At 40.5% G+C, this 203,600-nt stretch overlaps 9 protein-coding genes across 17 annotated transcripts; 4 read left to right on the top strand and 5 right to left on the bottom strand.

Annotated features, from left to right (window-relative positions):
- Positions 1-1,850: 1,850 nt before the first annotated feature.
- On the bottom strand, positions 1,851-36,345 carry PATL1 (PAT1 homolog 1, processing body mRNA decay factor). Of its 4 annotated transcripts, none has more exons than XM_084894834.1 (19): positions 36,068-36,345; positions 34,025-34,136; positions 24,691-24,908; positions 24,320-24,400; positions 21,938-22,132; positions 20,924-21,025; positions 19,825-19,914; positions 19,414-19,634; positions 17,771-17,860; positions 15,490-15,670; positions 14,661-14,784; positions 14,103-14,200; positions 13,496-13,555; positions 12,389-12,537; positions 10,560-10,719; positions 6,089-6,244; positions 4,066-4,157; positions 3,828-3,977; positions 1,851-3,501 (listed from the first exon to the last, which is right to left on the bottom strand). In XM_084894834.1, the coding sequence occupies exons 1-19, from the start codon at positions 36,080-36,082 to the stop codon at positions 3,480-3,482; spliced, it is 2,316 nt and encodes a 771-aa protein (XP_084750960.1). In that variant the 5' UTR covers positions 36,083-36,345; the 3' UTR covers positions 1,851-3,479. The 4 variants fall into 4 exon arrangements, with proteins under 4 accessions (XP_084750960.1, XP_084750959.1, XP_084750961.1 ...); XM_084894833.1 differs by lacking the exon at positions 36,068-36,345 and adding an exon at positions 34,215-34,307; XM_084894835.1 differs by lacking the exons at positions 24,320-24,400; positions 24,691-24,908; positions 34,025-34,136; positions 36,068-36,345 and adding an exon at positions 21,488-21,561 and having other exon boundaries at positions 21,938-21,981.
- Positions 36,346-44,543: 8,198 nt separating this feature from the next.
- STX3 (syntaxin 3) lies at positions 44,544-85,747 on the top strand. 5 transcript variants are annotated; one of them, XM_084894963.1, is made up of 11 exons: positions 44,545-44,925; positions 60,725-60,805; positions 72,477-72,576; positions 74,028-74,102; positions 75,180-75,247; positions 76,883-76,991; positions 77,830-77,903; positions 78,095-78,229; positions 79,906-80,016; positions 81,355-81,468; positions 83,925-85,747. In XM_084894963.1, the coding sequence occupies exons 1-10, from the start codon at positions 44,896-44,898 to the stop codon at positions 81,436-81,438; spliced, it is 867 nt and encodes a 288-aa protein (XP_084751089.1). In that variant the 5' UTR covers positions 44,545-44,895; the 3' UTR covers positions 81,439-81,468; positions 83,925-85,747. The 5 variants fall into 5 exon arrangements, with proteins under 5 accessions (XP_084751090.1, XP_084751089.1, XP_084751087.1 ...); XM_084894961.1 differs by having other exon boundaries at positions 60,722-60,805; positions 83,852-85,747; XM_084894962.1 differs by having other exon boundaries at positions 60,722-60,805; positions 83,821-85,747.
- Positions 85,748-88,689: 2,942 nt separating this feature from the next.
- Positions 88,690-93,452, bottom strand: MRPL16 (mitochondrial ribosomal protein L16). Of its 2 annotated transcripts, XM_084894972.1 has the most exons (4): positions 93,258-93,452; positions 92,843-92,908; positions 90,150-90,298; positions 88,690-89,335 (listed from the first exon to the last, which is right to left on the bottom strand). In XM_084894972.1, the coding sequence occupies exons 1-4, from the start codon at positions 93,310-93,312 to the stop codon at positions 88,850-88,852; spliced, it is 756 nt and encodes a 251-aa protein (XP_084751098.1). In that variant the 5' UTR covers positions 93,313-93,452; the 3' UTR covers positions 88,690-88,849. The 2 variants fall into 2 exon arrangements, with proteins under 2 accessions (XP_084751098.1, XP_084751099.1); XM_084894973.1 differs by lacking the exons at positions 92,843-92,908; positions 93,258-93,452 and adding an exon at positions 90,769-91,509 and having other exon boundaries at positions 90,150-90,393.
- A 4,236-nt stretch (positions 93,453-97,688) lies between these two features.
- Positions 97,689-116,933, bottom strand: CBLIF (cobalamin binding intrinsic factor). Its single transcript, XM_084894635.1, has 10 exons — positions 116,869-116,933; positions 114,429-114,532; positions 113,580-113,756; positions 112,503-112,616; positions 111,941-112,081; positions 109,945-110,126; positions 106,165-106,342; positions 104,627-104,828; positions 100,035-100,153; positions 97,689-97,888 (listed from the first exon to the last, which is right to left on the bottom strand). The coding sequence occupies exons 1-10, from the start codon at positions 116,895-116,897 to the stop codon at positions 97,827-97,829; spliced, it is 1,308 nt and encodes a 435-aa protein (XP_084750761.1). The 5' UTR covers positions 116,898-116,933; the 3' UTR covers positions 97,689-97,826.
- Positions 116,934-118,859: 1,926 nt separating this feature from the next.
- On the bottom strand, positions 118,860-133,148 carry TCN1 (transcobalamin 1). Its single transcript, XM_084894873.1, has 9 exons — positions 132,955-133,148; positions 130,473-130,652; positions 129,277-129,408; positions 127,968-128,123; positions 126,521-126,711; positions 123,428-123,617; positions 122,248-122,431; positions 119,260-119,378; positions 118,860-119,093 (listed from the first exon to the last, which is right to left on the bottom strand). Exons 1-9 carry the CDS (start codon positions 133,031-133,033, stop codon positions 119,032-119,034), a joined length of 1,293 nt encoding a protein of 430 aa, XP_084750999.1. The 5' UTR covers positions 133,034-133,148; the 3' UTR covers positions 118,860-119,031.
- Positions 133,149-135,150: 2,002 nt separating this feature from the next.
- LOC311628271 (costars family protein ABRACL-like) lies at positions 135,151-135,730 on the bottom strand. Its single transcript, XM_084895353.1, has one exon. The coding sequence runs from the start codon at positions 135,520-135,522 to the stop codon at positions 135,274-135,276; it is 249 nt and encodes an 82-aa protein (XP_084751479.1). The 5' UTR covers positions 135,523-135,730; the 3' UTR covers positions 135,151-135,273.
- A 21,442-nt stretch (positions 135,731-157,172) lies between these two features.
- OOSP3 (oocyte secreted protein family member 3) lies at positions 157,173-163,544 on the top strand. Its single transcript, XM_084894979.1, has 5 exons — positions 157,173-157,320; positions 159,319-159,497; positions 160,809-160,906; positions 162,690-162,843; positions 163,314-163,544. The coding sequence occupies exons 1-5, from the start codon at positions 157,248-157,250 to the stop codon at positions 163,392-163,394; spliced, it is 585 nt and encodes a 194-aa protein (XP_084751105.1). The 5' UTR covers positions 157,173-157,247; the 3' UTR covers positions 163,395-163,544.
- Positions 163,545-165,237: 1,693 nt separating this feature from the next.
- Positions 165,238-176,169, top strand: LOC311627563 (membrane-spanning 4-domains subfamily A member 3-like; the record flags this gene model as incomplete). Its single annotated transcript, XM_084894068.1, is given in 7 exon segments — positions 165,238-165,429; positions 170,627-170,764; positions 171,812-171,868; positions 173,903-174,061; positions 175,517-175,600; positions 175,604-175,618; positions 176,134-176,169. Coding segments are annotated over 7 exon segments (681 nt in total).
- A 4,879-nt stretch (positions 176,170-181,048) lies between these two features.
- MS4A2 (membrane spanning 4-domains A2) lies at positions 181,049-191,042 on the top strand. The gene is made up of 7 exons (XM_084893662.1): positions 181,049-181,524; positions 182,799-182,919; positions 183,455-183,589; positions 185,344-185,400; positions 185,894-186,049; positions 186,418-186,516; positions 187,633-191,042. Exons 1-7 carry the CDS (start codon positions 181,463-181,465, stop codon positions 187,726-187,728), a joined length of 726 nt encoding a protein of 241 aa, XP_084749788.1. The 5' UTR covers positions 181,049-181,462; the 3' UTR covers positions 187,729-191,042.
- The last annotated feature ends 12,558 nt before the right edge of the window (positions 191,043-203,600 follow it).

The following is a 203,600-nucleotide window of genomic DNA, read 5'->3' as shown; positions in this document are numbered from 1 at the left end:
GTACACATCCTACTATCACTGAATTCCTCTTTTGTCCTCTTTTTAGCTCTTATCACTCTAAGTACTGCCCTTAGGACATAAATTGCACCAGAGTAGGACCTTCTTTTGTCTTTGTCATCACTGTACCTGGAGTAACACTGGATACAAGGGCTTTCCTTAAATTATCAAATTGGTCCTGACCTAGGGTTGTTTCAATAAAACAGTAACATGTATTTTGAAATGGGCTTTGCACTCACAGGCTAATTTATTATATTAAGGTCTGTCCTCTGAATAATCCTAAACTGTTTCTTCATAGCATAACTATTTAATGAACAGGCATTTGTTTGATGCCTGCTAGGTGTTGTCTCTGTGATGGGTCTTGGTTACAGCTGTGAATAAGACAGTTCCTGTGTTTGTAAGAGCTCATGTAGTAATGCAATGAATGAATGAACCACTAACCTATAACTGAATATATCTAATATACAATGCATTTTAGAATACTGGAATAGAGACGGAAGGGTGAAAGCAAAGATTCTTATTTTTTCTTCTTTTCAAAAATGCGTAAACCAAAAGGACCAGATGCCTCATAAGGGCCTTCCTCTAACCCTGATCCTGACACACTGCAATTGGACTTGATCATTATAACCTGAATTGCTCCTTTTTGGATGTTTCTTGGAGGCAATTGCTTAATTAGTCCACTGAAAATGAAGGCATTAAAGTCCAATCAGAAGTAGAGGCTGGCTGAAACCGGTTTGGCTTAGTGGATAGAGCGTCAGCCTGCGGACTGAAAGGTCCTGGGTTCGATTCCGGTCAAGGGCATGTACCTTGGTTGTGGGCACATCCCCAGTAAGGGGTGTGCAAGAGGCAGCTGATTGATGATTCGCTCTCATTGATGTTTCTAACTCTTTATCCCTCTCTCTTCCTCTCTGTAAAAAATCAATAAAATATATTTAAAAAAAAAAAAAAAAAGAAGAAGTAGTAGAGGCTGGTGACCGTGACACAAGTGTGTGCCATCTTATATCCAATTCCTTAGATTTACCTTGGCCTTAATCTAGTGTCTCCTCTTGGAGTTGTACCAGATTTTATTACCAGTTTTCAGCTGAATCCATTGGGGAATGGGATGATTCTGCTTTTGTTTGTTAAGAATTGCTTGACCCTGAAAGTCTTGTGAGAAGACATGGTGAGAAAAAGACTCAACTGCACACACTACGATGGCAGAGAAAGGGGTAGAGCAGAACCTTTTATCTGAAGTAACATAAATTTACTCTAACAAATTGACAAATTTCCCCCATCTCCTTTGAGAAGATGAATTGTGAGGGGAGCTTAAGGCCAAACTGGATTAAATGAGTCTCTTAAAGTCACATGTGCCTAGAGATAGATGGCATGAAAAAGATGAACTAGCCAAAACCGGTTTGGCTCAATGGATAGAGCGTCGGCTTGGGGACTGAAGGGTCCCGGGTTCGATTCCGGTCAATGGCATGTACCTTGGTTGCGGGTATATCCCCAGTAGGGGGTGTGCAAAAGGCAGCTGATCGATGACTCTCTCATCGATGTTTCTAACTATCTTTCTCCCTTCCTCTCTGTACAAAATCAATAAAATATATTATAAAAAAGAAAAAGATGAACTACAGTATATCTACAATTCATAATTCCATTTTGTAGTTAAAATGGAGAGAGGATGGAAAGCACTCTAGGTGTTTAAAGGAAATTTACCATTTTAACATTACAACAACAATAAAAAGGTAAAAACATTAGGTAATATCCTTATCAATTTCCAACACCAAGACTTGCCAGTCTACCTAAATATGCTAGAAACAAATGTAAAACCATGCTAAGAAGTAACAAGAAAGAAGAAATGATGCTGGCACACATTTTTTTCAAGTATACAATTTGTATTTATTTACAATACCCTATAAAAATGTAAATTTAGAAACTTTAATCTTTATTAGTTAGAACCAAACAAAAAAGCACAGAAAAGAAGAAATACTAATCAAGTATTCACTTGATTGGTTGTGAAGTGGAAAGGCAGGAAAGGTGCCCAGTGGAAATAAGTCAGTTGATAATGGCAGGGAAGCTAGTGATGTCACTGAGAACAGTTGGTGGAGCCTGGGGCTACAGAATGAGAAGAAATGGAGATGGAGACAAGGACAACTGGTTATAATGGAGGATTTTACTGTTGTACAATACATGTATGTGCAAAATGTTTATTCTCTTTAAACATCACAACTTGTCTTCCCCACTACATTCGAAAGGTGAGAACAACCAAAAGTATATTAGGACAGTCATGTAAAATGGATTCAGATTTTTCTTGAGGGCTATAATCACCATGGATCAAAACCCCTTATCCTGGTTGACTGCAAATGGGAGAGAGACAAGTGAAAAGGGTCACAAGAAGGCTGTCCTTGCTAGGATTCATGTCTAGTCCCTGGGATGGGACCTGGGTGAGATGAAGTAGCAAGGACAGCAGTTCTGCCCATGGCCTAGTGGCATAGAGAATGAAGAACAAAGCAAGCCCAACTTAGCTTCCATGGTTACATTTGGAAATTTCTATCCAGGACACCAAATAAAAATGGGGAAGAGAGAGGTAAAAGCATGGCTTACTGAAGTAGTCTCAGGAAGACAAAAGCTACACTGTGGAAGCAGGCTCTAAGTCAGAATCACCTTGGGCAATCTTCCACACACTTGGGAGGACAGGCTCAAGTACACTGTAGCTGTAGCAGGATAAAGGCTTAACCGTATGCTGTTTCCATTCAGGTGAACAGAAACAAAGGAAACTCAAGTGAGGAGAAAAAAAGGACTTCTCAGTCTAGAGCTGGGTGTCAGCCAATTGAGTTCTGATTTTATTAATATGCTGGCAAACTCTGTATTTATGTTAAAACAAGGGGAATTCACCAAATTAATTATAAGAAGGACTAGAAACAGATTAAGAATATATCAGCTAGTTTGTATTTAGAGGATGGATGTCAACTGAGTATTTCTCCCTCTAAAGCTCATTCTTTAAGGATCCTCTGGAGACCACAGAAACATATGTAGAGGGGTGTGTGTACACACACACACGTATATTAATTTCTACTTAGTTGGTTCTCCTATAGTCATATTAATATGGGGCAATGAAAAAGACTTCAGTAAGATGCGGGGAGGGGTCCTTTGGCAGGCTATAATCTATTCTGAAATGGAGTAGTGGTGGGATAAAAGGAGAGATTATATTTGTGTCTCTAGAGCAAAGAAAATGCAAAATCGAGAAGAATTGAGTAAAAGTAGGACATGCAGAATTGTAACAGAGAAGGTAAGAAGAAACCAGCAGAAGTATCACCCAACCGAACGTCACAGAGCAGTGGGGAAACATCTGGCATTTAGAGACAACCCTTGTGAACAGGATTCGGCCACACAAAATGCTCTGAGGAATGAGCTACCTCCCCTCCCTCATTGCAAACACTCCATTGGTGATGGCAGCAGTGCAGGTGACAGCCAAAGAGGTACAGGACACATGTGCAGATCTTTTATCGTATCCCCTGAACTAGCCTACAGGTATAAAGAAAGAAAGGAAACTTGTTTGTATAAATGAGTTAGAACAGAAGGCAATGTTTTTCATAAAATTACATTTTTGTAAAAATTATCTTAACGAAACACCTGAGATGTCTCTTGTCTCTACCCTTAGCATTGAGTCAACTATGAGGGTGCTACTGCACCCAGTACAGTGTTTGATATCTAGCAGATACTCATATATTTGATAGAAGTCTGTAATCTCTTCCACCAAATTCAGATTTATGCCTGCTCTGCCCCCTCCCCGCATAACTTCTAAAGTGCCAACGTTAGTGAAATATGGAATTCTCCTGTTGCTAACTTACTGCAGTTTTGTCTCCAGCAAATTCAGTTTCTGTCGGTCAACATAGCGAGAAAAGAGGGATACTAGGTTTGTGGGGATAGAGACTGGCTTGGCCAGGGCTGCCTGGGGAATCCTCAGAAGTTCTCTGGTTGCCATGAACATCACTTGCATCCTGAAAGGGAAAATCAATAACAATGTAAGAAAAAGAATGAAAAGATTACCTAAAAGAACTTAAAAGAAGAAATACAGCACAGACTAACCACTGGTTGTTTTCCGTTGATTCTGCAGCAGGGTCTGAACTCTGTAGGTCTTCCCCACGGCTCAGGACGAGGAGGAGCAGTGACAGGCCAAACTACAAGAGGAGAGAGGGATTCAAGTTCAATACTGCATCCTCTCCACCACCACGCAGGGGAAATGGCACTACTAGCAAATCAAAATGACCCTACCGCTGTGCTCTTCAGTGAGACTGAGCAAAGATCAGACAACCATGAGCGAAGTCACTGTGCCTTTCTCCTTGCACAGCAGCAAAAAGCATAATCAATGGAAACAAAAGTCCCAGTGTCCTACAGTTCTCACTGCTCCCCAACCCCACCCTGTGATAAAAAGATAACTTTTCCTTGTCATGGATAAATGAATTAAAAAGGAAAGTTAAATGAAGACAAACTTTGATACAAAAAATTAAAGTTCATGGAAAAAATAAAAAAACATTAAAAAGAGCAAGATATTTTGAATTAAGAAAAACAGGTGGGAAAACCTGTGGGAAAAGTACAAAGAAACGTAACTGGAATGATCAGGGTACAAAGAAAAAAAAAAGGACACACCTATCTGGAAATAAAAAAACAGACAGGATGCTAATAAGAGTCTAAAAAAAATTTAAAAGGGAAGTTTCTATTCACCATAACTAGGATTATCATGATTTCTGCAACATGTTTTAGAAATTAAAATATATAAAGATTTGTTTTATTTATGGGGTAGTGGTAAAAGCAGGAAACATGCAGTCTAAAGGAGCATAGAATGAAAATTCAATAGGAACTAGAAGTATTGGGTTAATGTCTGAGTCATAGTTATGATGGATCATAAAGAGAAGATGGGGATATTTTGAGATTCCATCCCACCTGAGTTCCCTTCATAGAAGACAACCATGCCTTTCCCAAAAAGTTCCCTTCATGTCTGGAAAACAACACTGGGCTATATAATCTCATCTAATCTCACAATTTTCTATGCCTTTATCAAAATTAGTACCAGGAAATCAAATAATATGGAGGGTACATAACTGATCACCCCAGAACCCCATATGAAGTCCCTGAGGCACTGCAAATGCTCCCTCTCCAGAGTCATGCTTTGGCAGTTTTGGGGGGCAAGGAAAGAGCCTACTTTTTCACTTCACTCTAACAGATGGCCCTTAATGCCTATATGTACTGCGCATTACAACGAACTGTTCATGGCTATTCTTGCATCTCAGTAATAAGAAAACCCTGAAGTGGACATAAACACTGAAGTAGACATCACCACAGTCCAGGAACCCATGGCTCAGCAAAATGAAATAATCTATTCAGAGTCACAAATCTAGACAGTGGCAGGCAAGGAATGAAAAGTTGCTCTGTTTAAAAGCTCATGCTCCTTCTTCGGTTTGTGCTTGCCCCATGAGTCTCTGGAAACTTAACTTAATGGAAATTAAATATGAAATGGGATGTTCTTCTACATAAAGTCATGTAACAAAGACTGCTATTTACCCACCACAATGTACTTTTCTCCTCCTAAGAGAACTCTAATTTTATTTGAGATGACAATGGTGTGAACTAAAAGATGTTTCCACCCTTTCTGCAGTTAGGTGTGGCGTGTGACTAAGAGTGGCCATTGAGATTTTAAATAATGGTTGGTGAAAACTCCTGGAAAAGGTCCATAAGAAAGACAGACAGCTATCCGTATGTTTTAGCCACATGTTTTAGCCATCCGTACCCACCTCTCTTCCTGATGCAAAGTGGAGATCTGAATTCTACAATCATCATGGACCCAGTGGAGTCATGAGAAGGCAAACCGAATGAGCTTGCGTCCCTGACCACGAGTGGAGTCACTATATCATATTTACTGACATGAGATATATAAAATCCTGTTTTGTTGAAACCACTGTTAATTCTAGCCTCTATTACTAGGAACTTTAACGTAACTCTGGACAAAGGAAACATTTTTAACAAGTTGCCATACCCACAGCAGCCATTAGTGTTATCTGTAACTCAAATTTAGAAGCCTTGTAAAGTTCAGGGGCGAAAAAGGCAAGACCACCTTGTTCTGGAGAACAGTAGTGAGGTGAGGATTAGAGGGTGCTGGTGCAGCTGCACTCTGAGGTAGGTTCATTAGCTGTTGCAGAAGGCTGGTGACAGTCACTGACGGAAGATGATAGAGGAGGTGGGAGAAGGGACTCAATAAGCATGGCAGCACCTACAGAGAAAAAACAAAACATTAGATCCTGGCAACTGTAACTTCAGTCACCCTTAGTATGTGAGCCTGGATAGAAGGGTGCTAGGCTGTATACTCAACTGCCCGAGGTGAGATTTAACAAAAAAGGGCTGACAAGTCTAGCAGATACTACTAGAATCCTAACAAAGTATTCTAAGGTTTCTATGGAGAACTTTTCAACTCAATTTGCATATGAAATATCATGACTTGTGTGAAGCCAGGGAATAAAATCAATTCTCAAACACAAAAGATTCATGATAAAACATCAGTATTTTAATTTATCCCACAAATATTTAAATGCCTACAATGTACCAGGAATTTAGGATAAACAAAAGTTAAAAGGATAGACAGACCCTCAGGGATCAAAAATACAAAGAAGATGAGTATTTAGGCAATTTCAATATATTGTGAGACACTCTAAGAATGCTACAGAATTACTGAGATGTATTTTCAGAGTTAATTCTATTTTGGTATATCTTTATAAAAGCTCAATGAGGAAATGGAAAAATGATTTAGTAATTTTATAGATTATTAGAGAAGCTAAGTGACTAAGCTCAGTGTTCAGAGTTATAGAGCTAGTAGCTAAAAACAGAACCCATGAATTCTAGCCTGTTAGCCATTCATTCCTTTTGGCCATTAAACTGGACTGAAAAGTTAAAATACAGAGCTACCAACATAACTAGGTTACAACACATGAAAGGAAATCAAAAGTGCTTCCAGCACTCAATGTCCCTGCTATAAAAAAATGATGGCTGGTTTTACTTTATAAAGTAGCCAAGGGTGGAGAGTAGGCTACTTTTTGTGATCCACTACTCTAAATAAAGCTTAAAAATCAAAGCATTTAAAAATATACACAAAAGTATAAAAGCAGTATAATGAAGTCCATGTTCCTACCCATTACAAAACTTCAACAATTAAACCAATATTTTGCCAAATTTTATTCAATCTGTTCCTCCTTTATCATATCATTTCATCTATAAATACTGCAGTGTGTATCTCTAATAAAAACCTCTCATCGTACCTCGCAAAATTTAATTCCTCAATATCAGCTAATATCTACTCCAAATTAAAATTTAAAAAAATGTCTTTTAGCAGTGGATTTATTCTAATCATAGTTCATATAAGACCTACTCATTGACTGCACTTGGTTGGTTGGTAAGGCTTTTAAAATCTGTTAACAACAGGTCCTCCGTCACCGTCCATCTCCTCTTCCCATATAATTTATTTGTTGAAGAAACTTTCTCATTTGTCTCATAGTTTGGATCTGGTTATTTACACCTGTGTGAGGTTTATTGGAGGGCTGGTAGAACTATGTGCTTTCTACAGCATCATGTCAAAATGTATATGACATCTGGTAGTTTCCCTCTTAGTGTTGTGAACAGTGACCAGTGGGTTCAGGTGTTGTTAGATTGCTCCAACCCGTGTAAAGTCCTCTACCCACCCTTAACCTAATGCTTTTAGTATCAGTAATGATTGCTGTTCAGATTGACTGCTTTTCCATTTGGGGGTTGTAAAACAATTTTCTAATTTTATCATATTTTTGCATTTAGTAACTGAAATACTATATAAAACCCTAATGTGCAAATCAATCGAATGACGAACAACAGGTCGCTATGACGTGCACTGACCACTAGGGCACAGACACTCAACACAGTAGCTGCCACTGGTTGTGGGCAGCTCCTGGGTTGAGCATCTGCCCCAGAAAGGGAGGTGACTGGCAATGGTGATCGGGGGGTGGGGCCGGCTGGTGAGTGGTGCCAGGCCACCAGCAAAGGCAGTTGCCAGCAGGGGCACCCTGGATCGCCCCGCCTGCAGATAGCCCCACTGATGGCCCTGATCGCTGGCCAGGCCTAGGGACCCTACCCTATATACTGGGAACAGTCTCTTAGATTTAAAAATTAAAACCTGGCAAGGCTACTCTAACACTTAAAAAACAGGATGATGCAGTGATGATATGCATGGACTCTGGCTTGCACACTTTGTCATTAGCTCTGATTCTGACACTTATAACTTACGTGTGACAAAGCCAATTATTTAACTTCTCTCAACTTCAGTGTTTCTACCTAGAAGATAGGGAAAATGGTACTACTGCTTCAGAAGGATCATGTTATGTACTACTTTTTATAATCAGGGCAAAAAAATGTAAAAATGTAGCTGCCCATACAACAGCAAGATGTCTTTTACAGTACCTGTATGAAAAGTATGATCACTGGTGCATGCAGAGTCCCTGGTTGCAAGAGGATGTCAAACTGCCGGTTTAGGCCTGATATTCCCTGAGGGGTCCTGGATTGAGAGGTTGCAGACAGGGCTGAGGGACCCGCCTCCTCCCCCCACCCCACCCATGTATGTATTTTGTGCACCGGGCCTCTAGTTCTTCTATAAAGAACTTTCAATTATAAACTCTCTGGTCACCATATTTGATTATAATGGAAAGGCAGAATGAAGCTTGATTCTTTTCCTTTACTTATCAGTTTTCAGAATATTAAGTTGATGGCCTAGCAATCTCTGAAGATGATTGACATATTTCTTGGTATCATTATAAACTCATTAAATATTTCTACCTCAATCCACTTCTGTAATTTTTCTTTAAGATAAAAATAATCTCACTTTTACCAGTGAGAGCTCCTTCAAGTTGGTTTGTGCTTTCCCAACTTGTTTCCATTGATGAGTTCCTCTGAGATTATGATGAATGAATGCCTTCCTCCTTGCCTACAATTTATATGCTGTAAAATAGCGGTTACTTTTTTTTTTTTTTAAAGTATATTTTTTATTGATTTTTCACAGAGAGGAAGGGAGAGAGATAGAAAGCTAGAAACATCGATGAGAGAGATTCATCGATCAGCTGCCTCTTGCACACTCCCTACTGGGAATGTGGCCGCAACCACGGTACATGCCCTTGACTGGAATTGAACCTGAGACCTTTCAGTCCGCAGGCCAACGCTCTACCACTGAGCCAAACCGGTCCCGGCAATAGCGGTTACTTTTATTCTTGTCTTCTATTTTCTAGGATAAACCTCAAATCCTTAACTTCCAACCCATTTTCCAATGATAAGACCTAAACTTCATATTCATTTCTTCTGCAGACGCTAAAATTTCAAGAAGGTATTTTTTCCCAACTCATTTCAAAAGGAATAATTTTCAACTTTCATGTTACATCACTGATAAGGTATCTTGAGATCATGTTTCTGGGGACTATTACCAGATGGTTGTTACTTAACTTGTAGTCTATTCTAACAGGTTCACTATCATTAATTCTATTTTTCTGAAGCTCACAATTAATGATACTAGCCCTTTGTGCTACCCTATTAATTTTTTGTTTTGAATTTCTAAGACTATTCTAAATTCTGCTAGTCTTTCAAGTTTTATGACAGGAATAAGCAGATAATAATTCTCACCAAGAGTTAACTTGTAAACTTGGTAATCATGTTTCAATATCCAACCTAGTATAGATTGTGATAAAAGTTACTTAAAAGTACTGGCCTGATTCCTGTGGGCAGGATGCCATTCAACTCAGGCTACAGGTAAATGTTGAGCTGGTGACAACAGCCCAATGAGTGCTATTTTATATCTTGCAAAGTAACCAAGACCATAAGTTTGCAAACTTTAGTGAGCATCATATTCAGCTGGGATTTTGTTATAGATACAGAGTCCCTGATCTTTCCTCTGTAAATTCTGATTCAGCATATTTGGGGTAGGGCTAAACTATTTGCTTCCCAAGTAGTTCAGATACAGACCACAGCTTTACAACTATCCTATATAATAAAAGGGTAATATGCAAATAAATCAAATGGCGAACAACCGGTTGCTATGATGCGCACTGACTATGGGGAGAGGAGGGAGAAGGGGGGCGGCGCAGACTCTCAACACAGGAGCTTCCCCCTGGTGGTCAGTGAACTCTCATAGGGAGAGAGCTGCTCAGCCACTGGCAAGTGCAGCGGCCCGCCTCCGCAGCAGCAACACTAAGGGAGCAGGCCTAAGCTGTCAGTCGGACATCCCCTGAGGGCTCCTGGACTGTAAAAGGCCACCCTCCTGAGTGCACAAATGTCATGCACCTGGACTCTAGTGTTAAATAAGAAGGAATTACTGTTTTCTTCATATTTAGAAACCTGGTCCGTGGGATGAAACATGGAATTAAAAATACAGGTCTGGAGTAAATTTTTATTTTAAATAATCAAGTCACACTGCCAAAGATTAGAAAAGCAACACAAAAAGAAAGGGGAGGAAAAGAAATTTGGATTCTAGAAATCATACTACGAAGACCCAAAGAAGACATCCCTCCCTCCCACATGAGGATCACCTCATCTTGTGCATCCTTCTTGATAAGGAATGGGAGGTTCCTGGCTGTTGTCATGAGAATGTCAGCTGCTTGCTCTGTGGAGAGGAAAGGGAGAATGCGGGCAACCATTCTCTTCCCTTTTCGGATACACATGATCTGTACAAAGTGGTCATCACTTGGCCTGCAGGGGAAGAAAAAATGCTAACTTAGGTCAGCAAGAACAATATAAAATCTCCCTTCCCTCTTGCATGTTACTAAATAAATATACTGCATTCATTTTCACTCTACAATTATCTGTACTACCAAATAGTGAGAATTAACTTCTCCAATTCTCAATCAAATAATAAAAAGTAATTTTTCAAGTTTCTCAAATGTAGAACATTATTTCAAAAACTGTATGTTAAAAAAAATTGGTCAAACCATATGCATTAATTTCCTTTATTAACTTTTAACTAACTATAAAATAACATGGTTAATACAGCAAAATCTGAAAATTATATAAGCAAAAAGAAAATTAAAATTCCATAATCTGAGAGGTAGTGTTAACATTTTGAATAAATTTTTCGCTGGGTATAACACTTTTATCTTTCACCAAAAAATGGGTTCAGCCCTGGCTGGTTTGGCACAGTGGATAGAGCATAGGCCTATGGACTAAAGGGTCCTGGGTTCGATTCTGGTCAAGAATGCCTGGGTTGCGGGCTTGGTGCCCAGTAGGGGGTATGCAGGAAGCAACTGATCAATGATTCCCTATCATCACTGAGGTTTCTCTCTCTCTCTCTCCTTTTCCCTGACTCTAGAAATCAATAAAAATATATTAAAAAAAAAAATGGGTCCAACCTTAGTTGGCCAGCCCTAGTTGGTTTGGCTCAGTGGACAGAGTTGGTCCGAAGACTGAAAGGTCCCTGTCAAAGGCACATATCTTGATAGCAGGTTCTTGGTCTGGGTGTGTGTGGGAGGCAACCAATTGATGTGACTCTCTCACATTGATGCTTCTCTCTTTCTCTCTCTCTAAAAACCAATGGAAAAATATCCTCAGATGAAGATTAACAGAAAAATAATCAACTTTTTGTGAACACTTTTCCACATCAATAAATATACTTCAACTACATACGTTTTAATGGCTGCATAACATTCCAATCCATGGATAAACCTATATTTATCCAACCAGTTCCCTGTCAGCCCAACTCCAGAAAAGAAGGTGCTTATTCTTATGTTCTGTTTGGTGTATGTCCTGGCTTAGATAGTCCTCTTGCATTCATCAAATAAATATTTGGGATTTATAGAACATTTACCATTAGAAAGATTCTGTTCCAGATACTGGGTGGGAGAGAGATAATAGAGATACAGAAAAAAAAAAAAAAAAAAAAAAAAGGATATATTAAGGAGCTTAGTCTTCATTGAAAGACTGACAAGTTTCCATAGTGTATGAGTAATCTATGAAAATCCCAAGGAAGTTTAAATGTTTATACTTTTCAGCTTAGTAGGAAATAAAAACATAAAGATTACAAGGTTGAGCATGCTAGTAAGCATTAACCAAGTACAATCCATAAGCTCAAAAATAGAAACTGAATAATATTCCTCACTTTCTCGCCAGCACTCAGCACCGTCCCTAGTAGATACCAAGTAAGTATTTGTTGAATAAATCAATTCAGGATAAAGAGACTTTTTTTTCCTGGCTGGGAAGGATTACAAAATGTTTTATATGAAGTGGCATCTGAATTAGGCCAAAAGAACAGACTTGTAGCTTACTGAAATGGTAAGAGAGAAAAGGTAGAAATGTATAAAATTCAGTTTAGCAGAGTAGGGAGTCCTGCTAATCTCATGTCTTCCTCAAAGTACACAATTCTTACCTCTCTTGTCCAGGTAATTTTCCCCTTAAGTTGTCATACATGCTGCAAATTTTGTGCTTTCTTTCATCCATCAGTGCAGGTCGATCTTCTTCTAGACTTAGGAGGTAACGCCTTTCATAATCCTCCACATCCAGGAGCAAACTGTAGGTCTAAGTCAGGATCAGAATATTAGATAAATCACCTCACAGTTTAGGACTACCAGATAAAAGACCTAGGAATGAAAGCTCACTGTAATAAAATTCAGAGAACAAAAGTGCTCTTTTAAATCCAGAAAAACACAAGGAAATGGCTTCTAAATTTCTTCAAATACCTTTCTTCCTGTCTCCTTGACCTCTAATCCAGAAAGTAATGATAGTGAAAAGATTACACACTTCAGCTCTGTAATATATACAACCTGTATCACTGCTCCAAGTGAAACCTTACATTGATTAAAAAAAAAAAAAAAGTTAATTTTTATACTGGGTGCTGGGCACGGCTCTAAGCACTTTGCATGTAAGTACTCATTCTCCGAATACTCACTATAGCCCAATGAGAAAGAGACTATCATCATCTCCATTTTTATAGATGAAGAAACTGAGGTCAGCACAGAAAGGTTAAATAACTTGCCTCAAATCACAGACTCAATTAAAAGTGAAAAAGGCATGATTTGCAGCCTGGTTCCAGAGTCTGTGCTCTTAACCACTATGTTCTATTGCCTTGCAACTTAGTATTTACACTTCACAAAACAACTACCAGTGCTACCTTATTTTTCTTAGCACCCCGCACCCAGGGAGTGCCCAATAAATATATGTGAACTGATTCAATTATTTCATAGGTGGAACAACATAATTTTTATTTCAATTGTTCTAGAAAGGTGACCTGCACCTAGCACTCAACTCTAACCTGAACAAGTTTGGACAAAACCCAGTACCTGTGAACATGAGAGCCTTCCTTGAGGCCTCAGGTGAGAACACCACATTTCTTTCTGGTGTGCTTGGCACATAATAGGCACTTAACAAGATTGTATTCATTAATTAAAATTACAGAGCACTGATTGCTTTTCTACTTATAGTACATACATTTGACAATTCCTTATTTGACACCATAGCAACAAATTCTAAAACTTACTTTCTCAATTATGAAAAGGGTTTTTCGTCTCTTGTCCCGAACCTGTTTTTCTCTTGTTTCCTAAAAAAAGATAAGACTATTTAATATGGACTGTTTACTGCTATTAAAAATAAGTTTCTAAGTTTGCATATGTAAGTTCCATTTTGAAAATACTTTGAGAAGACAATCTTGACTTCTTGAAAGTTAATATTCTAAAAACACTGATGTGGACAAAGGTCATAAGGTTGACTGAACAAATCCACACACAAACCATGAAACGGAACTCATAGATAGGCAAAGGTAATTGTAGAATGCAGAAGATGAAGATATTATAGAAAAATCTTAAAACACATAGAAAATGATCATTTAAATACTGGAGAAAAATAGCTGATGCTATTTGCAGCCAGTTAGTCAGTGAAAAGATTCCTGCCACCCCAGGTCCTGCCTGGCTGCCTTAGAGATGAAGGTGTTAGAATCTCAGCACATTTGAAGAAAACCAGAATGCCATGATAGGCCAGATCAGAAGCTCCAGATTAGGTTAGACTATAATGATTCCATTCCACAATGACCCCAAAAGAAGTAGTGATGACCCAGAATTTCTTAAACACACAATTCTGCTGACACTTACATCATCCTCACTCCGAGATGTCACAACAGCATCAATCATTTTCCGGGGATTATTCACACTAGAGACGGTAAGCTTTCCCAAAGAGCCCTCAAATTGCACTGCAAGGACAAAACATTTCCAACAAAAACTCAGCAGTGCAGGCAGACAGCTGAAATCTTTATATTCTCTGTTCTTTATCATAGTTTAATAATTTACTATAAAAATTCAAGTATTATTTAAAGCAAGCTCTTATCAAAATTTACCCTTTTCAATTTTTTTTTGTTGCAATAATAATCAAATAGAGATCTGAAATGTTCCTCTCTTATCTATATTAGCAGTATTATGAATTTAAAAAGGCATTAAAAAGTTATGGAATCTCAAGTAGAAAAGGACCTGAAAGGTCCATACCAAACCATTTACTCCACACTTGAACAAAGGTTGACCTCGGTATTTACTAAGGACAACGTTACTTTAATAGTTTTAAACATCTCTATCCAGTCACCTATGCAGTTACTTATATTTTATGTTATCAGCAGCCTACCAAATTTCTCTTATTACATTAAGGAGATGAGGGCTTACCTGGCTTATAGGCATGCTCCAGTTTGGCCACCTGAGGGGTAATGAGTTTGGTGCGCTCCTTTTTAGGACCATCACCTTGTATTTCTTCAGCAGCTGACAGTTTCTCCAGTTTTTCAAAGTAATTCTGCCCATGACAAGAATTTCAGTTGCAACACAAGCACATATATGGCAGCTCTTTACCATTAAAAAATTATACTGGTAACTGTAACAACTTGCCTTCTGTAAATGTATTGGTCTCTAATTTTTATTAAACTGCTATAAATTAGCTTTATCAAAAAATATCCCGCCTTCAAAAAAGCTAATCATCAATGGAAATATCTTTAAAGTTAGATTGGCAATATTCTTTTTTCTTAAAGATTTTTAAATTGACTTTTTAGAGGGAGAGACAAAAACATCAATGTAAGAGCAATACATTATTGACTACCTCCTGCATGCCCCCTACCAGAGATTTGAGCCTGCAAACTGGGCTGATGGGGAACTGAACCTGCAACCTGCATGGGATGACACCTAACAACTGAGTGACACAGGCCGAGAGAGACTGCCAATATTCTTAATTGAAAGAACCAGATTACTGATGCCAAAGGGATTTGAAAACATTGGTCTGAGACCCTCTATTTGTGAAAAATAGAAGGCTTATATGCAAACCTTTTAGTGAATAGTGAGAGGCTTACCAGCTTAAAAAGAGGACAGAATTTAGTCATTCTTATCCACTTGAAGACTACTTCAAAAGAAAATTCTATCAATGTTCAATTCTACCAATATTTAAATGAGTGCTTTCACCAGAGGAGGAACTAAATTATGACCCTCAAAACTAGCAGAAAGTATTTACCTGGTAATAAAAATCATCCAAGTAGGGATCAGTGCTTTGCAGTTGCATCATCTGGATTTTGGAGACCCAGTCCTTTTCTCGCTGCAACATGAGATTGGCATATGGATCCTTCCGGAGATGATCTTGGTGACTGTTCCGGTGACTTCCTCTATCTCCTGCACCATTGAGATTCCGATGCTGACTGAAAAACATATACAACATTCACTTAAAGCGGCATTTATTATGCATTATAATAATACAGGAATAAACAAGGCCAATTAAAAAAAAGATATCCCTTTGCTTTTGCTAAAAGAGAAGTGAAAAAGAGCTGACTCTTTACAAAATTTGAGAGGCAAGAGCTATGCAATACACAGTTAAGGAAATAAAACTAAGATCTGACTTCCTTACCAAATGCTAAGTACTTTCATCTATAGACTTTTGTATAAGCCCTACAATAACCCTATGAGGTAGGTTTACTTTTCCACTTAAGACAATAAACTAAGGCCAATTTGTCCAAAGCTACACAACTGGTCAGAGTAAGAGATTTGAACACAGGCCAATTTGATTACTAGTCTATATACTTTTTTATATTTGTTGAAAATCATGAAATAATTCAAATGTAGAGAAATACTCAGAAAATACTATAATAAATATCCATTTACCTTCCACCTAGACATAATGAAAAAAAAAATCTATTTTGCCAAATTAGCTTCAGATTTTTAAAAAGTAATATTAAGCATTACATTTACGGCTGAAGGCTGTCTTGTACTTCTCTGGTTGGATCCTAGCCCAGTTTCTAGAGGAACGACTAGTATGTACCCTTCCTGAATTGTTTTTATACTTTTTTTTCCTTTTTTAAATTTATTTTTTATTGTTGACAGTATTATAGATGTCCCTCATTTCCCTTCCTTCTTTGCCTCCCTCCACACAGCCTCTTTCCCACTGTACTATTGTCTATGTCCATGGGCTATGCATATATGCACATAAGTTCTTTGGTTACTTGTGTGTCCATCTTTAAATGTTATACATTACTATTCAGGGTGCCTTTCAATTTTATATAAATGGTTCTCACTCAATACTGCTTTTCATACTTATCCATGTTGATAATATACACAAGTATGTACTAAAAATAGATCTACTAAGAGGAGGTGTATTCACATTTTCAACCTTATTATTTATTGCCAAATTCTCTCTTAAGAGGCTGTACACTCCAACCCTGCCAATAACAACAGTCAGTGACACTTCAAATTTTAACCATGTGGAGATGTAAAATGGTTATTTAATTTTAATCTGCATTTTTCTGATTAAAAGTGAGCTTTTTGAGACTTCATTTTTATGAGCCATGTAGGTTCTACTGGGAATTGCATGTTAGTGTGGTCTTTTGTTATTCAGAACAGTTATCATGAGATCTACCCTCTTATCAAATTCTAAAGTGTACAGTCCCACAGAGTTAATTATAGGCACATTCCTTTGAATGTCAGAATGGACTACACATAGCAAACATTAAACTGAAGGTTAAAGAAATCTAAGTTTTGTTAAATTTTTAATTTTATGATTATAACATAAGCTCCACTAAGGCAGGGTTTTATAGGCCTTGTTCAATCCCCACAGTGCCTGGCATATGGCAGGGTCACATGTATCAATATGTATTTGTTGCATGAGGATTAAAGAATTATAGCTAAGATTAAAGAGTGACTGTTGGCATTACGTCTGACCCAAATATAAAGCTAACTACTATAATTCAAGATTATCTCAGAGCTGAGATGGTAGACAAAAGGTAGGTAAGAATATGGTAAGAACTTGGTAAGAATATAAAATTTTGGCTTAAAAGAAAAAAAAATCAGATCTAAACTGTATTTCTGATTAAGAGAATTATAGTAACTTGGAAATTAGCTGACAAAAATCTTATTATTTGAATCTAGTGTATCACAAACAAAATGATATCTTATATGTTCTGACTTTACCAGTAAAATAAATTCAATACTATTTAAATTTACTTAAAAAGTAAACTAAATTAGTAACTCCTTGCCGAGCCAGCATGGCTTAGTGGTTGAGCGCTGACCTATGAACGAGGAGATCATGGTGTGATTCCCAGTCAGAAAACATGCCTGGGTTGCAGCTTGATCCTCACTAGGGGGCGTGCAGGAAACAGCTGACCAATGATTCTTTTTCATCATTGATGTTTCTATCCCTCAACCCCTCAAGAAAAATATATTAAAAAAAATAAACTAGTAGCACCATGTACACTGTCAAAATGAACAGCTGAATTAAAAAATTGCAAAGGAGGAGGGTGAACACTTACTTTCTATTCTGTTGCTGTCTCTGATGCAAAAGTCGACGGTGCTGTGGATGAAGATGAGTGGTGTCTGCTCTAAACATTGGGGCCTGAGATCTAAGAAAAAACAGAAAAGGTTTTTATTTATGTTGTCCTGATGATTTGAAGTTTTCAAGAATGTTGTTAGTATAAGATAACTTTATACAGGTTCATCCAAGGGAATGTTAAAGTCTATTCTAAGGAGACTTTTTAGAAGGAAAAGTTAGCCATATGTTCTTATGTCTTCTACAATGGCCAACTCTCAATTCCTGAGCAGGTGATCATAAATTTGAGTGAATTAACAAAAAAGAAGTGTAATTCTTTTTCTCTTTGCTTCTGTCAAACAGAAGTCTAAATCAGCGGTTGCCAACTGGTGGTCTGCAGACCACTGGTGGTCTGTGAGGTCCAAAAGGTTGGCGACCACTGCTCTAGGTTTAACATTCTTAGTTACAATCACTTGGGATGACACTAAAAATACAAGGTGGAACAAAAGTGGCTTTACAGTTGTTTATATGGAAAGTAAAACAATAATTAATAAATAATACTATAAGAATAAACTCTGGCCGAGACCGGTTTGGCTCAATGGATAGAGCGTCGGTTTGGGGACTGAAGGGTCCCGGGTTCGATTCCGGTCAAGGGCATGTACCTTGGTTGCGGGCATATCCCCAGTAGGGGGTGTGCAAGAGGCAGCTGATCGATGACTCTCTCTCATCGATGTTTCTAACTCTCTATCTCTCTCCCTTCCTCTCTGTAAAAAATCAAAAAAAAAAAAAAAAAAAAAAAAAGAATAAACTCTGTTTCATATACTCACAACTGTAAAACTGCCTTTGTCCCACCTTGTATTATGTATATATGGCACCTCTTGGTTCTGTTTCTCGAAAGAACCCTTAATGATATATATACGGTTGGGCAAAAGTAGGTTTACAGTTGTTCATATGGAATACAATATTCTAAATAATAAAAGGCTAACATGCAAATTGACCAAACAGAAGAACAACAGGTCACTATGATGCACACTGAACACCAGGGGGCAAACACTCAATGCAAGAGCTGCCCACTGGTGGTCAGTGCGCTCCCACAGGGGGAGCGCCACTCAGCCAGAAGCCAGACTCACGGCTGGTGAATGCAGCTGTGGTGGTGGGAGCCTCTCCCACCTCTGCGCAGCACTAAGGATGTCTGACTGACAGCTCCTGAGGGCTCCTGGACTGTAAGAGGGTGCAGGCCGGGCTGGAGGGAGACCCCCTCCCCCCAAGTGCATGAATTTCATGCACGGGCTTCTAGTGATAATAATAATAAGCTGTGTTTTGCATATTCACAACTATAAGCCTATTTTTTGCCCCACCCTGTATAAGTATGTGTGTGTTTGTAAAATGAATATAGAGTTGAGACATAAACTTTAGAAGAAATAAAAGAGGTGATTAATTAGGAATGTGCAAATGTACACAGGAAATTTGTGACTTGAGGAAAATGTAATTTATAAGAAAGCCTGCAGACTGTCAAACATTTCTCTTCTGGCAACTTGGGGATCTAGTAACATCTCAAAATTTATCACTTTCATATTAAAATACTAAACATCAATAGGAAACTCAGCCAACAATGAATAAACAGACAGTAGCATTTGCTGTGTATACCGTAAGTTTTGCACGAGAGGTCCTGGGCCAGGGGGGTGCTGCTGTGGAGGAGGTGGTGTAGCAGGAGGTGGAGCACTAAAGAAGGCACGGAAGCCTGGTGCTGGGGGAAGCATCTGCCCAACTCGCCCTTGCAGCAGCTTGGGATTCATGGCAGCAAGTGGACTACCAACAAACCCAGGGACCCGTGCAAACTGGCTGGGAGACATCCGTCCAGGCTGTAGCTACAGAGGAACAAAATCTTAGATTTAGTTAATCAGCAAGTCCCCTTGCTTTTATCCACAGAAAAGTTAACATTGTTAAGTTTATTTGAAATGGCAGTAGTGATTGATCAAAGAGAAAAAGAAAGGTATCATTTAGTGAACTTCAGGAAAGTAAGAGAGCTCTTTATGGGTTGAGCTCCTGAAGGCTTACCTGTGCTCCTCCAAGAAGCTGTGCTCTCTGGAGGGGGCTGAGAACCGGAGGAACACTAGGAGGGAAAGGGTGACCCAGTAGGGAAGAGTTCTAGGAAAAAAAAAAAAAAAGATAAAACTTATATAGTATGAAATAGGTAAATCAATATAATAAGGAAACTCAATAGAAATGCAGAATAAACTTGGATATAAAAACTCTTTTTTTATTTATTTTTATTTTAATTTTTTTTATTATTTTTTTGGATATAAAAACTCTTAAACTGTATACATATAAGCATAACCAATGGACAAAGATAATAGGGGGGGAAGGGCATGTGCTAGGGGGTGGGAGCAATCGGGGAGAGGTCAATAGGGAGAAAGGAGACATACGTAATACTTACTTGCAATTATAAAGAATTTAAAAACAAACAGAACAACAACAAAATGCAAAACATAGGGGGGAAAAGCACTCTTAAACTGTACAGTTAAGCTGTCCACTAATGTAAAAGAGAATAATTATGTAATTACAAAGTACTATCATAATGTAACATGAAAAAGAAAGCAAAACGAGGGACAGAGATAGAAGGAAAACAAATGATCACGCTGAGTTTAGGTTTGTTTGTTTTTTTTTTAAACTTTTTTGTTGCTTTCTTTTCTTCTTTTCTTTTCTTTTTTTTTTTTTAAATACATTTTATTGATTTTTTTTTTTTTTACAGAGAGGAAGAGAGAGGGATAGAGTTAGAAACATCGATGAGAGAGTCATCGATCAGCTAGCTGCCTCTTGCACACCCCCCACTGGGGATGCGCCCACAACCAAGGTACATGCCCCTGACCGGAATCGAACCCGGGACCTTTCAGTCCGCAGGCCGACGCTCTATCCACTGAGCCAAATCAATTTCGGCTGAGTTTAGGTTTTTAAAGATAAGAACTGATGTAAGAAACATCTGAGAATAATGAACATGTCTTCTGATCTGGGGACCAGAAGACCCAGAAATTCAAGTATGGAGATAGAAAAAAAATTATGCATAATTTAAGAGAAGTCCATATACTTGTATGGTGATTAAATAGGCAGTGATTGGAAAATACAGTCTTAATTTTCATTTGGTTGTAGAGTGACATACCGGGACATTGCAGAGCTGGTTTGGAGACATCCTCTCACCATAGGGAGCAGGATAACGTGGTGGCATTGGGGGCCGAACATGGACAGGCTTCGGACACAGAATCTATGAGGACAAACATATAAACAACTACACTCAGTGAAGTCAGTTTTTTCTCTACCTACACTCCCTCCCTTCTAGTACTGGTAGAGACTCAGAACACAATGCAAAGCCCTACTTCTAAACCAATTGCTAAGGCTATGGGTTCATATACAGAACCTCTCACAAATATCAGTAGCTTTTAACTGAGGAAAATTTAGCTAATTCTCCAGTTATCCCCACCCTTCCATGCTATCTGAGGGAGGTACCAGCAGATACTCAAACTTGCAAATTCTCTCCAAAAGTATATATTTTGGTAGCAGTGAGGGAGAAGGAATGATAAGAAAGCTGGAGGATTAACTAAGTCCTATTCTGAAGCCCCTGTGATATGGCCGCCATGCTTAGCTCTTTAGTGATATACTGTGACTCCACCATTTCATGGGATACTGAGCCTAACTAGGCCATACCAACACCACCCTCCCCCCATACCTTCCAAATTGGCCTTCCTTTTCAGCTGCTCGTTTCAGGTGGAGGAAAGTCTATGGAACAGGACTGCACAGGCTCTAGGGAAAGCAGGGATATCTTAAAGGTAAAAAGGGATGTGGACAATGCTGTGTGTTCCCACTCCCCCCAGCTTTCATTTACCTCTCTGCTAATGTTTTGGGCAGCCAGCAAAACCCTTTAAAAAGGACATATACACTAAATGTGGTTAACTACCCTTTTCTCCCCATTTAGAAAGCAGCAACAGGAGCAGCACCAGCAAGGGGCATTGGGGAATGTGTCTCTTATTGGTACTAACTTCTCCCCTAATTGGCTATTTTTCTTTCTAATCTAATGCCTACCCAAAATTTCCACCCTCTTCCCAACATCACCAGTTTCCCCAATAATTTTGCCCAGATTCCCAATATCCTGGGCTGAGTGCCTGTTAATGAGAGGTACCTGTTGGTTGTAGCTGGGTACAGCCATCTGCTTAGGTGGGGTGCCTATGGGGACAGCTCTAACAGGAGGGCTCCCAATGATAGGTGAAGTTGACCGCCGTGGTAATGCACGCTCGGAAAGGTCCCGATCATCTTCTGGGCCCTGTGGGGGCCTCTGAGGCAAGGCATATTCTAATACAGACACCGTAGGCATTTCCTAATTAAGGAAGTAGCAAACAAAAACAAAAAAGCTAAGCTTAACTTGAAACATGTTAATAATCTCTATAAATGTCAAAGTATCTCGAGAAATTTTTAAGTTTTATTTTTATTTCATATCCAGTAAAATGTACCCTCTTTGGTGTACAGTTCTTTGAAGTTTAATAAATGCAGAGTCATGAATCTACCACCACAATCAAAATATAAAACAATTTTACAATTCCTCAAACTTCCTCTGTAGAGTGTTTTTTTTACAGGCAATAAACATTAATATTTCAAGAAAAATGATTTTAAATATATTACATGCAATAAAAATTAATATTTCAAGAAAAAGAATTTTAAATATAATACCAAAACTGTATTAACATAACGTAATATCACAAAAGTTGCAGGAAATATTAAAAATATTAAAAAACCTGCAAATAACAGAATTACTTCTATTATATTCTAAAATATTTTTTCTCTGCCTCTATTTTGGTTCATCAGTTTACGCTGTTCATTATATTCCACAAATATAAATGAGATCATCTGATATTTATCTTTCTCTGACTGGCTTATTTTGCTTAGCATAATGCTCTACAGGTCCATCCATGCTGTTGCAAATGGTTAAGAGTTCCTTCTTTTGCCGAAACCGGTTTGGCTCAGTGGTAGAGTGTCGGTCTGCGGACTGAAAGGTCCCGGGTTCGATTCCGGTCAAGGGCATATACCTTGGTTGCGGGCACATCCCCGGTAGGGGGTGTGCAGGAGGCAGCTGATCGATGTTTCTCTCTCATCGACATTTCTAGCTCTCTATCTCTCTCCCTTCCTCAAGAGTTCCTTCTTTTTTATAGCAGCATAGGATTCCATTGCATAGATGTACCACAATTTTTTTAATCTACTCTTCTGATGGGCATTTAGACTGCTTCCAAATCTTAGCTATTGTAAATTGTGCTATGAACATAGGGGTGCATATATACTTTCTGATTGGTGTTTCTGATTTCTTAGGATATAGTCCTAGAAGTGGGATTACTGGGTCAAATGGGAGCACCATTTTTAATTGTTTGAGGAAACTCCATACTGTTTTCCACAGTGGCTGCACCTGTCTGCATTCCCACCAGTCGTGCAAAAATGGTTCCTTTTAACTCCATATCCTTGCCAGCACTTGTCGTTTGTTGATTTGTTGATGACAGCTATTCTGACAGGTGTGAGATGTTACCTCACTGTCGTTTTTTGATATGCATCTGTTGAATAATTTGAGCATGTTTTCATTTGTCTCCTGGCCTTCTGTAGGTCTTCTTTTGAAAAGTGTCTAAGTCTTTCGCCCATTTTATGATTGGATTGTTTATCTTCCTTTTGTTAAGTTGTATGAGTTGTTGTAAACCTCTCCCACCACTCCCAAACACTTGCAAGCACCAATCTATTCTCCAGCTTTATAGTTCTGCCTAGAAATGACTTTACAAGTAACTCAAATTGTAAGGTGACAAATTTGAGTTACAATGGTCCATTTCAACCTTTTACTTTATTATTATTTTAAACTTTATTTTCTGTTCTGAATACAATTGCAGCCTTGAGTTATTCTGGTCTTCAGAAATGCATTTCCACATATGCTTGTTGCATGTAAACACTTCTTGGTCTAACCATATAATACAGATACAGCAATTAAGTATATTGCATGCGCTGCAAAAAGGTCTTACTATAAAAACCAACCAATCAAATAACCACCTTTAACTTTGGTAATTTGGACTTGCTTCTGATGTCGCTAAGGGTGCTACTTGGGAACAGGGGAGCCCCTCTGGAGTTGGGGGACCCCAATTTCATGTTGCATGCTCAGGGCTCTGAGGAAGGTGGACCAGTCCGAATGTGTTTGAATATCCAGTTCACAGTGGGCCCTCTCTGGGAATCTCTCAGCCTTGAGTCCTCCACCTCCCCACTCCTAGGTCACCCTCCTCCTTGCTGGGCACTCCTCTCCCTGGCCCCGGTCACTCTCCAGGTCACCCCTGTTTCAACCTTTTCCAGGTAAAGCACAGTCAAGTCAGCAACTCCATAGAGACAGAGGAAGTGGTAAAACTATGAGTGCTGGATGGAGTAATCGACCTAAGACTGGCAAATGAAATCCAACTATATGTTTCTGCAAGGAAAGGATGACAACAGGAGCAAGCTTGAAATTTTCCCAGATGAGGAACTGTATTTAAAGAGAAATGTTTAATACCTGAGCAAGCAATGGTCCTCGGATTCGCCTCAGAACTTCAGATCCATCCCAGATGCTGGAATTAAGACCTCCTGGTTGGGGCTAACAAAAAAGAAAAATACACAAAGTCTGGAATAGTGTGGGCTCTCTGCATGAAGTACCTACTTTTGGTAAACAAAGCCCCAAAAGAGCCTCAACTGCTTTAGAATAAGAAATTATAGTCCCAGAGTATACATCATTCCCCAACTTCATCTCCAGAATTGTTATCGGGAATTACACTAACAGCATGGTATATGTAAATCTCTCATTACAGTAAATGAAAAGAAATAGCAAAACTCAATATTTCACTTTATTAGTCTGCTACTATGCTCAAATCAGAGTAACTTACTCACTTGCAACACTGGCCTGGTCTGCACTGCCCTCATGATGGCTGAATCTTCTAGTTCATTTTCAATCACCATCTTACTGAGACTTTCTGCCAGATTTTCCTCATGGTCACCCAACAAGTCCATCTCATCCCTTTCTCCATTGCCTGTTTGTTCATTGACTGCTGCCGGTAGCTTCTCTTCCAATTCAGCCAGTCGCTCATGTGCTTCCTGCCAATCATCATCTATAAGGAAATCATAAAAAAATATAGTTTATATTGGAATTATAAAAAGTTTTATAAAGTTCTTTAACCAAGTGGATAATTCCAACTCCAGAAGATAGGTGGAAAGTTAAATTTCCAGTTAGACATGAAATAAAAGTTTAAACTAAGTGGAATAAAGTGGGCTTTTCACTTTTAAGAACAAAGAGCATATTACCAAGAATATAGCTCAAGCATTTAGAGTAGTAATAGGTTAAGACATTATCAACGGTGTCCAAACTATATTTTGAAACCAATTTTGAAACTGTTAGTCTTGTGTTTCTATGACATTTCAGGCAAAAAATTTAAAGGAAAGTTACAACTCTCTGCACTAGCGTACAGCTTTCTCTTAGATTATAATTGCTATCTTTATAAGCTTTTGAATCTATTAATTTCATTCAATTAACAATTGTTGAGCATATATAATGTGACAAGCAGTGTTTTAGGTGCATGAGGTACATGAGTGTACTAAACCTAAGACAATAGACATAATGAATAAGTAAGTTAGATACTATATTAGAAGATGAAATGCTTCAGGAATATGGAGGAAGAGAGGCAGACGGAAAACTTTAAATAGGATGATCAGAGGTACATTTCTTTAAGAGAGTAACATATGAGTAAAAGATTCAATAAGATAGGTGGCCAGGACCGGTTTGGCTCAGTGGATAGAGCGTCGGTCTGCGGACTCAAGGGTCCCGGGTTCGATTCCGGTCAAGGGCATGTACCTTGGTGGCGGGCACATCCCCGGGGGGGGAGGGGAGGAGGGTGTGCGGGAGGCAGCTGGTCGATGTGGCAGCTCTCTCATCGACATTTCTAGCTCTCTTGTAAAATCAATAAAATATATTAATAATAATAATAAAAAGAATAAGATAGGTGGATATCTGGGAGAAGTGTTTCAGGCAGAGGGAGTAGGTACTAAGGCCTTAACATGAGAAACTGATGGTTTTGAGAAAGGACCATGTTTGGACTAGAATAATCAAGGGGGGAAATACAAGAAAATGAGGTCAAAGAGTTCCTTTAGGATCTCTTAAGCCACTCTAATTGAAATGAGGGACCACTGGAGGTTTTGATGTGGCATGACTTTTTGAGAGAACCATTCTGGCTGCTATATTGAAAGAAGACTGGGGGGAGGGGACAGCAACACTGGATTACCAGGTGGCTATTCAGTTCCCCAAGGAAAAGGTGATGGGTGTCTTGGACCTTCCTCTTTTATTTTAACTACTAGAGGCCCGGTGCACAAAATTCATGCACGGGGGTGGGGGGAGGGGGTTGTGGTGTGGGAGGGGGCACAGTTCCCCTCAGTCCAGACTCCCTCTCTAATCCAGGACCTCTCTGGGGATGTCCGACTGCCGGTTTAGGCCTGATCCCAGGAATAGGGCCTAAACCAGCAGTCAGACATCCCTCTCACAATCAGAATAGCTGGCTCCTACCCACTTGCCAGCCTGCCTGCCTGATTGCCCCAAGTGCCCCTCCCTGCCAGTCTGGTCACCCTTAACTGTCCCCTTCCCCCACTAAACTGATTGCTCCTCACTGCCCTGACCAATTTGCATATTACCCTTTTATAAGTATAGATGTCTTTGCTATTCCTGCACATTACTACACAGTCTGCAGCTCTGGCACCAGGTTGTCGTCTCCTTTTCTCATGCTGACACAGGATTAGTTTTGAGTTCTGCTATAACATAGATAAGTATCTTCAGAACCCTTTATGAGCTTCCCTAGAATCAGTCCTTACTTCCATCACTTCTCTAATTCCAATGCTCCTCAATCTCATTGTTCCATTCTGCTTCCATCATAAAAGCTCTAACCCACTATTTTGCTCCTCTGAGATTCAAATTTAAAGCTTCATTGAAGCTTTCCCTAAATAACCTTTTCATGTTAATTCTACCTTCACCTCATCTAAACATGCACTACTTTCTAATTCAAAAACATCTATGTATTCTTTTGTATATGTTACATATTTTATTTTGATTTTAATTTTATTTTGTATGTCCAATAAAATTCAACAGATGAATAACAAGTAATTCCCTTTATAACTAACATAAAAACAAAGAATTCTCAGAAAGTGTTCTTAATGACAATCCCGCCCCCCCATCCTATAATATTCCCATATACTATATCAGGAGAAGAAAAAAACTGAAGGCATCATGACAAGAAAAAAAAAAAGTTGCCTGATAAGTAGGGTATAATAGATGGTAACACTTTTAAAAAAGATTTAGATTACTGACAATTTTTAAAAATACATATATTTTTATTTATTTCAGAGAGGAAGAGAGAGGGAGGGAGAGAAAGAAACATTAATGATGAGAATCCTTAATTGGCTGCCTCCTACATGCTCCACATTGGGGATCAAGTTTGCAACCCAGGCATGTGCTCTGACCTGGAGCACAAACTGTGACCTTCTTGTTCATAGGTTGATGCTCCACCACTGAGCCACAGCCTGTGGGAATTGACAATTTTCTGAGGGATTCATGTGCAACTTGTTTAAGAATACAGCTTGGGCATCTTTTCATGTATACACACACATAACTACTGGTGTTATCTCATTCTTTTTAACCTATCTATCTATATAAAAGGCTAATACGCTAAGTATCCGACCATTTGATGGTCGCTATGATGCGTCCTGACCATCAGGGGGCAGATGCTCAATGCAGGAGCTGCTGCGATACACACTGGCCATTTACAGAGAAACGGCACCACAAATCTGACGCCTACAAAGCAACACTCAGCTTCCCCCAAGTGGGACAAGGCCCCATCACCAACCTGAAGTGACACCGCACCAAATTGCAACTGCCACTGCTGAGGCCCCATGGTGCAAAATGTGGCCCACAGCCCAGTCCAGCCCAGAAATGGTGTCTGTGGGCACCGGAAATGACATCATGTAGCAACGCCTGGCTTCCTATCCCTAGTAACTAGCCTTCTTAGAGTTTCTTCAGCCCAGGAACCTGTCTTGCTTTATAGACAAGTGGAAACATTTTACACTTTAACCAAATGTCTGGGAAGCATTTTCCCCTGCCTCATCTCATTTGATCCTCACAGGAGTCCTGGAGTAGGTAGGAGATTCAGTGGAATCCTATTTTCTTTCCATTAGCCAGAAAGTGAATATTTATAAAGCTTAGAAACTTGACCCAACTGCCGAAACCGGTTTGGCTCTATAGATAGAGCGTTGGCCTGCAGACTGAAAGGTCCCGGGTTCGATTCGGTCAAGGGCATGTACCTTGGTTGCGGGCACATCCCCAGTAGCGGGTGTGCAAGAGGCAGCTGATCAATGATTCTCTCTCATCAATGTTTCTAACTCTCTATCCCTCTCTCTTCCTCTCTGTAAAAAATCAATAAAATATATTAAAAAAGAAAAAAAAAAGAAAAAGAAACTTGACCCAACTGAAAAGAAGTAAGAAATGGTGACCCTAAAAATGACTTCAGGTTTTCTCACTGCACAGAATATAGTCAAACACTGTTGCAGTTAAATATTTTACACTCTGTTCTCCCTGTGTGAACTACAATAATAATCTGCTTTGTGTTGATATTTACTATTTTGTTACTGACAATAACCTGAAAGAGAAGTTAGGGTGCTTCACTGGGCTGGGAAAAGTTTAGCTAAATCAGAAAGAGGTCTAATTAAGTAAATTTATCTATATATAAAGCTCTTGCTGGCGCCAATCTGTCATTGTTGATCACTGTTGATCTTGAATTTGGCTGACACTTCTATTATAGAGAAAGGTGAATAGCGATATTAAAATATTTCTTCTAATTAATTTCCTTTCAATGTGCATAAATTCATACACCAAGCCTCTAGTCCTATATAATAAAAGCCTAATATGTGCTATCCAGCTGTCTGTTCAACCAATCAAAGTGTAATATGCTAATGATATGCTAAAGCTGCTCAACTGCTCACTACATGCACTGACCACCAGGGGGTAGACGCTCCGACCAGTATTAGCTTGCTGCTGGGGTCTGGCTGATCCGGACTGAGTGAGATGGGCTGGATATGCTCTGGGGCCCTCCAATGGTCCTGCCCTGGCTGGCCAACCTCCTGTGTCCCTCCCCAGCCCCGATCATGCACTGGTGGGGTCCCTTGACCTAGCTTGCACCCTCTCACAACCCGGCACCCCTTTGGAGATGTCAAAGAGCCAGTTTTGGCCCGATTCTGCAGGCCGAGGGACCCCATTGGTGCATGAATTCTTGCACTAGGCCTTTAGTATTAATATAAGATTCAATTCTATTGATAAACTAAACCTAATTCAACTTACCCTACTGATGGAAATTTAGATTTGCAAATTCTAAATATAATGATTAATAATGTACTAAATATTATACATATCTTAATATCTTAAGCAAATATTTATGTAGGGTAAGTACCTTTCAGGGTCAGATTATAAATACTTAAAATTTGCTATTTTTACTATATAAAAAAGTATCACATAACATTAGTGGTTCAAAACGTGAAGGAAGTGGACTTCTAAATTTATAATCTGGCATGATTAGAACTACTGTCTAGTCTTGGGCACTGCTGTAGATTTAAATGTACTTTAAAATCTACTTTAGTCCAGCCAGCATGTGACATTAATCTCTGTGTCATCTTTACCAAGGAACGTAAACTGAGAAAGTTTTTAAAAGACAAATTTTCTTTGTAATTTTACTAACCCAGCAATGCAAAAAAAAAAAAAAAAAGGGGTGGGGGGAGAGTCTATAATCCCAAATAAGGAATGTTTTTACATTTATTTTCTAAATTTAAGGAGTTAATTTGTTAATACCTATTTCCCCAAAAATAAGACAGTGTCTTATATTAATTTTTTCTCCCAAAGTTGCGCTAGGTCTTATTTTCAGGGGATGTCTTATCTTTCTATGCACTAGGTCTCATTTTCGGAGGATGTCTTATTTTCGGGGAAACACGGTAGATTGGTTCTAATGCAGTCAAGTTCTAATTTTTGTTGTTTTCATTTACCGTTTCCATACCTATCTTTACTAACTTTACCAGACCCTACCAAAAATGAGCAGTCTATTTGTCCTTAATTACTACATTTTTTTCTTTTGGTAAATCCTTACCCAAGGATATTTTTCCATTGATATTTAGAGAGAGTGGAAGTGGGGGAGAGAGACAGAGAGAGGGAAACATCAATTGGTTGCCTTTTACATGCGCCCTGACCAGGGCTAGGGATTGAGCCTGCGATGGAGGTGTGTGTTCTTGACTGGAATCGAACCCAGGACTTTTCAGTCCGAGGGCCAATGCTCTATCCACTGATCCACACTAGCTAGGGCCTTAATAATTACATTTTAAAACACACTGATTAAATAGCCATATTCTGTGAAAATAACTGTTGTGAATCACTGCTTTTTTAACCCTTTGCACTCCGCTGTCCCCTCTCAGGGGACATCGGAATTCTAGCATATCACTCGGATGTCCCCTCTCAGGGGACATTGCAGTTTATTAGTGATTACGGGGAATTGAGTTAATTCAACGCACGTTTCCGCCGCAAAGTAGCATCGAGTAGCTGGTAGCCAATGTCCAGAATGGTTCGGAGTGCAAAGGGTTAAACATGCAAGCAAAGGAATCTATGCCATAAATACCATCATCATTTCAAGTGTTACTTGTTTTTGTGAAAAATCATCTGAAGCAATGTCAGAGATGGAATGTCCTTATTATAGGAGGGTAGATATTTCACCCTATACCTTTTCAAATGACCTAAACATTGTTACTTAGATATACCAATACTGGAACTCAATCCACATTGGTAAAAATGATAAACAGTAGGCAAAAAAGAAAAACAGAGAAATAAAAGGAAAGAGAGCTGTTTTTCTTTAACTCATTAACCTATACCCTCAAGTGCATTAGTAAATTCGTCAGTGCTCCCATAAACTTATACTTGTAATAATTCCCCTGAAGTCTGTCTCAGGGATATTTTAAAATAAAAACAAAATGATAAGGAAGTGAAGGTGATTTAACTTTAAGGCACTCTCAATCCCTAAAGATTATAGTAATTATCAATAAAAGTATGAAGGATGGGGGACAGGAGATTCCCAAAGACTGCCTTAACTGCTAGTTTAAACTAACTCCATTTATAGTTACTTAACCTCTCTGTCACTTTCCTCTCTCATTTGTTAAAATGAGCATAATAATAGCACCTGCCTCACACAGTGAGGATTATATGTAAAACACTTATAATGGTACCTAGTACATATTAAGCATCTTTTAAGTGTTAAGCATTTATTTTTAGAGATTGAGTTGAGATTACCGTGGTGCATTTATTGCTCTAAGACAGTGGTCGGCAAACTGAGGCTCTTTGGCCCCTTGAGTGTGGCTCTTCCACAAAATACCACATGCCAGCGGGCATGTTCAGTGCGATTGAAACTTCATGGCCCATGCGTAGAAGTTGGTTTTCGGCTCTCAAAAGAAATTTCAATCGCTGTAGTGTTGATAATTGGCTCTGTTGACTAGTAATGAGTTTGCCGACTACTGCTCTAAGATAATGCAAACATTTTTCCATAAGGAAGACAGTGACTAGTTTCTTAAGGAAAGGTGACATGAGAGCATTTGTAGCCAGCAACTTAAAATTAACTACTGTACTAACAGGTTTCATTCAAGACACTCCTTGAATTAGAAACCATCACACCAAAACATATGTCAAAGGTCTGACATTTTATCTCCTGGTTTAAATTCTCTACACCAGCTGTGTATCTTCTTGTAGAGATGTAGTAAGCAAGTCACAGGTGGACTTAGAAAGCAATTTCCCTTTTAGAAACCTTTATAGTATTTAGATCAAGATGTTATGAGAAATTAAGAATTTAATTTTACAATTCAAGTATATTATACTCAATAGAAAGGGCTTGTGCTTTGAAATTTTTTTTCTCTATTATAATCCTTGTTAATAATCAAGAAATCCTTATTAATCACCCCTTATGCCTGAGGGTATGAAGTGGGCTAATCAAATGCTATTTCATTTCCCTGCCTTTTTTTTTTTTACTACCTATTCTTTTTTGGTGGAACCCCAGGACTTTCTTTCTATCATATAAAATACAGTTCTGAAACTCTAGCATCCTTTTAAGGCAATATCTCCCCCCATCTTGTGAGGAACTCACAAACTCAGGAAACTGCCCACAGCACTCTGGAAGTCAATAAGAAGTCAAGACTATTCCTCATCTATTCAGGTTCAAAACTGAGTACATATTATTATGCTGCCTCATCTTAATATAATATCTATAAATCAATTCCATCAACTTCATTTTAATACTGAGAAATTTGCTTAAAAATGGTAAGATTCAGTGCAATTAAGATATGAAGTTATAGAAACAAGCATACAATGTTTGTAGCTTCCATTATATTCTATATGTTATTAGTAAATTAACTTCCAAATACAATTTGCAATTCAAATTGTTCCCTGCTTTTGTAATTCTATTCTATTGCTTTTGCCTGTGATCTCCATGGAGAGAGAACAGCATCTAAGATTATGTCATCCTCGTGGGTGATCTCATGTCTTAAACTATGGCTATAATCCAAAAGGTCTTTGGTTCCCTTCTATAATGAGTCTATCCTTCTACCTTAAACACTTCTTTTGCTGTTCCTAGTAGTGGCAGTTTGAGCTCTCTACTGATTTTTGTAAACCCTGGTTGATAATAGTTTTCTCTTTCATTTTTGCCAATTCATTCTACTCAATCTAAGCTTTAAAAAATTTAAGCTGTTTATAACACTTTTAAGATCTCTTTTTTTGTTTTTTATATTCAACATCTTGGGATTACCCGTTACAGTTAAATTTCCTCTTCTTATTACTTAACTTTGAATATTTGTTGCATAGACAGAGGGCTTGATATCGAAGAAATCAAAGTATTTACATATCCCAGCAAAAACAGTTGTTGCCATTTTCAATATCAATAGTCAGGGCAAAAATATTTCCACTGAGCCTTACCTCTTCATTTTTTAAACGTTCAGTTTAATTTTAACTTATTAATGTAACTTGTCCTAGGATCTCTAATTCTCAAACTTTACCATATAAGCTTGCTCTCTAAATTCCCCATCTCAGTTACCACAGCTCTGTGGCCTCTAAGAATAGGTTGGCTTTTTAACTTTTTATAACCTTTTCACACTCCTAGAATATTTATCTATATCCAAGAATGGGAAAATTTCATCTTATTTCTAACTTATATTCTCTGAATAAAGGGATTTTTATTTTATTAAAAAAATTATATATATATATTTAATATATTAATATATATATTTAATATATTTTATTGATTTTTTTACAGAGAGGAAGGGAGAAAGATAGAGAGCTAGAAACGTCGATGAGAGAGAAACATCGACCAGCTGCCTCTTGCACAGTCCCTACCGGGGATGTGCCCGCAACCAAGGTACATGCCCTTGACCGGAATCGAACCTGGGACCTTTCAGTCAGCAGACCGACGCTCCACCACTGAGCCTAACCGGTTTCGGCTTAAAATATATTTTATTGATTTTTTACAGAGAGGAAAGGAGAGAGATAGAGAGCTAGAAACGTCGATGAGAGAGAAACATCGACCAGCTGCCTCTTGCACACTCCCTACCAGGGATGTGCCCCAAACCAATGTACATGCCCTTGACCGGAATCGAACCTGGGACCTTTCAGTCCGCAGATCGACGCTCTACCACTGAGCCAAATCAGCTTCAGCGGATTTTTATTTTATTGAAGATACTATTAAGACAATAGCAGGGTCACGTAATATCAACTGAATTTTAAAACCATACATATCCAAATCTGAGTTTTATCCTAATTCAACTAATTTTCCTTAAGTTACATGCTCCACAAATAAATTTCCCTTTCCTAAGATTATTTTAAACTTTTGGAAAAATATCTATTTCTCTAACCACTTGAATTCCTTATAGTGTCAGAGCAAAAGATCATATAGTTGGAAGGAACAGAGCTTACAGAACACCTGGTTTTATAAGTAAGGCAAAAAGAGGTCCAGAGGAAAAGGTTAGATGCTTCTAGTCATGCCTAGACTATTCTAAGACCAAGAATGGGATATTTTGCTAAATTAGTGACTGAGGTTACTCCTACTAAGACAAAGCACTTATAAAAGAGAACATTTGAAACTGTCAGAAGACCAAGATGATATAAGAGAAAGATATCACTTACCAACTGCACCTGACCCAAATGTATCATCATTGAATTGATCAATTTCTTCATCTTCCTCTCCCAGGCCTTGAAATGCATCCTCATCTTCATCCAGAGGACAATCCTCCAAAGACTAAAAAGAGAAAAGAGATTTAGCTATTCATGAAGTTCACAACTGCATTGTAAAGTGTTCTAAAAATGTTCATCTTACTTTCCCAATCAGTGTAATATCTTCATTATGACTTTTTGTAAAGATGCCATTTTTTCTGCCCCTCAATTTCCCCAACATTGGAAAATTTCGGTATCTTCTTTTCTTTCAGTTTCTCTTTCCCATTCCTTATTTAACTTTTCCCTGCAAACATTCCATTTCTCTATCAGAAATCTAATAAAAGCATTTCCTCATGGTCTGTCAACTTCCTTTACATGACTAGTTAGAATAATAATGACAAATGAAATGAACCCTTTATTTTGAGTTATAGTTTACTGTTCAACAAAATTTTCACCTTCCCCATATTCATGTAATCTTTTCAACTATTTTATTATTCTCTTTTAAAGCTTTCTCTTCATTTTTTATCTTTCCCCTTTTCTATTTCCTATTGGCCCAAACTCTGGTGATAAAACAGAAAGCTAAAATTTTCAACCACAATTAAGGAAATTCTCAAAAAGCTGTGATATGCAAGTTCAAGTTCTGACTCCACTCTTAAAAGTGATGTTAACTTGGGCAAATCATTTTTTAAAATTAATTCATTAAGTACCTCTTGAGCACCTATTGTGCCACAGGCTTTGTTAGGCTCAAGTCTCAGTCTCCTAAGAGATAATAGAGGAGCAATACCACCTACCTCAAAGTTATGAGGATTAAATGAGGAAGAGATTTAGTCAAACACTTCGGGTTGCTGAACAATGCTAGGTATCACCATAACAACTTAGGTAGGTTGCATTGTAAACATTTCCTCCTTACACTTTTGTTTTTAACTGATTTTCTAAGTTTTCTTTTCTTTTGGCAACTGCCTACCACTTATCACCTCCCTCCTTATTTTCATAGTTAGTTTGGTTTTAAACAAATTTCCTATCAATTATCAAGTGTGTCCACAATTTTCAAAGACTCATAATCGGAAGGCAGGATTGTGTTACACCCTTCCTGGCTACCTCCAAGTTTAGACTGTTCCCAATGGGTACGGTAAAGCCAAAGGGCCATCTCACTCATCTTAAGCCCTCACAAACGTACACAAAGCTGGCATGCAATTGCTTCCACCTTTAAGGCAACATCCAGGGGCACTCCTCCCAAATCACAAAGATCTACTTTAACCAAATCACTGTTTTTTTAAATTGGAAAGACTTTTAGGGATTATGCAGACAAGCCCCTTTATTCTACAAACCTGGAGACTTTAGGGTCAGAGATTAGAAGTCGCTCAAGGTCATACAGCGAATTAGTGACAAGCTCTGGACTCTCGTACTATTGCTACATCACCGGGACCGTCACCAAGCCCACGTCTCCCTCCACTCGCCCAAAAGGAACTTGTGCTGGACACGCCCCCTCCCAACTCCCAGGCCTCTTCAGTAAAACAGGCTACGGTCCCAGTCAAAGGGCAAGCCCAGGCCCCATTGACCCGGAGGTTTCCTGGGAGTATAGGTGTGTGTAACTGGACGGAAGGTGGTTCCTGATCCAGGGCGGGAAACGTGTCTCTGGGATTTCCTAGGTGACTCTTCCTCCAGAAGAGCCACCGGGTGGATGCAACGCCTTCCCTTGCGCGGCTCCTCCCGGGTTGGGGCTTGGCAGGTGGTCCGGTTAAGTAAGGCACTTAACGGGCCCTCCCCACCTCAAAACAGAGGCCAACTCTACCCAGAGACAAGTAAATAGGACAGTCCCGTCCCCCGAAGCCAGCTCACACAGCTCTAGGGTGAAACCCACGACCCCATGTGCGAGGCGCTCCTCTGAGTTCCCGGGGGTCCCACCGCCCAACGCCCCCACCCGTCCTCCGGAGCGCGGGACAGAAGCTCAGGGGATCAGAGAGGAAAAGGGGAACGCGAGGGAGGGAGGGGTCACTTCCGGTCGCCGCAGCTCACCTCGTAGCGGAACATTCTTGGGGAGGGGGAGGGAGCGGGGAGGGGGGAATGGGGAAAGGGAGGGAAAAAGAGTTGACTCTCCGGGCTCCTCCGCGCGCGCGGGTCCTCCACCGGCTCGCGACCCCCGGCCGCCGCCGTACGCCGGAGCGTGCGTGGGGACGTGCGCAGGCGCGCCTGAGGGAGGGCGGCCACTCCGCGCTGCACCCGGCGGCGGCGTCTGCGCGGTGACAGATTTGGCGTCCGGCTTCCTACACTCGGCGGCGGGAAGGAGGGCCCGTGGTGTGATATTGCGCACGCGCAGCCGGCCGAGGGGGTGCTTCCTCGCCTTCCGACTGGCAGCTCCGCCCCGGTTTTCTCTGCGCCCGCCCCGCGCCCAGGTCAGAGTCACGAGTTTTCCGTCACTGCTTGGGGCGGAGGAAACCCTTGTGATTGTCACAGGATATGGCTTTGAAGAGTTCCTGGATTAGTCTAAACTGCAAGAAAGGGAGATTCCTGGGCTTTTTTTTTTTTTTTTTTTTTTTTTTTGCTTTTTTTTCTAACGCCCAGCACAGTCTTTGGGATGCTCGGCGGTCCTCAACATATATGCTACCCGCCAAGTGGAGGCGGGGAAAAATGGAAAAGTTCATGTCATCCAAAGGGGCTGAATGCGTCGCCACTTTCTGGGGCACATCACCCGCGGAGTTCACAGCAGGTCTGGGCAGGGATTAATGTGTCCCAAAGTGGCGTTGGCGCCCGGTTTTTAAAAAGCCGAAGGCATGCTCCGGGAGGTTCCACCAGGGCGGTATTTTTAGGCTCCAGGCGCTCCGGGCACGTGGAGCGGGAGAGCCAAGAAGGGCAGCGCGGCCGCGGGCAGCAAGGTCATAGAGGCGGGGAAGCACCAGGCTGAGTGCGCGGCGGGGCGACACCCCCTCCTTAGAGGCTCAAAGCTCGAAAAGAGTGTCCAGATAACGAGCCTCAGCACACTGATTCCAGAAATCTGGGTTATTTGTAGCAGCCGTTAGGCATCTCCCACGCCCTTTCAGCCTTAGATCTCACGAAATTATCTCTTTCCTCCCCAAGGACTAAACAAACTTGCATCGCGAAGAATTAAGTTCTTGTGCATTTCACAACTCCTTTCCCTGGGTGTCTTAAAATGCAGTCTCGCCTTGGAGAGTGAGTAATACACAGTAAATTCCTTTCCTGTTAGTGTGGTTGGATTCATCAGAGCCCGTTGGAAATAAAAGTTCTGGGTGTGGATCAGTGCTTTCTGTCCATTTTGGGAACACCAGGTAAACAAGTTTGAGCCTTAATTTATTTGTAAAATGGGTTTAATGATACTTACAGAGTAGTGGTTCAATGGCTGGATGATGCCAATACTACCACTAATGATTGAAGTTTGCCTGGCACTCTGTTAGGTGTTTCAGATGGATCATCTCACTGAATCTTTCCTTGTGCCAACAGTATGCCATAGGTACTTTATAGATAAGGAATCTGAGAATTAGAGATGTTAAGTAATTTGTCCCAAACCACCTAGTGGCAAGTGGCAAAGCTGGCAACTGAGATTTGTCTGATTCCAAACACCCAATCTGTTAATCCTGTCACAATTTAACAAAAACAAATGTTTACATGCGCTAGGCCTGAACCTTAAAGAAGTGGAACAGGTCGAGGATAAGATGGTAATTAATTGGTTTGCAAGTATGCATAGAGTGCTACAAAACTTGGGCTAGGTAACCTCAAGTCTCAGAGAATTGGTGCCCTACGAACCAAGGGTTGGCAAACTATAGCCCTTTGTTGAATCTGGCCAGTTGCCTATTTTTGTTAATGTTGTTAATCCTCACCTGAGGATATTTTTTCCATTGATTTTTAGAAAGAGTGGAAGGGAGAGGGACAGACAGAAAGAAACATTGATGTGGGAGAGACATTTGGATGGGTTGCCTCCTGCACTCACTGGGTTGGGATGCACCCTGACCAGGATGCAGTCTGCAACCAAGGTATGTGCCCTTAACTGGAATGGAACCTGAGACTTCAGTCTGAGGATCAATGCTCTATTCACTGAGCCAAACTGTCTAGGGCTCTATAGGGTTTCTTGATTGTTTTCAGGACATGGCATCTTCTCCCAGAGAGAGGTCACAGTATCTCTGATGACTGGGTTCAGAAGTCATATGTATCACTTCTTCCACATTCTATTGATATTTGTTAAAAATAAGTTAGTTCAGTCCATGCTCAAAGGGAGGGGTATAAGGAGATCCTTATAAAGGAAGAGGTAACAAAGAATTTATGGACATATTTGAAAACTACCACAGTCTGTTTGAAAGAAGGCCTATTTGTTTTAATCAAGTTTATGGAAAAATAGATTCTAATATTATGATGTGATTATAAAAAATACTTGTAAATAAGGAGGTGTTGGTATAGGAATATACAGATTGATTTACAGAACAGTAAGCAATAAACAACAGCATAAAACTCCATTTATATATGACAAAGATGACATCTCAATTCAATAGATTGATAAGTTTTATGTAAAAATTTACACAAAAAGCAAGAACAAAATGTAGGTGAACATTTGTATGATTTCAGAATAAAATTTCAGAATTTAATTACTATGAAAATCACAAGGCAAAATTTGAATACCAAATTTCATAATGAGAAATATAATCATTGACACACTAAATATAAAGACTTTAAATTCTTTAAGCATTTTAGAAAAACCCATAAAATTTAAATGGCTATAAAACATATAAAACCCCAATTTTTTTTGATTCTTTTGTTGTTGTTAATCCTCACTCCAGGATATTTTTCCCATTGATTTTTTTTTTTTTTTTTTTAGAGAGAGTGGAAGGGACGGGGAGAGAGACATCAATTTGAGAGACACACATTGTCAGGGAGTGGCAATACATGGGACTTATTTGAAAGCCATTCTGGGTCTGGACTTCCTACTTTTTGTAATAAAAAGGAGTTTTAATCAGTTTTAACACACAAAGCAAGAACAAAATGTAGGTGAATATTTGTATGATTTCAGAGTAAAATTTCAGTATTAATCAGAAGAAAGAGAAAACAGAGCCATCTTACAAAGAACATCCAGTTAATAAATTTTCTACACATATACTAAATGCCTGGCATATTTCTGGCCTTAAGTTTAGGGCTGGTTCCACATCAATGAGGAGAAGAGACAAGGCTGCTGCCTGCACAGAGCTTGCAGAAGGGGTGGGAGGCAGACTGTGCCCCTGTAATTGGTGTGGTGGAGGCTCTGATGGAGAAGCCCAGGGTATCATAGAGGCAGCTCAAGGGCCACTTAACTCAGACCTGGTGGGTGAGGATCTCAGATATGGGGGAAAAGAGAGCTCTGCAAAGGCGAAATAGCATAACTTCGACATTAATTGGGATTTGAACTATGTACCAGGCAGCCCTCTAGATAGCTACTGGTCTTCATTCCCTTGATTGTGGGTTGAGCCTTGTGACTTACTTCTAATGAACAGAATATGGCAATATCCATGGGATGTCACATCTGAGATTAGGTAAAAACCCATTGGCTTCCATCCATCTCTTCTGTTTTTCTCATTCCCTATCGCTTTCTCTCTCACCTGCTCACTCTGATGGGAGGCAGCTGCCATGTTGCGGGTTGCCTTATAGAGAGGCCCACATAGCCAAGAGGGTGGCCTCCAGCCAGCAAAGAACCAAGGCCCTCTGTCCAACAGCCCGTGAGGGCTGAGTCCTGCCAGCAGTTACGTGAGTAGCCTTAGAAACAGACCCTTTTCCAGGCAAGCATGAAATAGGACTGCAGCCCCAGCTAACACCTTCACTGCAGTCTCCTGAGAGATCCTGACACAGAGGCACTCAACTGAGCTGCACCTGGATTCCTGAATCACAGAAGTTTTAGGACAACTTGTTATGCCACCATAGATAATATACAAACTGTAAGGAGCAAAACTACAAGTCAAAGAGTTTATTCTCCATCCTGGTTATTCTCTATCCTTCCTGCCGTGGGGAATAATATATGTGGAGGATAGAAAGACTCTTCTTTTTAATTCTTTAATTCTCTAGCTCCCCTTATTTTTTTAAATTGTTGACAGTATTATAGAGGTTGCCAGAAACCAATCATTGTCTCACTAATAGAAAGAGGCTGGTCAACCTTGAAGCTCTGAAAGGTCAGAGCCAACCACTCCCCATCTAATTGAGACATTGATAACTGAGGCAACTTCCCCATCTTGTAATCATGGAAATCCTTACTGATATGATAATCCACTTATTACCCGCCTAAGGGCTATGGGTGTTTCCCAAAGCTGCTTAAGGGTAATGGGTGTATCCCATAGGCCAGAGCCTAGTGGTAGTCTTCCCACTAGAGGTTGACTCCTGCCTGGCCCCCCATTTTTCCAAATTAACTCTTTTCCAGTTTCTCTATTTTAGTGTGTGGCCTCCTCCAGAAACCGGACCCTGAGTGGGCCCTGAACCACGTGGGTCATGTTAAGAGATCCCACAAGATGTCCTCCAAATTCCCCCCCTTTACCCTTCTCCTCCCAGGGCTGCCTCATCACAGGCCTTCACCACACTATTATCTGTGTCCACTAGTTATGAATATCCTATATAATAAAAGGCTAATATGCAAATTGCCTGAATGGCAGAATGACCAGTTGCTGTGACATGCACTGACCACCAGGGGGCAGGCACTTTGGTGGTCAGTGCACTCCCCTAGCGGGAGTACTGCTCAGCCAGAAGCAGGACTCATGGCTGCCAAGTGCAGCAGCAGTAAAAGGAGCCTCTCCTGCCTCCACAGCAGCGCTAAGGATGTCTGATTGATGGCTTAGAAGTTCAAAAGACTTAACTCATCAGTTGGATATCCCCCAAGGGCTCCCAGACTGAGAAAGGATACAGGCCGGGCTGAGGGGATTCCTCCCCCCCCCCCCCCCCACACACACACACACACACTCTGTGCATGAATTTCATGCACTAGGCCTCTAATATGCATATAAGTTCTTTGGTTAAACTCTTCCCATTTTCCACTCTGAGATATGTCAGTACTGAACACCATACTCTGGAGATACTACCTTAAGGTACACCAACCAGAAAGTTGTCTCACCTATTTCACAGCAGTTCTGATGGTCTAGATGGGGTGAGGCTCAGTTCTTTTTTTCACTGGGAAATAGGCTCACAGGGTGGAGAGAGAAGGAAGTGAAACCCCAAGTCCCAGGAGTCTGTCTTTGGTTTATTTGTAAGTGTGAAATTAAGTGTTGGCTGATATATTTATAACCAAAATACAAACACTTGAATGAATCCTGTTTTATGGGGAAACAGCTACATTAATACCTGGTGGGTGGAAAACCAAGTACCACTGTGGGGCATAAATATGAAAATACATCAGCGAGAACACTGAAGTTGGATCCTTAAGTCACTGTTCACCTACGTGGAGACCCTAGAATTCACTTGGTCGCAATATCAGGATTTTCCATACCAGTCCAGGCTCCTCTAGCTCAGATTCCATGCCTTGCAGTTACTTTACTTTCTTCAGGTTTTTGTACACAATTAGCAGGTGGAATCCAGACTTCTCCCCATAAGGAAAGAGCAAATATTAATGTTAAGATAAAACTAAGCAAGTAGAGTTCCTACCTACTAGGAGGCTTAAAGAAGGCTTGAAATATATAATAACTAACTTCCAATAGATTCTCTATATAAAAAACCCTAATATGCAAATAGACCGAACAGCCAAACAACCAGTTGCTATGATGTGTGCTGACCACCAGGGGGTGTGCATGGAACATGATGGGCATTGGCCGTGGTGGGATGGTGGAGCAGGTGAGCGGGGCGCCAGACCAAGGCTGGGCACCAATTGCTGTCATTGTGGCGAGTCTTGGTGGTTACTGAAAATTCATTGCTCCTGTATACCGTGGTCCCACCCAGCACACCCACTGCCAGTGCTGGAGCTGCTGCTCACACCCACTGCCAGCGCCTGGTGCCAGCCCCAATCACATCCAGTGCTGGTGCTGGCCTCAATTGCTCTGCACCCATCAGCAAGTAGTGGGGGCTGGCACCATTAGTGCATGGGAGCGGTAGTGGTGGGAGTGGGGCTGCTGGCAGACAGGGGACCAGGGCCACAGTGGGAGGAGCTAGGCAGGGGCATGGAGGATGGGCCGAGACTCCGTCCCTGTGCCCACCACAGCCTTGCAGCCTATAGTTACTTTTAAGGTGCACAAATTCGTGCACTGGGCCCCTAGTGTGATAATAAAAGAACTCTGCTGATGTTTCCCTTCCTGAGTTCCTGGACTCCACTTGCTGCTAAGAGGACTCTTTTAACACAGTTTTTAGTGTTTTAAGAAGTAAGGAATCATATAGTTATCTCTGTATGACCACACAAGCTAACCAAAAGGTCTTTTTTTTTTTTCTTACTTCATGGAAAGTACTTACTTCCTCTCATAGGAAACCAAGTCCCATCCCCTCAATTTTATGGAGCAATAATTGACATATTAGTTTAAAGCATGTAACAATGGTTTGATATATACTAGTACATACATTGCAAAATGGTTACCACAAATTTAGTTAACACCCATCACCTCACCTAGTTAAAATACTTTTCTTATGATGAAAACTTGTTCTCTTAGCATTTTTCAAATATATAGTATAGTATTAATAACTATAGTTACCATGCTATACATTACATCCCCAGAACTAACTTATCTAATAACTAAAAGTTTGTACCCCTTGATCACTTTTACCCATTTTGCTCCTTTTCCCCAACCACAAGTCTGTGTTCTGTATCTGAGTTTGAGGAAATCAAATTTCTTGTTACATAGTAAGTATATAGCATCTTTCAAAAACAGATCTACAAATGAAAATAAAGAATACATATTTTTTACCTTGAAGAATGAGAATCATTAGTTTTGATAATCTCTTTTACTTGAAAGATGAGAACATAGATTGTGTGATGGCAAATGACAGCTGTTTTGTGGCAAAACGCTGTGTTTAGAGTCAGGAGACCTTTTCCTGATGTATGGGGATCTAGCTCTCCCAACAAAGATTAAGAGGAGGTGGGATATATAGGGTGTCCCAAAAATGTATACACGCACCTTGAATAATTATAAAGGCAGTGTTTACATTTCATTTTCAAAATTAATCTATCAGCTGTTAAAGGGTGAATACATTTTTGGGGGACAACCTATAATAGTATCTCTGAATTATGCTCTTTTTCTCTGCATGGCCACCAGGGGGCGCAGACTCCTTTTGCGCCACAGATGGGAAACTCCACCTAGCTAACATCTGGGTAGAAGGAAGCATTCAGAACCAAAGAGGGTTCAAATAGCAAGGCCACTCACGGACTGTAACTGTCTTTATGGGAGGCGATGAAATCAGCATGGAGCACATGCTCAGATAGCAGAAGAGGGCAAAAGTCTGTTAGAATTAAGAAAAATATTACAGCCCTTTAACCTGAATGCATAGAGCAGATTCTTTTCTTGACTTGAGAAATGAATCTTCAGACTGTCAGTCCCATTTATTGAGAGCCACTCTTGTTGGGTATGTTATTTGTTCCCAAGAAAGAGACAAATAGGGAAGAGAGAAGGGGGAGTGGAGAAGAGGGTAGTGTTCAGACCTCGCCCCCTTTTCAGAAGGTGTAACTCACCTGGGAATCTCTGCGCCCCGTAGGAAGCGAGAACGGCTTAAACTTCCCAATAAAAAATTTTTTACCTACAACCTTGCTCTATACTTTACCAATCAATTATTTCTCCTCCGTTACAGTGGGTATTATCCCTGATTTATAGATATGGAAACAGCACCACCCCCTTCACTCCAGAGAAATGGTGATTTCACCAGTTATACAACTTGTCAGTGGCAGGTGTTCTGGCTTCAGCATTGAACTGCTTTAACGTGTCTCTTGAAGGGTTTCCACTGCCTACATCATGAAATCTGAATTCTTCCTTCCAGCCTGCCCTTTTGCGCTTCACTTCCAGTTAATTCCTCTAGGACTACCTTCTTTTAAAAATATACAATACTTTATTGATTTTCCACAGAGAGGAAGGGTGGGTGAGGGATAGAGAGCTAGAAACATCAATGAGAGAGAATCATCTATCAGCTGCCTCCTGCACACCCCCTACCGGGGATGTGCCCGCAACCAATGTCCATGCCCTTGACCGGAATCGAACCTGGGACCTTTTAGTCCGCAGGCCGACGCTCTATCCACTGAAGCCAAACAGGTTTCGGCTGGGCTAGGACTACCTTCTATCAGCTGTTCAACTTACGTGATTAGAATGTCCCTCTCCCACCCATTATAGCAGAAACCATACTGGGTCAGAGTTCTTTGTCTACGATACTCTGTCCCCGCCCCGCAATGAATGAGTCTTGAGGGCCGGATCCTAAGACAAAACGTGGCACAGGTAGCGAATGGAATCGAATGGAATTTGGGTCCAACAGACCTACTCGCTCTTCCTCCGCCCTGCGGCGGCGGGACGTACCCGCGCGCACGGTCCTCTTTCCTGGGTTTCTCCGCTCCCCCGGGAGGAGACGAGGAGCCGGAGCAGGTGGAGCAGGGGGAGCCTACGGATGGCTGGGCAGCGGCCGGGCACGGCCCCTTTAAGGAGGGAGGAGCGCGGGCGCGGCCCAGGTAAGGGGCGGGCCGGCGGGCGCACCGGCGCTGGGAGCCGCGCTGGCCGGGAGCCGGATCTGGAGCGCGCGGCGCCGGCGGGGCCGGAGGGGGCGGCGCGGCCGAGCCTCCCGTAGCCTCGGACGCTCCTCCTTGCCGGCCGCCGCCGCCGCCCACCTCCGCCTCCCGCTCCCGGCCCGGCCCGGCCCGGCCGCCACTTCCGGCAGCTCTCCTGGGACGCGGCACCCCGGACGCGCTCACCTGCCTCGGGCGCCCGGGCACCAGGATGAAGGACCGGCTGGAGCAGCTCAAGGCCGTGAGTCCCGCCGCCGCCCCCGGGAGCCCCCGGCGGGCCGGGGCTGCGGAGGGTGGGGCTGCGCGGGAGAGGGACTTCCCTTCTCGCCCCAAGTCCAGGCTGGAGAGGGGCCGCGCCAGGCCTGCCCTCGGCCAGCCGCGGCCACATCCCGCGCCCATTCCACGCTCCCCCCTTCATCCCCCCCATCAGGATCATGTGCCAGTGATTCATCGCTGGACTGCGATTTTCCTGGAAGCCTGTTGCCTCCCTTCGGTCCTCTAACCCCCCCGAAACTGGACAGAGTTAGTCCGGAGCTGGGGTCCGCGGGGGGCTGCTTGGGCCTGGGCGAGCTCTCTGTGAGGTCCGGGGTCACCTCCTGCCCGCTGCGCCCAGGACTGGCCGCTGCCTCTCCTTGTTTCCCTCCTGAGGGGCACCCAGCCCACCTGCCCCCTCGCCCGCCCGGGGAGCAGCTCAGGGCTTCTGGGTGACCTCCTGACCTGTGAGCTGGTTACGTGCGGAGATGGGTCCAGCTCTGGGATCTATAATTATTAAATTTCCCCCAGCATCCCCAGGACAGCTGTGGCGGGGGCAAAGGATCTGAAGGTAGCCCGCCTCCAGTCTCGCTGCACAAAAGGCTGTAAAGTCTTAGGCTACTTACTCTTTCCAGCCACTATTTCCTTATCTGTCAAATGGGGATGTTTGTGCCTTAGAGATTTGTTAGGAGATGAAATGACATAATGAGACTTAATACAGAGAAGTGTTAAAGCATAATAGGTTTTGGAGTCAAGATGTTCACAGACTCATTCAGCAAATAATTATTGAGTGCCGTCTAGGGACAGGGCTAGTGCTAAACCATGGGCACAGGCTCTGCCTTAATGGAATGAAAAATCTAGCTCTTGACAAAAGCAGTCCATCTACTTGGGAGCTTATGCAGGAGTACTAGCTATCTATCCGTTAACGTCTGAGTCCAAGTATTGTCATCTGTAAGATGGGTGGTTGTGAGGACTAACCCCAAGAGAGCGCGCAGAGCCCTCTTGTGTGGTGTGTGGCACATAGGGCACTAGTAAATGGCAACATAATGCTACTAACTGTTAAGGCACTTTGGAAAAATAGAGACCTCATACAAGTGTGAGGAACTAATAGGATGATGTCACAGTTGTTTTCCTTTTCCCTCCCTTGGGTGAGATCTTCGTGACCTTTCTCACCTGCTCCTGGTAGTAGCGCAGCAGAGGAGGCAGGTCAGTGAGGAAGGGAGAGAAGGGAAGGGACAGTTGTGGGAGTGAGCCTTTCTGCATCTTACCTGCTTTCTGTCATCTGGGCCTCACAGTGGTTACTCACAGGGCAGAATATATTGCCATTATTTTTTAAAAATATATATTTTTATTGATTTCAGAGAGGAAGGGAGAGAGAGATAGAGACATCAGTGATGAGAGAGAATCACTGATCGGCTGCCTCCAGCACATCCCACACTGGGGATTGAGCCCACAACCCCGGCATATGCCCTGACTAGGAATCAGATGGTGACATTCTGGTTCATAGATTGCAGCTCTCAACCACTGAGCCATGCTGGCAGGGTGCCACTATTTTTGTAGGAGATGAGACTAGAGCTCAGCCTGAGTAGGAGGGATGCCCCAGTCTCAGAGCTGGTGATCCTCCACAGTGCTCTTTTTCTGATGCATGCTGGCTGGGAGGCAGAAAGGGAAGAGGAGTCTGGTTTTGAAGGTCTTCCCATGTCAGCACACCCAGCCATCATAAAACAGTGCAAACCGAAGAGCAGGCAGAGGCGGCTCCCTTCCCTTTCTCAGTTAGAGATCCACTTCCAAAGGAAGATACCCTACAGCCTCTTTCAATAGCCCATTGTCAACAACTAGCAAAGAACCTTCACCAAGCTTTGAATTCCAAGTATAAATTCAAGCTTCCTTATTACTCCCTGGAACAGGGAGCTGGTGCTGTTTCCTCCCTTTCCCTCTTGGGTTGGTGGTACAAGTGAGACTGCAGACAGTGCAGCTGTCAGGGAAATGCAGTTTTTATGGGACCGCAGTTCTGAAATAACAGTGGTCTAGGGCTTAGGAGCAGGGAGATGGGTGGGACTGGGCTGCAGGTTCAAAGGGTCTAGTTGTGACCCTGCCACTTAGTAACTGTACTTAGTAACTGTGTTCCTTTGTGTCATTTTCTTTTTTAAATACATTTTTATTGATTTCAGAGAGGAAGGGAGAGGGAGAGAGAGAGATAGAAACATCAGTGATGAGAGAGAATCATTCATCAGCTGCCTCCTGCACACCCCCTACTGGGGATCGAGCCTGAAACCCAGGCATATGTCCTTGACTGGAATCGAACCTAGAACCCTTCAGTCTACAGGCCTACGCTTTATCCACTGAACCAAACCAGCTAGGGCCCTTTGTGTCATTTTTCTCTCTCTGTTTCTCTGTTCCTCCTCTGTAAAACAAAGAATTTGGTTGATCTCAATATTAATGTTTTCCTGAAGACTGTTAAGTTTCTATAAATTTTGGTTTCTAGTCCAGTTACTCTTCCGCGCGCCCCCCCCCCCCCCCCCTTGCAGGACAGAGACAGCTCTCATTGCCATAAGATAATCATCTTCTCTCTTGATTTCTTTTATCAGGGAAACACATTTGTTAATCAGCATGAAACCAGTTTCACACTGAGCAGCCTATGCAATCTCTTTCTGAGGCATCTTTCTAAACCCTGGGGGAGGAGAGCTGATAACCGCCTCCAGAGATCTGGAGGACAGTCATGGGCGGAAGGTTAGGTTTGCTCTGTATAGATACAGGGAGATGTGAAGTTGACGGGTGGAAGTTATGATTCTGCACGAAAGCATTTTTAGTGGTCAGCGCTGCCCAAGGATCAGCGAGGCTGGCTGGAGAGATTGTGAATCCTTTAGCCTGGGAGGGAGGAGGCAATAATTAGTTGGAACACTGTATGTTGTAGGGATTTGAGTATCTTTGAAGAAGGGGAGGCAAATCAGGCAGTTGAAAGCCTCCATCCACTCTGAGGAGATGTGGTTGTGTAAAATGTTTCCTTGTGAGCCTGTGCTGAGCACCTGTTAGGCTCTGGAGTCTATAGGACTTAGATCTCAGACTTGCATCTGTAAAGCGGATCCTCGTACCTTTCCCCTCCGGTCATTAACAGGGTGAAAGGAGGTGATTCATGATAATCACTTATCCCAGGAAGTAAGAATCCCTCCAACTTGCTCTGTTGGGAGCAGCCTCCACACTGAAGGGCACACGCTCCTGTGGCCATGGTCACGAGACCTGACTGATGTCTTGCAGTGCTCCTCCCGGTGGGCTTTCTCAGCAGTCAGCTTCTTTTCTGCGATTGGGACAGGCTCGCCAGGAATGCGCAATGCCTACACCTTGCCTATCTCACAAGGCGGGCGGGTCCTGCTGACTTCTCACTGGCTGAACTTTGGATCTGCTGAGTCCAGATGATTGCTGTCCAGGATCCTCTTGCCTGGTCCTCTTTCATAGGTAGTTAGTCACCTATTAAACACTCAGTAAACATTTACTGAGCACCTACTGTGTGCCAGGTCCTTGGGACGGTACTGGCACATCTTCCTGGGTCTTGGGGATTTCCCAGACAGACAGGGAGACACGCAAAAAACAGACACGTGATGTCATCTTTGTGGTGAAACTGCAGGAATACCCTGTGGGAATTGGTGACAGGACATTAGGGAGTGGGGACACTTCCCAGAAGAAGTGATGTTTAAGCTCAGGTTCTTCCGTAAGTCTTCCAAGGAAGGCAAGGATCCTTAATTCTCTCAAGCACTCTCCCCTTGGCGAACATCCCACATATATACTACGATCGTTGCTCTTTAACCTCTATGTGGTGGGCATGTTCATGCTTATTCTTTTTTTTTTAAAATATATTTTATTGATTTTTCACAGAGAGGAAGAGAGAGGGATAGAGAGTTAGAAACATCTATGAGAGAGAACCATCGATCAGCTGCCTCCTGCACACCCCCCACTGAGGACGCGCCCACAACCAAGGTACATGCCCTTGCCCGGAATCGAACCCGGGACCTTTCAGTTCGCAGGCCGACGCTCTATCCACTGAGCCAAACCGGTCCCGGCCATGCTTATTCTTTTTGACCTCATCCTGCTGGGCATCATGTTAGCCAGAATTATTACATAAAGTCCTGGTCTTAAAGAGTCAGTGGCCATCTAGGGAAAACAAAGGGCTGTAAGTTATGAAAACAAACCTCTCCACCCCATAATCAAAGGTAGATAATGATAATAGATAAGCCAGTGATGTATGGAATAGAGGTCAAGGACTTTGGACCCTGTTGGAGATCTACAGAGGAATAGAGATGACTTGGGATGTACTGGCCCCTCCAAAACCAACATCTAATGAAATCAACCGCCTGAGGCTCTAAAGGCCTGCCTTACTTTTTGCTCGTTCTGTTCCGTCTTGTGTCCTAAAGGGCTTGTCTTTGGTCCCTTCCCCATCTGAAGTTCTAGTGTGTTTTTGGGATCAGAGTTACTCAGGATGATAGTGTTAGTTCAGCCCCATGGAAACATAGACCTGAACTTCCCCTTTAAAGCTTAATTCATTCTGTAAATATATATATATGGAGCCTCTACTGTATGCCCGGCGCTTTGGATCATAACCAAATCTTAACGTCCTTACTTGAGAATCTCTACATTGAGATCCCATCCTTCAGTGATAAAACCTCTACTAGCCAGTGATTTCTTCCCCAGCTCCTCTCTCTTCCTGGGAGGGTTCATTCTCTGGGTGAGCTGTTTTGCTGTGAGCAGATGGGAAGCAGAGCTGAGATGAGTGCCACAGGGATTGGGTAGGGATTACAGACCCATCAGCCGGAGGCCAGAAGAGAAAATGCTCGGATGAAAGAAGGGGATTAGTTTTATTTATATTCCTGTGAGTGTAGAAGAGTTGGGGGTGGGGTGGGGCTTGGGGGACTGGCAGTCACTGAGGGAGAAGTGCTTGTTCATGTGCCCTCCCTTCCAGTGTTCTGTTGCCCTTTGTCAAAACCATGCCAAAATTCATCACAGGCAATATTCTCCCTCCCTTCCAGCAGCCCTCATGGGCTGTATATTGCTTTGCAGTGAAATACCTTTCTTCTAATAAGTCAGTGGGGTTGTTACCATGGAGTGGAATTGAACCCATCTTCCTCTTTTTTTTTCTCCTTTTTTTTTTTTTTTGAGATGGACTCAGTCTTCTAGGTCCTCTTGTCTTTAAGATCAATGGCTCTATTACTTCTTGTCGTCATCATATCAGCTGCAGTAACAACAGTCATTTATTGAGCTGCTACCTACTATAGGACAGGACTTGTGTTAGGTGCCTTATATATAATACCTTGTCTCTAATCCTCTCAACGCTGCAAGGCCAGGTGCTGTTATATCATTCTCATTTTACAGTTAACAGGCTTGAGGTGCAGAGTAGATTGAGATCTCCAGTTCAAAAGTAGTGGGATCAAGAACAAGTTTCTCTTCCTTGCTTTATGATGTTGCCTTATACTGTATTTGTTCATCTCCCCAACTACTGTATGCACAGGCAGTGGCATACTCCTCTGGGGCTCAGTGCCTAGCACTCTGTATGACAGTTAGTTACCTATTAAACATTTGTTGACTAGTCAACAATAGCTTGGCCCTTACACATGCCTTATTCATTATTATGACTTACTCCTCCCACTCCATTCCCTGTGGGTTGGTGAATCCTTACTTGCCTGAAGTTCAGCATTAACTCTGGGAACCTATACATTTGCTGATGGAGCCAGAAGTCACTGGTTCCACCCTCGGGGACATGGATGGATGAGTTTCAGGGCTCCTAGCTATATCCCAACCCTCAGCCCATTACATCATGGAAGGTGGCTCTTGTTAGGGGAGAAAACGAAGGAGAAGATGTGGATACCACAGTGAAATCTGGCCGCCCCATTTCCCCCGGGCCAAATCTGAAACATCCATTAGGGTTCAGTTCCAATATCATCACTGCAGAAAAACTTGCAGATCCTGAGCAGATTCTGCCTTCCTGGGACCTCCACAAACTATTTTTGTTGATACATAAAAGCAATTACACACTGTTTAATTTCAGAAGCTGCCTGCCCCGTGATGTCCTGCTCTCTGAGATAGCATAGACCACGAATGCCTCATTCCCCATGTCTGTTCACTTCCCAGTCCACAGCCAGCACAGCTTCACCCATACCATCAGTGGATGAATGGGGATGTTCTGCCAATGAACTTACCTGGAGACTCTCCAGTCCCTGAGGGCTTGATCTTCAGCCACCTTCCTACAATATTAGGCCCCTCTGCCATTTCCTCCCCTCACCACTGTCTCCACTGTTAAGTCAGCCTGTTTTCTGGCATTGCGCCCTTTCTAAGGCAACATTCCCTAGTCTCTGTCTAGAGACTGAGTGAAACTCAGCCTCCCCCCTAAAGAGATCAGTGGACTATATACTGTCTGGTATGTTTAGTTGTCTGGGTTAGGGCAGCTTGGTAGGGCATCAGATTTGCTTTTATTTTATTTTTTTATTCTAGACTAATTTTAGCTATACGGAAAAGTTACAAAGATAGTAACCAGAGTTCCTGGTTTCCTCCATTGTTAATGCCTTAAATTACGATGGTACATTGGTCAACACTGAGAAACTGATATTGGTACATTACTGTTCACTGACATCCAGAGTTTACTTGGTTTTCACTAGTTTTTCACAAATGTCCCTTTTTCTCTTCTAGGGTTCAGCCTAGGACACCACACTGCATGTAGTTGTCATGTTTTCTTAGCTTCCCCTGGCCTGTGACAGATTCTCAGTTTTGCGTTTCACCACCTGAGGGGGTGGCATCTGCATTTAGTGCTTTGGAAGTGGGTTTCTGCTGGCCGGTGATGCATGTTGCAGCTGGGGTGGGTTGCTGTTAGAAGGCACCACTCCGTGATGGTTGAGAACCAGGGCCCTGCCACCGACTCCCCAGGCTGTCCTGGCTCAGGCACCTGCCATCTGCATGATCTCAGCAGGTTACTGGTCATTTCTTATGTTTAGTTTTCTAAGCTGTCAAATGGGGAGGTCCCCAGAAGGTTGTTGTGAGATGAAGTGCCTTAGTAAATATAGAGCATGGGTCTTAGAAGAACCCTTAGCACAAATGTTATCTTTATAACATTAAAAAAATAAAATTCTTTATTGATTAAAGTATTACATACATCACCTTTCCCCCCATTGACCTATCCCCAGCCGCTCCCACCCTCCTCTCCCCCCCAGCACATGCCCTCGCTTCCCTACTGTCTGTGTCCATTGGTTATGCTTATATGCATGCATACAAGTCCTTTGGTTGATCTCTTACCCCCCTTACCCTCCCCTGCCTTCTCTCTGAGGTGTGATGGTCTGTTCGAGGGTTCTTTGTCTCTGGATCTATTTTTGTTCATCAGTTTATGTTGTTCATTATATTCCACATATGAGTGAGATCATGTGGTGTTTTTCTTTCATTGCCTGGCTTATTTCTCTTAGCATAATGCTCTCCAGATCCATCCATGCTGCTGCAAATGATAGGAATTCCTTTTTTTACAGCAGCATAGTATTCCATTGTGTAGAGCACATGTGTCAAACACAAGGCCCGCGGGCCAAATCCAGCCCGCCAGGCCTTGCAATGTGGCCCGCACCGCGCTGTCATCACTGCACTCCGCTGTCAGTTTATGACATTGTCAGTTTATGACTGTTCAGTAAACCATTCGGCCTGCGATTTAGGCTGGATTTTAGATTTTGGCCCCTTCTCTGATTGAGTTCGACACCCCTAGTGTAGAGGTACCACAGTTTTCTAATCCACTCATCTGCTGATGGGCACTTAGGCTATTTCCAAATCTTAGCTATTGTAAATTGTGCTGCTATGAACATAGGGGTGGATATATTCTTTCTGATTGCTGTTTCTGTTTTCTTGGGATATAGTCCTAGAAGTGGGATTACTGGGTCAAATGGGAGTTCCATTTTTAACCTCTTCAGGAACTCCATACTCTTCTCCTTAGTGGCTATACCAGTCTGTATTCCCACCAGCAATGCACCAGGGTTCCTTTTTCTCCGAATTCTCTCCAGCACTTGTCGTTTGTTGATTTGTTGATTATAGCTATTCTGATAGGTGTGAGGTGGTACCTCATTTTTGTTTTTACTTTGCATCTCTCGAATGATTAGTGACTTTGAGCATGTTTTCATATGTCTATTTACATCCTTTGCCCATTTTTTGATTGGATTGTTTATCTTTCTTTTGTTAAGTTGTATGAGTTCCCTATAAATTTTGGTGATTAAACCCTAATCAGATCAAACATTGGCAGATATGTTCTCCCATACAGTGGAGACTCTTGTTTTGTTGATGGTTTCTTTTACTGTGCAGAAGCTTTTTATTTTGATGTAGTCCCATTTGTTTATTTTCTCCTTAGTTCCCATTGTCTTGCTACCACATATATCTGATATTTTGCCACCTATGGAGCCTTGTAAGATTTTTATGGTTTCCCGTCTTATGTTTAAGTCCCTTTTCTTTATAACTAATAATGAAGTGTTCTGGAAGGACCATGAGGATGAGGGGGCTTGTGGGACAGGTTGAATGAAAGGAAGGGTTGAGGAGAAGGCTAAGAATGGAATGGAGACCTTATTACTTCCTTCCTCCTTCCTGTATCCTTGAAAACTGGATGTCGTGAGGTTGCTGGGGGGAGGGGAAGTTGAGGGAGTCAGAAAAGAGTGAAGAAGGATGGAGAAGGGGAAGAAGGCTTGAAAGGAGACTGGAACGCTTCAGGAGGAAGCAGAAGGTATTCTTTGAATCTACTTGAATGGCTCCTGGGAGCATAGAGAAAGCAGGAAAAAGCGTAGTCTTCTCACCATAATGGCCTTCCTGAAGTTTTCCTTGGGGGAATCCATTCCATCTTCAAAATTCCCCAAGGAGTCACCTCTGCATACATCTCTAGTAGGCTTCTGTCTTCCTCAGGCTCTGCCTTGAATGCAGATGAGGCTGATTCCCTCCTCTCCTGGGTGTACAGTTCCTGTGTATGTGGACTTGTAATGACTGTGTGCCTGTGCCTCCCATCCGAGACAGTGAGGTCAGGAGCGGGCGGGGCCGAGTCAGGTCTGTGTGTCTCCAGTCTCTGCACTATTCCTTGGCAGATGGTAGATTTTTTTTTTTTTTTTAGATGGTAGATGTTTAATGAATACTGTTGGAAGAATGAATGAATGAATGAATGAATGAATGACTCTATTACTCTGTATGGGACCTTGTAGTGAGAAGGAGAAGGTTGTGGGTGTGGTGGTTGGTTATGTGACCCCACCACCTAAGTCAATGCACCAGGAACAATGGATTGTATTCAACAGCCTGTTCCATCTTTTTCAATTTTGGCTTTGATTCCCACTGAATTAACCTCTCTAACCACAGAGTATAGATAACATCTGCCTAGAGGGTGTTTTTGTTCTTTTCTCTTTTCTTTGTTTAGGTGAACTTCCATCTCCTTTCATTGCTCCTTCTCTAGGCCTAGATTTTGAGAAGCAAAAGCAAATAGGAATGGACATGGCATGTAGAGATGAAACTTGGATGCTTTTTATTTTATTTTTAATATTTATATTTATTTATTTTAAACAACTAAACTTATTGGGGTGACATTGGTTAATAGGGTCATATGGGTTCCAGGTGTGGATTTCTATGTTACAAGACATGTGTATTGTACTGTGTGCCCACCACCCAAAGTCAAATCATCTTCCATCACCATATTTTTATTTTTATTTTAAATATATTTTATTGATTATTTTACAGAGAGGAAGGGAGAGAGATAGAGAGTAAGAAACATTGATGAGAGAGAAACATTGATCAGCTGCCTTCTGCACACCTCCCACTGGGGATGTGCCCGCAACCAGGATACAACATGTCCTTGACCGGAATCGAACCTGGGACCCTTCAGTCCGCAGGCTGATTTGATGCTCTATCCACTGAGCCAAACCGGTTAGGGCAGATTTTTATTAAATTCTTTTGACATTCAACCTGAGGATATGTGTTGTTTTAAAAAAAAATGTATTTTTACTGGTTTTAGGAAGAGAAAAGGAGAGAGAGAGAGAGATAGAAACATCAGTGATGAGAGAGAATCATTGATCTGCTGCCTTCTGCATGCCCCACACTGGGGATCTAGCCTGAAACGCTGGCATGTGCCCTGACCATCAATTGAACCATGACCTCCTGGTTCAATCACTGAGCCATGCTGGCTGGGTTGTTTCTTTCAATGCATATTGTAAAGAAATGACTATTCAAATAAATGAACTAAATTTCATTTCATTCTAAGGGACCTACCTTCAGCTTCTGAGAATTGGCGTTAGAGTTGCATCTTTAGCAAAAACTCCCTTTAGAGAGAGAGAAAAAAGGCAATTCTCTGCTTTAGATGGCATGGTCTTGAGCATTTAATATATACCCAGCATTGCTTCAGGTATTTCATATGTATCAATGAATTTAATCCTCGCAACAATTCTGTGAATAGAGTATTCTTGTTACAAATGAGGAAATTGAGGCATAGGGAGGTTAAGTGACTTGTTTAAGATCACACAGCTACTAAGGGGCAGAGCTGGATTTTCAATTCAGATGTATCTCTGTGTCTCCTACATATGTGCACATTCAAGGATTATATGCACTGGTATCTTTTTCACTCATGATATAGATTAATCCAGTTTATTTACTATATTGACATTGCAGCATCCTCTGAAGTTAACGAGGTGTGTTATCAAACCAGAGTGGGAAGGGTATCTTCAGGTGGAGTGTAGAAAGTAAGAACAAGGTGCTGGGCTCCCACAGACCTGCTTTTGAGTCCTCATGCCACCATTAGTAGCTGAATTACTTTGCACAGTCATTTAACCTAATTAAGTAATTACCTCATCTGTAAATGGAGAAAGTAATATCTGTCTCTCCTAGGGATGACATGAGAACCAATAATATATTTGAAACCACAAGAGTGTCTGCAACCAAACACACATATGTTGTGTAGTAGTGTGATGGTTATGGCAGAAGGCATGGGGTGGGGTCATTAGGGACTTTGGTTTTTGTCCAGTTTTCCACTAACTTGCTGGCCTTGGGCTGATTTGGTATTGAGTTAATTCCCCAGTGTCTTCATCTTCCAAAGAGGGCCGGTTCTTGCTTCCAAATGTTCCACTAGAACATCTGGAAAGTAAAAGTATGAGGCTCACCTAGGGTTCATTGTCTGTATGTCTCTTCTTGATTCATCTTACAAGTGTGTTGGGGAAGATGCGTTTCAGTGGAAAGGGGAAGTGGTCCCTCTGGGAGGGTTTCAGCGAATGAGAAAAAAACAGTGTAGAAGGGAGAACTGGGCGTTGGAAAACTGCCATCTGACTCTTTAAATGGGGAACAGAGCACTGAGTGCCTATTGAGAACTGACAGGCTTACTCAGAATTTCTGGCTTCTTTTAATTAAAGAAGAGGGACAGGAAAAACCAGATGTTGGGCAGTGTGTTGTGTTGTGTGTGTGTGTGTGTGTGTGTGTGTTTGGAATTTTTGGAAGTGGTGACGTTCATCTTTGAATCCACAGACCCTAGAGGGAGGCAGGTGGGGAAAGTAGGGAGCAGGGACAAGAAAAATCATGCCATTGCCTCTTTGTATCAATTTTTTTGGGAGAAAATCTGGGTTTAAAAAGAAGAGTATGTATCTTCTAAGCAAAGAGCTGTTTAAATATGGAGAGGAAGAGGAGCAAGAATTTGTGATCATGCGCTTGTGCCGGGAGGGCTCCCAGCCCCGCTAGCCACAATCCTTTAATACCCTGCTGTGGGAAGTTAAGGACCAGTTCCTTTCTAGTTTAGACTGTTGGTCCCTTCCCCTCTGTCATTATTTCCATCACCCTGAAACTTCCCAAGAGCTCCTGGGCCTTCTGTCTGTGCTGGAACCCTCTGGCTTTCCGGGGGTCTAGCACCTGTGGCAGGCAGAGAATCAGGGAGCCTCTGAATCATGTCCTCTTAATTTGGGAGGCTTCTTTTTTCTTTATTTGTCACTTCTTTTCTTTCTTTGTCCCTGTCTTGCTCTTCTGATTTGTAATGATCCTCATGGAATTGCTGATGAGGTTAACCTCTTTGCAGCTGTGTTTTTGCTTCTTTTTATATTATATTTTTCTTTATTTCAGAGAGAGGAAGGGAGAGGGGAGAGATAGAAACATCAATGATGAGAGAGGATCATTGTTTGGCTGCCTCCTGCATGCTCTATACTGGGGATCAAGCCTGCAACCTGAGTCTGTACCCTGACTGGGAGTCGAAGCATGACCTCCTGGTTCACAGTTCAGTACTCAACCACTGAGCCACACCAGCGGGGCCTGCAGCCATGTTTTAACTTTGAGAGAAATGAGGGCCCTCCCTGTTCTTCTCTTTTCTTAGAAGCCACCCATTCATTAACTTCCGTGACTTCCCAGCTGGCTAGCTAAGCTTGCCTTCTTCCGTTCTTCTTTCTTTTTTCTTTCTTTCTTCCCTCTCTTAACAACAGGAATCTGTCTTCATATGAAATGTTATATCCGACCCCAATGTATAAAGCAGGTAAAAGTGAGGTTATGCAGACTGACCAGGGGGAGAGGACCCACCTGCTTGACTCCCCCTCCCTTACTTCCCTGGGTGGTTTCTGAGGTGTCCTGAGGTTCCAAAAAGCCAATTGCAAAGCTAAGCTCCTTTCCTGGTGAGAAAATCAAGGCTTAATGGAGACAAGTGTTACACGTCCATAGCTCCTCTCTCCCAAGGGAGCTTTCTGCAGGGCTGGGCTGCTGCTCTCCTGGGCCCCTGGCTGCTTCGGTGATAGGCTGCTTAGAGCAGGGTGCAGTGGAATAAGCAAGGGCTTGGGACAGACAACCTAAGATTGAGCCCCAACTCTGAAAACCAATAGCTGGAGATCTTGAATAACATAGAACTTCTCTGACCTGCAGGTTCTCAACTTCAGAATTTAGGTGGCTTTTGTTGGCATAGTTTATGTAAAGCAACTACGGTAGTGTTGTGGCTACCTAGCACCTACAGTGGCTCTATGTAGCAAGTATTTTTTTTTATTAAAGGAGCTGATGAAGAGTCCGATAGACTTAAGTATTCTAGAGAAAGGCAGTGGAGAGAAAGGCAGTGAGTGCTGAGTGAGAGGAATCACAGGTTAAATTACTTCATATTGAGACCTGGGCCCCTGAACTCTTTCCACTTTCTGCTCAGAGAGGAGGTCATGGTCCTGGCTGTCCTCACCGAATTTTGGAACACATTTGAGAAGTGAGGAAGGTGGTAAGTCCTGGGTTCTAGCTTAGTGGTGCCTAAGTCACTGCCATTATCTCCCACCTCCTCGTGGGAGAAGCAGCAGGGGGCTGGAGTCAGGGTGTGAGGAGAGGAAGTGGGCGGTTGGGCGCATGGTTCTCACATACGTTGGTTTTTTAATACTGTGGCTAATGTTGCAGCTACTGGAGCGTTTCTATTACCACACGCCTTGATTCTTTGATAAAGATGCTGAAGTTCTCTTCTTGGCTGTGCTCAGTCATGTGGGCTGAAGATAACGGGCACCATGTGCTTCCCTTGCCCCTGGGGTCCCTGAGGCCTCGGTCTGTTAGGTCATGGCTGGGTCACAAGGGAAGGAGCCCCAGCTCTGGGCTCTGCTAAGTCCCTTCTGCAGAAGCTTGGTGGTAGTTCCCAGTGCTACATGACTCCAGATAACCACGTTACACAGGTCACCTGTGAGATTGACCCTCTTTCTTGAATTTTATGATCTGCCATTTGTTGCTCTAATTGCAAGTGACAAAAGCTGATTCTGGCCAAATGAATTAAAAAATATTAGAATAATATGGTTCTGCTCATTGAAAGAACACTGGGGAAGTCTGGAGAACCTGCTCTAAGTCAGGGGGTGGCTTGGGAAGGACAGAACGAGGGTAGCTCTGGGAATCTAGCAGAAAGCTAGACTGTGCTCTGTTCCCCTCACAATTCAAATTCCTCAGGGAGTCTGGGTGATGACTGAGAAACCTTCCCAGAATCATGTGGAAAGGTGAGGGCTATCTACACAAAGGAAGGTGTTTTGGGCAGGCACACACACACTCAAGGGATCTATTATAATAGATACATAGGGCAACCCTGACCCTGCAGAAGTTTATAGTCCGTGGGGGAAGGACAGATAAATGAAGGGGTAATTAACAGTAGGGTGTGTTGGCTGCTTTGGGAGTAGTTTAGGGAGCTTTTAAGTTGTGCATGCGGGGAAGTGTCAGGTAAGGTTGACAGATAAGATTGTTGGAGATTGAGTTTTAAAGGCTAAGTAAAAGTTTGCCAACTGGACAAATGCATTTCAGGAGGAAGTCCTTGTGTGACAGTTCAGCAATATGAAAGAGTGATGTGTCCAGGAAATGCAAGAGTGCCTGGCCTAGAGAGTGCATCACAGAGGGAGAAATATGGGTGGGGCCTGATCTTAAAGGGCCCCATGCTCTGTTAGGCATTGGGACTATTAGTCCTAGGAAGTGAGCTGTCATTGAATGACTTTAAGTAGCAGAAGGACATGATCAGTTTTTAGTTTTAGGAAGGTAATTGTGGGGGCTGTAGCAGCACCTCAAATTTAACTCCTTTGAATGGAGTAAATGTGGCTGTTAAACTTGGGTGGCTGATGGTTCCAGTTGAGCCACAAAATGAAATAATGGGGGCGCCAGTCAAAAAAGACTCCCTGAATGTCTAGAGAGCCCCCAAATTTTGATGGGAAGTCCCAATATCTCCATCTTCTGCTGTAGATCAGGGAGATGATAGCTGGGGAAGACCCCCCTAATGGCTCTCAGTGCCTGTGGAGTTTTGAGTGTTTGCGAGTGACATGTTCTGGCTTACAAGGCCATAGGCCACTGAAGGTTGTGAAGGAGCTGGGTAGGGGGTGTACCCCTCCCACCTTCACCCCCCATCACCCTGTTCTTCGTCTGAGCTTGGAAATAGGCAGTGTGCAATGCAGCAGTGATCTGAGAAGAAAATTTGAGAAGAACCTAGCAGAAGCTCAGGCCCTTGGTGCTGGTGGGCAGGGAAGCCCTTCCTTTAGATTGCCATTCAGTGACTTTTCAGAGGAAGTTGAATAAGGTTAAGAAAGCTGGGATCCTTGGAGGTGGCTGGGGGTAGAGCTTCCTTTTCCTTATAAACATGAATACTGACAGGGAACAACACAAAGTGTTATTTCCTTTGCAATAAGTGGTTTCAGAAAACAGGCAAATCTTCACTCCTACAGTGAGAATTTGCGACTAGTATTTGGAGGAATTGTGGCTAGAAACTGTTAGAGGTCCCTGGTAGGGTGGGTCATGCATTTGAACACTGCAGAAAGGGTTGGAACATGGGCTCCAAGTCCCCGATGGGCTAGAATCTGCCTGTTTTCACTTTTTACCTGTGCGACTTTGGTCAAGTTACTTAACCTCTCTGTTTTTGGTTCTCTGACTGGTAATGTCACCACCACCAACTGCCATCACCACCAAACCTAGCGATATTGAGTACTGTGCCAGACACTATGCCCAAGTGTTTTATATTTATCATCTCATTGATTTATTAAACAATGCTGTGCAGTAAGTAGTGTTATTATTAACATTTCACAGATAAGGAAACTGAGGCACAGCGAGGGTGGTAACTTGCCCGTCCCTGCCTCCCCCACCCTGCAAAAAAATAAAAATAAATAAAATAAATCAGCAAATGGTGGAACTAGGATTTAAATTCAGACAGGTGACCTCGGAGTTTGACACATTCCATAGCTGTCCTGTGTTTTCAAGGAGATTATATGTGTAAAGTGATTAAGGCAGCTATATCTCCTGGCCCTTAGTTAGCATCCAGCACTGTTAGCGAGCTCTTGTGCTTTTTTGTCTCACCTGTTCCTTTGTGTCTCTCCCAGAAGCAGCTGACACAGGATGATGATGCCGATGAGGTCGAGATTGCCGTTGACAACACAGCCTTCATGGATGAGTTCTTCTCTGAGGTAGGCTGCTGTCCAGTGCCTTTTCCTAAGTGTACATAAGAAAATGTAGCTTCCTCAGTAAAAAATAAAATCCCTCAGATCTTTCCAGGGTAGCAAAGAAAGTCACTCTTTCCCTGGGGAAGGGTAGTGCGACTGAGACATAACAAGGAGAATCTCTCAAAGACTTACTTGGGTGGATTTGGATTTTTATTTTTTTTTATTTAAAAAAAATATTTTATTGATATTTAGAGAGGAAGGGAGAGGGAGAGAAACATCAATGATGAGAGAGAATCATTGATTGGCTGCCTCTTGCTCGCCCCCTATTGGGGATCAAGCCCGCAACCCAGGAATGTGCCCTTGGGCGGAATTGAACCTGGGACCTTTCAATCCAAAGACTGATGCTCTGTCCATTGAGCCAAACCAGCAAGGGCAGGATTTGGATTTTTAATCTATGGAGAACTTCAGCACAAGGTAAATTATATGTGATTGAAGAGTTGCTTTTAAAGTTTTAGGCTACATGACAACATTTTAGTGATATATTTTTTGAGGCAGCCTAAATTACATAATTTTAATAAGGATCAATCATGGGGTCCAGCCATGAGTATAAAACACATTGCATTTTCAGGCCTGTGATTCATATAGGTTAGATTTGTTTCAAAAAACAGTTCCTTTGACTTAATTCTAGTGATAACAGAGAAACCAAGAAACCACCAATTTATGTTTTTGAAGTTGAATAGGGGCCAAGAGGGATTGCCCATGTCTACAGTTTCACATGCTCTTTGATTTTGCAGGTCCTTGTCGGGAAGGTGCTGTAGTAAATAATGCTGGGAAGCTGTGGGGCATAGTGTGTCTTGGGGAGTCAGGTGAACTTGGGTTCAGATCTCAGCTCTGCTTCTGACCAGCTGTTGATCTTGTGCATGCTTCTTAGCATGCTTGGTTTCTTTACCTGTAGATTGGGATGAGTAATGTCATTCTCTAGGGTTATTATCAGGATTAAATGGGATAATGTTTCTCATACATTCAGTGTAGCATCTGAGATATATGTGCTCAATAATGATACGTTAAAACAACAGAACAAAACCACAGACAGTTCAGTCACTGAAGTTTTTGCCATCATACTATGGCTTCTTTTTTATGGCTTTAAATTTTTTGGAAAGAAGACAAGGAGCATTGGGTTCTTTTGCAAAGAGCAAGCGGTGCTTCCCGCCCTGTAGTTTATGGATTTGGAAAAGCCACCCTCTAGTTCTTGTCTAAATGGAGTGGAGTGAGGCTTGACGGTTCAAGTCTGTTCATGTGTGAGTGTAATAGGCAGGTGTAAGAGTGAGTGGAGGTGAGCGTGTGCTGGCCTGATTGGGAAGTTGGCTGTGAACATTCCACAGATCCCCACCCTCCCCATGGGTGGGTGTGTCCTTCAGGTTGAGAAGTCATAGTGAGATCAAACATTTGGGTTTTGGGAGTTCAGTATTGTTCTACATGTCCCTGGATCATGAAGGGAATATGTCTGTCTGTTCACTGGTGAAAGTGGACTCCAGAAGATGTTTATGTCATTGTAGCCTGTCCTTCTGATCTTGCCTTGGGAAACCAGATACATTAAATAACTTAATCAAAGGGGATAAGGAATAAGGAACAAGGGATAAGGGAAAGGGGATCTTATCCAATGACAGTGTTTGGCCTCTTCTCTTACATCAGAGGGGCTCTGAGAGGCAATATTACTTGTGAGGTGGGAGATGGTGGGTTTTCTTTGTCACATGCTATTCTATCATTTAGAAAAAAAGGAGCCCTATCATACATATTTAGGGTGGAGAAGGGGACAGCATGGTGCGGTGGAAGAGTATGATCTTTAAAAAAAAAAAAAGTTTTTATTGATTTGAGAGAGGAAGGAAGAGGGAGAGAGAGAGATAGAAACATCATTGATGAGAGGGAACCATTGATTGGCTGCCTCCTGCATGCCCCCGAATGGGGATCGAGCCCCCGAATGGGGATCGAGCCTAGCACATGCCCTTGACCAGAATCAAACTCGGGACCCTTCAGTCTGCAGGCTGACGCTCTATTGAGCCAAACCGGCTAGGGCAAGAGTATGATATTTGAAATTAATTTTTTATCTGCCAAGAGCTGTGATCTTGGGCACATACCTGAACTTCTCTAAGCCTCAATAGGTTTATCTGTGAAATGGGGAGAAAAATATCCACCTCACAGATTTTTAGGGATTAAAGGAGCTAACACTCAGAACGTACTTGGTGTGGGCACAGGTGAATGTTATCTTCCTTCTTTCTCATTAGGTAAAGCACAGACAGGATAAGTGTTGGAGTGGGGCAGAGGCAAGAGCAAGAGAGTCATGGAGAGAGATCATACAGTCTTTGCCCCCTTGCAGATCCTGGTCTAAATCTCAGCTCTGCCCATCACTAGCTGTTGAACTTTGGGAAACTTGTCTAATTGCTCAAAAAGCCCAGTTTCTTTTAAAATAAGAATAGTGGTATTACCTATTGATTATTATAAATATAGAATGAGCCCTGGCCAGGTAGCTCAGTTGGTTAGAGTGTCGTCCTGATATGCCAAAGTTGTGGGTTCAATACCTGGTAAGGGCACATATAAGAATTAAACAATGAATGAGTAAATAAGTGGACAACAAATCAGTTTCTTTCTCTCTAAAAAATCAATAAAATGAGAAAGTATGTGATGTACTTAGCATGGTGCCTAACATACATTAAGAATGTCTGCAGTAATTTTGGTCCTTTTTACTGTCATGTTCCCCAATGTATTTTGAGTAAGTAAACCACTCAATTGATTTTATAGTCTAAGGTCTAGAATATCCTTGAAAGTGAAATAAAGTACATTCCAGGTAATGGGATTTAGCGAAAGAAGAGGGTTTCCTTTTGCTTGTGACTGAGGAATACACTTCCTACTCCCTGCAGCATCTAGCTAAGTCAGTTTCTGGGGAAGGCACTCTTGTGATAAGACCTGCCTTTTGGACTTATATCTAGTGAGTAAGTCACACTTGGTTATTTGCTGAGGACCAATAGTGCGAATCACAGGTGGTCAGAGTGGCATTTGCAAGATGTGGATGAAGTTACAGGACCAGGATGGTTTCAAAATGTGCTTTGCACTGTGAAATTCCAGTGGTTTCTCCAGCTTCTTGATTGTTAGATAAGAGAATTGGTCCTTGGGTTTTCAGGCCTCCTTGGCTGGGCAAGCCAAGGTCTAGTAAATGATAAACCTCAGACTTCTGTCTAATTTGCAGTTGTCTGTATTTTACTTGGTCTGTTTGCTCAGTTGGAGAGAGAGAGAGCGCGCGCGCATAGTTTCAGGGAAAACAGAACATACCTAAGAAGGCAGAAAGATGAGGGGTTTATTGTTCTATATTCATTCATCCATTCATCTAATCATAGGAAGACATGAATGCCAGTATCTTCCAGAGAGTGTGCTAGGTACTGGGATAGAACCTTCTGTGTGACAGGAGTCTTGCCTTCTGGTGGCTTCTTGTCTGGTGAGGGTGACAGAAAAATTTAAAAAGTCACATGGTAACAGAAGTGTCAACAAGGTAGTAAAGTGGGAGCACAGAAGAGGAAGCCTCATGTTCTGTTGGGATAGAGGGAAAGGGGAGGGGAGGCCAGGCCTCAAGGGTTTGAAACTAGGCTTGCCCATTAGAGTACCTGGAGTTGTTTGCACGTACACTTGACACAGAGGGCCTGGAATGCTCAGGCTTCTGTTGCCTGCTGTCGCTACGAACCCCTGCAAAGTAATGGGGAGCCTTTGAACATTTTAAACAAGGAAATAATGGGATTGAAGTGTGTTTTAGAGAATTATTCTGGTGGTAGTGTGTGGAGGGGGAGAGGCCAGAAAAGGAAATATCAGTAAGTTTCCATGCACAGCTCATGGGGAAAAGGAGCACTCCAGCCTGAATCTGGGTCACTGAGGGGCAGCATGGTGTGTCACTTAGGGATGCCTTTAAGTAACTGTGGCTTAAGCAATAAAGACATGCGTGATTTCACATGTGGACAAGTCTGGAGTTAGGGGTGGTACAGCGGGTTAAGGGTGTTGGAGTTTTAGGTCAATAGCTCTCTGACCCTCTTGGCTTTTCCCTTAGGATTAAGAGATGAAATCTGTTTGTATTACAGCAAATTGCTGTAACCGTTAGTGGTGTAACCAACCTTTTTGGTGATTCTGATAGAGTCTGTGGAATAGGAATTCATACAGCGCACAGTGGAGATAGCTGTGTTTGTCCAACAATTTCTGGAGCTTTAGTTGTGAAGACTTGAACAGCTAGAGGCAGGAATCTTTATTCTAACAATGAGAGAGACTTCTGTATTCTAACATTGGTGCCTGGACTAGAGGGACTCAGGAAGGCTCAGCAGAGCCTGTCAGTTGGAGTGCCTACACTTGACCTCTTTCTATGGCTTGGACTTCTCAGCGCCACCAAGTCAGGGTGTGAGGTTGGTACACGGAGAGGTCCGAGGCAAGTGTTCCAGCTATGGAAGTCACTTGTGCTGCACTCTGTTGTTGAAGCAGATTCAAAAGGGCAATACATAGAATACCACCTCTCAAGGGGAGAGGCATTAAAGAATGGGAGGGGCATTAAATAATTTGAGTCATGTTCTACAACCACCATAGTCACAGCTGCATATGGCATTGTCCTATACCAACCTCACAAGAAGTGAGAAATGGGGCAGCTAGAAAAGTTCAAAGATGCTTTTATCAGGGAAGAAAATGACTCAAATCCTCCAACCTGACTTTCCCTTATTGCCCATTGGCCAGCAATGGATCACATGATTGTGGCCAGTCCTGGCTAGAAGGGAGGCCAGGAGAGTGACTCCTTCACAAAGAGACAGGATTGTCAGGATGGCCGTAGGACCCATCGTGATTCATCCTCTGGGGAAGCTGCATTGCTGCCCAAACAAAATAGAGTTTTAGTAACGAGAAGGGCCTGCCATGTGGGTGTTTGGTGGGTCAAAGTGCTTGTCATGGATGGCATTATGAGATGCAAAAAATACTTCTGTGATAAAATATGTCTGAGAAATGCTTCCTATTCCTTCCTACCATGGAGAAGGAAAATGCACGTTAACTTATTAAAGGCTCCAAGAAGTCCTGTAATAAAGAGACCTGCTTTGCTTGCCTACTTTTGCAAAGAAACCTTTTCGATGTGTAACATCTTTTAACAAGGACGAATGAATACATTTTGGAAAATGTTATTAGAAAGTCTTCTTTTTGGATGTGCTTTAAAAAAGTTGATGAGACAGTTCTGCAGTGGTGTATGCCTACCTCTTGCAGGTACTTACACCCATTTATTTACTCATTGAACAAACTTCTATGAAATGACACATGCTGGGCACAATGATGGATGTCAAGTTTTCTAAGAGGAACAAGCCCCGGTTCTTGAGCAGATCTGAGTCAGGACTGGGAGAAGTGAGAGTGGGTGGAGCAAAGTGCCGTGGGGCTTTGGAGTGTGGAGCGTGCCTGGTTAGAGAACTGTGGGGTGAGCAGTCTTAAAAGCATAGAGATTTGCTAGGTGGGCTTGATTTTTGTTAACATTAAGAATCTCAAAATGAGTGTGACTGGAAATCCAGGCATTACGTCAAATATAGCAGGCAAAATACTCCTTGATTCTTTCTGTATGTAGACTGAATGACTAGGGGAGCTGGTAGGTTCTGCATTTCTGGGTTCCCCAACAGGCAGGCAGGAAGCCCTTGCCAGTCATTTGCCCATTCGCCGCCCTTCTTGTGCTCTGCTCTGCATTGCAGGGAACTAATTTCCCAGGTTCCCTTGCCAACTAGCTTTGGTGTGTTTGACCTAGGGGAGGGACTGGCTCTGGCAGAAGACTCAAGAGAAGGGAAGAGGCCATGGTATTCCTCCTCAAACATGTTTCTCCCAGGCTTCAGCTTTCACTCAACAGACCTTGCCTCCTTGGTCCCATTCACCGTGGTCTGGCTCCCATCTTTGTCCATTCAACCTGCTATAGTTTATTTTCAATGTCTTACCATCCTCTTTTTGGCCCTTCCATCTCTGTGTAAAGAATACCCTGCATTCATTCTATTACTTCAATTAAAATAACTAGATGTTTTTGTTTTCCTGACTAAATTTTGATGTTGCAAAGCCCAAATACACTGAATGATTTGAAATACTAGTTTTCACTGGTCAGTATAACTCTGAGTTTGTTAATTTCTTTTCATTCATAGGAGAGAGTTGAAACACTAGTCCCAATCTTGATAAAACCCCTAAGGGATTTGACTTCTGATGCTTGGCTGACTGAGAGCTCTCTCTCTGACCCTTCTCGTTAATGTTTATTTGTTTTCCAAAGCCAAGAAGCCACACTCACATATACATGTATGACTGTGTTCACCCTTCTCTTCCAATGTTTTTTCTAAACTTTTGCTTATACAACATGTACATATTTGTGTGTGGTGGTGGTGGGAACTGTATGTTTATTTCCATGTGGTCTGGTTGCAGGCTCCTTGAAGAGTAATATATCAAATTTTCTGTCATTGTGATGTGTTTTGTTTTTTTAAGATCAGTTTGATGTACATTCTCACATTCTCTTATTGTATTAAAATGAGGCTTTTTTTTTCTTTCTAAAAAAAAAATCACCTTTGTTTCTGTAAAAAAAAAAAAAAAGAAGAAGAAATCAAAGAGGATTTGACTGAGAACTCCTTATATGAGAACTATTTTGGATTATACCATTTTTGAGGAAATTAATGAATTGTGAAAAGGAAGAATTATTATGTGACTCTTCGACTCCATTACTTTTGTCACGTTAGAGTGGTGGCACATAATACATTTTAAATAAATAAATATGAGGAATTAATGCCTAACCTCAGGTATAGGTACATGGGAAGTTAGGGGAGACAGAGACATTGTAGGTAGAATGGACAAAGCCTTCTCCCCTAGGCCACGACACCTGCGGCTCTCCAAAGTGGTACTTTCTCTGCTTTCCATTGTCTAATTAAATTCCACTGGGTAATTAATTCCAGAGGGAAGAGGCCATCCATGCCTTGAAGATAACCCCCTCCCTTTAGTTAGATGATGGTGATTAGTATACTGTGCTAATTATAATTTGTTCCATGAGGTAGACATTTGAGGATTGGTCGACTTGCTGTCCTTACTTGATTTCCTTGGATGGCTCCTGACAACATCACCCAGCATTTTGTTACTATTAGGATTGCCATGAGGATTAAATGAGGTGTCCTTGTATAGGCACAGCATGGGACCTGGCATATAATAAACATGCAGTAATTGTTGGTTATGATTGTACTAGAGGCCTGATGCATGAAATTTGTGCAAGCGTAGGCCTTCCTTCCCCTGGCTTCTGGCACTGGCTTCCCTCTGGCACCCGGGACTCAGGCTTCCCTCCGGCCACTGGCAGGCACCTGGGACCAGGGTAGCCCTGGCTTCGTCTGGAAGGATGTCCGGTCTAATTAGTATATTATGCTTTTATTATTATAGATTATCATCACCATCATTTATGCTTATTGAGCATATACTTTGTGTGAAGTGTTTGACTTATATTATCTCACTTAAACCCCACAAAACCTCTAGGAAGTGGAAACTATGATAATCTTCATTTCACTGGTGAGAGAACTGGGGCAGGGGGTGGTGGTAAGTGGCTTGTTCAAAGTCACAAAACTGCTGATAGAGCCAAACCTTGAACTTGTTGAATTTGATTCTAACTTGTTTTCCATGTTGCTGAAAAATACATTTAAAAAAGTAACACACAATAAACAGGCATTAAGGACATATTACCGTGTTTCCCTGAAAATAAGACATCCTCCGAAAATAAGACCTAGCGCAACTTTGGGAGAAAAAATTAATATAAGACACTGTCTTATTTTCGGGGAAACAGGGTAGCTACAAATTTAGCACGGCAATGAAAAAAACCTGATTGGTTCCCTAGATCAGCAGTGTTTCATGAGCACACATTGTGCAAAAAGCTCTCCATAGGGGAGCATTGGCTAGAGAACAAAGAAATGTGGCAGATGATCTCAGTGAGAGGCCACTAAGCCCCTCACACAGCATGCACTCACTGATGATAGCATGGACCTGGCAGAGGAGCCTCCCATAGGTGGTTCTTGCACCTTTACCTGGTTCAGGAGACAGGGTTTAACAGATGCCAACATTCAAACCTTGTTTTCACATTTCTGCACCATGGCCTTGGGTGAGTTTCTCTCTCTCTTTGAGCCACAGTGTTCTCATGCATAAAAGGAAGAAAGTGATGGTGACTTCACAGACATCCTGTGAAGGCCTTTATTTCTGATATAGGTACATGTTAAAGCAGTTTTAGTCCTTAAACATATTATTGTGCTGGGTAATGTCAACCCCAAACAAACTCACAAATAGCCTTGAGCATTAGGTTCCATACATGTAGATTTCCTCCTAGGTTCCTGATTCCTGGGCTCCTTCTCCCAACACCGTACTTTTTTGGTTATCTGGCAGATGCACAAAAGGAAATCAATTGCATGTAGCTGCCACTGTGGAATACCCGGAAAGTCACCTCTGAGGAAAACCAACGTTTCCAAGAAAAAAATAAAGACAATAAAGTTCAAAAGAAAAAAGCTTTCCATATTTGTAGATATTTAGAACCTGAGCCAAAGCCTAATGTGAGCTTGATTCTGGAAAGTGTATCTTTTCACAACTGCCTGGGGGCAAGAACCTTTTTGAAAACAGATACTTCCCTAAGTCTTGTTCTCACAGTCACACACGGATGCTTAAGTGTTCCACTATTTAATATGGCCATGGTAGTCTTGATACTCAAAGTCATTTGTCCCTTTTTTTTTTTTTTTTTTTTTTTTTTAGCAGGAACACTATACCCAGCCGATTTCTAGCTACTGCATATGTGAACAAACATTCCCTTTTGTTTCCTCCCTGAATGCTGTACATCTGTTTTGGAGTATATAATGCATTTGTGTATTTATGCTTTGCTTTGTAGTAACTTCTCATGTTATGGAATTGATTTGCATTGGATACAAACTGTGGATAAAAAGAAATGGCTTTTGTGGCTGGCCAGTTGCCCATCCTGAAGTTCTGAAGGGTGATTATTTAGTGCATGGACTAAATTTTTGTCGGTTTCTGAAATGCCTCCAAGAAGTGAGGTTGTTGAGGACAGAGGGAAGGAGAGGAGGCACATGCTCCTCAGGCCCAGGAAGTCCTACAGGCAGATTGAGGATGGAGCACACGGCCCTATTCTCCCATCCACAGGGCTGGGCAAGCCATTTCCTAACCAGTATCTAAATGTTTAGAGCGACTCTGAGCTTGAGGCCCAGCCTTCACATCCTAGCAGCTCCCTGTCACGTTTTTTATACCATTTACCAAACTTTGGGTCACAATGCTCTTCAGTTTGTGAAATAAAATTACAGGATATATTTTCTAAAACATCCAATCCATGGAACATGCAAAAATCTAAGGCCTCTGACCAGTGAAAATATGTCAAGCTCATTTATCAATGGTTAGTGCATTTTATTCTAGAAAGCCATTTCTTAATCCTGTTTATGTAATGCAATTGTTTTGGCAAGACAGTCATGTGATGGAAATGGGAATCTGGTGTGATGCAATGACATTTTATGAGTTGTTAAGAGGAGCCAGTGTTCGATGTGAGAGATATAGGGGAAGGGAAGGAAAAGGTGGCAATTTCTGGTCACCCGAGGGCCTAATTCTGAGGTGGTTACACTGCTGAGGCTGCCTGATTTCATAGGTGATGACATAGGCCATTTTTATAGTCCCAGAGACTTGGGATTCTGCTAAACATGAAACAGTTTGGAAAAGCCAATCATCAAATCTTAGATCTAATGGAAAAAGTATCCTAGCTGGAATCTGGAAAGCACCAACATTTAGATTCCTCATTTGAATAAAGGTGCTAATGCAGTACTGTGGATTGTTTTGCCAACCGTTAAACTGACAAATGTTTGGGTGGCTATTTACATTTGTATATATACTCTGATAATATTACATTGAAATTTTATTTTATGTCTTTCAACTATGGTCCATCAAGGCCAGTATTTATAGAGGGGAGGACCCCTGATCCAGTAGCAAAAATACTAATTTGAGGGTTCAAGAACTAAAGTTTTATTTCTCCCATGTTCTATGCAATTTGGAGAGGTATCATCAGGTATAATTATTTATGGAAGAAAGGAGTTCTGAAAGGAGCAAATTGAGATGTATGTCTTTAAAAATATTTTTTATTGATTTCAGGGAGGAAGGGGTGCGGGGAGAGAGATAGAAACATCAATGGTGAGAGAGAATCATTGATTGGCTGCATTCCTGCTCAGTCCCTACTGGGGATCGAGCCTGCATCCTGGCGATGCCCTACCACTGAGCTACCCCACTGGGTGAGATGTACTTTGGTTGCATCTCAGATACTCAGATCCTCCTGTATGGCTTTTTACATAATTTATGTTTGTTAATTGTTGCCTCATTGATATGCCCCTCATTTTGGAAGTGAGGCAGGTAGGTGAGTTGGGTTTTCAGGTCTCTTCAGCATGGGCTGCTGCCCGCTCAGTGGCTTTCACCACAGCCGGGGCTAGGGGGCCAAGGGGCCAGGGAGCCAGGGGGCAGGGTTGGCTTGTGTCTTTGAAGAGGGGCTGACGCTCTTAATGCTCTGAGGCAGTGTCCTGTGTTGGGGTTCTCTCTGGGAACAAAGTTCTTCTGGAAATACTTCATGACACATACCTGTATAATCAGGAACCTTAGGAATGTGCAGAAGCAGTCATGGCTGGAGCTTTAGAGTTGTGATCATATGAGGGAATCAGCTATATATATATATCTATATCTATATCTATATCTATATCTATATCTATATCTATATCTATATCTATAAGCCTAAGCAACTGTTACGACCTAATAACTGGAACAACTGGAATGACTGGCTGACCAATTACTATGACACACACTGACCACCAGGGGGAAGATGCTCAACACAGGAGCTGCCCCCTGATGGTCAGTGTGCTCCCACAGCCAACCTACCCTGGCCTTTCTCCCTCCCCCCTGGCCTGCCAATCTCCCGTGGGCCCTCCCCCCAGCCTCCCCATTGGCCCCGATTGGGGGGAAGGGCATCTGGCTGGCCAACCTCCTGCAGTCCCTTCCCCTGGCTGGCCAGCCCCACTGATAGGCCTTGATTGCCTTCCAGGCTGAGGGACACCTACCCACTGCACGAATTCATGCACTGGGCCTCTAGTACAGTATAACATAATATGTTGGAAAAAGGCTCGAGCTGCCTCTTGAGGTGGTCATACTTAGTTTCTTTCTTTCTCTATTTCTGTCTCACTATTCCTCTCATTCTTCTCTCTTTATTTTTTACTCTATAGGTTGGTTCTCTCTTTTTCACTTTTATTTCTTTCCTACTTTCTCTTTTCACCTTTCCCATTCTCTCTTTTCTCACCTTTGGGAAAGAAGGTGCAGGGGGCTAAAGGATGCCTGATCAATTGTGTTGGCCCTTCCCTCTGATCCCTCTTCATGGGTTTCCTGGCTCTTCTTGTTCCCTTTATCTTCCTGAATCCTCCCCTCCAAGGTGTACAGATGAATGTGAATTTCCAATGACTGCTCTGCTGAGATTAATTTACTCACTGGGTAGCAGAAGACATTTCAGTCATATCTTCTTCCACAAACTGAGAAGGTGGGCAGCTTTCACTTGGGAGCTCTGCTCAGCTCTTATTTCAGTCATGGATGTATTCTTCCTCTTTGATGACCAAGTCTGTTGTCTTTCTGATTATAGATCGAGGAAACTCGGCTCAACATTGACAAGATCTCTGAGCATGTAGAGGGGGCTAAGAAACTCTACAGTATCATTCTGTCTGCACCAATTCCAGAACCAAGTGAGTGTTTACCTGGAGATGAATCACCAAGCGATGACCCATGGCATAGGGGCTGAGCCAATCTTGTTTTTCCTTTCCTCTGTGAATAGCAGGGCAGCATACATATGCGTTATCTTCCACCAGTGTACACATCCTAGCATCTCCCATCCTCCTTTACCCTCTCTGGGCTCACCCTGCCCAGCCACAGTCAGCTCTTCTCTTCATGGAAGTGAAACTCCTCTACTTCCCAACTGGTTGCTCATGACTAACAGTGACTCTTCCTGCTTCTAATGAACCTCATCTCAGCCCCACCTCTGCCCCTTTGCTTCTGCTGTCTGCTAAATATTACCAGATCAAGTCCATTATTTTTTCATTAGGCTTTACAAAATGGTTCAAGTCCATATCAGTCCCTCCCATCACTAATCTGTTCATTACCAGCATGGAGGCAAAATTTCCCCCCTCAATATTTCAAATTTTTAGAGTAAAGTTTAGGGTTATATTTTAGATTCCATAAGAACAAGGAACAAGTTTGATACTATTCAACTTTTTCAGATTAAAGTTGAAACATGTTAGTAGAGCCTATGGCATGGTCTTGGCCACATTCTTGCCATCCTTCCCCAGGTTACCAACACTGTAGCCAGATCAAACTCTGTTCCCCAAATGCTTCTTGTCCCCAAAGGTCTTTCACTTATTGTTTTTCTCCCTGAGACTTCAGTGTTAGTCTCTTTTTCAGCCTGGTTAACTCTTAGTCCTTCTTCGAGACAGTCCTATTATTATCTGTCTTTAAAAGCCTTTCCAGGTCCCTCCAGCTGTGCTAGTGGGCTCTTCATAACCATCCCAACCCATGCACACCTTGACCAGAACTCACACCTTACTCCCTCCATATTAGGACTGTAATCAATGGTGTCCCTTTTGTTCCTTGTTCCCCACTAGACCCTGAACAGCTTGAAGGCAGGCTCTATATCTTCTCTCTGAAAACAGTTTCTAGCTCAGTTCCATCCATGCTTGCAGTAGGTGCTGTAGGGTAGTCATAGCTAATACTCATTTTGCTCCATACCTCCTAGGACAGCATTGTGCACACAATAGGTGTGTCATAAATAGTTGCCCGATTCTAAGTTGATGAATGTGGAATTATTTTCTCCTCAGAAGTCCCATAAAAACCCTATCCTCCCTTCTGAATGGAAGCCCTCATGGTAAACCGGATTATTTCCCCTGAAAACAAGGTTCTCAAAATTTGTGTCCTGGAGAATTACTTGGGAAAGCTTGCTAAAAAGACAGATGGTGAAGATTCAACCCGGGGGCGGGGGGGGGGGGGGGGAGGAGTGTTATTCTGTAGGTCTGGGATGGGATGCCTGAGAAAATGCCTTTTAAAAATAAGCTCTCTACAATTCTAATGATGGAGAGCACACTAGTCCTCTAGATATTAATAATTAGTCTTTTCTAACTGATCCCACCTGCCTTTGTTTACCCAGAAACCAAGGATGACCTAGAGCAGCTCACGACTGAAATCAAGAAAAGGGCCAACAACGTCCGGAACAAACTGAAGAGTAAGAAGGGAGTAAAGGGAACAAGCCAGCCCCCACCACTAACTGTGTCACATCCACAGGGTCCAAATCTCTGGACCAAAACTCATCCCGGTGGAAGCAAAGCCACTTGTTCTATCTTTGCCTGTGGTTTGGGCACTCTCCCCGGAAATGTACCTGTTTTTTATCATGACTGTGGTTGAAAGAGTGCAGAATTAAAGTTGGTAGATGGGCATTGACGTGTGCTCTCAGCTACTGAGTAGTTGTGTGACTTGGCAGCTATCGCTAGGGGGCTCTGCCTTTTTCTGTTTCCCCTGCACCTATGTACATTTGAATAGCAATGGTAGAGATATATAGATGCACAATAAATTATTTAGTCTATTGACATTTCTTGGGGGTATATCACTGGCCATTACCTTAGCACCACCCCTCAGTTCAGTGAAACCAATGTCATAGATTTAATTCCTCTGGGGGCCCAGAAGGTCTCTCAGTTCAGTGGCTGTGGTTGCATTCCTGTCCAGTGTATTTGGTGAATGTATGTTATTGGTCAGAGAGTGAAATCAGCGTCATTCAGCCCAAGTTATTACTTTTCCTCTCAAAACAAATCACTGTATTTGTTTTCATGGGGGTAGAGGTGGAGGTCATAGTAGCAGCTTCCAATAGTAGCAATGATGGTGTGTTTGCCACTGAGCCAAGCACTCTGTGCGCAGTGCCATTTAATCTTCACATCAGGATTGTGAAGATGGTGCTATATGTATTCCATTTTGTAGGTGAGGGAATACTGAGAAAGGTGCAACGGCTTCCCCAAAGTCACACAGCTAGTACGTGGCAGGGCAAGGGTTTGAGGCTGAGTTTCTTGGTGACTAAGACTCATGCTGTGCTAAGATGTAGCCAAAGAAAACCTAGCAAACCGTGTGGAATGCAAGTCCTGTGACTCCTGTGGCTCACACTTGAGCTGACTTTCAGAGATTACTCCTGTCTGTTGCTCCATCTCCACGGGCTGGGTGTGTGAGAAGGAGCAAGGAGATGCGTATTGACCAGTGTGTTTCTCAGAGGAGAGCAGCAGGTGTGTTCCTGGAATAATCTATCTCTTTGCTCCAGGCATGGAGAGGCACATTGAAGAAGACGAGGTCCGCTCGTCAGCAGACCTCCGGATTCGAAAATCTCAGGTAGGACTTTCTCTGATTTAAAAATCATCTAGTTCAATCTCATTTATTTTTTTCTTAGCTCAGGGTTTTGTTTGTTTGTTTTTTAAGTGCAATTCTTACTTGGAACTCAATTGGGAACGGGAAAGGAGGAGCTGTCCAGGTTAAAGCAGAGAACAGGGCTGAAGTCCAGCCTTCCTGGACACTCTCACACTCTCCTTCTCTAAGGAGGTCCTTGAATAATGTCTTAGGACTCCCAAAACATAGCTTAGGATTTCGTACACCTCTTAGTTTTACAGGGGAGGAAACTGAAGTCTTCTCTCTAAAGATTATCATTAGCTGTCCCCTTTGGAGTTAGGCTCTTTGGTGGACATCAAGGGTTGCCCTTCAAGAACTAGCATGATGTTCAGGTGGCATAAGGAACCTTTTATGGAGGGCAGTGTAAGAATACATAATCTATTGCATGTGTTCTTAGCATTGAAATACCTCGTGAAGAATTGGGGGTAGCCAGAGGAGTCTGAGCCTTGGATGGGTAAGAGTGCCCACATGGACAGACAGGCTCAGGGGTAGAGGTTCAGGGTGTGTGTGTCTCTCTGTGTGTCTGTGTCTGTGTCTGCGGGGTGTGTATGTCTGTGAATCTGTGTCGGTGTATGTAGTGTATGTATGTGGGAGGTTGTGGGTGTGTGTGTTGGTGGCAGCTGTGGTGGTGATGGTGGTGAGGTAGGGATGAAGGACAAACATGAAGAGAGGCAGTATTTGCTTTCTAGGGCCGTGGTCGTCAAACTGCAGCTTGAGAGTCACATGCGGTTCTTTGGCCCCTTGAGTGTAGCTCTTCCACAAAATACCACGGCCTGGGCAAGTCTATTTTGAAGAAGTGGCATTAGAAGTAGTTTAAGTTTAAAAAATTTGGCTCTCAAAAGAAATTTCAATTGTTGTATTGTTGATATTTGGCTCTGTTGACTATGCGTTTTGTCAACCACTGTTCTAGGGAATCTGATTATGATTGAATTACCTATATGCATTTGCTTCAGGTTGAAGTCTGTTTGAAAGTTGGCTCAGAGTGGGAAAGAGGCAAGAGGAAAGTTGGCTAAGTGGGTTTTTGCAATGATTTTGTTTCTGAATTTTCACAGTCGTAGTAGGTTTGAAAAAAGTATAAATATTGGTGATTTTTTAAACCAGTGGTGCTTAATGGCTATTAAGTGAATGCATTCACTTTTCTAGTTAGAAGCAAGAAGAGTTGGGGAGAAGAGTTTGAGTAAGAATTCAGGACTTTGGCAGGTATGGGATGTAGGAAGGGAATCTGACCGCTTTAGAAAGCCCGCCAAGGGTTGTGCCAGAAAAATGCTCCTCATCCATGTGGGCACAGCGTTCTGAGATTCACAGAGTATCTCGTCTGGCCTCACAATTACCACATGAGGTCAGCAGGGCAGGTAAACATGTTGAAGACAGGCTTTGGAAAGATTAGTGGATCTCCCATTGGTGTAAAGTTAGAACACCAAAAAGTCGAGTCTGATATATTAGTCTTGGTTCCAAGGCCAGTGCTGCTGGAGAGGAAGCTAATGTGGGGTGGTGATGGAGGTGGGGATTCTACAACAGTTAGGGACCTCCCCCATCCCTCACCTCCCTGAGGGCTTACTACATTTAACATTCTTCCCACAGCACTCTGTCCTCTCCCGGAAGTTTGTGGAGGTGATGACCAAATACAACGAGGCTCAAGTGGACTTTCGTGAACGCAGCAAAGGGCGAATCCAGCGGCAGCTCGAAATCAGTATGTGTCTGAAATTTGGTGGTGCACGTTTTCCTGCCACATGGTTGTCTGTCCCAGTTGTGAGATCTGGGGAAAAGGAGCCGCAATCATGCTTATGGCTTCCATCTCATATTCTGTACCCAAGCTTGGGTTGAAAGTTGGCCCAGTGTTTTATCAGGCCCAAGCGATTTTATCTTTATGGAGGCCAGTGTTTCCTATATGTAAAGAGGAAATACTTGCTAAACAATGTCTCTCCTGGGGACTCAAAATGTTTTTTTGTTGTCTTTTTGATAGCAAAGACCATTTATGAAATAAAAGGTGTGATGCTAGTTGCTGTGAGGAATGAGGACATTAATGAAGCTGTGCTCTTTAGGAATTTGGTAATGTGGAACTCAGGGCCCTGTGGAGGGGCTGGGAATGCCCTGTAAGTGGAAGGACTATAGGAACAAGGACATTGTGAAAAACACACAAGTGTATTTAGGAATGGCAGGTTGTCCAGGGCCTCTGGATAGTGTGCATTTGGGAATAACAGTGAGAAGTTAATGGGGATGCAGGTAGGGTTCACCCAGGAACTGGCTCCTTGTCCTGAAGGCCTTGGTCTCTGAGGCATAGTGATGGGACCAGGTAATGTTCTGAGCTGGGAAGAATGTGATCGGGTATATGCTTCAGGAAGATAATTCATATTAACAATGAATCAGATTAGGGGAGAAGTCAGAGGACAGATGAGTCAGGAGACTATTAGGAGAGTGTTGTAAAAGCCTTGGTCTTTATAGTGGAGTTACCATCTTCCTAATCTTCAGGGAACTTTTGAAATGGTGTCTTTTGACCTTATATTCAATGCTCTGCTTCCGTTATAAAGCCGGCAAAAAGACCACAGATGAGGAGCTGGAGGAAATGTTGGAGAGTGGAAACCCTGCCATCTTCACTTCTGGGGTGAGTGACTCGGGAGCTGGGAAGTATGCCCCTCCACATAAGAGGTCACTGGGAGCTCCATTTGGGTAGCCAGGGAAGGGTGGGCTGCAGGTGCAGGGAGGCAGGGGACGTGAGGAGCCGGGCAGGAGGGGGTGTGAGGGCTGCAGCAGGGGATGGTGGCTGATGGCCTGTCATTGTGTGGCCTCTTGTAGATCATTGACTCTCAGATTTCCAAGCAAGCCCTCAGTGAGATCGAGGGGCGGCACAAGGACATCGTGAGGCTGGAGAGCAGCATCAAGGAGCTCCATGACATGTTTATGGACATTGCCATGCTGGTGGAGAATCAGGTAACCGGCCGCGGATACCAGTGTGGGGAGGGAGAAAAGGGGAACTCAGGTACTTCTGAAAATGGTGAGGAAGGGAATATGATGAGCCAGGTGAAGGAGCTTCATCAGAATTTGCTTGAAGGAGAAACAGAATTCCAGTATCCCAGGGAAAGGAATGCACGTGGACCCTGATACATGGGACAGTCTCTGCCTTCTCGTTCTTTCTAGTACTTTGGCCTCACAGTCATTTCTAGTTAATATGGGCTTACAAGTATCTTCCAAGTGCCCAGTTTCCTCTGGACTCAGGTTCTATTTTTATTTGCTTTTTAAAGTTAGAGATACAGGTTTTTAATGTTGATGCCTTAAAACAGTCTCCTGATATGAACTGTTTCACTGGTGAAAAGTTAGGTTTAATAGAAATTTTTATTTTCCATTTTTGTTTTTTATTCTATATTCTTCTAAAAATGTTGCCACTTTTGGCTCAGGAACAAGAATAGATAACAAAGGAATAGCACAGTATTTACATAAAGACTTGAAACACAAATGGTGCTTAGCTGGACTCTTGTTCTGTTCCTGGGCACACTTCGCAGGGATGCGAGTCTCTGTCACCTGCGAGCACTGTTAGTTTCACATAGTCAGACACGACCTGGTGTTGTGGTGTCGTGCCATCGTCACTGAACCTGCAGCTGCTCGGCCAGCTGGACAGGACTGAGAACTGCTTCCTTTGGAGAAGGACTGCAGAACCGAACCGCAGCCTGAGCATTGCCTGGCAGCACTGCCTGGCTGGCAGTTGACATCAGTTCCCTGCTCAGGGCTCAGTGCATTCCTCCTCCCAGTCTGGCCTTTGAGACCATGTTGCTAGTTCTTCCATCCCCACTTTTCCTTTTTCTCCCCACACTGCCTTGCCGAGGAGCTGGTTTGAGATCCAAGTGGTGGTAAGTGCCTTTCCCTGTTGACAGACTGCTGTAAAACGATGGGTCAAGTTAAGGGAAGATGTAGGTAGGTGAGGGGAATTCCCATCCTACGGTGCCCAGAAATTAATTGGAATGAAAGCACTTCTTGTCAGGAAGTAATAGCTGCTGGTATTATTGGCTCGGCTATTATATCTGAGGTTGGGAATCTTCTTAAGAGATCACTGTTTCCTAGCCAAATAGCTTGGGTGAACCCAGTGTGTCACTTAAGGGGCCTGGGAATATCTCTTCGAGAAAGGACACATTCCAACCCTCAAATATTTATGAAGTACATACTGTGTGCCAGGCATCATTCAGTGGTAATGAACAAACTCTGTTTAAGCCAAATGAACTTGGTTCAGGTCTGAATGACCAGGAAGAGGCCAGGACCCTGGTGATCCTCTAAGAACATGAGACATCTTTACTTTGCTTTCTTGTCTCACATGTTTAATTAAAGAAAATGGTGGTGGGATCTGTTATAATATGTAGATACCAGGCATGTAGGCAGTGTGCTGCAGGTGACCAGCCTAGGGCCTGTCACAGAGAAATAACTCAGTGAGTGACCACCAAGGCCAGGAGGCCCATGGGTAAATCAGGAGGAAAGGTGGGCATATGCCCTCTTGAGGGTCACGCATCAGGTTTTCCGGATGCTCCCCTTAGCATTGAAGATAATGATGTGGGGATAGCTAGGACTGTCTGGGGCAGGGAGGACTGTTATTGAGTGTGACTGGTGTCTGTTCTTTGCAGGGCGAGATGTTAGATAACATAGAGCTGAATGTCATGCACACAGTGGACCATGTGGAGAAGGCACGGGATGAAACTAAAAAAGCCGTGAAATACCAGAGCCAGGCCCGCAAGGTGAGACCCTCGCCACCTTCAGGGAAGAGTCCATGTTGTGCGCTGTCTCTCGCTCTTTCTTCCCTCTCTCTGTCTCTTCTCCTGCTGCCACCGCCTCTTGCATTCGGGGAAAGGGAGCCATGATTGACCGTATCGAGAACAACATGGACCAGTCAGTGGGTTTCGTGGAGCGAGCCGTTACCGATACCAAAAAAGCTGTCAAGTATCAGAGTGAAGCTCGGAGGGTGAGCACCTTGGTCCCAGCTAGTCCTACTTGCCTCCCCTCTCTCCAGTTATCCCCACCTGTGTCCTTGAGCCTGTGCCTTTTCTCTGTGTCCTGGCCTTATCCAAACACCTGTGTCAGCCTCTCCTAGAGACTAGCTGTCCTTCCTGTGCTGTGCCTCTCATGGATCTGGCTCACAGGATCGCACCCAAGAACCCACACTGAAGGCAGTTCTTTAGGATGGAGCGATTGCCCAGGTGTTGCTCCTGGGACGATGTTTCACTTGACTCCTTTGAAACCTTCTCTTCCCCTCAAGCAGCCCAAGATCCCCCTATCCCCCGTCCTTTCTCTACCAGGAAATCAGTTCTGTGCTGATTGTTGTGAACATGGCATATCTTACGGAGCACCTCTTAGTCCTACTTCATAGATGACAGGAGGGTCAGAGGCGAATTAGCTTCAGGCCAACTAGTCAGCATAGGAGCTGGGATTCAGATTCAGATCCTAATCATGCTCTTCCCACCACACCATTCCATCTCTCCACCCCCTTCCTTCTGGTGCCCCGGTGCTAGAGGCCTTATGGCTTCTCTGCCCATTGACTGGTGGCCAGCTCTGTGGCTTTTGCTTGCTCTTTAGACATTTCTTTCCTGTTCCTCATGGGCTCTGATATTTATGTTCTTCAGTTCCTTGTTTTCTCACTTCACCTGTTGCTTGCACAGGGATTTGGGAAGCTGGGGAGTTATTTTACACGATGAATCCAGAATGGTTCACAACAGGACCATACTCTTGCTTTTGGATGCCCAGTCACTGGGGCTGTTAGGTGGGCATGTGCTTTAGGGAGGAGATGGACAGAGTTTGACATTAGGACTGTGTCAAAAATAACGTTGCACCCCTTCTTGAAGAGGAAAGATGAATCACTTTATATCTTGGCCTATTACTGCATGGCAACTCCATGATAGTTGCTCTTATGTCTGTCCACATGGGCAGGACAGCAGTGTGAGCTGAGAGCTGATAGAAACTCTTGAATTGCTAAGATGCTTTCGATGTTGAGGTGAGAGGGGTTGGGTTTTAGATGAATTATTATTGCTTTTGGCTGTGTGTAATAATGCCTTGTTTTTGTTTCTCTTATCCCTCTCCAGAAGTTGATAATTATCATTGTGGTAGTAGTTGTGTTGCTGGGCATTTTAGCGTTGATTATTGGACTTTCCGTTGGGCTGAAATAAGGGTGGCCCAAGAGGCTGCTGCACTGAAATGTAAGTAAATGGAAGATTCTCGGGTCTCCTTTTTGGCTTCCTCTTGACAAATTAACCTGGGATTTTAAATTCCACTCTTTCCGCCTTGTAATTGTCCTTGGGCTCACTAAAACTTTCAGTTGTCTGTACATTCTCTCATCTCTTTAAAACTCTGTTCTTGGGTTCTGGCTGCAGTCGGTGGGTTGGGTCTCCTGGTTGTCTCTACTCTTCACTTGTTCATGTTTCACTGCCATTCCTGGCCTCTCCGAGCACTTCATTCCCACTTTCCTTACCCAGCAAGCATGCTCCTGTTCTGGGTACAATATGTGTTTTGGATCTGGGCTTTGTCTTCTGAATTCCTACTGGTTTTAATGGATGTTGGGCTTTACTTTTTCATCTTCTTCTTAGTGTAAATGAAGTTTTGGATTAGGAATGGGGTCTCTAGGGGTTTGTTTTGTGGCTGACTGGTTGGATCGTGAATGACGTAGTAGTTAACACTTTTGAATGTTGAATTGTGCCAGAGAATGTACCGAACACCATATATACAAAACATTGACTCCTCACAACACCTTATAAGAGGTGCTATTATGACCCACATTTTACAGACAAAGACACTTTGGCTTAAAGAGAAAAGTAACACAACCAAGCTTGAACATACAGCTAATAGTGGACCTAGTAGAGTCCTTGTTGACATCTTAGTTTCTCTTTGTACAACAAGGTAGCTATTTATCATTGTCTACAAAGTCTAGAGAACCCTACTTGATAGTGACTTTAACATTTAGCCTATGAATTTCTTTAAAATCTGGTGAAAAGAATAAGGCTGACCCCAGAATCAAGGTTTCATGTATATAGTGGTAGCATAATAGGAATGATCTAGTTAGTGGGACTGTTAAAACTTAAGACTGTTAAGTCAGTGACTTCTTGAATATTACTTTCCTGAATAAAATATAGTATTTTTGTTTAATAACTATAAAATGCAGAAAAGGTGGACAGAATTAGCATTCAATGTTGTTGAAAGCCTTGTGACATGTTTACACATTCAGATGTAGTTCTGACTATATTACCTATCATTTTGTACCCAGTTACAAAATTTTATGCATCATTCCACTAATATCTCTTTGTAAATCTGATTTTCAACACAAGATTGTGACTATACTATCAATTATGTTACATTTCTCCAGTGTTGGAGGTTTGTTATTGTTTTGCTATTACTAACATTATGACTAACTTATGTAATAGTTTTCTCATTTCTGTTTTCTCTATATTATAAACTCATAGAAGTTGGGTTCCTGAGGTAATAGAAGTATTTTTAAGACTTGATACATACTACCATTCTTATATCCAGAGGCAATCCTTCACTTTATATTTCTTGCCTCCTCCTTCCGTGTAACTAGAGGGTCTGAAAGTCAGATTGTTAAAGATCTAAACATTCGCCTTCCTCTGGAGAGAGACTAGCAGCAGTAAGGTGATCAACATCTCTTAAGTAATTAATTGATTCCCCCGACTCCCCGCAATTTGCAGTCTAGCCATTGTTTCTGTTAGCTTTTAAAATTCAAGTTTTGCTCTGACTCTTAACTATATCATTGGAAAGGATGTTGAAACTAAGCAAAGGCATATCTTGGCAATATCCTTGGATGAAAGATGTCTTGCAAATTCATAATGCCTCTTACTATCCCTAATTCCAGGAATTCAAAATGTAAATGAATCATTTTTAAACAAGACTAATAGATATATTGTTTTCAGTTGATAATATAAGTTCCATTCACATTCCCTAATAAAATCATGATCGATCCTTCACTAGGCCTCCTCTCTGCCTCCCATGTGATCTGAGGGAGAGAGTTCTCTGAACAGGAGAGAAGGAAGACAAGTTACAGTTCTCTTTCCTAGTTATGGCAGCTATTCTCCTGTCTAGGAGAAGAACATTACCCAATTTTCAGATAGGAAAGTTCTTTGAAGCTCAATAAACTAAGAAACTTGCCCAGATCCACACATAAAGCAGAGTAGCCATAACATAAGCCCTGAGATTTTCCATATTCTTTTCACTGTTTTTCTGTCCTCTAAGAGAAGTAGAGCATAAGGGGAGTCATAGAGAAGACTGGAGTCCCAGAAAGTTTCTGAGGCATGTGTTTGAAAGGCACTGATGTTGGCCCCACAGTAGAATAGGTGTTTCCAACATGTGATTGTGCCTCCCCACTGACGAGTCCTTCCATGGGTATGTGACAGCCTGTGTGAAGAATTAGAGAAAGGGCCAGAGATTTAAAAAAACTTTCCCTCTCTTATACAGTGGGATTTTTCATTTCAGGTCCTGTCTTGGTGTGTCTATTGGATTTCTCAGGTTTAGCATTGACTTTCCCATTATTCTCCCTTTTTCAGGTATTTCTGATCTTTCCTCTCCACCTTCTAGGTTTTGGCTGATTCTTAATGTTGCCCTTCAACATCATCCTGTGCACTGATCCTCCTTCCCCTGCCTCCCCTAGAGCCCGATTCTACTCCAGCCTGGCGTGGCCACCTTGTCTTCAGATGAGAATGGAGTTTGGCCTTCCTGAAAGAGGATGGGACCCATTTCTTTGTTTCCTGTAACCGTACTTGGACCTGACCCAGCAAACCATCTAGCCCTGGAGGAGTCTAATCTACCTGATGCAACCCCAAGTTTTCCTCAAAACCTGCAGTGTCTGAACCAGCCTGGCTTCTCTTTCTCCCCTCTACTATGTCAAATTTTTGCTTTGCACCTTGGAAAGCCAATTATTCAAAACCTTCCCAAGGTGTTGTATTTTCTACCTCATGGACTATTATTATTCTCCCAGAAATTGCAATGTATCTTTCTTAGGAGGGTTTCTTTAACAAAGCAAAGGGATTCTTTCAACAATAGGTTTGGACTTGAGTCTTCTACCTGGCAGGGTCCCAGTTTTCAGTTTATTGTCCATGTGTCCTGAAAATATGAGGGATTATCATTTTGGTCTGAGAGCTGACTTGCTTGAAATTCAGCCTTAAATGAAGCTCTTAGTATATTTAGGTTAGTGGCCAACTTTGATATTTGTCTGTGTTGTATTCTCTCATGTTTACTGTAGGTGGCGTCAGTTGATGCAGTCATCTGAGGTTATCATTTATGTAGGCTGAGGATATGGGATATTTGTTTTCATGGCTGAGTCTTGGAAACTTGTTGCCCACTAATTAAGGGTGATGTTTTGTAAAGCCACTGCCTTGAAGTCAAATATTTTTTACTTAAAAAAATGTTTGGCACTTAACATTGAGCCAGGGACAAGGTGCTTGAGTCTTTGGCTCTGGAAATATTTCAGACTGGTGCCAGCATTCCGTCACTCATTTCATTTGTTCCAGGTAAATTTTTATAATTGGCTAATGTATATAGCTCTTCATGTGTCTCTCATGAAGTAGGAAGCTAGAAGTGGAGGATATAGCCTCAAAAAACACATACACATACACAACACACATACCACTCCAAAAATAAATAAACAAAACACAACAACCTCAAGTTAGGCCAAAAATTAGGTAAGAGACATTGCTTATGAGTCATAGAAGCAGGATCTTCCCATGTCATGGAGAAGCCTGCTGGTTCTGGATGATGACTGGGAGAAGCGTAGGTCTTTAGGGTGAGGACTAAGTTGATCTCCATTAAATTTTTTCTGCTTAGCAGATATGTGGGAAGTTTTGAAACCTTTCACTGCTGTCTAGGCTAGCCTTAACCCAGAGCAACTTTATATAACTTGTGTGACCTCTGGGATGTCCTGTCTTCAGGGCCGAGTCTGTTGAGGGACACCAGGAACTACTGAGTAGTTCTGCTTCCTATCAGGTTAATAAGCTTGACAGGTGCTTTGTCTCCTATAATCTCATCAGTGAGGAAGCAATACCTGGGAAATTTTCAAGTGTCATGACTGTGCTGGCCCAGTTTTGAGCCTCTTAGATTCCCTGCTGGTCTCTGCCAGTCTGATTTGTACTTTAGTATTGATTTTAATGCTTTCTAGGGCATGGCAAGCACCCTCATCCAGGCACTGCCCATTGGTTTCCTTTGCAAAATCTACTTCCAGTCATCATCCAGTACTCAGACAGAGCCAAGGGGATGCCTCTTGCCCATGGCTATGAAGTTGACAGTGGACTGGCTCTAGCAGCAAGGCCAGACAAGCTCTAATCACAGGCTTTTGCTCACCTGAGATCGAGGTCTGGGGCTTATAGTTTGGAATACAATATAAGTGAAGGTTTTTGTTGTTGTTTGTATTTTTTTAAGAAGTACACTTGATTATTTTATTGCTATTTAAAAATAAATGACTTTATATTGATTGTGAAACCAGTTCTGTCTCAATTTCCCTGCAAAATAGTGATTGGGCGCCACCATGTGGTGAGTTTAGGAATGGGGTATTTATTTTAAATGTGTTAGGTGAGATAGATCTGAAGTTCTAATTTTTGAAAATGGTTCAACTCTCAAAGAGTGCAATGTAATTGTATTTGAGTTTCAGAGTTGAGGTGCTCTCCCCAAAGAGTTTGACCCACTCATTGAGCATAGTGGCTCCTGGAGGAAATGGGGTAAGTTGGTGTGATGGTACCTACCTGACAGAACATACTACTAGTAAACAGCTATCATCCAAGATAGCTGTTGACTGAATTTGGAATCTCTCACATAGAAGAAATATTCCTACACTCTGGGTTCTGGAAGCCAGATCCATCTCTCCTTCCCTTCATATCCCCTTCCATGTCCTGATCCACGTTGTCTCCGTTCTGTGGGAATTCGGTCTGCACAGTGATGTTGTTTCTCATGTGCTTTTTCTCTCTTCGTCTGGATGAGCAGAAGAAGATCATGGTCATGATCTGCTGTATCATTCTTGCGATCATCTTAGCTTCTACCATTGGGGGCATATTTGCCTGAAAAAGGTGAGCCATCTGTGGGGAGGGTCAGGTCTGCTTTCACTTACTTGAAATGGGTGTGTCCTGAGGGCATTCCTTGTTTGTCACCAAAGTCTGGGTGGGATTAGGTGTTAGAATAGATGAAGGTTGGAGAAAGCTGAGAGAGATGCTTCATAGTGAGAAAAGTGAGTGAGGATGCATTGGTAGTAGGTAGATAAAGAGACAAAGGTGGCAATCGGGTCTGGTAGAATGCTTTCTATGAGGGTGTTGGTCTACTGCAGCAAAATGTGGGCCTTGCCATCTAGGAATGGCCCAAGGATAAAGAATCAGTTCTTGTATTAGAAGCACCCTAAACTCTTTGGAAAAGGGCCACATAGTAAACCTGATGTAAATAAATTTTCTCCCTTAGAAGATTAGGGCATATTAACATAGCCTTGTGAGTAGCCCATTCCCCCTGCAGAAAAGGGATTGGTGATCCTGACCTTGAACAACTTGCTGTATAATCTTTTATTTTCCCCCTCCACTCTTATCTCCTTCAGCCCTCACAGATGGATCCTCAACTGGCATTTTTAATCCTCCGTCCACCTCTGTGGTGCCATCACTTCTCACTAAGGATTCCTCAACAGTGACTCCTCTTTTCATTATGAAACCTCTTATGACAAGGACACCAGTCAAATACCTACTGAAAGTTATGCAAGGGAGACATTATGACAATACAGAGTTAGGCAGCGAGCAGTGGTGGAGTAACAAGGAGTCCAGAAATACTTAGCATGTTTGAAGGAACGGACTGCATGGTAACAGGAAATAAAGGCAGATATTGTAGCATACCCAGTTCATCAGGATCAACTGATCAGGGTTGGGCACTTTTTACTTCTGCTCTTCTGGTTCTTCTATGTCTCACCTTTGACCAACCCTACACCTGCTTCCTTCTTCAGGGCCCTCTAGTCTTTAGTGAAGTGCCTAATGATAGGCACCAGACATATCTTGTTCACTGCTGTCCTCAGTGTTTAGCACAGTGCCTGCAATTTAAGCTCTGGTTTCTATTCATGTCTTTGGATTTGACTCTTAAACATTTAAGGCATCAATGAAAAATGGTTTGCTAGTATCAGAGGCTCCATAAAATGCCTGGAATGGGTTGATCTACTTATGTAAAAACAAAACAGGATCCCCCTTACAAATTTACACTGTAAAGCCCTTTCCCTGTGGATGGTGGAGCCATTAACAGCCTCTCACCCTGCTAAGATGGTTGGTTCCCAAGGATTGTGGTTTAATAACTGAACATGGATCCAAAACAAAACAGGTTCATACTTTGGTTGAACTCCTAACAGTTATCAGTAGTGTGCTCTATGAATCCTAAAAAAGGAGATGAAGATGTTAGGTCAGAAAGGTGAAATGTGGCTATCACTCACTTTCTTCTTACCTAATTCACATTGCTAACTGAAACTGACTTTGTTGTTGGCCAGCAATGTGTGTACAAGAAAATGTTCCAGACACTGTCCCCAATTCAAGGTTCACATTTCTATGCAATTTAGTGATTATATTTCAAGTGATTAACTAAAAATACATTAAAAATAGCAAACAACTTTTAAGGACCATACAACTGTTGAGGTAAATTTGTACTTTTGAAAGTAAATTATTTTCTTTGTGGGAGATGTTAACTTTTTAAGTGAGATAAAAATATTTGACATTTTATCAGTGTGCTTTTTACCCACTTTCAAAAGCAAATGGCTTAATGTTTCTATCAACTTGTATTTCCTCTAGCGTGAACAATGGATAGAAAACTACTGCTGGCTAGTCCTGAAAAACCAATTAATCTTGGCAAAGGCAAATAAGGAGTTGGAACCATGGGGCCCTTATTTATCCAGCATTAACTATTCAAGTCCTGTATGGCACATTGCACTGTACTAGAAACTGCAGGGATACAAAGATAGAGCCAGATACTCTTCCTTCTTAAACAATTTCAGACCTCGGAAAGACCACACAATTCTAACTTTTGTTTTTCAGTTCCTTTTGCTAAAAGGCAAGGGTGTATTCCAATAACTGCTCCCAACCCCCAAGATTGAGAGAAGATGGATAGCTAGGCAGGAGTAAATATCTGTTGAATTAACCCATACACTGTCATTTTATTTCTTTGCTTTTCTAAAAATGTTAGTTTGTATCTATAACTAGTAAAAGGTCTTAGAAACTAGCTCCTGAAGTTTGTACATATAAAAGGAAGTACAGATACTAAGTCTGATTTGCATCAGAGGTGGGAGATGCAAACAGCTGCGTTAGTCCTGAAGATGTTCACCATATGGCTGGGGAGGACCAGAGCTCCCAAGTCCATCAGGCCTGTTTCTTAATCATTTATGGGATTAAGAGTGACCAATAAGAAGTTATAACCAGAGGTGATACTGAAATTTTATTTAATACAAATATAATGCACTTTCATCTATAACTCATATGTGGCTCCTTGATTATGACATCAGAGCTACCCAGACTTCAAGGTAACTGAGGGGAACAAAAATATAGATTCCTTCTCTCTGTACATTTATTTCTCATATTCTTACTACACACGTTCAGGCAGGTAGAATTTGCCCCAGTATCTCCCCTTCTGGGTCAGGTCATATGGGCTCAGATATTTCCGTATCCCTAGCATGTTGGCAGTGGCTATGCGCTCAAAGGTCCAGGGGTTTTGGTTGTTACGCTCTCGTTCCTCTTGATCTTTCCGCATCTTCTCTAGGGTTTCACGGCTCACAGCCTTTGCTGGGAAGGGCAACTTGTGGGCAACCTGGCTGAGGAAACCTTCTACCTCTTTGAATTCACAGCGTCCGCCCACCTCTACTATGAGGCGGCCAGTCTTCACAGGAGTCACATAGTGATCAATGGCGCCTTTGCCACCCCCCATACGCTGTCCCATACCCTTGCGGGTGACAGGCTTGAAAGGTGCTGGTACTCGCCATAAGGCAAACATGTTCTTGGCGTCCATAGAGCGGTTGATCGTCAGGCGCATCATTTCAAAATGGCCCCAGTGGAGGTAACCACCACCCAGTGCCTAAAAGTGAATGGGAAAATTAGAAGCACAAAGGGATTTAATGGACTCTATTCTTATGTCTTCTTTTATAGCAACTGTGGCTTCAACATACAAATGAAAATAAGAGTTCTAACAAGTGCCACGGAAAGCCTAGGACCGAGTAAGAAATGAGAACAAGGACTTACTTCAATGTGTAGCCAGGAAAGGCTTCTTTGAGGAGGTGACATTTAAAGCTGAGGCCACAACAGTAAGAACTAACCACAGGAAAAGAGGCCAGAATTCCAGGCAGAGAATGGTGTAGGTGAAGGCTTGAAGTTTGAGAAGCCAGAGAGAGGCTGAAGTGGTGAGGAATGGGCAGGTGAGAGTGGACATGAGGGTCTGAGAGGTAGTCAGGGCCTGATCTTGGGGTTATGTGAAGAGGATGTTAAAACATCGCTTTGGCTGCCTGGTGGGAAATAAAGCCTAATTCACATCCATTTTTGCTGCTCTGACATCAAGTCTTCATGGAAGCTATTCAGTGAGTAAGGAAACAGCAGTCTCACATCCTAAATAGTGGATAGTTGTATTTTTCCAGAGGCCTGCAAAGATCTCATGCTCTGATTATGGGGTAAATTAGGTAGCCTCTTCCCCCCCTGCTTTTACATTATTTTCGCTCTACATAAAAAACAAAAGTAAATAACACCCATACATAATTCAAATATTTACTGGGTATTGCACATCAGTTTAAAGAACAACTGGTGGCAGTTTTAATAAAACCTGTGAAGGAAGAGATTCAGAGTATGAGATTATGTTAATCCCTGACTTCCACCCTGGAGCTGCTTGCCACTGAACTCACCAAGATTGCAAAATTGCCTTCTGTGAACTCAGTACCTTCAGTTGAAGGTCCTCGTATGTCACGCAAGTTTTTAGGTTCTCTTCGAACTTTTGGCACAAGTGGCATCCTTTCAACAAATTTAAGCTTGGGCCTTTCAGGAATGGAAACACCTACAAGGAACATGGGTGATTAAGAATAAGTGATACTACACATCTCAAAGGATTAATTTTCTATCTAGAAAAATTTTTAGCAATCAGGAGAAAGTCTTAAATAAAAGTTACCTTGGAACAATAGTTCTAAAGTACGTAAGGTTTTTCTTATTAACACTGGAATTCTTTGGCTATGACAATGATCAATGTGAATGTTTAAAAAAATTTTTTTTTAAGACTTTAAAAAATATATATATTTTATTGATTTTGTACAGAGAGGAAGGGAGAGAGATAGTTAGAAACATCAATGAGAGTCATTCATCAGATGCCTCTTGTACACCCCCTACTGGGGATATGCCTGCAACCAAGGTACATGCCCTTGACCGGAATCGAACCCGGGACCTTTCAGTCCCTAAGCCGATGCTCTATCCATTGAGCCAAACTGGTTTCGGCTTTAAAATTTTTAAAGGTGGCAGTTTTAGCTTTCAAACCAAAAATCCATGAATTAAATGACTATTCTGTGCCTAACACTCTAAAAGGGACCATTTGAGACCGTAGAGAAATGCAAGACTCACAGAATAATACTAGCCAATATTTTTAAAAAATTTTTATTTAGTGCTGGAATTCAGATGAATGTTTTACACTCATTATCTCAATCTCTTAAAATAACGTTATAGCCTTGGTATTTTTTAGGGCTTTCTTTTAAAACTTCTAAAATTTTTTAAAAATTTTACACATATATGTCAAAGGGCCAAATAAAAAACCCCCACTGATCAGTGAATTATCACAAAAAGAATGCATAAACATACCCAAATAAACATCACCCAGACCAAGAAACAGAATATGAGGCAGGTAGTATTTTCAATTTCCGTTTTAGAGAAGAGGAACTTGAGGCCTAGAGATATTTCATATTTAGTCCAGGTAATCCAGTTAAAACAGCAAAGCCAGACAGTATGACACTTAAAGAAGTGAAAACTACACTACCTCTCTGGATGTTAATGGGGGTAGTAGAATTCTATAGTGTACATGAAAATATCCAAGTTTTCCTGCTCTGCTACATTCTTGGGGAATTTACAATCTAAGACTTCTGTGATTAGTGCTCTTTCCTTTACTTAGGCAGGGGCTTTTAATGATGAGACTTGCATATACTCACAATATGCAACAGCTTGCTGGATGAGGGTGGGTGTGCTGAAATGCAGGTCAACATACACTAGATCTTTATCATGTCTGTCTAGATTAGGGGTGTCGAACTCAATCAGAGAAGGGGCCAAAATCTAAAATCCAGCCTAAATCGTGGGCCGAATGGTTTTCTGAACAGTCATAAACTGACAATGTCATAAACTGACAGCGGAGTGCAGTGATGACAGCACGGTGCGGGCCACATTGCAAGGCCTGGCGGGCTGGATTTGGCCCGTGGGCCTTGTGTTTGACACATGTGGTCTAGATATATAAAAGGCTAATATGCAAAGTGTCTCCTTGGGAGTTCACTCGCTCGCTATGACGTGCCCTGACCACCAGGGGGCGGCACAGAACGAAGAAAGGCGGCGATTTGCCCTGATCACCAGCCAGGCATAGGGTCCTGTTGCACTGGGCCTTTAGTTTTGGAATAAAAAGTTAACTTGGCCCTAACTGGTTTGGCTTCAGTGGATAGATCATCTGCAGACTGAAGGGTCTGGGGTTTGATTCCAGTCAAGGGCACATGCCCAGGGTCGTGGATTTGATCCCCAGAGGGGTGTGCAGGAGGCAGCCAATGATTGATTCTCTCATAATTTATGTTTCTCTCCCTTCCTTTCTGAAATCTATAAAAATATATATATTTTTAAAAAAGTTAACTTTTAAGTCATTTAAAACATTTCTATAATAAAACAAACATGGCTCTACAGTGGAGTCAAATATAAAACAGGAGATTTCAATGAAATATCAAATTATTAATAGGCTATTAAGAGCCACAAAAACTATCCCGTCTCCTCTACCTCCTCACCCCCAAGTTTCTATACGAAGCTACAGAGAAACAGTAATGCTTTCTTTGGCCTACAAGTCCATACATACTTCTGGAACATGTAGTAGTTTAACAATTATGTGTAAAAGATAAGGCTCTCAGAAGTTCAGGCTCCTTTAATTTTTTGAGATTTCCAATATATTTTTAAAAAGAAATGGTAAATTAGACTTATAAAATTGTGGCTCACCTTAAATATTTACATGTAACAATTGAATGCTTTTCACATAATCTTGTTAAGTGACTGCATATAGGTATAATCTTATTTGGAGAAAACATCAAAGGTCTAAATTTGAGGCCAATCAGCCATAGCTGAGGGTGGGCCATGGGCCATAGGAGAGCTATCCCATTATATATTTGCTCCATAAAAGCAGGGACCTTTGGGAGTCTCTTGTTCTTTGATTTCTCTCTAGTATTTAGAGCACTGTTTGGCATATAGTATGCCCTCAATATATATTTACTGAACGAGTGAATGGAGATAGCACACACTCCTTTGTCTTCGCTTACCATCTGCTGGATTCCAGCAGAGAAAAGGCTTACAAACATGAAAATGACAAATGAGCGCTCACCCTCGTAAGTCGGCACCGGGAGCAGCGTCTTTAGGCCAGCACTGGCGGCTGGGGCTGCCCAAGAACCTACAAAGACAAATCAAATTAAACCAGGAAAGCGACAAGGCCAGGGCCAGAGACACTCCTGACAGAGGTATCTTGAAGGGTGGGACGCGAGTTCCACTAAATGGGGCTCAGGCGCCCAAAGAGACCAGCCGGGGGCGGGGCGGGGAGGGTGTCTCTCGGCGCCAACCCCGAAAGCGGCTGGGACCCTTTTGCACGAATCTTAAGGCAGGAAGGGCGGCAGCAAACTGCAGACCGCACCAGCGCTTCGTTTTCAGCAACCATATGCAGGGCCTTCTTTGAGTTTGAGACACACCGGACTAGGGATGGGGTGGAAAAAGGGACAGTCTGTGCGACCCAGGGGACTTCTGACCTGATAAAGGCGCTCGCAGGAGAGGCCCGCTGGCGCGGGCCAGCAGGTGCCACATGGTTACACGTGTCCAGCCGCGCCGGGCTCCCCACAGCGACCACGGAGGTTACCTTGACCCAGAGTGCGGAGCTCTACCTCCTCGCGGGGATTCGCCTTTACAGCTCAGTCCGGCAGGAAGTTGCATTTGCGCCAGTCCCTTCCGCAGAGAGGCCCGGCGGAAGCGGAAGAAACTCAACCCCCTGCGCTTGGGTTCCGGCTCCTGCTGGTCCGGAAGGGCTCTCCGGTGTCTCTTTGGGATCAGCGTCCAATCTGGGGTCTTTTCCTAGATAAGGGCGGCAGGAGCGGGTGTTTTCTCTGGGGAGTACAATGCTGAGAAAACCTGGATCATATAGCAATTTGGTTCCGTTAACCTAAAAATAAAAAGGGGTAGGAGAGAGGCCATAAACCTTTGAGATCTAAAAAGAATGGTAATTCGGGGAAGCGGTAATGTAGGTGGAAACGCAAATGGTGTTTTAACTGGGAGGTGAAGGCAAGGGGTATTTTTGAGAAAGGAAAGGGGAATAATTATATGAATAGAGAAAAGGACTTTCTGTAGGTGCGGATCAACGAACACAGTGACGCTAGTTATAAAGAATGCGTTTACATTTCAGGCCAGTGGTTACAATCTCTGCTCTCCTGTTATCATTGTAAATACTTGTTTGAAATACAGTGCTGCTGTTGGCCCAGTCAAAAGGTTGTTTTGCCTGGATTTGACTTCCAAAGATTTGAGGAATAAGAAGTTCAAGGCGGTTCATCTGAGATCTCAGCTCGAACTTCATTTTACTGTAAAGTGGTTTCATTCATATTATTTTTTCACAGTTCCTTACGATTCACTACATTATACCACTTCTCTAGGATGCCCCTAGGGTTTATATTTTTTCCATCTGCATAAAAGATTTCTAGCACCTCAGTTTTTAATATTTCTTATTTTAAAATAAAGAGAACAGAATCTAGTAGCCTAGTGCCAGATCTGGTTGTTGATGTGTGTAAATGGTGCGCCACACACACACACACACACACACACACACACACACTGTATTCCCATGTAATTTTTTCCATTCCCACATTCTTACTGATCTGAAATTAGTGCTACACCATTTTTATTATTTTCTTTTTAGCATATATTTTTATATGTGTTTGGCCAAGTTCACTTTAAATATCATTTTGGCTGTGTTTTGTTTTCAAAACAAAATTTTAAAACATTTTGTTACGCTCCATTCTCTGTTTTTTCCATTTTTATGTTCTTGCCAGAATTCTTCTTCATCACGAAGCCATTTGCAATTTAGAAGAAAATTCTTTGCTATTTCAAGGGATTATAAGTGCTAAGTTGGAAAGGACTAAGGAATCATGTATTTAGTTCAACTTCCTTATCAGTGTTATTTTCAGTCTTGTATCTGCTATATGTAATTTATGTATCTGGTTAAAGGCAAGTACAATTTTTTTTTTTTTATATTGACTTCAGAGAGAAAAGGAGAGGGAGAGAGACAGAGATAGAACATCAACTATGAAAGGGAATCATTGATCGGCTGCCTCCTTCATGCCCCACATCTGGGGATTGAGCCCATAACCGAGGCATGTGCCCTGACAGGAAATTGAACCATAACCTCCTGGTCTATAGTTCGAAGCTCAACCACTGAGCCACACTGGTTGGGCAGTACATAATTTTTAGATGAGCAAAAGTATTTGATAGCAATCTTCCCTCCTCTTTCCTCTGCTTCTTCACAAATTTACCTAATTGACTGCGCCCCTAAAGAACATTTAGGCTTTACCAGCCTTGGCCAGTGGAGGTCATGAAAGTATTTATAATAGTCATTGAAACAACTGAATGTTGTCTTGGACATTAATTAGCCTTATGCAATAATGACCACAGACTACATTTTATGAAGAAACTTCTCAAGGAGGAATTACAACTTGACATAGTAGATCCCAGGTCAATATCACTCTCCTTTCTCTCATCCCTAGATACAGATAAACACATAGTTAATTACTAGGCACATAGCAAAATCAAGGTTTTCATATATGAAATCAACCTGTGATTCCCTTTCTTCACTGTCTCCCATGCCACTCTTGCTCCTCCAATTTCTATCATTAGAACAAAAGTTGGGGGCAGGACTCTTACACCCGCACACACATATACAAACACACATATTCTTTTCATTGCCTAATTTATGGTTAAATAAGAAAAAAATCTTGGTTTAAAATATTTTTCCCCCTCTATTTTCCAGTTACTCAAAGATTATTTATTGAATGGAGATAACTTATAAAACAGAAGCAAACAAAGTCAATCATCAATAATTCCATCACACAGAGATACCCGTACCTCTCTGGCATGGATGATGTTATATAATGTTATGTCCTCTTGCCATGTCAGCACATGTTTATCTTCAACATGAATTTTAGTGACTTTAAAAAAATTGTATTGATTTCGAAGAGGAAGGGAGAGGGAGAGAGTAATAGAAACAATAATGATGTAAGAGTATCATTGATCAGCTGCCTCCTGCCTGCAACCCAGGCATGTGCCCTTGACCAGAATCGAACCTGGAACCCTTCAGTCTGCAGGCTGATGCTCTATCTTCTGAGCCAAACTGGCTAGGGCAATTTTAGTGACTTTTAAGTACCTTGTCATAGGGCTCCACCAAGGTTTACCTATCCATTGCTTTCCTGTTGGACATACAGATAGTTGCCATTTTTTCCATGTTATAAACATTATGATATGTTGTGAGAGAGTACTAGTCACCACTCCCTAAGGATTCCTTCATTGCTCTCTGGTAACAATCCTGGCCTTTTTCTTGGGGATAGTGACTTACCTTATATATTGGGAATGGGGATCTGGGCCTGTGTAGTTCACATCTCTCTCCTGGGAACCAGACTGTTACCAGAGAACAGATTCTTGCTCTGAGATGCTAGGGGGCAGGGTGGAGTATGGGAGACCTGTGACAAGGCCATTTGTCTGGGGTTCAGCACTAAGAGGTGTATTGAGGCTGCATATCTAAGGTCCATTCTCTTAATTGTCCCATCATGTTGACTCATGTATATGTTCCACTTATGATTCTTCCCTTCATGTAACGTTCAGAATTGGGATAGTTTTTTTTGGAGTAAAAGTTAGGTACATTTTACTAGTAGGTGTTTGTGATGTAAATTTTCATATCCTTATCAGTGTTGACTCCTACCAGCAGAGATTAGGGTTTTGACTGTCTTTGAAAGCTTTCATATATACACATATAAACACATATAATGGGCTTATAGATATATTTACATTTAATATATAAAATTATTTATATTATACTAGAGGCCAGGTGCTCTACATTTGTGCACTGGGGGGAGGGTCCTTCACCCTTTTATTATATAGGATATGAAGTGAGATTATAGATATTCAGTATATCTACATTTAATGTATAAAATGTATTAACTTTTATATTAAATATTAAATACAAGTTATATTTATATTAAATGTATATCCTATATAATAAAAGGCTAATATGCAAATCGTCCGAAAGGTGGAACGACTGGTCGCTATGATGTGCACTGACCACCAGGGGGCAGACATTCAATGCAGGAGCCTCGCCCTGGTGGTGTGCTCCCATAGGAGGAGTGCTGCCCAGCCAGAAGCTGGTGAGTGCAGTGGCTGTAGTGGGATCCCCCGAGGGCTCCCAGACTGTGAGAGGGCACAGGTCAGGCTGAGGGACACCCTCCTGAGTGAATGAATTTTATGCACTGAGTCTCTAGTTTATATATAAATTATATAAAAATATAACTTTTAAACTAGATTTTGCCAGAACAAATATTGGAAATGAAAGGGGAGAGTTATGAGATTAATATAATTTGCTTCATTCTAAACTATCTGGACATCTCATATGAAGTAATTCTTGCCATTTCATGTATGTATGTATGTATTTATGTATGTATATACATATGTTTATACTTTGTGATTAGAAAAAGAGTACTTGGTATGTGAAACAAAAATAGGAGTTTTAAAATATATCATTTCATTTGTGTAAATAAAGGAGTGTGTTAATTAATCAAGAAGCTCAGGCCTGGCCAGTGTGGCTCAGTCGTTGAGCAGCAGTCCATGAACCAGGAGGTCATGGTTCAATTCCCAGTCAGAGCATATGCCCAGGTTACAGGCTGGATCCCCAGTAGGGGCGTGCAGGAGGCAGCCAATCAATGTCTCGATATTTCTCTCTCATTGACATTTCTATCTCTCTATCCCTCTCCCTTCCTCTCTCTAAACTCAATCATTCATATATATATATATATATGAAAGTCCAAATGATCTCCAAAAATATCACCTGGGCTCTTCCATCTCCCTCACCCCAGGTTTAAATGATGACTGGTAGTCATTGCCTTGAGAAGCCAGACTTGGTTTTCATGAGTCACAGATGGTACAACTCTAGAGAAGTTTGCATCATCATTTATTCTACATATGGTTTCCACATTTTGTTTTGTTTTGTTTTTAAACCAGGAATATGATATGACCATAGAATTTCAACCATCCTTTGGAAATATTCAATAGAATCTGAACTCACTTCGTCCTTAATACTGGGTGAAATTAGCTGTGATATGCTCATGATTGAAAGGTACATAGTCAGCAACTCCTGAAAACAAGCAGAGAGTAACAGAGGTCATCATGGTACATATAACCACCCCACCTCCCAAAGGGTCAGGTCATCGTTAGAGAGGTAAAATCATTTTAGAGCAACATAGGTAGCTTGGTGAGTATGGAGGGAGCATTGAATTAAAATTTAGGGAGTCCTTATTTGCAGGCTCTAGTGGCCATAGGGAGCATGTCTTTGTTCAAGCCCTTAAATTATGTGAGCCTCATATATAAAATTTCACAAATAATATTTATCCTGGATTACAAATAATGAATATTAGGTGGCTAATATTGTACCAGACACATAATAAGTGTTCAATAAATGTTGGTTATTATCAAAATGATGTATTTAAGCCAGATTTAGAGCATTAAGGGCAGGAACTTATATTGACTTTTGATTTTGTTCAGAATTCTTGATTTTAGAATAGGAAAGCTAAGATGGCGACAATATTGATGATCAGTTTTCAAGAAGTCCATCATCAGAAAGAGTGACAAACCAGATCCAAATCTTTTTGGATCTCTGAGGCCTTTCTGTTTACTATCCCTTCCTTCAAAGTAGAATAATAATTGGCACACATGAGAGTAAAGCTTTTTAAGTTCTTAAGCAGTTCTTGACATGAAGGTGACAGGGAACTAATAACAATAAATTAGCATTTTTTAAACACATGCTTTGCAAAAGACACTTACTCATTTTAAACATATTATTGCTAATCCTCACAATAACCCAATAAATGTTTATTACTATTTCCATTTTGTGACTGTGGGAACCAGCTCAGAGAAGATTCATTACTTGCCTATTAAATAAGAGAAAGAGCTTCTAATCAAGGCTTATATGATTCTAAAATCCTTATTAATATAATTTTCTGCAATCCCACAATTTCCTATTGGCCAGATTTTGTTAGCACATGATAGACTCTCAGAAAAATTTCTCCCATTGTCATCTTAGATATTGAAGCATCTTAACAGAGCCCAGTCTTGGCTCTGCTATGACTTTAGTTGGCTTCACATCTCTCTACATGGTGACAATATCAGATTAACTAGGTAATGCCATCCTTAGATAAAACCATATACCACTGCCCTTACAGGATATTTTAGTTTTTATGCTAACATTTTAAAGAATGTTAAAGTTTTGCTGAACTTGTGATTTATTCATCCTTCTATTCCTACACAAAATGCACATACATATGTTCTTTGGAGATTTGAAAACAAATGCGTACAGCAAAAGAAGGTGAAGAATGGATTTTGAGTGAAGCTGTGGTATACTAATAAAGCACACTCTTCCTGGGCTTGATTCTCTGCTCTATAGAATGCTATACATGTGCCTTTTTACAAGTCCCTTTCATGTCTCTAAGACTTAGTTTCTTTCTCTGTAAAAAAAAGATTCACTAATACCTACAAAATGGATGTATGAAAGAAGAAAATGTAACATCTCTACACAAATGGTGATTATTCTATCCTTCATATTGTTTACCACTGGCTATGAATTCACTGTTTTCAATCTTTTCTTTTTGTCTCTCTCACATTATTTGCCTTTTCCTTCTTCAGCACTTACTGGTTTAAAGTAGATTACTCCCCTTTTCTTGTTCTCTGGATATTTTCCCAGAATGGATTCAGGATTCTTGATTTTTTTAAAAAGCCTTTAAAAATAGCCACTTATCGCTGAAACCGGTTTGGCTCAGTGGATAGAGCGTCGGCCTGCGGACTGAAGGGTCCCGGGTTCGATTCCGGTCAAGGGCATGTACATTGGTTGCGGGCACATCCCTGGTGGGGGGTGTGCAAGAGGCAGCTAGTCAATATTTCTCTCTCATCGATGTTTCTAGCTCTCTATCTCTCTCCCTTCCTCTCTGTAAAAAATTAATAAAATATATTTTAAAAATAGCCAGTTATTTTTATTCTATCTATCTATCTATCTATCTATCTATCTATCTATCATCTACCATCATTCTATCATTTATCAACCAGCTAACATGTATCTATATATTTACCTATTTTTCTATCCACTATCTATCTATCATTTGTCTATCACTTACCAATCATCTACCACTTAGTATTTACTGATCAAATGAATGAACTAATTAAATAAGAAAATTAAATAATGTAGCCTTCAAACTATGGAAGAAATGTCTCCATTTCTTTTATTCTCTAACCTTCATTCAAAGGTGTCTTGCCACTAAGGAACTGCCAATATGTCTTATGATTCACATTTTCAGCAATATTGTTGATAGAAGAGACAATAGGGCCCCACGATGTCACTGTGGTTTCGAATCTGTAAGAATAAAGTCATATATATGATTAGCACTTTACTTTAGATCAAGCAGTAAGGGGGTAAGATGAAAGGACTTTTTAAAAATGCACTTTATTGATTTTTTATAGAGAGGAAGGGAGGGAGAGAGGAATAGAGAGTTAGAAACATTGATGAGAGAGAAGCATCAATCAGCTGCCTATTGTACACCCCCTACTGGGGATGTGCCTGCAACCAAGGTACATGCCCCTGACTGGAATTGAACCTGGGACCCTTCAGTCCGCTGGCCGATGCTCTATCCACTGAGCCAAATCAACTAGGGCGGGACAAAGGTATTTAAATGCGTTAAAGATCAGATAAAATCATGCTTAAAAGAGAAAATGTAAATGACTAATAAATATGAAATCACTTGGACTTAAATAAAAGGATTTAAAAGATAACCATTAATAAGAAAATTAAATATGTAAATGTGCAACAATGGGCAAATACTAGTAATTAGGTAAGTTATGGAATGAATACCCAACATTATGTAATTTGCAGTTATGAAAGCTGTATTTTTCAACAATTTCCAGTGACATGGGAAAATGCCTATGTAATAATGGTAAGTGAAAATGTGGGATACAAATTTTATATAAAATACTTACCCATCCCACATATATAGTGAATAACAACTATTTGTAATATACATAGAAGAGAACACCTACAAAATTATAAAAAACAGCAACAGTGATTATATTGTAGATGGACTATAGAGGTTTTGTTTCCTTTATGCTTTTTCTTCCTCAACATTTCTATAATGTGTATTTTTATTACATTCATAGTCAGCAAAAGAAAGATCAGTGGTCTGAAGGCCTATGCTCCATCCATTGATTCTAACTGGCTAGGGCTGTGCAGTTTTTTAACTTGGATCATCACCTCTTCCCAATTTCTTTTGCCTATACTGACCTCTTTTTCTAGAACTTCCTTTATACCTCCAAAAGCTTCCTGATGTTTCTCTTTCAAACACCCACAATTAAAAATATCTAGAGGAGCCAGGACCGGTTTGGCTCAATGGATAGACTGAAGGGCCCCGGGTTCGATTCCGGTCAAGGGCATGTACCTTGGTTGCAGGCATATCCCCAGTAGGGGATGTGTAAGAGGCAGCTGATCAATGACTCTCTCATTGATGTTTCTAACTTTCTATCTCTCTCCTTTCCTCTCTGTACAAAATCAATAAAAAATATATTTAAAAAATAAAAAAATATCTAGAGGAATTATGTTTCTCTCTCTTCCTGATACTCCTGTCAATAGTGCTGAAGCTTTCTCTTGACCTCCACATCCTTTACTCAGAGCCCTGTGACTCTTCATTGCTATGAGTCCATTTATAATAGAGGCAGTCTTCATCACTTTACAGCTTCACTACTGTAGTCTCTCATGCCCCAGCATTTAACATTTTACAACATGGCTTTTCAAATTCAAAATCTTGCAATTCTTCTCTGCAATATGAAGTCCAACCTTCTTACAATGATATTTCAAGCTTTTTACAAAACCACCCAATTTGTCCTTTCAGATTCAATTAAATCTCAAATTCTCTGCTCTAATCAAGCTGGCTTACTCATTGACTTTGAATTCCTTTCCCATTTCAGTCTTGAATTCTTTGTTCTAATTATTTACTCTCTCTAAATACTACTCTCTCATATTTTCCTGGATGGTACTTATTTGTTTTAAATAAATCTTTATTGTTCAGATTATTACAGGCGTTCCTCTTCTCCCCCTTCCCCCATAGCTCCCCTCCACCTGATTCCCTACCCCACACCATGCCCTTACCCCCGCCACTGTTTTCATCCATAGGTGTAAGATTTTTGTCCAATATCTTCTTGAACACCTCACACCCACTTCCCCCTGAGAATTGTCTGTCCACTCCCTTTCTATGTCCCTGATTCTATTATATTCATCAGTTCATTCTGTTCATCAGATTTTTTATTAATTTGAATTTTAGATTCACTTGTTGGTAGTATGTATTTGTTGTCATTTTGTTGTTCATATTTTTTATCTTTACCTTTTTCTTCTTCCTCTTCTTTTAAAAAAATATATTTTATTGATTTTTACAGAGAGGAAGAGAGATGGATAGAGAGTTAGAAACATTGAGCAGCTGCCTCCTGCACACCTCCCTCTGAGGATGTGCCCACAACCAAGGTACATATCCTTGACCGGAATCAAACCTGAAACTTCTCAGTCTGCAGGCCAATGCTCCATCTACTGAGCCAAACTGGTTTCTGCTTCTTCCTCTTCTTAAAGAATACCTTTCAGCATTTCATATAAACCTGGTTTGGTGGTGATGAACTCCTTTAGCTTTTTCTTGTCTGTGAAGCTCTTTATCTGATCTTCAATTCTGAATGATAGCTTTGCTCGGTAGAGTAATCTTGGTTGTAGGTTCTTGCTGTTCATCACTTTGAATATTTCTTGCCACTCCCTTCTGGCCTGCATAGTTTCTGTTGAGAAATAAGCTGAGAGCCATATGGATGCTCCATTGTAGGTAATTAACTGTTTTTCTCTTGCTCAAGAATTCTCTCTTTGTCTTTTGCCCTTGGCATTTTAATTATGATGTGTCTTGGTGTGGTTCTCTTTGGATTCCTTTTGTTTGGGGTTCTGTGTGCTTCCTGGACTTGTAAGTCTATTTCTTTCACCAGGTAGGGAAAGTTTTCTGTCATTGTCTCTTCTAATAGATTTTCAATATTTTGTTTACTCTCTTTTCTGGCACCCCAATAATTTGGATGTTGGTACACTTGAAGTTGTCCCAGAGCTCCTTACACTATCTTTATATTTTTGGATTCTTTTATTTTTTTTGGTTTGTGTTTTCTGTTTCTTCATATTTCACATCTTTGATTTGATTTTTGGGATCATTTGATCTACAGTTGAATTTCTATATATTATTTATTTCAGACAGTGTATGTTTAATTTATGACTGGTCTTTTTCCATTGTCTTGGCATTCTCATTAAGGTCCTTGAAGGTCTCACTAAGCTCCTTGGAGGTCTCATCAAGTTTCTTGGTGGTTTTTAGAAGATTCTTGAGTAACCTTATAAATGTGGTTTTGAATTCTATGTCCAGTAGTTTGCTTTCCTCCATTTCTTTCATTTGTGACATGTTTCTTTATCTCCGCATTTTTGCTGCTTCCCTGTGTTGATGGAGTGGCTTTGTGTGGTAGGTGACCTATAGGGGCCAGTGATTCAGCCTCCCCAATCACCTGAGGTGGACACTGTTGGTGCACCCCTTTGTGGGCTGAGTGCAAAGTCTTGGTGTAGTTAAGCCTTGATTGCTGTTGGTACACTGTGAGGATTCACGTGTCTATAATGGAAGAACTGCTGCACTGGAGACACATTTATGGGGCAGGACTTGCTTCAGTGGGGCTTTGGTGCTCACTGAGTCTGCCTCTTGAATGTGTCACTTATGGATGTGAGGAGTTGAAATCTGGTGTCGTCTCACACTGACCAATAGATACACTGGCTTTTGGATCTCCAATGGGGTGCAAGTCAGCTACTGTCTGAGATCACCCAGAAGGAGCTACAGTGAAAACTACAGTTTTCTCCTCTTTCTTGGGGTTTGGAGGTTTTGGAGCTTTCTGACCTGAGTTTCAGTTTATTATGTTAAGTTGCGATAAGGGAGGCCATTCATATACAAAAGCCCCTGCTTGAAGCTTGGGTGGATTTGTAGATTGTGCGGAGCAGGTTATCAGGGAGTCACTAGGCTAGGGTGTGGCATACAGCAATGGCTGCCAGTCAGCTGTCTCTGCATCTTCAAGTTTCCCCGTCCCCGCATCCTGCGCCCCAGTGCAGTAAATAATGATTCCTGCGTGCAGCTCTGCAAGCAAGTCACCTCACTTTCTGACCTGATGGCAGACAGTCCAGCTTCTCCCTGTAGAAGTTTGGGTCCTCAGCATCTCCCCAGAAACTGGATTTCAGAGTAATTGGGAGCTTGTCTCTCTTCAGGTTGAAAAAAGCAACGCCTGCCACCAACCCAGTTTGCTCCCCTCCGTACCTCAGCTTTTCAGCGCTTGTGCACGTCTCAATGCTCTTTTCTCTTTCTTTCTAGTTGTAGAACTTCCACTCAGCCAGCTTTCCCGTGGTTCTGGGTGATAGATGTTTTGTCTTTTAGTTGTAGCTTGAAATTGTTGTGTGAGGCAGCAGTTTAGGTGTTTACTATGCCGCCATTTTGGTTTCTCAATTACTTAGTCTTTGAATGTGATCCAAAGCCACGAGCTGTTCTAATCCACAGTGGACTGTTCTAATCCACAGTGGACTCTCTCTTCTTTGAATTCCTTTTTAAAAAATTCTATTATATATTGATTTGGATGATTTAAATTTTTCATGAGAGATTACAGGCTCTCAAGGGGCCATTTACATAAAAATCTGTTATATTATGAGAGGGAAAAAGAGTAAGTAAATGAAGGAAATAGAGAGAAAAAATGGTAAGTCAGGTTAGGCTCAGAAAGAATGGCAAATGCCACTTGTAGTGCTCACTTGAATGTGGAATTTTTGCGTTGTGCTTCTTCTAGGACCACAAGTAGCACAGACCCACTTTTCACACTAACATCTATGGTGAAATTGAAGAGCAGCTCTACTCCCCTCAGCTGGTTATTGATGGTGTATTTGACAGTGATGTTGGGTGCCATGGTGGGGACAGGACTAGGATGGTTGGGTAGAGTTGGATGTACCTCAGGATCTGTGAAGAGCAAAGAGGCCAAAATTGTTAACCACAATAGGGTTTGTATTAAAGGGGCAAAATCTCTCTCGTCAGAAACATGTCCCAGTAAACATTTCATGAAATGGCAATGAGTTTGTAGAATGTTCACAATGAAGCTCTCATTTTCATTCTAGAGAACTGATTATAGTTGAACTGACAGATAGTTGTACAATGGACATTTATTTTGTTAAAAGAATTTGTAACTTGAAGGGAGGATTGAGAGCCCTAAGTCATGTGTTTTACATGGCAATCATTGTTAAGTTGTATGTTTGTTGTTGTTGTTAACCCTAAGAATGGAAGCAAAGGTAGTACATTTCAGACTATTTAACAAAGTACCTGGATAGCTATTGTGGAATCTTGGGAGGGAACTCCATTGTCACCTGGTTAAAGCTGGGAAATCACTAGGAAGAAGCCTAAGGTTAGGAGAATGTGGCTATATCTGGTATGACTGGGATTAGGTTATTTGATTATAGATTCCGCTCTGAGATAAACAAGGGGTTTATTAATCTCTGCTTATCTTAGGAAGCCCACACAACATAACATAAATAATAATTTATTTTAGTATTTGAGTAGAAAGAAGAGTTGGAGGAATCTAAATCCAAAGACTAGTTATGTCTGGAGTGATATATTTTTATGCAGGATTCTCAGTTTCTAAATGCATATTTCTGCATTGTATCTCTGTATTATATTTGTAACTGGGAAAAATAAGGATATTTTAAATAAAAGGGTTGTGTGCCAGGGTTCTACCCCATCCAGTTGGTGTGCTAGGAGCTTCAAGGCTTGCCTGAAATGTCAACTCTGTTCTTTTCCTAAGCCTCCCAGATGAAGTCAGTGATTGGTTACACTTCGTTTGCTTTTGCGCTATATATGTCTTCTATTTCTGTTTAATAATTACTTCATTCCTCTAAATATTGTAGTTTTTGTCTACATATTTGTCAGCTGGATTTGTACAGAGAAGATATGATAAGATAGTGCATATTTGGTATATTTTTCAAATGAATGAAGTGATGTTATTTGATTGTTAGGACCATGAATTCTCCCTCTCTATTTCACAAAATGCTTTACTCACAGTAGGCTATCACTAAATGTGTGTTGAATGAAGTGGACATTATGACTGAATTCTGAGTGAAGAATGGTATATGGCTGTGTGTTATCACACAACTCTTGAGGATTGGAAGCCAGATGTGATTCTGCCTACATAGAAGTAATGGATATAAAAAAGCCTATATGCCACTTAAAATTGAACCCATATAACATTCCTGATATAAGTTGTCAGTTTATGACACGAGGAAAGACAGATGTTAAGAGTTCTTACCAGGGCTGCAAGACGTGTGGGGCACATCTAGGTATGTCTTCCCTTTCATGGAAGGGAGGATTTGGGCAATGGACATGGCGTTGTGAAATTTTCCCAGTTTAATATCATTAAGTACTGCATCCATAGTCTTCTGGCAGTTCCATTCCTTGTTAGGTTGCTTAGGTGTCACAGAGAGAGCCTGGAAAACACACACACACCACACACACACACACACACACACACACACACACACACACAGATAGAGATTAGACTTGTTTTATAAGGGATACACTTGATTGATAATCTCTTTAATTACCCAGAGTCCAAACTGAAGCTGCATAGGAACATCTGTCTTGTTCACTGCTGCATCCCCACCATTTAGCTCAGTGTCTGTCACATATTAGCCACACACTTAGATTCTGGGAACACTATTAGGACTGCTGTATTTACCAACAGTTCTTGCACAGAGAATGAGGATGAGAGCTGGGCAAAGCAAGCTCCAGGGGAGCTTCAGTCTTGGACATTCAAACATAGTAGACCTCTTTTGATTTGTGTTGTCCTGCACATCCTTTGGTGTACTCCCCCCACACTTTGATCATGTTGGGACTGTCACCCAGAGGCTCCACAACCCTTGCCAATGGTGGACTCATGTACTGTGCTGGGATAATTATGGAATTTCATCCTCTTGATGACATTGATTCGTGGACACATGCACTAATCAAAGTTCTTCCTTGATAAACAGACATTGAGAGAACCATTTTGTTTCTCTACTGGTATCATTTAGCTGGTATCAACTAAGTAAGTATTGACTTGTTAGTTACCATCTTCTTTGGCCACTTGGAAGAAGCCAAGGAGCAGGGAAGAATGGCAAAAACTGGGGTTGAGACATGAAAAAAAGAGTGGTCCCTGATATCATGATTGGAGCCCTTTATTTTTATTTTTATTTTTTACTTTATTTTAAAAAAATATATTTTATTGATTTTATACAGAGAGGAAGGGGGAGAGAGAGAGAGCCAGAAACATCGATGAGAGAGAGAGAGTCATTGATCAGCTGCCTCTTGCATACCCCCCACTGGGGATATGCCCGCAACCAAGGTACATGCCCTTGACCGGAATTGAACCCGGGACCCTTCAGTCCCCAAGCCGACGCTCTATCCACTGAGCCAGACCGGTCCGGCTGGAGCCCTTTATTTTGATGAATTCTGAAATCACCTAATCCATCCTTGGATGCCGGGATTCTTGCCCCAGCCTTACAAAGGGTTCAGCATTCCGGAGAAAGGGCTAATGTGTAGATTAAGAAGGAGTCCAAAGACAAGAGATAATTTTGAAAGGTATTGGGGGATCAGAGGATCTTCAGTTAAAGGAACTGAAAACTACTTCCTCAACTCAGGACCCTGCTTTTATTATCACAATTTGTCCTAAGGCAAGGTGGAGACATACACTTCAAAGGGTAGGGTATTAAAGGGTATTGTCATGTTGGGGAATAGCCTACAGCTGTTCAGGTATTTGGCCAATAGGAGGCAATAAAATGCCATAAACTGTCTGGTAGCAAGCAATAATCTATTCAGATTTTGGGGAAGTGCCATTTAGCCATTCCAATAGGTAAACTACATATGTGGCTCACCCTTGTTGAGCCCACCAAGCTTCACCAACCTTTTGATGAAACTCTTGGAATTATTACATACTGGAATTGGTTCCTGGCACTTGGACATCCCAGTTTATGTGAAATAGTAAGTTACCACTTCCTTCCCTTTAGGATTGTGTTGGCCATGGTCACCAGAGCCCGTTAATGGGCTGAAATTGCTGATAATCAGTTTATCTGAAACTTGAGATGGAAAATGGGAGACGGGAGAAAGGTGTCAGAAATGGCTCTGGAAGGCATTAGTATGAGCAATTAAAAAGTTTGAAAAGGCACAACCATCACTGTTAACCTTATCAACCATGAGCCATGATTCTTTATAAGGCATTTTGGTTTAGGCATCCCGTGGGTACTCCTCACCAACCTTATCTTGTTCACTTTCCATATTCAACTCCCAAATCCCACTAAGTGAGATGGAGCCCTTGGGATAAACTACCAAAACCAACACTCTAGAGAGGAGTAACACTGTGAGAATTCATCAATAACTTTGCATGAGGAAAGTCAGATCCTTTTCAAGTTAAGTTTCTATTAGAGGAGCCTTGAAAGCATAAGCATATTGATAGAAGAAAGAAGAAAAATTCTTGAACAGAGGAAATGTCTCATGAGTGTCTTTGGGAAGCAATGTGGGTGGCTCAGGCCATTGAAGGGTACTGATACCCTGGAAGAAGGTGAGTGAGGGCTGAATCAGAAGCTCAACATCACCACTCTTCCACTGGGAGAAACCACCAACAATTATTGCACATCACATGGTGCCTGTGATTTTTTTTTAAAATATCTTTGCAACCTTGTCATTTTGAGGAAAAATAAAATTCAGATAAATTCAATATTTGCTAAAGTGGTGGCAGATTTAAACCCCAGTTATTATAGCTCCCAAGGCCTTTTTTTATTTATTTTTATTTTTTTATTTTTTATACTAGAACATTTATATTTTGATTCAACTCCAAAATTGAGCTGTGAGGCAGGAGGAGGCTTTTTATCATAACTGACAAGAAATGCACATAACCTGTTATCTGCATATGGATCCAGTCTTGCCTTTTCATAGAAATAGCTTTAATAATTCTCAGGAACAGTTTATCAGATTGTACCCTGCAGGTGATAAAATCCCAAACAGAATTCACAAACCAAATTAGCCATAACAAAACACTTCTCTGTCTTACGTTAGGTGAGGCAAGTTTATTTTAAGTGAGTCATAACTAAAACACATTTTCTATCCCTTTGTACTGCTTTTGTTTTTCCACAAAGCTTTCTAAACCTGAGCCCTGGGTTTGGTCTCATAATGTTTTTCTACACACAGCCATGGTAACAAACAACATTTTGTTCCACAGCAAATTCCATTGACATAGAGACTGGGTATTTGAAACTTTGAAGCACAAACTTTTCAGTTTGGAATAGAGGATTTGGCCATAGATGACCCTTTAGTTTCTGATTCTAGTTGCTTATCTCTCAAACCATTATCATTGGTTTGCTTTCCATGGGAGGATGATGCCTTAATCAACCCTAATCAAGCAGTATGTGATGTAATCCAAGTTTAGGAATCTATACAAGGGAAGTATAGTATGGACTTGGTTACCTGACACATGTGGCTCCACCATTGATTAGAGCTCTTTGTGAGATGAAAATCAGTTCAAGATTGAAATAAAGCTTGACAAAAATTTGGTGTGAGCCTTGAAAGCATTAGCATATTAATTTTGATTACAAGCCCATACCCCCCCCCTCGGATTGAGAAAAAGGGCTGAAAAGAGAACACTTGATAGGCAAGGTGAATTAGAAAGTTCAATATTTTTTTTGAGAACTTATTTTAAGATCCTTATTTTTATACATCAAATTTTCCTTAGTCTATAGTTATTATGAACAAACTGTTCATTATTAATAATAAATAATTTTCTTGGATTTATTTGTTTTGTTTTTATTTACCCAAGGAAGGAAAAAAGAGTTCATGTAGATTTTTCACACTTTACCCTGGAAGAGGGTAAGTGAGGGAGGAATTAACACTTACCAGCATTTTACCAGGAGAGAAACTGAGGCACAGGCACCACAAGGAATCTATCTTAGGTCACACTAGTTGGTCTTTCCCAGAGACTTTAGAAGAAGGCTGGTCTCTTGATCCTACAATCCAGTCTTGTTGGCATGGACCCAATGAAGAGCATAATTAATATGTTTACCTGCATGGCAAGGCCGGTACTGTAGATGCCCCCAATGATTCCATTGTCTTTGATCCCCATGCTGATTTTCTCCACAGTATCCTTTAGTACCTGACCAAATAGGGTTTTGTAACCTTCCTCTGATCCTACAGGGATCTTGTTGTACATACAGGTCAGAGCCAAGGTCACCATTGCTCCAGTGTCTGTGAATCATAGGGAGATAAGACAACGACCACCACAACAATATGAACAATTAACATTTATCTGCATATGGATAACTTACTGCATACTAGGTACATTATCTCCTTTACTCTTCAGAAATAGGATCTATACCTATATCCATTTAAGAAATGAGAAATGGAATCCCAGAAGGGTTAAATAATTGCCCAAGCCTACACAGCTAGAAGGTATAGACTGGCAGTCTATTCACTCCCACTACTCTAATCCCAATATTTATCTTTCAGAAATGCCACTGGTTCACAAACGCCTAGCCATCACCATGTCTCCTTAAAGCAGTGATTCTCAACCTTCCTAATGCTGCAACCCTTTAATACAGTTCCTCATGTTGTGATGACTCCCAACATGAATCGTAATGTAAATATATGTGACCCCCAACATGTTATGAATCGTAATGTAAATATCTGTGTTTTCTGATGGTCTTAGGTTCTACAGCAGCGGTTCTCGACCTGTGGGTCATGACCCACAAGTTGAGAACTGCTAGCTGGGTCACCTAAGACCACTGGAAAACACAGATATTTACATTACAATTCATAACAGTAGCAAAATTACAGTTATGAAGTAGCAACAAAAATAATTTTATGGTTGGGGTCACCACAACATGAGGAACTGTATTAAAGGGTCGTGGCATTAGGAAGGTTGAGAACCACTGCCTTAAAGCCTTCTCTGGTCATCTCAGCACAAGTGCAATCTCTTTTCTGAAATAACATTCATTGTTTATACTTGTTTTGTAATCTTAGCACTCTCTGCTGTTTGTTGTTACTGTGCTCTGAGAACTCCTGGATATTGGGAACTTAGCACCCCTCATAGGCCCAGGACAGGGGATTTCCCATTATTTCCACAGGAAAACATGAATGGACTGAATTAGACCAGAATGAATAAAAGACTTGCCAGATGTCCTCTTTTCTTTTATCGATCTTCCCTCCCTACCCTAATCTCTACCATAAAGTTGCATGACCTCATTAAAGGTGACAGAATTGTTGAAACTAATGTTATAAAAAATTTCCAGATGCTCCAGATGGTAATCAGAGGCCAGACTGTTCTTTACCCATAGTGAGGAGACTAGAGTAAATATCTACCTCCTCATTGGCCTGAATGATCCTAAAACAGGAGAGATTGCTGATGAGGCATGTATAAGGAGATAAAAACCCGAGTTAACGCCTTTGCTTAGAGAGTGGCAGGGGAGAAAAATGATAACGAATGAGGGGCATTATACAGAGAAAGGATCATTAGATGCAGAAGGGTGGGACCAAGAAGGAAATAGTGTTATAGAGGAAAGACTTTCATTCACGAGCAGCCATGTTTGCAGAATGAAGGGACAAGACGGTTCCACTGTGTCCTTGAAGGGGAGCACAGTGGGCTTAGGGTTAAGAAAGTAGCTGTTTAATGGACAGAGCATATTTGGATTTCTAAGGAGAAGCATTGAGAAGAATAGAATGTGGAAGCATCACTAGTGATAAAAGAGAAGGTTCAGGGTAGAGCTGAGTCTAGATGTAGATTTAACAATATGCCTGGAAACAAACCTGACCTTGGTGACATGTCTATTGCTTCCAATGGAGATACTGTAACTGTCAGTCATTTCAAGTATTGTCTAGGTTTCACCATCTACCTTTCATTTATCCCTTAATTCACATGTTCAACAAATATTTGTTAAATACTCCTCTCTACAGACATTTTCATGATCCCCAGCTCCACCCCCTCCTACTTTCCCTTCAGCCCCACCATTCGGTGCCCTCAATGTTCCCAGTTCTGGGCAGTTTGAAAGTGGCGACCAACTCACCTATATTGAAGGGAGAGGAATTGGCCAGCAGGGTCTTAGCAAAACGAGCTGCTATGGGTAAGGTTGTCTCAGGGTTCTTCTGGCACAGTGCCAAGATCGCCAGACTGGGCCCATAGAAGCTTGAAGCCTCAGCGTTGGGGCCTTGAGAAAAGATCAAGGGTCTACATAAGTCTAACATTCACCACAATGAGGATATTTGTGAGATAAGAAATGCCAAACCTTTTTAATAGACATTCCTAGAAAACCTGTCAAAAAAGAAAGATACCATATTGGCTAAAAATCCCATCTATATCTCTCTGGCATGAGAATGGACTAAAAGGGTTAGCGCTGTATCCAGCCAGGTGATGGCATAGTAGAGCTGTGACCCTGGGCCACTGGTCTTTTCTGGTTCATTTTGAATTGGAAGTGAGTAACTCATCTATGGAATTAGCAGAGGGAACCTGAGTGGAGATATCTTATCTCTTTCCTAACTTTCCACTCTTCCACCCTTTTCTTTCAATGTATAAAATTCTCAGGAAGGACCATTTGCCTCACTCTACTCTCCCTTTTAACAAGGTCTTACTTGAAGGCGCCCAGGTCTCCATTTGTCTCTGTAGAGTGGACACTTTATTCCCAGGGTCTCGGCAGGAGGAGGTGAGGGCCATGATGGTGAGTGCTAGCTGGCCAATGGTCATATCTGCACAGCAGAGAACAAAATAGTTAAAGGTATTTTCAGACAAGAGAAAGCACCAGAGCTGAACTCTCTGCTTCTTTCCAGATCATTTAAAATTTTTTAAATAGTGTGATTTAAAAAAATCTGTCTTAATTCTTAAGGAAAGAAGTATGGAAAAAATACTCAAGAAACGTTTAATCCAGTGGCCTCTATGTGACTTGAGAACTCTACCAAGAATTCACAGTGTTTGTTTAGAAAAGCAGCAAGAACTCCCATACAAATTCACATGTGAAAACTTATAATTGCAAAATATTTTTTTTTAAAAAAATATATTTTTTATTTCAGAGAGGAAGGGAAAGGGAGAGATATATAGAAATATCAATGGTGAGAGAGAACCACTGAACAGCTGCCTTCTATATGCCCCACATGGGATTGAGCCCACAAAATGGGCATGTGCTCTGACTGGGAATCGAATTGTGACTTCCTGGTTCATAGGTCAATGCCCAACCACTGAGCAACACTGGCCAGGTGCAAAATAATGTTAACTTTATTTTTTAACTTGAGATTCAAGGCAACTCCTGTGAGGGAGCAGAACAGAGATTTGATTATTATTATCTTTGTTGTGATTACTATTAGCATTATTGTTATTAGAATCATCTGCATTTTGCAAATGAAGAAAATGAGCTTAAGCAGGACAGAGAGACTGTTCAAGGTCAGGGTTAATTAGTGGCAGAGCCAGAACTAGAAGCCCACTGTTTTTCCATCTAGTCTAGAGCTCCTTCTGCATTAGTGCGCTCCTCTATGAATGTCCCAACTTCATACACAGATCTTTCCATGTGTTTTCCAGATATGTTGGGAAAGGTGTTTGGGAGATTTAGATATAGTCAAAGGCCACATTGGGGTTGGGGATTGGGAGTTGGGATCTGGGGTGGTGAACAGTGTGCAGGATCCAGGGAGCATGTGGACGAAGAGGTTTGGACTTCTCACCAGCTGTGTCAATGTCCATGAGTTGGTGAGTCAGGAGCTTCTGGGCCTCCAGGTTATAGGGTCCAACCAAGTTCATGGCAATCAGGACGCTGGGGTTGGGGTAGATTGAGTTGAACACAGAGTTCTCCATAAGCATTTGCATATTGTTAACCAAGGGCTGTTGTGCTGGGGGAACAGCTGTGAAGAGACAAACCATTTAAAAAACCCCTCCACCCTCATTCCCTCTTCCCAGAAACATGTTCCCAGGGTCTGTTAGGAGAAGACAGAATTAGCATTTCAATCATCAGTGATGCTTCTCAGGGCTAATTACTATAGTAAAATGAAAAAAGCATTGAGATTTTTCTTCTGAGGCCAATTAGTCCCTGTATCTTGTCAAATGCTTTTTATCTTTTAAGAAAGTGATTTCTCATTTAACAACTTCAAGCAATATGGCTCATGGACACATTATTTCTAGCACATTTCCCCCAACTCACTGTTTTTCTTGCATTCCTTTTTTTTAATCTCATTTTGTAATGACAAATTAAAGATTTGTGATATGGCTCAGTGAGTACCCAAAAGGGATCTAGTTGAGGTACCTGGTAAGAACAGTTACTCACTGGTGTGCCATCATTCCTGAAACAGCATTTCAATCTCTCTTTCTATGAAATGCATAGATTTGTCTCTTAAAGAACTTTCACCGTTAAGTCAGGAAAGATGAACTGCACACGCCCACCATGGCTCACCCATTTTGGAGCTCTTGCAGTGATTGCTTTTTAAACCACTTTCTTATCACAAATTGGTAACTGAGGTTTCGGCCTGTCCGTTGGGTATCTGCTTCCCTGACATCCTCAGGAAATACACTATACTTACAGCATGAGCTTTGGGTTTGGATGCTGGTCCCAGCCAAAGCACAAAGAAGGTTCAGGAGATAAAGGGTAAACCAGGCCATCCTCTCTCTCCTGTCCTGTCCACGTCTTCAGGGGAAAAAAAAAAAAAAAATCCCAGTGTTATTAAGTGGAGTATTTCTCGACTTTCTCTTATATAGGTTTCTTTTTATGGAAAGTCTGCCCTCCACCCCCATCCCAGTCACTCCTAAAGACCTCTCTCCCCCTGATAGAACTAATTTCCATTTGCTTATCTATGTTTACCTACTATAGACCTTCCAAGGTGTCTGAAGGTGACTTCTAGGTAGCACAGTCATATGAGAAACTTGGGCTGCGTGTGCACTGAAGGCAATGACAAAGTGCCCTTTTGCCAAATCCTGAGTCTTTCCACTGGGAGTATGGCTAAAGGCTGAGCTAAATGAGGTCTCCTCCCAGGGTTACACTCTGTCAGACCACCTCTGTCTACCTGTGTGGTTCCTAAGGTAACACTTCATTTCATGGTTTGAGGTATGTGCTTTACAATATGCCCTTTGAGGCTCTCAGAAGAGGATCTGCCAGGTGAAGTCTGGCTTTATGTAATCAATGAAGTTGACATGACCTGAACATTTGTCTAGGCTCTTTGAAGTTGTTTGACTTTAGGCAGGCAATGGACCTGGTTCCCAGAAATTTCGTTTGACTTTCCTTTCCTTATCTGGGTATGAAAGTATTTTTCAGATGCTATCTTTCTAAGTAAGTAATTAGAAAATGTGAGATCTTTGTACTGTATTCAATGTTAAGTATATACAGGTGTGGGCAAAAGTAAATAAAGAACTTTGTGCCAAAGTGTGCTTGAATATAGCAAATAGACTACAAATGTTCTCATGGCAGCTCCCTCACTTCTGCCACGTCTCTACTCAGAGGTTAGCTTTTAGAGAGGTTTTCCTGAAACCACTGTATATAAGACATGCTCACCTACCAACCCCCACTGTGCGTCTTACCTGTATCACTTCTCACCTTCTGTCACACTATATATGCAATTTATTTAATGTCTGTCACCTTCCAACTAGAATGTCTGCTCCAAGGGGCTTTGTCTATTTTGTTCACAGCTCTGTCCCCAGCATTTGAAATACTTCCTAGCTCACAGTAGGTACCACTTGAATACCTTTAGAATGAGTGAATTAATGAACAAATATAAGACAGGTTATAAGCCATATTTTTTGTTTTCGGGGAATGTTAGTGGTTTTGTGAGGTGAGAACACAGGGTACATATTGGGGTATGCTGGGAAGCTTCTAGCATGGCCCTATATTCCCAGCCCCTGGTACATGCTCTCGCATAACCAACCCCTTCTCTGGAGTGTGGGCTGGCCTCGTTTCTAATGAATATAATACAGCAAAAGTAATGGGATGAGGTTACAAAAGACCAACTTCCTTCTCACTTGCAGTCTCTCTGGCTTTTCTCATTTTTTTGCTCTGATAAAGCTATCTGTCATATTATAAGCTGCCTTGGGAAAAAAAACAGGTGTTAAAAACTGAAAGAAGGTTCCAGCCAAAAGCTGAGGAGGGAGGAATCCTGCCAATGACCATGCAATTCTTATTTAATTATTTCAATTGGCTCAAACAACAAGTTATGCCACTCTGCTTCCTAGTGTTATTAACAGTCAAGCTTTGAGATGAAGGAGGTACCAGGTGGCATCTTGACTTCAGCCTTGTCAGAGACCCTGAGCCAGAGGATCCACTTAACCTTCCCTTGGATTTCTGACTCACAGGAACTGTGACATAAGAAATATTGTTTTAAGCCATTGAGTTTTAGGGTAACTCATTTGCAGCAATATATAATTGATACATAGCCTATGTAGGTTATGAGACCAGAAAGACAGTTTGGCTCTGCATGGTAGAGGGCCTTGTATGCCATGTGAGGGATTATAGACAGAATAACAGCCCACATCCTAATCCCTGGGACTGGTGAATGTGTTGGATTACCCGGTAAAGGGAATTAAGGTTGCACATGGAATTAAGATTGCTAATAAACTGACTTTAAAATCGTAAGATTATCTGGGATTATCTGAGTGGGCCCAAAGTAATCACAGCAGTTCTTAGGAGTGGAAGAGTGAGGCAGGAGAATTAGAGTCAGAGAAGGTGATGTGATGATGAAAGCAGAGGTTGGAAGGATCCAGTTGCTGACTTTGAAAGTGGAGGGAACATGAACCTAGGAATGCAGGCATCTCCCCAAACCTGGGAAGGCAAGGAAGTAAATTCTCCGCTAGAAACTCTAGAAGAACATAGCTCTTTCAAAACTTTGATTTCAGACCAGTGAGATCCATTTCAGACTTCTGACCTCCAGAACTATATAATAAATTTGTCTTGTTTTAAGCCAATAAATTTGTGGTAATTAGTTACAGCAGCAATAAGAATCTAATACAGAAATAGGAACCCAGCATATTGTTTACCTTGGGTTCCAGAGCCTGCGGATGACCATCCTGAGAGAATCCACACACGCGTGGGTGCCCTCTCTTTAAGCATACACTTCCTTATAAATTACCTCTTCTGGCCATGGTTACTGCATTTTGATTATGACACAGTTGCTTCACTTAGCAAATAACTTGCAGACAGGAAACCATAGGCCATACATTACTTCACTACATGGTATGTTTTGACAGTTCTTGGTTATCAAGTGGGCTTATTTATTTATTTATTTGCTTTTTTCCTGTATTTAATTTCCTGGTATCAAAGCACCCAGACTCCCTCATTGGACATTTTAAAGGTTTATTTGGATTGATTATTTTTTGCTGTGGCAGTAGATGGAAGTTTGTCCCCTCAGACAATATGTAGGTTTTTATAATAGTCCCAAGACTTAGGTGTTTCTAAAATGTAAGTGAGGCCAGTCTAGGTTTCACCAGTCCATGTTAGTGGACTGGTAAGGGAATGTGATTCCATTAACCTTTTGGCTATCTCTGAGATTAAAGGAGTTTCTACCATATGGCAGTGTTACTACCTTCTATTTAGAGATCACTGGCTGGAGAAACTCAGTTCTCTTTGTTCAAAATGAGTGCTAATAACATTAGGAAGCGTAATGTGAGACTTGATGCTTGAATATTCTGATTGCAGAATAATTAAATAAGAATTATAAAGGAAATAGGAAATGACTTTTTAATGCTGAATGTGTGTGTGTGTGTGTTAGGGATCTCAAAGGGACATCCAGTATTCCAACCTTGTTATATTGAGATTCAATTTCATTGGTCAATTTTCATTGGTCAGTTACAGGGTCAGTACTTTCTGTTATTTTGACATATCTGTGTCTATGTTTTTTTGCTTAAGCTTCCCTGTTTTTCCTTATGGACAAAATAGACCATATGTTTTGGTTTTCCCAGATTAGTTCTTAATCTGTTTTTTTCAAATGTAATTATTAATAGTGTTCACTTGTCACTCTTTATAATGTCAAGGCTGGATGATAAATTGTATGATCACACATTTTATTATGGACAGTAATTCCAGTTCTAACATTTTACATATCTGCCACCTTAAACCATTATTCTTCAATTTCCCATAGATAGTACAAACAAATCTGAGAGCTGCTGCCCCAAGCTAACAGCCCCAAATCTGGGTTCATGGTTCAGTGCTCAATCACTGAGCCACACTGACTGGGCACTATGATTCAACTTTTTTTTAAAAAGTGAGTTCTGCTGAAATGAACATCAGAGGTGATTTTTTTTTTGGCAGGTCTCTCTCTCTCTCTCTCTCTCTCTCTCTCTCTCTCTCTCTCTCTCTCTCTATATATATATATATATATATATATATATATATATATATAAATTGATTTCAGAGAGGAAGGGAAAGGGAGAGATATATAAGAAACACCACTGAGAGAGAGAATCATTGATTGGCTGCCTCCTGCATGCACCACATTGGGGATCAAGCCTGCAACCCGGGCATATGCCCTGACTGGGAATCAAATAGTGACCTCCTGGTTCATTAGTACATGCTCAACCATTGAGCCAGGCTGCATGTTTCTTTTAATGATATGAATGTCACGTGGTTTTTATGGGTCGAAAAGGAAAGTAAATGTGGAGAGGATGATATTTTTCCTTAAACTTTATAAATTGACTTTTTATGTATGAACATCACATTTCCATTCTAAGCAGAACAACATTTTCCTTTTTAACCCAGTGCCTGTGTGAGGTCCATTTATCCATTTGGTTCCTCCTTTGCATTTGGGCCTCCAAGACCCTATAGGTGTCTGTACTTGATCTTCTTGCTGTGGCTGCAACAGTAGACCTAGAACCTTATTTCCATTTTCCCAGTGGCCCAAGGACACCCAGATGGTTGTCAGTGGGACCCTGAGTAGAACTCAGTTTTTTAGACATGGTTTAATCTCTTTCACTTTACTTCTTCCTGAAGTGGTCTTCTCTCTAATAATAATATCCCTTTAAAATAACATGATTAGAACATACTATTTTGTATGCTTGTTGATATTTATTGAACATACAAAGAAAGAAAGGGAGGTATTTTTTAAGCTCCTATTGTGATTGAGATCAAAGAAAGGCATGAGGCCAATATCCACGTGGAATTCTACTGCCAAAGAATTAGATCTGGCCGAGGAAGGTTTGAGTTTATTAGTATTTGCTCCAGCGAACCTCCAAATCTTCTCCATTATGGACAACATAACTTGCAACTCCTGGAAGGAAGAAGGAGAAGTGAGTCAAATGATTTGACCACCAAATCACTAAATAATGGATATCTCTCCCAATTCCGTGTCACATTTCCCAGAGAAGCTCACACCCTCACATATGAACTGTCTGGGCCTTTTCACTCTGTAGGGCTTTTGGCATACTCTCCCTTACCTTGGCTCACTGGTTCGCCTCCACTCAAGAGTTGCCAGTAGGTTCTGTCATTACTGTTCTCCTTCAAGCCCTGAACAGAGGTGATGTAAGGACCCCACGAGCTCTCCTCATATGTGAAACTGTGGGGGCAGTGAATAGGTTACAGGAACTTAGAATTTTTGAAAACATACATTTTTATTGATTTCTGAGAGGGAGAGATAGAAATATCAATGATGAGAGGGAATTATTTTTTATTTTTAATTTTTTTTAATTTTTATTTTTTAAATATATTTTATTGATTTTTTCACAGAGAGGAAGGGAGAGAGATAGAGAGCCAGAAACGTCGATGAGAGAGAAACATCGACCAGTTGCCTCTTGCACACCCCCTACCGGGGATGTACCCGCAACCAATGTACATGCCCTTGACCGGAATCGAACCTGGGACCTTTCAGTCCGCAGACCGACGCTCTATCACTGAGCCAAACCGGTTTCGGCTGAGAGGGAATTATTGATTGGCTGCCCCATGCACATCCCTACTGGGGATCGAGCCCACAACACGGGCATGTGCCCTTTTCTGGAATTGAACCCAGGACCCTTCAGTCTGCAGGCTGACACTCTATCCACTGAGCCAAGCCGGTTAGGGTGGAGCTTAGAATTTTCAAAGAAAATTAATTGTACATGGGCATTTTTCAAACTTTAATGTCCTAAGAATCACTTGAAGATGTTACCCTGAAAATGCATATTTCCTGGCCCTATCCCTAAATATTTTGATTCTGTAGGTCTGGGCTGAGACCAGGAATCTTTCACATTTCATAAACTAAGTGATTTTGATAAAGGCAGTCCCAGTACCTGGTAAATTAAGGAAATGATGCCCATGTTCCTGCCCCTCCCTCCCACCATAGGGGACACTTTGAAGACAACTTCTACCCCAAGATAGTCACTGTCAGTCAAAGTTTCTAAAAACAGTAAATGAAAGTGTTAAACTGATGTGCAAGAGGCACCATAAGTCCTAAGTTAGTAGGTTTTCTCTTCAGAAAGAGAAACAGGGAAGAATAATTTAATATTTCATGTTTGTTTATTAGAACTTCTGCCATTTGCAACAGCATGGATAGACATGGAGAGCATTATGCTAAGAGAAATAAGTCAGTCAGAGAAAGATAAATATCACATGATCTCATTCATTTGTGGAATATAATGAACAACATAAACTAATGAACAAAAATAGATCCAGAGACAGAGAAGCATCAATCAGACCATCAAACCTAAGAGGGAAGGGAAGGGGGAAGGGGAAGAGATCAACCAAAAGACTTGTATACATGCATATAAGCATAATCAATGGACACAGATACTAGGGGGTTGAGGGCACGAGTGAGGGTGGGGTGGGGGGCAATGAGGTGATAAGGACACATATGTAATACCTTAATCAATGAATAAAAATAAATTAATTAATTAAAAAAGAATAAAATGCCCTAAAAAGCAACAACAACAACAACCAAAAAAAATGATATGGTTTCCCTAGATGACATGGTTTAGTTGGTTGGAATGTCATCTATGCACTGAAGGGTCTTGGGTTCAATCCCCAGTTGGGGCATGAGCAGGATTTAAATAATCCAAGTTTCTCTCTCCCTCTCCCTCTCCCTCTCCCTCTCCCTCACCCTCTCGCCCTCACCCTCGCCCTCACCCTTTCCCTCTCCATCTTTCCTTCTCCATCATACTCGCTCTTTCCCTCTCCCTTGTCCTCTCCCTCTCCCTTCTTTTCTCTCTAAAATAAATAGAAACATATCCTTGGGTAACGATTAAAAACAAATGACATGGTCAATGTATGTTTCACATTTTTAATCACATTTCTGGGAGCACTTGCAAGGAGCCTTTATCATTATATATATTATAAAAATACACACACACACACACACACACACACACATATATATATATGGTTTTCTGTGTATTATCTTATATCATGTTATTAAACACAATAACAATTGTCAATTAGGTTTAAGAAACCAAGTAAACCAGAGTTTTCAGAGACAAAGTCAATATCTTAATTTTAATATTTGACCTTTCTAGGCCAGGGAACCTTTGTCTAGGAGGTCCATGAAATCTGCTGAAAGGGATGGGGCATGGAGAGGCTTCCAGGCATTTGTGAACCCTCTGATTTAATAATGTTTTATATGTATGTTCATTTTTCTGCAATGAGCATCCTACTCAAAGGGGTTAGTGACTCAAAAAAGGTTAAGAACCACTGTTTTGGACATAAAATGCCTGTCTTAAGAAGTTATATTTATTGAAGGAGATTTACTGTCAGAAGTGAAGTTCCTGGGACTTATTCATCCACTAAGTGAACATTAATTTAATGCCTAATATGTATTAGAAGATGAAAGGTCTCACCTCTTTCATCTGCCATGAGATGTAGATGGTCAGCAAAAACTGATTAAGATGTGTGTGTGTGTGTGTGTGTGTGTGTGTTTTAAGATTTACTTTAAAAAATATTTTTATTGATTTTTTTGCAGAAAGGAAAGTAGAGGGATAGAGAGTTAGAAACATCGATGAGAGAGAGACATCAATCAGCTGTCTCCTGCACACCCCCTACTGGGGATGTGCCCGCAACCAAGGTACATGCCCTTGTCCAGAATCGAACCTGGGACCTTTCAGTCTGCAGGCTGAAGCTCTATCCACTGAGCCAAACTGGTTTCGGAAAAATGTATTTTTTTTAATATATTTTTTTATTGACTTTAGAGAAGGGAGAGGGAGAGATAAAAATATCAATGATGAGAGAAAATCATTGATCAGCTGCCTCCTGCATATTCCCTACTGGGAATTGAGTCTGCAACCCAGGCATGTGCCCTTGACTGTAACTGGAACTGGGACCCTTCAGTCTGCAGGCCACTGAGCCAAACCAGTCAGGGCTAAGATGTGTTTTAACTGCTTATTGTATTTATGTGCAGATATATTTTTTATTCTTTCAAAATCCCACTAAATCCCTTAACCTTAGGCCATATACAAACATACCGAAATGCAGTCTGATTGATTTTCTGAGCTTCCTTCATCACATCCAAGAAGACAGAACCCTTTGGCACGGTGACATTGGTGAAAAATGTTTCATTGATTTGCACAGTGTAGTTGACTGAGATCTTTATGGGTGAAATGGTAGGTTCTACAGGTATCAGCTCATCAATAGAGATATTAAGGTGACCTTACAGAGAGAGGAAAACAGAGAATTATTATTTGGGACAATAAAAATAATGTTAGAATTTGCACACCTATCCAACTTCTATCCACACACTCCTTTTCTTTATGCAGAAGGGATTTGCTACAGGAACAAGTGGTGTCAATCAAGGGGCAGAGCTCTCGTGTGATGAAAGCAGAAATGAAAACCAGATGCTCACCAGCTTGTGAATGCTTGTGCTCAGCTTGACTCCCAGCTGTTTAAACATTTCAGTTACCCCCTCCCCTATTTCTCATGGAGGCTCCTGAGTTTTTCCCTTTGGTATAGCATACAATAATGCTTCATTTTTTTTGCCTTTTTATTTCTTAACATTTATTGAAAAAATAGTGCACCAGGAACTGTACTAGTCATTTTATGTGAACTGTTTCATTCAGTCCTTACAAAAATCTACATTAGCTACTATTATTTGCATTTCTTACATTAGAAACTTGGAACTTAGAGGTGAGACATTTTGTCCAAGTTCCCTAAATCTGTCAGTGGCTGAACCAGGAATGAGTGAGATAGAAAAATAAGTTTATCTTTTTGCAAAATCAGTGATGCATGCTGCAGTTTCTTTCAATATTGCCATATTCCTTCCACACAGATGTCTTATTTCCCTGAGGGATCACTTACTGGGCACAATGGGAAGTCAGAGATACAATACTTTGTTTAGGATAGGAATGATATTCAGAACATCTGTCTGTTTCCAGCAATCAGAAAAATTCTTTTGGAGATAGACATCTTTTAATCAAGTCTACCTTGTTTATCAGTGTTTAAACCAAGAATGACACCTACTACCTTGTTAAGAACAAATCCTCAAATGGGAATAATCTATGATGACATATCAAGGACTGAGCTCTGTGTGGAAACTATGATGCTTTAGAGATTTATTTGGTCACCTTTGGTTCCTAATAACATCTAAATCTCACATGCTTTGGGTATTATTCTGAAAAGGCAAAAACAGTTTACTCTTTACTGCTTTACCTGGACTGCTGGCACAAGAAGAGACATTGTTAACATCCAAGTAGGTCTTTCCCATCAGGGCAGGTAAGATCTGGGCTGCAGCAGTTGGCATATGGAATGCTTCCTGAGAAATTTCCTTGAGCACTGTGTCCAGAGTTTGTTGACAATTCCATTCATTTTTGTTATAATAGTTTGGTGAGACAAAGAGAGCCTAATGAGAGAGAGAGAGAGAGAGAGAGAGAGAGAGAGAGAGAGAGAGAGAGAGAGAATGACTTTAAATAGGGGAAAGCTGCCGAAACCGGTTTGGCTCAATGGGTAGAGGGTCGGCTTGGGGACTGAAGGGTCCCGGGTTCGATTCCGGTCAAGGGCATGTATCTTGGTTGCGGGCATATCCCTAGTAGGGGGTGTGCAAGAGGCAGCTGATCGATGACTCTCTCTCATCGATATTTCTAACTCTCTATCTCTTTCCCTTCCTCTCTATACAAAATCAATAAAATATATTTAAAAAAAAAATAGGGGAAAGCTTACATCTAATACAGTAAATATTCATTTGACATTGACTACATAGGAGGTACTTTATACACATTTCATGCCTTCAAGAAGCTTATCAACTATTGTGGGTGGGGAGGTGGCAAATTGCTTAATAATCCAAACTGTAATAACACCAATGAGAATAGACTTTCTCTACCATATTCACTCTTGTGCCCCAAACACTGGAACAATACCCGTCATATAGGAGGCACTCAATACATATATATATATTTTTTTAAAGAAGTGGAGAGATACCGTTCTTTTTCTCTTTTCTTTCTTTCTTTTTAAAAAAATATATTTTATTGATTTTTTACAGAGAGGGAGAGAGAGGGATAGAGAATTAGAAACATTGATGAGAGAGAATCATCGATCAGCTGCCTCTTGCACACCCCCTACTGGGGATGTGCCTGCAACCAAGGTACATGCCTTGCCTGGAATCGAACCCAGGACGTTTCAGCCCGCAGGCCGACACTCTATCCACTGAGCCAAACCAGTCCTGGCTCAATACATATTGTTAACAAACTGTTGTTAAGGAGCCCCTGAGATGAATGCTCTAGGAGAAACATTTAGTGGCAGTCTCTCAAAAGAGGAAGAGCTCTAAACATTTAGTGGGGTTAAGTAAAGGCTTGGTGGAGAAGGTGGTACTTGAGGTAGTCCTTATGATATGATAGCATTTTAGTAGGTGACATGAGGAGGGGAACCCTGTACCTAGAGAGAACAGAGATAGAAGGTGCTAGAGTAGCAGTGACTAGGGCATGGCCGGCAGTGAAGAGCTTGTCTGCATTTTAACAAAATCCCCAAAGGATTTCTCCTGCCCTGGGAGGACTGGTATATGGAAAACACTCAGGGACATTGTGGAAGAACAGTCTAGATAAGGAGGTTGGGGCCAGATTGGTAGACCCTTGAGTTTTAGGATGAGGTATCCAACATTATTTGCTCAACAGGGGGAAGCCTAATAGTTTCTTGAATAGAAACTATCCAGGCAACAGATATAAACTGGATTGAAGGAGCAGAATTATGGGGTAGGAAAAGTTAGGAGGGTATTAGAATGAGAAAGACAAGAAGTAAATGTCTTGGACTTGAAGATGTTTCCCTGTAGTTTCTGAGGGAAGAGCAGTCCACCTTTTCTGCCTTTTCTTGAAGATTCTTCAAGTTAACAAGTAGTCAATAAGCATTTATGGGATAATAAAAGAAACAAAACCTATCATATTATATCTCCTCTTAAGAGCTATCTTGCAGGCAGAAAACTCTTGATCCTGCTGTGAATTAATATCATCTGTAGAGCTTTTAAACAAGACCAAGGCCCATGATCCACCCTAAATTTCTGGTGGATTAACTGGCTGTTGTGGACCTGAAAGATGAGTATTTTCTGAAAGCTCCTGCTTCAAAATGTGCAGCTTGAATGAGAAGCGATTGTTTTATATTAAATTTAAACTCAGCAAGGCAGACAACATGGATAGTAACAACAATATAACCTTATGATTGGACCCCTGCCTACAACCAGCCTTACAATGTAATTTTTCCTAAGGACCCTATGCTGACCATGCAAAACACCTGGATCTTCCTAAAATGTGTAATGTTCTTGATGCTTTTGGTCTTTGTCTTGCTATCCTCTGTCGCTTTTAAGGTTCTCTTACCCTGAGTCATCAGGGCAAATTCCTAAAGACTCAGTGAATTGTTTTTCTGTAAGTCTTACTTGATGTCTTCTTGGAGTTGAGTAAATCAGTGCAGGAATAAAGTCTCATATTTCAAGGAACGTATACAGGAGAGTGTAGGTGCTGAGAGTGAGCTTTGAAATCAACTGTTTAGATTTCACCCCTATCTGCATTACTTTCTAGCTTTGTAATATCAGGCAAGTTACTGGTACTCCATATCTCATGCTCCGATTCTAGGAAATGAAAGTGATAATTCTTTCCTCATTGGGTTGTTGTGTGCATCCATGAGTTAATGCTAATAAATACCAGCTGCTGTTCTGGCTACTGCTGCTTCTACAACAATATCTAATTTGGGCGTTAAGATGAAAACTCAAAACAATGGTATATGGTAAAGTGTGAAATTGCATGTGATAGAATAAGATAGGTTGTAGTTGTAGTAGGCTCTAGAATTTCTTTTTTTTTTTTTTAATTGATTTTTTACAGAGAGGAAGGGAGAGAGAGAGAGAGAGAGAGAGAGAGAGAGAGCTAGAAACGTCGATGAGAGAGAAACATCGACCAGCTGCCTCTTGCACACCCCCTACCGGGGATGTGCCCGCAACCAACGTACATGCCCCTGACTGGAATCGAACCCGGGACCTTTCAGTCCGCAGACCGACGCTCTACTACTGAGCCAAACCGGTTTCGGCAAGAATTTCTTAAAGAAATTGTAACCAAGGAAAGCTTTATAGAAGCATTGGCTATGGAAAGGTAAAGATTGAAGGTAAGGAGAATACATTTCAGTCAGGGAGGGGAATCATATAAATAGAATCAATGGTAATATATAAAATAGAATGGATAATAAAATCTTAGAAAGCTAAAAAGAAAGAATAAAGTTTTTGCTTTTCTCTGTGACTCCCTTCCCTATTTCTTGGGTTAGCCTTTGACTTACCTGCATAGCTTCTCCTGTACTATATATATTCCCAATCAGACCATTTTCTTTTTTCTCAGACAGAATCTTTTTTACCAGTGACTCTGTATAATTATTGATATGCTGTAAATCCTCTTCATTTGTTAGGATCTGCTGATTCATTATGCTCCTCTTCACACAGGTCAGGGCCAGGACAGCCATTGCACCAGTATCTGTCAGGAAACCAAATATTGGTGAGAGAGTGACCAACCATGCCAGTTTGCCTAGGACTGAAGGGTTTACTGGTATGTGGAACTTTCAGTGCTAAAAAGGGAACATATCTGGGTAAACTGGGATGATTGTTCATGCTAGTTGGGAGAGAAGGATTTCAAGAGATAGCAATCATCCCTTCAACACTATAAGATTCCTTCCTTATGTTGAGTAACCATGTACCTTGTACTCAATAACTCATATCTTGGTCATAGAAACACATGAATTTGTAGGTGCATACTCATGAATAGTCTTCCACTTTTACATCTTGTTTTTCATTTTCATTTTTTTTCATCTTTCAGCCATATTTTCAAAGGAATTGAGAAAACAAAGGATGACAAACCAAACAAAATATGTCTTTGTAATATTTCAAGGTTTCCATTAGACTAATTAGTAAATAATGCTTAAGAGAATCGTTTTCTAATAAACCTCTTTTAGGTGGAGGATGAGGCAAAAGATTGAAAGAAGGGAAAATAAGGTGTGTGTGTTTTTTTCTGACTTGTCACTTAGTTCCCCCCTACTTGGTGGCCTCCCTCTTTCAAAGGAAAAGGAGTATAAGAAATCTCATGTCTTCCTTACTATCTAGAGATATGGAATGATTTTCGAGATGCTTTGAGGAAGATTAGCTTTTGTGTATCTGAATCTGTAGGGGCTAAGCACCAATACTAGTTGTCTAGAGGCAACGTTTTTTTGGATGGGTAAGCTAATCCAGTGGAAAATTTCTGGTAATTCCCCATTGTGAATACACATTTTATTGAGCAAAATATTGGGCCTTATTATTTGGAGAGGTTGTGTGTTGTTCAAGTAAACTCACATATCCAAGTGATTGCAATAAACTGGAAAAAGAGGCAGGGGTTAAGATAAATAGATTCCACTGTATTCCCTTTGTCTAGCACGTATGATTTCGAAAATGCCTTATATGAAGATTCTCATATTATATCCTAATTTTAAAGATGGGAAAATTAAAGTGGTGTTAACATCCATTGGTTCTATAACTCAAAAGCTGGCATAGGATCCATGTTTTTCTACTATACTTACACATCTACAAAAAGACTTAACTTCAGTTTCCATTCTTCTAAAAAAAGAAAACTCCCCTCTGAGGAGTCTAGGATAGATGAAATAGAAAAAAATCTAAGTACTTACTTGTAAAAAACTCTAAGGGCAAGGCCTACTAATAACTGTGTCCTCTCTATCAAGGGAATTGAGTTTAATGACTCACCTACTGAGAACTGACCACCAAAATAAAAGTTTTTATTTTCCGGAGAGAAGTAATTTTTAACTTCGGTGATTGTATAGCTCCCATTGAACAGACACAAGGTCAGCAGGTCCAGGCTGAGTTGGTAGTAGTTAGTCAGTGGATTGCCATCATGTACTCCTGGCAGAGAGAAAAGAAATACCTTATGCATGGAAATGGTACTGGGGTAATTCATTTGAAGTCTATTCCTATTCACTTTTTTTTTTTTTAAATAAACTGTTTATGTTTCAAGTACATAAGTACATATGTTTAAATCTAAAACTATATCTCTAGAACAGTTGTCAGAATACTCAGTGGAAGTCTGTCTCCTTTCATGTAAGAGGCTAAAAGAATCATATCACAGATTTCTTGATATGCATATGTACTTCCTGAATTCTTTGTAACTGCTGGTCCTCAGGAACCCCAATGAATTCCCATATTTCCCGAAGGTGACTCAGGGCTTTCTGGAGACATAATGTGGACTCCTCCTCAAGCACTTCACTCAGCAGATGAAACCTCAGATGCTGAGGATCCTCCTCCTATTCCTATTCACTTTATTCCAATTTATTTACACTGAATGAGAGATAAGTAATAAAAAAGGAGAATCACTCATAGAATCAGCAAACTTGAAAAAATTAAAGGCTCTAAGAGCTACCAAATTAAAATTCTTACATTTTATCACTGAGGAGACCTAGCATTAAAAGTATTAAAATACTATCCTGATATTCAGATGTTTATAAAGCTAGGACACGGATTTCCCATCACCAAGCCTCCTGCATATTCAATAGTAATGAGCTGAAGCTATAAGAAGTTGAGGCCATCTCAAAGAAGGATGGGATTGGAGAGACTTATTGAATAATAAGATATTGGATAGGAGTTAAAATAAAAGCAAGAAGCCATCATGGTCAACCTATTATTTCCAGTGATGAAGTACTATTGGCCATCTTTAACTTCCATATTAGTATTGTATGCTTCAGTACTTATGATACAATGTCTGGTATTGCTCAGCTATTTCTGGTGTGATTCATTATTTGCCTAAAAGTCAATCTTATATAGGGCTAGAGAACTGTGTATGTGTGTGCATGCTTAATGTAGGGTCACTGTTCAGTTGAATATATTTGAAAAGACAATTCAAGATGCATATAGAAAGGGAAAAAGGGAAGGTGATCTACAAAGATAGAGTGAGATGAATGGAATGAAGAGGAGAAGGAAGAGTGGAAGGACACTTCATACAGTTCCGAATCAGTAGAGAAAAAGACAAGGTTTTCCAGAATCTCTAAACATTGATTCTTACCCATATTTTCAATTTCTTCTTGGAATTTATCTTCTAGTTGGCTGACCAGATGAAAATATGTAAGAGTTTCATCAGAGTTCTGACATGCTCTCGAAGCCAGTATAACCAAGGCAAGCTGTCCCGAGGTTAAATCTGACCACAAAAAGAAAATTATTCAATTTTAACAAGGCATATACTTCTGAAATTTTTGGCCTCCCATCTTCTTTGTGACTTAAGTTTCTTGTCACTTCTTTCTTATGTTCCACTCCAAATTAATATTTTACTGTTCTCATCTTTATCTCCAAAGCATAGCTTTTGCTAGCTTCGCTGTAAAATGTAAGTTAGATGAAATTATGGAATCTTTTTGGAATCTTGCAATCCTTTAAAAATAAAAAAGAAGCAAAGTATATAAATAATGACATCTTGGGATCTTCTCTCTTTGTGGATGTCAGCTTGCCAGGATAATAATTAACTTTAATATTTTGCCTTATAGAGTATAAAAGCACTTGGGATTTTCATAATTTTTGCAATAAGAGATAGGTAGGGGTAGCTTCATTTCCCCCTTATGTTAAATAGAAAGTTGAGGCTCTGTATTGACATAATAAGTACAAGGTGGAGCTTGGACTGAAATCAAGGCCACATGTCTCTTGTTCTATGGTTGCCTCTCTATTGTCAGCTTTCTTAGTTGTGGTCCACATCTCCATCTGGTTGTTGTGAACTCAGCTAGTTTGTAGTACCATATTAATGGTTAAGACTCCATAATTTCTTTTGCTTTTCCTGTGAAATCTTTGTTTTAATATATTTTATTAATTTTGTACAGAGAGGAAGGGAGAGAGATAGAGAGTCAGAAACATCGATGAGAGAGAGTCATCGATCAGCTGCCTCTTGCACACCCCCTACTGGGGATATGCCCGCAACCAAGGTACATGTCCTTGACCGGAATCGAACCCGGGACCCTTCAGTCCCCAAGCCGACGCTCTACCCATTGAGCCAAACGGTCTCGGCTCCTGTGAAATCTTAAACAAAGACATAAGTGGCTCTTGAGTAAGTGGCAGGGAGATTGATATTTTGAGGCACCTTTCTGTCATCTGAAGTTTTATATAGCTAGATAGATGTAGCAGGGATACTTTGGACACACAATTTTTAGGACTCACTGGAGATAATCTTTATAGATAGGGAATTGTTATCCTAAACCTTCCAGAGAATATAATACTCACCCTTCTTTTCTTCACTGTCTCTGACTTCTTTTAACAGCTTTTGTTCTATGTTTTGGTCCTGGATCCCAACAAGTCTGAGAGACAACAGGACATTGGCAGCTTGGATTCCTCTGGTGTATTTTGAATGAATCATTGTGCTTAGTAGAGGGTTTAAACGGGAGTAGTTTTCTTTGCTTACCTCTTTGGCAGGGGAGGGAGGAAATAAAAAACACATAGAAGATATTAAAGCTCGGAACAGTGATATTAAAATATTTAGGAACAGATATGGCACAGACATAGAACAATTCAGTGGTCATTGGCTATGTTGCTAGAGCAATAAAAGATGGGTTTAGAGCCCCTACTATGCCAGGGGTTACTTCTTTACCAACCAGTATGGAAGTATTTCAATGTTTTAACCACTGGTTCACCTTATCAGTGGGTGCTGACAGAAAGTCAACCGTTCTTTAAAGATCTAAGAATCATTCCAAAATTTTGAATATGAGGCCTAGAGAGGGTGTCATTAAAGAAAACTTGGTAATCAGAGTCTTAATGGAAACTAGAATACACAACTTTTGACTTCCAGTCTATAGACCTTTCTAATTTCCGGATCCCATTATTTTCTATCTTCTTCTAACCCAATTTGGTTAATACTGAGGGAGAGAAGGCAAGCATTCTATGTTATATTGGTGATTGATGCCAAAGATGAATTGTCTGATTGCCCAATTGGCCAGGCATCAAGATCATTATTCAGTAGTATGTATATTCCGGAAACCCTCCAGTTTTAGCCAACAACCTGTCCACAGGCGAAAGGATGGAGGGAGTCACATTATACTGTGGAAGGAAAAAGAGAATCCAGAATCCCCAAGAACTAGAGGAGAACAAGAAAAGTTAGTTATCACTTAGACCATTTCTAAATATTCTTTGATAATAATCCCAAGAAAATTCTACCCATTTCAATTATCATAGGTTAGTGGGATAGTGAGAAGAATGTGAGCCCTGGATCCAGACAGACTGTGGCTGCATTATATGCTCCTTAATTTATGACTGTGGGTAAGATATGTAACTTTCCTGACCTTCAGTTTCTTTGTTTTAACAACTACTCCATAGATATTGGACAATAAATCAATAAATTGTAAAATACTGTACAAATTGTTACTTTTAGCTTAGTTGGAGTTTCTATCCCTATACTTAGAGAATCCAGGCTATGTGATTTCCCCTGCCCACCTTTCTTCATTTTAAAGAGAGATCAGGAAGATCTGAATTCAGCGATCATAGAAAGATCATGGTTTGCCACATATACAATTGGATAATTGTGAGTCATCTCTGACATTTTGTGGAAGCACCTGGTTCAGCAGATTTTCTGGCTCCGAAACAGACTTTTTAGTTCCTGGTCAGTAACTCCAACCAGCTTCCTTGACCAACAACTCCAACCAGCTTCTTTGACCACTAAAGTAAATTATTTTGTACAGTGGATTGAATTTCAAAGCCTCCATAGAAACTCCCTATTCTTAAGATACAATAAAGAAAATGACAGGCCAGAAAAATAAAATTCGAGTTGGCCTAGTCTTTGCTTTAGCTTGTGTGATACAAGTCTTTCTGTTGTGGTATTGATCTCTTCTTGCAGGCTAGAAAGTACCAGGAAGATGTAGCCACAGTTGGCACCACATAGTCACCTTTGGACTGATTTGAAGTTCAATTCCAGGGTAAAGACTTACATGCAGAAATTATGCATCTGAGAGCTACACCAGACTTTAATAAATCACCTGCTTCAACACCCTCCCCCAATTCACCTCCATTTATGAATAAAGCTAAAAAAATTAGAAATATTGGATTATTCAGCTACTAAGGGGTGAGACTAGACCTAAACCCAGTTATTATTTCTCCTTACTATTTTTTAATAGAACCACATGGTCACTGGAGTCTATTCCCAAAGGAGAGATGATGGGGGTTGTACCCATGTCCTGTAGGAAAAAAGTTGAAAGGAGGGGAACATGTAGCATAAAACAGCTAAACTCAATAATGATAAGAGAGCAGTTTTCATTATTTAAAAGAGATTATTAATATTACTTTTTTTCTGTGTAGTCACAAAAGGTTAACCCAAAACACAATGGGTTGAACTTTAGAAATATAAATTATATCTCAAAATCAAAAGATAATTTTTCATGATCTTGAAAAAAATTTTTTTTTTTGGGGGGGTCATGAATTTTCTACACTGAAAAAAACAAACAGAAATAGACAGCAGCTTGGTAGCATCACCATGGTAGAGAGGATCTGAGCATAGAAAGAATGGTTAAGCAAGTTACCATTGAATCTCTGATCCCTCATAACAATAGTTGTGGAACTTTCCTTTCCATCTCTGGCCACCCTTTACATTACACATAGAGCACAACCACATATAAAACTGAAATAGAATGTTTTTTCAGGTAACTCTCTACAAAGTTTCCTGTCAGTAGCTGTCAAGAGACTTTCACAGTAGCATAATTTTAGATCAAAGGATACTCACCACAGATGGTGCATAGTTGGCTTGGAATAAGAGAAAACAATAAGAGCCCCACGAGGGGCAGCTGGTGTGATTGTCTCATCTCTCCAACAGTATATTGGAATGGTGAGGACTTGGCTGCTTATTTATTGAATAACAGACAGAAAATAATGAGAGCTCCTCCTTCAGCTTGCCATCAGCCGCTTTTACTCAAGCAAATATTGAGCAATTCGGATAGGTGTGGTGAAGTATATTTTTCCAAGTAATATCACAAACCAGGAAAAAGACTTGAAAGATATGGTCAGGGAGAATGAGGTAATAATTTGTCTTTGTTTTCTATCCCAAACCTTCAAGTTTCACATTTCCTACTTGCCTTCAGCCCAATGAGAATAAATTAGGTGAGTGACTATTTTCAGTAATATTTCTCTCTTTTCCATTCTGCTTTTGTTATTTTTAAAAAATATATGGACATTTTAATGATGTTGATTCTACCAATTCATGAACATGGTATGTTCTTCCACTTGTTTATGTCTTCTTCTATCTCTCTCTTTTTTTTAATGTCCTGTAGTTTTCCAAGTACAGGTCTTTTATGTCCTTAGTTAAGTTTATTCCTAGGTATCTTAATTTTTTTGGTGCTATAGTAAATGGAATTTTTTTTTTTTTCATTTCTCTTTCCATGTGTTCATTATTGGTGTATAAAAAGGACATAGATTTCTGGGTGTTAATTTTGTATCCTGCTACATGGCCAAATTCATTTATTAGGTCCAATAGTTTTTTGATGGAATCTTTTGGGTTTTCTATGTACAATATCATGTCATCTGAGAATAAGGACAGTTTTACTTTTTCTTTTCAAATTTGGGTGCCTTTTATATCTTCTTCTTATCTGATTGCTATGGCTACCACTTCCAGTACTATATCAAACAGGAGTGGTGAAAGTGGGCATCCTTGTTTTGTTCCTGTTCTTAGGGGAAATGAGTTTAGTTTTTGGCTATTGAGTATGATGTTGTCTGTAGGTTTGTCATATAAGGCTTTTATTATGTTGAGGTATGAGCCCTCTATTCCCACTTTGCTGAGAGTTTTTATCAAGAAAGCGTGTTGGATTTTGTCAAATGCTTTTTCTGCACTGATTGATATGATTATGTGATTTTTGTCTCTCAGTTTGTTTATGTGATGTATCACATTAATTGATTTGCAGATATTGTACCTTATTTTTGAGGGCTTACAACACATAAAAATGAAAGCAGAAGTTCTAAGTTTGAAATTGGACAGGCAGAATAGGGGAGTAGTTTTTAACTTATGATTTTCTCCTAAGATAGATGCCCTGAGAATTTCCAGGCCAGGAGGATAACCACAGAGATGCACATCAAATGTGGATTTTTGCTGTGCCATGTAAGATTCTATATGCTACATGTGAAAACTCTTGTTTCTCAGTCTTCTAAGAACCAATAGTGAATACTATCAGTTTAGCTTTAAAATGTTTGCTCTGGGTCAGCAAGATGGTGGAGTAGGAAGTTGTCTGCTCACATCACCCCACAGAAACAGCAACTGATGCAGCCATCCATGGACAAAAGTTCCTGTGTGGGAACTTCATGTTCCAGGTAAGAGGTTGTGAAACCCCAATGGAGCTGCTGAGAAGGGCTGCATTGAGAAGGCACACCAGTGGAAACAGACTTGTATTCATACAAGCTAAAGCACAGAATCAGAAAACTATTATTTTTCTTCCTGGCTTATATCCTGTTATATCCTGAGAAGGCAGGTTCACTGACCATGGTCTTGGCTACAGACCTAGAAACAGCCTTACGTAAGTCCCTTAACCTCTGTGAGTCTATTTCCTTATCCATAAAATGTAGGTAATAGCTCTTCTCTCCTAAGGTTTTGTGAGAACTCTATGAATTACCACAGAGGTGCTTTGAATAGTACCTAGTACTTATAGGCAGTACATAATTCTCAACTTAAAAAAAAAAAGATAGTAACATGTTTTTATTACATAAACATTAAAATATTCTTCGTGGGAGGTGGTCTTCAGTTTGCTTCTTGCTTTCACAGAATATCAATTATCTATGGAAATTATCTAAGGATGATTTATGAAACACACACCCACCACAAAGACTCAATGCCTACATTTTTCAACCAGATTCCTAAAAAAAAGAATCAGTTTTGTTTATTTTACAGGGTAATACATACATTTTCTTTCAAGATATGAAAAGGATGGACTTCTAAAATGAGTCTCCTTTTGTTTACAAATTCTATAAGAATACATTAAGTATGCTCATGTTTTTCCTCTGACTTGAAAATATTCCAGTTTACCAGAAAATAACAATGAACAATGATACGCAAACCACATTAATCTTGCAGCAATATAATGTCAACATCATTGTGAACACCTTGCAAAAGTAGCTCTCCTGGGTATGTAACAATTTTCCTTCGTTTTGCAGCTTTGAGCGTTCCTATCAATGCTTCAAAGAGGTTGGCACATTTGTCATCTCGGAAGAGGACCCCAAATTTCACACTTAACTTCCCATCAGCATTTTTTTTTGAACCCAAATGGTGAATTTCCTCCACTAAGAGGTTAACCTCGTGTTCCACATTCATTCTTGCCTCTCTGCCTCCTTTGCTAGTTGGTGGAAAACCCTGGTCAGCGGGGGCGGGCTATCTGTTTAACCGCTCCTAGAAGGAAGAGGCTGAGTTAGGAAGTGACTAAGGCACAGAGAAAGGCTGGCGTCCATAATTCTCAACTTCTATTGTCTCAATAACCATCAACTCGGTTGTATCTACCTGAAGTCTGATTGTCAAGCCTGATACCCGACTCCCTCAATCACTGGACTAATAGGTCTCCAGTGTCAAACATTCTACCTTCTGGGGCCAGTTAGCTTCTCTCTGCATTTCTCTGGTCTAAATTACCATAATCTCTGCACCTCCATAATGCTTTCAAATTTTTGCCTTAGCCACTTGTACCCTCCTCTAAATAATTTTTCTTTAAAAAAATATTTTTATTGATTTCAGAGAGGAAGGGAGAGGGAGAAAGAGAGAGAAACATTAATGATGAGAGAGAATCATTGATCATTTGCCTCCTGCACAGGCCATATGGGGATTGAGCCCACAACCCAGGCATGTGCCTTGACTGGGAATCAAAATGTGACCTCCTGGATTATAGGTGGACGCTCAACTACTGAGCCAGTCCAGTCCAGCCAAGTCATTTTTAATTTAACTCCTAGAGTAGCATTTCCCAAACTTGATTAATAAGTAGACCCCACCTAAAGAAAAGGAATTCTCAAGGAATACAGTTTGATTTAGAGTGCCCTAGACTTTGTTTTTTGGGGAAAAAGTCACTTTTGAATATTTTAAAATCTTGCAGAGATATTTGCTTATCCTGGTAATGCTTTAAGTTGTTCAATCCTCATAGAATTGAAAATATATCTGTGACTCTGTGGGGTCTGAGCACTGTTTCACACCTCCAATGATCTTCCAAAGCATAATTCCAATTCTTTGCTTCCAGGTTAAAAACTTGAAGACTTCCATTGCACTTTAAATAAAACTCCATATTTCACATGTGATCTCTAAAAACTTGTATCTTCTGACTCTTTCCTGTCTCTCCAGCATTTATTTCACAATTTTTTATGTTATGTTCCAACTCTCCTCCTCCCCCCTCCCCCCCCACTTCCTTTATGCCAAGTTCCTTCCTTCCTCAAGGCTTATTTGCATGTGTGGTTTTCCTCTCTTGAATGCTGGCTTTTCTGTATTGCTGCTTCCTGTCCCCTCCAATGGCTCATACTTCAGCATAAATACCACTTATTCAAGGATGCTCTCTCTGCACTCCCCAGACCTGGTTATGACCCTCTGTTATCTTCTCTCTTGGTATTCTGTACTTTCTTTTGTAGCACTTCTGAAGACTGCAATTAGTTACTTGCAGAATTATTTCTTAGCTGTGTTTGTTTGATGTGTGTCTCCCTGCCAGACCATGAGTTTCTCAAAAGTAAGGGGTTAATATCCAAAATATATAAGGAACTCATACAATGTAACAAAATGAAGACAAACATTCCAATTAAAAAAAGGGAAAAGGACCTAAATAGACACTTCCCTGAACATACAGTTCTCCAAGAGACATGCTCAGTCACTAATCATCAGAGAGATGAAAATTAAAAAGACAATGAGGTATCACCACATACCTGTCAGAAAGGCTTACCATCAACATATCAACAAATGGCAACTGTTGGTGAGGATGGGAGAAAAAGGAACCCTAGTACATTGCTGGTGGGAATGAAGACTGGTAAAAAATTAAATATGGAACTGCCATTTTACCTAGTGACCCCATTTCTAGGAATATATCCTAAAAAAACCGAAACACCAATCAGAAAGAGTATATGCCCCCCCTATGTTCATAGTAGCACAATTTACAATAGCTAAGATCTGGAAACAGTCCAAGTGCCTATCAGTAGATGAATGGATAAAAAAAAAAGCTGTGGTACATTTATACCATGGAATATTATGCAGCAATAAAAAGAAGGATCTCTTACCCTTTGAGATAGCATGGAGGGACCTGGAGAGTATTATGCTTAGCAAAATAAGCCAGTCAGAGAAAGATAAGTATCACTTGATCTCAGTCATATGTGGAATCTAATAAATAAAATAAACTGATGAAAAAATAGATCCAGAGACATAGAAGTATGAACAGACTGATGAATCTCAGAGGGAAAGTGCTGGTGGGTAGGTGGATGTGGAGAGATTAACCAAAGAACTTATATGCATACTAGAAGCCAAGTGCATGAAAATTCATGCACTGGAGGGGGGTAGTTCCTCAGCCTGGCCTGCCCCACTCACAGTCCGGGACCCCTCAGGGGCAGGAGGCAACCCGGAGATCAGGGGAAGATGATGCCCCCTTCACACTTCTGCTGTTGCCACTGCTGGTAGCGCAAGCCTTGGCCAGCTCTGGTTACTTGAGCCTCAGGCAGCCCTGGGTGCCTGGGCAGCCACCATCTGAGGCTTGCCTGCGCCTCAGGCCAGCCCTGGGTGGTTGGGGGCTGAAGGGTCTGGGGAACTCTGGAGGCAGGCGCACAAAGTGGCCAGACCTGCTTGGGGGCAGGCCAGGCCATGCCATGTGCCTGCCACCTAGGTGGGGCTGTGGGGACTGGGTGCTGCCATCTTGTGGCTTTGGGTGCTGCCATATTTGAGGGTGTGGCAGTCAATTAGCATATTCCCTCTTTATTAGATAGGATATGTATAACCCATGGATATAGACAATAGTGTGGTTGGGGCAGGGTAGAAGGGGGTCAGTGGAGGAAAAAAAAAAAGACATCTGTAATACTTTCAACAATAAAAATAAATGTAAAAAAAAAAGATAAAGGTAAAGGTAAGTCTTTCTTGTTCACTGTTGTAACTCCTACTATACCCTGAAAATTACTCGCAACATTAGAGGTTGTCAAATGTTTGCTGAAAGGAGCCGGCTCAGATTCAGAGCCAAATTACAAATTGATAACATGTATATTTTTTTTTTAAACAACATGCACATATTGGTAGATAATCTCATTGGAATAAATATTAGAAGTTTATACAGGAGCAAACTAGAAAAGTAAGCAATTGAGTTGGCTTCCATCAGGATTGAGAGAGAGAGAATTCAGGATTTGAGCAACTGGGGTTTGGAGTCAAGGTCATTCAAGTATTAAGTGTGTTATAGTTCTCTATTCCATATTTTCTTATCTAATCATGCAGATCTACTTGGAAATAATTTATACTCCTTTTCTTTCACCTCTCCTTGCGGATAAGCAAGATTTATGTAATTTTGGTTATTTGCTTGACTTACTGAAGGTGAATATTGAGGAATGAGCCAAGCACCAAAATATCTAGTAAACTCAATTCTTTATAGGTTTATCAGCAGAGCAAGACAAAGTCCTAAGGGCTCCCAAGTTACTCTGAGCTGAGTACAAATGGCCTCAGTTCTGGTCCTGCATTGCATGTAAGGGAATTGGAACTAGGGTTTGAGTGGAGGCACATATACTGTATATCTATGTAAAAGTTATAAATCAATTGAAGATACTGTTAAACAAGATCTGTTCTGCCCTTCTGTTTTGACAAACCAATTTTTATTATAATGAGATAGACAAATTTTCATTTAGAATTATTATTTTTTTAAAATTTATTTTTATTGATTTCAGGGAGAGATAGAGATAGAAACATCAATGATGAGAGAGAATCATTGATTAGCCGCCTCCTGTATACCCTACACTGGGGTTTGAGCCTGCAACTCAGGCATGTGCCCCAACCAGGAATTGAACTGTGACCTCCTGGTTCATAGGTCAATGTTCAAGCACTGAGCCACACAGCCGGGCCTCATTTAGAATTCTTAGAGTCTTTTTAAAAAAATATATATTTTATTAATTTTTAACAGAGAGAAAGGGAGAGAGATAGAGAGCTAGAAACATCGATGAGAGAGAAACATTGACCAGCTGCCTCTTGTACACCCCCTACCGGGAATGTGCCCACAACCAAGGTATTGTACATGCCCTTGACCGGAATCGAACCTGGGACCTTTCAGTCCACAGACCGACGCTCTACCACTGAGCCAAACCGGCTTCGGCAGAATTCTTAGAGTCTTGAACATTTTCATGTGGTAAGTGCCATCACCCATCTCCTCTCTATTTCACTTCCCCCATCCAAGGCCCATGGCCCAATTTCTCCTCTCTTTCCAACTCCATTCTAACCTGTGTTGTAAGGACCTCCACACATAGAATGCCTGTGTGTGGACACTACAGATGACACATCCAAGCTCTGTTCAAATTTCTTAAAAAAAATATTTGTAATACCATTTTAATTTATTTTTATTATCTTTCTTTATTGATTAAGGTATTACATATGTGTTCTTATTCCCAGTGATGCCCTCATCCCCAGGTGTCTGTGTCCATTGGTTATACTTATATGCATGCATACAAGTCCTTTAGTTTATCTCTCCCCCTTACCTCCATCCTCCCCTTTCTTCCCTCTGAGGTTTGAGCATCTCATCAATGTTTCTCTGTCTCTGTTTTTGTTCATCAGTTTATGTTGTTCATTTTATTCTACAAATGAGTGAAATCATGTGATATTTATCTTTCTCTGACTGAGTTATTTCACTTAGCATATACCCTCCAGGACAATCCATGCTGTTGCAAATGGTAGAAGTTCCTTCCTTTTTACAGCAGTGTAGTATTCCATTGCATAGATGTACCACCATTTTTTTTTTAATATATTTTATTGATTTTTTTTTTTACCCCCTCCCTCCCTCCCACACATCCCCTCCCTCCTCAGAGTTTTGTGTCCATTGGTTGCACTTATATGCATGTATACAAGTCCTTCGGTTGATCTATTATCTCCCCCAGATCTTCCTCCCGTCCCCACTGTAACTTGACAGTCTACTTGTTGATATACTGTCTCTATATCTATCTTATGGTTCACCAGTTTATAATGTTCTTTATTATCCACAAATGAGTGAGGTCATGTGGTGTTTCTCTTTCATTGATTGGCTTATTTCACTCAGCATGATGTTCTCCAATTCCATCCAGGATGCTGCAAATGATGAGAAATCCTTCTTTTTTATGGCAGCATAGTATTCCATTGTGTAGATGTACCATAGTTTTTGGATCCAATCATCTGCTGACGGACACTTAGGCTGTTTCCAAATTCTGGCTATTGTAGATTGTGCTGCTATGAACATAGGGGTGCATATATCCTTTCTGATTGGTGTTTCAAGTTTCTTGGGATATATTCCTAGAAGTGGGATTACTGGGTCAAATGGGAGTTCCATTTTCAGTTTTTTGAGGAAACTCCACACTGTTCTCCACAGTGGTTGCACCAGTCTACATTCCCACCAGCAGTGCGCGAGGGTTCCTTTTTCTCCGCAACCTCGCCAACACTTGTCGTTTGTTGATTTGTTGATGTTGGCCATTCTGACAGGTGTGAGATGGTACCGCATTGTTGTTTTGATTTGCATCTCTCGGATAATTAGTGACTTTGAGCATGTTTTCATGTGCTTTTTGGCCTTCCTTCTGTCTTCTTTTGAAAATATTCTATTTAGGTCCATTGCCCATTTTTTAATTGGATCATTCATCTTCCTTTTATTTAGTTGTATAAGCTGTTTGTAGATGTTGGAGATTAAACCTTTATCAGTGGTAACATTTGCAAATATGTTCTCCCACACAGTGGGCTTTCTTGTTGTTTTGTTGATGGTTTCTTTTGCTGTAAAAAAGCTTTTTATTTTGATGTAGTCCCATTTGTTTATTTTCTCTTTAGCTTCCATTGCACTAGGGGTAGTATCAGTGAAGAAGTTTTTTTGGCATACGTCTGAGATTTTGTTGCCTGTGGATGCTTCAAGTATTTTTATGGTTTCCCGTCTGATGTTTAAGTCCTGTATCCATTTTGAGTTTATTTTTGTGTATGGTGTAAGTTGGTGATCTAGTTTCATTCTTTTGCATATATCTGTCCAATTTTCCCAACACCATTTATTGAAGAGACTGTCTTGACTCCATTGTATATTAGTGCCTCCTTTGTCAAATATTAATTGAGCATAGTGATTTGGGTTGATATCTGGGTTCTCGATTTGATTCCATTGATCTATATGTCTGTTTTTGTGCCAGTACCAGGCTGTTTTGAGAACAGTGGCTTTGTAATACAGTTTGAAGTCTGGTATTGAGATACCTCCTACTTTACTCTTCTTTCTCAGGATTGCTGTGGCTATTCGGGGTCTTTTATTGTTCCAAATGAACTTTTGGAGAGTTCTTTCTAGTTCAGTGAAATATGCCGTTGGTATTTTAATGGGGAGTGCATTGAACTTATAGATTGCTTTAGGAAGTATGGACATTTTGATGATGTTGATTCTACCAATCCATGAACATGGTATGTTCTTCCATCTGTTTACATCTTCCTCTATTTCTTTTTTTAGTGTCGTGTAGTTTTCCGCAAATAGGTCCTTTACTTCCTTAGTTAAGTTTATTCCTAGGTATCTTAATTTTTTTGGTGCGATCGTAAATGGAATTGCTTTTTTAGTCTCTGTTTCTATAAACTCACTGTTGGTGTATAGAAATGCCATAGATTTCTTGGTGTTAATTTTGTATCCTGCTACATTGCCAAATTCATTTATTAAGCCAATTAGTTTTTTAATGGAGTCTTTTGGGTTTTTTATATACAATATCATGTCGTCTGCAAATAAGGATAACTTTACTTCTTCTTTTCCAATTTGGATGCCTTTTATTTCCTCCTCTTGTCTAATTGCAATGGCTAGTACTTCCAGTACTATGTCAAAGAGGAGTGGCGATAGTGGGCATCCCTGTCTTGTTCCTGTTCTTAGAGGGAATGGTTTTAGTTTTTGCCCATTGAGTATGATGTTTGCTGTGGGTTTATCATATATAGCTTTTATTACGTTGAGGTATGATCCTTGTACTCCCACCTTGTTAAGAGTTTTTATCAGGAAAGGGTGTTGGATTTTATCAAATGCTTTTTCTGCATCAATTGATATGACTATATGATTTTTATCTTTCAACTTGTTTATGTGATGTATCACGTTTATTGATTTGCGGATATTGTACCAACCTTGCATTCCTGGTATAAATCCTACTTGGTCATGGTGTATGATCTTTGTGATGCTCTGCTGGAGCCGATTTGCTAGAATTTTGTTGAGGATTTTGGCATCTATGTTCATGAGGGATATTGGCCTGTAATTCTCTTTCATTGAGTTGTCTTTATCGGGTTTTGGTATTAGGGTAATGCTGGCTTCATAGAAGGAGTTTGGAAGTGTTCCTTCCTCTTGAATTTTTTGGAATAGTCTGAGGAGGATAGGTTTTAGTTCTTCCTTGAATGTTTGGTAAAACTCTCCTGTGAAGCCATCTGGCCCTGGGCTTTTGTTTGCTGGAAGCTTTTTGATGACTGTTTCAATTTCTTCCCAAGTCACTGGTCTATTGAGATTTTTAGATTCTTCCTGATTGAGTTTTGGAAGTTTGTATTTTTCTAGGAATATGTCCATTTCCTCCAGGTTGTTCAGTTTGTTGGAATAGAGTTGTTCGTAGTATTTTGTAACAATCCGTTGTATTTCGGTGGGGTCTGTTGTTATTTCACCTCTTTCATTTCTGATTTTGTTTATTTGGGTCCTCTCTCTTTGTTTCTTGGTTAGCCTGGCTAGAGGTCCATCTATCTTGTTTATTCTTTCAAAGAACCAGCTCTTGGTTTTGTTGATCTTATGTATTGTTTTTTTGGTCTCTATGTCGTTTATCTCTGCTCTGATTTTTGTTATTTCCTTCCTTCTGCTTACACTGGGTTTTTCTTGTTGCTCCTTTTCTAACTCTTTGAGTTGTAGAGTTAGATCATCTGTTACTATTTTTTCTAGTTTTTTGCAATAGGCTTGTAAGGATATGAACTTCCCTCTCAAAACTGCTTTTGCTGTGTCCCAAAGATTTTGGATTGTTGTGCTTTCATTGTCATTTGTTTCCAGGATGTTTTTAATTTCTTCCTTGATTTCTCTGGTAACCCAGTCCTTGTTTAATAGCAAGCTGTTTAGTCTCCATGTGTTTGATTTCTTTGGATTATTTTTATTGTAGTTAATTTCCAGTTTTATGCCATTATGGTCTGAGAAGATACTTGATATGATTTCTATCTTCTTGAATTTGAAGAGACTTTGCCTATGTCCCAAAATGTGGTCTATCTTTGAGAATGTCCCATGTGCACTTGAGAAGAATGTATATTCTGTGGCTTTGGGGTGGAGTGTCCTGAAGATGTCAATTAATTCCATCTGGTCTAGTGAGTCATTTAGGATTGATATTTCTTTGCTGATTTTTTGTTTAGATGATTTGTCGAAGGGTGACAGTGGGGTATTAAAATCTCCTACTTATGATTGTATTGCTATTAATCTCTCCCTTAATGTCCTCTAGCAGTTTTTTAATGTATTTGGTTGCTCCTGTATTGGGTGCATATATATTTACCAGGGTTATTTCTTCTTGTTGGATTGTTCCCTTTAGTATTATGAAGTGGCCTTCATTATCTCTTGTTATGTCCTTCACTCTGAGATCTAATTTGTCAGATATAAGTATTGCTACCCCAGCTTTTTTTTCATTTCCATTTGCCTGGAAAACTTTTTTCCATCCCTTCACCCTCAGTCTGTGTGCATCTCTTTTTCTGAGGTGGGTTTCTTGTAGACAACAGATGTATGGGTCTTGTTTTCTTATCCAATCTGTTACCCTATGTCTTTTGATTGGAGCATTTAATCCATTTACATTTAAGGTTATTATTGATAGGTACTCATTTGACGCCATTTTTATTCTATACCCGTGTTCCTTCTTCACTTCTTATTTCTTTATTTTTACAGTAGACCCTTTAGCATTTCTTGCATTGCTGGTTTGGTGGAGATAAATTCCTTCAGTCTTTTTTTGTCTGTGAAGCTCCTGATTTCCCCTTCAATTTTGATTGATAGCCTTGCTGGGTACAGTATTCTTGGATTCAGACCCTTCCTTTGCATGACTTTGTATATTTCATCCCATTCCCTTCTGGCCTGATAAGTTTCTGTTGAGAAATCAGTTGCTAGTCTGATGGGGGTTCCTTTGTATGTAACTTTCTGTCTCTCTCTGGCTGCTTTTAAGATTCTTACTTTGTCGTTGTTGTTTGCCAATTTAATTATAATGTGCCTTGGAGTCTGTCTTCTGGGATTCATTTTGCTTGGGACTCTGCGGGCATCTTGGATTTGTGTGGGTTTTTTCTTTTCTATTTCAGGAAAGTTTTCTGTCATTATTTCTTGAAATACTTTTTCCATGTCTACCTCAGTTTCCTTTCCTTCTGGAACCCCTATTATTCGAATATTATTTTGTTTTGTTTTGTCCCAAAGCTCCCGTAGGCTCTCCTCCTGCTTTTTAATCTTTTTTTCTAGAAGTTGCTCTACTTGGGTATTTTTTTCCATCTTATCTTCTAGCTCACTGATGCGGTCCTCTGCTTCATCTAGTCTACTCTTGATGCTTTCTATTGAGTTCTTCATGGTAGCGATGTCACTTTTCATTTCTTCTTGGTTCTTCTTCAGTTCCTCATGGCTCTCCTTCATTTCCTCATGGTTCTTTCTCATTTCTTCTTGGCTTTTGTCAAATTTCTCTTCCATTCTTTTTAGCCATGCTATGATCATTACTCTGAATTCTTGCTCTGGCAGGCTGCTTACCTCTGGCTCGTTTACTTCCTTTTCTGGTGATGCCTGCTTTTCTTTCAAGTGCGGACTATGTTTTTGTCTCCCCATGGCCTCTCTTTTCAGGATGTCTGGTTATGTGGTATTCCTTCTCCTGCGTTGATTTTGAGGTACAAAATACAACACTACCAGGTACAACACAAGCGGCACTTAACAGGAATGTATTTACAATATTAATAACCTCTAATAAAGGTGACCACTAGAGAAAGGCAACTTAGGGGATAGGAGAGAAGGAATAAAGGTAAAAATAACATAAAGAAAAATTAAAAAAAAAATAAAATTAAAATTAAAAAAAAAATTAAGTAAATTAAAAAAAAAGAGGGATAAAGAGATAGAAAAAGAAGAAGAAGAAAAAAGTAATGACAAAATGAAGTTGGAAAACAGGGAAAAAAAGAAGAGGGAGAGAGAGAGAGAGAAAGAGAGAGAAGAAGCAAACTAAAAGAGAAATGGGAAACAAACTATATATATGTGGAGAAAATTGCCATAGAAAAACCTCTGGACCCAGCCAATGCCAGTAACAATACTTGGAGATTAATACAAACTACAATATCCACTATTATTAAGTAAGGCTATGATATACAGAAGTAAAATAAACAAACAAAAACAGAGGATTAAAAAAAAATACAAAGCAACAATAACAATACAGGAATAAGCATAACAATTTCACTAAAAGGCATAAAAATTCACAATAATCAACCTTCACACATACAATGCGAAAAGGATAGAGGGGAGAATGGATTTTTTTTTTTTTTTTTTAACTAGTTAATATAGTGCAGAGATTGGTATTTATACACTTGGATCAGGGGTTGGAACTTAGGTCTATAAGTATAGTGAGAGCTTTAGCAGGGGCTATAGAGAGAGAATAGAGGAAAAACTAAAGCCGGAAAGGGATAGGATAAACTGTAGACTAAAGGGTAAAGTTTAGTAAGAGAGTGATAGTGTAAAGGTTGAGTTGAGATAGGGTTGAATGATGCTATAGTAGAGATTAAAATAGAATGAAGGTTACTCCCAATGTAAAATAAAGAAAAAATAAAATGGTACTAGAGAGAGAAAAAAAAGAAAAGAAAGAAAGAAAAAAATAAATAAATAAAATTTTTTTTAAAAAAAATTGCAAAATAGCAGTAGTAATAGTGATAGAGATTGAAAAATGTAGTAATTGAAAAGGTAAAATCAAGTAAGGAAAAAAGAAAAAAAATTGTTTCTTAAGTAAAAGATATGAAAAATGAAAATTAAATAAAAGATGTAAAAAATGAAAATAAAATAAAGTATAGCAAAATTAGCATAAAAATGACCAGTACTGGTCACTCACTTCCTCAGTTAATGTATTTGGCACTTCTGATTCTCGGACCAGACAGTCTTGCAGTTCCCAGCTTTCCACTGCACCTCAGTTTTGTAAGGTAATCCTTAATTTTTAGTAGACTATATCTTAGATATTTGTGTCCATTTATTTTTGATTAATTAAAAGACAAAAGAAAAGAAAGGAAAAAAAAAAAGAGAAAAAAAAAAAAAAAAAAGAAGGGCAGTTTGTAATTCAGCTCTTAGGTGTCAGTGTTTCCGGTTTGACCTCCCAGTCTTTTTGGTTGCTCCGGCCTTCTTTCTCTATGGCTCTAGCTGGCAGGGTGCCAGCTGGCTCCCAGACTATCTCTTCTGGCTCCGATCCCTTGTTTCCAGGGAGGCACTTTCTCCCTGCAAATTCCCCGGATATGCCCAACTAGGCTGATCTTCCCTAGTATTCCGAAGCTAGGGGGTGAAGGGGATCAGGCGCCGAGGTGTCCAGATGTTCCGCCCTTGGTGGGACAGCCGCGATTCTTAACACTCTGTCCCGTGTCCCCTGGCTTTAAAAAAAAAAAAAAAAAAAAATTCCCGCTTCTGGGGAAGCTTATGCCAAACCCAGCACTAGATGTCGCTGCAGCCTTCTTAGGGCTCAGCTTTGCGGGCGCTGCATGGAGGCAGGGCCGGAACTCCCCGGCTACTGTGGCTGCCGGCACCGCGGGACCGCGATCTCTCAGGCTTTCCCCGCAAATTCTGACCTTTCCGTGGGTGACTGAAGAACTCCTTTGAATCCACGCGCCAGCGCCAACTCGGGCGTCTCAGCTACTGGATGGACCTCTCTGCTGTGGGCTTTCCAGGCCTCAGAGAAGCCACTCCTTTCTCACAGCACCGCCGCCGCTGCTTCTGCCGCCCTCTCCCTTCCTCTTTCTGGTTAATCTAACAGTTCCCTGTCAGTTTCCTGACTTGCATCATCACTTCAATAACTGCAGTGAAATTCTTTGAGCTCCTTTCCGAGGTTTTCTCCATGCTTAGACCTTCACAGCCACGCGCTGTGACCTACGACCTTGAGAAGGACAGACGCCCGGACAGAACCAGCCGTCAGCTCTCTGAACCCACTCGCAAGGGCTGTACCACCATTTTTTTAATCCACTCATCTGCTGATGGGCACTTAGGCTATTCTCAAATGTTAGCTATTGCAAATTGTGCTGCTATGAACATAGGGATGCATATATCCTTTCTGATTGGTGTTTCTAGTTTCTTGGGATTTATTCCTAGAAGTGAGATCACTGTGTCAATGTGTTTCAGAAAACTGAAGAACAAAGCAATACTTAGAGAGATGAAGTTACATTTATTGCGCACAGATCCAGAGGAAAATGCATCTCAAATTCTGGGCCCCAACATGCAGGAATTTTCCCTATTTATATGTTTTTACCTTCTTTGTCTCCCAAATATGAAGTGTTTCCAGCCTCTTTTGCAAGTTCTTAAAGAGACCGTATGTGCTGGGCCTTAAGACCTCAACCAGAAGCCTAGCCTGGCGCCAGCACTAATAACCTTGTCTGGGGAAGGTTTAATAGCCTCTCTGAAGTGGGAGTAGTCTTAGCAAGCAAGAATTTACAGAAGCCAAATAGCAGGGTTAAAATTTCTAACAGTGATTTTCATACAAGATGGATGCTTCAAATGGGAGTTCCATTTTTAGTTTTTTGAGGAAACTCCATTCTGTTCTCCACAGTCCTGCACCAGTCTGCATTCCCACCAGCAGGAGGGTTTCTTTTTCTCTACACCCTCTCCAGCACTTGTCATTTGCAAGCAACTACCTTTTGGTTACCCACTGTGAGGTACACAAACCTAGGAGAACAAATTCAGGGAAGGGGCCTGTGCAGTCTTTAGATATGAGCTTAGGGCTGTTTGGGCAGGGAAATCTGGGGGCTTGTTCTCTTGGTCCAGCATTTCTTTTTCTCAAGGAAAGGGCACAGTGGAAAAGACCAGAGTGAAGCCCTCTAAATCCTGTATCCCCAAGTAGAGGCCCTTCCTTTCCACATCAGAGGTACAAAATGGCATGTGGCAACTAATTGAGCCTATCTTGTCTTCCTGTTATAATATGTGAATGTCTAGAAAAGGCTAAAACTGAGAGAGAGGGGGAAATGCTATATTGAGTGAAAGATATTCCCGCCCCCCCCCCCCCCCCACTTCTTATTGAAAGCCTTTGTTCAGAATGCTGATCCTGGAAACTGTCCCAACATCATGCTAGTTGGACTGGTCTCTCTGCTCTTTTAGGTAATTCTGAGAAGGCTAACCCCTATTTTGTAAAACTACTGTTTGGAATTCTCTGCTGTATTTTTTAGACGGCCTCTTATACTAAAAAAAAAAAAATAATAACTTTGCTTTCTAGCCTGCTTTTGTTACAGAGTTCCCGAACAATCAAACAATGCAGGAGGAGAGTTTGGTGAGACCCACTTTATTCATCGCGCGATGGGCTTAGAAGAAAATGAATTCAAGTTCTAAGCAAGGATACAAGCAGAACTTCCCTTTTTATTAAAGAGCCAGCCCTATGTGCACTTAGTGGTTATCTCAATGCTGGCCTTGAAAACAATACAGTTCTATCCAATTAAAAAATGCACTTGGCATGACTAAGGTACTTGGGGCCACTTGTTCAGACCATAGGTTCAAGCTTACAACTCCACCGGTTGGATATAATTGTGCTCTGAGACTCTGCCTTCCAAGTTGGGACATACACATGGCCAGGAGAGGACTGAGTCCTCTCATGAGTCCCAGTCTTGAACCTGTCCAACTGCTATAGCCCCTCTACACAGAGCACCCTCCAAACTCAACAAGGTCATTAAAAACAAAGAAGACTGGAAGACAATGCACAGATGGGCCTAAAAGCAGTGCGGGGGTTCTGGGTAGATCCTCCAACAGAAAAAGGCTACTAGTTTAAGACTAGGGAAACACAAGTCTATAGTCCGGTACAAGCAGGGTTCCAGCATTCACTAGTTAGCTGTGTTGGCACCGAAGTTATGGAAGCTGTGAACAACAGGAGATACTAGCTATGCAGACGTGTGTGCAGGAACCCATACTCACTATGCGATTGTGGGGTAAATCTAAAATTATTTTAAAAAAATTATTTTGAAAAAAATGTAATTAACAACTCTGGCCTATTATGTTCAGTGGTAAGAGCAACAGCTCCAGGAATGGTTTGTGGGTCCACCACTCCACAATCATTGGGTGAGGTTAGAATGCTGGAACCCTGCTTATACCGGACTATAGACTTGTGTTTCCCTAGTCTTAAAATAGTAGCCTTCTTCTGTTGGAGGATCTACCCAGAACCCCACACTGCTTTTAGGCCCATCTGTGCATTGTCTCCCAGGTGTCCTTGTTTTTAATGACCTTGACTGGCTGGGAGGGTGCAGAGGGGTTTGGACAGATTCAAGACCGGGACTAATGAGAGGACCCAGTCTTCTCTTGGCCATGTGCATGTCCCAGCTTAGAAGGCAGAGCCTCCGAGCACAATTATATCCAACAGCTAGAGTTGTAAGCTTAAACCTATGGTCTGAACACGTGGTCCCACTTGCCTGAGTGATATAGGCTGCAAGTAACCCAGGTTTGATTAGGTACATGTAATGGAGTAAGATGGGAACCCTTGAGAATGCTGTAAACATTTTGACCAAGTCCTTACTTTGCCTGGTGGCATCTGCTACAAAATAAAGCCTAGGCTTGTGGTCTTGGGTGCTCTGTGCCAGGAAGCAGCATCCCACCGAGACCCAGCTTTCAAGCTTTTCAGCCTCCCCTTCTCAGAGCCACCCTGGGCCGTGTGTGACTGCACCATGCTGGTGCTGTGTTTTGAAGGATGCCTTTTGGATTCTCTGATGTTTTCCTCATAATAGACTGGGGTTTAGGGAAGAGCACCACATGTGTGGAGCATGCTCATTGCACAGTCAGGGCACGTGATGCAAACACGATTTATCAGTGGATCCCTGTTGATGTTGGCCTTGGTCACCAGGATCCTGGAGTGTCTTCCAGGGTGTTCACTGTTCACCTGCTGTGATTTCCATCCCACACTCTTAGCATTGGAAGAGAGACACATAGTGCCAACTGATAATGGGAGGAAGGCGGGGAAGGGGTAGAAAATTGCTTAGGGATGACACAATTGCCTCAGGTCCTAGAAGGTAGATTGGACATGAGCAGTGAGGAGGAGGCGGGACCATTAAAAAAGGGCTGGGCCTAAAGGTGGGGGTTGTTCAGAGAGAATTATAATTCTGTAATTAATTTGTGTCCTGCCTTGTGGACCTTTTTGCAACCTCACCCAATGGTTGTTTAGGGGTGGGACCCACTTTGAACCTCAGCCAATGGTTGTTGAGGGGCGGGTCCCACTGCCAACCTCAGCCAATGGAAGTTTAGGGGCGGGTCCCTCAGCCAACCTCACCAAAGTTATTTGAGGGGAGGGAACCTCACACAATGGTAGTTAAAAGGCCGGTCCCACTGCCAACCTCAGCCAATGGTAACTGTGGGGCGGGTCTCACGGCCAACCTCACCCAATGGTAGTTGAGGGGCGGTCCCTCTGCCAAACTCACCCAATAGGGTTATAGGGGCTGGTCCCAGTGCCAACCTCAGCCAATGGTAGTTGAGGGGTGGGTACCCCTGCCAACCTCAGCCAATGGTAGTTAAGGGGCGAGTCTAATTGTCAACCTCACCCAATGGTAGTTGAGGGCCGGGTCCCTCTGCCAACTTCACCCAATGGGAATTGAGGGGCTGGTCCCACTACCAGCCTCAGCCAATGGTAGTTGAGGGGCAGGTCCCTCTGCCAACCTCACCCAATGGGGGTTAAGGGGCTGGTCCCACTACCAGCCTCAACCAATGGTTGTTGAGGGGCGGGTCCCACTGCCAAACTCAGCCAATGGTAGTAGAGGGGCGGGTTTCTCTACCAACCTTACCCAATGGGGGTTTAGGGGCTGGTCCCACTGCCAAACTCAGCCAATGATAGTTGAGGGGCAGGTCCCTCTGCCAACCTCAGCCATTGGTGACTGAGTGGCTGGTCCCACTGAGAACCTCAGCCAATGGTTGTTGAGGGGCGGGTACCTCTGCCAACATTACCCAATCTTAATTGAGGGGCGGGTCCCTCTGCCAACCTCACCCAATGGGGGATGAGGGGTTGGTCGCTCTGCCAGGCTCATCCAATGGTAGTTGAGAGGTGGGTCCCACTGCCAACCTCACCCAATGGGAGTTGAGGGGGGATCCACTTTCTATTTCACCCAATGGTTGTTGAGGGGTGGGATTATTTTGAATCTGACCAAATACTTGTTGAGGTGTGGACCCCATTTCCAACATCACTTAATGGTTGCTGAGGGGTGGGATCCACTCCCAAGCTCACCCCATGGTAGTTGAGGGGCATGACCCATTTCTGACCTCACCCAATGGTTATTGAGGGGCGGGACCCACTTCCAACCTCCACCATGTGGGGTCGAGGGTGGGACCCACTTTCACCCTCACCCAATGGTTGTTGAGACGTTGGACCCACAAACCAGTCCTTGGGCTGATGCTCTTACCACTGAACATAATTGGCCAGAAATGTTCATTACATTTTTGAAAATAATTTTTTTTTTTTTAAATTTTGGAATAATTCTAGATTTCCCTCCACAATGGCATAGTTAGTACAGGGTTCCTGGTGCACAGGTCTGCATAGCGAGTCTCTCTGGTTGTTCACAGCTTCCAGAACCCCGGCGCCAACACAGCTAACAAGTGAGTGCTGGTGTCTTGCTTGAACCAGACTATAGACTTGTGTTTTCCTAGTCTTTCACTAATAGCCTTCTTCTGTTGGAGGATCTACCCAGAACCCCACACTGCTTTTAGCCCCATCTGTGCATTGTCTCCAGGCGTCCTTGTTTTTAATGACCTTGACTGGCTTGGAGGGTGCAGAGGGGCTACAGCATTGGGACAGATTCAAGACCGGGACTAATGAGAGGACCCAGTCTTCTCTTGGCCATGTGCATGTCCCAGCTTGGAAGGCAGAGCCTCTCAGCACAATTATATCCAACAGCTAGAGTTGTAAGCTAAAACCTATGGTCTGAACACCTGGTCCCACATGATAGGTGCATGTAATGGAGTAAGATGGGAACCCTTGAGAATGCTATAAACATCTTGACCAGGTCCTTACTTTGCCTGATGGCATCTGCTACAAAATAAAGCCTCGGCTTGTGGTCTTGTGTGCTGTGTGTCAGGAAGCAGCATCCCACTGATACCCAGCTTTCTTTCTCTTGTTTGTCTTTTCCAAGCTTTTCAGCCGCCCCTCTCAGGGCCACCCTGGGCCGTGTGTGACTGCACCATGCTGGTGCTGTGTTTTGAAGGATGCCTTTTGGATTCTCTGATGTTTTCCTCATAATAGACTGGGGTTTAGGGAAGAGCACCACATGTGTGGAGCATGCTCATTGCACAGAGTCTGAGCACGTCGTGATACAAACATGATTTATCAGTGGATCCCTGTTGATGTTGGCCTTGGTCACCAGGATCCTGGGGTGTCTTCCAGGGTGTTCATTGTACACTTGCTGTAATTTCCATCCCACAGTCTGAGCAGTGGAGAGAGACACATAGTGCCAACTGATAATGGGAGGAAGGTGGGGGGTAAAGGGGACGGCCAGGGGGAAAGTGCTTAGGTATGATACAATTGCCATGGGTTCTAGACCAAAGATTGGGCATGAGCAATGAGGAGTAGTTGGGACCAGTAAAAAGGAGCTGGGCCTAAAGGTAGGGGTTATTCAGAGATGTCTGTATTTCTGTAATTAATTTCTGTCCTGCCTTGTGGAACTACTTTGAACCTCACCCAATGGTTGTTAAGGGGTGGGACCTACTTTGAACCTCAGCCAATGGTAGTTGAGGGGTGGGTCCCTCTGCCAACCTCACCCAATGGTAGTTTAGGGGTGGGTCTCTCTACCAACCTCACCCAATGGTAGTTGAAGGGCGGGTGCCACAGCCAACCTCAGCCAATGATAGCTGACGGGCAAGTCCCACAGCTAACCTCAGCCAATGGTATTTGAGGGGCTGGTCCCTCTGCCAACCTCACCCAATGTGGGTTGAGGGGCTGGTCCCACTGCTAATCTCACCCAATGGTAGTTGAGGGGTGGGTCCCTTTGCCAACCTCAGCCAATGACAGTTGAGGGTCGTGTCCCTCTGCCAACCTCACCCAATGGGGGTTGAGTGACTGGTCCCACTGCCAACCTCAGCCAATGGTAGTTGAGGGGCGGGTCCCACTGCCAATCTCACCCAATGGTAGTTTTGGGACTGGACCCAATACCAACCTCACGCAATGGTTTTTGAGGGGTGGGAGGCACTTCCATCCTCAACCAATTGGGTTCGAGGGTGGGACCCACTTCCACCCTCATCCAATGGTTGTTGATAGGCGGGACCCAAATCCAACCACAACTAATGATTGCTGAGGGGCAGAACCAACTTCTAACGTCACCCAATTGTGGAGTGGTGTGACCCATTTTGTACCTCACCTAGTGGTTGTTGAGGAGTGGGACCCACAAACCAGTCCTTGGGCTGATGCTCTTACCACTGAACATAATAGGCCAGAATTGTTAATTACATTTTTTAAAAATAATTTTTTAAAGTTTTATTTTGCAATAATTCTAGATTTACCCGACAATTGCATAGTGAGTACAGGCTTCCTGTGCACAGGTCTGCATAGCTAGTCTCCTGTTTTTCACAGTTTCCATAAGCCCGGCATCGACACAGCGAACTAGTGAATGCTGGTGCCCTGCTTGAACCGGACTATAGACTTGTGTTTCCCTAGTCTTTCACTAACAGCCATTTTCTGTTGGAGGATCTACCCAGAACCCTCGCACTGCTTTTAGGCCCATCTGTGCATTATCTCCCATTATTCAAACAGACTAAAGCAGACATTTTTAGAAACAGTAGAAAATTCGAAACAGCAGTTTGTTACAAAATAGGGGTTTTCCTTCTCACTTTAGCCTACTTGGATAATGAGGAAGATAAACTTAGCTGTCTGACCATGTACGGCAAAGACTAGATATGCCCATAATTTCAATGCCATGCCAGGTGCATTTTTTTAACTGGATAGAACTGTGCTGTTTTCAAGGCCAGCAGCGAGATAAACACTAAGTGCATGTAGAGTTGGCTCTCTAATAAAAAGGGAAGTTCTGCTTGTACCCTTGCTTAGAATTTAAATTCATTTTCTCTAAGCCCACTGCAGTGAATGAAGTGTGACTTCAAACTCTCTGGCATTGTTTAATTATTCCGGTTCTCTGTAACAATTCCAGATCCTCAAAAGACCATGACTACCAGCACAAATGTTTTACAGTGTCTATATATTTAGATGTTGTAAATATCAAGAGAATCCATGAAGCAAAGTAAGATTTGGATTCACTTTTTTATTCCTCACTGATTCATCAAACATCTCTGGAGGGGTCTTGGAGTGTGAGAGGGCACTCTACAAATTTGCTGTCAGTTGGCAGCTCCTGCGTTGAAGTCTGCCCCTGGTGATAGGTGTGCATCATACCTACCAGCTGGTTGGCTGGTTGGCCGGTCACTTAGCCTTTTATATATATAGATTGCATATGTTATTTACTTGTATTTACTAAAAGAGTATCAAGGTAAAACCATGGAAAACAGGTTTTAGTGTTATTCTGTTCAAAACAGAGACTCACTTCACATATAAGGACAGGCCCTCTTGCTCCTGGGATAGGAAAGGGAAAGAGAGCTGGGCAGAAGTAAGTTAGCACAGAATGGTCTTAAGAATTAGAAATGCCAAAAAGAGCCTTTTTGACATTTATTGAGTAGCCTCTAGGTGAAGCATCTATCTTGTATGAAAACTGCTGTTTGAAATTTTAACCCTGCTATTTGGCTCTGTGGATTTAACTTGCCCAGACAAGGTCATCAGTGCTGGTGCCAGGCTAGGCCTCTGGTTGAGGTCTCAAGGCCCCAGTACACACTGGCTCTTTAAGAACTTACTAAAGGGGGCCAGAAACACTCCATATTTGGGAGACAAAGAAGGTAAAATCATATAAATAGGGAGAATTCCTGCATGTTTGGGCCCAGAATTTGAGATACATTTTGCTTTGGACCTGCACGCATAATAAATGTAACTCCATCTAAGTATTGCTTTGTTCTTCTTCAGTTTTCTGTAACATAGGCACATCTGATTTCTTATTTAAAATTATGATTGTACACTTCAAATAAAAGGACACAGGATTTCTAATGTGGGTGGTTTTTTAAAAGGCTCTACTATAAAACAGATGAAAGTAAAGTGAAAATAATTGGAGGAGAATTGGAGGCCTGCCTTGCTTCCTCTGTTATCAGTAGCCCTGAGGACTTCTGCTCAAGGTTTCTCGAAATGGGAGCCACTATGAATCACCTGGTGCAATTGTTAAAAATGCATACACCTAGGCCCTGTTTCTCTAGGTTAGACTGGAAATTTACAAGAGATTGACAAGAAATTTGACAACAAATTGCAGTGATTCTTATATACTCTGAAACTTTCAGCTACAACAAATCCCACTGGACTGGAGTGGGGCTAAAACATCCTTACTTTTAAATAGCCCTCCAGATAATGTTGATAATCATTCTGAAGTTTGGAAGCCATTGAATGGGGTTTTCTCTAAGGGATTGTATCTGAGTCAGAGGTTCTCAGAGTATGGTTCTGGCACCAGTAGAGAAACAGAAATTTTAGGAGTAAAATAGGACAGGTTTAGAAAATTTTAGAAATTTTGGAAATTAAGGGGATCATGGAGGAAGTACAGGGCTGCAGAGCAGCAGAAAGTATATTTCCATAGAATGGAGGAGCTGAAAAGCTGCAATAAGTACATTTCCATAAAATGAGGGAGCTGGGAACAGCCAAAGGTCTATATTTACAAAATAAAGGGAAGGAAGCCCTTCATCCAGAATAAAAAAAACAATAAGGAAGGGAATAGAAAAACAATAAAGAAGGAGGGAGGGGAAGGGTTAAACCTTTGAGCCCAAGACTTGTTATGGTAACCAGTTCAAGGGAGTAGTGGCCAGTCAGAGGGGATGTCAAGGCACAAAGATCTGCATCCTTTATAAACTGGAGGAAAAAAAACTCAGTGGGACCTTTGCCCCTCCCCACGTGGGAGTCCATTCTGTGAGACTCTTTCCCTCTCCCCACATGGGAGTCTGCACTTCTTCAATAAATCTCCACCTTTGCTATACCACTTTCTGTCTGTGGATTCATTCTTCGATTCCGGCGGACAAAGAATCCGGGTTCCAGTGCAAAAATTCCTTTTCAATAGCATTAGCTTCACCTGGAAACTTTCAGAAATGCAAAATTTCAGACTCCACACAAGCCCTGAATAAGCATCTCCAGGACACAGCCCAGCAACCAACGGTGTTTCAACAAGTTCGGTAGGTGATTCTGATGATTCTCAAGTTCAAATACCACAGGCTGAAATATTTCCCTGAATGTTATTCCCCAACAATTTATAAACAGGCATTGACACTCCTGAACATTTTGTTTCTTCAAGAACTTCAGAGGGCCTAGAGGAGTCACAGGTCTGAAAGATTTGCCGGTGCATTTTATTTGCACCTCTGATTTCAGTGCAGGAGTGATCATGGCAATGCCCAGATTCAGGAGGGAGAAAGAAGTCTTTCTTGAAATATTAAAATATGGCCACTTTTAATAAAGATTTTTTATTTTGTTCTTCATACTTTTCATATTTTCAGATAGTAAGCAATCAAGAAAAACCCAATACGTATTCCCAGAAAATAAAAGCAATCAGCATGAAGAAATCTGTAAATGCAGTCAGCTGGGTTTGGCATTGGCTATAAAATTACCCAAAGGAGGTTGGTTGCTTCCAATTTCCTGTGTTTTTCCAGGGTCATTGGTTGGGAGCTGACAATCAAAATCATGAAGGACTTTGTGGCCTTACAATCATCTTTTTGTGTGTGCTTGATTTTGGCTTCTTCTCAACAAATGTCAGGTACATGTTTTGTTGTCTGAAGGTGTAGTTTCTCTGGCTGTTACTGTTGGCTGCTTTCAGTAGAAGTGACTTGCCATTCTATTTTTCTAACTTCTGTAGTAGTGATGCTTTCCTATTTGCCATCCCTAACCCCAAAGCAAATGGTTTATCTAGTTTATCTCATGTTTGGGAAAGAGCTAATTTTATTCTTCCTTCCAGATGCAGGTATTTCCCATTATGTGGCGTTCTATTCCACCATCTCATCCGGTGGAAAAGATTTCCCTATTTAAAGTTTCAGATTATAGTACTCTTCCAAATGTCACCATGATCTGCTCATAATCCAGCTACCTGCCTCTGAGTGTGTGTTAATTCTAAATCAGGTTATGGGAATGAAGCTCTCCCTTCTTTCTCCTCTCACTTCCTATTTTTCCTAAATCATAAAGTTATCTGTTAATATCTGTTGTTTCATTTGCAACCCACCCATTTGTCTGTGTTCTGCCTGTGCCTTATTTACAGTAATTTTTACTTATGAAAAATTTTATTTATTTTTCTTTATTAAAAAAGTCACTGGATAGAAAGTAAGCTTAATTTTACATGGAAAGTAAACCTAATTTTATTACTTCTAGTATTTCCTTATCATGAAAATATAATGATAGGTAGCTTTATCTTTAAGACATTCTTTGCATATCTATCTGAAAACTTAGATTTTTTTCCCCCTGGAGTAGAGTTAATGGGGCACCACAATTGTGGGTAACGATTCAACCTGACAGACTCACCGGACATGAATAGGCTTTAATCTAAGACGATCTCCATTTTGTTCTGTGTACGAAAGGAGCCACATGCCAACCAGACAAGCTCAGGGGAGGCCTGTGTGGCAGTCTTGCAAACTCAGAGACCTAAAATAACCACAAAAGATGGTTTGAAAATTAAATATTTAACTATAAACAGGTTATAGTGGGTAGTCATGTCCTAGGCCGGTATTTTCCCTGACAAAGATCAACTTAGATCTTTTTTACTGAGCTCATTTGCCTTTTTGCCTCTAAAAAGATGTCTGTGAGATGTCTGGTTAACTTGTAACTTCCCTTTTTCTGGAACCCCTGGGGCACAACCAAATGTGGTGGGCGCCAGGACAGATGCATCAAATTTCTTCAGTATCATGTTAATTGTTCCTGTACCCACCTAACTATGTGTCCATCATTTTACTTTTTATCCAATCCCAGGGGTTTCCCACAGCTTTGCTTTCTCCTGCCTCCTTAATCCATCACCAATGAATTTCATGTAACCCACCTATATCCCTCCTTTGACTGCAATGTATAAATAAAAATGTAACCCGCCCTTCTTTGGAGCATTACCTCAATTCATTGAGGTTTTTCTTCCCGGCTTATATTGACAGTTTGGCTCAAATAAACTCACAAAAATTTTTTACAGGTTTCAATGTTTTTTTCGTTAACATTTCGTAGAAGGGACACAGGCCAGGAGACACAGGACGTACAAATCTTCATTTTATGGGCAGATCCAGCACTTGCTCAAATATATGATTTTCTTTGTCCCTTCACCCACAAAAGGTGTGTTTGGCTGCTATGAATAAGGGCAAGAAACTTCAGAGAATTGTCCCATTGATCATTTACACTGGCCTCATCCTGTAGATCCAAGGCCGAACACTAGCTTGAGGCTCCCCAAGTCCAGGGGCCATAGCAAGTGAAGCAGAGATAGCATCCCACAGTAAGCTTAACTCTATAGTTTTTAAGGAAATGATGCTGGGAGGAGGAGATGAAGATTGTCCCCTGATAGGTAGGCCTCCATGAGCCTGACCTGATGTTAATTTTTCACTCATAATTGTTAGGACTTCACCTGAACATTCACATTGCATCTCTCAAGGGTGTTTCAAGGGGTATTTATTTATTTATTTATTTGCGTACTTAGTAAGAGGCTATGCTCCAATTTTCTCTGAGTGTCCTCTAGGACTAAAACTTTTATCTGAATCTTTTTTTTCTTGGGTGGGGGGTGTTCTTTCAACAGTGTCAGTAGGATGTACTTCTTCTTTATTCTGGGCTGTGGTTGAACCGACTCTACTTGGTCAAGATCACTTTTTGCATTCTGATTCAGTGTCTCTGGGAATTGGTTGTCCTGTAACACACATAACTGAGAAGGGATATGAATTTAATTACCTTGCCATCGAGTGTGGGATTCAGAAAGAGGTAAGAGCTGTGATGATTTCAAATAATAAACTAACTCCCTGATCTTACTTTGCCATGGCACTGTGCTTAGAGTCAGTGCAAGATAGGTATGGTCAAGGTCAAAGACTGATGAGGAAAATAAGACATTTTTGGGGGGCTAGCAATCTGAATCTATGCCAGTAACCTAATGCACATTCCTGTTAGCCCATAGTCTAGTCACTGGCCCTTCCTTAAATATCTGGTCTTTCAAGACCTGTTTACCTAGGTACTGCCCCATTTTACAGAGGCCATAAATCATGAACAATACACAACTGGCGCCAGGCCAGGCCTTTAGGTGTGGCTTCATGCCCCCATTTCAACACAAGGGGCTTTTTGCAAAGCCCGATAAAGGACTGGAAGTATGATCCTTATTTGGGGGACAAAGAAACGAAAGGGGTATAAAGGGAGAGCTTCCTCCATATTGGGTTGCTCAGGATTTGGAGAGAAACAATCTCCCCTGAGTCCTGTACTAGTACATGCAAAACATCTGAAAATAAATGTTTTTTTTCTGTGTCTCCGGTACTCCTGTGTATTTTTCGGTCACCTGGTAAATTCTGTAACAAGATGAAGACCCTGATCATTTTTATGAGACTTGGGTTTAATACTTTTAAGATAAAGATCAATGGGTCCCAGAATTTGGTCTTGAATAGCTCCTGGCCCTTTAGGGGGGGATACATTAATGTATATATTATTATGACTTTCAAGCACTCATAAATCATCTTCAGTCCTTGTATATTTTGAAATATAGAAACACTGGAAAGAAGGTTTAATTTCTAATTTTCATAGTAAGCAACTGAAGCTAAAAGGGCTAACAGTTTACCGCAGGTCTAACAGAGAAAGAACTATCCCTGTGTTAGGATTATGGAGATTTTTGTTTTGCCATTACGCAGTGTATTTTAAAGTCTCCATAATAAGCATGTATTCAGAAAACACAATCCTCCAATTATGGTTTTAAATAAAAGTGCCTCTTTGTTTACTCTTTCCAGAGACCTGGGACCTAGCACTGTGGTAACATTTGAAGGCCAAATTCCAGAGTAAATTTAATAAGTAGAAGTTGTAGCCCTTGTATCTAGCCTGGCAATTCGTGATTTCAGTTTCCAAAAATGCTAACTGGTTGCACTGATGGTCTAGACTAGAGCCAGATTTAGTGTTTTCTTGATGGTCTCTGTAGAGATAGTCTTTTTACAGACTTTAATCTAAAGATCACACATCTTGATGTGATCTGTTTCTTGTTCAAATTTCATTTAAATTCCCGTGTGAGATAGTATTAAACAGGCCTTTTCCTTCCACTAGGTTTTCTCTTATGGAGTGGTTTTTTATTCAGTTCTCCACTATACCATCCTGCACGAAGGAGTCACTAGAAAAATCCCTTTGATGTGTCATGTTCCCAGGTGAGTGTAATGGACTAGCTGGTCCACAGTTTGCTTTCTAAGAACTGCTTGTTAAAAATAAAACATTTGCAAAGTGAAGTTCAGCTAGGTTTGAGTCCTGGAATGACTTGGTTTGTATAGTTCCTTTATCCAATGAAATACTCAACTGTGTCATTTGGCCATTGCAGATGCTGTGCCCAGATCCCCTTGGGTTGCCCTCACCATTTCTGTGTGCCCCTCATCTTGCTTTTGTGCATTTTGGCCTTTAATGATACCAACTGGGCCCAGGAATTTGCAAAATTCCCCCATCTCCATGATGGAGTGGAATATGAAAGAAAGCCTGGCTCTGTTGCCTGACTCAAGGACAAACTGTGATGCAGGATTTGACTTTGGAGCTCTCTAGCAGATTCTGCTGAGGCGAGGACTTTGCCTGAAAAAGCACCCTTTTGTTATCTCCTACTTCCCCCATTGCCTTACTGGGAGCATTTCTAGAATAAGTCATCCATATAAAAATCTCCTTGTCAGATTCTGCTTTTGAAGAATCCTACTAATGCTACAGAGAACTGGAATAATCAAACAATGCCAGAGAGTTTGGAGTCACACTTTATTCACTGGAGTGGGCTTAGAGAAAATGAATTCAAATTCTAAGCAAGGGTACAAGCAGAACTTCCCTTTTTATTAGAGAGCCAGGTCTACATGCACTTAGTGGTTATCTCGCTGCTGGCCTTGAAAACCATACAGTTCTATCCAATTAAAAAATGCACCTGGCATGGCATTGAAATTATGGGCATATCTAGTCTCTGCCCTACAAGGTCAGATAGGTAAGTTTATTTTCCTCATTATTTAAGTAGGCTAAAGCAGGCTAGAAAGCAAAGTTATTATTATTATTTTTTTTAGAATAAGGGGCCGTCTAAGAAAAACAGCAGAGAATTCCAAACAGTAGTTTTGCAAAATAGGGATTAACCTTCTCACTATGATGTTAAAGTGGGTTAATAAAGCTCAGAAGAAATTGAAATGCTTAAGATTGTGTACTTAGGAGATGACGAGTCAGGGCCTAAACACATATCTCGTCACATAGCTGCCCCTCTGAAGATCAAGAGATGCTTGGAAAGATAGGAATGGTAGTAAAATCATTCAGTATCTATTCTTTAAGGTCAAGCCTTTAAAAAAATAAACTTTAACCTAAGTTGTATAATTTTTTCTTCTATATAAGACCCAATGTTTTCTAATTTTGGTAACTTACAAAAACCTGTAGACTTGAAGGGCATTATTGGATTGGAAAAAAAGTGTTTAAATTTTTTTTTTTTTAAATTAGGGTGGTTGTTTAGGATGGCTTTCAGGAAAACTTACTAAACTTTTTTATACCTTAAGGATCAATGAAATGACACTTTTAGTATTCTAGTATGTATTTTATGAGTGGGAAGTTGAAAAGATCTAGGACTTCCACTGTATGAGAGTTCCCTTTGGGAACTTCTGCATAATCAGAATTAACATTCTCAATTGTGGAATAGATTCCTCAAAGGTAGAGTGTTGGGGAGGGAAGAGAGGAACTTTTATTCCTTAAAAAAAAAAATATCAGTGCTCACTTCGGCAGCACATATACTAAAATTGTAACGATAAAGAGACGATTAGCATGGCCCCTAAAAAAAAAAAAATCAAATACAGGAAAGGGCAGTAGTGGTGGTGGTAAAGCTACTACTGTTTAAGTAGCATAGATGGCAATCAGTTAAGTCAAAATGAAACTTAATAGTTTATTTTAAAATTTAACCTGATATGCAAATTTTCTCTTCTTTAAAAATTTTAGATTATCCTCCTTAGATACCACTCCAGGCACTGTTGACAAAGATCTTACAAAGTCTGAAAATGATCTTCCCTCTGCCAATTCTGGCCTTTTCTGGAACACAACCAAAACTTGCCTGTTTGGATTGCCTTGGATTCCATACTTCCAAGACCCCTCGGTAAGGATACTTAGAGCAGGCAATTTATGACAGCAATGATATAAGGAAGGACAAAGCTTAAATCTCTGCTAATTAGTTTTTTTTTAAAATTTAAATAGTGTCTAGTTATGTGATGAATCTCACATTAATTACAATCATGTTTGGAAAAAGTGCTATTTCCATGTGTCTATAAAGGTTGTGGTCTTCTTGATAAGTTTTCCCTCACTGCAGTTATCATGCCAAATTAACTAAATCTCCAGTCTGGTTTAAACATAATCTGGGTTAGTGCCCAAATTATCCACTTTAAATAGTGCTTGGTCACTTGAGTAAAAAGTTGCCAAGTGTCTCAATCTCCTCAACCTTTCCCTCCAACCCCCAGGAAATAGTAGGTGTTCAATATCCACTGGTCAAAGGGTTAATCAGCATGTTTATAAATTTGTTTGAAGCTACTTTGCAGCTGTTCACTAACTACCTGTCTTTTTCTTCTGTAGGTGAAACCATCCTATCAGTCACTTCTACTTAAAATGCCTCATTCTTTAGTCTATGAGAGTGCTAACGTGGCTGTGTTCTAGTGTATGCTTTGGCAATCTCAATAAGTCTGTTGCTATAGCATTCTTAAATTTAGTTTTTAAATCAATCACTATAGATTTTGAAACTTTTCTATGCCACCTCCTGAGAAGTCATCTGGAATAACTTCTAGATGGATTGGAGTAGTGCCTAATACTTCATTTGTTTTTAAAAAGTGTTTTTTCAGCAAAGTGACAATTTTTTTTATCATTTTATTTTATTTTATTTATTTATTTTTTTAACATATTTAATTGATTTTTTTTGCCCCCCTCCCTCCTGCAAAGTGACAATTTAGCCCTTGCATATTCTTTTATACAGATAAGAATGTATCTGTATATAATTTTTATGTGGAGGCTATGTTACAAATAAAACATACTGTGTCTTTGTAGGTAGACTTTTGCTGTCTGAGTGCTAAACTTAAAATATAGTGTAAGTTGTGAGATTGGTGTGGAAGGTCATTGTCACTCACTGTGTTGTAAGTAGCTGTTCAATAAATCACTTACGATTACTAGTTTATGCATTAGAATTATTTTAGTTTAAACCATTGTGAGGGGAGCTGAGGATGGAAAAAATTGTTGATCAAGAACTTTCAGAAAGGCAAATGAGTATTGTTCCTATCTCCACTTCATTAAGCACATCTTCACACCAGGAACTCTCCTCAGTATTAGTTATTGTATTAATCACCTCCTCTTAAACCAACATTGAGCTCTGAACCCTTATCTCAGAGTCTGATTCTATTCAGATTGCATGCCATTTATTAGCTATGTGACTCCTCCATATATCACTTGATTATCTATAAAATGGGAATAAAATAATATCTACATCCTAGGACTCTTTTAATGTCTAAATGAGTTAAGTTGTAGAAAAATTTTAGAATCACATGTGTTTTTTGTTTATTTATTTATTTATTTATTTATAAAATTAAATTTATTAAGATTGTTCAATTAAAGTATATGTTTCAAGTGGACAATTCTGTAATACATCATCTGTATATTGCATTGCATATTTACCACCAAAGTCAAATCTCCTTCCAACACCTTATATTTAACTCCACTCTTATCTCTTCCCTTCCCCTTTCCCTCTGGTAACCACCACACTGTTGTCTATGTCTATGAGTCTTTGTTTTATAACAAAATGTGTTTAAATACCAACTCATGTTACATGTACAATAAGGTATAAGTCTGCCTAATGCTATATTCTATCCAGTCTGACTGTTACAGAAAATTGGAGAAGAACCAAGCAATACTTAGAGAGATGGTTACATTTATTATGCATGGGTCCAGAGGAAAATGTCTCTCAAATTCTGGGCCCCAATAGGGTGAAAAAAGGCTGAATGAGGGATTTAGTGATATACAACCACACACATACACATTTTCATCTATCTATCTATCTATCTATCTATTTATCTATCTATCTATCTATCTATCTATCTATCTATCTATCTATCTCTCTATCTATCTATCTATCTAATCTATCCATGCCAGTGACCAAATGGCAGAATGACCAGAACAACTGGTTGACCAGCCACTATGATGCGCACTGACCACGGAGGTGGGGGTGGGGGTAGGGGGAATGGGGGTGGCAGAAGCTGCCCCCCGGTGTTCAGTGTGTTCCCACAGTGGGAGTGCTGCTCTGCTGACCAGGATAAACAGCTGCTCCTGCTGCTGGCCCAGGGTGAGGCCAAATCTTCGAATCTATCAAATACCTGAGACAATCCCCACCACCTGATGCAGGCTCTCTAAGGTGTGTTCTAGAAAGAGCGTGGGGAGCTGGCCTAGGCAGATGGCAAGAGGGGGCGTGACTGTGGACCCCAGGGGAGGCTGTCCTGACAGCTGAGGATCCTGGAGCATGGCTTCCCTGAACATCGCCAATGGTGTCACCAACCTGGCATCACACATCAAGGACATTCACCAAGTGGCTTTGGGATTCAAAGCTCTCCACCAGATTCCTCCAGGACACAGAACATACCTTTACCCAAGACATTACCCCAAAATACCAGCTCAGACTAATTTCCTCATTCAGCAGCCACTCAGAGGACAGGTCCACAGCTGCTCAGCTGACCAGGATGAGTGGCTCTCCCACAGTGGCCAATTTCTGCAGGCCATGCCCCCCACCAGAGCACGAATTCGTGCACTGAGCCATCAGTTCTTATATATTAGCCAATGCCCTGGAGCTGTTGCCTCTGTATAGGCCACCAGAATAACAGTGATGACTAAGGCATTCCCATTTTGGTAGTAATTATTATGTTGGTTGTAACTTATCTTCCTCAGAAAAAAATGAAGACATGAAGACTAGACCAACAAAGGAATATGATTAGGTTTTCAGTGCATGAATTTTACTGCTGTATGCAAACAGAAACATACACTCCCACCTCTCCCCTCAACACATACCCTATATACCTTTCTTGCCACCCAACACTAGGTCAGATAAAGCTTTTGACAGCTTTTAGTTGCCATTTGTCTAAGTCTGGGCACTGTGGTACTCTGCTAACTCAAGCATTATAAATCATCTTTATCCAAAAGATCCAGGCACTGCTCTGCACTCCTACAACACCAAACTGAAAATGAACATAGTGTTCAAAATTGCTAAAAATAACTTGGTTCCAAATTTAGACTTAGAAAGACCTAGTATGTCAACTTTATCTGATTTTTGCTTTTCTCTTCTTTAGGAAATCATTGTGGTTTATATCAGTTTCTACAGATGAAATAAAGTTGAATCCCTGTCCCTTCAGGGCTGACTTTAAGACAACACCAGAAGAGTTAGGATTATTAAGTTCTAATTAAACTGACTTTCTCCTAAAGGAAAAATAAAAACTTGAAATTGGCATTATGATTTTGTTGAAAAATTATGTTTTTCTTTCTGTATAAATAAATAATTGGTATGGATTTTTACTTAGGTACCTGATCCCTAAAAAACCCTAATTCAGTGAAGGTCCTGATTTAGTGAAGGTGTATTTTTATTTTTTTTTATTTATTTATTTATTTTTATTTTATTTTTTTAAATATATTTTATTGATTTCGTACAGAGAGGAAGGGAGAGAGATAGAGAGCCAGAAACATCGATAAGAGAGAGTCATCGATCAGCTGCCTCTTGCACACCCCCCACTGGGGATATGCCCGCAACAAAGGCACATGCCCTTGACCGGAATCGAACCCGGGACCTTTCAGTCCCCTAGCCGATGCTCTATCCATTGAGCCAAACTGGTTTTGGCTGAAGGTGTATTTTTAGATACTATTATTCATTAAGGGTATGGCTTATTAATTTAATATTAACTATTAGGTATTTCATATTACCCACTTAAGTTTTATTTATTTACTGTTCTATGTAATAAATTCAGCAATATATCCTTAATGACAATAGTCTGATCTATTTGTTTTTTTTTTTTGTTTGTTTGTTTGATCTGAACCTCTGAAAACTGTTCTAAATATTTTTTTTGAAATGTGCCAGAGACTAAAATTTGTGCAGAATTTAAATGTAATATACTAACTCCTGGGAGAGACCAAGTCCTTTTCTGTGAAGATGCTTTAACTTCTGTGTGCTCTTCTAATTAATCTGTAGAGTCCTAAAATTAATGTCCATCATATTTGAGTAATTATTGCAAAGGAAATTTAATTTCTATTCTAGAATATAAAGACCACTCTCTTAATTGAAATTTGATGCCATGTTTTCCTTTCTCCCCCATATGTTTCTTCCACACTTGAAATAATTGATGATTAAGGCCTTTAAGTATGGCATTGTCCTGTCAATTAAGAGCAATTCAGTACTGATGATTACCCACCATCAGCTGTTTATGCTGTCTTCTTTTCACTGAAGTGGGAGTATACCTAGCAATACACCAAAAAATCACTTTTCCTCAAAGTCAAAGTGATTTTTTTGGTGTATTCAATTCAACTGCTTATATTCAATTGCTTAATGAAATGTACATTTTGGGTGCTATATCCTTCTGGAAACAGATTTTGCTAAGATTTTTCATTAAGTTTTTAACATTTAAAGTTATCATTTTCAATAAAATGTTGTATTTGATTGTTTACTTGTTAGACAAAGAATTTAATCATTGTCATAACAGAACTATTGTCTGGCAGTTAATAGAAAGGCTTAAAATGTATGTCAGGTGATACTACCAGCGCACTGTGACAACTTATTTAATCCTAATAATCCAAAGAGTTATGCTATGTAAAGATCTTAGTTGCAATGTAAAGATCTTAGTTACTATGGCCTGACGTCCATTCTGTCCCTGAGAAACTATTCTCTAAGGTGTATACTATAAGTTTAAGCTTACAGAGGAGATAACTGAAGTCTTAGAGGTTAACTGAAGTCTTAAGAGTTTAAGTAACTTCCTCACTCAACTCTTGCTGCAGTTCTAAATTAAAAACAACTGTGCTCAAAGGAGTACTTTTTTTCACTTCCTCATTTCTTTCTTTCTCTTAAAACACATTCTCTTCCCTTTCTTCTTTAGTATTCCATGCAATGGCTCTAACTGTTCTTCCTGCAGTCCCTGCCCCTTCCTACTCATCTACCCATATGTTCTGCTTGTATTTCTTGTTCCAACAATAATTTCAAAGTCAGAGATAGTTATTCCTGGCGCCACTTTCCTAATCAACACTATACCTCCAGGAAGCACAGTGAAATCTGAGGGCCACCCATGGATGTGGTTAGCACATTCTTCAGTTTCCCAACAAAACATTTTCACTGCCTCCTCTAAAGTGTTGCCTAAGGCAAAGATCCATTAAGCCTGAATTAGAGGAGGCCTCTGCTTTCTGGTAAAAGACACTGTAATGGTCCTTACTGAGTGTCTCCAGTGTCTCCTACTCATGGCAAGATGGGCTTGAGAGGAAAGAAGTCTGTCAAGACCTGAAGCCTCCAAGGTAAACCCTGTAGAGTCCCTCTCCACTGTCTTTCTTGTCTGTTAAAGGTGTCACCCAGTGGGCCACTGAGGATGTCTGCAAAGTTTTGTACTTGATTGCTATGTAGACATGGAAAGTTGAGCTCTAAGATGGTTTCCCCTGTTATGCCATGGTAAAAAATGTTAGATTTAGTTATATGGTTATTTATTTGGAAAATGTGGGCATGGATGCCATACATGCAGGCACATACCCCTTAGATATATTAAATCCAAGTGGTTGCACCCAAATTTGGCTGCTAGCTCTGGCAATAAAGGCAGTCTAGACACACTTGAGGTAAGCAATTTGGTCCATGAGCTTCTGCATAAATCCAGGGAACAGTATAAGGTAATAATACTCTAGAGGCAGCTAGGATCTGCTCTCTACCTCCTCAAATTGCTGGCTTCGTGGCCTTGGGCAAATTACTTTACAACTTTGATGCTCAGCTTCCTCACCTGAAGATGGCAAAGATCATAACAATATCATCTTTTCATATAGATGTTGTAAGAATGAAACCAGTTAACATAAGAACATTTAAAACATACTGAAAGCTAAATGAGTGAACCTAACTGATTGGTTCTTAGGAACAAATAAGTATGTACTTTGTCCAGTAAGAAAAAGCCAAATTGACCATATTAGAGAGCATAGTTAATTTTACTTGAAGGCTGAAAATTCTCCCTGATATTCATAGTTATTTTTAAAAGTTGTGGATGAAAAGGAGCCACATACTAAACCTGACAAGCTCAGAGGAGGCCTGTGTGGTGTCCTTGCAAATGCAGATACCGAAAGTAACCACAAAGGCCCTAGCTGGTTTGGCTCCTGTAGACCAAAATGTCCTGGGTTTTATTTCAGTCAAGGGCATGTACTTCGGTTGCAGGCTCCTTTCTGGGCCAGGCCCTGATCAGGGCTCATGCAGGAGGCAACCAATCAATGTGTTTTTCTGACATTGATGTTTCTGTCTTTCCCTCTCTTTCACTCTTCCTGAAAATCAATGAAAAAAAAATATCAACAATAACCACAAAGGATGGTCTGAAATTAAAACTTTTTATTTATTTTTTTTCTTTTTTTTTTTTCTTTTTTTTTTTTTTTGAAATTAAAACTTTTTTTTTTTTTTTTTTTTAAATATATTTTATTGATTTTGTACAGAGAGGAAGGGAGAGAGATAGAAAGTGAGAGATAGAAAGTTAGAAACATCGATGAGAAAGAGTCATCGATCAGCTGCCTCTTGCACACCCCCTACTGGGGACATGCCCGCAACCAAGGTACATGCCCTTGACCGGAATCGAACCCGGGTCCCTTCAGTCCCCAAGCCGACGCTCTATCCATTGAGCCAAACCGGTCTTGGCTGAAATTAAAACTTTTTAAATAAAAGCAGTTTATAGTGGATAGACATGTCCTAGGCCAGCATCTTTCCTGACAAAGGTCAATCTTTATCTTAACTGAGCCTTTCTATTTCCTTTTTGCATCTCTGATAATATATCATTGTAATGTCAAAGTAATTTCCCTTTTTCTTGGCCTCTTGAAGCAGAGACCACAAATTCCCTCATTGTTTAGTGAGTTAATCATTGACTGTTAACTATGCTGAACCCATTTATGTAACAATACGTTTCTAACATCTCATTTTTTATCCAATCCCAGAGGTTTCTCCACTTTGCTTCTCCCACCTCCCTAATCTATCACCAATGTATTTCATTGTAAACCACTTGTGTCTGCTCTTTTGATTGTAATGTATAAAATAAGGTGCAAAACTGCCTTTCTCTGGAGCATTATCTCAATCCATTGAGATTTTGCTTCCTGGCAACTGTCGACAGCTTGGATCAAATAAACTCACAGAAATTCTTCACAGGTCTGAATATTTCTTATGTTGACAAAATCAAGTTAAGTTATGTGGTTAGAATAATTTTCCTCCCTCTAGAACTGTTCTGGAGTTTCTCTGTATAAGACATTCCAAACCCTGCAAATTTTTCTGTCATCATAAGTCACGGAGACCAAACATTCATTCATTTATTACCTTGTAAAGACCATGCTTAAACTTTAGTATTTGTTGGGAAATAGGTGTACATTTTAGATAAAATATCTAATATGTGATAATGTATGCAATGAACAGAGCATTGGTCCTTCTTGACCTGATAGTTGATTGTTTCTTCAGCTTCATTCCTCACCCCTCCTGATCTCAAAGCTAAGTCAAGCCTTTTTTCTTTCTTTCAGGAACAAAAACCTCCCAGGGTAAGCTCTTGCCCAATTAATTTAGGCTTAACTCTAACCATTTCAAGCACTGATGTCTCCTTTCTGAGGACAATGTAAATGTTCTCTTCTCAGGGTACACTAATATATGACCTTTATGATTCTTCTTACAGGCCATCCAAATCCTGAGTGGAGTGATAATCCTGGCTCTGGGTATTTTTCTGGGTTCTTTACAAAACTTATCCAATCTCTTCAGGCACTTCTCCTTTTTTACCTTTTACACAGGCTACCCACTATGGGGTGCTGTATTTGTGAGTATTCAAATACCTTAACCATAAGTGATTTTTTAGATACCACTGCTAATTTGAAGGTTACATTATGTGGGTTTGATTTTTAATTCTTGACAAAAACTTGTTTTAAAAACAAAGCACCCTACTTTCTGATGAAAAGAAATCACATTGACTGGTATGAAATTAAATGAGAAAATGAGAATATCTAGTCCAATATTTTCTGAAGCTTAGATAAAAATGTCAGGCTGATATTTTATACTAGAGGCCCAGCACACAAATTTGTGAATCAGTGGGGTAAATCTGTCTGGCCTGCAGGATTGGGCCAAAACTGGCTCTCTGACATCCCCCTGGGGGTCCCAGATTGTGAGAAGTCACAGGCCTGGCTAAGGGACCCCACCGGTGAATGATCAGGGCCAGGGAGGGATGCCAGAAGTTGGCAGCTAGGGAAGGGACTGCAGGAGGGCTCCAGGGCATATCTGACCCATCTTGCTCAATCCCGATTGGCTGGACCCCAATAGCAAGTTAACTTACTGGTTGGAGTTTCTGCCCCATGGTGGTCAGTGTATATCATAACGATTGGTTGACCAGTTGACTGTCTGCCCTCTGGTTGTCAGTGCATGTCATAGTGACTGGCCTTAGCATATCATTAGCATATTATACATTGATTGGTTGAATGACCTACCAGTCAACCCAACACTGAGCATATTGAGCTTTTATTATATAGAACACATGTGTATATAAATAAATATGATTTATATTTACTATACATATAAGCATAAAGATATATATATTACATTAAGTATATATTAATTATGTTTTTAAAGTATGCACACCCACATAAACCTATACAAAATCAGATAAAATTAAATGAAAATATTGATATAACTTTACTCAAAATTTAAACTAATTTAAAATTGCATTTAGGATAACATCAAGTATAATGTTCTAGGATGTGAATTTTAAATAGAAGGTTTATGTTACTATTGCTAGGTATACTATGGGAAGACCAAGAAAAAAATCATGGCAACTTATATTTTCTTATCTGCTTCATTTCCTCTTTTCAAACAGTTTATTATTTCAGGATCTATATCTGTTGCAGCTAGCAGAAAACCCACGAGAAAGTTGGTAAGTGGCAGTTCTTCCTCTTTTTCTATGATCATAAGAATAGAAATGTTATCTATTAATAATAAGAGAGTAGAGTTTGAAACTCCAACTGAGATGCCACGTCTCTTTAATGCAGAAGAAAATTCATTTTCTTAAGACATCCAAATGGTAAAGCATCAGAAAATCATATAGATTGTGAATATAATCACTGAGATGGTTATGATGAATATCTGATTAATCCAAAGCATAGCAAAAAGCTTCTTGATTTTTGTGTTAAGTTTAAGCAATATAATTATTTTGAGTATACATTCTCCCATAACTAGTTCCACAAGTGAAAGCCAAAAATTTGATCCTTATTAAACAATGACTCTGTCCATTATGTTGTCTCACTACATTATCTATCCAATTACACTACTTTCCTGATCCATTCACTCTTCCTCTTTTGTAGATGGCTATTTCTCCTTAATGTTCTATAAGCATCCAGTTACTTCTCTCAAAAGAAAAAAAAACACACATATCTTGCCCTTCTTTTCTCCTGTTAGCTATAGGCACATTTTGCTTTCTCTTTTGTAGCTAAACCCCATAAAGGAATTATCTGTACTCTGTCTCTGATTTCTATTTACCTAGTTTCAACTAAACCTACTCCAATAGACTTTATTTTCTTCCCTTCCTCACCTCTGTTACTGCTCTCTGTAAGATTACTAAAAACTTCTACACTGGTAGCAGTGAGGCCAATTCTCACTCATCATCTAACTTCCTCCATGAGCAGCACTGAGCTTGCAGTTGGTTGCTCATTCCTTCTAGTAATATCTTCACTTCGCTTCCAGGACACCTTGGTTGGCTGGTTTTCCTCCTGTCTTTTTAGTCTCTTCCTTTTGATTTCCTTTCCTAATGCCTTTTCTTCTCTCTGACCTTTTAAGGTTGGGGTGCTCCTGAGACCAATTCTTTGTTTCCTTCTCTGCTCACTCCTTTGACAATCTTATTCATTCCCATGGCTTGGAATGACATCTATATGCCTAGAATCTTGAAATAAATACTTTCAGCCTAAATCTCTCTCCTGTGCATCAGACAGCTATATCTAATTGCTTTCACTTAGAATTCTAAAGCCAACTCCTATTTTTCTTCAAAAACCTTATCCACTGTCTTCCTCATGTCAGCACATGGGAAGTTCATTCTTCCAGATTTCTAGAATTATCCCTAGTTCTTCTCCCTTTAACAACTTTGAATCTAGTTTTCAGAAAATCCTGTTGGCTCTGCATTTAAGCTATATCAAGCTATATTTGACCTTTGCTCATCTTTCCACTGATAACACTTCATTCATTCTACCACTGTCTCTCGTAATCAGGCTCCGTTCTTCTTTCTTTGGCCCTATCTAAACTAGTCTCACTAAAGACATTGATGTTCCCTTTAAAATATAAATCTAATTGTTTTCCCTTTACTCAAAATTCCTTAAAGGCTCTATATTTTTCTGAGTAAGAACCAAAGTCTTATCCACGATCTATAGGATCCTATATGATCTGCTGTCTGTTCACTCTCCACCTTCATTTCTTGATATTGTTTATGTTGTTCAATCTCTTCCACCCCCTTTGCTCACCTTGCTTTCCTGGAACACACCTGGAACACGGTGGCCTCAGGGCTTTAAACCAAATATTTCTTTGACTGCAAGAACAGTCTCCAAATATGCTCAAGGCTGACTCCCTCAGTTCTTTAATGCCTCTCCCCATGTGTCATCCTCTTTAATATCACAAACCTCCACTCCTCCTCTCTCTGGGTTCCACATCCTCCTTACTTCACTTTGTTATCCCACAGCACTTAATTACTTTGAAAAATACTATATAATTTACCTATTAATTTCTTTTGTTGTTATTATTGTTACTGCTGCTAGAATGTAAGCCCCATGAGGGTGGGGATCTTTGTTCACTGATGTTTGCCCAGCATCTGTGATATTGTTGGTTGTGTAAACAATGTTCAATTGATATTTATTTATATGAATTGTAGATAAAAGAATGAACTATGTGCTACTTATGTTAACTGAAAATTCTTACTGCTTTTTAGATGCAAAACAGTTTTGGGTTAAATATCGCCAGTGCTACAATCGCACTATTAGGGTTTACTTTTCTCTCAATAAATTTAGCATTTAACAGCCTTTTGTTCAAGAATTGTCAGTCTACACTGTCACCAGATTTATGCATTTATCTGGGAGCCTCATCAAACATACGTTTTAAAAATTTATATTTAATTATAAAATATTTCAAGCAATCTAAAATGTATGCTAATACCCTGCCTTGATTTGAATCTTTGCTCTGCCATGTATTGGCTCTGTGATGAAGGGCAAATTTGATAACCTCTCTGTTTTAGTTTTCTCATCTTTGTTTTTTGAAATTTTATTAATTAATTAATTGGGGTGACATTAATCAGCATGAATGTATAGGTTTCATGTATGGATTTCTGTTATAAGATCTGTATATTGCACCATGTACCTACCACCCCAAGTCAAATATTCTCCTGTCACCTCATATTAGGACTCCCCTTCCTTCTGTCAACTACCATTCTGTACAGTTTTCTCATTTTTGAAATGAAGGTAGTAATAGTACCAGTCTCACAAGGGTTGGTGCAAGGATCAAATAAATTAATATGTGATAAGCAATTAAAATAGTGTTATCACATTGAATTATATTTTTATTAACATTGCTATTACTATTATTAAAATCCCCAGAGAGATTAAATTTTAAAAAAATGATATTTCACATCTTGCTTCCTAAAACTAACTTGGAAGATTTATAAGTTCCTCTGTGGTCTGAGATTTTCAAATAATGATTCATTGAAGTGTTGGATGCCTTCACTTTTGAATTTATTTGAGTGTGATATTTTCAAAGGAAAAGGACTTTAATAACCTTTCCAAATTATAATTTGTTGTTTATGTTTAGGTACTCTCCCTTTTCTGAGGTCAACTTAGAAATTAATATATTCCTTTAATTTGTCCATTTTCCCCATGATGATTTATTGAACTATTATTTGCAGACTCATTTCTAATCCTCTGGTTTGCTGATGCTACCCATGGAAGTTTGTGTCCTCATTTTCTTCATTATATAAATTTATATTTATATGGATCTAATTTTTCTATGAATTTTATGGTATTTTTCCTTGAGAGGAACAGTGTATTTGCTTCTTTCAGGTGCCTCAGTTAAAGAAAAGGATCACTAATCTAGTTAATTTTTTGTTTAATGTTTTGTCCTTTTGTTTTAGTTTTTAGAAATAGTGTAAATGCCTAAACCTCCATGAAATTCTACGGATGAAATGGTGGAGGGGCTACTTTAGTCCATTTTTAAAAATTGCTTTCTGGCCTCCTTAGTTTACTGCTATTCCAATGGAGAGATGTTAGTTACAGGGTCAGAATTTTGCCTCTATAGCCTCTTCTCCCCCATGACTACTTCACATGCCTTGATGCAGAAATACAGCATCTTTCTCTTTCCAGGAAAAATATTTCCACATTTTCAGATTGATATTGTGTCTCATATAGTGCTGATGTGTGGTTATGTGTTAAACCTAATTTATGGTTTGCTTTGTTCTATTTTATGGGAGGGGAGGTGTTATAGTTTGGGCTCCTGTTGACATTTTTCCCCTCTGAATGTTTCTACTGCATTTGATATGATGCATCAAATCCTCTAGGGCCTTGTGTCTCTAATGCTGATCCTTACCTTGTTGGAATTATGCATAACCATCTCTGTCTCAGCCATGTGGTGCAAAGCAAACTGATGTAGTTCAAGAGAGGTAGGTTTGTTTAAATGATTAATAATTCCCATAGTCTGCCATCCTCCCTCTAGGGCTTGAGGTCATTTCTGACTCTTGAAGTTGAAAAGAAACTTCTATGCAGTAGTGATTTGTGGGGTTCCTGGAGTTACTGATGGTATGAATATTAGAGATAGAATGAAAACTAGAAAAGATTCCAATGTAAAAATGCAAGAGGAAACAGTGTATTTCATATCTAAGCACACACATTTTTTTTTGTTCAGATAGAATTAAATTATTATTTTTATAGCATCACTTTTTAGCTGTAAACCAAGGAAAAATCACCAATTCCTTTTAGATTTTTGGTATTTTAACTGAAAAAATTAAAACATTTTCATTCATTTCTGATGTTTGTTGAAAGGACTGTGCATATAATAATTTAGCAGAGTAATAATAAGTGAACGAATTTTATCAGTGATGATCATGATGATAATTGGAAGGAAAGGGAGGCAGGTGATGATCCTATTCCTGGAGATTGATGATGTTTTCTTTTTCAGGCAATTTCCTTACCTTCCAATTCTGTGGAATTATGAGCGCATCCTTATTAAAGTAAATCTGAGCACAAGGAAATTCAGCCTCACATCTCCATGAATTAGAGTTCCATCCAAGAGACAAGAGAACATGAGCTTATGAAATCCAACCATGAGAAACTTGGACATTTGACTCAATCTTTTCTGTCTTAACTATAAATGCCAATTCATATGTCTTGATACAGAATGACAAATATGCCTCTTTAGGCAAACTTGGCTTTGTAACTTTTATGATCACCACTTCAAAGTTGTCCCCACCTATGACATTGCTTTATAAGGTTTAAAGAGAACAGGGAGAATAATCTCCATCTCATGTATTCTCTCTTAAGTCCAACTTCCTTCTACCCAATGAGAAGAAAAATAAGTCAGATGTGTGTTTTTTTTATTCCAGAAAAATACTTCTAGACTTTAGCTGACATCAACATTGAAAAAACTGTCAATTGAGAAAAAAATCACATCATCATTTTGAAGACAAATTTGACTGCATTTAAGATGAGAGGGTTAAGCCTCAAGATTTTATTTCTACCAGTGGCTGAGATGCATTCCCACATGCCCTGACACAGAAATCATGATTTAGATTGGGGATTTTGAGATCAAGGTCAACATTTATTCTTCAAAGCATGGTGAGAAACTGCAAAGCAGAGAAATAAAGAATAAAGGCTTTAAACTCACATGGATCTGGGTTCAAATTCTGATACTGAGTTAATTTGAGAATAGTACTTAACATCTCTGACCTATTTTTCCTCATCTGTAAAGTAAGTATGATAGTTGCAAATACTATTTCAATGGTTTTTATGAGGGTGAAATAAAAGTAAAGCTAATAGGAAATAGCACCACATCTCCTTGACAATGGTCTTGCTGTTGTTGTTCATCTTGTTGCTCTGGGACCCTGGTCAGGTATGCAGGGAAGATGGCACAAAGCCTCACACTTCCACTGTGGCTCCCCAATACTCTCTGATGTTAAAGCTCCTAATATATCTGGCTCCTGGTTTATAAATCTACTGCTGAAGTATTTATATATCTGACCAATAAATTAATTGTCCTGATACTGAACTGAATCATCCACAATATAAGTTCATACCCATGAGTTACTTTTATCTCCTTGTTTACAATATGTACAAAGATATTTCTACACTCTCTATTAATTCTTACCTCTATTCTTCAGAATATATGTACAAAGATCTTTCTATGCTCTCTACTATAATAATTCTTACATTTCTTCTTCATCATATATATATATATATATATATGGTGACCAGATTATTATGACCACCTGACGTTTGTAGGCAAATTAGCTGTACACTGCATCATATGGGATATGAAAGCCAAAGGCCTGTTAGAACACCTTTGCTGTCTGCAGTTACCAAGATAAAACGTCTCCAATTCACATAAGAACACAAGGATTGGATAGTCGAGCATTGGATAAAAGTCATGTGGTCCGATGAATTACATTTTCAGTTGGATCATGCAGATGGCAGAGTGAGAATTTCACGGAAACAGCACGAAAGCATGCCCCCGCATGCATGAGTACAACCCTTCAAGTCAGTGGGGCAGTGTTATGGTTTGGGGCATGTTTTCCTGGTATGATTTGGACCTTTTAATTCATGTAGAACAATACCTGAATAGCACAACATATCTAAATATCATTACTAATCAAATTCATCCTATCATGTTGATGGTATATCCCAATGGGGATGGCTTCTTCCAACAAGACAATGCACCAGGCCACGCTGCTCGTATTGTGCAGGAGTGATTTCAAGAATATGAGCGAGACTTTACCTTGCTTAGGCGGCCCCTACAATCATCAGAATTCAATCCAATTGAGCATTTGTGGGATGAAGTTAAAAGAGCCATCAGGCAGCTGGTTCCACAACCATCAATTCTCACAGAACTGGATAGTGCTATTCATCAAACATGGTGTCAGATTCCTCACATTAGTTTTCAACAACTTGTGGAGTTAATGCCAAGAAGAATCACCACAGTATTGAAGGCAAAAGGTGGTCCAACGAAGTACTGATCGGGTAAGTAGTCATAATAATCTGGACACTCAGTATATATAAAATTTATTTTTTATACATTCAACAATCATTTAGGGCAGTGGTTCTCAACCTTCCTAATGCCATGACCCTTTAATAGAGTTCCTCATGTTGTGGTGACCCCCAACCATAAAATTATAAAATTGGTACTTCATAACTGTAATTTTGCTACTGTTATGAATCATAATATAAATATCTGTGTTTTCCGATGGTCTTAGGCGACCCATGACAGCGGTTCTCAACCTGTGGGTCATGACCCCTTTCACAGGGGTCGCCTAAGACCATCGGAAAACACAGATATTTATATTATGATTCATAACAGTTATGAAGTAGCAACGAAAATAGTTTTATGGTTGGGGGTCACCACAACATGAGGAACTCTATTAAAGGGTCATGGCATTAGGAAGTTGAGAACCACTGATACAGGGAATGCCTACTATGTGCCATGTGTTGTGTTAGGAGTTTGGCACATAACAGAGTGATATTAAATACCTGGGTAGTTTGCATAAATCTTTCTCTTTGCATTTCTGAGGTCATATAAATGAAGAGACAAAGGTATTCTCTTCAAGTTTGGACTTTTAAGTGCTAGCCTTTTAAGACTACTTCTCTTGTTCTGTGAACAATATTTTGTCAATTCTGTGGAACATTAGGAGGTTGATATCAGTTTCAGCCTCTCTCTTAACTTTGGCATCTTAACAATATTTATGGAACCCATTCTTGGCACACTTTCAATGTGTAACATGCAATTCATGCATATTTATTTTAAATAATTTGAACATTCAGCTTGAGAAAACAATTCTTCAGATGTAATCTAAAAGCAAATTTCTTTTGAGTTTAGGGAAATAAATCTAATGTGTAAGTGAGAAAAGAACCATTGCTTGTCAAAGAGGAAACCAGATGGAGAGCGGATAAAAAGCATGTGCTAATGCGTTGTCAGAAGGAGGAAATTATGTGGTGGGGAAGAAATGTTAGCTCAATTATCTCTTCCTTTCAGGCAGCCATGTGATCAAAATTCACCTTGATAAATTTGCCCCGACCAAAAAACAAAAACGATTTTATCTTATGTTCCAATGTTCACTATTGGGAAAGATGACGAAGCATGGGCAAAAAGACCCATAGTTTGGGTGCAGAAGATTATACACATCTCAGAAAGTGTAGGAAGAAGATGCTGGTGAGAATTGGTATATGAAATAATTTGGAGGTTTGCATTTTTCAAGGTTCTATTGAAATTTCTTACAAAATTGCATCATGTCCAAACACTGAAGACCATCCTCTGTCTGTTCCCTGTCTAAATCTCAAGTCTAATTTTTGATTATTTGCTGCACACATAATGAACTATTATATATTCCCAGAAAATACCATAGACAGGCATTTCTTCAGGTCTTTTCCAGCAGAGGTGGTTTAATTTCACTGAAGGAGAGGAAAGGAATCTCCTGAGGCTATGATTAGCAGCCTCTGATGTATTATATCGTTAATATCATATTTGTCCATTCTACTCTGCTGTGAGCTGGACAAGGAACAGGGACCATGGTACTCATCTCTGCATGCTCAGTGATACCAGCAGTAGTTGACATGCTTCAATAAGTCCTTTTTAGATGAGTGTATAATTGAATGATGTTTATTTCTTAACTAGAGGCCTGGTGCATGTGACCCTGGGGGGGCGGGGGTCCACTCAGCCCAGCCTGCCCCTTCTTACAGCCTGGGAGCCCTCAGGGGCAGGAGGTGACCTAGCAATCAAGGGAAAGTGATGCCCTCATCACACCTCTGTTTCTGCCACTGCTGGTAGCATAAGCCTCTGCCATCCCTGGTTACCTGCACCTTGGGCCGGCCCTGAGTGGCTGGGCAGCTGCCATCCCAGTCTTGCCTGCACCTCGGTTAGCCCTGCTTGCCTAGGCCTCAGTCAGAGGAGTGGTGCAGGAGGACCCAAGGCCCCCCGGCGGGGCTGAGGGGACTCTAGCGGCAGGCGTGGATGCCGGCATCTTGTGATGGTCAATTTGCATATTACCTATTTATTTTTAAAATTTCTTTATTGATTAAGTTATTACATATGTCCTCATCTCCCCCTTTTTACAATATCGGATTATAATAACACATTGCTCAAGTCCACCAATTCCTGAAGACACAGTAGGAAGATGGCACATGAGTTAATAAATTTTGTTATGAAAGGCATGCTAATACATATATCTTCTAGTGTCCTCTGTTCATATAATTATCTTAGTTTCCTGGATAATGTGGATTTTATCATACCTCAGAGAAACAATCCAGATGATTAGAGGTACAATTTGTAGTATCTTACAGTTTACTGATGAGGCATTCAAGGTTATGTCTATAATTAAACTGAAATGAAAGTGTCCTAAGTCTGTGAATCTCACCTGTATATTTGGTTCGTTATGGTCTAGCTAGTTATAAAATTCGAACAAACACATTTGTTTACTGGTAGCTCTAACCCTAATTGTGACATACTGCTCAGTCCAATGCTGCTGAGACCTACTCATAGGATTTGCCATCAAGTCCATGCCCCTCAGTGTCTCTGCTATCCCATCCTGGTCATCACAAAAATCAAAGCAGCAGACCATTAATTTAGTACTTTAGAGGACAATGGAGTCTTTAGCGTGAAATCGTCTTAGCTTTCACAGTCTGTCAGGAATGGTGCACAGCAGTTCGAACTCTACCTGTTTATTTTCTGAGACCATCTGTGGCAGAGCTAGATACATTGTGTCCAAAAGAGAGAAAGAGAGAGAAATACAATAAATATTGAAGTCGGAGATGAATCCAGAGATTCAGAGGCTAAAACATACTCCTATTCGTGAATCTAAGTATGATTTGAACAGGGATGATAGGCTTTTCAAAGGTACCATGGGCGAGCTTCCGCCATAGAAATGGCTGAACTGGGATGCAAGTAGAGAAGGACAGCTCTCTCTGTTCTGTAGTTTTTTTTCTCACCTTCTCAATCAGCATTAAACTGTTTAGTTTTTAGGGTCTGTGAATCCTGCTGGTCGCAGGAAGAGTTATTTTACAGCAGTCTCAGTAGACTACTCAATTTTTCTTTTCAAAATAGCAAGAGAAACCCTGTTAATCTTAATCAGCCAGTAAATTTATCTGCCTGACAAATGTCTTCACTAGAAAGATAATCATCAATGTAACGAGCCAATCCCTTTTAACTGTCCACCCAGAGCACACCCTGAGAGGAAGCCCACCAAGGCTTGTCTGTCATTAACAATATTCTTCATCACTGGATAGCTCAATTAATAATTTAAAAAATGGACTCGGAAAATAGAAGCAGAGCAGATCTTGCTCTCCCAAATCCACAAGATTCCTCCAGGTAGGCACAGGTTATTATTATTTTTTTAATTTTCTGTTAAGTAAATCTAGGTTACCTATCTTTTGAACTATTTCTGTTTTTTCTCTTTATTGTTGAAAGTACAGTATTAAATAGTTCCTCCTTCTCTTCTTCCCCTCCCCCATTAACCTCTTCTAGCCTGTTCCTATCCTCCCATCCTCCTCCCCAGGTCCTCACCACCCCATTGTCTGTGTCCAACGGTTATGCCTATATGTATACAATTTCATTGTTAGTTTTTTATATGCTCAATTATTTAGTGATCCAGACAGAAATAGTCACAATGGTGGGCAGATGTCAACTGATAGACTCAGTTACGGACCTATCTGGTTTAATTAATGTATTGCTATACCTTACCAGTAGTTCTCTCTGGTTGATGGAAGGAAGGTCTTTACTCAGCTTGTGAACTGGGAATAAAAGTTTTCTAACAATAGAGGTTCACATTCTAGGAATGAGGTAGGGGAGTTTGTTCTATCAATATAGATTTCTAGCCTCTGCGTCTGATGTGTGCTAAAGGACAGATGCTTTTAAAAACGAAATGACCCTGGGCTTCTTTCTGGGTAGTCTTTGTTAACAGTAAGCTGTGGGATTCTGTCTCACTGTTTAGAGGGGAAATGTTCTTGGAGTGAAGGCCATTAGAGGTGGATAATTTAGGTTTCTTTTGAATAGCAAACATGAACACATGTTAAAACTTTAAACAGTTTCGGGAGAGGCTGAAAACAGAACTTTGAGAATTAATGTTCGATTGTGAAATGTTAGGCATATTCCAAATCTTTAAAAGAGACAGTATTTCCAGTTAATCTCCTCTTAGGATGAAAACAGGATTAGAAATTCAACTAATCTTTCAAAGCCATTTCTTTGCACACATGAAATTGGGTGTGCCAGTGACAAAATATAGTCACACACACTTCCACATTAAAAGGACTGAAATATGCATAAGTAAACATGTTTGATCACTTTTATTTTCACTCGTCAGCACAGATTAATGGGAAAGAACTTGGTTTAATTCTTGGATTAATAAAAAGACTTGGCACAGTTTTCATTTCACTTTGTCTTCTCTAATCACTGATTAGATATTGATTTTGATCAGTTACTTGGACGCTTTGAACCTCAGTTTTTTATTCATTGCAATAAAAATTTTAATTGCAAGACTGTTTTGAAAAAGTAAGCAATGAAAACTCTCATTTTTGTGAGTTCAAAACTGAACATAGAAAGATAGAAAATCTTCCCATTACTAAATTTCTGTTTAAACTTCACAGTGTGCCTGAAATTGAACTTTCAGAAGCACCTTTTCGTGATAGCACCCTACCGGAGAAGGCTGCCCCACCACCACGCCAGACATGGCTGACATTTTTGAAGAGGGAGCTGGAATTCCTAGGCGTAAGTGAGCTTTTTTTCAACCTCAATTAAAATAAGGACTGGTTCTAGAAAAGAACATTAGGTTGCATCAACAGTTTTCCCAGTAGAATTCGTGAGGAGTAAAGAATCCAGTAGTTGAGTTGACACCAACTGGATCCTGTTGAGTAGAAAGAAGCATTTCCTCATGAATATTAGAATGAGAATGGCAAATAGGATTTGCCAAGTCTGGACAATTTCTGGTGGCTAATGTAATACCTTGCTCTGAAGAATTTATAATCTTTATCTTCTCTTAGATGGAAAGGACAGTTATTGATGTCCAACATGTCTAGCTAAGTAAATGTGATGAGAATCATATTGGCCATTCCTGCATTAGGTCATGCTTGTAACAATTCTTAGAGTGGTCAGAGGATCCTGGAAGATAGCACATGTGGATCCTTTCTCAGGATTGCCTAAGACACCAAAGCAATTTCCCACACTTGGCCTTAATGGTAAGGAAATTGATACACTCTTTGGGAAATATCTTCTTATTCCATAAGAGTTATGCGTTTTTCTACAGGTAACACAAATTCTGATTGGTTTCATATGTCTTTATTTTGGAACAATTGTCTACTTCGTGTTCAAGATTTCAGATTTTGAGAAAGAGTTTTTTTCATCATTTAAAATAGGCTACCCATTGTGGGGAGCAGTAATTGTGAGTATATTCTTATAATTTTTTCTGAAATAACACTGCACATAGCTTTTCTCTTATTCAGATTAGATATATTTATTTCTAGTATTCAGATATAATATATTTAAATTATGTATTTGTATCTATATTTTAAAAAATATATTTTCATTTTATAAAACTCCATGGGTTAAACATTTCAGGTTTAACACACTTTTATTACATGAGAAACCTGAGATTAATAAAAGTTAAATGAATTGTTCAAGGGAAATTTAGCCAATAAAAATAGAACCTAAATGTTTGGAATCCAATTCCAGAGAAATGTCCCTAACACTCTCATCAGTAAAGTTATTTTAATAAAGGAAAGGAAAAGAGACTGCTTAGGTGAGGAGCACAAGGTCAAAGGCATATGATGAACTTCTCTCATGCCCTAGAAAAATCTTCAGGTGCTTTCTCATGGAATCTCTTTTAACCATTTTACTATTTAGAAACTAGATGACTGAATGAGATTACAAACATACCTAGCTTTATTGAGTTATAATTGACATACAATAAATTGCACATATATAAGGTGTATACTTGATAATTTTCACACATGCACACATACATATGAAAACATTATCACATCAATATAATGAATGTATCCATTACCTCCAAAAGTTTCCTTGTGTTCCGTAGCAGTCCCTCCTTTCTTATATTTTCTGTCTTCCCGTCCTCAAGCACTCATTCACTCATTCATCTGTTTTCTGTCACTATAGATTAGTTTGCATTTTCTAGAGATTTATATAAATGGAATATCATACAGCATGTTCTCTTTACTGTTTGGCTTCCTCCACTCAGCATTAATTATTTTCAATTAATTCATGTCATTTTTTGTATCTACACCTCATTCACAGGATATATTTTAAGTCTATAAAACATCACATTGGGGGCAGAGCGGGGGAAGGAGAGAGATCAACCAAAGGACTTGTTTGTATCCATGCATATAAGCATAACCAATGAACGAGGACACAAGAGGGGTGAGGGCATGAGCAGAGACGGGGGAGAAATAGGGGGAATAATGACAGAGATGTAATTCCTTAATCAATAAAAAAAATCACATTGGTTTGACACTCAGTTAAAGACTTAGGACTAGATCAGAACTCTCCTTGAACTTTGGCCATATTTTATTTGAAACTTCTCTCTATTATCCTTTCATTCCAAACACTTAGCTTATTAGTGTCTCTCAATGCATCAAATAATCTGAATATTTGAGATTGTTTTGAACTTATGCATTAATATTTTCATCATGTACATTCTCATAATTACTAAGTGTCTAGATGATATATGCCAGTCTCTAGAGATATGCCACAAGTACATTTCTTGCTCAAATGCGCTGACAGTCTAATATAAAAGGTTCTCACACAATAAATAGTTACAAAGTTATGGCATAATCATGGAGCAGGTATTGCTAGACCTTGCTACTCCAAAGGTGACCCATAACCTGTCAATCTTAGCATCAGTCAGGCAGCCTGCTGGAACAAAGGAAGAACCTCAAGCCCCTTCCAGGACCTACTAAATAACAATCTGCATTTTAACAAGACCCTCACTTGATTCATGAGTACATTAACTTTGTGAAGCACTCCTTAGGAAATAAGAATAAGAAAAGAGTGAGCTCATGGCAAACCTGAAAGGTTAACTTTGTAGAATATCCACAACTTGAGCCTGTATTTGGAGGAGGGAGTGAAAGGGACATAGAGAAGGGCATAGACTCACTGTGTTTCCTCTCTTCCTTTGGACAGTTTGCTATTTCAGGATTTTTGTCAATTATGTCTGAAAAGAAAAATGCAGCATATCTGGTGAGTTGCAATTCCTTGAGAAGGTAAGAAAAGTTGAATTTTAGGAGTCTTGAGGGAGACATGCCATCATCTCTGATGGTATGAGATAATGTGGATATATGACTCCCCCACCCCCACTCTATTTTGTTTTGGTTATAATCATTAAAATATCAGTTGTGTCATTTTTAAACTACGAAGTGTTTAAAATGTTGCCACTTGTTTAGAAAATATCCTTATACCACCCTCATCCTTGTAAGTATAGACATATGATCATATAAATGATTTGTTTCCAATTAAGGAGACTATTTGAGGAGAGACTCTGTGTGCCCATGTGGGTCTTCCTGAATGGGGTCCTAGCAAGAAAGTTATAAATCCTTATTAAACAAATACATTTTCAAGAGCTCCTCTTTTAATCTCTATTTTGTATACATGCAGAATTTACTGTATACATCCAACCCTGAAATGTTGATGCACTGGCAGGTGCAGGAACAAGTCTAAGTGTTTTCATTATCAGGTGCAAGGAAGCCTGGGAGCAAATTTGGTCAGCGTCATAGCTGCAGGAACAGGAATCTTTATCCTGGTCACCAACCTAAAGGGCAGTTTGACTTATATCGATGTTTGCCAGCAAGCTTATGAGGATGACTTCTGTATGGCGGCCTTTTTTTCCACAGTATGTATTTCTTGATCCTAATCTAAGTAAAGAAGCCCCCATTGCCTTTTTTCATAAACACAAACCTTTTTTGCAACCTCTGTCACATAATGTGGTATTCTGTAGGTTCGTGCACAGAGATGCTGATCACCTCTTCCCCTCATCCCCAGCTCAATTCTATAAGGTTGGATTCAACTGCCTCAAGTAACCATCTCCTGGTTTTCGTGTGTGTGTGTGTGTGTGTGTGTGTGTGTGTGTGTGTGTGTGTATGTGTACAATTCTATAGGGACTGATCATGTGAGTGTGATGAAAACAGGAGCTGCTATAAGGGAATGTACCTTGGGACACCTAACTTGTGGCCCATTCTGTCTTTGGTTATTGTTCAACAGGAAGTTGTGGCGATGATCCTGTTTCTTACCATTTTGGGGTTTGGGGCTGCTGTGTTACTCATAGCCTACAGAATTGGAGAACTACTCAAAGAAAACCAGGTAGGCAGAGACTTGATACTAAATCCTGCATGACAGGCTAAAGAATTTGAGCTTATTCCCTAAAACATATATGGCCTAAATTTCCTGAAACATTTCTTCCAATAAAGTATTTCTTGGCCTAGCTGACATGGCTCAGTGGTTGAGTATTGACCTATAAATCAGGAGGTCATAATTTGATTTCAAGTTAGGTATATGCCCTGGTTGCAGGCTTGATCCTCAGTGTGGGGCCTGCAGTGTGCAGGAGGCAGCCAATTAATGCTTCTCTCTCATCATTGATCTCTCTCTCTCTCTCTCTCTCTCTCTCTCTCTCTCTCTCTCTCTTTTCCTTTCTGAAATAAAAAAATATATATATGAAAGAAAAAAAGAAAGTATTTTTCCAAGTTTCAATGTTTTTGTTTCCAAATCTCATGTTTCAAATTACATTTCCCACTCCTAAGTAGCATAAATATCAGTATAGCTCTGTGACTGAGGGTTAGGAAGATTGAACCTTCATTGTTTTAGGAAATGCAGATGCTTTGAAATGTATTAGGCATGAAATGAATATGCAGGTAGCATATGATGGAACCACTCACACAACTGGGTTTATTTTCTGTCCCAGAAGAGCTCCCTTATATTTGTTCCCCTTCTGTCTTTTTTCTTTGGCTTTACTCTTACCACTTGCTCTGAAACCTGTGTTTTTTTCTCCTTAATTTACATCTATCACCTGCATTTCCTCTTGTCTTACTCACCCATTGCACCTTGGATGTAAGAAAAAGAATTGCTAATACTTGATGCATATACACTTACTTAGATCTTCCAGATGAAACATACTATCTCCACTTGCCCATCTGTCCACTTGCCTGAAGCATTCAAGAGTGGCTGCCTTGTTTTGATCACTTTCCTCCAAAGACAATTAAGATAGTAGATATACCAAATTTCAGACACACTCACCAACTTGTCATTGGCTGACATAATTTATTTTGGGCCCATCAATCTGGCTTAGTTTGTTGAAGATGGAGGGAATATAATGGGAGAGTGTGAGAAAGAATATAAGATCCAGAAAGACAAAAAAGATGATCAACATCTCTTAAACAAGTCTTCTTGGTGATTGATACTGAATACTTTTTTCCTCACCAGATTCCAGAAGATCGTCTCTATGAAGAATTAAACATATATTCACCAATTTACAGTGAATTGGAAGACAGAGTGGAGACATCTCCCACTGACACATAAGAAGCACATTCAGAACATTCTCACCCATAGCAAAGGATATAGAAAACTAAGATCTTTGTTTATGGGGATACTGGCAAAATTTCAGATCTCTCTAGGATCCACCAATTTTACATTGTGATTTATTTTCCACATGGTAATATTCTATTTCTGTACATCTAAGTATCCCTCTTGCACAGTTTGTCAATATGATTGATTCATATTTTTCTTGTTTTCTTCACACCCATCTCTTCTGGGAAATCAACATGCAATAAGCATTTACTGTGTGCCTTTAACTGTGCAAATAGGAAAAACAAGAGGAAGGCTGGTCGAGAGTTGAGTAAAACTTTAACAGTTTTATGTAGTTTTCAACCTTTTTTAGAATTCACAGAAGTGATGGGCATGATAGACGTCTCCCACTAGATTATAAGCACCATTCAGCAAACATATCCTAAGAACTAATTAAGTGTTGTAACTTTTCCACACTTGACTCTTTTACATTGTGTATCCCAGTATTTCACCCATAGTGGGTGCTGAGTGTATATTAATGGAGTGGATGGGTGTAGATGCAGGGAAAATATCCCACCAGGCCAGGCCAGAGATAGAGTAGATAAGGAGAAAGAAATGATTCTGAAGTGAATTTGGAGGCAATAAGGAGACCAAATTGGTAGATATTAAGCATAGACTTAGGAAGATAGTCAGAAATTTGAATAGAAATTCTGAAATCATGTGTTAAATATTTTGGTGGATTCATATCATGTTAACAATGGATACTTCCTGCTTATTATATGGAGAAGCATATTACAATATATTAGAAAGATCATTGAGCTTATGAAACGAAGGGAGTCTATATTGGAATCCCAGGCTGACTGCTTACTAGTTGAATGAGTTGCAGCAAATAATTTACTCAATATGGGTTTCCTTATCTGTAAAATTAAGATTAGGCATAATTTACCTGCCAGCACTAAATGTCTATTGTGAGAATACACACATACACATATGTGCTCTATCTTTAAAATGCCCTAAATATATTATTATATAAATTACCTAATTTATATATACCTCTAAGCAATCTCCAAATCTTAATAATATCCAAAGATTTAAAACATAAGTCTATTTTATTGTAACTTCAAAAGCCTTACTCTCTGATCCCACTTCAACTTTCTCTTTAATGTGGTTTGTGCTTGACCACTTCACATCAGCACCCTGGCTTGAAATGTTCTGCCCTCTCTTCTGTACTTACTTAAATTCCTCCCTTCTTTAATGCCTATCATAAGTCCCACTTCATTCCTTAAGAATTTCAGCCAAGATTGCTCCTCTCTCGAGATGATGACTTTTTCAAACCAAACACACACACACACACACACACACACACACACACACACATGCACACACACAACTTACACTATATATAATTTTCTAAATGCAAATATTTTACATTCATAATATATTTTTCCCTAAGATTCAAAGTCTCCTAAAGATCAGTATATTGTCTGAATTATCAGTGCATTCATGGACAAAATACTCACTAATATTTGCAGTGGGCAGTGGGGAGTTTAATGAAGTTAGTATCTGATGAGAGAATAGGACATATCTAAGGATTCAAAATGAAAGATGAGTAAATTAATGAAGATCTTAGCTAAAATAAAATAAGTGGGCATGAAGAGAAATGGTCATATCTAAAACATGGAGAGAAATACTAACCGGTCTTATTAACAAGTTGAATAAAAGGATAAATTTAGACAAGCAATTGGGTAAGTAATACGTTAAGTGTTTGATTCTAAGATCAAAGGAGAACACCTGGGAATGTTGAAAGAAATGACAAGAAGTGATTTATGCATTAATGGGAAGGAGTCCAGTTAGGCCTAGATTAAGATTCATTTTAGATGGTCATTTTTTGGGGGGCCAAAAGAAATGCAACTAGAGAAGGTCTGACAGCACCCACCACAGAGCACTGGTAAAAAGGAAATGTGGTGATGGAGATTCTTGTCATTATAAGAGAGCTCATTATTTGGTGAAGCAGATTAACACTCAAAGAGAATTATTTTGAAATAAAAGCAAAGCCAACTTAACCTTTATATGCCTATAACCAGGGGGAAAGTAGAAGGAAAAAAAAAATTAGGATGGAAAATATAAGAGTTGTTCAGAAAAGTGCATTGTGAAATAGTAGATAGTGGATAGCCCAAAATGGAGAGTGATTAGACAAAGAAGGAAATGGTAACTGATCAGAGATGATATCTGCAAGTTTGGCAAGAGAAAAGTCTGCAGAGATAAATCAACTCCAGCTAAGGAAGGGAGAGGGGGCAGAGAAAATACCAGTGGCAAAGGTTCAGAGAAATTCAGAACTGGGTATGGTGATAAGGAAATCAATAAAACATTTGCAGAGGCATTTAAAGGGAATTGGGATATATGTGGTGTGAGAAATAATAGAGTGGATTGTGAATGCAGAGTAGTGAAGAAAAATTAGCAAAATAATGTTGTTGCCATTGATGTTTTTATTATTAAGAGAAGGAAAAAGGAATTTAAATCTTTAGCCTAAGTAGAAGTGTCCTATGGAGGTACTGAAAAATCAGTGTGGAGGTATTAGTCACAATTCATTAATAAAATAATTAATTATATCTTATGTGTTTAGGATACCAAAATTAAAAAGGGACAATTAGAAGTGAATTTCTCAGACTATGAAAGTGATCACATAACCACACAATGAGCAATTGACTTGGTATGACTAATTTTAGGACCTAAGGTTTTCTATTTCCATTTTCCCAAAGTAATTTTCCCCCCTCAAAATTTGACAGCAGAATAAAAATATATCCTTTCACTGTGTAGCTTGCTAAGCTGTTTCTTCATAGGTATTGATCACATCACATCACTTATGGCATATGTATTCATATAAAAATACTAAGCCTGGTCTACCAGGACCTATTGAAATGGATCCAGTCTATTGTTACACTTGTATAAGATTTTATAATGCTTTTTCTCCCACTTGATTAATATTTTAACCACATTGTTGACTATATTTTCTATGTACACAACATATTTTTTTGTCTCAAGACCATTTTGATAGTTGTCCTGTCCCTTCCTGTCTTTTATCACATGCTCACTTCAAGTACACAATGAATATACAACTGCATTGCTTTCTTTTAAATATTTCAATGTAAAGGTCACCTTCTCTGTGAAGATTGTCTACTGCATACCTATTCATACAGCCTTGATTTCTTGCCTCATGACCATCTTACCCCATAATGCAGTGTGTTGTCATTTATTATTTGTGTACTTGTGATCTCCTTGATATATCAATTAACAGTATTTCTACAATAAACTGGAATCATTTAACTTGATTTCTTGTCTCTCTGTGTATGTATGTACTGTATATGAGGGTGAGGGGCTGATCAAGAATAATAGAATTGAAACATCAATTCAGTAATACAAAATACCAAGAACAGTCTGTAGAGTATTCATTTTTATCAGTGCTTTATCAAATGGGACAATCTATTAATAAACTCAGTTTGGAACAAAAGAACTCACCTGAGCTTTCTGTTTCCATGTCCTGTGCTTGTGGGAATCAAAATTACTAAGTTTGTGTCTGGGGTAGCAACAGCAATCAGAGCTCTTTGATATACCACCTAGCAAGACAACTGGGGACAATAACATTTGTTATTGATTTATTAAAGAACTGTTTCTGAAAATTATCTTAGAAGTAAAATTTTCCAAATAATTTCCATTCTATGAAGTATGGCTCTACCTATAAAAATTACCTGCACTGGTGCTCCCATGACGTATTGGCAAATGTTTGCAATGGATTCCGTTACTTTCACAAAAGCATTGGGAGGTACACAGAGGCCAAAGAATCAATATGGCAGATGAGCTCATCCAGCAGAGTCAACCCAGTAAGATCTGTCTCCTCAGAGACTAGTCGCTTCTCAGGCAAGACTACTTCTTTGGCTGTGACATGGTCCTTTGAGAGAATATGCCAATAAATATGGCCCCTATTTCGAAGATCAGGACTATTAGAATCCTGTGTTGCCAAACTCAAGACCTGGTGTACCACCTCCTGTGTTTCTGACTGTTTCTTGAGAAACAGCTTCACTATGGCAGTGAGCAGAGTGAGCTGCCCCTGGGTGCTCTCACCAGGAACACCTTCCAGGAAGCTTTCTAGGAACTTATCAACATTGTCAGTTCCTCCAGCATATTCTCCCAAAATCCAAGTCATCTGGCTTGAGCACCTGGCTCATCCAGAGAATTTAAGTTCTCATACAGAGTAGAGTGGCCATGATGCTTTAACACTTGCTGGGGTACTTGTGGAGATGTCCCTGATGACAACAGTCACCTCTTGGTCTTGGATCACATAATTTACTTTGGTCTGGATGAGATCAAGCAGTGTGTTTACATGACATTCCGAAGATTGCTCCGCTTTGATGGTGAAACTGGACACTAAATGTGTCCAAAGCTGCCTGACACTACTGAGTCAAAAAGCAGAGACAAGGTTGAATTATCTATGACTCTTTATTTCATATTGGTGGCAATATGGAGTGAGAAGCAGACTTCATGCCCTGGAAAAATCCTGCTCCCCCTTCTTCTGCCAGCTGGCTGACTATACTAGGGTGAGGGAAAATAACTAGGTGCAGCTGGGAGTGTAACACGGGAAGGGGAGTGTAGGATCTGCAGGCTGGCCTTCAGGAATTCAAAGTCTGATAACAAGGTGGCTAATCTTCTATGATGTTCAAAACAGCTTAGCCTGTTCCTGGAACCGGAGAATCGTTGGTATTCCTGAGGCAAACTCCCAGATGGGTCTGGGTCCAGGCACAGCAACCAGGTCAAAGCATCTCCTGTCTTTGGCCTGCTTTTAAAATATATTTCTTTTCTGAGTAATGGACCCATCCGGCTTGTTCAAGGTTACTTTATCTTTTACAGCCATGTTTTTCTTCTTGCAATACATCCTCCAGTTTCCCAGGGTCCATAAGAAAACCTCTTATCTATAGTTAGTAAGGTGAATAATCACTAAACAACTGTGGTCCTATTCTTATTACATGTCCTTCCCCTATTAACAGTACACTGTCCAATGGCCTAACAGTCAGCATCCACTTCTGTGACACATTCCTTCAGCTCTGCCAGAACCTGAGCAATATTGGCTTAGGATGCCAAATGGATATGATATCCAACTTCTCTAGTTTAACACAGATGGAATCATCCTTCACAAAGAAGACTACGATTTCTTGATTTAAGATTTCAGGCCTTTTCTGGACAATTAGGTTGATGTTTCTCAGGGCAACATACTACACCTCTGGCTTCCCAGACAGCAGAGTGACAGGAAGGGCCAACTTCTTCAGCAGCATATTGTAGTAGTCAGATTCCTTGGGTAACAACTCTAGAAGTTTTTCTTTTAAAAATATATTTTATTGAATTTTTTTTTTTTTCAGAGAGGAAGGGAGATGGAAAGAGAGTTAGAAACATTGATCAGCTGCCTCCTGCATCCCCCACACTGGGGATGTACCCACAACCAAGGTACATGCCATTAACTGGAATCTAACCTGGGACCCTTCAGTCCACAGGCTGACCTTCATGGAATAGTGGTCTGGATTCCATATGGAGATCTATTCCCCTGATACACCACTGTGTTCAGTGTTTGTAGCCTGGGCCCCGGTTTGGCATTCTTGGCCCCACCATGATGATCTGGGACCTGAATGTAAGTCTGAGCCCAGGATGTAGATCTGGGTGCTTGGAGGAAGGTGTAATCACTAGGGGGCGCTATAGGCCCAGGTGGGAGGTTTGCCTCAAGAGTAATACCTTGGGATGATGAAATGGTGGTCTGGACTAGCCTGGGTATTTAGACTCCAATAAAGGGATAGGCAATGTGTTCTTATCTGGGTTCTCAGAATGGCCTTCTGGTCCTCTCCATAAAGATCTGGGACTTGGCCTTAATGGGTTTGGCTCAGTGGATAGAGCAACAGCCAGTAGACTGAAGAATCCCAGGTTTGATTTCGGTCAGGGTCACGTACCTTGGTTGTGAGCACATCCCCAGTTGGGGGTGTGCAGGAGGCAGCTGAACCATGTTTCTCATGGATACTTCTAACTCTATCTCACTCTCTACTTCTCTGTGAATTAAAAAAAAAAAAAATGGTTTGTGACCCGGATTGAGTTCTGGGTCCTGGGAGAGCGGTATGGGCCAAGGAGAAAGTTCTGCGTTGTGGTGGGCAGTCTGGTATCTCAACGGAATTTTGGATTACGGAATAGTGGCCTGGGTTCCGTATGGAGATCTATTCCTCTGATACAACACTGTGTTAGGTTGTTTTTTTTTTTTTTTGTTTGTTTTTTGTGGCTTGCACCCTGGTTTGGCATTCTCGGCCCCACTATGTTGGTCTGGGACCCGGATGTAGTTCTGAGCCCCTGATGTAGATCTGGGTGCTTAGAGGGAGGTGTGGTCACTAGGGGGTGCTATGGGCCCAGGTGGGAAGTTTGGGTCAGGGGAAGGGCCTGGGGATGATGAAATGGTGGTCTGGACTAGGCTGGATATTTAGAGTCCAATAAAGTGATAGGCAATGGGTTCTCATCTGGGTCCCCTGAATGGCCTTCTGGTCCTGGCCATAAAGGTCTGGGATCCAGCCAACACAGGTTTGGCTCAGTGGTTAGAGTGTCGGCTTGCGGACTGAAGGGTCCCAGGTTCAATTCTGGTCAGGGCACCAAACTTTCTTCATATAAGTTCTTCACACTTCAACTTAAGTGAATTATTGATTATTTTACCCATCTGGAGATTGACTTCTTTATTTTCCCCAAAGAGCCCAACCCTTCCTCTCTGCCCCTATAGGCCTACTCAAGTGTCTTTCTGGTACCACTCCTGCTAGATCAAAAGAAAATGAATAGATGGTGGAAATTTTGCATCTTAATTCTTTATGTCTTAGATAATGCTGAATATTCAATCTGCTTTCTTAAAGTTGCATGTACACATGTGCACACACACACACACATGTCCGCGCACACAAATGAGTGCACCACTAGAACACTATACATAAATCAAAGACGTTCCATTCATTTTTACAACTATCATGGATTTGTGTACTTTTTACAACTGCCCAGCAGATGGTAGCAAAGTGTCCTGAGGAAGGGCAGAGGGCATTGTAAAGGTTAGAGGCTAAGCTGTCCATTTGGAGGTAATAGGACTTAAGTAAGCAGGAGACTTCTCAGTTTCATCTGAGACCCAAAGAGAATAGATAACACAAGGCCGGGGGGGGGGGGGGGGGGGGGGCGGGCGGGGAAGGGAGGGAAGGAGACAGTGGGAGGAATCTGGGCCAGGAACAGGCCATTTGTTATTTTTTAAAATTTTATTTATTTATTTATTTAAACATATATTTTATTGATTTTTTTACAGAGAGGAAGGGAGAGGGATAGAGAGTTAGAAACATTGATGAGAGAGAAACATGAATCAGCTGCCTCCCGCACACTCCCTACTGGGGATCTGCCCGCAACCAAGGTACATGCCCTTGACCAGAATAGAACCTGGGACCTATCAGCGCAGGCCGACATTCTATCCACCAAGCCAAACCAGTTAGGGCCAGGCCATTTTTAGATTGGAGAATTTTATTGTCAATATTGTTTAGAATTGCTTTACACTTAGGTGATAAAGACAGATGGCAGTTTTGGTGTTGCTTTAAAATTTTCTATAGGCAATGCTCCCCCTTATTGCCTGCACCTGGAGGGACCACTACTATCACCCCCCTGGACAACATCACTAATCTTGACTTGCCTGGTAGATGACCATTGTTTCCAATTTACAAAATGAAATGCCATTCACCCAAGAACAAATTACAAAAGAGCCCAATGGCTTTCTCAACCAGCCTTTGAACAGAAGAAATTTAAAGATTTAGATGGGACTAAGAGAATTTTATTAGAAACAGAAGATTGCTTGAAAACTTTGCTGGAGAATTTCATTATTATGCTAAGTGAAATAAGCCAATTGGAGAAAGACAAATATCACATGATCTCACTTATTTGACGAATCTAATGAACAAAATGAATTGACCAAAAAAAAAAAAATAAGACCCGAAGCAGAGAGTCATGGAACAGACTGACATACTTCAATGTGGGGTTGGAGGGATAAGAGATAAATCAAAGAACTTAAATATTTCCATGCATAGCCCATGGACACCAGCAATAGGGTGGTGAAGACCTGGGTGAGTGGGTAGGGGCTGGGAAAGGAGGGGGAGGGAATGGGAGACTTCTGTAATCAAGAATAAAGTAAATAAATAAATAAAAATTAATTTTCGTATGAGAGTGGGAGGAAGTGGGCCTTTCCCCCTTTTCTTTAAGCTCAGAGAGACAGGATTTAATGGGACAATGTGGAGATCTTATTGTAAATAGATTCTCAGTTTGGAGAAGGCAGTAGATTTGAGTCTAACATACTCAGAGGAATCCAAAAAGGCTAAGACTGGGGCTTTGGACACTGATGGCCAGTGTATTTATTTATTGCTGAGTAATGTATTATCATAACCTTAGAGGTTTAAAACAACACACCTTTATTATTTTAGTATCTATGGGTCAGCAGTCTGGACATGGCTTGATTGCATTGTTTGCTTCAGGATCACACAATGCTGAAATCAAAGTGCTGGCAGGGTGTCAACTGAGGCTTGACTATGGAAAGAGTCACTTTCAAGCTCCCACTGTTGTTATCGTAATCCAATTCTTAGTAGTTGTAAGAATTGGATTATGATACAACAGGCCCCATTTTCTCGCTAGTGTTTATTGGAGGTCTTTGTAGGCTGTTGACTAAAGGCCACTCTCAATTCCTAAATGCTGTTCACAGTTCCTTGCCACATAGAGGCCCCTAAATAGCTGCTTGCTTCCTCTAAGCCAGCAAGGAGGAGAAAGAGACAGATGCTACAACCTTCTACACTCAACTATTTAACCACACACTTATAGTCAAATACAGCCTGGCACCTTTGCCTTATTCTACTGATTTAAAGCAAGCCACTGGTCTTGCCTATACCCAAGGGAGGCAATCACAAAAGACATGACTTCTAGGAGGCAGGAATCCTGAGAGCCTGCCTAGAGTCTGTCTGCTACAACTATACAGGAAAAATAGGTGGTATTGGGATGGCCTGTCTTACATGTAAGCCATGTGAAAGAAACTACAGGTGGGTGGTCTTAGAGCTTGTTCCAAAAGGATATCAGGAGAAACAAGGAGACCTTGAAGCTGGAGACTTTCTCAAGACACTCAGGGATCAGGGAAAGGAGGATTCAAGAGCAACCAGCTGAGTAAGTGCATTAGAATTTTAAGGGAATCACAGCCAATGAATCTCATGATGCAACCACAGGGCATCCAACTCCTGACATCAAGTTGGGAAAGTACCAATGAAGGAAGACATTTTCTGCTCCTCAGCTCTTCTCATCCCTACCCTTAGCTCAGCAAGAATAAAAAATCCCTCTTAGAAAGCTAGCAAAGGACATATTGAAAGAGGGAGGGAGGGAGTGAGAGAGAGAGAGAGAGAGAGAGAGAGAGAGAGAGAGAGAACATTTCTTTCTTCTTCCCTTTTTAGACAGGTGTTCTGTCTAAAGCAGACTCAAATGAGGAAAAGAAAATGTGTTCACTGTCATTGACAACTGAGTTTTGATTCTTGAGTAAGATTGTGCATTTTAGTTACTGAAGGGACTGGAGAACTCTACTTGTAAGTAATTCATCTTAGATTTTAAATAAGAAGCTGAGGGAAACTAGGCACACTAAAGATGTTTGGAAAGGACAGTTGTGAAGAAAGAGTAATGCTGTTTCATTTGAACACTGTGAGGCACAAAGATTTTGAAAATCTGGATAGGAGAAAAGGGCTATATTAGTCTTGTGTTCTCCATGTTGCATATATTCATGCGTTAGGGATTGAACTATTAAATTCCTTGACACCATATGATTTCCTTAAAGAAGACTTGGTTATTTGCCAATAATACATCTGATAAGGGGTTAATATCCAACATTTAAAAAGTACTCATATAACTCAATAAAATTAAAAAAATCAAATAGTCCAATTAAAAAATGGATGGGGTTCCTGAATATAGACTTCTCCGAAGGGAACATACAGATGGACAATAGACTTATGAAAAGATGCTCAACATCACTAATCATCAAAGAAATGTAAATTAAAAACACAATGAGATATCACTTCATACCTGTTGGAATGGCTATTATCAATAAATCAACTGATAACAAGTGCTGGTAAGTATGTGGAGAAAAGGAAACACTGTTGGTGGGAGTGCTGATTGGTGCAGCCACTATGGAAGACAGTATGAAAGTTCCTTAAAAAATTAAAACTAGAACTGCCTTACACCCCAGCGATTCCACTTCTGGGTATATATCCAAAGAAACACCAAACACTATTTCGAAAAGATACATGCACTCCTATTTTCACTGCAGCATTTTTTTTTTTTTTTTTACAATAGCCAAGATATGCAAGCAATTGCTTTTCTCTAAGGAAATATCAGAGAGCAAATTCACTAAGCACTTGCTGAGGAAGCAAGTGTAGGGTTTTCCAGCTGGTAAGAAGGAAGCTTTCTGCTGGTTGTGGAAATAGTAGACTGAAAACTAGCACTCTGGGTGGGAAAAATGAATTATTTAAAACAACTCCTGTTCAGAGTTTATAATCATTCTCCAGCTTCAGTGGATTAAATTAGTTGTAATAAGACACAAACTCAGCTTTGATTTATTTCCCAGAAACAATTATCTTTTGTGCTCAAAATTAATTGCTAGCCAAAATTATAGAAATACATTGATGAACATTTTTTTTAAATGCCATTGAAACTTGATATAATATAGGTACTGTGTGTAGAGGTTTAAAGATGAAATATAAAATTCTTCCAAATAATGTATTTTAACAATATGTGCAAAGTGATAGTAAAATGGTTCTATATCCACTCTCACTGTCTGATTTAAGAAAATACTTAGGAAGACATCTTATCAAGTCTTAAACATGCCATTTCACAATTTTTTAAATATTTTCAGCTAGATCTTTAAATAAGCTCATAACTACGTAGTTACTTGAAGTATGCAAATAAATTATCATTATTTTGACTATGGGAAGAGGAAAGGAAACTGATGGTGAATCATCCAGCTTGCTATTGTACAGTTCCCATGAAGATGAAAACCCAGCTCCTCAAGAAATTATCTTGCAAATTCAACATTAATTGTAAACAGATAATTTACCTCTCTCTATCTGGCCTCTCTGTCTTTCACCAAAATGATGGTGAGTTTATTTGGCAATAGTACAGTGAACAGCTAAGAGACTATATTTTCCATTCTTCCTAGTGGATAGAAAAGGCAGTGTGACATGGCTCTGGCCAATGAGTCCTAAGAGGAATTTTGCTGGGAGATTCTTGGGAATGTGCCCATTTTTATTTAAGGAATCACTCCTCCTTTTCATAGCTTTCTTTTTTCTATGGGTAGGTGAAAGGAAGTTGATGGTGAAACATCCAGCTTGCTATTGTACAGCTCCCAGGAGTATGAAAACCCACTATGAATAGTTGAGCAGAAAGATAGAAGAGCTAAAAACACCAAGGATATTGTGAATCTTCTTCATTAGCTCTAGACAGCCTCCCCTGACATCTTGGATAACCTTACTTTCCTAAGCTTTGGTGTTCAGAAATCTGTGGCATAGAACTAAATGCAATCTCTGATTGACAGACTAACATAGGCATCTCTAGAAAGAATAAACATGGTTCATGCAAATGAGAAAATAAACCTGAAGATGTCCTAACAGAGCAAGGCTCAAAATGATCTTCACTAATATACCTCTTTTGACACTTTGGGACATGCCATTATTTAATACTAGAGGCCCAGTGCACAGATTTGTGCACATTGAAAGAAAATCAATTTTAGAGGCTGGGGAGGGATCCCAGGAGGTTGGCTCAAGGGCCATTCAGTCCCAATTGATTGGCTGGATCCCAGCAGCAAGCTAACCTACCAGTTAGAGTGTCTGCCCCCTGGTGGTGAGTGTGACTGGTTGAAACAGTTGGACACAGCATATTAGGCATATATATATATATATATATATATATATATATATATATATATATATTCATGCATTGGGAGGGGGGTGTCTCCTCAGCCCAGCCCCATGCAGCCTGCTGCTGTTTGGTCATTATTGTGATGGAGTCCTGGTCAATTTGCATATTCCTCTATTATTAGTATAGATTATAGTTGTAATGGCCTTAGAGAGTCTCTGGTTTTGTTCATCTCTAGCATTAAACAGGTTGGGAAATGGGGCTGCCCTGAGTTATGATTCAGACTCAGAGCTCCTAACTTCAAGGTCAGTATTGTTTCTTTTGTGGTGTGTTGTGTACAGGGACTCATACAATCTCTTTTCTTCCATTGATTATTAATGCTCTACAGAACTATTATTACCTTAGGGAAGCAAGATTAGTTAATAAGGGAACAAATGTTGTTTTTATACCAGCCAATTATTATACCAATTATCATTAGCCCGTTATTATATCAATTTGGATTTTCAGAGTCTCATAAATACTTTTACCTTTAACTGCATTAAAACATCTCAAAGTGACTCTGGACATAAGTAGATCATGGATGTAAGCCATTAATTATCTTCAAATGCAATTGTTGAGGGGACCACAGATTTATCTAGCAATTGCCTGTGCTAGGACCAGGGACACCTCAATTTGCGTCTGTGAAAGTTTCATGTATGAAAAACACAATGGGCTTGGAATAGGCAAAATAGGATTCAATTCCTAGCTTGTACAATTACAGTTGTGTGAATAATCATATGAAAATTTTGGCAGCAGAATTATTTGTGTTGCATTTTTTAGTGAGGGGATTGTTTGTATGTATGTCTGTGTCTGCATTTCTTATGTGTTTTGGTACTCCTGTCTATAGCAGTGACACACTCAGATAGATTTCTTAGCCATCAACTAGACATTAGCTTCCCATTTTTTCATTGCACACATAGGAAAAAGGAGAATAATCAGACATGTAACTTTATCAGATGTGCACATTTCCAGAACTTTCTGTTCATAATGACACATGAAGGGAGAAGCCAACAGAATGATCTCTTGCCTCCTGTGAAGATATGTGAGTAAGAGATGCGCTCCTGTGCTGTGGATAGTGAGCAGAGCTGTGAAGAATTAAAACCTATAATTAATTAATGTCTTTCTAATGTATTAATGTCTTTTTACTTAGTGGTATAAGAATGATCTAATCTGCTCTAATATTCCTTAAATAGAGTCAAAATTCTGGCCCCCTTAGCTGTTGATACTCTTGCTTTTAAATATAAATAGTACAACACAATGCAAGTGGATTTTATATTTGTGAATTTAAGGCCTTTGAAAACTATGTAGGGGGGAACAAATATCAGTATTGTACCTGCATTTGAAAAAAAAAAAAAAAAAAAGGATGAGGCAAAATCTAGGCGGCTTAATTCCAAGGCCAGTATTATTTTTTATGGCCAACCAATCAATAAGTTACAAAAAGTTACATTAAAACAACATAAAAAGAAAAGGAAAAAGAAAAAGAACGATCCCTGGTGGAATAAACAATGTTAAAAGAGAGAAAAGGCATTTTTACCTACTTATAGAGAGAAATTAGCTTCATTATAAATTCTCCCAAATTTAATGAAGCCCTATTGATTTCTAAAAGTTTGTAAAAATTTAGAATAATAGGTACAGGGGACTCTCAGAGGAAAAAGGAAAAAACAAAGTGTACTAAAAGGAACAAGGTCGTTTCAGTTAAGGGAAGTTGACAATGACCTGGCGAAGATAAGAAACAGATGTACATTGTTATCAGGCCCGTTTTAAGAAGTCCTTTTGTATGAAGCTACTTTTTAACAGACATTAACAACAGAAATTTATAACAGTGTTAACAGTATTTGGTTTAGAAAAACAATGTGCAAGATTTACTTGACTCTCCTAATTATGGCAAATTCTTAGAACAGATAGCTTAGTCAAATTCAATTGCAAAGACAATTGTCTGTCTTCTCCCCAAATTTATATTCAGAATAAAGCAGCACAGGGGCCTGTCAATGTTTTTGTGTTTGGGAAATTCAATGATTATATTACAAAGGTTTAGAAAGCAAATTAATTGAGGCTTCCTAAAATTCCTTACATGTCTTCTAAATCAGATAAGTGGTCATCTCTAACACTACACATTTAATGCTATGTAAATGTAAGTGTTGGATTGTAATAACTAACACCTTAATAAAATGAACTCACATCCAGACAAGTACTACACATTATGTGAATATTGGACTAATATCAGTGTGTCAATATTAAACAGAAGAAATTAATGAAAAATCTTTGTTAACAGGAGCATTTTAATTTATTTAAAATTTATAGGTAGAATGATAAAAATTCCCTACATTTCCATTTTTGTGCTTATATTCAACAGTTTTTGTTCCTCATTAGCATTCCAATTAGAGGGTGAAATCAATAGAGAAAAAAAAATGTCAGATGTCTGATAAAATGTCTCATATTTAAAAAAGTAAAAAGCAATATTTTAAGTAATATTGCCATCTAACAACATTAAATATTAAATATTACTGTATTTCAATATGTATACTATGTTAAAATTAATATTTTTTTTCAAGAAGATTAAGACTACAGAGGATAGAATTGGTACCTAGGTGGCAAAGTTTTTGCCTCATCTCATAGAAATTATATTCAAGTTTTTAGGGAAAATTTTTATTTTTATAACTGTAAAATGAGGTCTAAATGTGTTAATTGCTAATTTTTCAGAAGAAGGTGTTCTATTAATAAGTAAATTATATCTCCTCAATTACATGCATAGATGCCTTAGAATCTTTGTTTCTTAAATCCTCTTCCCTTCTCCCCCATCTCTTCCATCATGCCCCAATCCCCCATACCCCACTCAGGCCCTCCCCACCCCATTGTCTGTGCCCATGGGTTATGCATATATGCATACAAGTTCATTGGTTGATCTCTTCCCACCCACACTTTTTTGCCTTTCCTCTGAGTTTCAACAGTCTGTTCCACACTTCTAAGTCTCTGGATCTATTTTTTTTCATCAGTTTATTTTGTTCATCAGATTTCACATATGTGTGAGATTATATGATATTTACCTTTCTCTGACTGGCTTACTTCGCTCAGCATAATACTCTCCAGGCCCATCCATGCTGTTGCAAATGGTAAGAGTTCTTTCTTTTTCACAGTCACATACAATGAGTGGCCAGATTATTATGATCTCTGAACCCATAATAATCTGGCCACTCAGTATATGTGTGTGTGTGTGTGTGTGTGTGTGTGTGTGTGTGTGTGTGTGTATGAGGCCTGGTGCATGAATTAATGCATGGGTGGGGTCTGGCCAGCCTGGTCAGGGGGAGGGAACATGGGCAATTGGCCGGCCTGCTTGCTGGTCAAACTCCTGGTTGAGGGGACAATTTGTATATTAGCCTTTTATTATATAGGGTATACACTGAGTGGCTAGATTGTTATGCATTCAGAGATCATAATAATCTGGCCACTCAGTGTAGTATTCCATTGTGTAAACATACCACAGTTTTTTATCCACTCATCTGCTGATGGGCACTTAAGCTGTTTCCAAATCTTAGCTATTATAAATTGTGCTGCTATGAACATAGAAATGCATATATTCTTTCTGATGAATGTTTCGGGTTTTATAGGATATATTCATAGAAGTGGGATCACTGGGTCAAATGGGAGTTTCATTTTTAATTTTTTGAGGAATACTGTTTTCCATAATGGCTGCCCAGTTTGTATTCCCACCAGCTGTGTTGTGTATAATCTTCTTGGTTCTTACTCACAGACCACCAACAGTAAAACACTTTCACATAAAGGACAGCATGATCAAGTAATATTCAATTATATCTATGTACCACAACTTTTTAATTCACTCATCTATTGATGGGTACTTAGGTTGCTTGCACATATTGGCTATTGAA

This window comes from Pipistrellus hanaki (genome assembly GCF_964339955.1).
Source record: "Pipistrellus hanaki genome assembly, chromosome: 9".
Taxonomy (NCBI): Eukaryota; Metazoa; Chordata; class Mammalia; order Chiroptera; family Vespertilionidae; genus Pipistrellus; species Pipistrellus hanaki.
The sequence above is the reverse complement of the archived record's forward strand: the minus strand, read 5'-3'. Positions and strand labels throughout refer to the sequence as shown.

Coding starts and splice junctions, on each gene's coding strand:
- PATL1 (XM_084894833.1), bottom strand. CDS start 34,292: ATGTTGGGGAAATTGAGGGGCAGAAAAAATGGCATCTTTACAAAAAGT. Junction 14,785..15,489: donor TGGATGATTTTTATTACCAG/GTAAATACTTTC, acceptor TGTCATGGGCAG/AATTACTTTGAAAAACTGGA. Junction 10,720..12,388: donor AAATTACCTGGACAAGAGAG/GTAAGAATTGTG, acceptor CTTCCCCTGCAG/GCCAAGTGATGACCACTTTG.
- MRPL16 (XM_084894972.1), bottom strand. CDS start 93,312: ATGTGGCACCTGCTGGCCCGCGCCAGCGGGCCTCTCCTGCGAGCGCCT. Junction 92,909..93,257: donor CCTGCGAGCGCCTTTATCAG/GTCAGAAGTCCC, acceptor TTGTCTTTGTAG/GTTCTTGGGCAGCCCCAGCC. Junction 90,299..92,842: donor CCCGGTGCCGACTTACGAGG/GTGAGCGCTCAT, acceptor TGTTCCTTGTAG/GTGTTTCCATTCCTGAAAGG.
- STX3 (XM_084894961.1), top strand. CDS start 44,896: ATGAAGGACCGGCTGGAGCAGCTCAAGGCC. Junction 60,806..72,476: donor TGGATGAGTTCTTCTCTGAG/GTAGGCTGCTGT, acceptor TTCTGATTATAG/ATCGAGGAAACTCGGCTCAA. Junction 78,230..79,905: donor CCATGCTGGTGGAGAATCAG/GTAACCGGCCGC, acceptor TGTTCTTTGCAG/GGCGAGATGTTAGATAACAT.
- TCN1 (XM_084894873.1), bottom strand. CDS start 133,033: ATGAGACAATCACACCAGCTGCCCCTCGTGGGGCTCTTATTGTTTTCT. Junction 123,618..126,520: donor GTACAGGAGAAGCTATGCAG/GTAAGTCAAAGG, acceptor CTCTCTCATTAG/GCTCTCTTTGTCTCACCAAA. Junction 119,094..119,259: donor AGGCGAACCAGTGAGCCAAG/GTAAGGGAGAGT, acceptor TCTTCCTTCCAG/GAGTTGCAAGTTATGTTGTC.
- MS4A2 (XM_084893662.1), top strand. CDS start 181,463: ATGGACTCGGAAAATAGAAGCAGAGCAGATCTTGCTCTCCCAAATCCA. Junction 182,920..183,454: donor GGGAGCTGGAATTCCTAGGC/GTAAGTGAGCTT, acceptor GTTTTTCTACAG/GTAACACAAATTCTGATTGG. Junction 186,050..186,417: donor TGGCGGCCTTTTTTTCCACA/GTATGTATTTCT, acceptor ATTGTTCAACAG/GAAGTTGTGGCGATGATCCT.
- OOSP3 (XM_084894979.1), top strand. CDS start 157,248: ATGAAGGACTTTGTGGCCTTACAATCATCTTTTTGTGTGTGCTTGATT. Junction 157,321..159,318: donor TTCTTCTCAACAAATGTCAG/GTACATGTTTTG, acceptor TTCTTTCAACAG/TGTCAGTAGGATGTACTTCT. Junction 162,844..163,313: donor CATACTTCCAAGACCCCTCG/GTAAGGATACTT, acceptor TTTCTTCTGTAG/GTGAAACCATCCTATCAGTC.
- LOC311628271 (XM_084895353.1), bottom strand. CDS start 135,522: ATGAATGTGGAACACGAGGTTAACCTCTTAGTGGAGGAAATTCACCAT.
- CBLIF (XM_084894635.1), bottom strand. CDS start 116,897: ATGGTCATCCGCAGGCTCTGGAACCCAAG. Junction 114,533..116,868: donor CGCAGGCTCTGGAACCCAAG/GTAAACAATATG, acceptor TTTCCCCTGAAG/ACGTGGACAGGACAGGAGAG. Junction 100,154..104,626: donor CGCAAAAATTCCACATTCAA/GTGAGCACTACA, acceptor TTATTCTTACAG/ATTCGAAACCACAGTGACAT.